The sequence below is a fragment of the Melanotaenia boesemani genome, chromosome 22 (genome assembly GCF_017639745.1).
Source record: "Melanotaenia boesemani isolate fMelBoe1 chromosome 22, fMelBoe1.pri, whole genome shotgun sequence".
Lineage (NCBI taxonomy): Eukaryota > Metazoa > Chordata > Actinopteri > Atheriniformes > Melanotaeniidae > Melanotaenia > Melanotaenia boesemani.
The window spans coordinates 11,465,648-11,740,543 of NC_055703.1; the positions used below are offsets into that span (position 1 = coordinate 11,465,648).

The 274,896-nt window shown below is 38.8% G+C and overlaps 21 protein-coding genes and 2 long non-coding RNA genes across 39 annotated transcripts; 10 read left to right on the forward strand and 13 right to left on the reverse strand.

Moving 5' to 3' along the window:
- Positions 1-19,601: 19,601 nt before the first annotated feature.
- dll4 (delta-like 4 (Drosophila)) lies at positions 19,602-28,776 on the forward strand. Its single transcript, XM_041976404.1, is given in 12 exon segments — positions 19,602-20,038; positions 20,196-20,456; positions 20,826-20,883; positions 21,554-21,820; positions 23,665-23,725; positions 24,726-24,834; positions 24,836-24,857; positions 25,065-25,234; positions 25,332-25,551; positions 25,991-26,720; positions 27,013-27,121; positions 27,591-28,776. Coding segments are annotated over 12 exon segments (2,067 nt in total). The 5' UTR covers positions 19,602-19,984; the 3' UTR covers positions 27,597-28,776.
- A 3,698-nt stretch (positions 28,777-32,474) lies between these two features.
- On the forward strand, positions 32,475-37,140 carry LOC121633881 (glutathione-specific gamma-glutamylcyclotransferase 1-like). 3 transcript variants are annotated; one of them, XR_006009135.1, is made up of 4 exons: positions 32,475-33,121; positions 33,211-33,246; positions 33,366-33,841; positions 36,839-37,140. XR_006009135.1 is itself a non-coding variant. In XM_041976179.1 (4 exons), the coding sequence occupies exons 1-3, from the start codon at positions 32,951-32,953 to the stop codon at positions 33,747-33,749; spliced, it is 591 nt and encodes a 196-aa protein (XP_041832113.1). In that variant the 5' UTR covers positions 32,475-32,950; the 3' UTR covers positions 33,750-33,785; positions 36,783-37,140. The 3 variants fall into 3 exon arrangements, 2 of the variants coding, with proteins under 2 accessions (XP_041832113.1, XP_041832112.1); XM_041976179.1 differs by having other exon boundaries at positions 33,366-33,785; positions 36,783-37,140; XM_041976178.1 differs by lacking the exon at positions 36,839-37,140 and having other exon boundaries at positions 33,366-34,143.
- Positions 35,947-37,140, forward strand: LOC121633879 (glutathione-specific gamma-glutamylcyclotransferase 1-like). The gene is made up of 3 exons (XM_041976177.1): positions 35,947-36,117; positions 36,224-36,259; positions 36,371-37,140. Exons 1-3 carry the CDS (start codon positions 35,947-35,949, stop codon positions 36,791-36,793), a joined length of 630 nt encoding a protein of 209 aa, XP_041832111.1. The 3' UTR covers positions 36,794-37,140.
- A 1,782-nt stretch (positions 37,141-38,922) lies between these two features.
- LOC121633905 (glutathione-specific gamma-glutamylcyclotransferase 1-like) lies at positions 38,923-39,748 on the forward strand. The gene is made up of 3 exons (XM_041976227.1): positions 38,923-39,093; positions 39,200-39,235; positions 39,347-39,748. The coding sequence occupies exons 1-3, from the start codon at positions 38,923-38,925 to the stop codon at positions 39,728-39,730; spliced, it is 591 nt and encodes a 196-aa protein (XP_041832161.1). The 3' UTR covers positions 39,731-39,748.
- Positions 39,749-41,985: 2,237 nt separating this feature from the next.
- On the forward strand, positions 41,986-42,895 carry LOC121633930 (glutathione-specific gamma-glutamylcyclotransferase 1-like). The gene is made up of 3 exons (XM_041976273.1): positions 41,986-42,156; positions 42,274-42,309; positions 42,421-42,895. Exons 1-3 carry the CDS (start codon positions 41,986-41,988, stop codon positions 42,781-42,783), a joined length of 570 nt encoding a protein of 189 aa, XP_041832207.1. The 3' UTR covers positions 42,784-42,895.
- A 2,977-nt stretch (positions 42,896-45,872) lies between these two features.
- On the reverse strand, positions 45,873-81,995 carry ino80 (INO80 complex ATPase subunit). Of its 2 annotated transcripts, none has more exons than XM_041976111.1 (37): positions 81,890-81,995; positions 78,963-79,027; positions 78,645-78,836; positions 78,212-78,369; positions 78,013-78,080; positions 77,746-77,892; positions 77,460-77,580; positions 77,164-77,369; positions 76,973-77,026; positions 76,610-76,813; positions 76,304-76,508; positions 75,980-76,047; positions 75,664-75,885; positions 75,312-75,392; positions 74,771-74,866; positions 73,947-74,006; positions 73,690-73,832; positions 71,707-71,791; positions 71,506-71,623; positions 71,245-71,330; positions 70,145-70,312; positions 69,800-69,933; positions 69,373-69,440; positions 69,107-69,200; positions 68,674-68,878; positions 66,430-66,570; positions 65,626-65,851; positions 57,849-57,976; positions 54,356-54,450; positions 53,610-53,682; positions 52,914-53,072; positions 52,612-52,714; positions 52,431-52,519; positions 52,104-52,259; positions 51,546-51,717; positions 47,910-48,125; positions 45,873-47,195 (listed from the first exon to the last, which is right to left on the reverse strand). In XM_041976111.1, exons 3-37 carry the CDS (start codon positions 78,794-78,796, stop codon positions 46,987-46,989), a joined length of 4,710 nt encoding a protein of 1,569 aa, XP_041832045.1. In that variant the 5' UTR covers positions 78,797-78,836; positions 78,963-79,027; positions 81,890-81,995; the 3' UTR covers positions 45,873-46,986. The 2 variants fall into 2 exon arrangements, with proteins under 2 accessions (XP_041832045.1, XP_041832044.1); XM_041976110.1 differs by having other exon boundaries at positions 78,013-78,083.
- A 721-nt stretch (positions 81,996-82,716) lies between these two features.
- Positions 82,717-87,691, reverse strand: vps18 (VPS18 core subunit of CORVET and HOPS complexes). The gene is made up of 8 exons (XM_041976349.1): positions 87,260-87,691; positions 86,998-87,139; positions 86,716-86,807; positions 85,863-86,467; positions 84,482-85,744; positions 84,127-84,336; positions 83,698-83,934; positions 82,717-83,535 (listed from the first exon to the last, which is right to left on the reverse strand). Exons 1-8 carry the CDS (start codon positions 87,360-87,362, stop codon positions 83,239-83,241), a joined length of 2,949 nt encoding a protein of 982 aa, XP_041832283.1. The 5' UTR covers positions 87,363-87,691; the 3' UTR covers positions 82,717-83,238.
- Positions 87,692-88,327: 636 nt separating this feature from the next.
- On the forward strand, positions 88,328-90,998 carry rhov (ras homolog family member V). Its single transcript, XM_041976717.1, has 3 exons — positions 88,328-88,705; positions 88,909-88,967; positions 89,270-90,998. Exons 1-3 carry the CDS (start codon positions 88,501-88,503, stop codon positions 89,714-89,716), a joined length of 711 nt encoding a protein of 236 aa, XP_041832651.1. The 5' UTR covers positions 88,328-88,500; the 3' UTR covers positions 89,717-90,998.
- Positions 90,999-108,340: 17,342 nt separating this feature from the next.
- Positions 108,341-110,543, reverse strand: pigh (phosphatidylinositol glycan anchor biosynthesis, class H). The gene is made up of 4 exons (XM_041975269.1): positions 109,904-110,543; positions 109,608-109,817; positions 109,421-109,504; positions 108,341-109,305 (listed from the first exon to the last, which is right to left on the reverse strand). Exons 1-4 carry the CDS (start codon positions 110,078-110,080, stop codon positions 109,231-109,233), a joined length of 546 nt encoding a protein of 181 aa, XP_041831203.1. The 5' UTR covers positions 110,081-110,543; the 3' UTR covers positions 108,341-109,230.
- zfyve1 (zinc finger, FYVE domain containing 1) lies at positions 109,770-118,404 on the forward strand. 7 transcript variants are annotated; one of them, XM_041975262.1, is made up of 13 exons: positions 109,770-109,848; positions 112,196-112,682; positions 112,760-113,003; positions 113,088-113,348; positions 113,469-113,683; positions 113,815-113,921; positions 114,737-114,845; positions 114,931-115,028; positions 115,261-115,378; positions 115,665-115,835; positions 116,048-116,228; positions 116,340-116,453; positions 116,536-118,404. In XM_041975262.1, the coding sequence occupies exons 2-13, from the start codon at positions 112,203-112,205 to the stop codon at positions 116,766-116,768; spliced, it is 2,331 nt and encodes a 776-aa protein (XP_041831196.1). In that variant the 5' UTR covers positions 109,770-109,848; positions 112,196-112,202; the 3' UTR covers positions 116,769-118,404. The 7 variants fall into 7 exon arrangements, with proteins under 7 accessions (XP_041831196.1, XP_041831197.1, XP_041831199.1 ...); XM_041975263.1 differs by lacking the exon at positions 109,770-109,848 and adding an exon at positions 111,233-111,329; XM_041975265.1 differs by lacking the exon at positions 109,770-109,848 and adding an exon at positions 111,307-111,329 and having other exon boundaries at positions 112,509-112,682.
- Positions 118,186-125,579, reverse strand: wdr21 (WD repeat domain 21). Of its 2 annotated transcripts, XM_041975267.1 has the most exons (14): positions 125,492-125,579; positions 124,789-124,971; positions 124,566-124,690; positions 124,205-124,362; positions 123,983-124,065; positions 123,566-123,668; positions 123,313-123,456; positions 122,534-122,583; positions 122,163-122,242; positions 121,777-121,869; positions 121,473-121,570; positions 121,153-121,329; positions 120,790-120,904; positions 118,186-119,881 (listed from the first exon to the last, which is right to left on the reverse strand). In XM_041975267.1, exons 2-14 carry the CDS (start codon positions 124,899-124,901, stop codon positions 119,616-119,618), a joined length of 1,605 nt encoding a protein of 534 aa, XP_041831201.1. In that variant the 5' UTR covers positions 124,902-124,971; positions 125,492-125,579; the 3' UTR covers positions 118,186-119,615. The 2 variants fall into 2 exon arrangements, with proteins under 2 accessions (XP_041831201.1, XP_041831202.1); XM_041975268.1 differs by lacking the exons at positions 124,566-124,690; positions 124,789-124,971; positions 125,492-125,579 and having other exon boundaries at positions 124,201-124,325.
- Positions 125,580-126,201: 622 nt separating this feature from the next.
- On the forward strand, positions 126,202-152,176 carry dpf3 (D4, zinc and double PHD fingers, family 3). Of its 5 annotated transcripts, none has more exons than XM_041976473.1 (12): positions 126,202-126,382; positions 134,937-135,097; positions 138,072-138,179; positions 142,461-142,594; positions 142,718-142,813; positions 143,003-143,075; positions 143,500-143,541; positions 144,736-144,873; positions 145,039-145,167; positions 149,633-149,745; positions 150,080-150,161; positions 150,320-152,176. In XM_041976473.1, the coding sequence occupies exons 1-12, from the start codon at positions 126,351-126,353 to the stop codon at positions 150,385-150,387; spliced, it is 1,176 nt and encodes a 391-aa protein (XP_041832407.1). In that variant the 5' UTR covers positions 126,202-126,350; the 3' UTR covers positions 150,388-152,176. The 5 variants fall into 5 exon arrangements, with proteins under 5 accessions (XP_041832407.1, XP_041832409.1, XP_041832410.1 ...); XM_041976474.1 differs by lacking the exon at positions 126,202-126,382 and adding an exon at positions 134,094-134,202; XM_041976475.1 differs by lacking the exon at positions 143,500-143,541.
- LOC121634068 lies at positions 136,578-144,874 on the reverse strand. Its single transcript, XR_006009170.1, has 5 exons — positions 144,795-144,874; positions 142,663-142,774; positions 142,453-142,540; positions 138,101-138,175; positions 136,578-136,619 (listed from the first exon to the last, which is right to left on the reverse strand). It is a non-coding gene; the product is annotated as an uncharacterized LOC121634068 (long non-coding RNA).
- A 1,127-nt stretch (positions 152,177-153,303) lies between the features above and the next one.
- On the reverse strand, positions 153,304-157,387 carry leg1.1 (liver-enriched gene 1, tandem duplicate 1; the record flags this gene model as incomplete). Its single annotated transcript, XM_041976751.1, has 8 exons — positions 153,304-153,659; positions 153,764-153,860; positions 153,951-154,092; positions 156,153-156,271; positions 156,423-156,527; positions 156,623-156,696; positions 156,773-156,859; positions 157,030-157,387. Coding segments are annotated over 8 exons (1,134 nt in total), but the record flags the coding sequence as incomplete, so codon positions are not given.
- Positions 157,388-160,819: 3,432 nt separating this feature from the next.
- stx7l (syntaxin 7-like) lies at positions 160,820-171,408 on the forward strand. 2 transcript variants are annotated; one of them, XM_041976478.1, is made up of 10 exons: positions 160,820-160,907; positions 163,877-163,969; positions 164,109-164,178; positions 165,408-165,498; positions 165,608-165,745; positions 168,245-168,285; positions 168,377-168,467; positions 168,603-168,675; positions 169,573-169,655; positions 170,119-171,408. In XM_041976478.1, exons 2-10 carry the CDS (start codon positions 163,885-163,887, stop codon positions 170,212-170,214), a joined length of 768 nt encoding a protein of 255 aa, XP_041832412.1. In that variant the 5' UTR covers positions 160,820-160,907; positions 163,877-163,884; the 3' UTR covers positions 170,215-171,408. The 2 variants fall into 2 exon arrangements, with proteins under 2 accessions (XP_041832412.1, XP_041832413.1); XM_041976479.1 differs by lacking the exon at positions 160,820-160,907 and having other exon boundaries at positions 169,573-169,660.
- A 30,146-nt stretch (positions 171,409-201,554) lies between these two features.
- LOC121634058 (CCN family member 2-like) lies at positions 201,555-204,143 on the forward strand. Its single transcript, XM_041976464.1, has 5 exons — positions 201,555-201,852; positions 202,062-202,278; positions 202,403-202,654; positions 202,766-202,977; positions 203,087-204,143. Exons 1-5 carry the CDS (start codon positions 201,790-201,792, stop codon positions 203,381-203,383), a joined length of 1,041 nt encoding a protein of 346 aa, XP_041832398.1. The 5' UTR covers positions 201,555-201,789; the 3' UTR covers positions 203,384-204,143.
- Positions 204,144-206,095: 1,952 nt separating this feature from the next.
- Positions 206,096-212,954, reverse strand: chga (chromogranin A). The gene is made up of 8 exons (XM_041975032.1): positions 212,695-212,954; positions 212,334-212,383; positions 211,565-211,658; positions 209,635-209,703; positions 209,437-209,523; positions 208,709-208,993; positions 207,580-208,004; positions 206,096-206,827 (listed from the first exon to the last, which is right to left on the reverse strand). The coding sequence occupies exons 1-8, from the start codon at positions 212,738-212,740 to the stop codon at positions 206,744-206,746; spliced, it is 1,140 nt and encodes a 379-aa protein (XP_041830966.1). The 5' UTR covers positions 212,741-212,954; the 3' UTR covers positions 206,096-206,743.
- A 4,922-nt stretch (positions 212,955-217,876) lies between these two features.
- On the reverse strand, positions 217,877-218,844 carry LOC121633317. Its single transcript, XR_006009041.1, has 2 exons — positions 218,682-218,844; positions 217,877-218,379 (listed from the first exon to the last, which is right to left on the reverse strand). It is a non-coding gene; the product is annotated as an uncharacterized LOC121633317 (long non-coding RNA).
- A 64-nt stretch (positions 218,845-218,908) lies between these two features.
- si:dkey-177p2.18 (phospholipase B1, membrane-associated) lies at positions 218,909-222,516 on the reverse strand. The gene is made up of 13 exons (XM_041976764.1): positions 222,441-222,516; positions 222,092-222,156; positions 221,578-221,668; positions 221,432-221,490; positions 221,139-221,206; positions 220,869-220,912; positions 220,657-220,777; positions 220,479-220,530; positions 220,295-220,375; positions 220,149-220,214; positions 219,979-220,070; positions 219,783-219,864; positions 218,909-219,109 (listed from the first exon to the last, which is right to left on the reverse strand). The coding sequence occupies exons 1-13, from the start codon at positions 222,496-222,498 to the stop codon at positions 218,909-218,911; spliced, it is 1,080 nt and encodes a 359-aa protein (XP_041832698.1). The 5' UTR covers positions 222,499-222,516.
- Positions 222,517-222,785: 269 nt separating this feature from the next.
- Positions 222,786-234,782, reverse strand: sel1l (SEL1L adaptor subunit of ERAD E3 ubiquitin ligase). The gene is made up of 21 exons (XM_041975998.1): positions 234,226-234,782; positions 234,035-234,072; positions 232,491-232,677; positions 229,937-230,104; positions 229,420-229,525; positions 228,946-229,108; positions 228,760-228,813; positions 228,602-228,661; positions 228,444-228,525; positions 228,135-228,289; positions 227,846-227,902; positions 227,688-227,756; positions 227,382-227,459; positions 227,158-227,220; positions 226,854-226,941; positions 226,538-226,686; positions 226,111-226,276; positions 225,911-225,985; positions 224,790-224,962; positions 224,554-224,682; positions 222,786-224,431 (listed from the first exon to the last, which is right to left on the reverse strand). Exons 1-21 carry the CDS (start codon positions 234,332-234,334, stop codon positions 224,177-224,179), a joined length of 2,424 nt encoding a protein of 807 aa, XP_041831932.1. The 5' UTR covers positions 234,335-234,782; the 3' UTR covers positions 222,786-224,176.
- Positions 234,783-236,477: 1,695 nt separating this feature from the next.
- arhgap18 (Rho GTPase activating protein 18) lies at positions 236,478-254,481 on the reverse strand. Its single transcript, XM_041976275.1, has 18 exons — positions 254,144-254,481; positions 246,678-246,912; positions 246,261-246,384; positions 245,614-245,699; positions 245,309-245,458; positions 243,307-243,370; positions 242,628-242,746; positions 242,234-242,305; positions 242,026-242,119; positions 241,686-241,777; positions 241,429-241,506; positions 241,172-241,331; positions 240,977-241,059; positions 240,673-240,879; positions 240,362-240,496; positions 238,340-238,461; positions 238,173-238,228; positions 236,478-238,047 (listed from the first exon to the last, which is right to left on the reverse strand). The coding sequence occupies exons 1-18, from the start codon at positions 254,272-254,274 to the stop codon at positions 237,956-237,958; spliced, it is 2,100 nt and encodes a 699-aa protein (XP_041832209.1). The 5' UTR covers positions 254,275-254,481; the 3' UTR covers positions 236,478-237,955.
- Positions 254,482-257,153: 2,672 nt separating this feature from the next.
- On the reverse strand, positions 257,154-262,971 carry fkbp6 (FKBP prolyl isomerase 6). 2 transcript variants are annotated; one of them, XM_041975082.1, is made up of 10 exons: positions 262,727-262,971; positions 262,070-262,227; positions 261,859-261,976; positions 261,683-261,772; positions 261,402-261,604; positions 261,000-261,119; positions 260,708-260,905; positions 260,353-260,462; positions 258,827-258,912; positions 257,154-257,398 (listed from the first exon to the last, which is right to left on the reverse strand). In XM_041975082.1, the coding sequence occupies exons 3-9, from the start codon at positions 261,947-261,949 to the stop codon at positions 258,840-258,842; spliced, it is 885 nt and encodes a 294-aa protein (XP_041831016.1). In that variant the 5' UTR covers positions 261,950-261,976; positions 262,070-262,227; positions 262,727-262,971; the 3' UTR covers positions 257,154-257,398; positions 258,827-258,839. The 2 variants fall into 2 exon arrangements, with proteins under 2 accessions (XP_041831016.1, XP_041831015.1); XM_041975081.1 differs by lacking the exon at positions 262,070-262,227.
- Positions 262,972-264,708: 1,737 nt separating this feature from the next.
- On the reverse strand, positions 264,709-269,540 carry tmem244 (transmembrane protein 244). Its single transcript, XM_041976377.1, has 6 exons — positions 269,409-269,540; positions 267,690-267,775; positions 267,481-267,557; positions 265,837-265,962; positions 265,544-265,588; positions 264,709-265,306 (listed from the first exon to the last, which is right to left on the reverse strand). Exons 1-6 carry the CDS (start codon positions 269,499-269,501, stop codon positions 265,209-265,211), a joined length of 525 nt encoding a protein of 174 aa, XP_041832311.1. The 5' UTR covers positions 269,502-269,540; the 3' UTR covers positions 264,709-265,208.
- Positions 269,541-274,896: the final 5,356 nt, after the last annotated feature.

The window sequence follows — 274,896 nt, forward strand, 5'->3', positions numbered from 1 at the left end:
ATAGGATTTTCTTTTGGGGGACATTTTGTTTGAGTTCAGTCTGTGTCAGTTGTCTTTAAGTTTTTTTAAAGACCTAGGCCTAGAGCACCTTTTTGCAGCTGGAGTGTTTACTCCTTGGTTCATGTCAGCTGGTATGAATTAACATTTTAAAATATGCTCAGTTAAATTCATAAGTCGCACCTGACTATAAGTCGCAGGACCACCAAACAATGAAAAAAGCGTGACAATGGGTACAATCTACGCATGTTGATGATACGCAGTTTTACATCACTGTGTCTCCTGATGACCCAGAACCACTTAACATCCTTTTAAACTGTATTTTACATATAGTCATGGAGGGCAGAGAATCAGGGGTGCTTTTAAAACTCTTTTAGTCCTTTAAAAATATCTTAATGGTCTTGGATATTCTAATTTATCTGATCTGCTTTTAAATTATGAGCCCTCGTGAACCTCAAAGATTCAGAAACTATTAATGTTTTAATTTATTGTAGGCACAAGAACTACCTTTTCAGCTTAGCTTTTAACAGAATTATAATTTTTCTTTTTTTATTTTATTTTATTTTATTTTAAGATTATTTCTATGAACTCCTTTGTGTTCATTAATTCTTGTCACTCCTGTCTGATCTAATTGTTTTTAGGTTTATTTAATCATGTTTTCCTCATTAAGATCTTCCACACTGGTAGCTTTGCCTCAGTCTGCAGGGTTGTTGCCATGGTGATCGCCCTTGTCTGGGTGGATGGGGGTTCTGCACTGCAACCTATGGCTGTTGTGTGGACTTCAGCCTGCCTTATTCTGGGTAGTTTCTGTAGTGGTGCCCTCTGTGGACATGGGTGTGCTGGATTCAAGTGTAAATGGATACCCAAGATGTTGTTTTCTCACAACAGCGTCAAGCCAGAAGTTCATTTCCATTTATATTTTTATATCTACATTTAGTTAAGAGACAGTAACTAGGGATTGGAGCTTATGTTTGTGCAGAATGGGGTAGGGGTGGGTAGGGGGATGTGTGTTTGCGCAATTATGTGATTGTGTGTGAATGAGACTGTAATGAGGTGTACGTTTTTAAATTGCTATTTTATACACTTTGGTGTGAAGGATTTTTTTTTTATTTTAATTTGCATAACTAGTTTTATTATGTAAAACACTTTGTCTTGCTTTATGCATGAAAATCACTTTATAAATAAAATGTGATTTGATTTGAGTAGTGTATGGAACAGACTAATTGTTTTAGTAGGTATTTTCTGACCCATGATGAAAGAGGCTGACAAATATTTACATCCATTGTTATACTGTACATGGGGATGTGGGGTGCACTTGTAAAAACATACTGCAAAGCATTTACACAGCTTAAACACGTTTAGCTTGTCCCGCAGCCAAGCTTCAATACAAAAAAAAAAAAAAAACTTCAGTTTGACTTTTATAAAGGTCAAAGGTTGAAAAGATGGCTTCACACTCCTGGTAAATTTAGCTTACCTTGGACCCCAAATCGTAAACAACCTTGTGATGTCAGTGATGATCCCGGGGCCAGGATAAGGCCAATAAACAGGAAGCGTCTCAGCAGCAAGCTGCATCCCATAATAATCATGGCAAAAACACAGACAAACAATCCCAAAACACCACAAGACAACGTGACAGATAACACAGACAAGCAACCCCAAAACCCAACATAAACTTACAACAACCCCAAAAGCAACACGGGAGGGAAACATAAACAGCCTTCATGCAGAGTTTCGCAGCTAGAACAGAGAACATCACATGCACCAATTTATAATATCAAAGGCCTTAAATCCAAACAATCTACAAAACATAAAAAATAGACATGTAGCAACAACTAGAGATGCATGCAGATAGATACAAACAGGCATAATCAAAGGACAGAGTGTGTGGCAGACGTTGAATCAACTACTAGCTATCACATCTTTTATGTTAGACTTAAAAGAGTGATGATTCAATGTATCATTCTTATACTGAGCTGGACCTTCATGTTTCCTTTTTCATTTGTAGCCAACAGCGGCAAGGATTTCCTTTGTGAAGCTCCCCCTTTTTAGCCGCCTGATCTGTGTGAAGACTGCATAAATCCACTTTAAACCTACTGTCTAGCCTTTCAACAGACTGAGCCAGTGTTGAAAGGCACTGCAAATACGGGGAGAAAGGAATATATGGTTGGCATAAACTGACTTTCTCAATGCTATTGATGGCAGCAACATGAGAGAAAACATCTCCACAGAATTTCCAGCAGTACCTATTCATCCTTATACATGAAACCAACTCACAGTTTCTGTACCTCTCTGCTTTCTGCAGCTATGTAATCAAAACCAATCATTTTATTGTGTGACTAATAGGTCGGCTGTCTAATGGCACTAAGCATTAATCTTAAAATCCGGCAGCCTTAATCTTACAGCATGATTACTACTACAACTAGTCCTTGGGTGATCTCTGTGTATGATACTGCTCAGTGGAGCAGACGTTTGTCCAGGGCGATTCGTTGCCCTTCCTTCATCTGTAGCCGACAGACTCACCAGGTCTGTGCAGCTGTTAATCCTGTTCCCTCCCATCTCTGACTACCGACCGCAGTCGCAGAGGGAAGGAGAACTTAAAAGGTAACCTCGGTGGCTGTACTTCACACCTATTTCTCTGCCGCCTGACACACACACACACACACACTCCCCCGTTTTCACACACAAGCACACAGCTGCCTGGACGCTTAAGATAAGGAACAAGAGCTGTGAGAAGGCGAGTTGGGGGCTCCAATGAGGTATGTGCGTAAACGTTTGTGTCAGTTTGCGTCTGAGTGTGTGGGGTTTTGTTTTCTTCATAGGAGAGGGGAGGGAGCTACTCTACAGGACGTCCTGAGAATGGCAAGCCTCTCAAACAGTGGACGGATCCACCACCACGTCAATGCAAAGGCAGAAATACAAGCACAACAGCTGATGAGAGACTGAAAGGAATAATGTTTCATCCATCAAAAGAGACATTAATTATGAATAACTTGATGACTAGGGAATTTTAACAGTAATCTCCTGGCATATATAAAAATGAAAATGTGTAACAGATGATGATCTGACTTTGGCCAGCCGTTAGAAAAATAGTAGCAGCAGCTCAGTGGTGTCAGAGCGCCTGAAGATGTTGATAGCAGCAGGAATCCAATGATGGACCTGCCTCTCCGTTTCCCTAACGACCGCGCCATAGGAAAAGAAGGAAGGTCTTCTCAGCACTAATTTTCCTCCCGGGTCTCTCTGTGTGTGTGTGTGTGTGTGTGTGTGTGTGTGTGTGTGTGTGTGTGTGTGTGTGTGTGTGTGTGTGTGTGTGTGTGTGTGTGTGTCTGTGTCTGTGTGTGAAGGAAGATCTCAGCAGCCTTCCTAATGGGATGTGTTGTATACATGGGGGGCCTGGGAAACAACAGTGTAACCAAAGGGAAGAGCAGAAGGAAAACAAGGACCCCTCCCTGTCCGAGTATGGGACAAACATGGTCAACACACACACACATTAACACACATCCCTTGTCGCTCTCCTTTTAGACTGATGTAGAAGAGAGCCAAGTTTCTTTTGGACACCTTGATTAGCTTCTCATATTTGATGTCAGAGCAGACGCTGCAGTGAATCCTGCATCTTCAGCTTTAAGTTTCAGATGAAGATGTGGACCACATCTATCTCGGTGCTGCCAGCCAATGGTTGGACTGGGATGAGAGCTGGCATACTGCCCTACTGGAGCAGGTGCAGCTAGAAAAGCAGATAAAGAGAATGTGCTGACAGATCTGCCAATCAGCTTAAAAACACTGATTGAGACAGTTGATGTGTGGTTAGATTTTTGCTAAGGGAACACTGCTGATTTACACCAAACTCGAGTGGGTGTGGGTGGACCTGTTTGTATGGGTTTATAGGTAGTGTGTGTGCACTAGTCGGCTGTAGTGCCAGGGTTCCTGAACGACATCGTGGAAAATCCTCCTCAGCAGTTTCCTGTGGGTCTCCATTATCAGGCCTTGTTGATAAACCAGCTTTTCCCCCCTACTTCCTGGCTCTCTTCCTCCCCTTCCACCCCACTTCCCCTCCCACACTCTTCTCAATCACATGAATCACCACTGCCATGGAGAGGGCGAGAGACTGAAGGCAAATATAAACTACACTCCTTAATCATAAAGTCCTTTTTTTGTTTACTTCTCACTCTGTAGTGAGCTCATTTCTTCCCTGTGATACCATGTAAAGCAACACAAGTTATTCACATTCATCATTGCATCATTAGGGACATTGTTTTATTATGTCTGACGTTCTGGTGCTCACCAACTATAACTTAAGACAAATGTTGAGTCACTTTAGCATGAGGTCATTCCTTCTCTTCCCTGTTAGATGCGAAACAAAGATATCAGTCAGGATGGAGCTTGTTCTGTTCATACGTCCTTGGCAAGCCCCAGTAGATATGTCCCAAAGCGAAAATAGCATGCACCAAGATTGTGCTCGAGTGCTGATGCTGTTAATTGTGATCACACAGTTCTGAAGATTTCACCAGTTCAAATTCCCCTCCCTTGAGACTTCTTTAACTAGACGAATTGCAAAGTTTTGGGTTAATTTAAAGGATTTCTTCACTGTAGCAATGACATCTGCTGTAAAAGGAGAGTCATGCTTAAATTTGACTAAATTAGATTCTCCTTGTCAAAAACAATAACTGATTTTAAGTCATGTTGATGCATAATAAATTTTTTATTTCTTAGACTGTGGAGAAATTATGTGGTAATGCAGCAATAAAAAGTATTAAATTAGGATTAAATAGTTTAGTTGGATACTTCTTCAGCTAACACAGGACAGTATAGGAGATCCTTCTTTCCAAGATTAATAACTCTGTGCAGTGATGGTCTATAACCATCAATGATTATCATTTGTTTACTCAAACTGCACCCATTTAATGTCAATTTCAAAGTTTAGGTGCTTCCATGCAGTCCAGTCAAATCTTAAAGCACAAAGCTTTTGGGTTTAAATTCTTTTCACCAGTGGCCTAATGACTTCTGGCAACCCATGCTGTTACTAAGACAACATAAACAAACACAGGCCTACATGATGATGATCAGAGCTGAAAGATGGCTGCTGGTCAATAAACACACAGAATGAGCTTTACAACAAAAATGAGTGAGTTTCAGTTTTTTCTTTTTTTTTTTTTGTATTGCTTTCAGTTCAGATTACTGGGAAATGGAAAATTTAAAAATTAAAAAGGATTTTTAGTGTGTTTTATAAATTGAAATGTGAAATGGGGGGAGGGGGGGGGATTGCAAGTAAGAGAATATGAAGGATGGAGAAATCAAACATGACTAATTGGGCTGTCTTCAAAAATAAGTTCATAGTAAATCTTTCTTCAAGCGTTCAATCACTCTGAGCACATGCAGCAGACGGATCTATGGCAAGGATCATCGTGCCTCCCAGGGAAGGTAGAACTGTTGTTCGCTACAGGACGTGACACAGAGCATGTGTGGGGGGCCTGATAGAGAGTCAGAGGCCGATGAGAAAAGGAAAGAAAATAAAGAGAGAGAGGAAAGGGAAGCACTTAGGTGTGCTTGATATCCTATCAGCACCCAATACCCATCTCAGGCATGGAAAAACACCATGAGGATCATGAGTGGGGTACATAATTCAGTTAGACAGAGGAGAATGAGCACATTTTGGACTGTGGATGGGAGCAGAGATCAAATGTGGATGGATGAAAGCTTGGAAACAATACCCAGTTCCCCGTGTGTCCGAGAGCCAAATTCACAGCGGCAATATGAGTTCCTTTTTGTTCTTGAAAATGCTCCTCAGATGTTTGACGCAAGACTGGGAGTAGAGGGGGCGGAGGGAGACAAAACAAACAGCAATTAAGGTAGTTTGTGAATCTGTTTGAAAGGCCTTGTGATCCATCCTTTAGGAAACATCTGCCATATTGATGTATGAGTCCAGGAAAAGACACATTCCTTCTATCCCTGTAAAACAAACCACAGCAGTGATGAGTTGCCTGTTCATCCATTTCTAACCCTGCAGAGCAACTCTTGCGTTCTAAGCAGACTTGCACCAAAGTCTTTTTTTTTTTTTTTTTTTTTTTTTTTTTTTTTGCTACACTCCAAAATGTATCTCTCATAAACATTTGTAGTCTAAACATAGATAACACCACCCCTATCACTTTGCTTTCAGCTGGAAATTCCAGACAACTACCCAGAGAAAGAGCATAGGAACATATAGTCTGAAAAAGAGAGCTCTAGCCTGCCTGGAGAAGAAACATTTTTCACAATCCCAAGAAAATGCTACAGCATTTATCTCTCCTCTAGATATAGCTGGAATGATAGAGTTCAAATATCTGAGCGGTCGGCCCAAACATCCCTGAAAGTCCCTGAAAGGAAGCAGACGAAAAGCATGATACAAGATCTACTGTGTTAGATACTTGGGAAACATAAAAACTAAGAAAAATAAAAATTAGATTTACAAATTCACCATGCCCTTTCCTGTACATGAATGCCAAGTGATAGCAAAAGCAGAACTGGGGAAACACGTCATACCATTTACCTCACTAGTTTTCAGGGAAATCCACTTCTATTGAAGTGCTGGAGAGTTTTGTGACACTATAAATCTGATCAATTGGCAATAAAACACTATACAGTAAGAGAAAAAAAAGGAGACTGCCCTCAATAAAGTCAGACTGACATGGTACTTTACACACCTTGTATATTTGTGTGTAATGTGTAGGTTTACACACCGCATTTAATGGTACGCTTTGGTCTTGAAGCTTAAAACTAAACTGCCAGGAAAATCCGATATGGCGGTACTTTAAGTGGATTGTCGTGCAATAAACAGTGGAGCAGGCTGCAGTGTCCCTGTGTTTTTATGTCAACAATAATGCAGAGGACACACACAAATTCTAAGTTCTTTTTCTTTTGACCTTTGCTTGCTGCTTTTAATATGATTAATTTTGATCTAAAAATATATATATTTTACAAAGAAAAAAGGTGAAAATGGCCACTAGGACTGAAATGTAGAACCAATAAGGAAGTGGCTTAAACTCTTGCTATAAGTAACACAGGTTATGGTGTGGACTGAATTAAGAAGCCTTAACTAAACTTTTTGCAACATAATGCAACAATTTCCAGCTGACTCAAACAAATCTGGCTCTGCCCCCCTACATTTAAACAACCACTAAACAAAATGCTTTCTGACTTTATGCCATGCCAAACAAGCTAAACTCATTCATATTTGGCATATACATATGAAGTTCACTGATCTAGCTTTCTACAGGAAAAATTTATCCTAATTTATCCTTTAAAACAATCATTAAAAACTTATATTTTCTATTAATTTTTTAGAAGTTATTTGAATAGAAACTAAACAAATTCCATTTACCAGTTTGGACATACAGGTATGAATAAGCATGGTTGGTTTTAGGCACTTCCCCATTATACAGCTGAACTTCAGCTTCATTCCCTGAAATTCATGCACAAGTTCTACTTTGTACTTTGTCCTCTGTCATGTGCAGTATGAATCATGGATCACTATGTTTGACATGTGCATGCAGAAAAATATGATTCTTGTTTACATGCGGTAAAGAGTTTGACTGGGGGAGCTTCAAAACTCCCAACCAGCTCACAGTTTTGGCATACGAATGTGTTTGCATGCAAGATTTTATTTCTTTCTAATGTTTACAAGAACAGGATTACACACCACTAACTGGATAAAGTATCAAATTTAAATATGTAAACATTTCCAAATGGAGGGAAATCATAAAATTACCAGACAAGATTTCTTGGAGCCTCATGATAGTATTTCCCTCCTCCTTCTAACTTTTCCTACTGAGGTTACAAACCAGTTTTAAAAAAAAAAAGACTTCATGGAGATGTCCACAGATAAGATGCCCGCCTCCAGTTCTAGGAAGTCAAATAACCAAGATTAATGTTAAATAAATACAGTATGTGTGAGTCCATAGCAACCAAAAACAGCCAAGTCGTCATGTCACTGAAAGGTAGATATGCAATAAAATAAAAAAGACAATCTATCAAGATGCTCTAAACATTTAATGTTAATCACATGTTACTTTTAGTGTCGATGGACAGCTTTAATTACATGCATTTATCTTTTCCTCTGGGGCGTTGTTTTGTTGAAAGTGGGTGAATTTAGAGGGAGAGATGCAGAGTAATTTGGCCTGCAGGAGGACAGTTAGATCAGAAGCCAGACTCAGACAACATCGGCCAAAGCACAGATCCATCTGTCTGTTCCTTGCTGAGAGGAGCGTGTAGGGCATAGAGTGCACACGCACACACCCATATACACACACGCTCACACCTCCCATCGCCAGCTGGATCGGAGAAAGCAGCACTTGGGGAACAGTTGACATGCTGATCTCTTTAATGGTTACATCCTCCACACCCAACACCCAAGACACACACGCTTTCATTAGTTTAAACCGAATGACAAAAAACAAAAATGCATATTGCACCATTCCTCTCCCTTGATTCACAACATACACATAACACACACACATATATATACACTATTACCACCCCCACCTCCATGCAATCAGAGGCTCAGAATAGGAAGGAGGGAGAGGAAGTGCCTCTGCATTCACAGGCTGAGAACAAGGAGAAGGAAAAACAGCCGGAACCTGGAATTTACGGAGGAAAAAACAGCAGCCATCCAAAAATACCCCTCAACCATCTCCACAGATAAACAGAAATATCATTACTCTCATCCTCCAGCTCAGGAGTTTTCCTCACATACTTCCTTTATCTCATCCTCTGCTTCTCAGCTTTGCTTGTGGCCATTCTGCCCTGTTGTAGCAGGGGTCTGTTGTTTGTCCAGCACCCTGCCTTCCGCTCTTATTGGAGATGCTGACAACAGTAATAGTAGATCAGGCTCTCATCTTGAAATGATGTGATTTGATTCAGGCTTATACAGCAACATAGTCACACAAGCATGATTTTGAGAAATGGTTGACATGATGCTCATTAAAAAGTAAATAAAAGAATCAAACATATGGACACAAGCTTTGTATTTATGTACAAATGAGTAAAATATCAACAGCCTTCTAAATGTAAGCCAATGGCAGGAGATATAATTAAAACAAGAAGTCAATCCAGTGGACAGCATTGTGACAGAGCCCATCCTGTGGTTGAGAGGTGGGGTTCACTGACCCTGAGGTCATTTCCTCTGACCTCCTCTTCCTAATTGATTCAATTTCCAAGCCATTGGTCTTCTATTAGGATGTTCTAATTGACCCATACCTCATTTTCAACATCCTCTCCTTTTGTCTCCACAAAAGGACACATTTCACCATGTCCACTTTGGTGAACTTACTTTGTGCCACTAAATTTTTTCATCCTATCACCATGTGATGCAAGTTAAATAGATACTTCCCTCCTTATAATTCTGCTCTGAAAATGCCCATAACCTTTAAATGACATAGTTAACCTTTCGGTGACAAATGACGTCAGCTGCTGAACAGTAGCAGCGTGCAGTAGATGTGGGATTGCAAAGGGAAAATAAAGGAAAAGGTGTCTGAGTCATCTCCAGTTTACTCTGCATAAATGACAACAAACAGAAAGTCCAAAACCTTTAAAAGCTGTCTTGCTTTGTATGAAAATCTGACAACTTCCATCTTTCCAGCTGAATTAACAAAGCAAAGGTATCTGGGATATGAAAGATATCAACTCTGTCCTGTGGGGGTCATTTTCATGTGTACACTACCTGACACCTGCTATTCAACATCCATCACATGCAACTAGTTGCAAAATATCAAATCAGTGCATAAACACCAAAATGTAAAATTTTGTTCCCTTGGTTCACATAAACTTAATATCATGGCGTTTAATATCACCAATCTACCACTAACAGATCTCACGCCTGCTTTCTTATGTAATCAAGTGTCTGTTAATTTAGATTGGATCATTTGTCCACCAGCAGACGGGCCACTGACGGACACCATGTGACCACCGTTTTGCTTACAGGTACTGACGGCCCACAGCTCCAGGCTGGCTGGCCCACAGACAACAATACTGTGGTGGGAACTTCTGATTATCTGTAATGTCTAAATTATTTTGTCTGACTACAAAAATAACTTAAGATGGAGCTCATCTTTGTTTCAATAAAAAAAAATGCATATTACGTATTCAGTCACTCAATTCATTTATTTATCTCTCCAAAATCTACTATGTGACATTAACTACAATGTGATTTGATTTTAATGAAAATACTAATGGAAACGCTGATCGATTCCTGTTTGTCCTTCATTAATTATTTTGTACAATAAGGTTTATGTGTCTTATTGACTAAATGTAACAAAACCTTTTATAGAATAGAAAATTGCTTCCATATAATAATACTGACCTAAAAGGTCAATTACAACATATAGTGAACAAACAAACAAACAAACAAATGAATGAGAACCAGCAGAATTGCGAAGTCATTGTGAAAAGTTATTATAATTAGTAGGGATGAGCTTTTGCACTCAGGTGAAGAACCCTCCTCTAAAAATTCATCTGTTTAATTACCACAATGGGGCTCCAGAGCAGTTTCAGTATGAATATTTTACAAAGGTAAAATTTCTTCATGCTGCAGTTCAGAAATGTATAATATTATCTAAAGCAAGAAATTTGATTTCAGGTGCACAAATTTAAAAAAACAATTGCATAAACTTCAAATTGCTGCTGTCGGGAAAAAACCTCCTATCTCCAAAAGTATCATTTTTCAAAAAATGAAAAAAACTGTATGGTTTTGTAATAACTGGACATAATGTCATCCAACTTTGTATTGTGTTTTAATCATATATCTTTAGTTAAATATTTGTAAAACAAGATACAGACATAAAGGGTGACCAATAATACTGATTTATGAAGGAAAACAAAAATCACGAATTTTGGACATAGGAGGTTTTGGCGCGACAGCAGCGAAATGTAACTTTATTTAGGGCACTATTTTATGGTGTCTCAGTCTATAGCCTTAGGTCAGGGGTGTCCAGCTCCAGTCCTCAACGGCCACAATCCTGTAGATTTTTGATGTGTCTGTGCTCCAAAACCACCGGACTCAAATTGATGAGTCATTGTGCAAAACTTAATAGGCTGTTGGATCTATTTCATTTGAGTCAGGTGTGCTGAAGCAGGAAACATTGGAAAATCTGCAGGACATTGGCCCTCGAGGACCAACTTTGGACACCCCTGCCTTAGGTCTGTGATGAACAAAAACATTTTTATAAATTCTTTTAAAAAATAATAATAATAGAGGTAATACACCATGTAAATGAACTTCTTTTAAAAAAAATAAAACTTGTTCACTCTGCAGTTTAACCACCATGTTGCAGGGAGCAAACAAAGAAAAAAAATCTTTTTCTTTTTTCTTTCTTTGCAGACAATCAGCCTGAAGTGTGGTAATAATTTCTCTAGCAATTACAGAACATGTTTTACAAAATATCTAAATCTTATGTTTGCTTTGAACTTACAAACACTTGTTAGTTGTGCAGAAATTGTGTTTGGAGGTTAGAGCAAAAAAAGAAGAAAACAAATCTGTGATGACAAATTGCTGATGCAGCAGTTCCTCTGATTCATGCCGTGGCTATCTGGCTTTCACTAAATTGTGTCTTCATCTGCAGAAGTTTGTGTTTATTAGTTCAAGTGTTTGACATTTTCTCAACGCAACGTCTTATTCAAACAAGCCTGCTCTGAGCATGCTGCTTTAATCACAAACTCCTCTTTTAGGATAAATACAACTGTCAGCCTGTCAGACATGTATTTTCTCAAAAGCGAGATTATATTTACTGAATATTACATTTCAGATGAGTAAATGCGCATGAACATATGTGTGTGTATGTGTGTGTTAGCCCCACTGAGAGCGTTATTACAAAGAGCCAATAGGAGCGAAGGACCACACTCTAGCACATCCTGTTTGACTTGACCTCAGAGGATATTCTCCTTTCCCAAGCAAACAAACCGCCGGCTTTTTGGATCGTACCAACGTTGGAGGGGAAGGGAGGGGATGGGAGCCAGGAGATGTCTCTGGTGGGGAATCAGTGGGTAGAACAGAGTTTTTGCAGCACAGCAAGGCAAAGAGTTACTGCTTTGCCAAAAGAGTAGCACAAGTTTAATGTCTGTGAAAACACAGTGTGATAGTAATCTGCAAAGACTCCAGCTAAAGTTTCTTAAGCAGTCAATTTTCCAGTAACCGAATTATGTCAAAATACTTATATATTTGAGTATAAAGGACAGGTGTATACTTGATATGTTGGAAAACAATGCTGGAAAAAGCTCAAGCTCCAGCTTTGAACACTATCTTCAGAAATAAATGTTTCTTAAATTGCTATTCAAACCAAAGAAGCTCCGTTAAGAGACAAACAAAACTAGATGGCACTCAGGTTTTTCTATGTGAATATCAAAAGTGAGTGAAAAATAGAAAAACACCCCCAGCCATAGACCCAGAATGTGGTTTAAATTGTCTCCTTGAAACAAGAATGGCAGCAAATCCTAAGTCCATACATAGTTTTAACATGAATCATGCCTTTGTAAATGTTGCAGGTTACACATACTGTGCAATAGTGTAGTGCAATAGTACCTCAAGGGATGCTGGTCTTTGCGCTGAGTGCTGAGAACAAGCCAGATGAGGTTGGTCTTCTTATCTTAGAGGACACAGCATCCACAGTTTCAAATGTTTCTTTTTTTCAAGAGCAAAAGTAAGTTTTGAGTCCATTGTAAAACAGGAGGCAGCATATCATGATCTTGATCACTGGATGTATGTTTTGTTTTGTTTTACTTGTACTTGAGTACACAGTGATTATCCAAAAGGGTTACTGACATGTAATGATTAATACAACATGACCATGTCTGTTTTTAAAATAACGGACCATTTAAAACCTCAAAGATTTCATGATGGTTTAAGTTACTGTCAAGGAATTTATATATATATATATTTATATATATATATATATATATAAATATATATACAGTGATATCATTCACTGTGCTTCATCTGACTCCATTGTACCGCAGATATCCTGCCCTTACATATTATGCAGAAAGACCCCCCCCCCCCCTCGATGTATCTGATTAATCCATTATTTGGTTAAGTCGCTACAGCCCACTCCCTTCAGTCTACCCCTGGTGTTTTCCTCAGCTGAAGGTGGGCCAGCTTGATGCCGCTGCTGGGAGACTATTGGGATTAATGCTGCAGACTGACACTAATCTCATTGTGGTTAAGGCTTTGGAGAGACTGTGTGTACACCCACTTCACTCTCACTCCCAAACACTCGCATTTGTGGCATCAATCCGCTGGGACATTCATGCCCGAGGAGGGATTCATGTAGTTGATTCTCTCACTCATTGCTCATCTCATGGGTGGTTTGATTGGATTTTAAAACAGCTGACAAATTAACCACTGAAATACTAGATTTAACTGGTCCTATTAAACATTTTTCCTCTGTTTGCAAACACAGATCTAAAGGAGTGAGATTAGTTACATGTGGTAACTTTGTTATTTTACTACAGGAAGGACTGGACCACATGCTTATCTATTCATTATGAGTGAAGTGAGTCTTTCCGCTAATATGTATGATTAACAAGTCAACTTCAGGAGCTGCTGTCACTATATTTAACCCTATAAAGCCTGTGTTTCCATGGTTACATCAGTAAAAGTATGGCAAACATAAACAATCTACATACTGAAAAATCATGTCAGTATGTGTCAGACAAAATAATTAATTCCACTTGCGTTTCATGATAAATTTACAACCACATGCCACCTGCGTCCTATTTAAAAACATTCATTAATTCACATAAACAGCTTTCATTTTTTTGCTTGTTATTCTCATTTTCAGGATTTTTCTCATGACATGCACTCAATTTTCTAATCACTTTAGTCGTGAATCAGGTAAAGCTAATCTTGACTCCGTCATGTCTCTCAGTTCATGATGTTCTTAGAAAAGGTGAACTCTGAGGACGGTGACGACACTGCATTACTTTGCAGCGCAGAATAGGCCAGTTGGTTCATGTTGCCACTGTACTCATCAAAAGGCCAGGTCAGTGCTGGTACAGCTCTGTTTGTAGTAAACATCAGAAAGTCAAGGGAAAGGAAAAGAAAGTTCCATAACAGAAGATGAGGTAGAATATTGTTGAGGTGGAAAGATGAGCTTTACGAACTGAAATGTTTCTGCTTGACAAGAATATTTTCCATAAAATGTGTTTTGCTCCAATATTTATAGGTTGCAACATCTGCATACAGTAGGCTACTTGTCACATTATAACGAGATATGTTTCACATTTTTACAATAAAACATCACCTTAAAACCTTTTATTTCGATGACAGCTCCACCTTTCCGTAGCTTTACGGGGCATCATGCTCCTGTGAAGTCCAAAAATCAATCAGAAACTAACAAACTTGAGAACAGTTTATCATTGTGGATTCTACTCAGTCATTTAAACGTCTGTTTTGTCTAAAGTGCATATTCAAATTAAATATGTACGTTTGTGTCCGTTAATATCTATGAATAAAGATTTTAAACATTTCATAAAGTTTCACTTGCATTTGGTTTACACTGAAGAGTCCAAAAAATCTTAATCTCTGCAGCAAGGCCAGGGTCAAAGGGATGTCCTGGGGGGTATGGGCCACCACTAGAATGAGTAAATAAGTAAAGACAATCAAGTTCCTACAAATATTCAGTACAAACTGACCTTCACTTGGGTAAGTCTCAGATGCTCAAGAGCAAGTGAATGCAGCATGTAATGTGCCATTCTACATCAACACTTCCATGTTTTATGTCATAATCCTGCATTTATACATAATTTTTTCAAATGTCTATGTTGCTGATAATGTCTGTCCAAACTGTTAACATTTTATAAAAACGATGCAAACACCATCAAACTCACAAATGAAACGACTGTGCAGTTCTAGCCTTTTTTAAGGTCTCACTTACATCTGCCACTGCTTCCCAGTTTGTGCCCCTGCCTGGCCCCCTATCAAACATTTTGTAGACCTACCTCTGTTCTGCAGGTCATTTCCTTCACCTGCAACTGGAGAGAATGAAAAATCCAGAGAGACTCAAATCTAATAACTGACTTTCTCAGATTTATTATTATTTAGGTCACCAGCCACTGCCTTAAAGGAGCTCTTTCAGGTGTGGCTCAGAGAGATGCAGAATCCAGCCAGGGTCTGAACCTGTGCCTCTGAAGAGCAGGTCATAAATCTACCTCCCTCCTCCAGTCTTACTGCAGATGTCACTGTCAATCTGCTGCAACATATTGGCCTCCTTTCATTTAAATCAAGATTTATAACACATTTACGATAAAGTCCAGCTGGACTTCAAACATAAGCTGCACCGAGGGCGGCAAATATGGCCAGGGCCTCCAGATCAATAAAACAGCTGGCCCATCAACCAGCTTAACAGGATCAGATGAATGTGACCAAATGAATACACATGGAAGATATAAGACCAACTCAGCTGCTCTTATAAACCGATAATGTGATGTCTGCTGGTACTGTTACTTTGTGTAACATGCGGAAAATCACAGCTGTCAAAGCTTTAAATAAATGGATGTGGTATCTTATTTCATTAGAGTCTGTTTAGCCTAAAACAGCAAAACCAAACTTTTTTCATTTACTGGCCACATTAAAGTTGAGTCAAATTTGTATTACAAATTCAGTTTTGCTTTACAAATGAGGAGTAGTACAAGAAACAATGGCTTCAGTGAATACAGAAATCTCCTTGACAGCTCCTGGATTTTAACCAGATAACAAGTCAAGGCTATTTTGCACTTGTAATCTGATTTATTTTGCAGGAAAATGAATTATATCGAAACCAAAATATATCAAAATATCTTCCCTTGTTGATTCCTCAGAATTTGCAGTGTCCAATCCATTTTTATAATCTACACAATTCATGTGATCATAAATTTCAAACCAAACCTTAAACATAATCTAAATTGCTGTTAGCTTCAAAACCACCTGCATCTTTAACTCTCAAGGTCCATTTCTGGGGAACAATTGTGAATATTAACTCTTCCAACTGGTTTCCACTAGTTTTATAGCTACTGTGGTTAAACCTCCACTCAGTGTTTCCTCATCATTATCCAGGGCTTGATGATTGACAGAGATGCCTGCTGCACAGTGTGCTCTATTGAGGCAAATTTGTGGCTTTCAAAATGAAGTTGATTTAATCTGACAAAGAGGCAGCACATCAGAAACGTTGTGTTATTAAATTTCTGATGCATTCACATATAGAGATGCTTTCACTCTTTTACAAATGCCTTTTAAAAAGCATGAGAATGACATGGCAGCAGTCTTGCCTCATTTTTAATACAGCATTCTTCACATTCCACTGACAACAATAGATATTCTCGTGTCCGCTCTCCGGCCAATCAACCTGTTTATACTTTCTTGTCAGATCATGGTTCATTCATGAGAACTGGTCAGAATGGTGAGAACAGGAACTGTGGCTTTCTCCAGTCCACAAACAACTGGAAAAAAGGCAGACGGAACAATCTGATGCAAAATGGTGAACCCGAGACTTCTCTCACTGAAGAGCAAAAGGACACGGAAGAGGGGGGGGGGGGGGGGACGGACATAGAGGGGACACAAGCTTATGTGCTTTGTTTAACTTCCATGACACCCACATGCAAGCTTGCAGCCACACATGTAAACATCAAAGCTTTAGCACAAAAAAAAAGTTTAGTCAGTCAGACCCTCGCTGAGTTGCTGGAAAGTAAAGCTTTGATGAAACGTCTTAATAAATGCAGGGTTCTCGCTTGCGGTTAGGAGAATGGGCCCAAATGGTTTGGGTCTATAAGCAGCACCAGAGCAGTCATTTTGCTGCAGGCTCAGGTTGCTGGCAGGCGTTGCATAAGAGTGTAAGAATACAATGCTTTTTCAGCAAGGCATGTTATAAATAAAACCCCAAAGTACATTGGAAAGCAGTGTAACTTTGCCTTAGCGCCTCTGTTGGAGATGTTTGAGAGTGTAGACGTCAAGCGACAAGTGATTAAATATAAACTGTGCTTTATTTACTCAAAATTACTTTCCTCTAAAGCCTTCATTTTTCTCCTGCCAAAATGCATTGTCCACTAACAAAGCCGAGGCCATTTGCAGCTATATCAATGTGTGTTTAGTGCAAGCACTGCAATAAAAGCAAGGGCCCATCGGACACTGACAGCACTATGATTTAGATTTGTTTATGTTATGTGAAAAAGAACATATGGTCCACATGTTGTCCTCCTCTCTGCATAGCAAGTAAAAGTATTGTGTTATCAGCAGTGTTCACCTGTTAAACCGACCATAAACTGCAATTGGCACACTTTTTATGGCTGTTTTATTTTAGCCAGACTGGAGAAATATGGCGATAAAAGAAGATAAGCAAGGTAATATTCATGATTGAAAACCATTACGACAGAACATTTAAGGCAATAATGTGCACAGAGCTGGAATTGCAGGTAGAAAAAAAAAACATTACACAAAGTGCAAACTAATAATGCTCCTGTAAAGCACAAAAACAGCAACAGATTATTTCTTTTGTGAAGCAAATTACAATCACAAAGAATCATCGAGCATTTTATGTCAACAAGTAGCAAAAATGAGCAGCTGTGGGCATGTTGACATGGAGGAGAGCTGTTCGGCGTGCGGCTCGCCAACAATGCCATTGTGTCTCTGTGGACCCATTGCAGACACAACAGGTGTGTCAATATGACAAGCTTTAAACCAATCCACTGTGTCTGCCTCCTGTGAGTGCTGAATAAATATAGATGCTCTCCATTTTCACTCTCAGTAGAGCATGGTTACTGTAGGGAAAATGACAGATGAAATGCAAACAGGTGGAGATCAAAAGGTTCAAGGGAAAAATCACCAGGAGATGGGCATGGTCACCTGAAAGGGAAATTAAGTTTCATGAAAGCTGTCACAGTGTGATATCATTCTTTAATTTATAGAAAAAGTCTGTGAAGACTGTGAAAAGTCGTGACTTTTTTTTTCTTTTGTCTTAATAGATTCAATCAGATGACTCAGAATTCAAAACATGAACTATTCAGTAAGTTTTTTTAAATAACGCAAAATTGCAAAGTTTATATTTTATCCTGGTTACCATTAAAGTCTGCATTTCCTCCTCATGTGGGTAAATGTTGTGGCTGCAAAGCCTCAAGTTTGTTATAGTGGTAACAACATAAGAGATAATGCTATTACATTATTGCTGTAGTGCCTTTCCACAGTGATGCCAAACAGCGTTTAGATGAACAGGTTGTCGAAAACTGGCTCGTTCTCTCCGTGAACAGACGATAGAAAACGGTGCGTCGGACTGCCAGTCTCCCACCAGATGGTAAATGAAAGACACACGGGCGATCGAGTAACAAATACAGCCAATTAGATTATCATAAAATACTAAATGTGTAGGAAACGATAAGGTGGATGAGTTCATTTGTGAAATATTCTAACAATAAATTGTCTAAAGAAGTGTTAGATTTGAATTTTGTTAGGTTGTTGTTTCCCCATTAATCTTTTTTCATAAGTAATATGAACTTAATACACACATGTAAGAAAATGTGAGATTTGATCGCTCTTATGGCCTTTTTCTATAATAAAAAGTTATTAAAAGCAAGATGATGTAACAGTTTCATAGTCAGGCATATAAGTGCCTCCATTAAACAGTTTTTTTTTTCCTTCTTCTTTTTTTTTAAATCCTTAGAAGCCCGGGCCTACTAGTCCATATTCTTTCTTTTTTTAAAGCCACGCGTGTGCGGCTGAGAGGCAATGAGACCTAATTTGCATACAGCTGAATTGTTAAGCCTATATCTCCCGTCCCGCACATTACACCCGCATGAGGGCGAGAGAGGGACACGCGCCGCAACAATAGGAGGCACGCTGCCATTAACCGTAAAATACATGGGTGGGCTTGACGGAGCACGCGCCACCAACCAGATGAAACACGCGCTAGATGACACGTTACAAATAAAACTTTAGATTTGATGCATTATAAGTCTGCTTGTTCGTGCGTAAAAGTGGAGGCGAACCTGTTTCTAGATTAAACATCTCATTTAGAGAGGATATTAAGATAGTATCTGCTGTGGTCAAATTTGCTTCTAAATTAAGCATTAAGATAGTAAAATTTTGTGCAGTTAACAACGTAAACGATTTTTTTTTTTCCTTCTTTAATCGTATTTTACTGTTATTGTTTGATATCCATCCCGAGGGAGACGCACATGTGACCCCACTGACAGGAAGGCTGTGAGAGGATGGGCTCCAACGCTGGAGTGAGGACTAATTAGGTGTGCAATTGAGTGGAACCACGGGCAAAAAAGGGCTGCGTGGAGCAAGGCAGTAATTGAATTTCTTCTCTCAATTCTCGAAGTTTCGGCTCTTGTCCCTCCTCATTGTGCGTAAACGTGGAAATGTGCATCCGGCGTATTGTGCACTAAATATTAGCCAACAGATGTTAGGGCTTGTTGTTAGGGCTCGCCCAGTATCCGTGGTGGTCAGTCATCTCAGTTCCTGTGAGTATTAAATCTGGATAATTGTTGTTGGGGTGGAAGAGAAGGGGGCTGAATATGTAAAGTGGGCGGTGGCAGTTTATGTAATGAGCAGCGCATTGCAAGTCTATATATGTGGGAGGAGACACGCCACGGTTCATTCACTAGTAATAAGAAGAGTGATGAACATCCGTGGCGCACTGACGCATCGAGTTCAGCACCAAAACAAGCTCTGAGCCTCATACACTCAGCGGAGTGACACATTGTGGAGTACAGTGCCATGCGAGGAGAGGACGTCTGTTAACAGAAAGACGCGCAGCTCTGGATATTGCTCTTTCCTCACCTTAGGATAACTTGGAGATTGGAAACGCTTCTTTTGGACGCTTTCGACGCACGGCACTAAGGAGCTATTGAGAACTCCCTTGGAGTGGATGATTTAATATGTGTTTTAGTTTTTTCTTTCCATTTGTTTCCATTGGTGTAAATCCATAAATCCATCGGAATAAGAAGGTTTTGTTGCTTTTTTGGCTGGTGACGCGGCTGCCCTGGAGAAACTAGAAGGATGGCAGCCTGGTTCACCTTTACCGTCGCGTTCAGCACCACGTTGATATCACAGGTATGAAAGGAGGATACACTGTACATCTCCATGGTGGTCCTGAGACCTCGGTGAAACAGACGGAGAGTCGCTTCTTTTCTTCTTCCTTTTTTTCTACAGAATGAGCAATGAGCAATGAGCTATAGGCTATCTTGAATAATATTTCCTTCTCTTTTAGGTATTTGGATCGGGAGTTTTTGAGCTGGATCTCCACGAATTTAAAAACTACAGAGGTTTGCTGGCAAACGGAAACGCGTGCAAGCCCAGCTGCAGGACTTATTTTAGAATTTGTTTGAAGAACTATCAGGCTGTGGTCTCGCCAGGTGACTGCATCTTTGGAAGTACAATGACACCAGTTGTGGGGACAAACTCTTTCAGCGCCAAGGACAGCGGCACTTTACCTAGACCGATTCAAATCCCCTTCAAGTATGGATGGCCGGTAAGGGCGTGGGGTACCACACTTTATTTTGCCTCGTTGCAACCACCGATATTATGTTGTTTTGCGGGGAACTGATATGTATTTTGGGAGTGCACCGGTTATTGGTCGGTTAATCTAATCCACATCATTAGGTAATGCTCTGCCGACACACAGATTGGGCAGCTGCAACGTCGTTCACTTCAAAATCCAGAGGGACATGCACTCACTGTAACTCATATTTATTCATGCATCTTTTGGTAGAAGCAGCAGCCCTTTAAATAAAATGAGAGGAAAACATGCAAGAGTTACTGCCTAAATCTTTTAGCTTTGTGTCAAAATATAGGTTGTAGTCCTGGTGGCATTTATTAACTGCATGTGTTTTCTTCTCAGGGGTCATTTTCATTAATAATTGAAGCCTGGCATTCACCTTATGGAAATCTACCTGTAGGTAAGTGCAACATATATAACCACAGGAGGGAGCTCTGTCTGATAGTCTGCATGTAACACTCCACACTCCCCCTTTTTTCTTCTTCTTCTCCTTTTTTGCACAGTTACACAAAACACAAACTTTCGTATTTGCCACAACTCAGTCACTGCACATTTTCCTCTTCACCTCCTGTTAATTGTTCATCATTTCAGATAATTTTCACGCCTATTCATTCCTTTGTTATGAACTTCAGAACACCTTTTTCATTCTTATACCCAATACAATTGAACTTCCTCTAGTTTATTTTTGGCGTGGGAAAGAGCTGTGGGCTTCGGTGAGAATACACAGTGCCTGCCAAAAACCCCTGACTGCATCTTCCTGTATTTTACACCTTACTCTGTTCTGCCCTTTGGAAGAGGGGACCAAGCCTGGGAATGTTTTTGCTGACGGAAAGAAAGAGGAAATTTCAACCTGAGTTTATCTTTCATCTAAGCTGTATGGGATTTGATAAGGGATGCAGCTTGGTCCTGGGCAGATTATTAAAGCGAGAATGGATAACTTTTGAACCTGTAGGCCGTTTATAATGCAGCTCTTGAGTAAAACTATAAATATCCAAGGACAGTAGCAGGTAAAGGCATCCTGTATTCATCCTGACTTCCTTTTCTTTTCTTTTCTTTTTTTCCTCTTTTAGATACCAACAACCCGGACTTTCTGATAAGCTTTTTTGCCATTCAAAGACAACTGGGTGTAGGAACTGACTGGTCGCAGAATACACAGACCGGAAAGCAGTCTCAGGAGCTGAGATATTCCTATCGGTTCATCTGTAACGAAAGTTACTATGGAGAAAGCTGTTCCAAAAAATGCACACCTAGGGATGACCGGTTTGGCCACTACACCTGCACCCGAAGTGGACAGTTATCCTGTCTCCCTGGCTGGAAGGGGAAATACTGCGAAGAACGTAAGTTATCTGCTAAAAACAAATCATGACAGAAACTTGTTTATTTACTACTTCTTGTTGCTTTCAGAGTTCAAAGTTGTGTCAGTTTCTGTCATTGTTATCCTTGTTTTGAGCTTATTTATGGTGATGTGCAATTAGCAGATACTGACTTTAAAACACTTGTCAGCTTTCTGATGCCTTGAAAATCTGTCTCTGGCAGTCATGATTATTTGTGCCTGAAAAGAAGAGTTACAGATATCGATAGTTTTTAAAGTGTAACCCAAATTATCTATAAAGCTACATGATGTTGAGTCTTTAAACTAGATGTGACCTAATGATTTTTGCCTTTCTGACAGGCAGTTTTTATCCTAGATACTTGTCTCATCCAATTAGAAGCCATTCAATCCAGACATGTAATTGGTTGTGGATTTGTGAAAATGCAGTTTAAAATGACAACATTATATTTGCACAAACCCACTTGGCTAAATCATAACCCAACACTCGTGATTTGGAAGCTCTGAATGAGCCAACAAGGAGGCCCAATGCCATTTGGCCCCACAATACCAAAGGGCCCCCTCTCACCAAAAACAAATTAATCAAAGAGTAGATTGGAAGGAGGCATGGCAAGAGTAATAGTTACCATGTGCTGGATATGCGACCACGGGTGACAGCGGATCTGTCATACATGTCACATGGTGGTGAAAGAGAAATTGGCATGTTCTATTTTGACTGTGGCGCCAAATTCTAACCAGATGGGCGCACGTGTTGCAATTACACACACATCAATCGTCTGTGACTACAGAAAATATACACCAGAAAGACAGATTGAGCATCTTTCAGACACCATAATTTCCCTCTGCTCTCAGGCTCCCATACATAAATCTGAACAAGGCTGGTCATTTGGGCTTAGTATACACTTAAAGAAGGCTGCATGAGGTTTTTCCCTCGTCTTCATCTTTTTAAGTACTTCGGGGGCTGTAAAAGTAAAACAAAATAGGGTTCATTAAAGCTGAAATACACACGCTAATGAGGACATGTTAGCTTACACAGGTGAGCATTTACCTGCTGTCCTGTCTGTGTTCAATTTAGTTTGGATAAAAACATATTTTATGTCTTCAGGGAGCACGCTGCGCGCGTGCCCGGTAACATAATCCGCGGGCTAGGAGGGGGTGGTGGGGGTGGCGGGAGATTGGAGGGGTGGAGGCTGGTTGCGCGGGCATCGATAGGAGGAGTCCGGGCGACTGCACGCGCCAAGGTTAATCGCGGCATTATTATCCGCCACGCGCCACCAATGTTTTAGCCCCTTCCATTGTTGAGCGCGCGGTAGTAGCAGCTGCAAATATGGTTCTGGCAGACCACAAACAACAATAGTGACAGCTGTCTGCTATTGAGAGCAAGCATCTGTTCTAGACTAAAGCGGCCGCTTACTGTCAGCCGCCTGATATGCTGCCCTGTGAATCAGTGTCATGCAAGACTGGTACACTTTAAACAGGACAAATAAACTCTCAGCCAGCCCACCCCATACCTCAGCCCACTCCAAAGTAAAAAGGGCAGCTGGCGAGGGGTGGGGCGGACAGGTTTAGATCAAACGACGGAAGTTGAGACAAACTCATTCATAGATGGCTATTTCAAGGAAATGATAGGCCAGCTCTCTAGCCTTGGCTCTTATTCTGGGGAGTGTGAGGAGATTATATGAAATGTTTACTGGCAAACTTATTTTTAACTGTTTGACATTTTTAACTGTCACGTATCTCAGATTATGATTAAAAACAGTTGTTTTGCAACTGTAGCCAAAAAAAAAAAAAAAAAAGAAAAGAAACACAGCAGACTTAATGTGTTTTTGGATTTCCTTCTTTTTGCTATAGCAATCTGTCTTGAGGGTTGCAGTGAGAGGAATGGAAACTGCTCCAAACCTGGGGAGTGTGTGTAAGTATCAATAATTATGTGTTGAAATACGTGTTGGCTGTTTTGCTGAGAGAAACAAGGGAAGGGTGTTGGTTACTTTATCAGAAATCCTGATTTTAATTTATTAGAGATGAATCATTTTGAAGTTTGAAAAAGTTGCACATATTGTGTCTATAATGTTCATTAACTAAATCAACAAGAATTTGGTCCATGCCCTCTCTGGTTTCCCTGCATCACTCACTGACTTCTTTGCTTCCCATATTCCCTTCCTGTCACTACCTCCTCTCATTCACTCACTTACCAGCAAGACTAACTCACACACACTCATCCAATCCCTGGGAGAAATTACTCCTGAAGTCTAGTTTGCCCTCGTTTTGGACTTAAATCCATCATTTACAGCACAAAAACTGACCCAAATTGGGAGATAAATCCTTGAGATACCAAACACAGTAAAGCTGCTTCAACGGCTCTTCCCAGTGGTGTAACCTTAGCAGAGCTTCATAAATCCTGCAATCTCATGGTTTGAGCAGGCTGCTGCCCACTGTGCTTAGAAACAGATATTCATGGGAAATATTAGAGAAACGGCTTGTAGCAGAAAATCTTTAAAGCAATCATTGTTTATTTCTGTTTGGTTGTCATCAATATTGATCTTAAGTCATTATACACTTTAAGTCATGTTTACATATTGATTGTTGCTAATGAATCATATTTAATTTTATGATGAGGTTGTGGAAAAAATAATTACATCAGCTCCTTATGAGTCTTTCACTTTGTAACTTATCAGATTTCTATAATGGCTTAAATTCTATTTTAATTATTGCATCCAACTACAGCAGCTAATAATGTTATGATGTATGACTGGCTGACTAATTTCTCTCACAAAATCCATACAAAGGTTGTAAAGCATAGTTCTTCCCGCAGAAATTTGTCAGTTTTATCCATCAAATTTAGTTGTGTTAGCACAAAAAAATTTAATATTAGGGAAAAGTAGCTAATGAAGATACATGTTGTCATTTTTTAGATGCAGAGACGGTTGGCAGGGCACCTTCTGTGACGAGTGCAGGAAGTATCCGGCCTGCAAGCACGGTTCCTGCGAGCTGCCGTGGCAGTGTAACTGCCAGGAGGGCTGGGGGGGGCCTATTATGTGACCAAGGTACACCACACAACTTGAACCACTGCTGCTGTTCCTTTTTAAAAGATGTTCTCATATTACTTGGACAGTGTTTTAATTTGATTTAACTTGAAAGCATTAGTAAATTAGGTTTCCTCTTAAGTGTATTCATAGCTTTACACGCACATTTAGGGCAGATAGTTTTTTCTCCTCCCACTGTAAACAAATACTCTTCTCTTCCCCCCCTAGATCTGAACTTCTGCACCCATCACCATCCCTGCTTGAACAGTGCCACCTGTATGAATACGGGCCAAGGGAGCTATACGTGCACATGCTTGCCTGGATTTACAGGGGTTAACTGTGAACTGGAGATGCAGGAGTGTGACAGCAACCCCTGCAGGAATGGAGGGATCTGCACAGTAAGTGGGAAATGAAGGAATACTTCTTGATCATGATTTTTTTTGTTTTGTTTTATTCTGCTGGCTCACTCTTTTGTTTCTTTTGGCATTCCCCAAGAATCTGGAGAGCGGCTACATGTGCACATGTCCGCAAGGTTTCGAGGGCTCACACTGTGAGCACAGCCTACTGACATGCAACGACTCCCCATGCTTCCATGGGGGCAAATGCTGGGAAAAAGACAATGGTCGCAGCTATATGTGCGAGTGTCCCCGCGGATACACTGGACTCAACTGCGAGAAGAGAGTGGACAAGTGCACGTCGCTTCCCTGCGCTAATGGTATGGCTTTCCTCTCCTCTATCCCCCCCTCCACCCCCCTTTCTGAACTTCCCCTCGCTCTGTGTCTGCACCCCTCTTTTAAATTCCTGCAACTGGAAGCAGTGTAGAACAACAGGAATTGGTGGGAACTTGGTGTCTATTGTCCTCCATATAAACATTCAGCAGCTCAGAGCAGCGGCTTGTAAATGTCACCACAGCTTGCTGTGGTTGTTGATGAAAGGGGACAAATATCCAAGCGCATTTCAGTTTGTCTTTTTGTAAACATGCCGAGCTCTAGGATTGTTCTGTGAGTGCAAAACAATACACAGAGCTGTGGTCATTCTGGATTTGATGGAAATGTGTGAACTTAATGAGCCTTGCAGGAGCATGGATCATGTTCTTTCTGACTTTGCAAGGCTTCTTACTTCCACCTACTTACTGTCCACCTTCTCTCTTGTAGGTGGTCTGTGTCTGCTCCAAGGCAGTGTGCGCATGTGTAGCTGCCGCGCAGGGTTCACCGGCCAGCGCTGCGAAATCAACATCAATGAATGTGCTGGTAACCCCTGCCTTAATGGAGGCACCTGCCAAGACCGAATCAACGACTACATGTGCACTTGTCCAGCAGGCTATGGTGGGCGCAACTGTGACAGAGTCTTGGACGAGTGTTCCCTTCGGCCATGCCTCAATGGGGGCTTTTGCACTGGAGGTGGCGAGCCAGGGAAGCCTCCGGCGGCCTGCACCTGCCCTTCAGGCTTCACCGGACCCAGATGCGAATCCTTCGCCACTTTCGAGTCTACGGGGCAGATTGAAGATGGCTTTCAGTGGGCAGCTGTTTCTCTGGCTGTGGGGCTGGTCGCTCTGCTCGTGCTGCTGTGCATGGTGGGCCTGGCTTTGAGGCACATCCACAGACAGGCAGGAAGGCTGGACGGGGAAACAGAGACTATGAACAACTTCTCAAATGTTCAAAGGGACAATCTGATCCCAGCATCCCAGCTGAAAAACACCAACCAGAAAGTCAGTCTGGAGGTGGACTGTGATTCAGAGAAATCAAACTTTATCCATAAAAATTATCATTTGGACTCTTACAACTCTAAATCAAAAGAGTTCAAGGATGAAAAGTCACAAGAAGAGAAACATCTTATTTATGACAAGTGTTTAGAAGATAAAATGCCTTTGAGTAGAATGTACAGGTAAGAAGAACTATATTTGCACTATGACACTCATCTTTGTTGTGAATTTTCCACATGGTCCATTTATTTGAGGCATATGAAAATGTTTATTTGGAGCCATGCTGAGTAGAAATAATCAGAGTTCCCTCTCACTGAAGGTTGTGATTTGTTAGTTTGCTAAACCAAACTGGTGGATTCACACTGAAATATGTTACATATGTACTCAACAGTTGCTCTCTTTGCTTCACATAATGCATAGCTCTGCCATGTGCTTCTTGTTTGCATTAACAAAATGTGTGATTTGTGTTTGCAGTGAAAAGCCAGAGTGTAGAATATCTACAATATGTTCCTCACGGGACTCCATGTACCAGTCGGTATTTGTTATAGCAGAAGAAAGAAGGGAATGCGTCATAGCAACTGAGGTGAGCCAAAAGAAAATCTTCATCAGCATTTCCTTAGATGCTTGATTTCACTTGTGTTATATTGTCCCAAGTGCACTATCCCTCACTAGTGCACCAACATTTACAGCAGGGGATGGTGCTCTTGGTAGAGAGATTTGCCTAAAATGGGAAAGACCAATTTTAATGCATTATTGGTTTTTGCACATTATCCCGACTATTCTTTATCTTGGCCACACGATGACCTAAAATCCTAGCATATAATGATTCTTCACACATGTTTGGCTCTGCTCAGTCTCAAAGGTGCTATGTTTTACTGCTGTGGCAAATCTTAGGACACATATTTCCAAGCAAAATGTAATGGTGATACTTGAGCGAATGAGCTTTTACAGTTGAGGCGGCGCTTGGAATATGTGTTGTTCTAACTAATTTACATTGTTCAAACAGCTGATTTTTTTTCTTTTCTCTTTTTTCCCTCCTTTGTTTCCCACAGGTATAAACTGTGAGGGGTCAGAAAGCAAGGGAAGGAGGACGGAGACACAATCGAGGCAGAATATTATATTCTGGATTGTTTACAAATGCTGAGAAGAGACTGGAGATTGTTTTAGATGTTCACTGCTGCTCTGGAACACTAAAGAACGGGAGAGGGCAGAGACTTCTGCTCTGAAAACAAACTCAACAAAAAATAAACAAAAACACACACAAAAAAAAAGACGCAGAACTGAGAAAATTTATGTTGACCGAGTGTTTATATGCAAAGCATGTACAGTGAAGGACCTCTCAGTTTTAAAGAGACTGACTACACGAGGTGAAATGCTTGTTTATAATCTCGGCCAACCTGGACAGTAAAAAGAGGCAAAGGTGGACCTTTGCCCCTCGTACCTGACCCCTGGCCTTGTTTGATAATCAAGATGACTCTGACAGCCAACCAATCTGTGAAAAAGGTGCCTAAGATTTGACCCCTCCAAATCGTCCCCTCCTCCCCAACACTCACTCCTGCCAGCTTCGCCTGCTATGCAAGACTCAGGGTCGAGATGAGTGAACTCACCCCGCTGTCACAATCCAGTCTCACCAACAATAAAAAATATGAATGTCTGAAACTAATCCTCAACTGTCACTCATGTGAAAATGACTGATTGGACTTGTCAGCATGAGGGTGGAGAACGTATGCAGCCCAAAATCACTAGAAGCCTTAAAAGAGGGGGGTTTTAAAAGCTAAATTTGTGCCCTTGTCTGTTCTTGGATCATTTGCACTACAAGACGACGAAGAAAGAGACGAAAAGCGTGGGGAAAGTACTTTTTAATCAACAGGGATTTGAAAAAAGAGAACCATAGGAGCCCAACAGTCAGTGCAGTGCCAGCAAGATCCAAGAGAAAGTGCGCATTTTTTTTTTTTTTATGCAACCCAACTAAAAACAAAGAGACTCAAAACAAGGAGAAAACACACCACTGCCTGCCTATAAGAAATTTCAAAAGTACAGAACCAATAATGTAATTTTTTTTAAATGATTATTTCCAGAGTTTAATTTAAATATGACACACTGCTCTTTATATGTTTTATAACATTATTTTGTATATAATGCATATTTATAAGGACCAAACTTCTGAAGAATAAAACTTCCTTGAAAACTGTTTTGTCAGTAAATGGAAAAAGAAATTAAAAAGTGTTTTTAAATAATGACATTGTCTACAAATAATGATAAAATGTCTTTTGTGATTTTTTCATGTGCATTCATGCATCATCATATGTAATGTTTTGGATAGTACACTGAGACATGAAGCTCCCTTGCTTGTAGCATCAGTACCTCGAGTAATTCCTGGAAATGCTGTTGGCTCCCTACCCAGCTCACCCGCCCCCTTGTTCTCTCTCTGGCCCTAAATTGGCTTGAAATTCAAATCCGTTTCCACGGAAACCACCCCCTCAAGCTGGAAATGGTGAAACAAAGCCAGGCACAGGGGCAAAGGGGAACCTCAGCCCCTCACCCCCCTTATAATGCTCGCACCCGTGCGCACACACACAGCCAGCCAAACAGATGCCGTGGGGGAGCGCGGAGTGAGTCTGCGGTGCCATAAAAACAGCAGCATATGCCAGGCCTCTCACCCCGTGTGCATGACCCACAGAGTGCACAGGCCTCCTCCCATAAAAAAAAAAAAAAAAAAAGAATTAAAAAAAATGCACTCAGGCTCTTGTAGGCTCCCCAACTGCCTGCTTTCCCCTTAGGGTTATGAGCAATATTTCAATGCCCGGCTCTGTACCACCCACTCCAGCAAACAAAAGTGGGGACGAGACCTGGCACTGAGGCTGTTAGCAGAAGGGAGAGGGAAAGCAGATGGGAGTCACTTACCAGTGAGGAATCCACATAAATATAAAAGATCGCTACCACTGAAAAGTTGACGTGTCAGAACAGTCTGATAAATCTTACTAACCTCTTGCCCTTCTCCACTGTTCCATACGGTTCCATACAATACACAGACCCATGGATCAGTACTTAAATAGATTCCACTCTTCTTTTTTTTCTTTTAACTCTATGCAGCGTGTCATCTGTATTATCAAAATCCCTTCTGCCTTTAATTAACAGAAATTCAGTAACAGTCAACACCCCCTAATCAGCAGCAATCAACACTGAGAATCTGGATGGCTTTTTCCCCTCACACACATCCTGTCAGCTGCTTGACCTGGGCATCCTCATCTAAGAGCTTGTGTGTGTATGTGTGTGTGTGTTTGTGTTTGTGCATTAAAAAAAAAAAAAAGTTTGGGAAAGGAAGTTTCCGGCCAGGCTCAGGAAAAACATACATGTTATCGCAATGATTAATCATCCAGTTAAATCCCCTCGTGTTTCGGTGTGTTACCTGACCCAGCCTGATAGCACTAAGAGTTTCTTCCCACCGTCATCATACTCACGCCTATAAGCAGACACACACCCTCATTCACACTTGATCGCACATGCTAGGGCTCTGCTCTTTGGCCTCTGGGTGTCCATAACATAGCCAGGCATTTTCATTGTGTTATAATCACAGCATCCTGTTTGTGACCCAGTGACATCAGTTCCTTTTTCCTCCCTGATTAAAAAATGCAGAACAGGCCGGCGCGGGCCAACAGTTTTTCTCACGCATCACCTTCTTCATTCTGCCCTTGCTTGTACACATGATTTGGAGTTTCAGGAAACAACCTCAAAACAAGTGAGGGTGCAGACAGGCACTGTAATTAGCACTATTCATGCTGAGGACATTCATGAATATCTGTCATAAACCAAGCAGATTTCAAATAGCAGCCTGTTTTGAATGTGGAAGTTCCTCTACTGAACCTGTTTTGTGTTTTCCTTCTCAGAAGCTGTTGCTTACTTGCAATCAGGAGAAAACTGCTTCTGTCTGGTCATTTTATTGAAATCCCTCATTTTGATATAAACAACCTGACAAAGGCTTTTTAAATATGCATGTAAAGGCTACAGAGACCCCGAGGGGGCATTGCTGCTGTATTTTTCCTTCTCTGAACAAAAGGGAAAACAGAGATGTGGAATTGTTTCTGCTATTCTCTCTGTTTGTTTGATTTTCATGAAACTTGGTGGAGAGCTGGGGTAAGGAAATCAACTTTCTGTTTTATTTCCTGAAATCTCATTTAAGCCAAAATTTTTGCTCTACTCCTATTTCAATTGCACACTATGTGTAATGACAATAAAGGCTTTGAGAATTTAAATTTATTTAGTTTGGCTTTGCTGTTTAGTGAACCTCAGAACGTGGAGACTTGCGGTAGCACTTAGAGTTGTCTCATTAATTAACACTAGGTGTCAGTAAGAAACCCACCCACAAGAACTAGGTGATCAGATGCACAAAAAAAATCCCAAGTATCAACAGGTTCAACTTACTGTAATCACCCTGCTGTATTTAATTGAACTGAAGCACAAATCAGACCATGACGGAGCCACTGATTCAGACAGTGGAAAATTAAAACACTTATTTACGGACATTGCCTTGCAAGTGTGATCCTGCTGGAACAGCTTTTAGATCCAACAGACATGTCTCTGTAACCTGAGGCTTCAAGCTATTACAGCTATTTACTGCTGTAGGAGGGCCACTTTGCTCTTTAACCAGTGCAGTGCCTTTACATATTTAGATTGATGTATGATTTTAGATTAGCTTGTACGTAAAGAAAATGACTATACACAGTCAAAACACAAAGACAACAGGAGGTCAGTAAAGATTCTGGCATGTTATGGTGAGATCAGCTTTGAGATCGTCTACTGAGGCAGAAGGACATGGCATACTGGGATGGATGCTTGTGTCTGACAGAGGGTCACTCAAATGCTTTGGTTTGTTTGTTGCTTTTGACGTGTGTAGAGCTAATACAGATCTCTGGCCTCTTATCAAGACAGATAATGCCAGCTATTTATAGATAATCTATTTATTGAGCACAGATGAGCCTCAGCTATCATAGCATATAAGAGCTATCAATAGTGGTGGGCATTTTGTGCATTTGTTCAGTTCATGTATCTTTATAATCATAGTTGTCCTAAAGTGTCTACCTAATCCTTTGTTTTTATTTCTGGTTTTTGCTGCATTAAAATGTGCATATTGTCTAAGTCATTGTTAAACTTGGCATAAACTACTAAATCCAAAACTGACCCAGCATTTGTGTGTCTAGGTGAAAATCATTTCAGGCTTAAACATTCAACAAATACACAAACTATAATACTAAATGTGAATTTGAAATTTTTTTTACATTTCTTACATTTCTCTCCAGGTTCAAGAAGTTTGCCATGAACTGAAGTTTGACTATGTTCTTACTGTTGGATGTTTGAGCTTGTTTGTACTTGTTTACGGTCCTCACATGCTTCCGTCTCATGTACACACCCTTATAGGGTGCTGGTTAACACCCTCACATGTCAATTTTGATTTCCAGTACTCCTAAATTATCATAAATATTTCTGACGGACTTTGATACAATTTTAACATTGAGACTTTTCTTCTGTGGCAAATGCAGTTAGTTAATAATATACCGCTCCGATCATTTTCCTTCGTAAATTAAGGATGATGCAATGTCTTAATGCGTTGCTGGGTTGTTTCAAAGGCCCTGAAATGCTGTGGTAAATTGCATCAGCCAGATTAAATGAAGAGAATGACAAGACAAAGAGCCAATCACAAATAGAGTCTGTTTGATGGACAGTTAAACGACCAATCATGTTAAAAAATGGGTGTTCGTAACAAATAAAAATTGGGCCAATTGTAGAAGGAGGATCATCTTACATCCCGCCTAATTTGGCGCACCGAAATATTATTGGGTAAAATGTGACGAGGGAACGTCTTTCTTCAATATTATTGGTCAGAATCGCTGAAAGGGACTCGCCCACCTGACCCGTACCGTATAAATTCTGGAACAACCCTTCGCCATGTTATCGAGGAAACGCGTCAGAGAAGCATCAACAGACCGGCGGGGACATAAAAACTACTGACGCGTTTACAACGGTTACTTATTTGAAACCTCGATCTTACAATTCATTAACCTTAAATTTACACTACCACCGGTCGGCACAGCAGCTGGCCTGAACGATTTTTGGCTTTTTTCCCCGTCGAGTCAAAGGCCGAAGCGGCTGCCATGGATTTTTAAGGCATAATGCGGCACCTTTAATGCAATGGCAATGCATAGTGCAAGGCAAAATCAACTGCGAAATTCCATCTTCGCAACTGCTAAGCAGTTGGGCTCAAATACCGTTCGCGGTATACCAGCGAGCCAACCGGTACCGCTACTCCTGGACCGGAGGAAGCTAACGCTAGCTAGCTAATCATCTCAGCCACTACCATCAACGGAAAAAAAAAGTGATCCATCTATTCATCTGAACGTCAACACTACCGATCAAAATGAAGCCTCAAGACATAATCGCCGGGAAGACCAGCCTGTGGATCTTCGGGTACGGGTCGCTGGTATGGAAACCTGACTTCAAATATAAGAAGAGTGAGGTCGGTTACATTCAAGGCTACAAGAGACGTTTCTGGCACGGAGACAACTTCCATCGTGGAAGTGACGAGTTGGTAAGTTATTTCTACAGTGTGAGTGAGAAATTTGAGTTCCTGCTTTAGATGTTTTCCATGAGGTGACCTAATTTCCTTCATCTTCTCAGCCCGGAAGAGTGGTGACGCTGATTGAAGACGATGACGTAAGTAGAAATGTCTGCTTCCTATTGGTTTAGTAATCTAAAACCTGCAGTGGAATTTTTCAGGCAAAAAAAATAAATTTCCAAACTAAATTTAGACTTTTTGTGTTGGCTTCTTACAGGCAACTACTTGGGGCGTAGCATTTGAGGTGTCAGGCTCACAAGTGGAAGAGTCCCTCAAGTACCTCAATGTCCGTGAGACGGTCTGCGGGGGCTACATCACCAAGATTGTGGATTTCTATCCTGAAGGGGAGGACAGGTCTCCTGTTCCAGCACTGGTGTACATCGCCACCGCCGACAACCCTCTCTACCTGGGACCAGCCACTCCAGAGGAGATCGGTGCCCAGATTGCCGTGTGCAGAGGCAAGACGGGTCTCAACCTGGAGTACCTGCTCCGGCTGGCAGAGTTCATGAGGAAGAGCTGCCCACATGTGGAAGACCATCACCTGTATTCCATTGAGAAAGCGGCTCTGGCTGTGGTGTGTTACCTATTGGTAGCTCGGTAGCTCGTACCCTTTGTTTCATTAGCTTTCAGCAGATACATAATCATTGAGGTGTTTATCTGTCATGCCAGTCTTCCTGTTTTTGTATTCTATTGGTTCAATCTTCCATCCAGTGTTTTGAATCAAAACCACTAACAATGAAAGGGAAGCGTAATAAACCTGTTGGGTGTGCCATACAACACTAAGAATTGTGCAATCATTGTCAACTGTAAACATTGTGCAGTTGTATTTAAAATGAAAAGTAATGGTTTGGATGTGCTCAGTTCTGATTCCGTCCAGTGAAGTCAAGTTAACTCAACTTGTTACACCCAACTGCAATTTAGATGGTGGCTGTGATGTTTGAAAGAACTACACTTCTGTCCAGTTAAGTCAAAATGCAAATAAAAACTGAAAAGAATACCGGTTTCTGTGTCTCCATTGTTGCTTTGATAAGTTAGCCTGACTAGTTGTGAGATTAAAGGTTAGCTGAGATTTCATTTCCATATTAATTTACGACTGTTTCTGGGGGAAAAACTTCAGTTTTTAATTCAGTCTAAAAATCTCATGAGAAAGGGGTTGAGAAACCCACATCAGTCCTTTCAAACCAAGTTAAAAAAATTAAAGAATCTACCAATTATCATTCACACCATTTGTCCTCACGTCATCTCATAAGTAGATTGATGCCGCAGATTTTACCCCTTTTCAACTGTATCCTTATATCTTTAGTTTGTCTTTTAAAAGTTCCTTTTTTGTTAAACATTTATGTTCTTTAGTCACGCAGGGTTGGATGTTTGGGTTATATTACCATCTTTTTTTCTCTTTTTTTTCCTTTTACAGGAATTATGGCATCCACATAAAATGTGATGTATGATGAGAGTTATTGAAATTTCCCTAATGTCCTCAAATGCATCATAGAAACACTGCCAGTCAGTATAGTAAAAATAAGCTTCTGGGAAGCGCCAAAGACAGGCAGTGGCAAGGATTTAAAAGCTCCACATATCAAAGATCCAGCATGGATTTTTGTTTGCTATAAGATGGGTCAAATTTAGCTGATAGGGTATCAAAGTCTTATTTAATTTAAACTGATTAAACTCAAAATTGTTCTTGGTGCCTTTAGGACACTTAATATCAAATTTGTGTGTGATGACAGCAATCAGCTGGTCAGCTGCTGCATCATCTGCATACAGATGAATGTTTAGGTATAGAAAAGTTGCTAAAATAACGGAAAATAAAATGTACAGAGAGAAATTGTCAACAGCTTCATAACAGAGTATGAATCTTCTCTTTGATCACAACATTTTAACATTTTTATAGTATCTTTGGTTGATGTACACACACCTCCTCCTCCTTTTCCAGTGATTTCTAGTGACACATGTCCCAAGTCCCCCTCGTCATCCTTCTTTTTGGTGGCTTGGTTTAATTTCCAGCTTATGAAGCTTCACCGGCTATAGAAGCCTGAGGGGAAACAAGAAACCCCTGGGTGGTAATTCTAAGGGACATCCAAAGTCCTTCCTAATCTAAAAGGTTTTTGATGCCTTTATGTTTAAGAGAACATGACATTCAATCTTTAAGAACTTTGTTATGCCACATATGTTTTCATATGAGGTGGTATGAGATCCAGATACTGCAGACAATTTTGACATCATAAATATAATATAAAATAAGTAAAATAACAATAAATAAAATAAGTAAGATAAGAATAAGAGTGTAAAAACAACATACATGCAAAAGGCATATATGTCAACCCTGCATGGCTATAGGCTTCTTAGAAACTGGCTTACTGTAAACACAGTCAAAATGAAACCTGCAGCACTTCCATACATTTCAGAGCATCCTAGGATAATTTTCAGGAAAGGCCATACTATAATACACGAGTCAATGGTCATCCCTGTGTAGAGGCTCATGTGACTATGGTTATAAAAGCAGACCCTGAAGTGGTGTGTTTATAACTCTACTTTAGGAAAAGTAGGATGCTGAGGTGCTCCTAGACGTTCAGTCATTTCTTTATCCACCAAGTTTTAAAAGGTTATAGGGATTTGCTAGGATTCATCCACCTAAATTGCAATTAGTTGATTCCTAAAATAGTTTGTACTAAACAGTCTTGTATAGACTAGTTTCAGTTTTAGGTGCAAGTGGTCTTGATTATAAACTTCTGATTTTAAGACCTCTAAGGGGAAGATAGATCTGTAAATTCATCTGAACATCAACGCTACTGATCAAAATGAAACCTCAAGACATTATCGCTTGCCGGACCAGCCTGTGGATCTTTGGGTACGGGTCGCTGGTGTGGAAGCCTGACTTCAAGTACATAAGGAGTAAGGTTGGTTACATTCAAGGCTACAAGAGACGTTTCTGGCAAGGAGACAACTTCCATCGGGGAAGTGACGAGTTGGTAAGTTATGATTTATTTTTATATGTAAATTATGTGTGCAACATGTTTTGTTTCAACTTCATTAGATGTTTTCAATGAGGTGACCAACTTGTCATTCTCTCCTCAGCCCGGAAGAGTGGTGACACTGATTGAAGACGATGACGTAAGTAGAAATGTCTGCGTCCTATTGTGATCTAAAACCTGCAGTGGAATTTTTCAGGCAAGAAATAAATTTCCCAACTAAATTTAGACTTTTTGTGTTGTCTTCTTACAGGCAACTACTTGGGGCATAGCATTTGAGGTGTCAGACTCACAAGTGGAAGAGTCCCTCAAGTACCTCAATGTCCGTGAGACGGTCTGTGGGGGCTACATCACCAGGATTGTGGATTTCTATCCTGAAGGAGAGGACAGGTCTCCTGTTCCAGCACTGGTGTACATTGCCACCGCCGACAACCCTCTCTACCTGGGACCAGCCACTCCAGAGGAGATCGGTGCCCAGATTGCCGTGTGCAGAGGGAGGACAGGCCATAACCTGGAGTACCTGCTCCGGCTGGCAGAGTTCATGAGGAAGAGCTGCCCACATGTGGAAGACCATCACCTGTATTCCATTGAGAAAGCGGCTCTGGCTGTGGTGTGTTACCTATTGGTAGCTTGTACCCTTTGTTTCATTAGCTTTCAGCAGATACATAATCATTGAGGTGTTTATCTGTCATGCCAGTCTTCCTGTTTTTGTATTCTATTGGTTCAATCTTCCATCCAGTGTTTTGAATCAAAACCACTAACAATGAAAGGGAAGCGTAATAAACCTGTTGGGTGTGCCACACAACACTAAGAATTGTGCAATCATTGTCAACTGTAAACATTGTGCAGTTGTATTTAAAATGAAAAGTAATGGTTTGGATGTGCTCAGTTCTGATTCCGTCCAGTGAAGTCAAGTTAACTCAACTTGTTACACCCAACTGCAATTTAGATGGTGGCTGTGATGTTTGAAAGAACTACACTTCTGTCCAGTTAAGTCAAAATGCAAATAAAAACTGAAAAGAATACCGGTTTCTGTGTCTCCATTGTTGCTTTGATAAGTTAGCCTGACTAGTTGTGAGATTAAAGGTTAGCTGAGATTTCATTTCCATATTAATTTACGACTGTTTCTGGGGAAAAAACTTCAGTTTTTAATTCAGTCTAAAAATCTCATGAGAAAGGGGTTGAGAAACCCACATCAGTCCTTTCAAACCAAGTTAAAAAAATTAAAGAATCTACCAATTATCATTCACACCATTTGTCCTCACGTCATCTCATAAGTAGATTGATGCCGCAGATTTTACCCCTTTTCAACTGTATCCTTATATCTTTAGTTTGTCTTTTAAAAGTTCCTTTTTTGTTAAACATAGATTTATGTTCTTTAGTCACGCAGGGTTGGATGTTTGGGTTATATTACCATCTTTTTTTCTCTTTTTTTTTTTTCCTTTTACAGGAATTATGGCATCCACATAAAATGTGATGTATGATGAGAGTTATTGAAATTTCCCTAATGTCCTCAAATGCATCATAGAAACACTGCCAGTCAGTATAGTAAAAATAAGCTTCTGGGAAGCGCCAAAGACAGGCAGTGGCAAGGATTTAAAAGCTCCACATATCAAAGATCCAGCATGGATTTTTGTTTGCTATAAGATGGGTCAAATTTAGCTGATAGGGTATCAAAGTCTTATTTAATTTAAACTGATTAAACTCAAAATTGTTCTTGGTGCCTTTAGGACACTTAGTATCAAATTTGTGTGTGATGACAGCAATCAGCTGGTCAGCTGCTGCATCATCTGCATACAGATGAATGTTTAGGTATAGAAAAGTTGCTAAAATAACGGAAAATAAAATGTACAGAGAGAAATTGTCAACAGCTTCATAACAGAGTATGAATCTTCTCTTTGATCACAACATTTTAACATTTTTATAGTATCTTTGGTTGATGTACACACACCTCCTCCTCCTTTTCCAGTGATTTCCAGTGACACATGTCCCAAGTCCCCCTCGTCATCCTTCTTTTTGGTGGCTTGGTTTAATTTCCAGCTTATGAAGCTTCACCGGCTATAGAAGCCTGAGGGGAAACAAGAAACCCCCGGGTGGTAATTCTAAGGGACATCCGAAGTCCTTCCTAATCTAAAAGGTTTTTGATGCCTTTATGTTTAAGAGAACATGACATTCAATCTTTAAGAACTTTGTTATGCCACATATGTTTTCATATGAGGTGGTATGAGATCCAGATACTGCAGACAATTTTGACATCATAAATATAATATAAAATAAGTAAGATAACAATAAATAAAATAAGTAAGATAAGAATAAGAGTGGAAAAACACTGCATGGCTATAGGCTTCTTAGAAACTGGCTTACTGTAAACACAGTCAAAATGAAACCTGCAGCACTTCCTTTCATTTCAGAGCATCCTAGGATAATTTTCAGGAAAGGCCATACTATAATACACGAGTCAATGGTCATCCCTGGTGTAGAGGCTCATGTGACTATGGTTATAAAAGCAGACCCTGAAGTGTTGTGTTTATAACTCTACTTTAGGAAAAGTAGGATGCTGAGGTGCTCCTAGACGTTCAGTCTTTTCTTTATCCTCCAAGTTTTAAAAGGTTATAGGGATTTGCTAGGATTCATCCACCTAAATTGCAATTAGTTGATTTCTAAAACAGTTTGTACTAAACAGTCTTGTATAGACTAGTTTCAGTTTTAGGTGCAAGTGGTCTTGATTATAAACTTCTGATCTTAAGATCTGTAAGGGGAAGATAGATCTGTAAATTCATCTGAACATCAACGCTACCGATCAAAATGAAACCTCAAGACACAATCGCTTGCCAGACCAGCCTGTGGATCTTTGGGTACAGGTCGCTGGTGTGGAAGCCTGACTTCAAGTACATAAGGAGTAAGGTTGGTTACATTCAAGGCTACAAGAGACGTTTCTGGCAAGGAGACAACTTCCATCGGGGAAGTGACGAGTTGGTAAGTTATGATTTATTTTTATATGTAAATTATGTGTGCAACATGTTTTGTTTCAACTTCATTAGATGTTTTCAATGAGGTGACCAACTTGTCATTCTCTCCTCAGCCCGGAAGAGTGGTGACACTGATTGAAGACGATGACGTAAGTAGAAATGTCTGCGTCCTATTGTGATCTAAAACCTGCAGTGGAATTTTTCAGGCAAGAAATAAATTTCCAAACTAAATTCAGACTTTTTGTGTTGTCTTCTTACAGGCAACTACTTGGGGCGTAGCATTTGAGGTGTCAGACTCACAAGTGGAAGAGTCCCTCAAGTACCTCAATGTCCGTGAGACGGTCTGTGGGGGCTACATCACCAGGATTGTGGATTTCTATCCTGAAGGAGAGGACAGGTCTCCTGTTCCAGCACTGGTGTACATTGCCACCGCCGACAACCCTCTCTACCTGGGACCAGCCACTCCAGAGGAGATCGGTGCCCAGATTGCCGTGTGCAGAGGGAGGACAGGCCATAACCTGGAGTACCTGCTCCGGCTGGCAGAGTTCATGAGGAAGAGCTGCCCACATGTGGAAGACCATCACCTGTATTCCATTGAGAAAGCGGCTCTGGCTGTGGTGTGTTACCCACTGATAGCTCAGTAGCTCGTACCCTTTGTTTCATTAGCTTTCAGCAGATACATAATCATTTAGGTCTTTATTTGTGATAAATGAATGTGATGCATGATGAGACAGTCTTTGAAATTTCATTAATGCTGTTGCATGCATCATAGAGACACTGCCAGTCAGTACAGCAAAAATAAGACTGTGGAAAGCATCAAAGACAGACAATAGCTGTTATGAGTGCCACCTGACGTCCATTCTGAGTGGCTGGATCAAATGTGCCCCAGTCTCCTCCCCGTTGATTGGTTCCACGCTCGGCCAATCAAACTGCAGCTTGGTGGAAAACCAGGAAATAAAGGGCTGCTGCAGTGTTCAGTCGGAAGGGAGAAGCAGACGGTACAGGCTGCTTCCCCTCACTTTAGATGAGAGGCTGATTAGCACAGGTGGCCTCTTCTCTCGGTTTGGCATATGTATGGTGGCATGGCTTTTCTGGGTGTTCGCTGTGCTATATGGTGGTCCTTTTGGTGCACGACTGTTTTGTATCCACAGCAGGGTTACCCCCTGGCTGTTTGTGTTCCTTTTAGGGGACTTAGTTCTAGTCTTGTTTAATTTAGACTCACCTTCATTATCCACCCAGTTTCGGTTCAAGCTTTGCTGCACCTTTAGTTTGTGTTCTGCCATTTTGTTATTCTTTATATTATATTATAAGTTTCGTTGTGTTGGGCTAGATCAGGCTTTTGTTTGTGACGTATGTCACGTAGTTTATGGGAACTGCTCTTTTGTTTTTAGTTTTCACCCCAAGTTATGGACACTCCTTCGTTTTACTCGGTGGTTTTTGTACTTGGTTCTGGGTTAAACCTTTTGTATTTCTTTTCAGCAGTTTCACTAAGCCCAACACTTTTTTACCATTGTTCTAGGTTTTATTCGGTGTTTGTGTTTATGTCAATAAAATGTGTTTTAACTTTTGCATCTGTCCGGACGTACTTTTGTGTTGCGCCAGTCTTGCCCCTGATGTGGGTCGTGATAGTAGCAGAGATTTAAAAGCTCCAATGACAGTAACATAGCAAAGACTATTTTTGTATGCCATAGTACAGGTCAGATTTTGCTGATAGCACATTTAAGTCTTTTTTAATTTAAACTGGTTAAACTCCCCAAAAATTATTCTAGGTGCCTTTAGGACAGTTGATATCAAATTTGTGTGTGATGTCAGCAATCAGCTGGTCAGCTGCTGCGACATCTGCACGCAGATGAATGTTCAGGTATAGAAAAGTTGCTGAAATAAAGGCAAATAAAATGTACAGAGACAAAATGTCAACAGCTTCATATCATAATGTGAATCTTCTCTTTAAACACAACATTTTTATAGTTTTATGAAGAAACACTGTGATGGCCCGCCACACATGGTAATATCCACACCTCACCACAAGTGTAGATCTACTTTAATTTTATTTGCAGCCCTGAGTCTAAATACCACACATTCCATTTCACATTACTAAATTACTTTAATGTTTCATACCTAACAATGTTAAACACATCTAGGCACTGTAAGATTAAATTATGTTTTGTAATAATTATTTCTTTCTTTGACTTACCTGGAGTGCAGCCTCTCCTTCATGCTGCAGCCTGCAGCAAAGGCCTGGCCAAGAGCTGAGGATTCTGACAGGCTGCTGCCAGCTCCATTGGACTTGACCACATGCTGTCATAAGGGTGTTTGGGGATTTATTTTGAGGTTTTTGGTTAGACTAAAATAAGTAAGATAAGAATAAGAGTGTGAAAACAACATACATGCAAAAGACAAACATGTCAGCTCTGCATGGGTGTAGGCTTCATTAAAACTGATTTACTGGAAACTGTCAAAATGAAACCTGAAGCAATTCCTTTCACTTGAGAGCATTGAAAGGTATGTTTCAGGGGCAGTCATAAAATAATATCCAATCCAAGTCAGTGGAGTCATAGGATTGCTGACTGGGTTTAAAAGCAGACCTTGAAGTGCTGTGTTTATAACTCTGCTTTGTGCTCACACAGGTGAGTACATAGAAAAGTAGGATGCTGAGGTGCTCATAGACATTCAGTCTTTTCTTTATCCACCAAGTGTTGAAAGGTTATAGGGATTTGCTAGGATTCATCCACCTAAATTACAATTAGTTGATTTCTAAAACAATTTGTACTAAATAGTCTTGTATAGACTAGTTTCAGTTTTAGGTGCAAGTGGTCTTGATTATAAACTTCTGATTTTAAGACCTCTAAGGGGAAGATAGATTTGCAAATTCTTCTGAACATCAACACTACCGATCAAAATGAAACCTCAAGACATAATTGCTTGGAGGACCAGCCTGTGGATCTTCGGGTACGGGTCGCTGGTGTGGAAGCCTGACTTCAAGTACATAAGGAGTAAGGTTGGTTACATTCAAGGCTACAAGAGACGTTTCTGGCAAGGAGACAACTTCCATCGGGGAAGTGACGAGTTGGTAAGTTATGATTTATTTTTATATGTAAATTATGTGTGCAACATTTTTTGTTTGCTGCTTGGTTCAACTTCATTAGATGTTTTCCATGAGGTGCTCGAGTTATCATTCTCTCCTCAGCCCGGAAGAGTGGTGACACTGATTGAAGACGATGATGTAAGTAGAAATGTCTGCTTCCTATTGTGATCTAAAACCTGCAGTGGAATTTTTCAGGCAAAAAATAAATTTTCAAACTAAATTTAGACTTTTTGTGTTGTCTTCTTACAGGCAACTACTTGGGGCGTAGCATTTGAGGTGTCAGGCTCAAAAGTGGAAGAGTCCCTCAAGTACCTCAATGTCCGTGAGACGGTCTGTGGGGGCTACATCACCAGGATTGTGGATTTCTATCCTGAAGGAGAGGACAGGTCTCCTGTTCCAGCACTGGTGTACATTGCCACCGCCGACAACCCTCTCTACCTGGGACCAGCCACTCCAGAGGAGATCGGTGCCCAGATTGCCGTGTGCAGAGGGAGGACAGGCCATAACCTGGAGTACCTGCTCCGGCTGGCAGAGTTCATGAGGAAGAGCTGCCCACATGTGGAAGACCATCACCTGTATTCCATTGAGAAAGCGGCTCTGGCTTTAGTTTGACCTTTTGACCATTTGTTTCACTATCTTTCAGTGGATATATTAATCATTAAGAGGCTTTTATCTTTATTTTAAATCTCTACTGATGATGCACTTTATGGACTGGCTTACAAGCTGAGCAAAACATTTATTTGTTTTAGAGTTTTTCATTGTTTTTAATTGTATTGTTTGAGTTATTTTATTATATTGCTGTCATTCATTTAAATAATTTTAGTTGTCCTTTAGTTTGTAAAGCACTACGGGCAGCATAAGGTTTTGGAAATCAGTGGAGATTTTAAGGGCTTGGAGGGGCCGGGGCCACCCCTTTAACTTTCATCGGCCACCCCTGTTGGCATCATCGTTTTGATTGGTAGCTCATCAAGTTTAGGAACATGGGAACCAAAAAAAAAACTCAAATAAAATTTAAAAAGATATCTTCTTGCTTTTATCACAGTCTACATTATTATTTGCACTTTCCTTTATTGTTAATTTTTAGTCTATATTGTTTTTAATTATATACAATGCTTTAATTCAAATAAGAGAATGTAAACATAGGGTGAGAGGAATGAGGTAAATCTCTTTTACTTTTTAAAAAGAGCCACATGTCTGACAGTGGATTCCAGCTGCTACAAGAACAGCTGCACTCATCTTAACTGGTTGATAATTGGTCTTTCTGTGTGTTTATTTATGTCATGTTTATAACCTTTCTTTTCTCCAAGAGATAAAGTACTTTCAGTACAGCAAATTCATGTACTGTATATATGCTGTGTAATATTTTTTTTAAATTGTAAAGTGTTTTGGTTTTGACGTTGGAAAGGGTTCAAAGCTGTTATTTAAGGGTTTCATAGACTGATTCTAACCAAAGTTAGCAATGATCCAGCTGGATACTGGTAGTGGCATTTTTATTTATTTTTTTCGTTATTATTTTGAACAAAAATAACAAATAAAAAGCTCAAATTAACAACTTTGATAGTAAATTTGACCTTGACTTTTCATCTTGATCTTTCATGCCAATCTTCCTTTTTTCTGTTTCATATGTTCACTATTTCATCCAGTGTTTGAATGAATGCTTTGGAAGTGACCAAAAAGAAGCATAATTGCCCTGTTAGATGTGCTTTAAACAAGAATTTTACAATTATTAATGTAAACTGTAAACATTGTTATTCCAGATGTTTGCGTAAACATCTGATTCTGCCTTAAAAGTTGCCTCAACTTGTTTTTAAAATGCAATTTAGATGGCAGCTGTGACTAAAAAGTACTACACTTCTGTACAGTTTAAAGTAAACGTGCCAATAAAATCCTAAAAAAAATCTCATCTTTCTGACGTCATTGTTGCAGTGATGGGGGCTGGCCAGACTAGACGAGACCAGGTGAGATTAAAGGCTAGTTTGAAGCATTTTACTAAGATTTTGTTTCGATACTAATGTTTTAATATTCAAGTCACTGTAAAAAAATCTCAGACCTCAGCATTATGACTGAAAAATCCCTTCCTGTTTGAAGCTGACATGCTGAGTACAACACTCATAAAGAATTTAGCTGTCCTCATGTTCAGAAGGACATAAAATACATGTGAACCCTGCTCGGTCTTTATTATCTTCTTAGAAATGGGCTTATTGTAAATAAATAAATAAATTTCAGTTCAGACTTAGTTCCTGAGTTGACCTGATTGCGCATCCCAAACTCTTTTTCAGGACAAAATCCAGAAGGACACACACACAAACATACATTGGACACTCCTAAACCCTGACCGGAGCATTTTGTACCTTGGAACTGATTCAAGTCAAAAGTCTGCCTTTGTGCATGGGCTTGTATAACGGCTGGTTTGGATTAAATCCAGACCTGGAAGTCCTGTGTTTACAAGTCCGCTTTGTGGTCAAACCGGTGTGAGCAAGAGGAAAAGTGTGTTGCTGAGCTGCTCATAGAGATTAAGTCTAAGATTAAATCTTCTCCACATTACCTGGAAAGATATTGACCTAAATTCAGTTTCACTTGACTACCAACAAAATGTCTATTTCCAAATAATTCATTTTTAAAAAATTATTTCTTAATGAGCCCTGCATAGTTTTGGTTTTATTTGCTGGTGGTTGTGAATATAAATCTCTAAAGATCTCAGTTTCCTTCCAGATGTATGGGTCCAGCGGCCCCTATGAAAAGTGACCACTGAGAGGTCTGCAAATTATTCTGACTGACAGGGTCATTGCTTCTGGAAAAGTTACAGATAAATTTTCCAAATGTAATTTTATCTGCAGAAATGAAGATAGTACCGAATGTGAAGTGTTGATATTAAAGGACTGCCAAACACAAAAGATTCTTATCAAGTTGACTGATTTGGAGATCCGTGCACAGTATTTTGCAACACATAGCCCAATGCTGTCATGGACTGAAAAATGAAAAAGACTTTATTTGTGCTTCGACTGTCTTCCTGTCAAATGCTTTAAATATATAAATATATGGGACCAATACAAGTATGTTAATGTTCCAAAACACTCCAAAACAATCTTATGGCTTTGATACTGGATGGGGTATGAATTTGTTTAGTGAGCAGAGATCTATGTATGTGTATATATACTTAGGTCCTCTTTCAAATACTATACATTCACCAGGTTTTGAAGATCTGATGAGATACTTCTACCTTGCAAATCAAACAAAAACAACATTACATGTTTCATGTCATTTTGCACACATGGAGTGAGATGTGTGGAACATATGTGAACCTCATATTTTGCACATGGGAAACATGAATTTGGAATGTTTTCATGGTAAAAACCAAGTGTGTGAAACCCAAACCCATTAGCTAAGGAGCCCATGTGATTTTATGTGGTCAAGTTTTACATGTTTAACAAGCCCCTTGACACTGTAAATGCTGCTCCACAAATTCAAAGCAAAAAAAGTTCCCAGTCATGGGTGATTGGTTTTGATTTCTGGTAACGCATAAATTACAAATAAAATGACAAAAAAACAACAACAACAAAAAAAAAAAAAAACTATTTTGATCACTGTTGTGCTTTAAGTAGATTTTATTTTAAAATAATTTTCAATTATAATAAATTTTATTAACATTTTATTGCATATTTTGCAGATGATTGTAAATAAACACAAAAATACTCCAAAAATTTCTCCAATTAAGCTTTTTTATTTTCAATCAATTCCTCCTGTTAGTAAAATGACAGACGTATTTTCTTCATATGTACACACGAACTATAAAAATAAACAGGCAAGTTAGGGAAAAAGCCAGAGGAAGCAAGGCTTTCGTCATTATGTACATCAGGATAGAATTTCATACTTTAATCACACTATAAACACAAAAACAAACAGATGTAGTGCTCAACTCAGGACACCGATGCAAACCTTTGTTTTTAATCTAAAACACCAACGACATCAAAGAGAACCACTGAAGTCTCATCACAAAAAACTAAAACAGCTTCAAAATTCACAATTTACAGTTTTACAGCCGAACATTGTCATAATAATAACAGACTGCCATTCTTAACACAACTCAAATAACTTATAATTAGAAGACAAGCAAATAATCTGAGTTAATCATTCATTTTAATCGTTCACTGATGTGTCGACCAGTACCTAGTGCTCCATTTGGCATATTATTTTTAGATCATTTTTCTGTTGGAAAAAAAATCCATCCGACTCCTCCTTTTTATTTTTACTGGAATATAATTTTATGGAAGAATATCTTTCAAAACTTGCCATGTTGGTTTGTGTATTTAAATCTTCAATTACAAAAATAGCTATAGTACAAAAGCTGTAAAGGTATTGTTTGGTGAAGTGTGGGTGAGGAAGGTGGGAGTTCACGTTTTGTAAGTTTTTAACTGATTATATCTACAGAACAATTAAATAACCTAGTGTACATCTATAAGACTCAATTACGCCAAAAACGGAAGACAAGGCTCAGTGCATCTGACAGAAATTCGCTAGCTTCACAAAAAAGTTTGAAAAAGCCCTTTAAAGGTGCACGCTGCTTCAAATCTGTGTCCATGCCACTGCTATGTCATAATGCAAACATATATAATCAAGACTGACTTTGACATATTAAAATAAAAGTGGAACAATAAATGGATAGGCTGGTAGAGACTGTAAATACTGTTCTCTGTTAGTTTGAGAAGAGGGCATCTGTGGGGGGTCACAGTGAAGAGCAGGTCAGTTTTATGTATGTGTATTCCACATTGAGACAGCTGTGTGTGAAAGCATAATCATGTAGTTTCCACAAGTACATCATCGAGCTCCGGGGCCGGCAGGGCCCTTGCCCTTCCTGACTGCACCATGGCTGCTGTGGTGATGGCTGTGGGTCAGCTGTTTGTGCGGGCTTGGGGTGGCGGTGCCTCCTTTGGCCTGAGGGGAGGAACTTCTGCTGGGGTTGAAGGCAGGGCTGGTACCTGACAGGGCCAGGGAGGGCTGCAGGGGGCTGGATGCAGAAAGGCCAGCTGAAAGGAGAGCAGGAAAAAGGGCAAGTTTACTTTTCCTGTTACAAATGGAAGCATGTACTAATTTATCTTCATTTTTATACAGTTAGTGTTAAAACATTATTTCTTCCCTAAAAGTCAATGTCCTGATTCCATGCTGTGAACACCTCATTTGGATACTTTATGAAATGCATTGTGGGAAAACTGAATGATTATTTGTTTTACAAAATAATTCATATAGACTTCTTCACAAACTCCTGTTCTGTGAGCTTCCTAGTGATGTTCCTATGCAAGAAGCAGCGCTGTGTTCTGATCTGGTTGTCATCATATTCGGTTTGCAGGAGCTCTCCTTCCCCACAAACAAGAAACCAGTACATTCTGCACCTGACTGAATGAACACTTTCACTTCTGCTGACAAACAAAACACACAGCTTCCAGAGCTGGTTGGTCCAGTAAGATGTGCCAGACTTGTAATTATAATCAATAATCTTGACTCCCACACCTGTGCAAATGAGGAGTGGCATTTTGAAGTACTGTCTTCCAGAATGCAATGACAATGACCACTTTTATTACACTGTTATATAAAAAATGAAGCACCTACACAACCAATGCTTTAGGACAGTCTACTGTCATCACCAACATCATCAGCACTCCCAAGGACATCTGACAATGAAATGTGGCAACATATACCACACATTGATTTAGACCGCACTGGTTTCTTCTTTATTTACTTGCCTTTTGAAACACTGTAGCCGTAAGCGGCATAAGCTGCAGCTGAAGCTGCTGCTGCTCCCGCCATCGCCCCGGCCATAGCTGCTGCGCTCCCCGCCGTTGACTTGCGCCCACGTCCCTTCCCTCCAGACTTAGATCCGCCTCCGGATCCTTTAGGTCGTCCGCGGCTCCGCCCAGACCTGCCTCTACCAGGGCTGATTGTGTCAGAGCCCGAAATACCTGGGGACAGCATAAAATGAAAGCAGAAGCAAAAATCTCAAATTTTTTTTTAACTCATTATTAGTGCTGGGCACGTTAACGGCGTTAATCGCGCGTTAACGCAACGCTTAATTAACGCAACGCTTAATTAACGCAACGCTTAATTAACGCAACGCTTAATTAACGCCGTTAATTTTTTTAATTGCGCGTTAATTTTTCTTTTTCTTTTTTTTTTTTTTTTTGCTGGCCGCTGGCTTTTATGGCAGGCCAGACCTATTTAACGGCGCGGCTTTTTATTACGGCGAAAAAAACGCCGTGTTTACTGACAAAACGACGTTTTTTTCGCTGTTCTTTGGGTGAAACGTGACAGATTAGTGGTGTAATTGTGGCAGGTCTGGCCAGCCATATCCCTGCTGCAGCGGTATGTCTGACGTGATCGGGAGAGAGCAGGTTTATTAAAATAAAGAGATGTTTTCTGTCTGGAACAGGAAGAAGAAAAAAAGAACCAATGTTTCTCTTTGTCAAAATACATGCAGATGGACAGAACATCGTAACTTTTGGACGGGAAACTTTTTCATTATTTTTTTTAATAAATGCGGTTTTAATTTATGCAAGACAGCAAAGGTAAGACATGCTTTCTAACTTTTACAAACATGCAGCATAAATCGGGTCTTCTTCTGTCTCTGGTTCAGTGAATCTTGGTCATATCGAGATGAAACTTCCAGCTGTGGAATCTGTGAGATGTGAGCTTTCAGTAGAGGAGTCGTTTGTTCGTGTTCATGCCGTGGGGTGGACACGAGGAGACATAATTTGTGTTTGCATATTTTTCGGACTTTGTGTAGCTGCTCTTTAAATAATTTGTTGTCTTAACTGTGTTTGTTGGTGATAGAAATGGTTTTACTGAGCTGGTAGCTGAGATTCTGGACTTTCTGTGGATACCACACGGATGTTTGTTACTTTTGAAGAACCACATTTTTATTTCCATTTTTAAGGTTTTAAAATAAAGAAAAACATAAAACCTTCATAAAAAAAAAAAGAGGATAGACAGACTTTCTGCTAAGGAATGTAGATATTTGTGGAAAATGATGTAAAAGAAAGGAAAAAAAAGTCCATGGTTTCCAACCTAATGACAAGAAAGATAGATTTAAAAAAAAAAATTTAGCCACGTATTTAGAGGCATAGTGGAAGGTCCAGAGACACACTTGCAGCTCCAGAGTTGCAGGTTGGAGACCCCTGATGTCGTGTTTGTAAACCAAAACTTACTGCATTTTCTTTTTATAGCTGTAGGCCTTTTTTTAAAGGAAAGAGACATTTTGCGCGTAACAATGCGATTAATCGCGATTAATTGCAGCATGTCATGCGATTAATCGCGATTAAAAATTTTAATCGTTGCCCAGCACTACTCATTATATTAGTTCATAAATAAAACTTGCCAATTCATACATTTGTCCTGTGTATACTCGTTCTCCCTTCAACAGGATGTAGTCAGATCAAACAGAAGTACAGTTATGAGAGATACTCTGACAATCTTGGCCAAGTCTGACTAACACATTGTGGTAACTTAACTGCAGCCAAAAAGTATTAAAATTAATCATTACTCATCATTAGCATGAATACTGGCTAAATCAAAAACAGGAATATTGCTGTAGTTTTCCATGCTGTTTGCAGAATATGAACCAGAACTTGCCACAGTGGTAATCTGCCTAATCCCCCTGAAGCTTTTCCTCTGCCCACATCTCTGCGGAGGTCTTTATTTTCTTTTAATATTTTGCTCTAAATACAGTGGTAGACAGCGTATCCTGCCACTAACACCAAGGCCTTTCCACATCATCCAAGTTCACCAATTGATTCTTCATGCTTGGCCGTGCATTTTGTCTCCCAAACCTTTCATTAAAACATCATCTGATTTCTGAAGGTACCAACGTTTTTTCCCCCCTCAGCTCACTGGTAGTTCTACTATAGATCCCTGTGTGTCTTTAATAAATTGAACTAAACTAACAAAACTAAACTGGGCCTGGTTTTCAGAGGGCATCAATAATCTTACTGGCAGGAGCCTCTTAGCACAGCAGCAAAAATCCAAAATAGGTTTCAATCAGACACTATGTATTTAAGAGGGATTATTTCATTGCAGCAAATCCAAAGTAGAGATAGAAGCAAAAACATCCCATACATTCTCAGTTTATCCAGATTCCAGAGAACAGAACATACTGATATGCTGCAGCCAAAGCAAAATTAAATCCTCATAAATCAAAAACCAAAAATCAGCTGAATAAAGCATATTTGCCTGGCTCTTCTAGAAACACAAGTCATGACAGCAAAAATAATCAATAGCCTGACCTGCATTAATGAACACAGTCAATATGTCTACTTGAACAGTTTAGTCTGATTTGGCCTTGTCCAAGTTGGGGGGAAAAAAGCACACAAGAGGAATTAATTTATTGGCTCAAGTATTTCTGCCTCCATTACAAAAGGTGAAGAATTGCTCCCTTATTCAGTCTGTTTGGCACTAGGCTTTTTCCAGTTGATGAATGGTGTAGGATGAAGACCTAAAACAACAGGCAGTTATTTTTTTTATCATCTTCTTCTTGTTTTGTGAACTGGCTGCTGCTACATCCGGGTAAAAGAACTGTGTGGGAACTGTGAACTGATGTATACATGCAGGAGTAATGTGACTCCTATTTTAATCTCACCTTAACGGACATGTTAACATGTATCTTAAAAGTCCAGTTTTAGTCAGACTAGTAAATACATTAGATTTTTTTATTGAAGTGTCATGTAAATGGACTGAAAAGTTCTGAACAGGATTATATAAACTGACAGAAAAGATAAATCGCCAAATAAGGCATTTTGATGCCAAGTGAAGCCATGAATGTGGGCTGGAAAAGACACATGCAGCATAGTTTACAAAAGAAAATCTATAAAGAAACACCTGCCACATAATTCTGTAAGCAGCACATTTGTCTTCCTCTCAAAAGCTCACTGAAAAGCAGCTAATTCTGTGTTCGCTTATGTAGCAGTGAGCTTGCTTTAGCAGTACATTCTGATCTCTCTATTTTTCAGTATACTCACAACGTAACGACACAGGCATGAGGAAACATGTAAAAAGTCCTACTGACAAGGTTAGCAACTCTTGCTGGCAGTTCCCTGTTGCCATGTTAACAAAGGGGATATTGGTGCATATAGTGTCTGTAAACAAATAATATAGTGTTCCCAAGGGACAAAAATGGCTTTTGCATATAGACAATATGCAGAAACTTTATACAAAAATATGCAAATTCTAAAATAACCAAAGCTTGTACGTACACATCAAAGTTCACATCCTTAACGCTCTAAATAAAATCACATTTTTTATGTGTATGTTCTGACGCATAATATCAACATTTGTCAGTGCAGTTCTGAAGGAATATACAAGCTACAGGCTAAACTTATTTATCTCCTTACCATTCATGTTGTCAGAAACCGATCCTGACACAGAGGCGGGAGAGTTGGTGGCCCGAGACTGAGGAGCAGAAGAAACTGGATCGTCCACAATGACTAGCATGTCACTACTGCTCTCATCTGCATCAGCATCCGGGGGTAACGACCCAGGCTGCAGCTCGCTGCTCAGGGAGATCTGCCCATGCATGGGGGCACACACAGAAATATACATAGGCTGGGGGTCAGCACATCAGGGGAACAGGAAATGGGTCAGTACAGTGAAGGCAACAAGAGGAAGCAAAGGGTGTGAGGGAAAGTTGGGATGCACGAGGTATAGTAATAAAAATATGACAAAGGATTGAAGCGAAGGAAATAGAAGAGAGTGTAAAAAAAAAAAAAAAGATTATAAGAAGTAAAAATCAAAGATGAAACAAAAGTTGATAAAAGAGAGAAATTAAAATAACACATGATGCAAATTAAAAGAGTTAGTAAAAGGTCATCCAGACAAGTAACAGATCTCACCGACTACTTGTTAACATCACAAACATTTTATCTCTTCAACTTTCCATTGGATTTCCTCACCTCACTAAAAGGACTGGGCATGGCCGAGTCCATTTCAATGCTGATGAAGGAGTCATCTCCATCTGCAGACAGGTTGGAGTTGTCAGCTGAAGGTGCATGAGAGATGACCAGGTTCACGTCCCTTTTCCGCTTGTTCTCTGACTCCTCGTTCTTCTTCTGCAAGTTAGATGTGGGAAAGCGGAGCAGGAGGACGTGTGGGGAGAAATGGATGAGAAGACATTTACATTAGTCGTTGTCATCAGTCCTTTTATATTTTCTGCTCCACGCTCTATCAGAACTGCTAACCCACAAGACAGCTGTTTTTCACCAAGCATGTTCGCGTAATACCTTCTCTGCATACTTTTCCCTCTTCCTCTTGCGCTCCTTCACCCTGCTGCTTTCCTCCTGTTGCCTCTTCTCCTCCTGTCTTTGACGCACTGCAGGAAAAAAACACAATGCTTTTAGTTTTCTTCCTTCCAGGTGGTCGTAATGTTTTTGAGCTCATCAAAACCGAATGGTCTGCGCTCACATTTCTTCTCCAGCTCGTCATCATCCAGAAGCAAGCTGACAACCTCTTTAGGTTTGAGTGTGTCTGGTTTAAAGTTGCCTCCAGAGATTACTACCCTTTGGATCTGGTTACACAAAAACATTAAAAGGATTAATTCTCTCTGTAATTAATTGATAGTTACATGAATTTCAAGGAGAAAGTAATTGAAGAGCTGAAAATTAAACAATTTGTCACATTGAATGTCTATTTAATATAAAAAGGGAGGTCAGTTTTATTATTTATATTAAAAAGAGAAAATGAAATGTAAAAAATGTGTTTCAGACCTCGCTCTTCTCCTTGGCGCGCTGCAGGATTCTTTCCTCAATCGTGCCCTGACAGATGAGGCGATAGACGGTGACCTGTTTGGTCTGACCTAGCCTGTGGGCTCTGTCCATGGCTTGTTGGTCCACTGTGGGGTTCCAGTCACTGTCGTAGAAAATAACCTGGAAGAGAAAAGAAAACAACTCTTATTTTTCTGTGATTAAGACTAAGATCTCACCGTTAACTTTTAAACTGTCTAGTTTTGGTGTATTACATTGTGCAAACTCATGTGATGAAAGCTGAAATATGAAGCAGACACTCCTTTCTCTGTAACTTCTGAGTCTAATTACAGTGACGCATTATCCCCAGTGAGCTGACAGATGTGCTGTGTTAACTCACTGCTATTAAAGCTAATCTCAGCTGAGCAGGACTACAGGGACAAAAAGGCAGATTATCCTGAGACATGGTCATAAACAAAGATATCACTTTTACATTGATGCTTACCCCCATTTATTAGACATACATTCACGCTAATGAATCACTATGTCAACATATCATTAATGAGGAAACACCGGTCATAACATATTAAGTAGATGGTTTTCTGACTTAGTTAAAAAATGTGATAGACAATGTGTGTTGAGCTATTTAGGAAATGTTAGTGCTATTTAAACTTTGATATTGTGTCAACGTAGTGTTTTTCCAGCGTGCATGTTACTTACAGTGTCAGCAGCAGTCAGATTAATACCAAGGCCTCCAGCTCTTGTGCTGAGCAGAAACACAAAGATGTCCGTTCTGTGGAAAGCAGAGAGAGAGAGGAGTAAGAGAGATGTATTTATTTCCAAGTGCAGCCACAGTACAAATATTTAGACATTGTATCGTGGCTTGAAATGAAGTAAAAATGTAAGCTGATATCCTCCAAAAACTGTAGGAGGAAAAAAAATACAAAAAAAGTCTAAACTATAAAGCAGCTTTAATAAACTCTCAAACTTTTGCCAGCATGCCACCACCCCATCATTTTTATCAACTATTTACAGTAATAGGAGAAGCAACTGTCTCAAAGGGAAACAAGCTGGATTTTTGTGAAATAAAAAGTCAGCCCATTAGCACGCGCAAGCTTGTGTTTGTTTATTTTCTCCACATAAATTCTCTGCAGTATTTTCCTTTGGTCACCCATCTTTGTACCCCCTCCTCCCCCCAACTGGAGAACCACTGCCCTGCAACAAAAACTGGAGCAGCGCTGGCGCCTGAGAGCTATGCACTAATGCAATCCAGAGCATGTGGACTCGCTAAGAAATGCACACATGCTGACACACACATATGCTTACAATATTTGGATGTTAAACTGTTCACTGATTGCTACAATATACAAAAGAGGCGGCTTTACATTGAGTTATTAGCAAAAATGGATGCTTGGTTTTACACACACATACACACACACACACACACTAACTGTAACTTTACCCACCGGCTCTGGAAGTCGGCCACCATGTCTCTGCGTTCAGAAATCTTGGAGGACCCATCGAGGCGAATGTAGGTGTGTTTACGATAAACCATGTACTCCTGGGGATATGGGACAAAAATATAAAGGGAATCATATATGATGTCGGTAGCTTCCTATTTATACCGGTGTTTGTCAGATTAGTGCAGTCCCAGTAAGGAGGACTGGCTCCAGGAATCTAAAGTGTTTGAGGAAGAATGTTTGCTAAAGCAAAGATGTCATGTCCAGTTTGAGAAAAATGGCTTAACATCTGCGAGTTGTCAAGAGAATTGCATTCGGTTTTACTTTTCAAACTGTTTCATGTATAAACTGGATTAAGTCCTGCATTCAAGTTATTTTAAAAAGTACAGTTCATGCGTCTGCACTACTGAACCTTTCTGGATCACCTCTACTGGTGATTTTGAAACCCACATACTTTTCTGATCCAAACTTGTTGAAATTCAAGTCACAAACTGTTGTTTCTGCACAGGGAATAGTCAACAACACACTGACGTTTTCAGATACATAGTTCTGTGCAAGTGTTTCCCAGGGGAAAAAGATAGACCCTGCAGGCCTGTGTTTGAGATCCAAGAGTAAAGAAACATTCGTCTTTCATTTTAAAATCTCTCTTTGATAGCAACTTTATGCAAAAAAAAATGAAAAAACAATCCCATTTTTTTCTGTGCATTGCTTGATTTGAAACCTCAATCCCTACCCGTAGAGACTAAAAAATTCAGATATTGACACTCTATCCTCCCACAAAGTCTGTTAAGCTGCTCTGTGTGTTTGCGTGGGGGTGTTAGGTTTGATGGGAGGGGCTCTAAAGTCTAAGGAGCAACAGTTCTGATGAGGTGGCAAGATGATCTCTTTTTAAGTATTGCCCTGAACTTGTGACCTTCTCAATGAAACATGTCAGTGCTCTCCGACCAATGAACCAATGACAATCACTGACACCCATCACAACACACCTCATGCAATCATGACTAGTGATATCAATGATTTGACAATGTGTTTTCTGTGACCCCTTTCAAACCCCTGTCATGACACAGAGGGCCTCAGTCCCGCCAGGGCCTGCCCTCCTCTTGTCTGTCTGGCTCAGTTCCCGAAAACCCCATCTGCTCCGAGTGGACACTCCATTAGGGACCATTAGCCCAGTGCTCTCCCAAACACTGCTAACCTTGTTGAATTGGCTACTGATATCTTGCCAGCGCAATTGCTGTTTTAAAGAAAGCTGCACTCAGTCATTCAAATCTGCATCTAAATCACTGAAAGTTTCAGGAAAGGATCACCTGAGAAGTCACAACCTCTGCTACCTTTATGTGCTGTATTTTATGAGCCTTGGCTAGACCATCGCGCCCACAAGCAGTTTAATTGTGGTCTTCCTCCAAGAGTACTGCTACACTGAAATCTAAACCCCAACAGCTGGCAATTTTCTCTAATAGTCTGTTGCAGTTTGCGCTAATCATTAGTGACAATTCTAATATATCTGTGATTTTTCACTTATTTTATGATGTATTCAATTTCAAATGTTATAAATCAAGGAATTCATTTGGGTCAACCTGAGTGGATGTAATGTTTGTTTTTTTTCATCGAACTATCAACAGCCCATTATGAATCATACTTACAGTAAGAAAAAAAAAGGTTTAGTGGTCACACATCCTATTCATTGAGTGATACATGAGAAAAGATAAACAATTAATTAAAAAAAATGCTCAAATTTCCCATTTCCTGTGGGATATGTGCATTTTTTTTATTTTAAGTCAACCTTTACATGCAGCCCTTAGTCACATTTAATATGTGTACGTAATGTTAAATGTATGCATATCTGACAGGTAAATTTAATTCCTTAAATCATTAAAAAAAAAAAACTGGCCTCTGCTTCTGCCAAATAGTCAGTGCAGGCACTACCCCCATCGCTGTGAGACTCGCAGTACAGTAAAGTGTTGTTGAAGCAGCCACAAATGTGCAGCTGAAGCAGGAGGACCATGCTCCGTTATCAGCTGTTCCCAGAGAAAACAAGCAGTGTTATTTATCTTCAGGCTGCCCCAATCTCAACGATTCATCACCCAACGGAGTGGTATCACCAGGAGAACCGGCAGCTGACAGGTGTTGAAAACAATAATGCTAATGACAAAGATTAGCATCAGCCTCTCTTCTGCTGTCTCTTAGTCAAAGTCAGGAAATCAAATCCATCTGCAGTTTTTTTTCTCCTTCAACCAATCAGAAAGTTAATATAGTGGAGGAAAACTGAAACCAGATTGAGTGAATGTATGATTTCATTTGTGGCTGTCTTTAACCCATTAGTAGAGGAGATGCTGTCACCCCCCCATCCCATCCTGCTCTCCTTTCCATTACATTATGAGGTCACTTTTAAACAATGAGTTCTGTGATACACAAGGCGCAGTCAAATTGCCTTATTAGACCAGGAAATCGTAGCTAACAGGGACAACTAAAGGTAGGACAACCAGTGAGAGGGAGATTACAACAGAATGGCCTACTACTGTTATCTCAGCCATCTTGAACATTCTTCCCACTGCTGTTTTCCTACGGCCTTACACACAAGACATTCCCACTGTTTTCCAGACACACAGGAAGACAGTCCTTAACCACCTGGGTTGAGTCCATCTGCCATCAAAAGATTTGGCTGTTGAGCCATTGCTGTGCTGTGTGAAAGGGGAAGCAATTTCCAATGACATCATGCCAGAGGCTTTTGGCTCCATAGTGATGTTTGCAACAAATATGGAGACAACAATGTGCTGCGTTAAGTTTGCTGGCGCACGACTACTGTAAAAACTGCCATTTCATCTTTATTTTAACTTCAGCCCAGAGAGATGCTGACCTCCAATCAGATTATAGCTAAACATGAGGCTTAAAAACAGAAAGAAAAAAATCCAGCTTAAATTTCAACAGCTCTTGTTTCTAAAATACCAACTAAGCAGCTCAAAGCACTTATCCCGAGCAGATAAAAGTACCAAGAGGTCGGCTGCCGTTGACCCGAGCCACTCTGTTTCAGGCTTTAACTGAAGAGTAGGAGAAAAAAAAACAAAAAAAAAAAAAACAAGTTTTGTAAATTTTTATTTGTTCCCAGCCACTTTTGTCAATCTTATACCTTCCTCTTTTAAACCTCAAAGCCTTTGCTTTTTTTCCTCTGCTTCCCTCCACCTCCTCTCATTTCTCACTACTGTCAGTCATCCCTTCCATCTGGCTGCCTCCGCTGCAGATGAGACCCCTCTAATTAGTCCTGACCTGTTAATTAACCATCTAATGGTTGCATTAACGAGGGACAGGCATGCTTATTAGAGGTACTGAAGCTCAATACTCCACCAATGGAAGCAGACCAGCTTGAAAACTTAATTTGGAATAAAACTGATGAATAAAATATAAACAGGCCAGATTCTATTTAACATTAATGCAAGGATAGGATAATGAATAGTCATAAGCTATTAATGTTTGAATGTGTGTGTAAGGGTTTGTATTTTACCTCAAGCAGGTCTATCATGCGTGTCATTTGGGAGTAGATGAGGACTCGGTGTCCCTGGGCCTTTAGCCGACTCAACAAGATGTCCAAGGTGTGGAGCTTGCCACTTTCTGTGATCAGGCTTTCCTTATCTGAAAGAAGAAAAGGCAAATAATTCAAACCCAAATCACCTGGATAAGAAGAGATTCCTTTTTATTCTCATTGTTTGCTTCAAGAGTAAAATAGAGCTGTCCACAACAGTGCAATGAATTCAAAAGTCATCAGCTTTTACTAAAGAAATAAAACCATTTGATCATTTTCTATTACTATACAGGCGAACAGGCGAGAGAGGATGAGACAAGAAGAGAAATTGTGAGAAATTTCACACAATTTCACACAATGGCACAAAAGATGAACAAATAGGCTTGGCAGTTGGTATCGGTCACGTTACAGCTGACACCGCATCAGGAGTTCTCTAGACTTCAAACGATTGACCAATGAGAGCACTTTAGGGGGCAACTGACTCTGGATCTGTTGCTAAAGTGGGTCTTTGATGATGAGGAATTAAGATCATCTGTCACAATGGTAGAATGAGGAATAAGACCACGCCTGCCATCGACTCGGTGACAGGCACACTATGGTGTTTGACCAAAAGGTCATGGCCCTTGGTGGGGAGAACATCAGGGCAGGGTCAGGTGACAGGGTCGGGCCAGGGTTACAAGAGAGTCCCCATGGGAGAGTGAGGCTTGGCCTTCTTGCCCTGGAGTTGGACACTTGTTCACGAGGCCTTTTGTGCTGTGAAAATCTGGGCTTATAAATATTTCTCAGTCTTATTTCCTTGCTTTGTCACAGGAACATAACCAACCACGTTATAATCATGCCTCATTAATTCAAAACACATGGCCTGAAAATGTAAACTGAAGCTGTGACGATGCATTCATATAACGTCCTGCCACATATTTGTAAAATACTCATATAAAATAAACATCTGCACTACAATGCCCTTGATGAGCCAACAAGACAAATGGATCTTTCTTGACTTTTAAGCCGCAAAAAAATCTATGCTAATCTGTACTCAGGCTGAACCCTGACCTGTGACCCCTGTTACTATTGTCCCCGAAACAAGGTCAGGTCCTGTAGAGGTGTTAAAGAGAAACTAATAGCAGAGATGACCAGACAAAATGCTCTGGGGAGAGAGTGAAGAGCTCACTGATGGGTCACTGTGGAGTAGTATTAGCCTGTAAAATGCTTTGAGTCCATAAAGCTCATTAAAAACTGTATTAGTTCCAACTAAACTTTCACTTTTTCTCTTCAGGTGGCTGACAGGACGGCCTTCTGTTTTACCACAAAAGATTAAAAATGGCAACAGAAAAATAATGAAAAAACTAGCAAAGAGAATAACAAAAACAAACTAAATCAAAAGCAAATCCAGCACAGTGCTAAATTGGCTGTAGCAAAAATTTGGTGTGTACCAAGAACCCGGTGCACTGCATGCCCTCAGATAAACAATTTCTTTCCAATAAGTTGGTTCTTGACGTCAAGAAAGTTGTTGACCAGAAAAATAAGAAGGATGAGATGGAAAGCAGAGTGTAATGCAGTAATCCAGCAGCTTAGACATGCAAGAAAAAAAAGAAAAAAAAAAAGAGGGGGTCCGTGGTGGCTCCAGTTGCACGAAGGCGGTATTAGCCCAGTGGTGGCTGCGGTAATGTCGTGGTTTAGATCAGACGGAGCCCCCTTACCGCAGGTGCCAGTCTAACCATGACTGCGGCGCAGTCAAGGGCATCCTGCTAACCCCGTGGACCGCACCAACAGGCACCCAGTTGCAAACCGCCGCTTGGCAAAAACACTAATGCTCATGTAAGGAAATACTGTTCAAGCCGCTGCCGTTCATCTGTTTCTGTTTAACAGATTATATCTAAGCCTCCAGACTCTAATGTCATGCTTGAAGATGGTTTAAAGCTCTTATCTGAACACTAGAGTCAAACAACCAAATGTTGCATGTGTTCAAACCTGTTCCTGAAGGGCATAAACTCTGAATGAGAAAATCCTTTATTATAAGCAGTTGGATGCTATTATTTCTGGTCATAGAGACGTGTCAGTCAGGATAATCCTTTTGTTTATGCCTGGATTAGGAGGGATGTAGTAATAGGGAAGCAGCTCTGCTCTTTAAGAAAACACCAATCTGACACTCGACTACACAAGTGACATGTTCTGATCCATTTTGTACTTGCATCATCTGACCAGTAACAAATTTAATAGCCAGTGACCTTTAAGTTGCAAGGAAATGGTCAGCACAAGGGACAACACCATATAATCAAAGGATAACCAAGTGAATCATGTTGTATTTTTTCTTTTTTTTAAAAAAAAAAGAAAACATCACTGCAACCACTGAGACTCCCCAGAAATGTGACTTAGTGAGAGGTGGCTGAGTTCAAAAGCATTTAGTGCTGCATGCAGTCTAAATATTGCTCCCATACCCATAAAGGAAAGCCAAGAAAGTAAATAACTGCCAATTGGGAGGGTTTTGGTGGTCTGTGTCATTCCAATATAACACTTATGGCTTGCATTATGAGCTACATGTGGTTGCAGAGAAATGCATGACCACAAGTCGTAAATGTGAGCAAACTAAATGTAGTAACCATGCATGTAAAACGAATTAGAGGGGGAATTAGAGGCATTAGAATTGAATGTCTATAGATTTGATGAATCTAATATACTGCCCTTTAAGATTCTGTAAAAACCGCAGTATTAAGCAGAAACAAAAGGTTCAGATCGCCATATCCAAAAAGAAAACAGGGGAACAATTAGAGTGCGACACCTGGCTCCGTTTTTTAATTAAATTGTAGATCTAAATGCTCCGAGGACACAAAACAACTTTTGAAAATCGTGGGCGGACACAGATGAGGACTGTGTTAAGACCACACCCCAAAACACAAACAAATCGCATGCAGTGTCACACCACTCTGCCGTTGCTATGGATACACATATCAAGCTTCACCACCTGCCCTGTCCCCCTTTCATAAACACCCCCACACCCACCCACCCATTCGCTTCAATCCAATCCAGCCTAACAGTGGTATTCACCAAGCCAGCCCTCCCCATCTCCTCCTATCCTCACCGCCTGCTGGCAGATTAAGCTACACTCCGCTGTCCCCCACCTCTTCCACTACACCCTCCAGCACCCTCTCCATCCTTCTCTACTCCACTACTGCCACTCCCACCCCCTGCCCCCTCTCTTCTTCCCCCCCTGCTGTCTGTCCCCTGATATTGTAATTCAATCCCTGTAGGGCCAGAGCCAGGGGCTTGACATGGTCCTGACCCAATTAAAGGCGTGCTGCCAGCTAATTAACCCTAGCCCAGCCCTGGTGCCTGGCGCCTGATACTCCCAAACCAAGTACAGTGCTAATTTCATTAATACACCACTACAGTCTTCTGTCCTGTCCCCTTCCCCTCTGCTGCCAAAGCCAAAAGCAGAGCTATCCTCAACGGCAAGGGAGGTGAGCCAGATGCGACCAAGCAACAAAAAAAAAAAAAAAAAAGAGAGAGAGAGAGAGAGAGAGAGAGAGAGAGAGAGGAGACAAACAACAGCATGACTGCAGAGCTAGAGCTGGTAAAGGAAGATGGATGGATGGTTATGTGAGAAAGAGAGACAGATGGGGGGCCAGAGAACAGGTCGAATCAACGATCGAACCAGGCATCAGCCTCTCACTGTATAATGATACATTACACTGTGAAATCAATAAGTCAATGGGCAACACTTGTTCAGCTTTGCTGATAATGGAAATATTAGCCTTGCGCTTCTTTGCTGCTTCTGCACATACTGACAAAATCAGGTCTAAACTTAATTTTCTAACAGCAACAGCATCAGGCTAGTTAAGAGCCAGATGCCAATGGGAGGCTGGAGAAGCTGATAGTGAGAAGAGAATTTAGTCTTTTTAAACTTGGGGAAGTTTTGTCGGGGAACCTCTCCACACCACACCCACTAAGAACTCTGTCATTAAGACAGATCTCTGATAATTACCCATGGCCTGAATTGACTCAAACACACCACAGATGAAAGCTTGCTGGATAAGAACAGAGTGAGACAGATATTACCGGCCAGGAGGAATAATACGGCTAATGTCTCCCTCTTCAGTCTACTTTGGATTTCAAAGATTATAAAGTTTTTGCAAATTAATTTTTTTTCCCATCTCATGGACACATAAATAGCCATAAATTAAAGTAGGAATTCTCGCCCCCTTTACACACTTGGCTGGCTGCTTTGTTTTGCTTTTCTTTGCTGGTGAAAAAGAAGAAGGAGAAAAAAAAAACAAATTCCACAGACGGTTGGCGGTGCCAGTTTAATGCAGATTGAGAGGGGGCAGAGTCAGACAGTGATGTGGTGAGGCTGGCCGTCTGTGTTGTTTTGTGCCTGTCTATCAGAGGGCTGGGGAAGTTTCCTGCCATTTTGCTGGAGAGCTGGGGTTTCTTTGAAGGGACAGGAAGGCACAACTGCATTTCCCACAGTCTAATGTGAGCTGCAGGGCCAGAACTGACATGCTTCTATTAACTTCTCATAGTCTTGATTGATACACAGATAGACACGCATACATGCATTGAAATACACTAGAAAAAAATAAGCGACCTGTCACAGAAATACCAAAGTCTTTACCATATCTTACACACTCCTCCCAAGTGAAATCATAGTTTACAATAAAGTTCGAAGCTGCTTTTATAGTGAGAAGCCCATCATTTTGTGGGGATGTTGCTTCTAAATACTGTAAATGAGTCAGAGGCCACACAGGCAGCAAGTATAGTTGTTTCTGTGCTACATTCTCCATTTCCACAGCATGAAAGCTGATTAAATCCTTTAAAACTGATATTTTTACTTGAAACTGAACTCCGTTTGAATGTAAAGTCATCCAGGTGTTGATATGTGCAGCATTTCCAGAGAATAACAGGTAGCTGAAGCAATGTCACTTTAACTCCAGTTAGATTTGGAAATGTTTGGACTTTGGTTTTAAATAAAATCTATTTATAATAAATGAGGGATTTAAAGTGCAAGTGTTGATATGAGGATTTTATATCTAAAAAGAAGAAAGGGGGAATAAAGGCAAATCCTATTTTCAGATAAAGTTGGAAGTATTAACATGACAATGACTAAAATAATGGCATTTTTATGAGTTTGTAGAGAATCTTGTGCAACCAAATAATGAGTTTCTTTCTTTGTGATGATTTTGAAAGTCTTAACTGCAGCTGTGTCCTTTTGTTTGTAGATTTTTTTGTGCATTTAGTTTTGATTTTAAGGAGGTGAAATGCAGTTCAATCAGGTTGAGATCAAATGTTTGACTTGGCCACTGCAGAATATTTAACTTCTTCTGGACTCTTTTCAAAGTAAGTTTTTGGTCACTGTCCATCTGTTCTGCGAAGCTTCATCTAATCTTGGCTTGATGTGAACAGAGTACATCTTTATACACTTTGCAGCTCATCTGGCTCCTTCAGTCCCATAATCAAACACTTGTGACCCGGATCCGCTGGAGGCCACGTATTCCCATGCCATCACCTACACGTGACCGACAGCTGCTGATGTATAATTTAATGTGATATGGGATTTTTTTTCCTTATTATTTTGGTGCAAGCTGATTTTAGTCTCATCAGTCAAAGAATGCTGCTCTGTAATGGATTTTTAAAGTTGTTTTTTGGAAATAAGACATCCTGCTTGCTGTCCCCTTTGCTGCTGAACCTTCACTTACAATGTTCAACTGTAATCTGTCTTTTGTATTCTTGGCGATGTCCACCACGCGGCACGGACTTAGTTCATATGCCTACCTCCTGAAGAGGCCTTTTAACTTTGCAGAGCTCATGGGTGTATTATTTTTCCTCTCAGAATAAACTAATCTGTTGATGTGGCCACCCCTAATGTTCCCATTTACTATCTGATTGATTTCTTTTGTTTGTGTAGGCTAAGGATGACTTGTTTCACTTGAATTGAGATGTCCTTTAACTGGATGTTAAAGGTTTACAACAAGCTTCTTCTTCTGCCTCATCCTGTAGCTAAGACAGAGTGGCTGCATGGGTTTATCGCTTGGTTGAAAATATCCCGTCTCATTACTACAGACAGGTCTTATTATCACATTATTATCAATTATATTAACATTCTTGGCATAATTTGGATAATTTTTCTTTTTTTGAATGAAACATCTTTCACTTGGGGAAATCCTGTCCACACAATAACCTCAAAAACAAACTAAATCTGTGGCCTAAAACATTACAGCTTCAATTGTTTTTTCCTCTTCCATTGCCTGATTCCTAATAAGTCCTCTGATTAGATTCCTTCCATCGATATCAGCGGGCAGCACTACTCACGCCATGGCGCTCAAACAAACAGTTATTCAGCTCTGCCATTTGTTCTTAAGGTGTGGAGCTGGGAGTACGGAGGAGCAGGAGGGTGGGAAACTTCAGCTGAGCTACTGTACATATCTGAGCCTTGATGTGGCAACAATGCGTTCAGCGCAGGACGGGTGCCGGAGTGTTGGGTCACTTCCTTCCTACCGAGGCTGAGAAAGAAGTGGGAGACTAGACGGACTGAGTGGCTGCAGCCAGATACTCATTTCACGGTCCTGTCTGTTAGCGAGAGAGACAGAGGTGAAGCCTGCCTGAAGTTTGTGTGTGAAGACGGGGCAACGCCACCGAGCGTGGGAGAGTGTGTGCAGCGAGCTGAGAGACACCTCAGGCCCTGTGTGAGCACTGCACGGTTCCCTGAATGGGCTTGATGGTACACAAACAACACACATATACACACTTACTCACACACAGACAGACCATCTATTAGTGTTACCTAACTAAGCACTTGAACAATGAGCAGTGGCTAAACTTCCTCGCTTTGTCTGCCTGCGTATAACTTCACAAGAGCTTTCAGACTGTTCTCACACAGACACACAAATACTTGTTTTGTTTCTCACTTTTACACACATACGCTCTCACAAGCACATGCATGCACAGATGGGTAAAAGCAAAAAAAAAAGACTTTATAATATGCAGTCTGATGGGATTTGCAGAAATATTATTAAGTAAGCCGAATGGTAATAAATGCACTACAGAGTCATGATTAATTGTGACTTTAAGAACTTAAAGCCATTAAAGCATCAACTCAGGATACATGCATCCATTTCTCACAAAACAAAAAGAAAGCAGTCATCAGAATCCAGTTTATCAGAGCAAGAGGGATCGAGCAGGTCAGTGAGAACGGACGTGTTGTCTGTAAAAAGGCAATGGCCTCTTTAACCTTAGACATCCATCAGCCATCTGCACCCTGGCAGCAAAACCACCGTGTGGTTTACTCCAGTTGACCCTTCGGTCAACAGACGAAGCTCTTCAGATAAAGAGCTGGAGAGCCAGAAATTGGCTGCAAAGTCCACAAAAGGGGGCAATCCTGCATCCACACCTTCATGGAACTAACCTGTGTGTTTATGTAAGTTAACCTCTCCTCAGCAGGCCTTTATTTCAGCAGTTAGTATTAGACTGTAAAGGGTTTGTTACTTGGCAGATGCAAAGATATAAAAGAAACAGACCATTGGTGGATACTCTAATGGGCCTCTATTTTCTCTACTCAACAAAACTGGACATGATACGGTCAGTTAAAATGTGAAAATAAATATGAAACCAACTGTGGGTTATTGCTACTGCACTGACTTTTTTCCAAGGCAATGCAGACCACTACTATGGATTCATCAAAGTTTTAAGGTATTTAGGAATGAATTTAATCTCAAATTGCAGCAAATGCCGCTCTAATGACAAATCAACACACAATAGCAGCCCTTACCAGGAATCCGTATAAAGGACCATCCATGGCGAGGGTAAAGGGCCATCAGACCCCCAGGGCTCTCTGGGTGGAAGGCATTAGCCCTCGCACGCCAATCTGAGGCAAGTTCGGGAGAGCCGTACAGAAAACACTGTTTGAAGATCATGCCCCCTCCGGTGCGCGTCACCCGCCACTCGTATTCAGCACTGCGGTCGTCACAATAACGCTCCATGGGAACTGCCGTCACCTAGGAAACAGAAGATAACTTGCATATTGACACAAGCAGAGGTTTTATTCCTTCTTCTAAAACTAAAATCTGAACCCATCAATTGATATTTCGAACATCTGCTTTGCATTACGACATAAAAAAATACAGCAGGTGATGATTTTATTAAAAACATTGATACTGTGAGATGGAGAGCAGGCTGCAGGCCGGTTTCCCTGAATCAGCAGGTTCTGCATCTGTGTGTGTTTGTGTGGGTTTGTGGAGGGCGGGGGAGTGAGAGGAAGCTTTACAACTGGTGAACAACCTGTGCAAAGAGGTCTTTTTTTCTTTTTTTAAGAGGCTATGTTTGTTTTTAAGTGCAGCTGGAAGGCACCGTGGTCACCCCCACACCCCAGCCACACACATTTCACAGATAAGAGCTTCTCATTGTTAAAACCAACAAAAGCAATGCTCACAGCGCTTCCCTCTTTTACTTCCACGACCACCCAAAAGCTTGCCTGTCCTTACAAACGGACAACACCGATTGAACACACAAACACACACGGTGGACTTGCTGGAGTGTCTTCTTCAGGGCCCTTGTCTTGATGTTGTGCGCTTACCTTGGGTGTGGCGGCGAGCAGGAACTTGGGTGGTGGCGTGGGCTGGCTGGGCCTGAGCGTGGAGGTGGCAGAATTTCTACTGTGGATCCTCACATCAGTGTGTCCTGAAATGTCGGACCTGAAGGCCGTGAACACCAAACCCTAACAAACACACACACAAATCAACCTTGTTGTCTCATTTTATGAAAGCCAAACTGTATAAATAGTGAATCCATTTGTCACTATGGCTACTGCTGAAATAATATTTCAAGAGAGGTTACTAAGTGCAGTGCTCTTGTTTTTATTTTTTTAATGACTGTTCTGCATGTATATAAACGTTTACTGGCTATATTCCTAAAACATTACTTAACATTTCAGCTAAATGCTTAAATTGTTATATAAAATGTATGATTACTGCAGCTTATATGATTTGAGTTGCAAATGTCACAGGACAAGTCTGGCTACTTCATAATTTAACCTACATGGTGTGAACCAAATACACAATTTGATAATAATGAACACTCTGACAGACTAACCAACACTAAGATTTAAAGGTGTGTGATGATGTATGTGTGGTGTATGTGTTAATATGGTTACATAGTGCCATCTTATGGCAGGTTGTAGGTAAACGTCAGCAAAGTTTCTTGCGATGACCAGCTCAGATAATAGTTTTTCAACACAGTGCATGGCCAAGATGAGCAAACAGAAGCACTTTATCTATGTTTTAAGGTCTAAACAAGAGATTCCTGCATATTTAGCATCTGATCCTAATGGACTTAATAGATAAATATGCAAGGGGAGAAAGCCAAAGGGATGCATTTCCTGGCAAAAAAGGCCGTTGTATCGGGATATTAACAGCTGTCTTTTTCCTCCCAATTTCTCAACAGGAGCACTGGAAAGCTGAGCGCAACACTGACCGCAATGTCAAGCTTGCAGCCAGAGTGAGAAGAGCCCAGCAGAGAGAAATGCCACCATGTGCTAGCTACAAGCAAATTTCAAAAGTAAAACGAGGAGTCGAAAGAAGTCGGTGAAAGCTGCAGGGAAGCTCAAGTTGGAGCCTGGGGTCAGCATGGCCATTCACCACCATATACCATATCAGCTCTCCAGGTGTCCACAAAGTTTCCATTTCTTGCTCATATTTGAGCTATTTTCTTATTTTTTTCTCTGCTTGCCCCTTGAGCCGCTCCGGGGGGGGGAAGCTAAGATGCAAGGCGTCTGCATAACTCGGTGTGATGAGGCCACCAGAGGAAGAAGAGGATGGAATTACCCCTACAGCATTTACCCCCCGGGTGTTTTCCACCCAGCAAGTTAGAATTGAAGTAAGGTGGTCATGTGACATAAATTTGGTTTGCAGGGTAGAATTTGATCAGCTGTTTTTTAATGCTTTATAGCCAAACAGAAAAAGTGAACGCTTCATGCAGCGCTGTGGACACGTAATATAAGTGTGCTATTGCATTTATACAGATGGCCTCTATATTTGAACTGGCACCTGCACATTGTTAACGTAGAGGAAAACAAGCTTTCCAATTTTGTCAAACAAAAAAGGAAGAAATATGTGCTGTCTCAGTTTAACACTGAGTCTCAGCTACAGTCCCACACATATAACTGTGGTGTTCTACAATTATCCCCAAGACAGCTGGTCTGGCAAAACATTTTTACTTACTAAGCTATCAGAATGTTCTGTTGGATCAAAAATAATGTGCAATGTTATTTTTCCAAATCCTCCATAGTCTGCCATAAACCACCAACACACCAGTTCACACTGACACTGACCTCTAAAACAAGATGAATAAATTCTGTCCCGTTTCCAGTAGTTGCATGTTTCAGTGCAACTACTGGAAACTTGTTCTACAAAATGCTACTATGTGGTTTGGCTTTTTAGGGTCCTTTATTTTGATTTAAAGGAGACAATGTGTTTAATGATTTTTTTTCTACATGTCTCACTATAGAGTAGAGATAGATGCTGGTTTTCATAGGCCCTTGAGATTTACACAGGAGGGAAGTCAGTGTTATTGGGTCACAGAGTTGCAAAGGGATTATGTTCCAAACTGTATCCCAGTGGACGCAGAGGAAGCCTGAGCTAGAGAGCATGGTGTGTGGCCAAACACCGACGGATGCTCTGGGGAAAATGTCAGTCTCATCAGCAGCACATGCCTGCCTACTGGTGTTTCACATCTCTGCCTTCATTAATGTATACTGCAGATGGCTACTCAAGACTTCATTGTGAACAGATTACATTCTTAAGTGTGTTTGAGTTTTTCTCACCTGCAGGGTGGGGCTGGTTTGTGTGTTGGGGAAGGTGACAGGCCGATTTACCCACAGAATCAGGTCCTTATGAGATAGACATTTAATCATGGGCTGTAACTTTGCTCTGACTCCAATCCCGGTCTCTTCCTCTTCTTCATGGTTGAACAGGCGTTGATGGTGGAGCCTGTATGCAGCTTTCAGGGACAGAAAAAGGGCTAACCATCTGTGCAAGGGAAAAATGGAAGCCAGGGAAGAAAAACCTTTATTAGTAACATCACCATAACTGCAAAATCTAACTTTTTCTAAAGTGTTATTGATAGCATTCCACCCTGAGCTGATGCACTTCTAGTGTCTTGCTAAGATGCACATTGGAAAGTCAGATTTTTTACTTTTGAAAAAGTATCAAAAAGCTGAAGATAAAAAAAAAAAAAAAAAAAAAAAAAACACTCACCTCGCTAAAGTGCCTTGCAACATCATCTTGGACATCTCAGCCGGTGACACGTCAATAAAGCGCAAGAAAGAGAAGCAGCTTCCTTTGTCATCACCTAAAGCAGTAAAAACATACAACAAAATAAGAGATTACACCAAGAAAATAGAACTAAATAAAAATGTGGGAAGAAAATAAATTATGGAGAGATAATCTAAGACAAAGAAAAACTGGTAAAACTGATGCAGGAATCATGTTTTCTCTGGAATCAGCACTTGATGTGTTCTCACCTTTCCTGTGAAACAGAGACTGCTGGATGTGATGTGGAGAGAAGGGAGACAACAGCACTTGCAATAATCTGAGAAAGACATGAAGTGGCAGATGAAGTTAAACCACAAAAGGTGGCAGGCAGAACTAGAGACTGAATGAGGGATGATAATCTGATCTCTGTCCAACCCACAAAATTCCTATGGATAGACCCATAATTGGAATAATAGCCTTCTGTGAGTCCCAAATCAGCAAATGTCCACAAGGACAAAGATTTGCTGGAGCAACAAAAGACATATTTAACTATGTTTAGACAGAAATTCTATATACAAACTTAATCCTATTCAAACAATGTTATGAGACCTTTTGATAGACCAGCTTTAAATGGATTCGGGGTATATTTGTGCAGATCAAATGTGTCTGTAAATGTTTCAATATGCAAGGACTTACTTGTTCTTGGCCTGGTTGTGTGCTTGGATGAGGCCTTGACGGTAGAGTAACTTTGACATTATGTACGGCTTAAGCGACATGTGGAAAGGAGAGCGCGTCTCCTGGCGCTCAAACAGGTCTGGGTGGTTGCAAACCTACACACAAAGAAACACGCAGGTGTAACTAACAAAATGCATGTACTCACGCTTGTTTGCCTGAGTACTGCAAACCTCTTCTAAGTTAGAGTTTGACAATACTGTTGAAGCTTTTATCTAGTTATTATATTTTTAAAATTGTAGCCAAAAAAAGCCAAAACTCTTTTCTTTGTAACAAAAGGAATACTGAAACATCTGCCATAGCTTATACCTTCCTGAACTGCATGACCAGATTCATGAGTGAGGAGGTGGTGCTGTGGGCCTGCTGAGCTGTGCCCATGGAGGACTGCAGCAGGTCCTCGATGGAGATCTTGTTCCTCAAAGCTTGGTAGAGCAACCTCTGTCGGGACGTCAGCTGGCAATAGGTCAGGATCTCAATCTGCAGAGAGAGAGAAGAGTGACTGTACTGAAGGATTTCCAACACACAAACCTGCCCTAAGAAGTAATTATCAAAAATGTGCCACAGTGGCGATGTCATCGTTTTTATTTTGTTTTAAATAGCTGAGTAAAATCTAGAAAAGACAGGCTTCAGTTTCAGTAATTTATCAATAATTATTTCTTCTTCCAGTGGTACCTGGTGTTTAAAAAAAAAAAAACTTCACAGCTTCCACACCCATTTCCCCTAGCATCCCTTAACCACACATCAACTAAGTATCACACTTTAATGAGAGTAGAAAAAATGAACAGAAACAACCTAAACCAAGCCTGAACTGTGTGAAAACTTCACATATTAGCATTAGCTTCAGCATGCTGGCAGAACAACAGAAAATCAACAAGTGTAGAAAAGCAAAGGAAGTGGGTTGGCAGGACTACTCATGGGTGCAGAGGGAAACAGAAAAAGACAAATGAGAGGAGAGCTGTGAACTCTGTCATTCCTCTGCCTCTGCCTCTGGGTATATAGACTCCCACAGTGTATGTGTGTACCGCCTGTGACAGCAGCAGACTCTGTGTCCAACATCTGTCAGAGGGATCTGCCAGCACAAGCATCACTCACAGACTTATTGCAATACTTTCTGTGTCAGTGAGATATACAAAGAGGCAGAGAGGGGGAAGAGGAAAGCAGGTTTAACTCGAGTGGAGAAAGAAAGTATGGCTACTTATTGGCATGCTTATGAGCCTTTATTATTATTTGAGAATTGTTACATTAAATACACCTCCAAACACTTAAGGTTATGCATAAATGTTAAGGTTAGATTTTGCAAGAAAAACTCAAATTCCTTCCTTAAGACACAATATTGTAAATTGTTATTACTTCATTTGTATTTAAACAACTCAGGCTAAGAGAAAAGAAAGAAAGTCTGCTCCCCCTACCTTGTCTGAGAGCTCGTTTTCCACATCCTTCTTGATTCTGCGCAGCATAAAAGGCTTTAAGATCATGTGCAATCTGGAAAGCTGGTCTGCAAAACAAATCAGTCATGTTTGACTACAAAATATATGCAACACCGTACAGGGATACAACAGCCATGATGGCATGAGTGGAAAAAAAATACAAAATTAGGTGTTGTCAGCTAGAAAATGGGGGGAGAAAAAAAATTGACAAGCGGCTGAGGGAAATATTTTTGTTGCACTCACTCTCATCGATGGCAGACTTGTTTTCGGCGTGGCTCTCGATGTCCTTGGAGAACCACTCGTTAAACTCTTCATGGGAATCAAACAACGTCGGCATGATGAAGTGCAGCAGCGCCCACAGCTGAGAAGCAGCAATAACATGCAACTGTTAACAGTACTGATTTCTACACATATATTTACAGCATATACTCACACACTGCTCACCTCAGCCATAGTGTTCTGGATAGGCGTCCCAGTTAACAATAGTCTGTTTCGACATTGAAACTGCAGAAGGATTTTCCACCGAACACTTGAAAAAAAAACAAAAAAAAAAAACACAAGGGCAAAAAATTGAGATTCTCTGATCCAACAGCAACAAGCATTTAGCATCTATGTCAGATGTCAAATGTAAAGTATTCACATCAGTGACGTGTGAAACTGACCCGTGGATATTTTCAAGATTAAATGTTTTTCAAACCATTTTCTGAGTGGATATGTAGATTTTGGCCCATTTCCAGTAGCAACTAAGAAATGACACTTTGTCCAGTAGTACATTTTTCCAGACTTTTAGTTGATTTTTAACATGAGTTTAAGAACTGTGTCGTTGTTCTTTAAGCTGACTTATTGCGAGCTGTGTTCACTTAACATTTCTGATAACACTTTTAGCCCCAAGCATACATCGTGTTAACCGTTTAGAAATAAAAATGTTGGCCCAAATCTGCAGGAGCTCCAGGAGGTCATCTGTGTAAGCACTGTATAGAAGCTTACAGTATTTTAAAAGTCACATTTTATCTCTATTCTGTGTTTTTTTTTTTGTTTTTTTGTTTTGTTTTTTTGCCAAAATGAAGTACTTGTGTTTAAATGAGAGTTGGAAAATTATGAATGTATGTGAATTAAACTTTATTGATAATAATAATAATAATAATAATAATACATTTTATTTTAAAAAAGCGCCTTATCAAAGCACCCAAGGACACTGTACAAACATAAGACACTAAAAGTAAGCAAAACATTAAAAGCACAAAACAGAATAAGTGATAGAGGAAGGAAACACTGTGGAAAGATGTATATGGACTTAGGGGGGATAAGACTGTCTGAACAGATGAGTTTTGAGTCTGGATTTGAAGAGAAGGAAGGAGTCCACTGTACGGAGATCAGGAGGGAGGGAATTCCAGAGATGAGGAGCCGAGCGACTAAACGCCCTGCTCCCCATTGTTGCCAGACGTGCCGGGGGAACGGAAAGCTGATGGGTATGGGAGGAACGCAGTGTGCGGGAAGGGGTGTGTGGATGAAGGAGATCAGAGATGTAAGATGGAGCCATGTTATGGAGTGCCTTAAAAGTGATGATCAGTATTTTGTAGATGATCCTTTGTTTGATGGGGAGCCAGTGGAGTTGTTGCAAGATGGGAGTGATATGATGAGCAATGGGGGTCCGAGTGATAACACGTGCGGCAGAGTTTTGGAGGAGCTGCAGCTTCTGGAGGGACTTATTGGGGAGGCCAAAAAGAAGTGAATTGCAGTAGTCAATGCGGGATGTGATCAGGCTGTGAACAAGAATGGCAGTAGTTTGGGAAGTGAGGGAAGGACGGAGACGAGAAATATTACGTAGGTGGAAATAGGCGGACCGGGTGATGTTATTAATGTGAGACTGGAAGGACAATGTGCTGTCGAGGACGACACCCAAGCTCTTAACCTGAGGGGAGGGGAGGACAGTTGAGTTATCAAGAGTAATGAAACATTTATTGGCTTTGGATAGGGTGTGAGGTGTGCCTACCAAGAGGACTTCCGTTTTAGAGCTGTTTAGTTTTAGAAAGTTGGATGAGAACCAAGACTGGATTTCTTCAAGACAGAGGGTGAGGGCGGTTGGCGGGAGCGAGGCAGATGGTTGAGTTGAGAGGTAGAGCTGGGTGTCGTCCGCGTAGCAGTGGAAATTGATATTATATTTACGAAGGATGTGGCCGAGTGGGAGTATGTAGATGATAAAAAGGAGGGGGCCCAGTACAGAACCTTGGGGCACTCCAGCAGAAACGGGGTAATAATAATGATAATGATAATTAAAATGTAATAAATAAACAAAAAATAACTTTTGCAAACTCTAAATATTGACATAATTATCAAGAATAATAACAAAAGAAAAGGGGCTGAGATTCAGTGCATTAAAACTCTGTGTTTGAGACACAACAACATAATAGCTCTTTTTTGTTTTACCTGGAGCTGCTTTTCAGAGCCTGGGCCTCATCTAGAACCATGTACTGCCACTTGACCCTCTGGAAGTACTTGACATCTTGGACCACTAACTGGTAGCTTGTGATCACCACATGAAATGGTGCATTTTGTGTGTAAAGGGTTTTCTATGAAAAACAAATCACCATGGAGAGGATTATAGTCAAATCTACATAAAAGAATGGCTTTTATTGATAAAAAAAAAACACAGTGATGCGTCTTCACAAACAAGGCATCTTTACCTGACTCCAGAACTTTCTGATCACTTTGCGATCATGAGGGTTCCCCCAGTATGGTAACACCTGATGGGTCAGTAACAAAACAACAAATTAAGAGCTTATCAACTCTAACATTATCACTGTAAACAGTATGAATATTCAACATTAAACCCACACAGTTACTGATCAGTGTGAGAAAAACGCAACCATGGTGAGTTAGGCCCAGCATCACGTACGAGTCGCTTCTTCACTCACTTGAGTATTAGCAATGTGAAAAGACTTGCACATCATAATATCACTCAACACAAGCTGGTTTTCCATTGTTTTCCCTCAGTCTTGCTTTGAGTGCTCAGGAAGCTTATCTTCAAATTGTGTAATAGGGTCTTTTCACACCTCATTAGCAAAATAAACTAGAACTGATTTATTTCCAAACTAGCTGAGAATGTGGACATAGCTGAATGTTGAGTACAACAAAGAGTAATGTTTATTACACTGGATATGGGAGTGTGTACTCAAGCATAGCTGGTATATTGATATTCTTGAGAAATGATTTGTAGCTTATACACAGTCTGTCAAAGGCAAGTTAAAACATGCAATATGATTTCTTTTTCAAACAGCAACTTAAAAAAGGCAGATAGAGCCTTTTGAAACTCAATGCTACAATAGTGCCCCCTAGTGGTCGATGTTAAAAATGTTGTCATCTTTCATTTGTTCTTAAAAGCTTAAGAAAAGGTCAGGAAGGACAAGAAAAAGTCAACAATAAAAAAATATTATAAATTTGGTTCCTTTAAATGCTTTTGCAGGTGTTTCCGTTGGTGTGCTCACTCAGCAGTGTTAGGGATCCTCACCTTGAATTTGGGCACAAAGCGGGTGAATTCCTGATGCCAGTTGTTGAGTGTGGACGCCGGGGAGATGATCAGGAACGGACCCCAGATGTTGTCTCTCTGTGCAGGAACAGAAAAAAAAGAACATATCATCAGCTGCTGCAGCAGGTGGTATTTGTACATGCATGTGTGAGCAGCACCCAATAACAGGAAGCCCTGAAGGAACGAGCCATGCATCTTTCTGTCAGCGACAGTGGACTGAAAAACTCACATTTCCACTCCCCCGCCCTTTCAGAGTTTGGAGACCAAGAGATCTAAAGAGCTGGGAAACAAGCTATTTGCATTTTATGAAATCTGTCATATTGCTCATGCAATGAAATGTTCCAGCACCTGCAAAAAGCATAAGCTAGAAACCAGGGACTCTATAGAGGATGCAGGTGTGCAAAGTATCAGCCTCGTAGATGTTTCCATGAGTCAAAAACAATAGCAGAGACGAGTGAAAATTCCACCATGCTTTGATGGAGAGTGGTGTAAAAAAGCCTTTTGACCCAGTGCTCTTTCTCACCTCTGCTAGGTGGGCCAACAGGGCGATACTCTGAACTGTCTTCCCCAGTCCCATTTCATCTGCCAAGATTCCATTAATTCCCTGCAGAAATCAGAAAAAACCAAAAGAGAAAAAAGTAAATGATTCCATGTGGATGAGTAATCATATGTTACGGATTGCCAAAAAAACACTTAGCAATGATTGTTGAATTAATAAAAAAAAAAAGTTGTTTTTCTTTTCCACCAAGGCTGAACACACACACCTAATGACCACTGTATTATGTTCAGTCCAACCACCAGAGATGTACATTGTAAACATAAAGACATAAAAATCCTTCCTTTAAGTTCCTAGTTTCAGAAACAGAGATGGTTACCTGCTCATAGAGGTTGGCTAGCCAGTTCATGCCTTTGAGTTGGTAACCTTTAAGCTTTCCGTTGAAAATTGTAGGCTGAGGAATGTCGTCTCCTGCTTGAATGGACGGGTTTGAAAGGCTGTAGCTTTCTCCAAACCCAGAGCCGATGCCTAAAGACAAGCCGCCGGCTGCGTGTAGAGAGGCGCTGCGGCTGTCTTTAGCTTCTTCATCAAACATCCTTGTCTACATCAACAGATTTGGAGATTATGCAAAGTAAAGCAGGGTTTGTGTATTTGGAATAAGTGAATCTTTTATGGGTGTGCATGCATCAGCTTACCCTCTCTTGATGAATCTGATAGGCTTCTTTGGCATTCCTCAAGGCCTGAGATTTATAGTATTCACTATCTGTAATCACATAATATCGTTTTGTAAATGAAATCACTAGAATCAGATTAAATCTGAAGATCCTTTGCCACATGTCAGAGTGTATTGCCAAAACAGAGGAAAAAGAGGAGACACTGATGTTCTTATAAAGGTATTACTGCGTACTTATTAGACAAATTACAGACACTGAGATAGTTTGGAAAACTTAGTTAATAATTTCACAAGGGGAGTCAATATATACCATCAGTCATAAACAACAACATAGCTGTCTTCATACCATAGTCTTCCTGTCCCATGTTGACCATTACTCCTCCTCCAATGTCTATTTGTCTCTGGGCTCCATTGTCTTCGAGCTTTCTCAAAATTTCCTCCTGAGCTGTATCTCCTCCTGGACCCCCCATGCTGGCTTTGCCACTCATAAAATGAGCATACAGCTCCGTCTGGGTGATGAGGAAGTTCAGTTTACGCTGCTGTCGCTTGGCCTGAGAGATAGAAGGGGGAAAAAAAAAACATAGATATAATGCATCACCACTTAGGTTTCTCAAAGTGAATAGTAACTTACCCTAACGTCCTTGTCACCTACCTCTCTCATCTCTTCATCTAGTTTCCGCTGCTCCAGAGCTTCCTTCTCCGCCCTCTTTCTGTGCTCTTTTTCCACTTTGTCATATTTTTTCCAGTAGAGCATCATCTCTTTGGTAAGGCGTCGGGCACGGGGCAGCGTTTCTTTGCAGTTCTTCTGAGCTTGGATAGCTGCACGCCGCACCTCTCGCATGCACTGATGAGCCAACTGGAGAAAATAAAAAGAGGTTACAACAAAACTTCACACAGAAACAGACCTGTTAAAAACCATCAATAGAAGAAAATGAGAGAAACTAAGGACAAAATGATTTTACAATGTCTGTAAGAACTCATTTTGACTTTACAGATGTGTGAACATTTTACTTACCTTTTTAGCGTTGGTCAATACGAGGTTCTTAGCAGATGTCTTCTGCTTGAAAGACTGTAACGAAAAGAGTAAATAAGTCTCCGTAGATGGCACCAAACCTAATCCCATTTTTCTATCCAAAAGCTGTCAATAAAAAAAAGTTATGCTGCAATACATGGATTTTTTTTCCCCATTTCTTTCTGTATCCTAACCTTTGGGATCTCCTTTTTGGCTATGGTAAGCCACACTTTTCGTCGCCGTGCATTCAACTGTTCGATAGTGAGATGCTTTTTCTTCACCATGGGCAGCGGAGCATCGTGGGAAAACTTAGCAAAGATCTTATTAATATAAGGACGATCCTCATCCAGGTATTCTCCTTCACCCCGTTTCTTTTTCTTTTTCACTTTTTTCAATTTGGCTAAAAAAAAAAAAAAGAGAAGCCATTAAAAAAATGATAAAAAAAAAAAAAAAAATCAATGAGATGATCATGAACTTTCCATGTTCTTACCCTTAAGTTTCTTCTCATCTTTAATTTTCTTTTTCTTTGGGCCCAAAAGGTGACGCTGTTGCTCATAGAAAGGGTCATGAGTAGATAAGAGACCAGTGCTATAGTACTGATACTGATAAAGCTGCAAGAAGAGATATACGCAGTGAACACAACAATGGAATCACAAAAACTTATGCCAATAGTTCTATTCTATTCTACAGTCATTTAGCAGACGCTTTTATCCAAAGCTTTTATCCGACAATAGTACTAATTGCAAATGCTTTTTGAACACTAGTGTGTTTTATACCTCTCGGTCAGAGCAGAACTTGCTCTGATGCTGCCTGGTGTAACGATGTAGCCTCAGCATGTCGTGCATCTCCTCCCGAGACAAAGTGAAGCTGCCATCATCGGAGTCTGTGTCCGAATCTGTGGTGTCGTCACTCAGTAGGATGTTCTGCAGAAGAAAGGGGAGGAATGTGAAGATGTGTTTAACAGGACATAAAACACAGCATTAAAAGGGTTAAGTAACCAGGCTGCAAGTGATGATCTTAATTTATTATAATCTTTGAAATACCTTCAGCCATTTCCTGTTCTTCTTCAGCTTGGAAAAATTATAGAGGCTTGTTTTATCTGCTTTTTGGTCTGCTGGGTTAAAAAGGAGAGGAAGACATAACATTACACATATAAGCATTAACTATTTCATTCATAAGTGGAAAAATAACACCAGTGTGTACATAACATTTAAAAAAAGACATTTTTAAAGCCCATCTTACCCTTTCCTTGCAGAAGTACTCCATTAAGGGGCTTACCATCTGGTAACCCATCCTCTTGCTCACATGGCTCACTCTTCACGGTCAGATTCCCATGTTGAGTGGAAGGGTCCAGGAAAAGCCCTGGTCCCAATGCACCATCACTGTCATCACTATCATCACTACAACGAGAAAAATAGATGTTAAGAGTGTGTAAATGTCCATTCTTTTCTTTGTATATGTGAGCAGCAGTAAAAATTAGGAAATCCGTAATGGAAAACTTAATGTTACTGACCTATGAAAAAGACAAATTTTGTGTAAGGATGATAAACAAGCTCAACATACCAGTTTGTGTTTTAAAATTCATTAAGCCCCCCGCCCCAAAATATATATATATATATATATAAATATATAATAATTAATTAACTCCTATGCTTATATACCCCTTGTCCTGTACCTTGTAATGTCTCTGTTAAAGATAGCAGCAGTTTGGTGCAGAAAACTGTCCAACTTCAGGGATCTTTCTAAGCGCTGTAGGTAGAGAGGTTTGGCCAGGCCAGAGACCCCCGATGCTCCAACCTCCAGTCTGCCACCCCGCCCTGACGCCATGCAGCCCACACTCCTCTGCCCAGCACGGCAGAAATGTTCACTGAAGAGAAAATGGTGTGAAAAAAATTGAAAAAGGATGGGCAGATGACTCAAAGTCACAATAACAGTCACATAGGATTAGGATTTGCCTAAACAGTCAATTCTGCAAATTACAGTATACACTTACCCCCTCAGTAAAAGATGGCATTGTTCTTGATTCCAAGATTAATTATCAGACAAAGGTAAAAGAGCCTAAAAGAGCAAACACAGTCACTTCATATGCTATACAGCATATTCAAAGGACCACAGTATGTTGGAGGACATTTTATTCAGAAATTCCATAAATATAAATATGTAAAATGTCATGCAATAAGATGTATTACACATATATTCCTTGTTATTACTGTAGAGACATAATGAAAGGCATTTATCACTCTTTGCTTCCCACATTATAAATACATGATGAACAATGTTACATATCATCATGCAAGTCATTTCAGATGATAAACAGATTAAAATGGAAAGCTCTACATCTGAATATTTAAGGATTTTACAAACTGTACAGATCTAATCTGAAATATTGGCACCCCTGAATTCCTAATAAAAGACAGTTCATCACTTTTGTATTTTTAGAAAGTCTTGGGATTATCTTACCAAGCATGAGTAAAAAGGCTTTAAAATGTTGAAACATGTCATTTGCAGCTGTCTAGTTGGGTTGCAGAACCACTATTAAGTACAGTTACGTGTACAGGTGAAACAAGCGATGGTTAGAAATCCACCTGGCCACTTTGTGACCATCTGGAGTGTTCTTGTGCCTGTTAGCAAATTGTTTCTGTCACTTCTTTCACTAGTATGCAAACAAGCTAGCAGTGATTATTTTGGCTTTTAGAGGCTTCTTAATGTATTAGGACGAACCAATAACTTTCCCTAAAATCCGGTTTACTGACATCAGATAATTTACTATACTCCAAAATGCCTTGTTAATCGGATGGTCTGATATTCTAATGCTATTTTGCCACATTTGATACAGTTAATTCCTCCAATACCGGATACAACAAAGAATCACTACAGCATTAAAGAATTACTACCATGTTTTACTGTAAGTTGTTTTCTTTATTTACAATATGTTTGTCATCCATAAACATATGTGATAAGAGTTTTTAATATGGTTTTCTTTACCAACAGAAGTCTCTGGCTTATCTATGAAAGTCGTTGCAAACATCAGTTTTGCATTTTTTATGCCTTAGTGTGTAGTGTATGATACACGATTAAACCACCACTTTAGAGTGCTCCAAAGCAGCGTGAAAGTCTAGCATAGGATATTATATGTTCTTTTTTTTCCTCAACTCTGCAGGGATCTTTAAGGTAACTTTTTCCAGGTTTCAGATCTGGAGACTGAGCTGGGCATTACAGGCTCTTGATGTAGTGATCATCCAGACCTTGATTCTCCTGGCTTTATGGTATGGAGTATTGTCCTGCTGTAATCCTCTGAGGTGCACAATCTTAGCATAAGGAAGTAAATGTTTTTTTCTAGGATAATCTTGCATGTGGTTTTATTAATGCATCCTTCACAAATATACATCTGTCTGATTCAAGCCTTGCTAAAGCCCCACCTGATAATCATTGAACATCTATATTTAACACTTAATGCAACCCATTGACTTTTAGGCCTATCCTGGCCTCCGTCTAACCATAAAGCGACTAGGTGTTGGGCAATGCTGAAACCTGGACTCAAAGAAGATGATTTTACTGTCCGGTTCCTGTGGTCTTTTTCAAATCTCAGCCTGAGGTCTTTGTTTCTCACATTTTAAGGTGAATTTGCATGACTCCAGTCCTACATGTTCTTGCTGTGCACTTCACCCCAGTCTCAGTTTGCCACTGTGTTTGATGGTCAATTGATGGTTCTTGAGTGATGAGTTTGAAATCATCGCTTTCAGTTAAAAGTTATTTTCGCCCTCTGCCAGACTGTAGCTTTGTTGTCCTCATAAAGCTAATGAATTAAATATGTTAGTTTAAGAATAAATAGCAGTGCTCTCTCTCTCTCTCATATACATATATATATATATATATATATATATATATATATATGTGTGTGTGTGTATGTGTGTGTGCGCGCGCGTGTGTGTATAAGTGTATTTTGTTTTTGACTGTGCTGCTTCCTGGTAAGTTTTTTTTATTTTAAATATATCATAATGCAGATTTCCTGATTGAATTAAAAATATCATATGTGGATGCTAGTAATTCTGATCAGGACTGTGCTACCTGTGGAGCCATTAGCCAGCTGTAACTTAAGATTCATTGTCCTTGACATTTTAAAAAATGTATAGTCACTTTCATTGTCAGTAAACAAATATAAATTCATTTGAGTTCATGATTGTTCCTTTCTGATTGTGGAAGAATGCCAAAAACTTTAATTCAATAAAATCAATAAATGTATTGTTTATTAAACTTAGAAAAACTTGCGTTTTTATTTTTCATAAAATAGGTCTTCTTGAACTATCTTGTAACTGTTATTATTAGCGACCTTGCTAATCGAAGCTAGTATTGGTGGGGAGTTGCTAGCTAGCCTGACTGTAGCATTTAAGCTAACGACCGTTAGCTGCTTCACAGGGTGGGTAAAGGGGTCACGGTGCTGGTACACTCATACACTGACAGCTGTCTGGTGTACGTTAACCACCCAGAATGTGAAGTTTAACTTTGGTGGGGTTTTGGATATGTAATCCGTTTCAGGGAACGAAATACTTAGCTATAACTTCCTTAATAACACTTCTATTTTTAATGTTAGCTAGTTAGCTTATCAAACAGGCGCTTTGACACCGATGTCCCATGCCATAAATATAAGGTATTCAAATCGGCTCTGTCTCTTTAAGGCCACCACCTCCCTGCCTAAACAATGTATTATATATCAGTTTAATAGCAAATCATTAGTTTGCTTGCCGTCGCGATGCAGCGACAGCAAGGCCCTTCGCCTGCGCCTCTCGTACCCGTGTAGCGGGTAAGAGCAGAGACTCGGTAGCCTGGTGAATGTGTGATCCCCATCTTTTAATTCTTTCTCCCTCCTGGCCATCTTCCCCATTGCTCTTTCGCCATAACAACCACTGTGGAGTCTCTCACCTCAGCCCCGTGTCCCCCTTTGAGGCTCTCCCAGCGCTGCTGCCGACTCTCGGTTCTCTGACTCCAAAATGGCGGTTTGAGGCGCCGAGCGAGTCTGTGAGCTTTGAGTCGGCAGCAACAGCAGAGAGGCGGCCACTTTCTGTTACTGAGAGAGCAGAGACACGACGCCATGGCGAGGTTACAGCAAGGAGCAGGCATTTTAATCAACCGTAGAGAGCGGAACGGTAGCCTGTCGGTGTCTCTGATGGTACGACTGTGACAAAAAAATCCAGGGCTATTCATTACTGCTAAACCAAGATTTTACTGCTAGCATATATGGAATTTACGGTCGCATTTTTACATAAAATACAAAGACATCGATTCATTTCCGATGTCGATTGATAGTGTCTGCACTCTGCGAAGATGACCGAGCTACGTCTTACGTCATCATAAGGGAACTCCTTTTTTGGTAAGGTCAGGCAGCTGCAATATTTTATTTATCTAAAATCTTTGCTATTTCTTGTGTATATAGACATTTTAATATAGAATCATTTCAAAAAGATCTCTTTAAAAATATAAACTAAATTAAAGTGGTTAGATACCAAGACAAAAATGGCTGTATTTAAATGTATCATGGTATATTCATAACTGCTGATGACTAATTACTAGATTAAAACATTGTTCTTAATAGAGCAGACTTGGATTTGATGGAAATCCAAACAGCTTCTACACCAGTAGCCTGTTTCCCCATCTAACTTCAGCCATTAGCTAAATACTCTTCTGTCATCTTAAGCCTGTCCATGCCATGCTTGTACCTATTCAAGGATCTACCTCCTGAGACATTATGATATGTTTAGACTTATTTTAATACAGCCCAGACATAAAATGAATTTTTAAATATTTATTACATTTTAAACAGACCAATTTTCCATCAAAACTGTCAAGTTCTGATGGGTCACAGTTCAATTTCATATGAAATAACACTAACACATATCCTTGTCTAAGCTTTGTTAATAATGTGCCAAAAAATACATAACCTAATGCATTTAACAGATAAAATAGGTGCAATGCATTTACATCCTTTATACATGTCTTCAGGCATTCGAACAGTCCAGGCAATATCTGATATTAATTCACTGTTGTACATCACTGCCCACATTGTAAATTTGTGTCCATTTTTTTCTATAAACACACAAGTGCAAAGATCTTTCCAACAGCAGAACAAGCTGTGATGAGCCGAAGTTGTCAGGAGCAGGCACTACCAACAGGCAATCAGGTGAATGTCTTTGAATGATGTACTGCTGCTCACACACAAATTGTAGGCTGCTGTTTGTCTCATTTTCAAATTGAAAATAAAAAGAAGTCCTTATTCACAGCCAGCTGGATTTCTCTTCCTCAAATTTCTGTGGATCGATGAAAGGCTTGTCAATAGATTTGATCATCAGTTCGCCGCAGTACGCGCACTCCGATGCAACGATGTCGTCAATGTCTGATATTATCTGCTCACGGCTTGTACCCGCATTGCCCTTTCCCAGGCTGGAAGTGTCTCCTTCTTCCTTTGGTGCTGGACGGTGGCGTGATTTTGAGGATTGGGTTGTTGCAGCCAGTTTCTTCTGCAGCTCTTCCAGGCGACTCTGCTTGTAGGCTGATAAGTGAGGTGACACCTCCTACAAGATAGGGGGGAAAAAAGACCAAATTAATGTTTCTATCTTTTATATTCTATCTTTAGGAATAAATTTCAAACAAATGATTCTGTATCAAAGAAAAGAAAAAAAATTGTGTGCAGTGACATATAATGACATAATGAAAGGACTGAAAGACCTTTTTACCTGGAACAGGCAGTCGTAGTGGAACATATGCCCACACAGGAACAGATAGAAGGGCCTGTTAAGCAATGGAAAGTCACAAGCAGCACACTTTTCTTGGGAATCCACAACACCATACTTGTTCCTCATTTCCTGGATGTCTTCTCTGATTCGTTTAGCGCTCTCTGTGGCCTCCTCCATTTCCTGCTTCAGCTCTTCAATGTGCTGATTATACTCCTCCAGGGAACTGCAGATGGCCTCCTAAGATACCACAATTAGAAAGTAAATCAGAGCATAAAGTACACTCATTTAAAGCAACATAATACATCTTGTTTGATTGCAGCAATACATTGTGCTTTCTGTCCATTTCAGACATTATAAATGGAGACAACTTCAAAATACGGTATAAATTAAGGAAAAACAAAAAACAAAACACTAGTTCTTGTTACATACCTTGAAGTGGTCAATGGTGACAAAGTCTGGAAAAAAAGGCAAGATGTCTTCTATCTTGAGCAGGTTGCAGCTGGACAGGCAGTTCATGGCTTTTTTCACATCTTTCTCCTCCTGCACCACATGCCTGGCAATCTTGAGCCAAAGCTTTTTCCTCATTTCCTCATCATCCTCAGGAAGGTCAGCACATGACTTGGCTAGGTCTACATCAACCTATGGATCACAAAAAAAATTAAAAAATAAAAAAAAAAACTAAACATTAGCAGAATCTGTCAAATTTTGCCAAGCAAAGTCCATGTTTTGTTAATAAAGCCACTTATTTAAATGAACCAGTCACCCCAAAACAGGCATTGCTTACTTGTAAAGCAAGATCCACGGCCTCCTCATAAAGCTCCATAATCCTGTAAACCAGTACGCAGGCCCGGAGGTAGCCATGCTCTGCACAGAGCCTGAGGGCATACTTTAGGTCATAATGGATCTCAGAGGTGTGTGTACCTGCCTGCTCCAGATACCACAACAGAGAGTCTGGCTTGTACTTTGCATAAAGCGACAGCAGATAATTATGGATGGCCTCCTCTGTCACGTTCAGCTCATACACACAGAACTCCATGTAGCGGATGGTTTCACTGATCTGCTGGGTGCTGCCCATCTGGCTGTAGTTCATCAGAGCTGGAATGAGCTTCTTTGGGTCCAACTTCTTCCCCATCTGAATCCATGCATCAACCACATTTTTGGGAATATGCTGCATGAGTACAGGGGAGAACTTATAAAAGAGTTTTTCATCACAGTGCTTGGCAAGTACATCCAGAGCTGCGCTGTAGTTATCATGCTGGCAGTAGTGGGATATCACTCTCTCATAATCCTGCATGACTACCGAGAAGTAAACCATGTCATCCACGTTGCCGTGGCTGGCCAGCAGGTCGTAGATGGTGCTGCGGTTGTTGAATAGGCACTCCTTGTGCTTGGAGCTGCTAATGAACTGGCGGAACTCATCACGGGTTTCCTGGAAGATGATGCTGTTGCCATCGCTCTCCAGTTGCCCGAGGCGGTTTAGGTAGAGTTCTGCTAGCCAGGTGACAAGCAGGGTGATCTGTGTTCTCTCACTCTGTTTAAGATTATTTAGCTTTTTCAGTAGGAATTCTTTCAAGGCCTCTTCTTGTTTTGCTTCAATGAACTTGAGTGCTATCTCTTCAAAGTAATTCTGTGTTAGTGCGTAGCACTTGGCACTCTCCAGGTATCGCTTATTCTGGAAGCAGTGCTCAGCCTCCTTTGCCAGCACCATGTCCATGCACTCAGGCCGGTCACGGCAGTACTCTTTGGCCAGATCGAATTTATTCATGCTCATGTACATCTGCCAGACGTCCCTGGCCTCTCGCTGAATGTGATATCGGAACACTGCCCGTTCAGTGTAGATCCACACTAACCCTCCCACAGGATCTTTGATCATCCTCTTGAGGGTGCCAAATTTATCAGGGAACACATCTTCATATACCACCTGTCCATTCAGAGTGCAGATGGCCTTAACTCGGTCATGAAGCAGGAGCAGGAAGTGGAACTGTGTCAGGACAATGGAGATGGGTTTGTTGATGCTTAGGTCAATGTCCGGGGTGTACTCCCATACCTGTTTGAGAAAAATAAAATATGGATTAAGTACATACAGCATAAACATAAAAACAACAGGAGTGAATGTGGAACAAGAAATACTTTGATAAGTCTTGCAAAAAGCAGTAGATATTTACCTGCACATCACTCAGCAGAGAATCGGGCCTGACGTAGTCCAGCTGACCATAAAGAACTCCATTACCCATCATCCAGGCAAAAGCCTTGGGGGATGTCCGAAGCTTTGAGGTGTAGAAGGTGATCTCACTGTAACCCATGTTGGCTGGGAACTCCTGGAAACTGGGCAGCAGATCCTGATTTTGATTGAAGATTGAGCTGAAGCCTTGTTGCTCCGATCCCTCGGCCACCTTACCCACAAACTGGAACAGGCGTTTGCGCGTGGTGGCTATGATGAAATATTTGTTCTCCAGGCCTCGCTCTATCTCCAGGCAGCAGACTGGTGCAGGTTTGCAATCTTCTTCTAGGGAGTGGACCTGTCTGAAGTATTGATCTGGATTGGTGTTGAACAGGCTGCCCTCATTTGCAGAGATCTCGGCCTCAAAGATGATGCCTTGGCTTGTGCCAACCAGTATGGGACCTGTGCTGGTCTCATTGCCCAGCAGCTTGTTCCAACCCACGCTCTCGATGAGGTGGCCTCGCCAGCGGGACAGACTGCGGACCTTCTGGGTGTTCCTGTTGAGGTAAAGACACTCACTGGTGCTCAGGCTGATCAACAGATGGGAGCCTGCAGTGGAAAAATATGGAGGAGGATATAGCTGTTGTTTTTAATATGTCATAACCATGACACTCCCACAGTAATCTTATAAAGAATGCAGAATCAGAACCAAATGTGCAATAATAATAATAATAATAATAATAAAGAAGGCTTTGAGAGCCGACATAAAAACACTGGTAATAAGCTATTTAATTATGGTGTGTGTGGACAATAGTTCCAAAAGAGAAAATCTAAGTAACTTTTGTGGTTCTGCTCACCTGTGGGATCCAAGAACAGCCTGTGCACTTTACTGTCATCTTTCCTTCCCAATTCAGTCTGATTGAGCTGATCTGGTTTGGCCAAGTCAATTCTATATTTGAAAAAATATTTATAAATTACAACTGGCACCTTAAGGCAGAAACAAAAGCAGCCATAGTAAACAACTGATATGTAATAATCCCAAAGAAGATCAGCTCTGAATTTAAACTAATCCAATCAAAACCATGCAAACACCAGAAACAATTAATGTTATGTATTATGCATATATTAGTTGCAATTGCCTCAACAAAGTGTCCTTTCCCAGACTCATGCATAGTTGATTGTTGCAGACTGCCAGATGGTTTATCTTCTCGGGTGGAGTAAAATCGATCCTTTGTTTGTTGAATATTGGCTTCTCTTCCTCAAGTCTCACGTTCACAAAGCCTTCAGTGATGAACGACATATTGTCAATAAAACCAGTATTTCAAGAGAACTGCGACTGTATTGATGTATTTTCTTTAAATGCGCTTCCTGCTATGTGGCTAATGTTAAAAGGCGACCTACCTGAATGTGTTATTCCAATGTTGGCAGTAGACAGGCGGTTATGCTGTTGTGAACTTTGCCTAATGTTTTGAGAGTCTTCATACTCATCAAGAATTGAAGCCATGATTACATGTGCATTAATGTATTTTAAGACTAAATGAATTCAGATAACGCACATAAAACGTTTAGCAAGGAACCGATCCTAAGATGACATGTCAAAACAGCTAGCAGCTAGCTAGCTGCCAATTGCAAACACCACCCGTAAAAGTTTCACTACCGTATTTCTTTTCTTCGCGTACGTCTAATCTGAGAGGACAAATAGACAACTGGTGTTTCTGAGCTGCAGTATTGACATAAGAATATGTGAAATTTAAATCATTCGCGATAGACTAGCATCCACCTTAGCTTCCGAGTGCAGAAGCCCGTCATAATCAGGTGATGCACAGGATCATGTGATCTCTGTGAGAACAGTACTGTCTTCATCAGTAGGGGGCGCGCTTTGTCCAGAATTACAGGCCGCACTGTTAAGGTGCACAGAATCCTGGAAAAGCTGTATTAAAATATTTTGACTGTACACACTTCACGAGGAAGGGGTGTTATATTTACAGTTTTGCGCAAATAAAAACTAGGGGGGTGTAAATATGAACGATTTTTAAAAAAAAAACTCGTAAAAATTCGCTTTTTAAACTTTTTTGTCTATTCTGGCATATTAAAAGCCCGAGGAAGGAATGGATTTATCATTTATAATGTTAATCATTATTTTCCATCTATGCTTTGAGGATATTTCTTCAGTTTATCCATTGAATTAATACTCTATATTTATACATTATATATTCAATGCAGTTGATTTCTTATTTGTGCTACTTATTTTTTTTATTAAATTTCTTGGGGTCTAATATATATATATATATAATTTTTTTATCTACCTAATAATGCTCTAAAGTAATAAAATATAAAGGAAGCCTATCCGTTTTTTATGTGTTTTTTTTTTTTTTTGTTTTGTTTTTTTTTTCATTTATTTTAATTTGTGGGCGCGCCTATGCAAATTAGCAACCTGTTGGAGCCATACTCTGAACCGAGAAGAAAGTTGCTTTCAAAACGCTCCTCCCTACGCGTGTGGCTGCTCTTCAGTCAGTCCGAGCTGCGTTTTCTAGGCATAAACAGACATTCAAGCTGGCGGACAGACAACACAGCTGATTCTTAGTATCCACTCTTTGGGCAGCGGGAGAGTTGGTAATCAGAGGTTTTATAGTCTGCTCGACATGCCACCCAACATGGATTACTTTTACCACGAGTCCCGAGTCCCTTCAGCTTGCGGGCTTACCCGGGAGGATGAGCTGGATCCTGGAGTCATCAGCTGTATGCTGGTCGGAGACGGCGCAGTCGGGAAGACAAGCATGATTGTCAGCTACATATCTAATGGATATCCAGCAGAGTACAAACAGACGGGTTTTGATGTGTTCTCCGGTGGGTTATTTGGCATGAAGTTCTTTTATTATTAAGACATTTTAATGAAGCATAACCCCATATGTCATGATAAGTTATTAAAAAGAGGAAAGGGTGCAGGAATGATGTATGATTTGGATGGTTTAAATGGATTTTCTATTAGTAATGTGACATAAAATGAAGGAAGCTGAAACTGGCTGATCCGTGTTTCTGGTTTCCAACAGGTCAGGTCCAAGTGGAAGGATCTGCAGTCAGAGTTCAACTTGTGGACACTGCTGGACAGGTATGACTACTTGTTGTTTTCTAAAACAAATAGATAGAAATCGGGTAATTTATATGTCACATATAATTAATTTTCTCAAATGCTTAGTGCTGTTTCTCATGATTCAAGGTGTAAACTTGGAAGTACAAATTCTAGCACATCCTTGCTTAATCCAAAATGTGACTCAGTAACAGGATTTCACCCTGAATGTTAATAAATGATCTTTTCCTTTCATTTTAGTGAGTCACTGCGAGTCACCCATTCATCCAACATGTCTGTATAAAGTATATTTGACACTAACCCATTATTTGTCTTCTATGCAGGAAGAGTTTGATGAATTCAGGGCTCTTTCCTACGACCACACAGATGTCTTTCTTCTGTGCTTCAGCATGGTCAACCCCACTTCATTTCACAACATCACCAAGAAATGGGTGCCAGAGATCCGGGCTCACAACCCGTCCTCACCCATCATTCTTGTCGGAACCCAGTCTGACCTTCTGCTGGACGTGAACGTCCTTATCAACTTGGACCAGTCTAAAGTTAAACCAATCCCAACCTCTCGGGCCAGGAGCATGGCGGACAAAATCAGGGCCACAGACTACATAGAATGCTCGTCACTCACACAGAAGAACTTGAAGGAGGCGTTCGATGCGGCTATCTTTGCCGCAATTAAGAACAAAGCCCGCAAGAGCAAGAAGAGGAGGTTTTCCGACAGGCGCACTAAAGCTTTCTCCAGATGCAGCTGGAAGAAGTTTTTCTGCTTCATCTGAACTCTGCTTGTTAACCCTGTGGGTTGTGGACCAAACTTCTAATTTATATAAACATGTTACTTTCACTTTCATCACATATCAGATTGGTTACATCCTTCATTGTTTGAAAAGGGGCCTAACTTTTTTCTTGAGTGCCAAAATGTCACTCACATCCAATGTCCAGTCCCAGTGAGACTGATGCATATTCAGATGTTTGTTAAAGGACAACTTCCTGTTTGAATATATATATATATATATATATATAAATTATAGTGTGATGCTTGAGAGAAAGATGCAATCACATAAGACTTTTAAGGGATGTGATCAACCTGCAGAGCATGGCCAGAGAGAAGAGCCATGCCAGTATGTAAAAGCTGTGAATTTGCATGCTCTGTGGCTACAACCTTTCATGTAAGCAAAGGGAGAACAGAAAGTGTGAGGACTTTATGTTTGAGCAGATGGGCGTTGTTTCTTCTTGCGTGGCTGCAGCAACCTATTTATATGCGGCACCTGTGAGTTCAGGTCGCAGTGAGAAATGCAGCATTCTTGTCAGAGCTTCCCTGGCTGGTTTGGTTGGGTATTTTCTTGTCCTCGAGCAAGTCAGCTGATAACCATATCAAGCCTGACATTTATTTTTGACACGACTGACACACAGCACCAGGATTTTGTGTTTATGACAAACCAAAAAAAAAGTGTCTTTGATGTCTGAATCTTTCAGTCAGGACAGGAACTGGGTTGGAAAAAATCCTCTGGTCTGCAGTAAAAAGTTGCAGGAGAGGTAACCTTTTGGCTTTTTGTCCCTGACTCTCATCAATCTGCATCTGTAAAAGCAAGCACTGCAGGAGTCTGCAGATCCTCCCACCGACATCATAAGCCTGACTTTCCTTCTTTTTTTTCCACCTCTCTTTGTTTATATCCTCAATGTACCCCCAATCTCCTCAGAAACCCAGTGAGTCCAGATGGAGGATGCTTACCAGCCTCTGTGTGGGTGTAACTGTAAGAAAAATACTTCTCCAAAGCCTTTAGAGAAATTAGTGTTTTGCACTGTTGCACATTAATATGTGGTGTATGTGAAAGTGTTTGTAAGTATGGGCTGTATTATGCTTCTTGTAGAAGCAAATTGGTTGTTTCTGTTTGTTGAAGCAAACAATAAAGATAAAATTCAAAATCACAATTTTACCCTGCAGATTACGCTTTGATATGCCAGATTATTGTTTCTAATCTCAACCAACATGTCCTTCTCTAACTTGTCTTTTTTACATGGGGGAGTGATGTGATTCAAATAAACTGAGAGCAACTTACACCTCTGTGTTATGTATAGCCTCAGAATGACTTTTCTGACTATGCGGTTCGCAACCACTTATCACGTCTGATAGTAGCAACTAATCTGCACTGAAGGAAAAGTTTTTAAAGAGACGTCTCTGAAGAACCCTTACCACCACACCAGGTAGGCTTCCTGAACTCATTTCTGTATTAACATATGCTAAGTAGTTTCAGGCCTCTTGCAGTGCATTAGGTTGACCATTTCTAATGTAATCCACATGACTGTTGATGGGGTTTGGCAGTGCCACACTGTGACTGTCTCATTGTGTCTTTTCCAAAGGGCTAGAGACAAGGGAAAGGGGACATTCACAGGAGACTGATTGAGTCAGATTCACTGATTAAGAATAAACATCAGCAGGCTGGTTTATCCCAACAATGGAGTCACTGGTCAGTGATCATGAAACCTAAAAGGATCAGTGGCTATTGTCTTCAGAGGTAATACTGAAACCAGCATAAAAAGGCCTATTATGCCATTTATATGCCTGAGCTAGAGAAAAATTAACATGGACAGAGCACTGTTTGTGTAGCAATGTGAAGTGTATCTGACAGGGAAATACAGAGTATAGAATGGCTATGAAACACTTAAAACCTGACAGCTCATGTCCAGAACAAGGTGAATGGGTCATAACTAAGCTAAAAACACACATCACCCCAATACATCAGCAATCTGTTTCCCATTATGCAGTGTGCCGGCCATCATGTGGCACTGTGTCAGAGCTCTGTTTGAACTTCAGTTCTCATTGGGTTAATGTGGCACATCCTTCGTCTGACCTCACATGGAAGGGTCACAGGAGAGAGCTGGTGTTTTGTCATCTGACACCCTGTCACAACTGGACCCGCAATGAACTTTAATTTTTTTGTTTTGAAAGAGGCAAGGCTAAAATTTCAATTGTGTTTTAGCTTAAAACATATAGTAAGTGCATATTACCTGTCCAGATCGTTGCTAGATTTAGCAAGATGCTTAAAAAAACTTTGATTTCTATTACTTGGTTTGAAAAGAAAAAAACTTGGCTGTGTAGAGAGGCAAGAAGGTGGCTGTATACAAAGAATTATATGTACAACTCCAACTCCAAAGAAGCCGGGATGCTGTGTAAACTGTAAATAAAAAGAGATGTTTAATCTCATAAACCCATATTTTATTCCCAAAACATAAACAACATATTAGATGTTAAAACAGAAACATTGTACCATTTTATGGGAAATATGAGCTCATTTATAAGTTGATGGTGGCAACAGATCTTAAAAAAGTTGAAACAGGAGCAACAACAGGCTATAAATAATTGATATAATCTTTTTTAATTTTTAAGGTATAAAGTTTTAAGATTTTCTTTGGGCTGGGGGCAAATTTCCATGTGCTTCTATTAAGCATGTTTTAAAAGAAACACTGATGGCTGCTGATCATGTGAAACAGAAGTTAAATAAAAACAAGCTGCTTCTAACTTTACAACTTTAAGGAAAGCTAGCAGCTAACTGATGAACATATAAGCTTATAGATTAAAGGGCAACACATTTTTAAATCAGGACTTATAGTAGGACTTACAGTAGACTAAAACTGAGCTGAAAATGAAGAAGAGAGCCAATGTTTGATTTATAATCATAAAACCCAAATAAAGCTAACAGCTTATGAGATGAAGCTAACAATGAAGATTAGCAATGCAAACAGGCCTCATCTCCAGGCTCTGATGACTGAAGCATGCCCATGATGTTAACAATCATCTCCAGCTTGAGACACCAAAAGAGGTGTGCAATAATGGTGAAATCAGCTTCTCTGTTTATGAAGAGAAGGTGCATGTTGTCTGTGATATAGTGTTTTCCCCCCCAGAGTGGTTGCACGAGAGTACTGCCATGTTTGTACCAGTCATAGGTGCATGAATGGCATCTGACTGGCACTTAAGTGTAATCTCCACAATCTTGGACCTCGCTCAGTCCTCTAAGATGACAAAGCTCTCCCTACAGAGCCTACCAGGAGGAGAATGAGATGAACGACCTTGTCTCCAAACCTCAACCCACTTAAACACTGAGGATCATCATCTTTTTAACCTACAACAACTCCTGGTTGAGGAACAGGATGTCATCGCGCAGCAAAATGTGACCAAGCTGGTGACCAGCATGTGGCACAGCAGCCAGACTGCTGTGGCTGTATATGGATCTTCTATACACACTTTGGTCCCTTGTAGTGAAAAAATGAATAGTGTAAAATAGCCAATATATGTTGCTTTTTCCTCCAACCCCAGCAACTCAACACAAGAGTGAATGAGGGGTGCTACCCACATGTTTAGCTGTGTGGCTCATTCCACAGAGACGCTATCCTTACAAGTTATACCTAATTGTAAAGGTGACTTAACAGGCTTTCTGGTGATCAGTAATACACATGACATCAATTGGTATTATTAAATTGGAGAAATGATCAACCAAACACAAATTTCTGTACTTTTTTTTGCTAAGTTTAGCTAAAGTTCTTACTTGTTTACAAACGCTCTACATGTAATCATCTGACTGCTTGTGTGATCTGCCCCAAATGACTTGGCCATGTTCCCAGATGTCAGCTATCAATCTACAATATGCATTGATGTCCTGATTATCTGGTTATAAAAATGAAGGAAACCAGACCAACATTGTAATTAACTTAAATTATATTTTAAATGCAGACAAACACACCTTAAGAAGCCCTGTTGTTTAGAAGCCTTTGGAAAGAGTTGACATGGTGCTAATTACTCTTAAATGATGTTGGCATTGCTTTACATTTTGTGTCTACAAGTGTGTGGGAGCAGGTCTTCAATGAAATCCAAGGTTGTCAACATTTTTAGATCAAGGTAGACTGTAAAACTTAATTAAACAAGAAATTTGAATGTCTTGTCTCAGTTGTGGATTGTTACTCACACATGATGCAAAGACAAACATTTCTATGTTGTACAGTCAAAATACAGTCATTGAGCAATTGCAAAGGCTCATGTTGGACAGGTTTCAGGTTCCCAGGAGTTTAGTGAACTCTTCCTCCTCCTCCTTCTACTCCTCCTTCTCCTCTTATGGTTAGTCACCCTTTTTTTCTTATCTTCTTGCAGTGAGCTGGTCCACCTTCCAGGATCCCCTGTTTGTGTCAGGAGTAGTCAACCAGCTCTTCCTCTGGCTCAAAGCCAGTATCACTCTGGGTTTCACTCTAGTCTCAGACTGGCAAGGAGGCCTGGGAATCAGCAGGTGCACCAACAGGTCTGCCTGGCTCAGGACAAAGCCTATTGGCTCATTACTCTTGCTGCTCCTTGGCCATCTAAACTGGCAGTTGAACAGTTATGCTTTGGGGAAGACTTGGCACCATTCACCGTGTCACTTTCTCACAGATATACAGACTGTCTGCTGTGATTTTATTGTTGTTTGTCTCCAATTTATCCTTTTACTAACAGATTGTGAGTTTCTGAAAATCAGTGACATATGATTGGGTGACATTCTTTGAAGAAAACAATGAAAGCAGAAACTACACATCAACTTGATATTATGGACAACATGGCTAAATATTGTATCATATTATGACTGCAGGTGTTATTATCTCCCTGTATAATTAGCATAAAGTAATTTCTATAACAATCTGTCAGTTACAAGTCTGAATATAAGAAAAAACTACCATTATTTCAGTCAAAACACTAACTGTCAGTTTCTATGTCAGGTTTAGCCTATGAGAATTAACCCAGCTAACAAGTAGCAGTGCCTGGAGGCAGCAACAATTATTTCTGTCCCACAGTCAACAGCATAAGTTCACTTCTACGCATCTGATGGGCTCCTTGTGCAGTTGAGTATTATACAGACAGGCCACTATAAACCTCAATGTTAAAAGCACTGAATAAGACTCAGTCTTTGTTAATTTGGTTTTCTTTTTCACTGATAGACTTAAAAGTAATTTCCAGAGGCTGAAACAAAGCACAAACTGTCCAACTCGTTCTTAGAAGCAGAGTTCTATTGCATGTGGTCCATTATAACATGCATTTTCATCTACCACCTTTGAGAGGGACATGATGACTTTTAGAGTGGCTGTTAATGACCTTACATGATCAAAGGACAGCACAAAAAGAGCACAGATGATGTGCACAGGGGTTGTGAGATGAAACAAATGGTGAGATGATTAACACTTCAAATAGACCTCGTCTGCACGCTCATTATGCCACAGACGACTGAAGGACACCCAGAATGTTATCAGTCCTCCACAGCTCAGGACACCTAAAGAGGTGGGCAATTATGGTGAAATCAGCTTCTTTGATTATGAGGAGAGGGTGCAATTTTTCTGTGAGATATATATGTATATATTTTATGTGGTTTATCTAAATTATTAGCTGTTATCGCAAACAAAATGTAACACTAAAATTTTCCAATCAGTTTTCAGAGGTTTTGCTTGTAAGAGTACAATCGTCCCCAACTTTTTCTCTGTTAGAGTTCCTTGGTAGTATTTCCAGAAAATCACAGAATAAAAGTTTGTATGGCTACTGGAGCAAATCCTGTGGGGTGTTTTTCAGCAAATTTAATTTAATTTGGTCAGGACAACACAAATTAATGAACATTTCATAAAATATAAATGTCGCCGGATTTTAGCCCAAGACTAATTCTCATTTGCTGACCCCCAAAAGATGTTAAAGGAAACAGAAAAAAAAGATTGTACGAAAAATAATAAATTAGCTTCATGGGAAAGTTCTGAACAAAACACTACAATTCCCACAACATGCTTTTTGCTTAATTTCCTGCATCCTGTGTGCTTTATTCAGACACCACTTCCAGGATATTTTTTATGACAGCAAATCCTCAGTGTAGTATTTCCATAAGTGGATACTATAGAAAAGGCAGATCGAACAGCCTATCCCAACAACTAATATTTTACTCGCTGAAGACCAGGAGGCTGTCATATTTTAATGCCCATGGAGAAGTTGGGGGAGGGGATTTAGGGGCTTGTTCGGGGGTCCACAGTGCTTAATTTCTGTTGCCAGTTCTACAACTTGATTCCCTGTCTGTCAGACCCAAGGCCACCTCTCTAACCACTAGGGTACCACTCCCCCCTTTATACAACAGAAGTACACAGGACAAAAAATTCAAGCTTGTCCAGAAATAAATAGCTTGGAGTGAAAAAGAACCCCATTAGAGCTGATGTAAGTCTGATAAGGAATAAACTTTGACATTGTCTTGAACCTCAGTGGTGTATAAACCTGTAAGATTCATCTAAAGCCTTTACTGGAGTTTACAAAGATGACCTACACTCTTGTGAACATGTTTATCTTTGCAACAGTGTGTCAGCATCAATCTGCTGTTAGATATCTAAAACTATAATTGACACACAAGGTTTCTATAACACTGCTTTAAAAAATGACAGTTGAGTACTAACCTTCATGGATGTAATTCCACCTCTAACTGTTAACTTTTCTAGAATTATAATAACGCAGAAAAAAGTGGAAAAGACATAAAAGAAAACAGTGAGTGCACCCTTTGGACCGACTAATTTGCAGAGCAGTAGGTCATGTAACATGTACACCAATCAGTTGGTGTAGTCTGTTTTACTACAACATGTAACACTTGTGTGGAGGTCCAGGTCCATCAAGAAGCTGCAGTGTAGCCTGAAACATGAACTGTGCTTTGTTGCTGTACCTCTAAACTTTAAAGGAAACATTTATACCTTCACAGGGTTACATGTCTGGTCCTCTAACTGTCCATGCAGACAGACATAGATATAAAATAGTGGGTGTTTATCTTTTAGAAGAGCTTGGATGTCCTGTCGGCGAGGCTGTGGGGAAACATATAATGAGACAATATTATCATGTGCCAAATATACATTGATTGGGGATTAAAGACATAAAAACAATAGCTTTTTCTTAATTTACATATAATGAGTTAATTTGTGTGGAAATTACTGATAAAATTAATTTGCACAAAAATGATGGATTTATTTTGTAATGTAATGATTAGAAAGTTTGGTGGTTTAAAAAAACCAAAAACAATGAATATAAAAATGAACACAGGCGTTACATTTTACAAAAAATAGCGCTATTTGTATGTATGTTAAAACTGAAAGTAAGACCCAACATTGTAACTCTTTGATGTTAAAGATAAAATTGTAAAACCAACAGACAAAGTCAATCTAAAGTCAATTTTACAGCAAACTTTGGGTTCATGCTTTTAACAAACAAATGATGAGCTGTTTATGAGGTGGTTTTGAGTCACAGTTTTCAAAAGTGACAGTTAACCTTTTTTTAGGAGGGAATACTAAGTGCTGTTTGCATATAGGAAGTGTGTGATCTGATTGGATGTGAGATTGTACATTGGGTGTGTCTACGTCTGGGAATCAAGGGGGAGAGGTGTTCTCACAGTGGCATTGGGGGATGATTAGGAGGGAGGCAGGGGGTGTTGTGACATTCACACATTGCACATGGCGGCAGCAAATTAAATTATGCAACACAACATAACACTCAAGGAATCCTCTCATGTATGTATGAAAGCACATGCATGTCAACATACAAATACACACATATGCAGCTCCAAATATGAATATCGAATGACCATGTAGTATGTGGTGAAAAAGAATGGTTGATTTGCCCAAGCAAGATATGATATGTAAGGCTGTACGTATATACAGCATACAAAGGAGATGTTATATGTTTCAGTCACGTTCGAAGCTGTGTCTGGACTTGTTCAGCAGAAAGTGACTCTGAGCTGTCCGATACTCACAGGAGAGTAAATCGGCTTACTCAGTCTGTATCACCAGATTTAAGGGTGTGGGCCTTCATGGTTAAGATAACTTTATCATAAAAAAGAAAATTTACCACAGAATTACCTTGAAAAACCCACTTTAAGCATTTTTCTTTAAGCATCCTCACAAAGCCTGACAGTTTAATCGGGATCCCATCCATTTCTGAATGAATGAATGAATGAATGAATGAATGAATGAATGAATGAATGAATGAATGAATGAATGAATGAATGCCTGTTACTGGATGCTATTGTTGGCATAAATGTACTGCAGCATAAACAGGCAGTGGGTGGAAATGTCAGTTGTCCTGTTTGCTTGAATGGTGATGAAATCTGCACTTTTTATTTCCTTTAAAACATTATCTCTCTGTATTGCCAAGATGCAATCCAACAACTCGTTTTCTACAGTTTTGGATGAGTTTTTTTTTTTTTTTTTAAATCTTTCTCCAGCAAGTTATCCATTTTTTAAAAAATAGAAAAGATAAAGAAAACAGCCAAGTTAGTTTCAGCTTGCCTGCACAAAGCTAACTCAAAGCTCCACACACACTCCACATTAGAGCATAAGAGTAGGAGTTCGGCCCTCATCCAGTGGTCTTATACATTTGTTATCCATGTGTGCCCTGGTAGTCATGTGTTTAGCATTTTTTTTCCAGCAGATGTTTTATACACTTACTGACCGGGCTGGATCTGTCCCAGTTGATTTAAAAAACATGTCTGTAGAGCAAAATACCCTGTTAGCATGACCACAACCAGCTAACCTTGTTTTCCCTGTTGGATCAGTTACAAGAGAGACCTTGTATGTACCACTTTAACTTCTCACTGTCTGACTGGTTGGGTTGATCAATACCCAAGCTTTTTTAGTTTCGCCTTCAAAGTTCTCTTCTGAAAGGAATCTTAAAAGAGAGATCTTATGGATTTCAGGCTCGAACCTGCCATTTTTCCTGTGCTAGTACAGAGAGTCATCCTGACCTTGGTTCAAGCTTGGGGCAATATAATAATTAGCTTAATCAGTTAGTAAACCTTCTTCACATTATTTCAACAATGTTCTTAGTCTACAATATGTTTGAAAAGTTCACAGTAAGAACTAGGTTTAGCTGAACTACAATGTCTTATATCTTGTGGGCCTTTTTAATTTCCCCAGAGTTGATGTGAATTAAAAAAAAAACATGAATAGCTGTGCTGCAAAGCATAATTTTGTTACTTATTTTATTCAGTTGATGTGTGATTATTATTTCACAAAATAACACTGTTATTCTGATATTTTAGTGTGCTTTGGCAAGGGAAAAAAAGACATAAAAAACCAACTAAAAAATTAACGTCTGTGGACAAGAACCAATAAAATACATGTAAAAGGCTACTTCACATTATCTCACGGGATTTGATTACACTTTGAAGTTCAAAGTCTTAAATCACATCAGTGAAGATAATACTGGCATATATGCATTTTCATCAATATTTCTGTCTTTTAGTGTATAACTTGAGTCACTTACAATTACAGATACTTTATCTTGTCATTCTTCATGTGAAGTGATGAGCAGTTGTTTGGTTGTTTCCTACATGATTCAATTTCCACTGAATGGAGCATTTTTGCTCCTCGTGGTGCAAATTTTAACTAAACCTGGATGAATTCCTTTGAACTGCACAGGAGACTTCTAGGCAATAGGAGTGAACCACCAGAGTAGGGCCATAGAGGAACCTATAAATGTTAAAAATAGATCATATAAAATCAGGAAAAATAAATAAATAAAATAAAATAAAAGGGTGGACAGGGACGTTTATATGAACTGCTGACTTTTTCTTATCCCAAAACCTTACAAATATATTGTACACAAACAAGGATAAAGCTCTACATAGGATATTGAGATCACAATAAGAAAACAGAAGAGTTTTGATGTCTTATCATCTAGTTTACTTCAAGAAAAACAAGAGGGAATTCAGTTGGATGAAAAAACTAAGCAAGTGCAACTTTCATGGAACCAGCCGATACTAATTTATCACACTTACTAATGGTGTAATAAGTATCCTTTACTTTGATTAAGAGTATGATTGTGTTATGAGGTAGAAGAAACAGATGATGAGATGTCCCAAGAATAAGATATGGGGGAATTTCCATAAAATGTGGCCTTCTGCTTCCACAAGGAGCTAAAATTCTTTCAAACATCCCTTTTTGTGTGCTGTAATAAAGTTTCAGCTTCATTTTGTTCTTCTTCAAAGCAGCAATAAAAAAGAACAGATGTATTCAACATTTAGAGTTGCACATACATCACATTTACCAGGGAGCATATTTCCATTGTACAACATACAATGTACATTTCATATAAATGGAAGACAATAGTATTATTCAAATACCTTAATTTAAATATTTAACCTTGTCTTTTTACTAGATTCTTGTAAGAATTTTAATTTGAAATTATTTGAAAACTGTGCATACTATTTTATTTATCACATACACAGCTGGGAATGTTTATGAAAATAGAATATATAAGTATGTTGACTTGCACTCTATCCCACAGTGTACATCAAGAATATTCCTTATTTTCCCTGATGGGGCAATATTGGCTAAGGGAACTTTCCTTTTAACATCCTGCAATGTTATTGATGCCAAAAGAGCTTTCTTTATGTATTTATATGGTGCTTTTCCTTTATATGATATTATATGGTACAACTCACCTTATTTTAGGGGGTTATCTATTTTAGGTAGTACCATGGAATCAATACTATCCTTTACTTTTCTGGTACTACCTCAGCTGTATTTCTAAATGTGCATAGCGTATGGATTGCAGATTGTGAGCATCTATCCATCCATCCATTTTCACCACTTATCTGGGGTAGGGTTATAGAGGCAACAAGTTCAGAAGGGAGATCCAGGCATCCCTCTTTCCAGCTCCTCTTGGAGGATTCCAAGGCATTCCCTGGCCAAAAGGCAACTGTGTTGTTCTGATATTTAATCCCTTCAGTGGCTCCTGGCTCTGCCCTTTGCTCGCCTCCCAGTCGGAAGTACCCAGAAAACTTCCAAGGAGAGGTGATTAGGAGCTTTTCTTATCAAACATCTCAGCTGACTTTTTGATATGAAGGGGCGGCATCTCTGCTCCAACTTCCCTCCTGATGTCTGAGCTCCCTAAACAGTTTCCAAGCAGAACCCAGCCACCTATTTTACACAACCTTGAGAGATTACTCCACCCTTTTCCAGTTGAGAGCTATGGCTAGCTTTCATCCCAACTGAAGACAAATAAAAACATTAGTATGTTTATAAAAAAAACATGAATAAATTCACAGTTTGAGTTTTGCTTCTCCCCTGTCAGAGCTGAAGTGTCGCAGAATCGATGTAATGTGATAAACACGAACATAACAAAGTTGTGTGTCAATCTGTGTCGCTGCAGTTTGACACAGGATGATGAACAGCGGACCTGCTGAAATGGAAAACAAAGCAGGGGAAAGCTGTACCGAGCTGTATTGTACCATACCCTACTTTCTGTACCATATGTCATGGAAAACATGAAATAAAGACTTGTTCTCTGTTACTGCTGCTACAGTTATTTTAGCACCTGAAACTAACACTTCAACAGCTGAACAGGCCAAACCATAGTTAGCTTAGCTTGTTAATGGTCTAATGTCAGCAGTAGCTTGTTTTCTTTAAGGTAGAATTATTCAGTTCTGAGATTCCTTTGAACTGAGTAATCCATGTCCACTTCAACCTGATGAATTCCTTTGCAGTGCACAGGGGACTTCCAGGCCATCAAAACACACTCAGCAAGTGGGGCCATTGAGCAACCTAAAAATTTATATTTAAAAAATGGATAGGATATAACAAACATGGGACAAAAATGGGGGGAGAAGATTTCTGTACATTGCTGACTTTGTTTTAAACTCTAAAACTTTAAAATGCAGGGTACCCAAATAAATAAGGGTCTATGATCATAGTAAGAAATGTCATTTTTCTTTTAGACTCTTTTGAGGTCAAACTTCTACTGTTCACTTCAAGGGCTTCACTTGAGATTTAAAAGTATGGATTTGACACGTGTTAATAATGTAACAGAAACTTGTGGTGGGACTTCCCAAGAATGGGATAATCACACAGGCTACAGAAATAAACATTTTGGTTGAATTTTATATAAATTGTGACCTTCAATGCTGATGCCTTATTAGTAAAGCTGCAAAGTCCTTGCTTGTCAAACTTTTCTTTTCATGTGCTGTGAGAATGTTTTAGATTTCTTCTTTGAGATTTCTGTTCTTAAAAATGGCATAAAAAAGACAAGACAGGTCAAACTCATATATTTTCTATTGAAAGAGAATATAGGAGGAGAATATTTCTGAAGACGTACCCTTCCAACCTTTAAAATTAAAATCTTAACTATTAATCCAGGGAAGCTCAGAAATCGTTGGTCTTCACTGTAACTGCAGTCTGCTTCTCTTCCTTTTATCTTTCTGTACTCTCTTGTACTTATGATGTCATTTTGGGCGCGGAGAGCATAACATGACAATGTGTTCATGATGAGGGTATTTGTAAAGCAGTGATATGACATCTTCGCAATCCTAATCTTTGCAGTGAGTGATTACAGAGCAGGCGTACATAATGCTTGACACATGTATGTGATCTTTGCATACCCTTCTTTTGTCAGAGGTGGAAAAGCCTGTCATTACAGCAGCTGTGTTTAATGTCAGGATGATTCATTCTTGGGATTCACACAAAAGTTAGAGATGAAAAATACAAAGCGGCTTTAGATAAAAGATTAAATTGCATTACTTAGCTTGCACAACTTGCTAGGGTTGTTTGTAGTCTGCATGTTTGAAGAGGAAAAAACTAACTAAAGCTAATAGTCAAGACACTTAATTAACTTGGACTTTTCTTCAGAGTTACAATAGTTTATTAGTGGCCTTTTTTAATTTCTAGACTTTTAATGTATTTAAACCACAGAAAATCTGATTGAATCACTGCTTACAGACAGTGTGGCACCACTGAAGTGAAAAAAATCTGTCATCATACAGCAGTGCTATATGGTTCACATAGTGGATTGACATAATGAAGAGACACACAAAATACAATGAGATTCAAATCACTCTTTTCCATCCTGACTAAAAACCTAAATATGGAAGACATTTTATAACGTGGTCATTTAAATCTGTCTTTAAACGCAGATTTAAAACCACATGCTGACATGGACTCATGACAATGGCTTGGCTCTTTCTTCTTTTATGTGGAGATAAACAGAAAGAAGCGGATGTGTATTTGCAGGCAGTTCTTTGCTCTCAGCTTCCCTGACAGACCTGTAGAGCAGGCTTCTCCCTCTTATCTGCTGCTGGCTGGTCTGACAAGTAGCTTGTCTCACTTACCTCCCATTTACCAGGTGACACTGCAAGGGTGTGGTTGCTGGAGAGCCTTTATGTTAAAAAAGTGTTTTGCATTTCTACTTACTGGCAGATCAGAAAACTCATAGGGAATGAGATTGGATTGTCAGCTTGTGTGGTTAAACAGATTATTGTGTTTACAGTATTACTGAGTTTTTTCTGAACAAAAGCTGGTGACCTGGTTGATGTGAATACAGCTTGGGTAAATATGTTTGGCAGTGTGGTTAAAAGCTGGAGTTTGTCAAAGGCTGGAGGGAGAGAAGCTCTGGGTTTCCCTGTCCAAGAAAGAAACTTGTTTCTGAATAAATAATAGCTACATTTATCTTGAATAAAAGCTAATCAAACATCCAGAACACCTTTAGCTGAGCTGATGGATTATACAAACCCATTTGTCATGAATTCTTGGCACTACCAAAAATGCTCTTGTCAAAATGAAAGTAGATCAGGCTTTGAGAAACTTCAAAGATAAATATTAGTCAGATATTAGGCTGTGTTTAATGTACAATGTATGCATCAGTTCAGCGACAACAGGAGGCTGTTTTTATGTGTGAAAGTGCAAGATAACAACTCAGACATCCAGTTTTGCTAAGTTTTTATGCTTATATGGCGACATATGAATAGACAACGTCAGAAATCACAAATGTGAAGTTGATCTAATACCCATGTGCTTATGGGGCATATTCTAAATTGGGATGGTATTTTGGGTTCTGCAAGAAAAGGAACACTCCATGTATTCACTGAAAACAATGTCTGCAAACAAATTTGTGGGACTACCATTGAATTGATGGGTGTGCTTGGAGGGAGCCCTTTGTTCATGTACATTGGTGTCCACATCACGACATATTCTACACATATACTTTATAAACACATCTTTTCCACGATAGCCACTTGCCTCAAATTAATCATGTAGACCCTGGTGAGCTCTTGTGAAGCTGCAGATTTAGCCAGAATGCTACAGATGCAGCATATCTTTATGTCGGGGCACTCAAGTTCTTGTCCTTGAGCACCACTGTCCTGTAAATGTTTTGCTACTCCAACACAATTGATTCCAATCAAACCCCTTCAACAGCTTGTTGTCAAGTTCTGCACAATAACCCATTATATGAGTCAGTTGTATTGAAGCAGGGATACATCTAAAACCTGCAGGACAGTGGCCCTAGAGGATTTGAGCTCGAGATCCCAGTTCTACATACTGTTTCTAAACAGCTACTGCAAATGCATGACTCCTCCTTTTAGTTTTCCTCTGTTGTCAGCCAAGAAGTTAACTTTCAGTCAATCTGCATTTGATGAACACACTGCATCGGCTCGGCAGGCTCAATGTTGTTAGCTTTTTGGAGGAATGTCCATCTTTCTGTTTGCCTTCGCTTGACATAGCCTCTGGAGCTCTGTGAAAGACGTGTATCATCTCAGAAGTATGACCATTCTACTGTCCTTGGCATGTTCAATGATATGTTTAATTGAATTGATCTGTCATGGGAAAAGGGGTTAAAAGTTTTACATAAGAGTTATTGAATAAATTCCTGTTGAAGCACAACAGAGAACAAAAGACTGTACACATTTGCAGGATGTAAACAATAAGCCATCATAATGGCCCAAAGTAAGAACATGTTTGCATCCATGGGGGGCCAAAGATGCCATATCAAGTGTTGTTCCACAATGAGCTGGATCGTATTATCAAAATTATTTTTATATGTGTACTTCTTCTAATATTTGACAATGATGATGTAAACATTTTCTCTAAGGTTTCTTTCTTTTGTGATTAGACATATTGACCTATACTCAGTTGTTTGCTATATTTAGACAGATTTATTTACACAGGGGAAGTAATCAGATACATTTAAGCCATTTAGGAGAGGGACAAAGGTTTATAGTTGGAGTCTCAAGTATCAGCTTAAGTTTCAAACTTGAGGATTAAACCAAACTTATCTGAGAGATCTCTTTAAAATTACCTTCTCTTAATAATAATCGCTGTAATAGAATTAAATCTTTCATGGAGAAAAGTACTATCAGAGAAACATGTAAATGTGCATCCCTGAGGAAAATACACTTCCTATAGTGTTCATGAGAGCAGCAGAGAGAGAGGGAAGTGACAATAAAACTCCCCTGACGTTATCTGTGAGGTGAGAAGGGATTTTTCTTGTTTTCTTCTTTCACATTCAAATTTCAACTGACATCATGTTACTCCTGCCTGTTTGAACTGGTAGAGTGGAGAAACGGACAATTTTCAAACAATAACATACAACGCTTCTTCCTTCAACACCTGTTAGCACAACACACTGAATAAAGGCAAACTTTTACAGCAGGACCATTTCTTGGAACAGGTACAAAACAACCAGTGAAGACTATGTACTGATGTTCACTAAGAAACAAACTTAAAACAATGTGTAAGAATATTTTAGAGGTGTTGGTAGACACCATAGGTTCGGTGTCTTAGCCAAGAATAGAGATGGGGGCTCAAACTACCAACCATTAAATTTGTAGGCAACCCCTCTTCTTTCTAAGCCACCCAATCTCTCACTCTCTCTTATTGGATCTCATTTACCTCTAATCAATCAATCAATGGGACTAATAACTATGTGATAATAGAAAAATCAACACATACAATAAATGAAAATGTTTTAATAATTATACACTGAGTTGCATGCTAAATAAAGTCTACATCTTATATTACTTATAGGGTTTGGTCTTAGTTTCAGTTTAACTGGGGTTTGATTATTTTGCTTTCCTTCTGCACCCTGCATTTGGGTCCTCTTCCCACTGTGCACATAACGTTATCAAATTTTGTATCATAAGATGAATTTGACTGGAGCACACTGCAGACACTGCAAGCTCCGCTGGATGCAAAAGACTTCAGAAAGGCCCAGATACAAGATGCTACCTGAGGCATTACTGTTCTGTCAAATTCAAAAGAAAGCCATTACATTTTAAATAAATTAAATCAATAAATATTCATGTCCATACATGACTGCTTCCAGGTGGATGGCTAGTTCTACAGCATTCAGAAGTTGACAAATTCAGTCTAAGTGTCTCTGCTGTCGCCCAATCTCAGCCTCTTGATGAGGTTCATGTAGCTTCCTGCATTTATCTCCAAGGAGCAGCTCACAACTCCTACGTAGCTTTTGGCAGGAGGCTGCTTGCCATTGCTTTTCCTCCCTCTTTCTGGAGGGCTATAGCACAAGAAGCTCTGGAAGAGTCCTCTGCAAAGATCTTTTGAACATCTCAATGACCAAAAGGAGAGGCTGTAAGGAAGAGTTGAAGGGTCCCAGCCTGGCTGAAGTGGTGGCAGATGGCCATCCTCTTCATCAATATTTTCAGAGAACGTACTACAGTACCCTGAGTGGTCACTGATCCTGTCAGAACTATGATTGGTCTTCTCATCCTCCTCAACAGCCTGATACAAAACAAAATAAACAGCCTCCTCACCGACAAATATGCAGGAGGTCTTCAATATGTAGTAGTAATGCAGTTGCACTAATGATCCTTCATCTGTGCTGGACGGGATTCCATCAGTGCTTCAAAAAACCGATATAGCCAACCATATACAGTGTACATAACACCAACAAGAAGCATCTCCTACATTACACAAATGCCAGTGTTGCTGTCAATGCTTCGTTTTGCATATTACTCCAGTATATTCTCGGCTGATTAACCACACAATGATAGATTACCTTCCAACCCCCAAAACAAAAACATCTGACAGCAGACAGACAAAATTACAATATAATTTCACAGAATTCAGACAGAAAAACATCAAAGATAATATTCAGCAATAACACAACTCAATTATATTGATGTTAGAGCGCACCTAACCAATAGGCACCTTCAGCTTTTTCTTCTCTGCATTTAACGAGAAAATGCAAGACCAATCTTGGCATGCTGTCTCCCACTGTACAAGAAGAACCACTTCAAGTGCACAAAGGACTTAATGTTGCACACTCTGATGTCATACACCAAAACCTCCGGTTTTCCCAGTCTACACATCGAAACTGCAGAGGTAGTGAATATTTTTACCCTAGGAGACGTCCTAAAGGCCCATTTTTAATTACCTAAATGTAGATGATCAGAATGCCAGCTGTACTTGCCAAGTCTGAATAGATATACTGTAGCTCTCTCTTTGTAAAATTTCTCATATGTTAAACCATGTTTTTATTTAAACATGACTCACAACTCACTATTTATGTCATTATGTTTAGTTGAGTGAGTAGAGCTGAATTTGTGCATATGGGTGTGTGCATGTGTGTGCCCTACAGGTGGCAGAAGTATATCTACACTTCTCAGTGGGGCTCCACTAAACAATGAAGTTCTCACACCCAAAATCAGCATTAGGTGGAGTTTCAGGCATTACATTAAAAACTTATACCAGTACCAACAGAACATCATCACAAGCTTAGGATGTATTGCATTTTAAAGTAAATCATATCAACAGAAGTACTGAAAATCACAAGTTAATGTACAATTGCAGCCCCCCTATAAACAGGGGTAATTAGTTCACACCTCTGGCTGAAGCCAGCCTCACTACGCTTTGGTCCTGCTAATTCTTTTTTCTACCCATGGGGGTAGTCACTGCTTTATGAGGCTTATTCAGGAGCCATGAGGAGTAAAACCTGGTCACTCCCAGGTTTCTTCTAAGCCTGGTTCCTGACTGTTTCACACCTCCCAGAGAGACTATTATCCTGTCAGAAGGCTACTCTTCACAGCTGGGTAGTGCTTCATCCCGAGAATATCACACTCCTCTGCTTGTTTTGTTGACCTCTTGAGTGTGGAGTTCACACACAGGTTCAAGTAATGGTTGCAGATGGTTGATGAAAATTACAACCTAGTATCCGAAAAACACAGACACCATGGTAAACAAAAGCAGAATGGCCTTATTTACAAATCATTTTTAACATGAAAAAACCTACAGCAGAGCCAGACTCTTTGAGGATCTGAGGTGAAATGGAAAAATTGTCCATTTGATTTAATGAATCAAAATTAGCCTAGAATATAAAATAAAGGCTAGCAAAATAAATAATCTGTGATAGTATGGGTGTGCATTTAAACACTTGGTGTGAGTAAATGTGCATGTTAAACGATATATGCAGCTTTTTGAGCAACATATGCTACCATCTGGGTCTGAGAAGACCTTGCTTAGAGAAGGACAATGCTAAACCACACTACACATATTATGGCAGTTTTTAGGTGCTAAATTTGCATGTCTACAGTCCAGACCCGCCACGTATGAAAAATATTTGACATGTTATGAAAAAATATGGGGAAAAAATGCAGCGCACAAGGACGCAGAATTTAATGGCATTAACAAATAAGTTTCATTGCACAGAAAAATTAATTGGATGACTCTTTTCAAGTCACTATTTATGTTCTTTAACACTGCAATATGAAATAAAGTAAACAATCTGACAATCCAGAGCGCTTTTTAATGCTATTCTTGTGCAGTAAAATTCCCTCAGAACCTGATCCTTTATTTACAACCGTCATTTGGTCTGAGGCAACCTTTGCTAACACTTGGAAAACAGGTCAGGCTTATAAACGGAAACACAAGTAACAGTAACAGCCATCTATGATAAATGTGACAGTGTCTCTACGCGATGAAGGAACGGTATTTGAGGAAGTGAAAATGTATTTTTAGGATGATGGTGTGGGTGCCAATCTAAAATATAATGCGCTACATGTACAAAAACATTGACCCTGTAATATCTGCTGATAAATCTTCAGAGAGAACAAAGAGAAACTCAGAAAGCCAACATAGTCAACAATGTGAACAAATACAGACCAGAATGACTTGTGTGTACATCCCAAGAACTTCTAAGAACTAAGTCATGAACAATGGTTTCCAGAGATTTTATTTAATGCAGTGCTGCCCCCTACTGGGAAACATGGGTCAAGCTACAAAAAACAAGCAGCAGTTTTAAAAATGTTATAGTAAATTATTTTTCAAAATAATACATAGTAGGAATTCTTACAAAAATCAGTCCAATTGGTCAGTTCCTAACTAAATACATAAATAAGAAAGAAACTGGGGCTTTAACATAATATAAAGTTAAAAGTTTGGGCACAAACGTAGTCTAAAGTAGTCTTAAGACAAGGATAAAGTACATATCGGCTCAGCATTCACAATGAATGCCCCAAAATATTGTTTATATAGGACTAGTATGTCACTGGCACTTTGAAAGAATCTCCTGGCAGCTTTTATAAACCTTTTCCAAACAGTTGAGTCGTGGTTTTGAACTCTGAAAAGCAAAGTCAGGTTTTCCATCAGAAACAAGTCCACTTTTAATTACATTATGTATAGTACCAACTTGAAAGGAGACAACAAATCAGGGTGCACCTTAAGTTTATGCTTACCTGAAACAAGGGCACAACACCCGACAGTGAATTACCATGTGAAGGGTCCTTCAACAGTACACATAGATAGTAGATGATCTGATGCTGAAATAAAAGCATTACATATTAATCCAATTTTTCTTGCAGGTGCATGATAGAAAAAACATATTTTCAAACAAGCAACAGAAATATAAATGTGGTTGTGCACCATGTAAATAGCTTCATTGATGACAATATCTTTAATCTTGCTCATCTCGATGAAAGTGGTTATTTCACGGCCTGAAGCGTAGCTGGAGGACACCTGTATGCCCAAAGAGCCAATGACGAGAAGGGACTCATGGTCTACTTTTACAATGTGGATGTGAAGCATCATACCCACGAGGGTGATGAATATGGCGCTGGTGAGAACAGCCGTGTTCTATAAGAGAAGAATAACATAAAAATTTAAGGTACTTTGACAATGCATTTGTAGGACCATTGTGTATAACTGAGGCGCACTCTTACCTGTGTAAAGAAGAACACTGCATAAGCTAGCAGCCACACAGAGCAGGTATAGACCATCACCTTACCGATTGACATTTTGGGTGAGCTAACAGTGAACTCCCTGCAAAAGCTGGAGTGAGTCTGGCAGTCCAGAGATATGGGTTTGCCACTTATGTTGGTGAAGGCCTCTTCTTCCATGGTGCATTAAACAAAGTGAATGAATAATGAAAGTATCAAATGAGTTTACAGACAGTTAGCATCGAGCTAAAGTCGGCTATATGCTAAGTTTAGAGGTCAGAGGAGTATAAAGAAAGAAATTGTAAAACTCGGTAACACTGAAAAGAAAATGCTCTGTTCAGAATCTTACTTGTTGCAAATTATAACAAAATAATAACACAAATTCAAAATTAGTGAATATCCCAAGACAAGTGCACAAGATGCCTACATCAAGCTCCACTTTGGTTCAATTAGTTTCAACACCGGTACGTCTCTGGTGAAGCTGGAGCTTCAACGAAAAAAGCAAACAAAAAAGGAAGCTAAAAACGCAGGAAACATTGCTCGTGAAATTAACAAATGACATTAAAATGTTCAATACGTATGGAAATACAACAGTTATGGGTCAGGTCACAGGTTGTGTGTCATCTAAGTGCTTGTCTCCGTCTGACTGTTTAGCTTTGGCGTGTGCTGAGATACAATACAAGTGCATCCTTTAGAATGTTTTTAGTCGCAATGCATTGTGGTCAGTGGTTTTCTCAACAGATTTGGGACCAGTTTGGATCAGTCGGAAGGACTCGGTTGTGAATGGCTGTTAGGGTCCGTTCCTTTACCGTCACCCAGGCGATGAACCGGGAGAAGTGATGACTAGCCTCGGAGGTGTAGCTAGGATTTAAATTGAGAGAAAAGCGTTTGCCGGTGGAAAGAGGCTTTACCAAAAACAAAAGAGGCATGGATCTTTATGGCCAAAATGTTCTTCAAACTAACAAAAAGTTAATAAAGCCATAATTTTAATGCATTTCTTTCAGGTTGTAGTCTGCAAAGTGCAACGGTGTCCATCGGAGGTCTCTTAACATAAAAGGAGGACAATTACGTGGACTCCAACATAACTTTGCTGCCCAGAGCAGCTGAAAAGAATCATAAAATCAGCAGAAGTTGTTTGAGCAGTCATATTAATGTAGAGTTATCTGAGGGGGTCATCCAGCTGATACCCTTGGTGATCGCCCGATTTAAATGGCCTGAACACTCCGCCCACCCAGCTTGCCGCCGGGTCGCCCGGGCGATAATAGTGCGAACCTATTGTTAGGCGATGAAATTTCCACCAATCATAGTTGAGTAGACCACCCTCCGATTGATCCAATGTTGGATCACTAGGTCGATATGCCAGTTCGGTAATTAAAGTTGGCAATTTTCTTTTGTTAGACTATCTTTATATTTCCAGTACGGGACAATGGTTAGTACATTGATTGTCATGACTGTCTCGTGTACTTTGATAACGACTGTTAATGTAAATGATACTTCCTTCATTTCCCAAAATGCATTGTGTTTCTATAACTTTTGACCTCTGGATGAAAACAAGCCGATCAGCTGATGTAAATTGCAACAACATCTACAGAGGGCTGCTGATACAACATAGCTTAGCTCAGCCAGCTAACTTCATACCCGACGTTAGCTATATGTGGCAGTCGGGAGGATGGTGCAAGACAGTAAACGTGTCCAGTTTTAGACCGTGTTGAGGCAGCGTTTTAGTTAACGAGACGCCTGTCGAACTGGTAGCAACTGCTAGGTCAGTGGACCGAAATGAAGGTTGTTTGTTTGTTTCCACAAAAATATTTCTCTTTGTGTTGTAGCGAATTTTAGCTAATGGTTCTGTATTATTGAGTTTCACGGTGTATTTTGGGGGCATTATGACGAGCATGCAGGGCTATAACTAGGAACTTAGCATCGTCTGGCGAGCTGAAACGTTTCTAGAAACAAGACAAAAGATATAGGGCTGCTAATGTTAGCTTGCCAGCTGTTATGCCAAAACAACAAAAGTAAACAATAGCCTGAGTAAGTGTCTTTGGAATTGCTTGGCTTAAGATTGTACATGTTTAAGTTGTAATAAAGTACTCAGTTATACTTTTGACAGCATTTCTAAAGAGTAAATATTATATATATTTTGTTGAACAAGAAGGTTTCCTGTCACCTGCTCATAGAGATTGACCTAAACATGCCATAACTGTACATTCTTCACTTTTGGAATACCAGGTATTAAGATTCAAAGTTATATATTTTTTTTTTTTTATCAAAACTAGGGTTAACAGTCTGACATTTCAGGTTTAACATGAGTGGTCAAAGTCCAGCAGTGGATAAAGGAATGAACACAGTCCTAGTCTGTCAAGAGAGTTACGCCTGTGGAGGCTCAGATGAGGCTGCATTTGAATGTGATGAATGCGGCAGCTTGCAGTGTACCCGCTGTGAACTGGAGCTCCATCGCCAGGAGCGTATGAGAAATCATGACCGGGTTCGGATCACACCGGGGCATGTTCCCTTCTGTGACTCCTGTAAAGGTGACAACAGCTGCGCTGTCAGACTCAGAGCGGTGGTTCGCTGCCAGGGTTGTAAGATCAACCTGTGTTTGGATTGCCAGAAACGCACTCATGGCGGAGTCAACAAGAGAAAGCACCCTCTGACACTTTATCCACCTGCCAAAGCTCCTCAGGACAGCAGTGTAACTGCTGAGGAGTCAGAGATGGAGATCCTCAAATCCAAGCTGGAGAAGGTGTGCAGCTTCCTCTTAGTTGATGAGAAGGAGGAGATGCAGGTAGGTGTCTGAAAAATCAATTCATCTTTTAAAAGTGCAATATAAATTTCAACTTATGACCTTGTGTGGATCCTCAGGTGAAGGATGAAGAGGACTTTGTCAACAGACTGGGCTGCAAACCAGATGAGCTCCTTAAGGTGGTCTCTATCTTTGGGAACACTGGAGAAGGCAAATCCCATACTCTAAACCATACCTTCTTTCTTGGAAGAGAAGTGTTCAAAACCTCACCCACCCAAGAATCCTGCACTGTAGGAGTTTGGGCAGCTTTGGACCCTCTTCATAGGGTTGTCATCATTGACACAGAGGGATTGCTTGGGGCTGGTATGAAATATGTAGTTTAGCTTAATATTGTGAGTAAAACAGGCACACAACAGGTATTGACCGCCCTCCTTTTTTACTCATCAGGAGCTAATCAGGGGCAACGAACACGTCTTCTCCTCAAGATCCTGGCTATCTCTGATGTGGTTATCTACCGAACACATGCTGATCGTCTCCATGACGATCTCTTCAAGTTCCTTGGTGATGCATCAGACGCCTACTTGAAACATTTCACAAGGGAGCTGAAGGCGACTACAACCCGCTGTGGTCTGGATGTTCCGTTGTCCACCTTGGGCCCTGCGGTTATCATCTTCCATGAAACTGTCCACACTAAGCTCCTAGGATCAGGTATCAACGCTGTTAATACTTTTGATTTTTTTTTACTTAATTATGTTCTGTAACTTGACTCCAGTTCATTGGAATGCAGCCCATTCTTCTATTCTTGGTCTTTCTTTATCTTGGTCTTAGACAAACCATCTGAATCAGCGGATCGTCTGCTCCAGGAGCGTTTCAGGAAACTGGGCCTGTTTCCAGAAGCTTTCAGTTCCATCCAGTACCGTGGGACTCGGACCTACAACCCTCCTACAGACTTCAGCGGTTTGCTGCGCAGCCTGGAGCACCAGCTGGACAACAACACCACCCGCTCGCCACGTTCTGCAAGCGTCATCTATAAAGCTCTGAAGGTAGTTGCTTAGTTGAAACAGTGAATCAGTATCATGCAGCAGTATTTCTTTAATGTGATATGTCTGTATTGGCTCTTGGTTTGCACTGTTGAGCTACAATTAATATCTACAACATCTCCTCCTTGATTTAGGCCCTGAGTGAGCGCTTCAGTGGAGAGATTCCAGATGAACATATGGCCAGTAATTCCTTCTTTCCAGATGAGTATTTTACCTGCTCCAGTATCTGCCTCAGTTGCGGGTATGTATGTCTTTGCTCACCATAACAAAGCAAAAGTTAATATTTACCAGAACTTTATAAAGAAAAAGATATAAGCTCCACAGATGTTGTAGCAGTTGTGTGGTTAATGGCTGCCATGCATTTTAATTTAATCTTAAACCAATAAAAAGCAGCTTGATTTTAAACATTGCACAATATAACACTTATTCACCTTCAGGAACTTCAGGAATTGGTTGCTTTTGCAGTATGTTATGCATTATTTTTCTTCTCTCATTTGAAGCACCCTCCAGTCAGCTTTAATCCATCCATGTGGCTGAGCCTTTGCAGAATCTCTCTACATGTTGAAATTAATCTGGCTGCTTCTGTCAAATAATTGAAGAGATCCAAAGCCACTGAAAGCAATTTAAGCCCTTACCACCACACTATCCTTTTACTCTTTTGTGGAAGATATTGTATGCTAATGGATCTTGAACTTTTTCATATTTTTTCCTCCAATTATTTTGGTAAAGATTGATCTGAATCCAAAGAATGCTGCCCAGAATTGCTTTGGTTTTGAAGATTTTGGTTTTGACAAAGTCTAATGTGGTCTTTCTATTTTTGAGGGTTATTTGCTCTTCATGTTAGATTTGAATGATGATTTGCCAAACTCTTGGAGAGTCTTCTTTAACTGTCTGAATGTTGTGAGGCGAAGTCTTCCTAAAGGAAAGGATCATGTGATAGCCTACAATCCAAATTTTCTTTTGTTATAGAGCTCATCACTGCATTTTATGCTATTTTTTTGGCTTTGTATCAGGCTCTGGTTTTTTGTCTCTGACTTGGTGGGCTCCCACTTTCAGGTCAGGCTGTAAAAGAAGCATGAACCATCTAAAAGAAGGGCTTGACCATGAAGCTAAACAACGTTGCCGCTACTCTGCACAGTATGACAACCGCATCTACACTTGCAAGGCAAGTATAAGAACAACAACACTCGTGCATGTGAAGAAACGTGGATGTTTGTCAAGGTTTTGAGCATCTTTGCTGAAATACTCAGGCTTGCTATGAAGGGGGAAAGGAAGTGATAGTGGTTCCCAAAACAACAGCCTCTTCTGACTCACCGTGGTTTGGCTTGGCCATCTATGCTTGGTCAGGGTGAGTCCACACAACATTTTGGAAAATGTTTAGAAATGGTGCTATTTCTAGTGCACATAATTTGATATAAATGAGGTGAAATACTGAGAAACATTACAATGTGTCAGTCTCCATTCACAGTTAGCTTGCTCATTACTGTATAATGAGAAGTTGTTTAAAAAAAGAAAGAAAAAAGCAACTTTGCAATAATTCTCTAGGCTAAAACTGGGATGTTTTTCTTCTCTTTGTTCAGATATGTAATTGAGTGTCCCAACTGTGCAGTGATCTACAGAAGCAGGCAGTATTGGTATGGAAACCAGGACCCTGTGGAAACAGTGGTCAGGACAGAGATCCAACACATCTGGCCTGGGGTAAGGGCAAAGTAGAACAACGTTAATGAGATTCAGCTTAAACATACAGAAAAATGAAATGAGTTGCAGGTTTCTATGTGAAAACTATTAGAAAACTCTTTCTCACAACACCTTAATAAAAACATACTCAGTCAAAAGATAAGCATCAACATGAAAAATGACAAACGTGTGACCTCTACTATGTCTTAGAAATGTACATAAGGAAGCTGTTGTATTTCTTTCAGCATTCAGCTGTAATTATGTTCTGTAACTTGACTCGACTGTTCTTCCTTTGGCTTTTTTTCAGTCTGATGGTTTTCTGAAAGACAACAACAATGCTGCTCAGAGGTTGTTGGATGGAGTCAAATACATTTCTCAGTCTGTGTCTGAACTCAGCGTCAAACCTGCCAAAGCTGTCACCTCCTGGCTTACCGACCAGATTGCTCCTGCCTATTGGAAACCCAACTCTCTTATTCTGGTACATAGTTGCTAGATGTTTATTTAAAAAATACAATCTCAGAAAACCTTATTTTGTTTGAAGGAAGGAAAATGATTACAGTGATATGTTAATCCAGGGATGGTAAAATATTTAAAAGGAGACAATATTGAAGCTTTTTCTCCACCACTTTAGTTTTCTTTACAATGTGAAAACTTGCTGAAAGCTCAGGTGTATGTCTCTATTTGTCATAGAAATGCCATAAATGTGGGGAAGAGTTCCAGCCCAACGACACCAAGCATCACTGTCGTGCTTGTGGAGAGGGTTTCTGCGACACCTGCTCCTCTAAAACCCGGCCAGTCCCAGAGAGGGGCTGGGGCCTCGCACCTGTCAGAGTCTGTGATGCATGTTTCCACGACAGGGGGATCCCAACTGGTATACACTTTAATCACTACATCTGAATGACACAAACTGACCATCTTGCATCGACTTTAAAGCTTTCTTGGATTTGATTCTTGTGTCCGATTGAACATTTCCCTGTTTTAGAGCTACTGGATGCTGCATTGGAGGAGGAAGGGGGCACCCTGATAGCCAGGAAAGTCGGGGAGGCTGTTCAGAACACTTTAGGTGCTGTAGTTGGTGCCATTGACATACCTCTCGGTGAGCATAATTCTGTCTGCATTATCAGGACAGCAAAGACTTTGATACCCAAGTTGCTCAGAGATATGTTTCCTGTTCTCAGGCTTAATGAAAGACGCAGCTCGCCCAGCCTACTGGGTCCCGGATCAGGACATCCACTCCTGTTGCGAGTGCCAAAGGGAGTTCACGCCACGTCTGTCCATCCATCACTGTCGCGCCTGTGGCCAGGGTGTGTGTGATGAATGTTCTCAGGAACGCCGCCCCGTGCCGTCCCGTGGCTGGGACCACCCGGTGCGGGTCTGTAACGGCTGCGGCCAAAAGCCTGGGGATCTCTAGCAGGACAGGAATTGGAGGTCAGAACAGGATGGTTGAAGATGCGAGCCGTCCTGAAAACAGGAATGAAGGAAACAGGAAGGGAGAAAACAGACTTCTCTTTGGGCTTTTCTAGCAGCTTTTAAATTGTGGCAAGTTGGACTCGTGTTCATTGCTTTTTAATTCTGGCCTCACATCACTTCGGTCCCTTGATTTTTATTTCACTTTGATATGCCTCTAATTTTCACTGTGAAGAATACCAGTCAGAATGAAACTTGAATTTTTAAGAGGACAGGAGAGACTAAACAACTCAGAGAAGATCAAGCGGAGTTCCAGCTGATCTCAGGTGATTTTCCATGCGCCCCCTTTCGATCCTTCCAAATTGCAGTTAGGCACATGAACCTTTTACCTTTTTTGACAATCCTTGCCAGTGTTACACTACTACTATCAGCACCTTTTATCTAATTTGGCGCCGCTCATTTAAACAATTTATAAAGAGAAGAACTGACTGATATTATACTGACTGTAGCCATTTACATGCCGTAAGGTGGTTTCTGCAGGATCTTTGGATCTGACGATCGGGAGTTTTGAAGATCAAAGATTTTCAGCACATTTAATTTTCATCCTTATTCAAACAACTCTGGAGTTTTTCTTTTATTCAACCCTGCTGCCACGCTTTTGATTCAAGATGGTGTAAGAATAATCAGAAGCCACTGGTGTACTGTAGCATCAAAATGCATTCCAAATAATCTTACTTAGTTACAACTACCTACTCAATCCCTTGATCCTTTGTGGTTATTTGTGCACTTGAAAGGGCCGACGAGTAAGCAGCCTTAATGACGCTGTCCACGTTAACTACTTACATTTGACATGAAATACACATTAAGTATTTGGGAAATAGTTTACTGTAACAGGGAGATGTTTAAATTGTGTTTTAAATGTGAAAACTACTATCTTAACAGGACTAGTCTGACTGCAGCACGATTGAATATAACAGGGACTGCTTTACTAAGAGTGGCTGGCTCACAGTAGCAATAAGGTACAGAACAGTTGTTTGAGGCTGGCCCCTCAAAACAGATGATTTGGGGAGTAATCTTTACTCTAACTCAGGCCATGTGGCTAGTTAGCTTGGAGCTTTTAACGAGCTACAAGTGTTTGCATGTATTGCAGCTGGATTATCAGATAAATGTGGATATAATGAAGCAAGGTTATTCACCAAATACCTAGGCTTCGTGAGATTTGACTGCGGTTTGGTTATAAAATCAACAATTAAGCTGAGATGACTCGAGTCAGAATTATCTTATCACTGCTTCTATCTCAGAGGGAGACGATCATATTACATGGATCCCATCAATAAATTGTGTTCATGTATTCTTATCAAGTATTAAACTACAGAACCTCTAATATGTGTGTGTCACTTCAGAGGAAATGGATGCAACTGTTGATTGTGTTTTCTAAAATATTTATTACAGGACCAAGATTTCAGAGTTGAAAATGTGATGATTAAAAATATACACATCAATCATCATTTTAAAAAATCTGGGTCACAAAAATCCCGAATTAAATAAAAAAAATTTTAAAAATCATATCTTAGGTAAATGCACATCTAGATAAATGTAGCACTTCTATTTCATTTAGGCACAAATCTGTCAAAACAAAACAAAAATACAAAAATAACGAGATGAATCATTTCAGCCAAACAACCTCTGTTTTGGATGAGGAAAACTTCTGAGTGAATAACCCACAAGTATCCCAAGTGATCACTGGTTGAATTCTAAACATGAAAATGTGTTTCTGCCCATTATAAGATATATTAAACCATCCACTATGAAAGCAAAAGTGCAGTCTATTAATTCTCTGCTGCAGAAATACACATAATGATGCAACATCTGGCTGTTTCCCTTAGTTTTTGCATAAATATAACATTCCATACAGTAATACACTGAATGCAATTATGCAAACTGGTTGTGATCATTGTACAAATTAATTAATTCAACAGCTGGTTAAAACAAATGAAATATTTCATCACGATTTTTTTCTTCTCCACTGTGTGCAACCATGAATTTATCTGTAAATCAAAAAACAGCCAGATTAACTCCAAATGAAAGAAGAGTCAAGGAACTTGATGGTGGTGAAAAGACCCGAAACTACTAATATGAAACAAGTAGTGGCATAAAATGGCTCTGTTGTAAAGTTTTTTTTTTGTTTTTTTTAAATGCATCTATAACCTTAATAAAATACTACTGATCACATAGGTTTAAGAATCTTAATACCTGAGATTAAAATTAATCTGGGACAGTTCAATCACATGAAGAAAACTTACTTTCAGGTATTGAAACATGTTTCCTTCTGCATCTACTTATGTGCAAATAAATCTGTACCACACCACACACACGAAGATGTGGATAACAAGATCTTTGGACTAATGTTTGAGCAAAATCCAGAATTGCATTCAGGCACCTAAACGTTTTTAGAAATTAATATTTCAGGCCTACTTGTAAATGTCTGTGTGAGCCTTCAAGTGCTACTTTGAGGCACTAATTAAGGCCTTTCAATGCAACAGTTTTCCATTCTGTACCCTGGAAACAGCTTTGTAAAAGGTGACTTTACTGCCTGTTTAACATGTTAATATCAGCTATGTAAAGAACTTTGGGTGTACTTTTTGTTGTCCAGCCTTGGACCACAACAGCAGAAACTCAAAAAAAACCTACAAATTATCCCCCATGTGTCTCTAGCCTCATCATTAATCTGGCTATTTGACCACTCCCCACAAGTAAGTAGAACTTCTCGTAACTGGACTGCATACTGACTGATGGGTTTAACAGCTTTCAACTAAACAGCACCCCGATACATTTGGCAGAAATAAAACAGTCATCTATTAGAGGAAGAATTTTCACTCTGTTCCTCAAGTCTGGCCGTAAGCTCTCCTCCGTCCTGGTAGTCGGTGTTGTATGGGAAGTAGTAGAGGTCATGTTTGACGGCCATGAGCAGGCCAGGGAGCCCCCTGCAGCCGCCCAAATTAGAGGAGAAGACCACGTTTGGGATCATGTCATTTGCAGCCGGATGGGGTGATGGGATTGTCCTAAGTAGATGACCATCGTTTAAGCTCCACAACCTTGTGTAACAATCTTGACCAACTGTGGGATGTAAGCAAATCATTGTTTTACATAGTTGAATCTTAGATTACCTCATGGAAATCCAAAAGGTGCATAATTAGACTCCATTTTCACATGATTCACATTTAAAATGGAGGTTTTTACAACACTAGGGAGGGTAATTAAAGTTAATCCATCAAAAACAAAAAGCAAGCTAATTACAGAGCTATTTTCAAAGAATTTCTTCTGAATAGTCAATAATGCATTACTAAAAAGCAGAGGCAGGCCTAGTAGGCAATAAAAAAAAAAAAAAAAAGTAAAATTCATCTGGATATTTTCAGCCCAGCCCCTGGTTAAATCTCCAGGACATCGGCGGAGGGGAAAATGTACCATCACGTCAGCAAATATTCCAGAGTATTTGCTGCTGCCGTGTGAGTGTTTACAAATGTGAGGTTTACCTTAGTGCTGACCCACATGCTGATTTTGACTTCCTTTCCCTATATGATGAATACATGCCAACACTGTAAACAGAAAATGCAACAATTTCCCCAATCTAATTTCTACATCACATGCTGCCTCCTGCACATTATAGACAGCTGACACTCCACAGCCTCTTTCTCCGTTTCCACCCAGAAAAGCACATTTCTAGCAGAAAGCCTGCCACTGTGTTTTCCATGTAAAACCAACAACCACAGAAACTCTGGACCAGTCTATTCCCATTTTCAATTAAAATTCTGTTAAAAAATACTTAATTGATCCTCAAGGCACACAGGCAGTTATACATTAAATCAAGAAAAGAAAAAAGTAATAAAAGATAAATTAAAAAGTGGGCTGTACATTCTCCAGTAAATCTTCATTTACTGTGTGAAAACAGCTTAAATGTGAATTCTGTGAAAATTTGAGCAAATTATAGTAACTTTCCATAGAACAAGCATCTTATCCTGTCCTACCTCCTAACAAAAGCCTTTCGCGTTCATTGACATGGATGGGAAGGTAGGCATGCTCGTTGTAATGTCCTTTATACTCCTGCACTGGCTTTGTCACTCGAACGTCCCACAACTTGATCTGCAGGTGAAGCATAAAAGTGTTTGGTTATCATTTATTGCTGTCATGTACAATGTTGCTTGTCACTCATTTTGACAGCTTTGTCATTTAAAATAATAATAACGAGCACTCCGATGCCATTGGGACATAATCCTCATCACAGAACTGAAACTGGATAACATATTAGTTTAAAATCAGGAGCTTTTACAGGAACCCAAAATGCCACCAACAGTTTAAGAAATGGACTACTTTGAAGTCAGTTATCTGACCTGGCCCTTCATGTCAGCAGCCACCAGGTAGTTCTCATCCTGCAGGACTCGCACTGAGGTGATGGCTGATTCCTGATGGAAGCGAGTGGCCTTCCAGCTGTGATCCCTGCGGCCGCGCTGCCGGAGGTCGATGCTGAAAATCTCCCCTGATCTGCATCCGTTAAACAGGACAGGAACCTGGGCACATTAGGGTATTTTATTTCTTTCTGCTTGCTGTTATTCTAAGTCACCTGGCAACAGAGCTTACAGTAATTCTACACTAAACATAAATCCAATGATCTCATACGTCCTTTAATAACTCGAAGTAACAAATGACTCACCCTGAGGGCAAACTGCTGAGCCAAGACGTCGCTGCCGACGCTGTACATCTGTGTTCGTCCCGTCTCTGCATCTTTCACAATGACCCGACGAGACAAGCCTGCAATCGCATGTACAAACACAGCGACCAGCTGTCATCGTGCTTATTAAGCGACCTATCATTAAGCCTACTGTAAATGGTGGCCTGTTTTCAACCAAGATGGCTACATTACCACACAGCTAAAGCTAAACACTGTCCACATCTACACAGGCCGTTGATAATGTATCTGATGAGGGTGCAAGAAAAATAATGACTGTGAGACTTACCAGTGCTGAAAGTCTTGTCAAACTGTGGATTGAGGCACCAAGCACAAGACCAAGCTGTGGATATTTTAAAGCTGCACAACATCCCAGGCTGATCTGGGGAAGATATAAGAGATGAGGGGTGATTACCATCCGTCTGCACATATATAAATAAGCAGTTTCGAAACCCTGTAGGGGGCCCATGAGCCTAAAAGAATCTAATGTGTTCCTGAAAATCTGACATCAAATGACATTTCCAACCAAAAAATCATTTGAAATAAATTCCCCAAAAATATAGGATTACATTGACAATGTTTATTGAAAACATACTGTATAAGTTACAATGAAAGGATGTGCCTGTAGCGATGGCTATAATAAACCAAAGTCAGTTTTGCAAGATGCTTAACAACCTGGATTAGAGTTGCTGAAGAGGGAAGCGGGTAGTAAGCTGACGCACCCGGGGGTGTCCGCTGCTCCCACCAGACATAGCCTGATAAGTCGGTTCAGTCAAGGAAAACTCAGGCTGTGTTACCCAAACACGGAGGCGACGCTTATGAAAACAAAACATTATGAATGCTTGTATGTGACTAATTACTTTCACAGCAAGGGATCTGCTGTATTTCAAGGACTAAGCCTGAAAGAGTTGAGGCATTATTCTTTTGTCAGTATGCCTTACTGTCTGAAACATCCAGTCTTTGCAAAATAACCACATGAATACATTGTAATTCAGAGTAAGCATTTGAGTTGTAAAGTGAGCTAACAAAGAGCTGTGCAAGGATACAAAACATGAGAATCTGGGTAGTTGACTGAGGCCCAGCAGATGGAGTTCACCTGAAACACATTAAGTCAGAGCAGTCATAAACAGTGAGCAGTGATGGGAATAACGGCGTTAAAATAAGCAGCATTACTAACACAAGTAATCTAATTACTCTTTCCATCGTTACAGTGCTGTTACCGGTAATGCAGCACACTGAACCTGACTATCTGACCGGAGGCTTAAAGAGAGAAGCAACCACACAGTCTTAAGTGATGATGATGATTGAGGAAGAGTGAAAAATCAGGGCTGACTTGGGCAAGTCAGCGTGCACAGCCGAATACAGGTGAACGCAAACGAACAACCAAGAGACGCATGCAGTGAGTAAAATAAGACTTTTAAACTGGAATCACAGAGATAAAAGACAAGAATGTTATGAGAAAAGTTCATTTTGTATTTTTTCACATCGGGTGTAAGCAATTATGTTTACGTGAGGCACTTTTCCTGAAATTAGGATGGAGGAATTTTAACATTTGAATAAAAAGTAATGGAATAATTACTTTCTCAGGCCATTCGTTATTTTTATCATGCTGTAATTCTGTTACCAACTTGGTTACTTTTTGGGAGAAGCAACTAGTAAGTATAAGGAAGTAACATGCCAAACATTGGTCAATAATATTACAACAAGTAACCAAACAGACTTGCATATGTTTTACTGTGAACTGCTCTCCAGAATAGGCTTTTACAATGATTCGAGATAAATCTGATTCAGATTAAGTGTCTCTGCTCTGGTGAAATACTCCCACCTTGCGGTTGGTGAAGTAGAGGTTATCGCACATTTCCACAGACAAAGAGCCCCGGCTGCTGCTGCTAAAGTTCATGATGCCGTACTTGCAGCCGCCGTGAGAGACGTCGTTGACGGTGAACACTCGCTCACACGCAGAATCCCCCTGAGAAAGACAAGGATATAAGAGGATTAAGACATGAGTCATGCACAACGGCCTATCTATGCAATAAAGTGATATATTAGCTCCAGGGTGTTTGTGTGTGTCTTCTCACCACTATGAGTCTAAAGTTGTCTGTGTTTGGACTGCTGTTGTCTGTGCTCTGGATCTCCAATTTGTGGCGTCTCATTCCACTGACCTTCACTTCATGTATGAGCCTGGATACCACGGAATACCATACAAACAAATTGCCAACACCTGCATAGTTATTTTTTTATTTATAAACCTATAAAATGATTGTAAAATCAAGAACTAAATTAGGAATATTTTGACAACTTGCATCCCTCTTTTCTTACAAATATCCTTGTCAAAATTGATGAGCATCATAATTAGTAGCCAACAAAGCTCCAAGGAATACTCATGCTAAACATACAGAGCTGCCTTTGTTTCACTAGGGTTGCTTCCTGTAATTCAGTGCAGCTGTGGCATACATTTCCTGCTATGTTTTGTGTACCCAGCAGCGATCCAATACCTGCAATAGGAGTTCTCCGGTAACAGCCCTGCATGTCTTTTTTGCAGAAGCATTGATGTGTTTAATCCGGATCGTGGCGCTTTCTATAAAACAACAGGATATGCCATCATTTCACCAGCATGAAACTCAGAACATGTATGTATGTTTAAGGCAAAGGGTCATTACTTGAATGCGATATGTATGTGTGGGCTAAATCTTAAAAGTACCACAAACAAAACTGACTTTTCTTGGTTTTTCATCCTCAGCCAACATCTTGTGTCTTTGTTTCTCCCTTTCTTTCTCTTGCAGCTGCTGTCTGGTCAGTGGATTACAGTTGTTGTGTCCAGGAAGCAGGCGGAAGTAGCGGTTTTTCTCAGGGTCAAAGTAAAAACCTGGAAGCTCTGGCAGGAGAAAATTCATTTAATTAAATTGCTTTTATTTGATCTGCAATGTCTGTGACTGGAATATCTCACTCAAACACTTGCATTAGGCTATAGTATTTCTGTTCTGGAGCCATCAGGTTATAAATTTTATGGTTCTTTTCATGTTCTGACACCTTTGAGTGCCAAGAGTCCCTGAGGGAAGGTTTGAATCAAGCACAAACCTGGTGCTGTATTGCTGGATGTTGAGGCAGATGAAGAAGGTTGGGGCAAAGAAGCAGAAGCAGGTTGGTTCTCATGTCTCCACTGGGGTGCTCTGTGTGATGGTCCAGCATCACTATGTCCATACCTGTCAAGAGAAAATACATTAAATATCAGCAAACTTAGTAATGGGGTATGTATGTGCCAAACACTGTATAATATCCATAGCCCATTTAAAATGACTACCGCTGTTCGTCGCGTGCTGATATCTGCCTGTTGCCTCTGTACCATCCATGGAGACGACCAGCACCTTGTCGCTTGTGCGGTCGTCGACCTTCTCGCCAGTTCCACTTCTTCATCCCTTTTCCCCGAATCTCAAAGTCGGGCTTGTCATACCACGTTGTCTTTCATTTACTCCTGCACGAGAGGCTACGAGATGCAGCGTGTTTACTTGTTAGCAAAGTTAGCAATGTTAGCACAGCAGCCATCAAAACATGTTTCCTGTTGATACTGCAAGTTCAGTATGAGCAATACAACAAAGCACGTTACTCGGGTAATAACTACAGATCAATTAAACAAGGACAGTATTTCTTAATACGCGGATACGAACGAATAATGAAGACTCCTGACCTGTGCCACAAAAATGAAACGTTAGCAGAACACTGGAAAGAGAAAAACGAGCTTTCGACGCACAAAATTGGAAAAACATCGCTGCCTATAGATTTACTTTGTTACTTGGACAAACTACCGCAACTAGTCATGTAGTTAACTTAACTGAGGAGGCACGTAAAAAAGAGCACATTTGGCTTTTCTTTAGTTGTACTTGATAATGAAGCAATAGAAAAAATATATTTGGGTTTACTGAGTAAGTTTCCCTCTAAGAAATCACGTATATGATAGCTTGAGTTAGAAAACTCTTCTCAAGTCATCGGCAAAAAAATAAACAAACCTATTGTGCTTTCTCCCATTAAATTTGGAGGCTAAAATGTCAGCATTCCTAGTTGACATCAAATGCAGCTTTGGCTTCTTCCATTTTGTCCGACCTTTTATTGCATTCATTGGTCAATTTCCAACAGCAAGCCTGTGACGTATAAGATATTTATTGGTTCTCATCTTTTCAGTCATTGCTGTATTATTGTGCTACTTGAAGCTTGGTATTTTCTATTTACAATGCCTTACATGGCTGACAGGTAGTATTTATTGTAAAGGGCAAAAAAACAAAGCGAAACCGGGGACAGCCGTGTTTTCATTGCACTTTGCAAGTGATGCGAGCAGTGGCCTAAAATAATGTAATTTCTTATTCCGATTTTGTATTTCCGAGGGACAACGAATGCAGCTTACGTATCATGTAAAAATGATTTCAAAATAGTTGAAGTTTAACATTATAACACAAAACAATGTATCCCGTTTATTATATGTACGTCACAAACTTGACGTTACAATAAAATCAAATAAATAACAAAATTATACATTTCAGACTGTTGTAAATTCAAAACATCAAATGGTGCAAAAGATAAAGGGGTTACAGCCCTATGATGTGATCACATTGTTTCAGTCTGGCTGTTTTGATAGAAATTAAATGAAATCAACTTTATTTCGTGGCATGATTCCAATGTGGGGTCCGTCTGTTGACATATTTCTCTAAAGCCACGCCTAATGTCTTGATTCTTGTGCTGTATTGGTAGGGAGCACAGCGGAGAGGACAGCATTGGCTGTTGTATTTTTCTTTTTCTTTTTTTTTTTTTTTCTTCATAAGGGTCCCAAACTACACAGAGATTTGGAATATTGCGTTACAGTCCTGCAGAAAGATGGCGACTGTCATTCATAATCCATTAAAATCGTGAGTAAATTTATTATTTTTATTTAATAACTACATCGTTTAAACGGATCAAGGGGTCGCAATTTATGTATGTTTTTTCTATTAATAAGTCTAATAAATGTAGCAAATTTGTCGTGCACGGGGGAAGTCTCCGTGGCTTGAGGTATCGTCGCCCACTTGCGGGGTCGCAAAATAAACTGATCTACAACATGTAGCCTACAGTAAACCACCAGCAGCTCGCGCGCAAAACATCTTCTTGATTTTACCCAAAAAGTTACTCATAGACGTTTTAATGGGAGTTTTAATCGGGGAGTCCTTGTCAGCGCAAATTGCGTAGAAATCTTCATGCAAGTCATGTTTCAAAGCTCATGCTGGTGCACACGGGCGCTTATACTTATTGAGCGACTTTTTTGTTGTTGTGTATCCTGTCAAATGCATGCACATGGTAAAGACCAATTTCTAATGAGGGTGTTCACATCCGATTCATGCATATAGAATAAACCTGCAACACTGAGCTTTTAAAAAAATAAAAAAAGCTGGAAATGGGATGGAGAAATGTTATCATATTCCAGAAACTAACTCTATCCAACTTTTATTTCAATATATATGAACTACAGGCGTTTTTGTTTTCTTGCTTCCTGACAGCTTATCATATGGGATGTGCAGAGAGTTTGACAGTTTGCCCCAAGTGTGTTGTACAAGAGGCTTTATCCAATGTTTTCATCATTACGTGCTTTCTCTGGAATGCAGACACTTTATTTTAATTCTTATCTGATGTTACAATGTAAAATTGTTTACTTATTATGTTTTATTACCCTTAGCATAATTTCATTTAAAGCTATTAATATGGTAACAATTGCTTTATGGAATTTCTTTTTTATAGGAATGGAGGACAATGTGCCTTAATGATGTTCCTATTTTGTGGAGCTTTTTGTTTATAGCAAGTACTTACTGTAAACCCAGCACTTGCATACAAAATGCTTTAAGCTTTTGTATTTCATCAAAACAGATTAAGACCTAGACAGTATATGCATTTGCTTTTGTGTGTCTGTAGTTGTGCATGTAGCGCAGCGGATTAAGAGGGCCACTGTATTTTTCTGGATCCATCTGTTAAGAGAGCTACATGTTAAAAAACAGGGACTGATGCTGGGGCTGAGGGAGGCATAGAGGGAGGGAGTCCCATCTGCCCTTCACATGCAGCACACCCCAATTTAATATCTGCAAAAAAAAAAGGAAAAACAGTTGATGTGTGTCTGCATATCAAAGGAATATGTCTGTTTATGGGAACAGAGCACGAGACAAAATCACAATGCAAACTGTATATGGGATGATTGTGTGGGAATGCATCAGCAACCTTTAGAAGTAATCTTATTTACTTTTGGCTGTTTGAAACAATAGACCCAAAGGCTCATCTGTCTGCAGTATGTAGCTGGTAAATCACACACACTCAAAGAGGACATGGTAACAATCCAGTCTGCTCTCCTCTGAAAGATGAATTATAACTATCAGCACCTGTCAGTAAATACGTCTGGCTTTGAAGACTCATGTTTAGCCGTGCATATTTTCTTATTTATTTAAACCCATTTTTACAAAAGAGCCTTTGTGATTGGAACCTGGGAAGCAGCACATGAATGAGCTGACATGAGAAGTATTTAAATAAGCAATGTAATTCATATGCAGAGATGTGCTTAATACACGTCCTGCTGCTGTCTTATGATTAGATTTGGATTTATAATGAACGGAAAGGCTCAGGTGGGAAACGTTTCCTTCTGTTTGCACAAAGATCGAGAGGATGAGGTCTTTGATATAAAAGAGATCAGGAGGTGGTGGTGGGGGTTGTTCTTGTATTTGGGATTGTGCATGTTTGTTGCATACATGTGCAGCCTTGCACCCCTCCCCCAGTTTGCAGGAGCAGGAGTGAGTGATGGAGATGGTGGGGGGTGTCTGTCTGGCTGCATTTAGGCCTAATGCATACATTTGTACTGCACCCTTCACACAGGGGCAAATCCTGGCCTTTGTCTAACCAAGCTCAGGGAAAGGGAATGTCCGGGAATGGTTTCCAGCCCAGAGGAAGTGAATGGCCGAAAACTTTTTTAATAGAAAGCTCTGTGCAGTAATTAATCTTTTTTTCTTTTTCTTTTTTTCCCTGTTCTGCACATGGATGTGGCACATTTTTTCTCCCCTCATACTTATGTGAGAGATTTATACTTGTGTGCAGGGTACATATGGTAGTCTTCATGTATGGTATTCTTTACACAAAATAGTGGATTTTACTTAGTGGACATATTTTTACACGTTTTATCCAGTGCTCTCTTACTGAAATGCAATGAGTTACCGCTCAGCTTCCAGTCCCTCACCTCACCCACCCCCTTCAGCCTCCCCTCTTCCCTCCGACCCCCCTTACCAGATCCACGGGCAAACTGAGCCAAACAACAAGATCATCTGAATCTGTTTCCCCTCTGCAGCACTCTTTCCTCTTCAGCTGCTTGCTTTACCTCTCTGCCCACCCACTACCCCCTTTCCACTTTCGTTCTGCACCTTTCCCTTATAGTCCCTTTGTGTGTCTGTTTTCACATGAACCAGAGTGTGTGTGAGTGTGTGAGTGTGCTCAGGCATACACACATCCGTCTGTTTGAGAGAAAATAAGTGTGACAGGGTTTGAAAGGGAACACGTGTGCCGCAGGACATGTCGGACCCCTTTCACCACCACACCCCCCTGGCTTCCTACCTTATCGGCCCCTCCTCCTCCCCGTCTTTTCAGCCTCCTCTCTGCTGCACCCGCTGTTCCGTCTACAAAGTGCTACAAAGACGACAATCAGTGTCCACAAGCGGTCGCCCTGCCCTTTGCTTCCTCTGCGGCCTCTTACTTATTCATAGCCACAACTGGATTTCATCTTAGCATTTTTGGACCAGTTTGTGGTTTTCCTTTGTTCTTCAACATTATCACAATTCTGTAAATGCTGTAATGAACATATCAACAGGCTTTAGAAAATTTAGATAGGACTAGATGTCTATTCTGTGGGATCAGTGGTCTAAATATAAACGACTGCGGCTCCAAAATTTTTGAAACTGTCTCTCGTTTGCTTATTTGTAAAATTTATTTTTACTGCCTTGAAAGGTTTCTTTATTAGGTAGCTAAGTATTTGTGCAGCACACCATTTTGCAAAAAGAAGAATGTGCAGCTGGCTGACTGAGCATACTGCTACAAAGCTGTCAGCAAAAATTTAGCGTCTCAAAACTAAACCTAACAGCATGCAACATGAGATTAATGATTATTACAAATTTCTGAATATACTGTTACAGTTTCATATGCATTTAATAGTCTTTAATGAATGAAATTCATCACTCGTGAGTTACTAAAGTGTTCAAAACTGTGAAATTGTAGTAAGTCATTAAGAAAAACCTGTAGCATAATATAAAAGTTAATGGTAAAAGTAAAAAATTCAAGTTTTTATACATCCACTGTTTGTTATAGTTTGTATTAGACTCTGAAATTTATATCAGTGGCTGATCCTGGCTTATATCTGTATGTCTGATAGCCTCAAGGAAATTTATGAGGTTGTCACCAACCTTAATCTGTTGATTCGTGTCTTGGTGCAGAAGTTTCTTATTATTTTCTTGCTTGTAGGCACAGAGGAATATGGTCTCACAGCATTAAATGAAACTGTCACAAATTGAGTGTTTTTCCGCTTATAACAGATTTAAAAAGTCGGCATTAGGGTTTTTTGTATTCCAAAAGACATTAAGGTATTTTGGAAGTAGTTTGTAAAAGACATTGTTGAAAAGTAAACAGTGACCCCATCATTTTTCCCCATTTTCAAAATAACTTTGCAAAAGTGCAATTTTATTTCACCTTAAAAATCACAATCAGCCAAAGAAACATGTTATGAGATAAACTGTATTTATATCTTGTGACATCCATATAAAGTGGAACTTACAGTACCACACAGCTTACTGAAAACAGTGTAAGAAATATTAATAATAAAAAACAACACATCCCTGGAAAGTTGTGTTTTTACCCCCCAGAAACATATAAGTGTTGGGAGGTTAATACAAATGTGGGAAATGACAGTGATTCAGTATACCACTGATTACTTCTTTTTCAGACTGATTCTTCTATTCAGCCCAAAGGAAAAGTAGAGTTCTTTGAGTAATACGTGCAATCAAACTGACAGTGACATGTAAGATTGATGGAGAGGAATGACAGCTAACATCCAAACACTGCAGCTGATTAATGGAGCCTCGGTTCCCTGCGGCTTAGGTACAAGTGTACATTTAAATATTCTTCACTACAGCTTCAATACAAATGAACCTCTTAACTGTAGGGCAGTGTCTTTATTAATTTATTTTTTTGGGGGGGTGTCTTGTGAGTGAGGTAGGTTTTAGTATCCAACACATTACAAAAACAAGGCAGAAATGGTCCAGTTATTCTCTTCTCTCTATGAACTTCTACCCAGAAACACTGACCCGTAAAAACATGGACCTTAGCTGATGAAATGGTGCTCTGTCCATCGTAGAGACTCTGCTTGGCAATGATGAGGTTTACCGTCACACACAGAGCTCCACTGTGCAAGTATCGCAGCAATTGAGCTGATCACGTTGGTACACACAGACACAAAAACACACAACTGCAGATTCCATCAGTATCCAGGAAGCTGTCCTCCACGAGGAATGTCCTCCCTGACATGTAAAACTCCACTTATATAAGGTCCATCACTATCATCAACTATACATTTAACTAATGGGCACAAACAGGAGCATGGTACAACCTCCAAAGCAGGTTTGAGGGGGCTGGGAGGATGCCTCAGGACACACAGCACACACACACACACACACACAGAGAGAGAGAGAGAGAGAGAGAGATATGTGATCTTAGAGACATGCACATACCCTGTCTCTTTATTCACATAATGAAAATACCACTCAGACGAATGCACAGCAGCTCACTTATGTAAGAGTTTGCAAAGCTGCCCAGGGAGGTTGTACAGATGCTTTGTTGTCGAAAATGGGACAGAAACGTACAGCCAGTGTGCCATGAAGAAAAGAGGGCTAGAGAGATGAGGAAAAACGCCTGCAAGGCCACACACACACTTCAGTTCAGGCAACTAATAGTGACAGCAGAGATAACATTCTACCTCTGGGAATGTGAGTTATGTGACAGGAAGTCTCTTCTGGAGTTCTGGCTTTGACTGGATCACTGTGACTGCTGGTCTCGTACTGTATAAACATGTGTTACCAAAAGCACCGGCTGCATTCCACATTTCTGTAGGTCTCTGATAAAAACTTTAGCTAACAACCACATGCATTTAGGTCCCACCACTTCACATACACTGAGCTAATGAAGGGGAGAGTCACTTGAGTTTTTAGTTTTTATTTTCTTGTTGGCTTTTACATGCTATAGCAGTAAATCATGTTTAGATATAAAACTAGTTGAAATGATATTGTTCACTGCTGCAGATTTCCTTATTTGTTCTATTGAAAATTAGACTTTTGTGGTGGAAAAAAAATTATTAATTTATATTTGCAGTTGGACATTTTAAGGCCTCTTATTCACCAAACAAGAAATAGATATTCATGGATGCTCCAGACATTCTGGATGACCGGTGGCCTGCTATATAAGGCTCTTAAGGCCTTTATAGACCAAAATGTCGTCAGTGCTTTTACAGAATCGGGTCTGTTAGTGATTTCATGTTTTTTTCCCCCACCTTTTTTTAATCTGTAGAAGTTTATGTACAGTTCAAGGATATGTCTGGTAAGAACTTTGTAGTGGAAGTAGTGCTGACATACGTTTGCTGTTTCCACCAGGAATTTGCAATGTTGGGATCACAACTATTTACACAAATTCAGCCTATCCTTGCAAGTTCTGCATGTCCTTATAACTTTGTCCAAACACCACACCTGTAATGATTTTTGACAAATCTCAGCGCTCCTCTGCGTTACCTGATATACAGATGCCATCACCTTTATGTCTGTGGGGCTGGTAGGGTAGGGTAGGAGATGTTTGCCAGGAGAAAACAAACATATTTTCCACCCCAAAACATTGTCAGAGAATGCCTGAAATGCCTAAACAGAGGAAAATCACCCTGATGAGTCCAAGTTCCATAGCTTATTTGCTGTAAATGCTGAAAGAATCAGAATATACATTTAGGTATGTGCCCTCCACCTCTCACTCCCCCTATTGTTCTTCTCTTCCTCTTCCTATTGTCACTTAAAGTGTCACTCAAAAAACAATAGTGTGATACTAAGCAAACATTGCTTTGTTTATGTTTTTGTTCACGCCATCATCAAATTTCCCCTGTTAAATACAGTATGTCTTCTTGCACAGGCATAGATAAAACATCCTAGCTGGGAGTTGGGCATTAATGGTACTTTCAAATGCTTCCAAAGTTATTCTATCCACTGGTTAAAATTTTAGAGGTTTGTGGGCTGCATTAGGTTGTGCAACTTGAAGTTGTCTTATTACACAAGACCCTGCACTATGCTAAAATTAGAAGTAGTCTGCAAGATGGTAAATCATGCAGAGATAGCAACAATGCAATGGGCATCAACTGTGATTGCCTTATTTTCAATCAGCTCAAGTAGCTGTTTCCACAGCCAAAGAAGAAAAAATGATCATGGTTGCCAGTCCCAGCCAGTAGTGATGGTGTCGTTTGTGAACGAGCCAGTTCTAGAAACTACAAATGTTTTATCTGCGTTGTTTGCAGTAAATGAATGCAAACCTATACTGTATAGAACCAAGTGTGGAGATGATCCAGAGGGACACACAGATGGAGAGTGGCATGCTCTCCTTTGCTTATGAAATCTTTGAAAACTTAAAGGAGCACAAAAACCTTCCTTAAGCCAGAAAATTGAAAAAGTCCATAAATACTTATTTCCATTTTGAGGCTGTTATTACATTTGATTGTGATGCACATCTGCAGTTATTCATAACACACATTATTGAATAGGAGTGTATTAGAAAAGCTAAAGATGAGGAAAACAATCTGAACAGAAATCAATCATCATGAATTCTATTAAAAAGAGACAAAATCTTAAATTAACCATGTCAAGCTTCAGTTTCTCTAAAAATGTGTCTATGCGTAGTCTGTCACACATTCTCACTGCATAATCTTTATAAATCCATTATAAATACCAGGTTGTGTGAAGGAAAAGGCATGCATATGTATTTTGCGTGTATGCATCAAAGATGCATGTGGCCCCTGGTTCAGTCTGAGAAATATGATATATTATTTATTACCTGGTCTATTTTCTCTTCTCATTCCTACTTTACCTGCTCAATCCAAATGTGGAAAACTTTCTCGCTAATCTCTGATCTTTGTCCAGATGTCTCTGTAGCCAGAGTTAAATGGAAATTCACATTTTACAAATGTAAAGAAGATCCTACGACGAGGATCTTTCTGTTCATATAAATATTTCCTCTCTTTCTTTTCTCTTCCTACTGATTCACTGATGTAATCACCCTTATCTGCAGTATCCATACCTTCAATACCTGGATCACTCCTGTCAATGCAAACCCTTTTTTTCTGATAGCCAAGCTTTTCTCCATATTCTCACACTGAACCTCTTTGTGAGATTCATCATGAAAAGAGTCATGGTCTTAGTCCTGCTTGGCATTCTTTACATATCTGAGCAGAGTGTCCACACACTGCCCATTTCAGCTCAGCCTGTCAGAGGAAGATGGGCGATGGTCAGGTAGATAATATGAGTGCACATAAACAAAACAGATTCTGCTTTTCTCTTTTGAATGTGCTGTAACTCCAGCAGGGCCGACTCTTTGATCCTACGTGAGACAAGTGAAGAAATTCTTCAATATAAGACGTGAACAGCAAAGTTTCATTTATGTATGACTCAGTCCTTTTTCTTTTATTCCTTGACTTTGGCTAAAGTGAGTTAATCTTGGTTTTATGTTTATCTGAATGTTTCTAGTCTGAGATTCGGAGCTTATTAATGAGTTAGATCCTGATTTATACTCTATTGTTGGTCGATAGTGTGTGTGTGTGCAAAGCCCATCTGTTTTGTGGACTTCGATCTGGCACACTTACTCATCTATCACTTTGACAAGGTGAAGCATTTCCTCTGTTGTTATGGTTTATCATCATTTCCTATAAATTCTTTCTCATTAACTCAGCTCTTATTGACTATTTAGCTCTGTTGCCTTCAAACTGCATTTGATGAATGTAGCAAAGCCAGAGCTTAAAAAACATGTGCTCACTTGTGTTTGATATCCCAGTGTTAATAAATCATAAGCCTACCAGCACATGATATTGCCATCCAAAATTGTTGCTTGCATTTAGATGATAGGACTTGTACAGGAGTTGTGACTCATCACATTAAAGGTAGAGATTTAAGCAGAAGTGAGACATTAATGTTGTGGAAACTTTATTACCGCAAAGAAATGCTTTTTGTATTTACTACAGATGTTGAGTGTGTGGGGAAATTGTTGTAGAAGCAAACGAAAGTTAACCTAATACATTATGCTTACATCTCTTTCCTCTTCTTGTCTGTCTCTGTGGATGTTTACAAGTCATGTTTACTGACTGTTTAAGAAGTCGATTCTCTGTTTATGTGCATCCAGGCTTGGTGACCAGTTCTATAAGGAGGCTATTGAGCACTGCCGTAGCTACAATGCCCGCCTCTGTGCTGAGCGCAGCGTCCGTATGCCCTTCTTGGACTCGCAAACTGGTGTGGCACAGAACAACTGTTACATCTGGATGGAAAAGTGCCACCGTCGACCAGGTGAAAAACACAGGGCAGAAATAACTGCCTACACATGCTTTTAATAACGACATACTTCTACATTCTGGGAAATTAGCTTTTTTTGCTCATTTCAGTCACTAACACCATCTCTTTCAGCATATAATATAAATGGCTTCATCAGTCTTTTAGCAGCAATGGCACAGAGTCATTCAGCCATAAGTCTTTTTTTATGTTACTGTTATTTACAGCTTCTTTCAAATGTACCCACAGCAGTGACAGAGACACAACGGTTCATGCACAATTTTAGCCATATACATGTAAGACTGGACAATATACTTTGTAATGCAAAACACAGAGGCAGATTTCTCACTTCAGCTTGTCAAATTGCTAACTTGAATCTTGGAATCAGCTGAAAATATTGCTTTTCTACAAGTTGAAGTTATTGATCTCTGACTGTACCTCTGAGTACGCACTTAAAGTAATATGCATCGATGTTATTAAGTCAATCAAAACATTCACTTTCACTTTACCTGGTAAAACTACCTATGCCGCCATCTCCCTCCATCTCTGCTTTATGAGAAGAGGAACACCCACAGAGTGACCCAAGGCATTGTAGTAAGATGTAAACATCCAGTTGTTGGGGTTCATTTGGCTGATGCACTGTAAAAATAATGTATCCCGCCAGTTAATAACAGGTGAAGTGATGGTGCAAGAAAGCTTGGCTATTGGTTTTTATTCCTCTGAACAGCAGAACACTTTACTGTGTGTTTTGTATCGCTCAATGAGAATGCATTAGTCTTGTGTTGAAAGCAATATGCAATTGTTACAAGGTCTGATCTTCTAAGATTGTTGCTACAATTTGTTAGGGAAAAGTACCTAAATGCGCTTTCAGACATCATGCTGACATTTTCAGTTGTTGCCAGATCAAGGAAAAAATAGCACATTTGGAAGCTGACATGTGTATTCAATAAGCTTACTGATGGATAAAATACTGAAATAAGGACAAAAACTTGACTAAAACAGAAAACAACATTCAAGAACAAAATAAAAAAGTAACATGATATATGTCTTTTTATTTTTCTAGTTTTAAAACTCATAGGTTTTTATTTTCAGAGGAAGTTTTGCAGATTTTTTATAAATAAACAAAGATGTCTTTACCTCAAGCTAATTCCAAAATGCTTTATGTCCTTTTCTGTTTTAACACCTCCTAATGTAGCTTACACCAAGTGTGCATCAGATACATGACATGATGAAATCCCCAATATGTAGCAAACACTAAAAGAAGATACAAGTTAAAAAAAAACAACATAAATATACATTTAGATACAGTCATTAATGTTTGATTTATGATATTAAAGCCTTTTACACAAATTAACCTGTGGAAATCTTCAGAACGGGCACTCTTTGGTTCTGTCTTCTTCTGCAATTGCCATTCACAGCAGGAGACTTTTCTGATGCAAAAAAGTGCACTCTAAAAAAAATGTGTTTTCTTTGCAACATAAAAATTGTGGGTGTGCTTCCTTGCTGATCATGATTGTGTTGATATTAGTACCACATGTATCTGAGTGTAAAAACAGGAACAAGTGGAAATCAACAAACAAGTCAGAAGAAAACAAAAAAAAACAGCAACTCTAACCAGGATGCACATTCACTCAGCTCATCCAGTAGTAACAAATGCTCTGGAATATTTGCAGCTATATTTCCATATCTTACCTGCTGATGTTATGGTTTTAACATCTTGGCAATAACTCTTGAGTGAATGTTGCAGAAACTTGCCTTCTCACATTGCATTGCTACAGAACATCTCTCGTACATTACAAGTCTCCAGTGCTTGAATGAAAACCATTTAAGAGTCCTGAGTTTGCTTTTGAATGTGGAAATGTGATGAAACTGAAGTCAGCAGATAACATGTTCCTAACACCTGGACACAGTAACTGAAAGTGGCCTCACCGGAACTTGTCTAATCAGGCTATAGATTTTATCAGGCCTGGTCTGACCAGATTTATATTCACCTGAGTTGTTTAATCTAGTGAGGACAGGGATTATTTGCACTGGGATGTAGTGACATAGGAAAGAAAAGGATCATTTTTAGGGCCAGTGGGCTTCTTGGCTCCATACTTCCAATTCCCCAGCTTGCTAGCTAAACTACCATTTACTGTAGAGACATGAGAAACTTTCAGCAAGAAAAAATAGATAAGCATATTTCTAAAAATATTGAACTAATGCATGCATATGATAAATATAATTGCAGATGCTTTTCTTCAATAAAAGAAATCAAACCATTTTATTTTCTGAGTCACCACTCACTGATTTATCCTGAAGCGAGCAGTCAGGATGCATTATGCACATGTGGTTCGTCTGTACAGCCGAAGGGAACAATCTGCTTCTTACTGAGAGCTGGACACAAATAGCCTATGCTCCATCTTGTATGCAAAACCCTTCAGGCCACACCCTATACTTTGTGGCAGATCTAACTCACATAATATGCATTTATTCCAGATTTTTTTCCTGTTCAGTGCAGGCATTGAAACCCCTTCCCTTCATCTCTGCCTTCTGCCATGCTAATGGTGGAAAACGGGTAAAGGCAGGGAGACCACAATATTCATTTAAATAATATGAAGCATGTTCTACTCGCTTTCTTCAGCTTTGTTTTTTTTTCTCTCTTCTTTGGAATCAAATTGACATGCAAACATGACATTAGAATAACACCAAATAATTAACGTTTTGAAAATATATGTGAACACTGATAATTAGAGGAGGGATTTTCTGAAGATATGGACCATTAACCTGAGCGCTAGTGAAATCAGGACATATTAAGTGTTGCACAAGCTGGGCCTCTTGTGTGTGTTTGTGTGTCTCTGTGTGTGTGCACATGGAAAGTGGACTCAATATGAGATTTGTTAAAATGGTGAACTTGCCAGCGGTTGTTAAAATTCTTCCCATGTGCTTAAATGTCTCACTGCATGTGTATCTGAATACATGTATATTTATGTGTGTGTGTATGTTTGTCCAGGCCAAGCAGCAGGACAGATGTATACCTACCCTGCTCGTTGCTGGAGAAAGAAGAGGCGACTCCACCCTCCCCTGGATCCCCAGCTCCGCCTGTGTGAGCTTCGACTAGGTAAGACAAACAACACACACATATAAGTATCAACACATTAACAGTGAAACCCAACTTTAACTGATGTGTCCTTTAACTATTGCAGACTACTTTCAGATGAATACAAATGTGTGTTTTAGTTTTGCTCTTGGTGGTGTTGTGTTGCTGCACAGATCCTGTTGCATTAATGCTATCTGACCATCTGGCTCTGGTTAGTCTCTCTCTCACCAGGTCTCCAGGTTCATTCTGTCTCTTGAATCAATGCCCCCTCTCACTGTTTTGAGGCTGTATACACACACACACACACACACACACACACAAACACCCCTACACATGACTTTTGCTCCCCACTACAGCACAGAGGTAAACCCTAACTGGGCCTCTATAATCATTTGTCCATGAGGCATTACAGTGTAAGTGAGTCTTATGAGGTGGCAGTATGTGCCTTATTATGTGAGTGTGCATCCACGCATGCATACAGTTTGTGTGTTATAGGGGATTTTAGCAATGGAATGCCCCAGGAACCTGATAAGGGGGAGAAATAAAGGCAAGTCTTTGTTTCTGCTTTTCTGTTCCATTGTTTCCCCCTTGCTGTCTTCCAGATGCAATATAATACTCCAGAACTTTCCGCAAAGAATGATTTCTCTTTAAGAAGAGGACAGGGAGTCCTTCTCAAAAAAAAAAAAAAAAAAATGAAAAGAGCTGCAACTAACCAAAGCACCCAACTGGAAAGAAAACGGTAACAGAGTGTAGCTATGAATCAACTCTGAATCAGGAAAAGATGGAGCAATATTACTGATAAAACATCATTGCGGACAGTATGTCAGATATTTCCAGATATTTTTCTCATCAACCTAATTTAATTAGTTAATATCCATTAATTTCTGCATTTCAGGCTTGGGGCAGAAAAGTTTTTACAGATTTGTAAAGCAGTGAAAGCTAAAGTAAAGTTCTGGCATTGACAATATAAAGGGATGATATTTCAGGTGTTATTTTGTCCCATTTATGTAGAAGTAGAACAGCTTGGGGTTGTCATTACATTTTTCTTTTCAGGATCTTAAACATTCTCTGATGGCGATAAATCAGGACTGCAGGCAGGCAAATTTAATACCATATCCTCAGCCATCCCTTTGTAATGTGTGCAGAATGTGGTTTTGCATTCTCTTGTTGAAAAATGGCTGGATGTCCATGGAAGACAATATTACAGAGTCAGTATATATGCTGTTCATAAGTCTCAGTGTACTTTTCTGCATTTATGCTGCCGCCATAGACGTGTGAATTAGCTTTGCTTAAGGCACCAATACAACCTCACAGCATCTCAGAGCCTGACTTTGGAACTTCTGGATGGTTCTGTTTTGTCTTTTTTTTATCTAAAATACTGATTGATTTGACCACATTACATGTTTTCCCTGTGTTATGGTCCATCCTCCAAGCCCAGAGAAGTCAACATATGGACATGGTTATTGTAAGTGCACATGGTAGTTCAAAGTGGCATGGGGCTGTATCATAGTGGTTGACACCGGTTTCTAAAGGTAATCTCTTGCCCATGGGGTTATTTGATGAAGAATTACTGTTCCTGATGCAGTGCCATCTAAAGGATCAAAGATCACAGGCATCTAGCTTCCTTTTGTGTTTGTCTTTAATGTACTAAAGGTCCTCTAGATTGAATGACTGATGTTATGCACTGTAGCGGAAGAAATATTAAAAAGCTTTCAAGTCTTTCTTCAATTAACTTTCTTTTTCTTTAACAGTTTAATTATTTTCTCACGTATTTGTTGACAGACTGGAAATCCTTTTCTCACCACAGCACCTCAAAGGCGCAACTTTTTTGGATGCTGATTTTGTACACAATTTTTAAGGCAATTAACTGTTGACATCATCTTGTTTATATATGATAAATTTGTATACTTTATTATTTATTATCTGCTAAACTGCACCCATCCCAACTTTTTCTCATTTGTGGTTGCTCTGTAATAACAAGACTTAATCAGGAGAAAACTGTATGTAACAGACAAGGCTGGGAACCATTATTGAAAGGCTGTTGTTGCATACACAGTCAACACAGTTTAGTTGAGAAATCACTGCATGCACCCAGAACGAGTTCTGGAAAGCACTAAAAATGAACAAAGTTTGTCATTGTATTCATAAATGCAAGTTAAAGCTCTAGCACAAGATACTGAATAAAATCTAGAAGCACCACCTGTTCTGAACAGGAGATTAGCCTGAGTTGTGATGCACTGGAAAATTGGACTGTGTAGAATCAAAATGTTTAACTCTTTTTCAAAAACATGACTGCAACATTCATTAGGCTGAAGAGGAAAGTAATCATCCAACGTTTTGTTATACACAGTTTAAAAGCCAGCATCTGTAATGGCATGAGTAAAAACCAACTTACCAACTTGACATGACAAAAACTGTTCACAAAACCTGTATATGCATGACAAATACAGGCTTAGGGAACATTTTTTAAACATTTTTTGTTCCTTTAATCTGCAGGACTCAATAGAAAAATATAAAAAAAAAGATTATAAATGTTTATTCAGTAGATGATAAAGGATTCGCCTTTTAAAATTCTAAAATCTTGACATCTTCCATCTTAATCGCTGTCTCTTGAATGCCTGTTTCGTTCAACAGTTCCAGTATTTCTGATTAATGTTCTCAGGCTAAGATAACCCCAATAACAGCTTGACCAGAGTTACATTTTCAAAGTTTTCAAAGCTGACTAAAGAGCCAAGAGGGTATATGGACCTTTATGGACCTTGCTTTGTGCACTGGTGCACAGTCATGTTGGAACAGGAAAGGGCCATTCCCAAACTGTTACCACTATGTTGGGAGCATGGAATTGTCCAACATCTTTTGGTATGCTAAAGTATTCAGAGTTTCTTTCACTTGAACTAAAAGCCCAGCTCCTGAAAAACCACCCAAACCATAATTCCCCCTCCACCAAACTTTACACGGCACAATGCAGTCAGACCGTTCTCCTGGCAACCGCCATACCCAGACTCTTCCATTAGATTGTCAGATGGTGAAGTGTGATTCGTCACTACAGAGAATGCATCTCCACTGATCTGGAGTCCAGTGGTGGCGTTCTCTACATTACTGCATCCGATGCTTTGCTATGCACCTCAGCATCCACAGACCCCACTCAGTAATTTTACAGGGCCTACCACTTCTTTTCTGAGTTGCTGTCATTCCCAATCACTTCCACTTTGTTATGATACCACTGACAGTTGACTGTGGAATATTTAGGAGTGAGGAAATTTCATGACTGGACTTGTTGCAAAGGGGGCATCCTATCACAGCACCACGCTGGAATTCACTGAGCTCCTGAGAGTGACCCATTCCTTCACAAATGTTTGTAGAAACAGTCTGCATGCCTTGGTGCTTGATTTTTATACACCTGTGGCCATGGAAGGTCAGAGAGAGAAGGTGAGGAGATAAAGGCTGGCAGGTGAGAGAAGATAAAATGCAGGTGAAAACCTAAAGGTGGGGTTACGTGTATACACAGAAAGTTGCCACAAGAGAACAGACATAAAAGGCAGTTCCTCTACAAAGTCACGGATACAAAACAACAAAGAAATGATAGGGGGAAGGGGGAGCTTGAGGTGCAGTGGCTTTGTGTTCAATAAATGTCTTGCAGCCTCAATAGCCAACCTCACTCCTTGCCTTTCTTACCACATACCTGCTTTCATTTTGTTTTTATCCTGGTTTTAGTTCTAAGGCAAGGGTAGAGAGTCTATGCTGCTGCAAGTACATCTCTACGGAAATGAACACGCGAAAGGGGCAGAGATAGTGCAGACTGGAAAGGAAAAAAAAAAGCATAGCCGTGTTCCACTGACTACTCACCTGTTCCTTCTTAATTTTTCTTATGTGAAATCTTGTAGCCTGTCTTTGAATTGTTACCTAACTCCATTTATTACTGCTATAGAGATTTCTGTAGAGTGTCCACACCGATGCTCTAACACTGGCTTTGTAAAATATTGATTAAATATTGATTAAATACTGATTATTATATAAAGGTTTTAAAGCTTTTTTCACACCCTCACGATACCTTATCTTCTGTTTTCCTCTTATTGTTATGATTTTGCTGCTGTATCCTAAAAGTAGCCCTTGCGGGGCCAATAAAGCATCCATCTAGCTCAGTGGTTCCCAGACTTTTTCTGCAGGGACACCTTTTAATCAACAACAATAATGTCAAGCCCAAACACATTTGGATCACATTTGATTCTAAACACATTTGGTTTGCAATATTCAGACGCGTATAAAGCCAATCTTTTCTTTCTTTCTGCTCTACCTTTATAGAAGCAGAGCTAGCCCCCAAGCGTGAGGGGCCACCAGGGGAGGCCACAGCCTTGGAGGCCCTCTTGAGGGGGGACAGCCTGCTGGAGAAAAAAAACAGTCTCAGTAAGGACGAGGAGACGTTGCTGGAAATCCAGGTTTTTCTTGTCATGTTGTGATTATAGCTTAAAAAATGAGCAATTCACCAGGATAGGTCTTTTAATACCTTTTTATATCTTGTGTAGCTCTAATTTAAACCCATGTGTGTTTGCACTCCTCAGAGAGTGCTGGAAGCAGAGGAAAATGGAGACAGTTTCCATGATGATGAAGACTTTGAACTTGATACACCGAAGAGGAAGAACAGGAACAGAGGCAAAGTAAGTCCCTGACACAAAAGCAAAGGCTACATGTGTTTGTCATGTAATAGAGAAAAAAGACACAAAATAAAGGTCATATTTGCCATCTTTTTTCAACATATTATGCTATGGCAGTTTAATTAGTGTTGGAATGTGTTTTTATTTTAGGGTCACATAAACGATTAAAATGTTTCTTGTGTTTCCTTCCAGACCAGAGGGTCGACTCGCAGAAGGTCAGAAAATGTTAATAATGACGACCAGGACAAACCCTACGTCTGTGACAGTAAGAAAAGAAAATGGCCCGTTTGTGCATCGTGTGGCTATAATCAATATTTTTGTTTTATGTATTAGTTTTACCTAAAGGCAAGATCATGTTTTCTTAAATTTAAGACCTCAGTTCAGCCTATTTGACAAGAAAAAATATATAGAAAAGTGTAGAAGAGATGTATTTTTCTCTCGTCTTTCATTGATAATCTCTGTGTGGACCTAAGAGCAATTTTCTGCAGCATGAAGAAAAGAGTTTGCTGTTAATTCAGACTTGACCAGCATGCTACTCTTATACTTGGACAGAATCCCTCGGGAATGGGTTGTCACGGGGATTGTGAATAGGGATACTGACTGAATCTCAAACAAATGAATCTCATCCTCATTTTATGTCTCGTTCTGTCTTTCCGTTATTGTTTGCTTTTGTGTCTTCTCTGTTCCAGATAGATACAAACAAAAGCATAACTCAAAAAAGGCTGAAGAAGGTATCTGAACATGTTGCCATCCTTTCTTTCTGGGCGCTTCCTGAGCTTTCAGTAATGCTCAGCTTTTTCTTCTAACTGGCATCTGGTGTGGAAATGGCTGATTGAACGCTATAAATGCTTTACGCTTGTCCTTTCTGGAGTTATTACAAGCACTGCATGACACTAACGCTACGCCATTTGCCTCGATAATTGCTCGTTGCAAATTATGCTTAAATACCAGCTCAGCTGCAGTTGCGCTGAGGGATGCATGCTTTTAGGCTGCATTTTTAGCTGTTGGCTTTTACAGATCTAGTTATTGTAGGAGTGCTTACACTGGATGCATTTACGTACTCCTTAATTTCTTCATGAAATAATGGGGGTGAAAAAAGTGTGGGGTTTTATCTTTTTTTAAAATCAAAATACAAATTGTGTAAATAAAAAAAATAAAAAAAAACAAACAATATATATATATATATATATATATATATATATATATATATATATATATATATATGTGTGTGTGTGTGTGTGTGTGTGTGTGTGTGTGTGTGTGTGTGTGTGTGTAAGTTAGTCTAGCTAAAGTTTAAAAATGAATTGTTTCAGGTGTGCACAGATGTCAAATGAAGGACAGCCAAAGCATGATTGTGTTCACTTTAAAGACTTCTACATGATGCCACTAAGAAAGTCTGGAATAAATCGTGCTGTGCATGAAAATCAAGGGCAGAGCCAAGGGGTGGCCTGGAGTGGCCACGACCCTTTTAATCCCAGTCATCCAACTTGTGCAATAATAAAGTCACTGACAGAGCTGCTTATTTATTTATAGAACTAGAACTTTTATTATGTATTTATTTTGTGAGTTCAGTGGGTAAAAAACTGTAAAATTTGAATTACAAACTAAAGCTTTATGTGCCATTCATATCAATTACGAAAAGTGTTAACATTATAAAGATAACTAAGGATCCTCAGTTTTAGACACTGTATCTGACCATTTTACTAAACCAGTGAGCCAGAGGTGTCTTTTAAAATAATCAATTAAAAGCTACATTTTCTGTTTGCTATCTGTTGCTGACCTTAAATCTTAATTATGTTTAACTCATTTAATGTATTATATATTTTAATATATAATACATATTTATATACATATTAAATGTATAGCAGATAAAGATATTTTCCTCACTGTACATTTCTAATGAACCTGTGATGTTTTATCAACAGTCTGTGGAAAGCGCTACAAGAACCGACCTGGCCTGAGTTACCATTATACCCACACTCACCTGGCAGAGGAGGAAGGTGAAGAGGAGAAGGAAACAGACATGGCCCCATCTTCTCCACAGAGCGTAGACAACCACAAAAGTAAGACACCATGGTAGTGTAATTTCACAGATGTCACCATGACATTTCCACTAGCATCTGCTCAGAAACTCCCCTAACACATACATTTACATTTTGTGAAAATGTAGGTGGTCTCAATCACTTAAATGTGTCCTTCTAGTCACATATTCCTGTTTATGCTGACAGCTCAGAAAAGCTCAGACGGCACCGTTATCCCCAACGACTACTGTGACTTCTGCCTGGGAGACCAAGACTCCAACAGGAAAACTGGACAGGCTGAGGAGCTGGTGTCCTGCTCTGACTGCGGACGTTCTGGTGAGTCTGTGACTTGGAAAATTGACATTGAAGTCTTAGATTTTTTTTTTTCATTTGTTCCCATCAGTATTGATTTGATTACAAATAACAGTCTTCTATACAGAAAACTGCTGTAATGTCATGACACTTACTTTAGTACCAAGTGGACAATTATCTGAATTCTGTATAATAGTTAAAAAAAATATCTTTACAACTCACTTTACAAAAAAGTAGGATTGTCAATATTATCATAAATGTTAATAAAAAATAGAATGTACAAGGACTTGCAAAGAGTATAAACCCTGTAAGTGAAAATACAACCTAACTTTGAAAAGCAAGAAATTTTATTTATAATTTTTTTTTATAGATGCTTACTTTTAAGTTTATGTAAATAGCTTTTAAAAGGTGAAAAATGCACCAGAAAAATTGTGCAACTCCAAAAATCAAAATAAAAGAAAACACTTATTAGAACATCTGACCCTAATTACTGTGAATTGCAATATAGTTTGGTTTTTAAAAAGCATCCTTGAAGATCTTTGACAATAACAGATAGGGGGATTTATCATTTTAGTAAATGACATTGTGGGCAGATAATCAGCAGTTTTAAGTTTAACATTAGTCAGTGTTAAATTACAAATAATAAAAGGGCGTCATCATCTGTTGTACAACGCATCAAAACATGAAGAAGATGAAGACAAATTGTTGCATAACTTAAAAAGGTCCATTGAAGATCAATGCTGGATGTGATCTTCAGGCTCAAACTCAGTACTGCCGCCTTAAAATTCTGATATTATCACATAGACAAAGAAAGACATCTTAAAACCACTGAGCAGTTTTCACTCTATCCACAAATCAAACAAAAAGTCTGCAAAGAAGAAAAAAAACAAGAGTTATAATTTATTTAATATGGTTTACGTTGAAGTGAATTACTGTGCTGTGGTCTGATTAATTTAAAGTGCTTTTATTTATTATCTTTGTAAATGATGGATACTGCATCCACCAGACTAAAAAGAACTACAGTATTCATGATGAAATGTAAGGCCATTACTATAAATGACACTGATAATAGTATCTTTGGTGGCTCTATTTTATGAGTAGGTTTTAGGGGAACACATGCCAGTACAAAAGTCTTTTTAAAAGAAAGTTTTGTTTATACAAGCAAGACAATGACAAACAGAAATATATTATAGCTGCATTGCTGCTTAGCAAAAGAAGGGCATAAGACGATTTAGTTATGAAAGAACAAAAAAATTCATCAAATAAACTCCAAATGATTAAGATGTTATCACAAAAAAAAGAACAGAAATATAATTCACTTTAACCAAATACTGCAGTTTGTCTCCGAGTTTCTAGCATTTGAAATTTTGCACTTGTAGTATTTTAAATGAAATATTTTAAATTAAATAAGTATTTTAAAGCCAGCTGTTTTATTAATAGACTTCCATTTCTTGCCAGAACGTAATTGTCTTAGTAAGGTTTGTGTACAGATTTAACAATAAAGTCTGATATTTACAGAATCTGGGAGTAGGCCACTTAAAGAAAGAGCCTTGCCCAGCTTGGCATCCTGCAATACTCCATCTACGTAGAAGCAGTTATTCTACAAATAATTAAGATTTGCACAAATTAGTTGTCTGAGCCATCCTTCTCTTTGTTTCTAAAACACATCTCATTATTGTTTCCCTTTACTTTCTTTTATCCATGGTCTTGTTCAGTTATATTCTTGCTTTCTTGCAGTGTTTATAATTTTTTCATTCATTTAAATGTAGTTTCCCTAATTTAAGAGTTTAAGATTCTGCATAAAATATTTTATAATTTTTGTATAATTCACAAAAAATGTGTCAGTAACTGAGTTAGACTTAATTACATATCAAAGATGTGAAGTAAATTAAGCTTTTAAGTCAGTCTGATGTTTCAGCGGGATACCACTAAGGCTTACTCACCATGAGAATCATAATCAGCCATTGGAAGTCCTCAGTTTTACATTAGAGTCTGCTGCTTGCTTCCATCCTGCATGTTTCTCCATGTCTGCCTCGTCTATCAGTAAGGATTTCTGCCTTTACACGACATGCCTTTACTCTTTTGTTGCTCAATTTTTAAGCATCATTATGCCACACTTTGCTGCATATTTCTTTTTTTTCTCCCTCTTGTTAAGCCACATCTGCTGGATATGACAGCAACAGTACAACTTAAACCATCCACAATGAGAGAGCAAAAATATTCATTCAAGTTTGTTAGAACAGCTGCAAGAAAGTATGGCCTTGTCTGTGTTGCTCTGACACTGATGTTTTCATGGTAGCTGGAAGAGGAGGAGTGAAGCAGGATGGGAGGAAGCTGAGTGCTCTCGAAGAATTGTTTGGCAACACGTCAGACAGCGAGGGGTCCACGTTTCATGGCTTTGAAGATGCAGAGCTGGAAGACGCTTTGTTTTCAGACTCTGAGGCAGTAACTGGCAGCTGAAAACGGGACATCAGGAGTATTCTGATTTCATGGCAATAAAACATATTCGAGAACTTTTTACCTCTGCAACATTGAAGGACTCAAAAGTTAAATCCCTGGACTGCTTTGGCTAAAGCCGAAAACACGTCTGACAAATCTACTGATTGTTTGAACTCTTGGAAGATATTCAGAATTTTTTAAGGATCTTCTGCAACTTCTTGAAAACTTTATCTATCATGGATAAATTTACTTTCCCCCCCCCCCCCCTTTTTTTTTTTTTTTTACTATGCTCTTGGATCCTGCAATGACAACTATTTTTGTTGGCAAAACAACCAGACAAACAAAAAACCCCTTACACTGTGCTTGCGCCAGATAATCAGTGATACATAAGACATCACTGCTAAATCCTTACTCTTTCTGGACTATAATGCTTAATACTTCTGTGGATGACAGAATTAGGAATCTACGCAGAAAGAAGCACTTGATAGGGGATGGGTTACACTTGGAGGTTTAAACCACTCAATTATTCTTTGTTCTACCTTCATCCATCAACACTAAGAAGGAATTGTCATTCTGCTACCTGTTGTCAGTGGTTTATTTTAAACGTTACAGTGTCCATTGAAGACTTCCTCCAATTAAAGAAATAGTTCTAAGTAAATCCAGAGTGAAATAAGCAGTATTGTGGCAGCCTTTTCATCTTGAAACTGCAACATACTAATAACAGACTCAGATACATGGATTTAGCTATCAAGGGAATGATGAGAAACAAGGTTCATATAACAATAACGATACATTATAAGTTGCTTAAAAATGTTAAGCCAAAGAGTACACTGTCCAAAATGAGATTGGAGATATTTGGACTTATAAGGAAGGCTTTCATTTGTGCTCAGGTAACTTTTTTTATTCACCCATTAGTACCAGACTGGGATTGTAATCAATGTTTATGTCTGCTCTTCAAGTCCAGATAAAGACAAGCTCACCACTGATTATGGCTCATTCTTGGCTCATTGATATCCCTTTGATTGAAACATAGAAGCCACAAAACACATCTGTAGTACAAGTAAACTTCTCCATTATGACTCTGGACAAATGATATAAAGAACACAAGATTGTTATTTTATAATATTTCTTCTGGAAAAACATCCTGGCATTCATGTACATGCTAATTTGACAAATGCCAGCTACTTTAACTTCCTTCAAGACTATACATCCTCCATGGCAGCAACACCCAGTAGGACTAAACCAATCAGGACCAAGAGTTAACCTGGCCTCTCCCAGTAAATATGATCAAGCATCGATCAGCAGTGCCCCTACAGATGCCCCAAAAGGTTCCCTGGTCATGCCCCAACAAGAAAGAGCCGTTTTTGGTGGTTTTAATTTCATTGCTGATCACTTTCAAATGTGTTTCTTCTTTTGCTGCAAATTTATGGGAAGATGATGAAACGTGTCTTGGCTGTGTTTTTTGTAGCGCACAACTGCTTGTGTTATAAGCATACATATCATGTGTTATTTAGTTGTCGACACTGGGGTCGGAGTTAAACTTGTCTGTATCACAGACAGCTAGTTCTTAAGAATGCCGGGATTCAGTAGCCTGGTGAAATATGTAAAATGCTTTGTGAAAGGATGGCACACACTACATTTCTTTTAACTTGAAACGTCTGAACTCAGAGATGGAAATTATGCCACACCCAAGGGGACTGCTTTCTATTTGCTAGTTAAAAAAACAGTAGATTTGGCTTTCTGAACAAGTTAGCCATCTTTGATTTTAAGGTTAAGGCTAGTGAACGTCTTTTAACTTTCCATGTCATAAATTTGTCTTTGTAGGTGTGTTCTGGTTCATATTTTCCACTATCAACTGAGAATTTCCGACTTTCAAATTAAAAATGAAATGCATCTTCATTCACTGCAAGTTACAGAAAATATTTTTAATGAGTTCAGCAAAGACATTTCTTAAGACTTAAATTTACTCTAAAACACGCCGCTCTTTCCTCCCTTCTCTCCTTTTATCCTTTATCCTCGCCTTGCTTCTTACCTCACCGCCTCTCTGCAGGTCACCCTACATGCCTACAGTTCACTGAAAACATGATGCAGGCAGTAAGGACATACCAATGGCAATGCATCGAGTGCAAGTCTTGCAGCCTCTGTGGCACCTCAGAGAATGATGTATGTATCACAGACTTGCACACCCTCTTTAGCTCCAGAAATGCAACTGATCACTTTGAAACAGCTTTGAATCACAAATTTGACTTGTTTTTCTTTCACCAACCTGCATTTAACCTGTCAAAGACAAAATATTACAATTAAATGAACTCTGAAAGCAAATATTGGAGCTTTTATATATATATATATATAAAAGCTCCAATATTTATTTCAGAGTTCATTTAATTGTAATATTGTGTCTCATATATATTATATATATGAGAATAAATTCTAGATATAAAGCGATATGCTCAGTCATATTCATGGGTTATGATATTGACTGTGTGCTTTAATGCAGGACCAGCTGCTCTTCTGTGATGACTGTGACCGAGGATATCACATGTACTGCCTGAAGCCACCAATGACCCAGCCTCCTGAAGGTGAGATCCCCTCACACAGGTTGTATTATACACATTGGGACTTTATACTGTATATGTCATATACTGTATATTAAAGATAGGCTGCAAGCGAAGGCTATATAAGGAAAAGAGTGAAAGGACACCAGTTTCAGGCTGTCTGTGTCTCTCTGTGTCTGCAGGAAGCTGGAGCTGTCACTTGTGTCTGGACCTGTTAAAAGACAAGGCCTCAGCCTACGGAGAAGCATAATAACTCCCCCTTGAATCACATGTGCACACAAGATATGTGTTTGTACATGTACAGTAACTGTTAGACATGCAAACACATCTGGGGAAAAACTTTTAAATGGAATAAAAAACACTCACATATGCACACACACTGACATGCACACACATTCCATTGCATTAGCAGGCTCAGGGCAGTTTCCTGTGTGAGGAACAGAGATCCTCTACCTCTCATAAAGCCAAGCAACACTCAACAGATGCAAATACCATCAGCATGCAATCTCCGCCACAAGTCGACTAACAGCAGATCTGCCGTTCAGTCATTTGTCTACCTCACCACTCAGCAGACGAAGAAGCCAAAGCAAGATTGATAACGGTCAATACTGTCTTATACATGAGTATGTAAAAACAGGCTTATTTTAAACCAGACATTTCTGGATATTTTCCATCCTGATTAAAATTTATTGGAGTGATATATATATTTGGAAGGCATTTGCTTAGGCTGTATCAGTTCTTTCTTCTGCTGCTTGAAAGCTCCAGCCGGGGGGGAACTCGAGTGAGTTTGAGTAATGTTTGTTTAAGTTTCACCTTCCAGCTCCATGTGTTTAGACTTCGCAGTGACATTCCTGTTTTATATCTGGACAGACTCAGTGTTCGTTATACCATCTTTCACAGGTTTTTGTCAAACTTTGTGAAATTTATATCCACTGCTGAGAGGAAATAGGCGATAAAGCAGCTTTGACTCTCAGTCCTTTTGGAGCATGGCGGGGTTTTTAATTTGCATCTGTTTTTGGTATGCTTGCAGTTACTAGGATACAGTGGTGCTCAGTGTAACACTTAAACAATTTCTCTTTTTTTTCATAGAATAATACATTTATTTATACATTACTGATAATGGTTCAATCTTACTGTCAAGAAGATCATTGTTACTGTAAATGTGTGGTCCCCAAACTGTTTCTGTTCATATTCCACCTTACAGGTAATTTAGATCAGCTAAATACAAATACATAAACATATTTAAAGACTTATAATGATAGTGTGGTGCTTGTATTGAAGTATGACTTAAATCCAGACAAGTAGCGAAGTCCTTAACAAGTTAATTTGGTTCCAGCAGCAGTTTTAAGGAATTTCAATGGCTGAAAGCTTTGCTTTTGGTTTAAAGCTAATGCTAAACTGTGTTGCTGACAAATAAACCACAGACAGAATAAATGGAGGTTAAAATTTACAGTAAATATTAACATAAATATGATATTAGATAGCTAATATTAGAAGACAAAGAAAATCACCACACTCTTTTCATGCCAAATACTAAAAGTTTTAATGCCGATTTCAAGTGTTTGGAACTGCATAGCTGCAGGGACCAGCTGTGCTTAGTTACGGTTGCCAAGCTGTGATTGGACATTCACTTTTCAGTGTCTGTGATAAGTCATTTATTGGTATTATTTACTCCAGTATCACGTCTGTGTTTAATAGCTTCAATGAATCTGCTGTAGGGAAAAAAAAAGGTTTCATATTTTTGTTGTTTCTCCCCAGGTTTTAACCCCAGATAATGCGCAACACCTCTGTGCACCTAAAGAGTGGCCCTCCCCACAGCTGGAGGGCCACTGCTGTAAATTAACCATTGCAAACACATTTATTATCAAACCACCAGGCTCTCTATAACCTGAAGCAGTATTTACTGCTGTATGCTGTTGGAAACTGCCACAGTTCTTGTGATATAAGTGCTGACAGAACCAACAAATTATATTCTACCCACTCTGCATCTATTTATCAGTGTTTTTAGGGATTCTATGTTTTTTGTTGTTTTTTTTTTTAATGTAAAATTAAGTTAAAAAAAAGTTTTTACCCCACCTATGTAATTTATGTTTTTATACTAAGGAAATTTTGGCACTAACTTAATGCTCTCTAAAACCAAACTTGGTCTTAATAAAAGGGGGGAAAAAACAGAAAAAATCTACAGTTTATCGTCATAAAAAGAAGAATAAGGAAAATAAATGAAGAATTTAAGCAACCTTTAAGCACACATAGCGTGCAAGCCTTGATGGGATGTTACATTGTTGTTGTGAATTTGTATTTAATATTGGTCTTCCACTGACAATCATAAGTTAGCATAGATCCATTATGTTATTAACTTGCAGAAGGGTTTCTTGTGCTTTTTTTAATAGCAGGTATTATGACCCTTTGTGTCTTCCTTTTAAAAAAAAGTCATATATGTCATTTTCATATGATGCCATGACCACATTGAGTAAAAATCATGTAGTATTTTGTTAAATGGTACATTTTGTGTTAAATAAAGCCTTCTCCATAATTCTTGTTTCTGTGTAATCTATAAACTAAATTTTATCAGCTTATTTGTTTCTTGCCTTTAGGATTACCTTCTAATATTTTTCCAATGAAAACCAGCTGCATTAGCTGAATATGTGTCCATGATGACAGGGTGTATTATATATCATCTAACAGCTTAGCCATTATCTTTTACTTCCCCACTGGCTAGATATGGATGTTTTTGTCTATGCAGCACCTTCACTGTGAATGCATGCTAAATGAACAGAAATACTTATTTTAATATAAAAAATAATGTCTCATTGTTGAAGTTACTGGCCAGCATTTACACAATATTACCACTAGGGGGCAATATTGGACTAGAAAATTTCTCTACTGTGTTCCTAAAGAAAAGAATAGTTCTAATTTTACATTTTGGCACGCTTATTGTCTTTACAGCCATGACAAACAGATACCATCCATTTCAGATATTTCTAAAAGTCTGTAGTAGAGAGCTGTGGCAACATCACATCTTATTTGGATGCTTAATTCTAGTCAAACTGCAGTGTGGGCATACTACTCAATTATGTTATATTTATATTTTCAACACTTTTTGTGTCTTAGATATTTCAAGAGTTTTGACAAATAAAAATCATTAATTATGACATGAAAAATCGGAGCTTGTTAACCTTTTACTGGGAAACATGTTCACAAAAGTGTGACAAGAACATACACATGATAGACTACTTTAATCTGAAGCTGCATCCAGGTAATGACGGCTTTCAATTCTTTTGTATAAAAGGGAATGTCATTTTCCAGGTAAGAAAGTGACCACCATCATACTGAAGAAGTTGTGTCTCCTTATTTTCTGTTTGTGTTTATCTCAGCAGCTTGTAGTCATTCCAGTGATGATGGACAGGAAAGTGCCTGTGGCGAAGCTGGGATTCAGCAGCAGCTGTTCTAACAACTCTCTGCCTTTCTCTCGTGTGGTCACTGAGCACATGGCGCTTTTCCACATACGCACCAACGTCCCACCTGGTACATGACATGACCGTGAACATCCTGAACATCTTTCCAAATAACAGTTTTAAAGACATCAATTGTAATGCTTTTCATTTTTGTGTTTTTGTAGATCTTACCAAGGATGGTGTTCATGCTCTTTATCCAGGAAAAGACAGACAGTGAGTGATTCTCCTCTTGACTCAGATCGGCAATGTTAGGTGCCACATCACCCGCCTTAATGTCAGAGCAGATGAAAACTTTATGTAGGTACAAGTGTAATCTAAAAAAAATATAAATTAAATAAATGGTTAAAAACGTACGAACCCGTAAAATTCGGCTTGGCAGAGGGGTTAGGAACAATGTAGATTTCTCCAAGTTGGCCTGGAAATGAGCTGCAGACACATATTCAGCTGAGTTCAACCAGCTTTCGGCAAATGACAGCTCCTCAGAGGAGTAGTGGCTCTGCCTACAAGAGAGAGCAGAGGTAAAATAAAAGGTGAAATGGAATTATTCATTCATTCATTTATTCATCCTGGAGGTATCAAATATAGTCTATATACTCATAGCAAAAAGTAGCTGAAGTTTATTTCATTTAGTATATGTGAGTATAAGAATAGTAAGTATACAACAGACCATGCACTTGTAGTGTACTAGAAATTATACTAACTTTATACTTCTTCAGACTAAACTGAAACATTTTAAGTATACAAGTAGGGGTGGCATGGCTCAGTGGAGAGAGTGGTCGTCCTGCAGCTCAAGGGTTGTCAGTTTGATCCCCAGCCAGAGAGCTCATGTTGAGGTGCCCCTAAGCAAGACACTAAACCCCTAATTGCTGCTGATGGGTCGTGGTTAAACGCCTTGCATGGCAGCTTCCGCCATCAGTGTGTGAATGTGTGTGTGAATGAATAATGGATACACAATGTAAAGCGCTTTGGATGCCTTGATAAAGCGCTATATAAAATCTAATCCATAATCCACTTATCTATATACTATTATACTATATACTATACTTACTATACTATACTAGAAACATAAAAATAATGCAATTAAGCACACATTTAATTCACCATAAATCTATCAGCTCCAGCACTACATGAACATGTGAGTTTATAACAGTTTTTTTTTTTTTTTATTCTGCTAAATTAAATGTAAGCATGAGTCAATTATTTGACCTTATTCTGTATTTGGATCAAGATATATTAAGTATTAGTACTTTGTGGCAGAAAAAAGTATACGGTATACTTAAGTAAAAGTATAAGCATTAGTTTTAAAGTATAAGTTGTAGTATTAAGTCTCAGTTTTAGTATAAAATAAGTATACTTGTAGTACATTTGAATGAATTATATTTTTCTGAGGGTACCCTCTGTTTTTACAGTAAACACAAAACTAAGGAAATAGCGCTCTGCTAACAGTTTCATAGAAGCAATGTTTCTGAAACATTCTTGGAAAACAGGGTCTATATTTGTTTATTATACTATGAGATAGTCATTTAGTCATTTCCCAACCTATAAGCTAGGCTAACTAGCTGTGGGTAGCTGCAGGTAGCAGCTAGTAACTAACTGGAGCTGCTCCAGGCAGACAGAGATACTCAGACGTCTAAAAAACTTCACCCATCAGACTTCATCAGACTCTGCAATACTAAGAAAAAATCCAGAAACAAGACCAATATCGTCATCTAAATTTTTTTAGTTCCCAGTTAGCATGTTAAATGCAAAAGAATACTATTCTAATGCATAGAAGTACTGTAAGAAGGACAGAAAAACTATGATTTGTTTGGTGGAGGGTATCTTGGATCTGGACACCATGCAAACATTGAGTCAAACATGAACTCCTCTGTACACTAAAGTATTCTAGAGTCAAATGCAAGGCAATCTGTCAAATAGCTAAAGCTTGGCTGAAGCTGAGTCAGCAGCAGGACAATGATCCCAAATACAGCAGCAAATCAACAACAGAATGTCTGAAAGAGAAAAGAATCAAGATATTGTGATGATGCAAAGTCCAGACGTCAGCTTGAGCAAAAAGGAAAAATGCTGAGGTGGGACCTTGAAGAAGTACTTCAAACAAATGTGCTGAAACAAATGTCTGCAAACTTCAATGAACTGAAGCACCCTTTTAAAGAAAAATGGGCCAATATTCCTCCACGATGTGAGGCAGATAATGTCACACAGAGCACAATTACTTCAAGTTGTTGCTACCAAAGGTTGTTCTACAAGCAACTGAATTCTGCTTCTGCATTTTGATTTTGTTTTTGTCAAATAAAACATAGCATAGTGTAATATAATGTTTTTGTTCAACTGTGTATGTATTTAAACTTAAGACTTGGCAGCAGATTTTTTTTTATATCCTGACATGTAAAACCTCATAATTCACATAGTATTTTCTCAGTTTATCTGGCCGTAGATCAGAGCTACTCAATTCAGTCCCATGAGGGTTGCATACAGGTGTGTTGGAGCATGGAAACATTGAAAACCTGCAGGGCTGCAGCCCTGGTGGGACCGAAATGAGTAGCCCTGCCATTGATAGTACCTGGCATTGCATGCTGCAGAGGCATAAGTTGAAGCCATTTGAGCTTCCCAATAGGTACCAAGGAGAGCGTCTTTCTTCTCGTTCTCCGGCACAATATCCAGAGTGGAAGCCTTGAGAGCCTTAAAGGACACACACGGGCCAATGGAAATAAATTGCAGAGTTCAAGTATTGCATTATTATCAAGATAAGAGAAGTAGACAAGACAGAGTAAAATAACTATGGGGTTTAATTTTTATTATGTGTAGACCAGTTCCAGTGTATTTCTGATACCAGGAAAAAGGCATCCCACTTTGACATGGCATCAGGGTAGCGAGTTGAACAGTCAGCATAGGTCGTACAATAGTCCTCTACACCTGCAGGCGCCTGCAGCTGGACCTGGTAATGTAATGGTCCCCATTATAGTCTTCATCATTATCATTAAAATTGTGACAATTCATTTTTGTGTGATGACAAGAGAGCAGCACACGTACCTGGACCCCCTCTCCCATGAAGCCGCTTTGTGCAGCAGACAGGAAGGGAAGTGCAGAGGTGAAATAGTTTACACCTTGTAGAAACAAAGAGGTGGTTAGTAATCTCTGCCTGTGTATCTAAATATTTATATGTTACTTTGTCGTACTTACAGCTCCACCAGCTCTGAGGTGAGATGCACATAGTGTCTCCTGTTTGCAGACCACAGGTTGTTGCACCGGTTGGGTCAGCAAGACGCCCTGTAGACCATATACTGATCATGGATGGATGTTGACTTGCTTTGGTTGCTCATGGTGTTAAGATTTTATGTTTAGTTTGTTTGGGGTTATAAAGTATGAGCATGATTGACTCAGTCTGCAACTGTTTTGTTTTTAGGAAGCAGTATTGTGGATTAAAATAATAACAATACCTGAAGTTAGCATCCATCCAAGCTGCAGTGGCAGCCCCCACAGTGGACTGTCTGTAGGGCCCGTCCCCATGGATCCCATGTAAGGATCTGTAGAAGCTATGAGGAGCCGGTAAAGACTCATGCGATTAAGAAAATGCCAGGGATCAGGAGTCAGAATTCCATTTTGCGATGGCAATGCAGACACTTCAGCAGCTGTTTGTGCCCAAAGGATAGGCATGCCATTGTCCAGAATCACAGCAGTGTGGCTTAGAGACACTGCACATGCCAGGATGAGGCCAAAGACCGCCGGACGCAACATGACTGAGGGTGATCGAGTCGAGTCTACAGCCTGGACTGAGAGCTGTTTGAAATGTGGGGTTTATGTACCCTTTTTGTTTGCACTAACATGTTTTGACCACCGCAGACCACCACACACACACATACATTAACGTTAAAACCCATGTGACGCACAGTCTTATTGACCTTCCTTGACAGAAAGATAAGAGAATCTGTGTACATAAAGCTCAATACTGTCCAAAAGCTCAGAGAATAGAGCAAAGTACAATTACTTATCAAAAAAAAAAAAAAAAAAATGTATTGTGTCTTTTGAGTATTATGAACTGCAACTGAAAAGGTGTGAAGATGTTAGTCCTCCATATTAAGTAGACAACAATAAAATAAAATGATATATAGCACATTTTAAACAACCTAGTTAAACAAAGTGCTGTGCAACATAATGTACTAAATAATCAGAGATGGATTGAAAGGACAATGAGTTCAAATGAGAAATAATGATAAAAAAATTTTAGGTTTAGGTTTATTCAGTCATCAGTTATCTGCCATAATACAAAGCAGAAATACAAACAATGAGGCTGATTTTATATCAACCAACTATGAATTCTACTGAGACTGAATCTGCTGAGGCAGAAGCTAAATGCTTATGTGCTTCGCCTACAATTAAATTAAATATCAGTTTTATTTTACCACTCAAACATCAAAAATAAAAGAGAGAAAATCATTCTTGCTTGTATCCCCCAAAAGATGCTTGCAAACTAATGTGTTGAAAGCCATTAGTGAATGGCACAACTTTAAATGCATTCCATAATTTTACCCCAATAACAGAAATAAATCTTTTTATACAATAAACAGCTTTTTGTACAGTAAACATACAAACACCCCTATTATCATACCTGCTTTCCCTTGCTGAAAAGAAGCTTTGAACAAAGTCTGGGAGGGATCTTTGATTGATTCAGAAAATTATTGCACAGTTTTGTAAAAAAACAAAATTTGAATTTTATAACATGAGAATTGAGAAACAGTAGAGTCATATGTGCAAAATGATCAGCTTTATGAATGATTAATTTCTGCAGTACAATGGTTGGATTAGATGTTGTTTTGAAAGTGGATCCCCACAGCGCCACACAGTAAGACTGCTAAGGTTACAAATTGAACAAAAAATTATATAAAGTGCTGTATAATTTAAAACTTCCTGAATTATATAAAGAATGCCTTTATATTTAGTAAGTTTACCTTTAATATAATCAACATGCCTTAAAAACAGGCAAACAGTTTTTAAGATATGGTCTATCTTTAAAAGGGGAGCCATGGGAGAAATGCAAGAATGGGGATGATGCTTTGTCTTTTTGTAATACCAGTTAGTGGTATGGCTGCTGGGTTTTGTACTAGCTGGAGACTGAATAAAAAAACTCAACAAAAACCAAGAAATGCATGTGTTTAAAAAATCTATTATTTTAGACTGGCTGATTTTTTTTTTTATAAGGGCATACAGTGGATTTTTTCCTGATAAGTTATTTGAAGGTTTTTAAAAATCCTGGTAGAAATAAGCCAGAGTTTGTACCACCAGTAAGTGGAATCCAATGCAGTGATTGTTTGGCGAAACTGTGTGAACTTTGATGTGCCAACATTGCATCTGACTGGGCTTGCGCAGGACAGCATATCTTCTGTGGCATGATGTAACAAAATGTTATTTGATTAGTTAGGACAGTAAGTACTGCCATGAAAATAGATATCCAGCGTCTGTGTCAAGGATAACATCTTCAGTGTGTAAAATAGAGTAGTACTTTTATATTGCAGACATGCATTCAAATGAAAGTTGATTTTTTAAAATTATGTATCTAACTGAGATGGTTATTACCTAAAGTCCCAGTGTATGTATGTAGTGCTTTTACTCTATAAGAATCCATCATAGTTTCATCACAGTTTCCATTTGTCATAGTTATGCATGTAAAAACATTTTCTGTAAAATGCAATATTTTTCTTTTTAATATTCAGACGCATTAATTAAGGGATTAGAAAGCAGAGAAAACAAATTAAACACAAAAATCAAAATACTCTTTTTTTTCTAGATTTTAGTCTGATTTGAGGATTTTACGTGTAAAGTCTGTGTCTGAAAAGTTGGGTTTTAACATTAATGAAAACAGCTGCAGTGGTTTGCACCTCATTAAATCCATAATTTATATAGAATAAAAATAAAATATCAATATCAAATCTTGAAACCCAAACATTTTATTTTTCTTAAAAAAGAGGAAATAATAAATAAAAAAAGAAAACAAATCTAACATTAATTTTATGTCCCTAACACACTTAATTTTATTTATTTATTTTTTACTTTTCCTATAACAATATTAAAAGGGAGTGAAACAGAACTCTTGCTCTATTTAGCTGTGTTGTGGTTTGGGATCATCTTGCTCAAATAAGCCAGAATTACCCTAAAACATATGTTGAGTCGTTACATACAAAAATGTTGAACTAGGTGTCAAAATCTGTCAAGCAGAAACATTTCTTTGTAGTATTTTCCTGTTATGTCTCCTAAATTGAACAACTGCTCTCAGCTGACCCTCAGCTTTCAGTAAATCCAATAGCAGTGTTTTCCTCTGCCTGGAGGTGGAAGGTGTACGACCAGCATCCACATACAAATAGCTGTCCAAGTAGCCATGGATGCAGGATGCAATGAGATCACAGCAGAGTCCTGCAGAGATTCTCTGCTTGAGGAAATACTTTTCTTGCTGCATCGCAGGGGATATTATCCGATGTGACGTCTATGAAAATATGTGACCAGACAGACAGGAACGTCTTGATGCACCGGAGCGATTTAGGATCTTCAGTAACATACAGTAGAGTAATATGTACTGTATGTACATATAATGTACTGTAATGTTAGTATACTGTTTACAGTTGTGCACCACTCTACCAAGGGTTACTGTAATACTTTACGTTTGTTGTAGCTATATAAGTGAATGAAGTGTATGCTTTTTTGCATAATGCTGTAAGATGGCAAACACTGTATGAAGTGAAAATGTGAAAACATGTATTCTGTGTCATGTATTCAGTTACACTACTAACAACAGAAACGTGTAACTTTACCACAGTTTTCAAATGGCTGTACATCTAGTGTGTAGTGCTGTTTGGGGCATTTTCAGCTAGTGTCTCAGAGATCTGACTTTTTGTATTCAAAAACACTTACAGATTAGATTCATAATGACAACATGACTAAGCCATTCGAGTACCTAGTTCGTACTCAATGGTAACAGGACTTTTTTATTTTGATGGCTCTGACAGAGGAATGAACTATCTATTTTTTAGCAAGTGCCACGCTTTTGCAGGTTTTCCACAAGGTTCTGCAGAGTGTGCTAATTGCTTTGAGAAATGCACTGTTGTGCAAATGTTAACTCTGATGTGAGAAATGCACCAAAGTAACAGAGAAACTGTAATGATCGTTTTTGTCATGATGTTTGCATTGGGGTTTATGTTGCCTCCTATGGCCGTTTGCTACATTTTGACTCTTACCGGTGATTTTGCTCTGTGAGCAGCAGACATCATGTGACGGGGGAGTGGCTGCAAAATCAGGAAACACACCACCGCCGCAAGTCTCACGAAAGGTAAAGTGAAAACTTTTCCACAACTGTGCCCGACATTTGGCAGCAATGACAGTACCCACAAATTAGGACGAGAAACGTGATTTAACGGTGCTGTTTCGTACTTTCTAACCATCTAAATAAGTTGTTTTTACGGAAAACGAGTGGTAAATATCTTCAGATGTGTACTGCGACTTTAGTTGCATCTCCCGTGACTTTCGTAATCTCTACATGTTCGAGTAAACAAAGAAAATTTCACATGAAAACGGCTTTAAACTAAAAGAAAAACTGTTTTATAAGTTATTTAAATACGACTAGTTTCCTGTTATTAAACGATTTCCGTGATTCCAGCGTTGTGCTTTCTGACAAAGACGCAACTATTAAAAACACAGGGACAAAACATTACGTTAACAAGGGTGAAACTCGTTTATATTATTAAAGAAATTCAAGAAAACTCAACTTCAGAATTTGAACATGTCTTTGCACATAATTATTTGCATACTGGCAGTAGTTTCAGTCTTCTTGAGTCACAGGAAGTCTGCATGACTGGCCTGCAGCAATCACTCCTGACCCAACCCTGCTACAACTCAGGCAAGACAGAGCTGAAGCACATTTGCTTTCAGCAGGTTTTAATACACTTTAACCTCATGCTGCAAATTATCACAAAGTTTTTTGGAGTTTATAATCATATTAAATATGAAAAGTGCTTGTCCAGCCTTTTCACATACATTATGTTGACTACCTAGGACGAACTATACTTTTAATCCCCATTTAAAGCCCATGTATACAGAGCAAATAACAGAACTTGACCTGGAGAACATCATTCACTAGCTTTGGGGTGAGCTTTGTTCCATATCAAGCTATACTGCCTGTTTTGGGGGAAATTAGTTCAGTTTGACCATAAGATTCAATTCAGTACAAGTCAATTCAAAGCCTTTATTGTCATTACACATAGTAGTGCAGTGAGATTGCTAGGCACCCCGATTACATTACACACACAAAGACAATGGCATAACACACATTGAGTATATTGGAAATTATATATCAAAATAAATTAAAACAGATAATAATAAAATAAGTAAATAAATAAAAACTACATGAAAGTGACTAGTGTTGAAATGACTGATGTGTTCTAATAAGGTGCAAAGGATCATGAGTTGGTTATTTTTCGTTCAGTAGGCAACAGTATCAAGAGGATTATACCAGTGATGCACCTCCCAAGGGAGAAGACATTTACACTCCTTGCTTTAACTCTTCTGTGATGCAAGAGGAAAATATGCAAAGCTAGTGAATACTTTTTTTAGTAATGAAGGTTAAAATGTTTTTTTTTTTAACTTGTCCTGTCCAGCATCATAGCAAGCAAAATGATAATCTGGTTGCTGTATCGTGCTGAACAAATTTGCTCTGCCAAGGGGAGGCCTATAGGTAAGGCTCCTCTTGATAGTCTGATTCATTTATTAATTTATTTACTTTGAATCATGGAATCTATGTAATCTTGCTGGACCTGACCGGAGGGGACAGAAAAAGATGGAAAATAGCGAAAAGAGCAAAAGGGAAAGAAGAAAGGAGACAAACAGATCACAGACAGAAGGAAACGACCCTTCAATCCACACCATCACCAGACAAACTGTTACACCTGTACATGAACACACCAGAAAATTTCCTACAACTTTTACAAAAGCAGAAACACACACACACAGAAAAAACAGGGCTGCCAGTCATTAAGAGTTTTTAAATAATAACCAAATCAAAAAGACATAACAGCGACCAGATACTAACTCACAGGAAAAATACAAAAAAAAAAAAAAAATTAATAATTATCTCTTAGTATTAAAACCCACTAGACAACTCAGTGACTGTGTCAGCATGCAGAGCATGAGAAACAAGGAGTGATCAGTGATGAAGAGTGGTGAGTGAGATCATGCAAATGTGACCACGCCTCCACAGAGGCCAGAGGCAGACCAGGGCCTGTGCCGGGCCCTCAGCAGCAGCCCCGGAGCACCAACCCAAGCCACCCCACCACAAAGACAACTCCAGCCCCACCCGAAGGGCGGCAGAGGAGAGCCCCAGCAAGAGCCCCCCACGGTCCCGGGGCACAGGCCCCAGTGGGCCAAGATCAGCAGCCGCTGGCCCCGCCAGGGACCGGCCACCCAGGGCAGCCCAAGCGAAGGGCCCAGGGCCCCAGGAGCCCAGAGACGGCCGCCCCACCCCCCAAAGGCAGAGGGCCCGCAACATGCCTAGGAGGACCAGGCCCCCCCAGACAGCCACCCGGCATAGGCCAGCACACACCCCGATGTTCCAGCCGCACACCCCGGGAACCAGGGTGCTATCGGCCCCCTCCCCCCCACTCCCCACCTACTTCAATCTGCACCGAAGGTTGACATGTTGGTCACACACACCTTTCTTAAAGACACATTTTTTAAGAAAGTGACTCGGTGGTGAAATACAATCCCCAATCACACCCATAAATTGCCTTTTTTCTTCTATTACATTGATCAGTCACAGCATTGAAAGCAGCACGGTTAATATTGTATAGGATCTCTGCATGCTAGAAAAAACAAAAACATCTCAGTCTCACTTTGACATGTTATTGGGACTTTTTAGCTCATCCTAGTGATGTTTTTTTGGATTCATATCAGTGAAATTTAAAGGATGTTGCTGAAGATATTCATTGGAGTATTGGATTATAAACAGTGCACCATCTGTGCAAGGAGCCCATCGCTGAATACGTAATGCAGCCTGTATCCCAAGTATTAGCTTGTAATAAAGCAGCCACAAATTGAGGCATAGCTGCTAAAATTTCAATAACACACTGGATTTTTTTGTAAACTTGCAGCATATGGACAATACACCCTCACAGATGGTTTAAGTCTGGATGCCAAAAGGCATTTTCACATGTCAGTCATGAGAGCAGTGAGCTAACCGCAGTAACTGGTAATTAGATGTCAGCGTGACTCATAAATAACCTGTTATGGTATTGTATGCCCTCCCAGCTCTCATCATGGCCTACCAGGCTGGGAATCCAGAGGAGCCCAGTGTTTTGGTCCAGAACATCAGTTCCAATATCCAGAGGATCACACTGCTCAGTAATGCACACATAAACACACATTAATTGTCATGAGCTTTAATTTTATGATGACACTCTTTTCACTTACTACAGCACCTGAATCATGACAGAAAGATGATTCGACAAAATAATTTGTTTTTCACCTTCTTCTCTCTAAGCCTCCGAGCTGCAAAGGGGAGTGAATTTGTTGGGAACGGAGCAGGACAGCAGCCAGCTAAGACAGACACTGTGAGTTATAAAGACTTGGTTGTAATTTCATGCCTGTTCTGGTTTGATAGTTTGAGTCATGTGATAAAGACAATAAACTCTTTTTCAGTTGTTAGGTTTTATGTATCAGGACATATAAAAGATAGCCTGTTTACCAGATATTAAAATGAGGTAAATACAACCTCTGATGGGCAATGATACATGAAATATTTGGCAGTTAGCTGGTTGTAGAGTGAGTTAACACAATTACAAGGAGGAAAGACATCAGTAACGATGAAGCAATTGCTGCTCATCAATGTGGGAAAGGTTAAGATGCCATTTCCAAGATATATTATTTGCAAATGGAGAACATTCAAGATGCTTGGCAGTCTTACCTGGAGAGGATGTCCCAGCAATTTTGCTCCAAGGTCAGACTGCTCAATGATTAGCAAAAATTCAAAACACCCCAAAAACTGCATCTCAGATTCTGGAGGGAAAAAACTGAACTTAAAAATTGAAACAGGCCTTTCTACAAGAACACGACAAGCACAGCTTAGGTTTGCAAAGTTGCACCTAAACAAACCACAAGACAGATGAGACCAAGGCCTGCTGGTTGTGCCTCGTATGAGGCGACAGAGACTTCTCTGCATTTGTTTCAGGATTCTCTCCCCTTTAGTTTGAGGTCTGCAGACTCCTTGGAGCATTTAAAACAGCAACTAAAAACACATCTTTTTACAACTGCTTTTACCTATTTTGTCATACTGTTTATTATTTGTAGGTTTGTCTTCTGTACAGCACTTTGTGATCTTTATCTTGAAAGGTGCTATATAAATAAAGTTTTAACTATGTACATATGTACTAAAATGGACAGCACCACGTGGAGTAAAAAACAAACACAACATGTCAGCATTCCTTCACCATCTGAGAAACTGAAAGCATAATGCAGAGAATGACTCTTTATGTTAATGCTGTTTTTACACACACTGCTTCTACATTTTGGCTTAATTTTTGTTTGGTTTGGCTTAGTTTTATATAAATAATAAAATCTCTTACGTTCTTGTTCGTATCAAGTTTTATTGACTTCATTTTAAAACCCACTAAGTACATGATTTTTTATTTTTATATGTCCTGGCATGTTTGAATTGAATTGAAATAGGGTATACTCTTTTTTTTTTCATATTGTGGCTGACTCTTCTCGGCTCTCTGCTCAATAATGTCACGCCAATAAGTGTTTATTCTAAGAGAATGAAGCATTTTTATATGGTCAACAGGCAACAGAAACAGCAGGAAGGCAACCATTTGGCGAAGGTCACTGACAAGCTGATGAAGGCGTTCAGTGCTCTTCCGTGTGGCCCTGATCAGGTACCAAGCTCTTTAATTCTTCCTCAGCTGCAGCGTTATCCCCATTAGATACCACACCAAAGTCTCCATCTGAATTCTCTGATCATATTTCTTTCTGCATTTGTTTTAGCGGCAAAGGAAGCTACAGAAAGAGCGTCTGCTGAATGACTTCTCCGCTGCACTGAACACCTTCCAGAGGACACAACGGCAGGCAGCTCAAAAAGAGAGGGAGTTTGTAGCCAGGGTACGAGCCAGCTCCAGAGTGTCGGTGAGTAACTGCACCTACAACCTCACGGTGAAATAGTTACCCGTAAAGCTACGAGATCAGCAGAGCAGCAGTTACGCAACAATGAGATGCCAGTAAGGAAGCTATTATGATGTAGGATTGTATTTCCTCAAGTCATCACATTGATTTAGACAGAAGAACAAGTTAACTTTTATCTAGTTGTTCATAGAATTACATTTGAATTAGATTCACTTAAAGTAGTGTACTGTTACAAATGGGGCTAGTAGCAGCATTTTAGCTGCCTAAAAAGATCTATATCAGTTCACATGCATGTTATATTTAGCGTGTTTTCCTCTCTTGACTTTACCACGAAACAGCCCTTTCAAATGGGGAACTGAAGCTGTTATATTCATCTGAGACTTTATCAAAGCCTGCAGACAAGAGCAGGGTTTTTAACTTGTGGAACCCATGTGTAAAACTACATCGAGTTTTATTTGTATGACTTTATGGCGCAAGTATGCTAGATACTTTTCAAAGCAGCAAAATGAAATGAAGGAATCAAAATGTTTCATGCACTTTGCTAATTCAGTGCAGTGGGAACAAATATGTAACATAAGCAAATGCAGGATTATGAACAGTTCAACAAAGCGAGGATTAAGGTTTGCTGATCTTCTCCTCTCAGTAACAGTTTCTAATGAACTAATCAGTTCAATTAAAAGTAACTTAGCACCTGTATGTTTAGTTACAGACATGCAAAAATAAAGCAGCATTTAATTCACCATTTCTCACAGCAAAATTAAATTTTATATTTTATAATTTACTGTCTAATGTTCTTCTGCTCCAGGACTGTGCAAAAGTCTTAAAGTCTTCATATCTTTATATTTTGCTTCAGATACTTTTTTTTTTTTTTTATCTTTTAACGCCCTGTTGAGCAATAGTTCTCCAAGCTTTCTGAAAGTCTGTCAAAATTGCTAAAGGTGCCAAAATATTGACTTTCAAGCTCATTAGATGTGTACACATTCTGTTTTTGCCTTTATAAACGGTCTTTCCATTGCATTTTACTTTCACAAATTACCTTCATATATTTCCTCACTTTGTTTACAAGTTCTCTCTTTGGACTGCCTGTTTTTTTCTGCCTCTGCATCGTCATCCTCAGCTTCTATCTCCAAACACACCCACCATCTCTTTTCTGCAAAACCAACCCAGTCTCTCCTACCTGACCTGAACCTCTCAGCCTGAGCTGTCCTTTGGATAAACTCATTAGCATTCATGCTATCTCAGTTAGCAGAGGCTATACTTCAAACAAATGATGATCAACATTCGACTTTCAGTGCAGCAGCAAATGTTTTTTTTAAAAAAAAACTGAATCTATTCAAAAGGACAGAGTGCAAGCAGAGCTGATAAAGAAGTGCAAACTCATTCAAAACTATCTTAATCACTCTTAGTGTTACGTCGATCATCACCCTGCCTGCTCTCGTTTTCTCTTCTTTACCCACTTCTGCACTTTCCCTCTTCATTATTTTGCTGTTCATCCTTTCTGCACTTGTACTTCATGTTGCTCCTTCATTCCTCTTCCCTTTCGAACATAACCTTCACCTATTTTTTCCCTCGTCAGCCTCCATCCTACTCTGACTCCAGATTACATAATCGTCTGTGCAAAACCAAAGTCATTGTGGTTGTTACAACGATTTATTATAAATTACTGTTATTAAAAATAATCATGAGTAAAAGGCTGATATTGTGTTAATAATGTACATTATAATATCAGAATTTGATCGTAGCAGATTGGAGTTGATGTACAATTTTTAATTTATTTTAAGTGACCAAAAAATTGATTGAATTAGACTGATAGCAATATTTTCGAAGTTTCTTTGTAACTGATATCACAATCATATCTTTATTGTGACTTTTTTGGCCATAGTATGAAAATCTGATATCATAATATCCCTTATTTAAAATGTTTACTCTATAAAACAAGATACAAGACTTTCTTTAACCTGCAATAACTTCTTTCACTTCCCCAAACTCCAAGTTTTTGAGTCATACATGCAGCTCTTTGAACTTTGTTCTGCCATTGTTTGGATAGAAAATCTACTGAAAAAGTACCTTTTTAAAATTTTTACTGTAAAATGTAGAAAAAAATACACGTGGGCCTTCTCACATATTTAACAGTGTATTCCAGTTCCATTGTTAGATCTGTATGTACGTGGATCTCTCACATTACTGTTTCAGATGCAGATTCCTGCTTTGGCAACTCTGTTTCCTCTCTGCTTATCTCACCACACAGAAAGTATCTGTACCTACTGTGTTCTTTCTAATAAGCAGGAATGTAACTTACTGCTTTAAATGGCTTCAAAAGGAACATTTCATATTGTACTTGTTCTCTATAACTGGGCTTACATTTTGACTTAGCCCCTTCGCTGACACAAAATTATGTTATTATAACATTTGCTGAATAATTACTGCATCTAAATGGGAGAAAATTACACTTTCTGTGGTAAATCTAACAAAATGACACATATATTTTCATGTCTTCTGCAGGGAGGCCAGCCTGAAGACAACTTTGGAAATGTACCTCAAAAGTAAGTCTGCTGTTTGTGATCATTATCTTCCCATCTAGTCTCATAATAGCTGCTGCTTTTAAGTGTATTTTTGCTGCATGTGTTCATGCAGTTATTCCCAGGTGCAGGCTCAAACTGAAGCCATCACAGAAGAAGACCTGAGGCAGATCCATGAGAGGGAGTCATCTATATTACAGCTGGAGGTATAAATCAGACTGAAATGCTCTGATCTTGAACTTTCACGTTACTTATCAGCATTTTGTATCGATATTTCAGTCAGAAACATCAGTGACACTTTCTACACCTTTATCTGAATCTTTTTATGTTCTTGGATTTAGTCTGACATCACAGACATTAATGACATCTTCAAAGACCTGGGCATGATGGTCCATGAGCAGGGGGACATGATAGGTGAGCATCAGTCGTCTACACACAAAGCATGTCATCTTTGTGTGTTTTAGTCTTCTTCTACAGCTTTGGTACCAGTAAGTCTCAACACACAAGTTCATTAGGGAGAAAAATGCACATTCCTGGCAACAAGAAGCGCTACCATGGTTGTTGTCCATGTTAGTGTAACTTAAAAGAAATATTATTAAATAAATAAAATTACACTGACCTTTTCACTTAGTATCTAATTAGATGCTAATGAGTGCTATATCAATACCATTGCCACCTCTATTTGACAAGTTTACACAGCACGGCCGCATACAGCCACCTCCCTTTCAGCATACGTAACACTGTTTTTATTGTTTGAAGAGCTTCTGACCACTTAGTTGCATTTTGTTAATATTTATGAAAGCAGGAGCAACAGTTTTTCACAACGTCTTTTACCAGTGTGAGTTAAATTTTGCCCCATGAATAAAACAAAAAAAACAAACAAAAAAAAAAAAGACCGGCGAGCTTGTGCTAGCCTGTTATATACTTAAAACTGAGCAAGTTTTAGTCTGCTGTTGTCATGGCAGTAAACAGCTTCACCCTACTGTTTAAAGGTTAGTTTTAGACCTTCCTGAAAGCTATCTTGATTTTAATGAGCAGCTATTAAAATTTTACAGAGGCGCCATTAATGTTTCCACCCATCAAGAGGTACATTACAGTATTTCATGTAATGTAATAAACCAGGATGACAGGAATAGTGGTAATAAGACGTAGTTGTAGTTGGTCTGTAAGTGCAGCTTAAGATCTGCCTCATCTACAGTGATCCTGACCAGGTTTTTAGCTCTGATTGGGTCTTTACTTGTTCAGGACTCTGATCGTTGAGCTGTAATCTAATTTTTAAAGTAATTTGTGTATTTCTTGTGTGCTTTGCAGACAGTATAGAAGCCAATGTGGAGAATGCAGACGGTAATGTCCAGAGTGCCACGCAGCAGCTGGCACGAGCTGCAGACTACCAGGTAAGGTGTGTTATAACTGGGAAGATGGACACAACTGAGAGGCCTTTTTTTTCTTTAAGCACTTTGACATTACTGCAATATATAAAGTGCTATACAAATAAAATGTATTATTATTATCAAAAGTGTAAATGTTAGAGAAGGTGGTTTAGCAGAATAGGATAGCAGTTTAATAAAGCCTGGTCCTTGGAGGGCATCTCTTTAAAAGCAGAATGTGTGGATGACTCTCCCTACACACAGACTTGATGTAAATAAGCCATTAGTCAGCTCGCTTTCATAAATTAGGGTGAAAATAAAAGAAAACTCTTCTACGTAGTGTGAACTTATTCATGCTGCAACTGTGACTTCAAAACATCACCTAGTTTAAGTAAAACATTTCCTCAATCCATTTGATGTCAGGGGGGGATCTTATATTTATCTTTTGCTACTCTTTTAAACACTTTGTCCTTTTTGTCTCCATCTTTAGAGGAGCTCCCGGAAGAAGATGTGTATTCTTATGATCATATTGGCTGTAGCTGCTGTTGTAGTAGGACTTATCATCTGGGGTGCAACCAAAAATTAAGTCCTTCCTCCTCTTCTCTTCTGTTCCTGTTTCAACATCAGCTTGCAAAAAGCATTAAAACACGATCCTTGTACTTTCCTTTGACTGCTCTTATGGAGATATCATTGAGGTTGTCTGTCTTTGATTTGATTTTTTTTAAGATGAAGTAGTCCTCACTGATGGAATTGAACATTCCTTTACTGTGAAGCAAAGCAAGCGCTGTTAGCTTAATTGATGCAATTGGATTTAACTGAATTATTATGTCTTTATTTTTAAGAGCCAATATTTATTGCTGCACCTGTTTGCCAAATTAAAGAGTAAACACAAGTGGGGCGATGCTGTGTCAGCTTGCACCATTAAGCAAAGTCCAGAGTCTCTCCATTGGTCCAGAAATATACAGCACAGATAATGTTTTCATCTGTGCTGTGAGGCAGCAAGTAAGTGGAGAAAGGTGCTTCTGCTGCTTCCTATTATCAGATTTGATATGGAAAACAACAAGTTTAGACAAGTGCATTATGTAAATTGAGTACAAACTAACAAAAGCCGACTCTGGTCCATGGTACAATGTCACCAGACCACAGTTGTCTTACTAGAGTGCAGCTCTCCAAAACAACCTTTTTAGCCTTTATCTTTTGTTTTTTAAGTAATCATTAATTACCATAATCACTAACTAGAATTTTAAATTTATATTTAAATCGATGTAAGAAAATGATCTGACACCCTTCTCTTCAGTCCTGTGATTAGCACTCCAAGTTACACTCCATGGTAGGTGGTGAATTTCTTCCAACTTAAAAGTTTTTATTAATATCTTGTCACACAAAAATTGTAAGTCCAAGATGCTCAGCAGTGAGTGGAGGTGAGGGTCAGCTGATTCTTGGAACTGTTGTGTGTTTTAAGGTGTTCTTTCATCACATTTTCATTCTGTTTTCTGGTTCAGAACTTATTACAGGTTCTCACTCGTGTTAAGACGTCTGATCAGTAGAATTAGGTGAGCATTTTGTGTGATGATTTGTGAGAGGGGATTTTTGTCATTTTTGTTGATGATTTAAGAACTGAAACCAAAGCCAACCAGTACAAATTAGTCATTTATGTACAAAGTATCATAAGTTAAGGTAAACACTAAAACTATTTGGCCTTAATGTAAAATTTTGATCTCATGTTTTCAATATTGAAATTATTTGTCTCAGTTTTGTTGAATAAATTACTGCACAGAAAGTGAGAAGAGTGCTTCTTTAATTAATAAAAAAAATAATATATTTTTTTATGGAACTAAAGATTTAGTGCCGTAAGTATATTGTCGCTCTGCCAATGTCTAAAATCGACTGTTTTTCATTTATTTATTTTGTTCAGGTAGCGCGGTGCAAGTCTTTATCCTTGCATACATCCATCTGTAAATCAAACCACGTCTGTTTTACCCCAGCCTGAACCAACAGTGGCTGACAGCCAAGTCAAAAAAGATGAGGCTCGAATCTCATTCTCTTGCCTAAAATTCTGCAGAAGGCCACTGGCCACTCCTCCTTTACCTCCTACTTGTGTTTGAACATAGTATGTTTGAACATTGAATGTTTTTATTGACATATTTGTCACATACGGTTTCTGAGACATTTTGCTTCAATTTATGGTATAAACTTTGCTCGAAATCCTGTTGAACACAATCTGATACTCATGTTCTGGCCCCTAATAGATACCCAGAAGCAGAAAACCACATAATATTTTTAATATATCACATGGCAATAAATGGTAGTGTTAATTTTTTTGTTACATTTTGTTAATGGGCCAAATAAAGAATTCATATTTAAAAAATTGGACATTTCTTACCATTTTTTTCATGGGTTGGGCCTTAACGGGTTAAAATATGAGTGAAAATTTACATGTGTTACATAATGCAACAGAGACATATTTTAATTTCAAAAAGCAAGTGTAGGCTTATAACTTAAAGTAATAATTTTACAATTTTTAGGTCATTTTATTTTATTGTCTGTATATCAATGTCTTCTGGTTCTGTATTGCACAATTACATTAGTTATTGTAAAGATTATATTTAGACAGGTGATGGGTTGCTAGGCAACAATCTGTGGCCATTCATTATTTTTTGACAGTAAAAGCTTCTTCCCACGTTGTCCAAGCAAAGTGTGGTGTCTCTTTTTAATTCTTCCTCTCCTTTCATCTGTTCTCTTAGAGGGTCACCACAACAAATCTTCTGCCTCCATCTAACCTTATCCTCTGCATCCTTTTCTCTTACCCCGAAAAGCTCCATATTCTCTTTCACTACATCCAGAAATCTCCTCATTGGTCTCCCTCTAGGCTGGTATCCCCGGCCTTTGCATCCCTCTACTAATAAATTCACTCAATCCTCTGTTTGATTCTGATTGTGGATTCAGGAACCTACAGTTTCATAGTTGCTTGCACTCTTTTTTTTGTAACTTTGATTAGGTTGAATTCTGCCAGCAGGTACATTGCCTTTCACCTGGAAACTGCAGAGATAGACGCCAGCCTACCCACAACCCTGCATTGGAATAAATGGATATATAAATTATAGTTTTGTTTGGTTAAAAAGCAATGAAAACAAGGCAGAAAGTCAGCCTTTCAAGTCTTTGAACTTATATATGTACAGTGTTCCCTTTTCAAGCTGTGTACATACAATTGATGCATAACTGAACAACCTGTGTACTCTTTGATCAGTTGGACTCTGCTGGATAAGAGGAACTCTGTGATCTAAACCCTGTGATGCCTGTCCACATGAAGTCACAAGCCTCCAGTTCAGTGACATATTGCTGAGACCGTGGCCCAAAGGTTCTGATTTGTTTCAGGCTAGACTCCTTGTAACCTATGACAAAAAAAAAAACTGAAATGCAAGCGTGCCATTTCTGAATATTACTGTTATAAACATGCTGTTTAAAAGAAAGTTAAAGGTTTCTTTGCCCACATCTGGAAAAAAGAAAAAAAAAAACATTTCTTATGACCATTATAACGTTAGTATTAAGACAATATTTTGCTTAGTATTGATAATATGATGTAACGAAAACAATGTGCCAACATCTGATTCCTGAGATGATGAAGGCACAAAGAGTAACATGTTTGGGATTTTTGAAATTTAACTGAAGCAGGTTTTCCTGACTTAGTGACTCCATTTCACTTCAACTCCAAAAGATTAGTCAAATATGCTAATTTCACAAATATTTTAATGCATATCATTCAAAAGCCTCAATCTGAAATGAGAGAAACTTTCAGTAGCAAAGCTACTCAGTTTACTGGACTCAGTTTATTCTTACCCGTTTATTATAGGTGACTGATCTTTCCCTGTATTCAGGTTTGCATTCAGCAAATATTATCATTTGGACAATCCAGACAAGGACTAATATTGATCCGTCTGGACTTTGTTGTACAGTATGGCTGCCAGAACTCTCATGCATGTATGTTTAAAAGACAGAAAACTTCATCTACTTGTGGAGCAAGAGCATGTTCCTCATTTTGTTAACATCATTAACTCAGCACTTTCCACTTACTTGCTTAGTAAATGTATCATTAATCAGTGGGGCCAAGCCAAACATTTTAAAAAAAGTAAAATGCAGTATAAGAAAGATAATTTATGAATGTACACGCAGAAGAGCATAAAGTTGAGATCTTTGTTGTGCAAGTCAGAGATGTTTAGTGGAATGATTTTTTAAGTTAAGAGTTCAAAATCAAGCTGTACATTTTGTCCTCTCTTTGTTTATTGTATAGACTGAAAGAAAAATGATTCATGAGAGGGTAAGGTCAGGGAGCAGACTGGAGTTAGCTCGTATGTGTCAGTACAGGCACTGTTGGAGTTGGACTGTGATGTGGAAGTAACAGACTGCTGTGACGCAGAAGGCGAAAAGTTTCCTTGGCAGAATGAGAGATGATGCGAATTTGGATCCAGTGCTGTAAATACTTCAGTCTGGCACAGGATGGGTTGAACTGGGCATCAGTAAGACAGGGAATATTTTGGGCTGGTTAAACACACAGAGAGGTTGCAGGTTGTTGCAAAGAGCTGAGCAGGATTTTCCTTCCCAACCAAAATGTCACAGCTGTGGAAGATGAGGAAGATTTGAATGGGGTGCAAACTAAGCTACCATAAGGGGAGCAGCAGTGTGTCATTGACTGACATTAGGAGTTACTGTAGTGCTAATCATATTTTCATCAATGTTTTTTTTACTGCTTCATTTAGTGAAAAGGCTAAACATCAAAGCACAGCAATAGAAGCTGAATGTTAAAAAGGTGAAGAAAAATCACGAATAATTACAAATCTAAAGAGATGGTATGTGGGAGTGTTAGTATATTAAATAGCATGTTCACAGATTTAGCTAAAAATGGCGCGCTGCACGGCAGCTGCTGCCTCAGTCTGCCTGATCCTGTCTACTCTTGGACGGGTTTGTACTGGAAAAAAATTTATTGCACCTGTTGCAATGACAATAAAGTTTCTTTCATTCATTCATAAAGTCTGAAGAAATCTGGTGTGATAATCTAAAAAAATATCTGAATAAATGGTGAGCTCACTGATGTCAGGTTTATAGGTGTGTCATTTAAAAAAATGACTGAGAAAATACAACTTCATCAATGATCTAAAGAAGTTCTTCAACTAACATCATTTTTAGAAGTGATACTATTAAAGTTTGCCTCTTTTTTCCAGATTATGTTAGTGAGGGAAAACTTAAATATTTGATTGTTTACAATAACACTATTTAATGTTGTATGTGCAGGCAGTTTTAAAAGTTTTTTCACCATGAAAATGTATTTCTGATTGCCCTCACATGGATTAAATATGACTGAATTTCTACCAAACCATCAACTTGCAGCTAATCACCTTAAACACTTTAAAGACCAGCAAGTTGTAATTTTAAAGTTATTTAGCCACGCTTAATAATGCCCCTTTTCAGTGCAGTATAGGAGGAGGACAAACAGAAAGGGTCACTTACAGATTGATGTATACAAATAGCTACCACCAGAGGGCAGTGTTACACTGCCTACCAGATCATGTTTTTCTGTCAGGCCATATCAGTGTATAAAAAACAGTTTGAAGACATCTACTTACAAATTCTACACAGTAGAGCTTCAGTGCCTGTTTTCACTTTGCAGCACATGCGCACAACATCTCTTTGATTAAATAATGCACATTTTATTCTTGCATATAGGAATAGCAAGTTTCTCCAAGATGCATCTCAGCTTTAGCTCAGTAATTCTGGATTTTTTAGTTTTTATTTATTTATTTATTTTTCCAGGTATGATATCACAATCCTCCTGGCTTCTTTCAAGAGACAGTAGCTATTACTAAATTAGAGGTGCCCTTGAATGAAACAGTGAATCCCTGTTTGCTTGGAGTGTAGATCAACCGATAATGATTATCTGGTGCTGCAGTAACGGGAGTACATTATTTTTTCAGCTGAAACTGTGGAAGGGGCCTCGTCCTCATCATAACTGAACCTTGTTTTCAACCATCCTCTCCTGTGTATATCTCCTAATTGTCTGTTATTCCTCCTTCTCGTTCCTGTCATTCTCTTTATTACAGCATGTATCTGCAGTGCATAATACACGGCTGCAGATGTCCTCACTATTTAATGCTATTTTAAGCATACAAACTAAAATTGTTACTAAACCTTCTGTTTTTAAGGATTACAAGACATTGTTGGTTTATTTAAAGATATTACTGGCATATTTCTTTTATGCCTAATGTGTTGTCAAACTGACTCAGTGATGCTGGCATTGACATCCTGTTTCTTATGGGTAAAGCACAACAACAGAAAAATGATGGTAATTTGTCTAAATTTGTCAAGTGAAGTCAAGTTTTTTTTTTATTGTCAATTCTTGGCTTTCAAGAAGCTAAACTAGCTCAGCTAACCGAGGCTTAGTAAATAAATAGATAAATAAAGCAAAGTGATAGAAGTCACATAGAGATGATTACAGTGACCTGCTTTAGTAGTGCCACTTTAAAGAATTTCACGGAGCCTCAAAGTTACCATGGCTATACCAACACAAGAAACCTATTTTAAGTGATTCAAGCTAAATCAAGTCTGAAAATCAGATCAGTGAAGACACTGTCAAAAGTTATATTAATAAAAATGTGTGCAAAATAAAGTCTGTCTTGTTGACACCAAAAGCTACCTGTTTTTGAGTGTCTCCATCCACATGCAGTCCTCAGGGGGTCCGGAGCTGCGGAGGACAGCATGCCTTCCTGCAGCCCAGGAATGTAAACTTTACTTTGGAGTCCAACAGGAGAAATGCAGTGTTTGCTGTGAAAATGTCATGTCTGTGGTGTAGGAATATTAAGAGAAAAAGTCATAAATAAAGATGAAGTACAGCTGGCGGTGATGGGATGACATCTGGCACTAGAACAGAAAAATGTGCTGGCAGGGAGGGTTTTCTGTATTCTTGTAAATATTGATGTTTTTCTGAGAAGGAAGTGCCTCTCAAATAAGTGACAGGATGTTCCATGCTGAGAAGAAACTCCTGCATTCACCTGCCACTTCAAAGTCCAAATTCTAAGCTCACACACTGAAAAAAATAAAAAAAATAATAAAAAAAAATCCCAAAATTCACTTGTGATGAATTGTTTATGCCTCCCTGGGCTGTAAAACAAATAAGTGACTGATCAAGTAGTTGCACATACACACATGTTGTTGTTTTTTTTTTAACTTTGACATCTTTTCATATTTGTCTGCAGTGGGTTACCAAATATGCAGGGAGCTGTTGCTTGGAGCTTGATTTAAATACTTGAATATTTCTAAAAACCATAAGTTATTTCAGTCGACACCATGTTGACATACCAATTGAAGGACCTATTAGGTTCATACCAAAGCACAACAAAGAGAAATTAAAGTTAGATTCTTGTGGTTTTTATTTGTAGAAAAATGAATTGGCAACTCAGTCAATGTTGAGGCTATTTTATTTGTACACCACAATTCAACAACAGGGGGATATAAGTGCTTTACAGAAACATTGAAACATCAGAAAATAAAAAGCACAATTTAAAATTAAAAACAAAGAGAAAGGAATAAAAAGAACATATGATTTAAAAAAACCATTAAAAACATGATCAAGTTTAAAAGGTCAAGCCTGAAAGAAACAGATTTAGACTTTTAAATAAAAATGCAACTGATAACAGGTGGTTCTTTAACCTGAGTGTTTGTTGTTTACTGTAGCATTCAGCGATAGAAGATGTACTTTACATATACTCTTGTAACAGTAACAGAGGTTATCTTTGTGTGCATACCTTTATACAGTACATTGTATAATGTTTTTTATATGCACCCATTTTTAGTGTAACTGAAGTATAGTTTGGATAGCAAGCATCGTTGCTGTTGGTCAAGTTGGTTATTGGAAGAGTTACATTTGGAAATGCTCCACTAATTGCATAAAACACTAACAATCCTGTAGGTAACAGTGCACATATAAGCTGATTGCATAATGTTATGTCAGATTTGGGTCTCAAATCTGTTGAAAAATGGGTTCAAATGTGAAAAGCACCAACACAGAATTGGCTCTGTGTCAGTACCACTATTAGTCCTGATAAAGTGATCGTGTGTATGAACTTAGTCTACAGAAAATGATCAAATAACACTTCATTTATATTTGCTTTTGCAGCATGTTCATTTGTTGTGGGTATTATTGGATTTATTAGATCATTAGCAAAGAAAGCTAACTGATCAAGGTAAGAAGTCAATTTCCACATGTTATTGTCCTGTGGGTTTAATAACCATTAATTATTTATGTTTATGTTGTTTACTTTGTGTTGCTGATGTTTGTGTTGTTTTGATTCATGTTTTTTTCTAGTTTTTCTGTTGTTTTATAGGTGCTCCCGATGATTGTCAGCTGTGTTATTTCTGCAGATGCTGGAGGTTGTTTTCTGTCTCTTTACAGCAGCTGGTTGTCTAGTTTTTCTGTTTTGATTGAACAGCTGATACTGGTACTTTCTATCTGGTGTGTCCTTGCCTTCTTTGTCTTCTCATTTTCTTTTTCTCTTCTGTCCACTCTGTCCTTTATTAGATCCTTTTAGTATATCTATTGTCATCACACAAGAAGCTAACTGCAGTTATTCTAAAACATATCAGAAAAGAACCTGGTTGGAGATAAAAATACATTATTTTTGCAGTGTGACTGCCAGTCTCATCAATGTCATTTTACTGATGGATGATTTTACCTTAGTAAAACAATGTGTTAAAAAAAAAAAAAAAAACTTAAAAAACTTTAGTCAATAATTTCAAGTTATTATATTACAAATTAAACAAGTTGTTGGAGAGTTAGAAAATGAGCAATATTCTGTTTTCAATTAAATTGTTTCCTTCATGGACATCATTTCCGCAGTTCACATTCAGTTGCTCTGAAGACCTCTTAAGGGATCCTCAAGCCTTGTCCTCGAGGGTCAGTTTCCTGCAGGTTTCCATGCTGTAATATCTTATTCAAACTGACTGAATCAATCAGCTAATTAGCCATTGATTTGAGTCAGGTGAGTAGCAGCAGGAAACCCTCTAACCTGCAGGACACTCAAAGACCAGGACTGAAGAATATTGGTGTATAGTCTTTTCACTCAGAGATGGCATTTTGGTAAAAAAAACAAAAAAAAAAACACTTTTTTTAATTCTATACTTAGTTTTGCATCTTTCTTTGTTCACTTTTGTGAGTAAAAATAAATAAGCTTAACTTTTTTAATAGCAGTTGCTTAATCTTAGTTTGGTTTAAACAACATCACTTATTTATTAGATCTATTTAAAGATTGTGGTTTTGCTCCATTGTACTTTTATATCTTATCAGAGTCTTACCTAATAAAATTCAGTTTGATTAATGTGTGCATATCACCATTTTATAATTTTTATTGTAAAATTAGGAGGGTTTGCACTGTTTATTAAAAAACGCTAATGATCATATTCATTACTTTTAAATGCTTTTCTTGTGCAACTAATTTGTTCCCAATTTTCTACAGTAACTTGTCAATATGTCACTCATAGTTTAGCATTGTGGTTTAAAGAAAGTTTTAAAGCTGAGTTATATCTAATTAAAGTGTTGACTTTGGTCAGGGATTCTTGCATCTAGCAGACATCTTGAAGTTATCCATTAAAAGTCAACCAGACAATGCATTGATTTATTCATTTGCAACAAAGGAACCAAGACAAATGCTTTCACCAACCTCCCCATTAAACTTTATTTTCCATCTTGTGTGAACTTAAATACCATCCTGGTTTGCTCAGCTCAAATCATCTACTATATCCGCAGGAGACTGTTTATACAGAGGAATGTAACCAGAAGAAAAAATGTTGTTAGACAAACTAACAAACGTCATAACCTTCAGCCACTTCGCTGTTGGTGGGAAAGACGGATGGTAGCAGGGACAGAGAAAGGCAGGGAGGTTAGGTGAGAAATGGATGTGTGTCTCCTAGGTGGCCATGTTGTTGAGCTTGGAGGATGTGGGCACTGGTCAGACCACACACACGCACACACATACACACAAACACAGATACACATAAATGCAGTAGTAACAGCAAGGTCATGCCAGACTGCAGTTCTTATTATTGTTCTGCAGTGGAAAGATTTAACTCCATATTGGACAGCCTGAGGAATTGGAGTCGGGATCAGTATGATGGTAGGTATTTGATTCTCGGTTTTTGTAATGGTGGGTAATAAATTGAGGGTGTATGTCTTGGTGGGACTGGAGGAATTTGGCTCTGGGTACTAAGTTCCTGTTGAACCACAGTTAGAGAATCTGGATGAAACAAGAAAAACATACCAGAACAGTATGCTAAACAGTCCTTCCTTCAAACTGTATAATTTTAGGTAATAAGCAAACCAAATCCACATCATTTCCTATTTGTTGTCCTTCCTTCCATACTTCTATGTGCACCCAAACTTTAGCATTTTGGGAAAACTAGATGAACCAGTTATATTCACTGAAACTTTGAATCAACTCATATTGTGTAATTATAGATAGCTTGCAGATGAACTACAAGCTGACTTCATACAAGCATGAATACACACCTACATTATTATTTACAGATCTGTTGCCTGAAGCCTGAGTGAATTATGTCTGTTAATATGCTGCCTTAAAAAGTGTTTGATGTCAGAAGTAGACAAAGCAATCAGCACAAGAGGTGTAAAGAATGTGTACATGAGTATTGTTTGTGTAAGCAGGTGGGGCTGTCGAGGTCAAATGTTAAGAGGGGTTGATGGGTGGGGCGTCAGTGGTGGTCGGGTGAAAGGCGATGGGCAAACATGGCAGCTATGTGAACAGCAACAAAAAAGAATGACTGTGTGAGGTGGAGAGGAAGGTGAGGAAAGTATAGAAGGCTCACGTGACAGAACGAGTGAAGGAGGGAGGCCCTTCGTTTAGTCACAGTGTGATATGTTCGTCATATTTCCACATCGTGAGGATTCTCAGACTGTTGGTTTCCACTTAGTGTCAGAGATTTTCCTCTAATTTTTGAGATGTGGGATAAAATTTATGCAACAAGCAGAGAAATGTTATATTTTATGAAGTGATAAGGAAACTTAATGAAAACTGAGAAATTATGAATTGAATGTATATAAGATGGAGTTTACCAAGCTGATAAGATCAGATATAGTTACAAATGAAGATTGAGTTGATATATGATTTAAAAAAAAGAGAACAGGAGCAGATGCCAATGTATGAGAACCCAAGGAGACTGTTTAATCTTTATTTTTGTTTTTCTTTAAGTTTTTCTCTGTGACTTTCAGAAACAGTCCTATTGAACCAAAAGAGGCACAACTTCTTCATCCAGTAAGACTACAGCTAAATCCACCCTCATGTTTCTGTTCGCACCAGTTCAATCCGACCCTAGGAGGCACAAATCTGTCACCACATCAAACATTTTCCTCTTAGATCTCAGTATAGGCTTTTGCTTTTTGCTTTAATTTATCTTGGGAATATTTGCCAAGAACACATGCTCTCTTTCATCAGTACCCCACTTCCCACACACAAACACACAGGTCAACACACATTTATAACTGGCAGCTGCCCAGTGTAACCACAGTCTTCTACTGTTGGTCCAGTGGGCAGCTCCACCAGAGCAATTTGAATGTTAAGAAAATTGCTCAAGGGCATCTCTATGGTATTGGCTGAGGGCAAGGGAAGCAGGTCACATTCATTCCCTTGAGCTACATTTTTCTTGGCGAATCTTAGTCTCAATCTTCTCATCAGCCTGCTTGTGTAAGCTTAAGGGCAGCTCATACTGGAACTAACCCCTTTGTGTAATGACAGACATTAAGAAGAAAACTGCTTCAGGGAAAGTAATGCTTCAAATCAACAGGCTTTTCTATACAGACTGAACCTTTTACCAAATTAGTAAATCAGTCAACAAAGCCACTCAGACCTATAATTTGTGACTTCAGTACAAAATTAGCCAACCGGGTCTAAAAGAAATATGTAAAATGATCACATCTTAACAACGCATCATGTGGTGGTAACATGTACAGTGAATTGTTGAAATGTTGGCAATCATAATGGAAAGTTCATTAGTGGCTTTACACAAATACTCTAATCAGGTTTGAGGTTTATAAAGACCAACAAAGGTCTGGTATTTTATCTCATTGACATTAGCTGTCTACCCTGGATCAAATTTAAGCCAATAATCACAATTGCTTCTTTTCGACCACGGTGTTCTCCTCAGAAATGGGGTCTGGTGCTGTCATTAGATACAAAGCAATGCCAGTTCAAAATGTTTTCATATGTGGTTTCAAGATGGTGGAAAGTGCTACTAATACCTATCAGAGCAGGGGCGTCCCTCAACACCTCCAATACCCTAAAAGTCTTGATTTGCATTCCTTTATCTACTTATATTCTGAACTTATGTTAATGATCTTTCTAGAGTTTTTACTGAATTGAAACTCTGTTTTTTTCTAATTTTTAGGTAGTTTTAGATAAAGATGTCTTCAAAATGACTAAATGTAAATCTATGTTGACATCTACAGCTGTCAAGGCAGGACTTTTGTCAGCCCAGTCTTATTGGAAATTGTGTAATATATGCATTTTGTCAGCTTGACCAAAAATAGTAGAGTTATAATCCATGATTAGAAACTGCGAGATGTAATCTTCTAAATGATAACTACAAAGGTATTTTTAACTGTTCAATCAGGTATTTTGACATGTAGACCAAATCATGTTTATTCATTTAACCCTTACCTTAATTTTAATGTATAATCTTAAATATCTGGTAGCAAGAGTCACAACTAGGATTTAAGCAGAATGTTATAAAAGGACAGCTGGAAGGTGGAGTAAGTTCTTTTACATTAAAGCTCTTCTGATTCACAGATTTCATTTATTTAGCAACTTCCACCATCCCCTCCTACCTCCATCCTCTAATTGTTTGTATGCAAGAAAACACTAACATCATTTGGAAAGTGTATGTTATGTAGGAACATGTATGGAGACGTAAGACATCAATGTACGGTTGAATCAAAAGCTTATTTAATTAGGGAACAGAGGAAGGAAAATGTAAAAATTGTCAAGTTTTTTTTAAAATCACATGTGAAAGCATTGTTTTCAGGTATACTTTTATATATATTTCTATTCTATTCTATTCTATTCCCTTTTTCATTCTGTGTTTGTTTTTGTTTTCAGTCTGGTTAGCTTTAGGCAACTGAGCTACCTGCTTAGGAAAAGGTTGTAGATGGCTAGCCCAACATGACCAAAACGTGACAATAGTTAGCAGCTGTGGGAATGAACTGCTTGCAAAACTTCCACCTTTTAACAGCTACACCTATACAACCACAGAAAACAAGACAAATAAGGAAAAGCTTGTTGCTTTTAGTGATGCTGTAAATAATTATAACACTATATGCTTCTTGAGATGAGAGGTGATGCTCATTTCATGTCATCAGCTACATGCTGGAATTGGCTAAAACAGATTAATTATACTACAATCAAGCCACTGTATGTGATTGTCTGGACCACGAGGGCCACAACCTGCAGGTTTTCAAAGTGTCCCTGCTCCAGTCATTGTGCAGAACTTCATAGGCTGTTGGATCAATTTAACTTGACTGGTGTAGCAGGGACACATTTGTTTTTCTCAGAATTACCTATATATAATCTTAAAATCAGATGCCAGGCGACATGGATGGACATCCTCATTGGTCTGACTGGCCTGGAGTGCTTCTGTCCATAAAAATCCCCCCTTCATGCAGCAACTTGTTGCTCTACTCGGACCAGTCTAAACTGCCCGTCGCTTCGGCATCAAACGATATTTTTAATCAAGTGGTCAAAAGCTATTGCACAAACATTCTAAAGTAGCTTAGGTCAACAGTGTCCCAGAGCCTGTTCTGTTAGCTGGAATGCTCCTGCATGCTGTGAACAGGCCCTTCTTTGTGTTTCAGGCCAGCAGCCTCACGCCACACCGCACTGCTCTGGAATCCTGTTTGTTTTCTTTCAAATTTCTCAACCTAGTTCACGTCGATGTAGAAGTGCAGTGTGCTGCCTATGTATGTGTTTGCTGTGTTTTAAGGTGTGCATCTGTGTTTGCATCGTTGCAGCAACAGTGTGGCTCATTGAGCATGTGCTCATTTTAAGCCAGTGCCAAAGTTCACAAGCTTTAAAGTGGAACATACTGAAGAGTGAAAATATTATAAACTTTGAGCCTGTGTAAATCCAGCCGGCCCCATCGTAGGTAACAGATAGATGCCTATTGAACTAAAATTCTTTCTTTTTTTTTTATTTGCATTAATTTAATTTAATTTGCCCTGGTATTTTTGTGTTTCTTATCAAAATCACAGATTTATTGAAGACAAGATTTAAAAAAAAATCCAAATGAACCTTGCGTTGTTGTTTTGCAGTAACCAGTAATCTGCAATTATCCACAATACAGTGTTCGTTGTTAACGCCCTCTATGCTGACTGGACAAGCCTCCCCTCTCCCTACATACTGTAGGTCCTCCTCCCCCTTTATCCTCATTTTCACTGTTGACTGACCAAACCAGACAAATTCATTATCCCAGAAATCTTGCACAAACATTGCAAGTGGGGCAGGCACTTCCTTACAATGAAACCATAGCAAACAAGTGGCTAGTTATTTTTTCATTGTTGTTTGTGTGATATGAACTGTAAATCTGGTATTTAGTAAGCCTGTAATTATCTTAGACCTGCTTGGAAATTTTTTATTTTTTTTCTGATTTCTGATTCTCACTGTAAGGACACTCTAAGGGAAACATACAAACATTGTTATGTCTTTATTATATAAGCTTTCAAATATATGAGAATACTTAAAGTTAACTTTTATATCTCAGGACAGATGTATTATTTAAGGATATCTTAATAAGATAGCCATACTTTACAGATGAATTTTACCTTGAATGATAAGACAGTCATCAAAACAGTTGATCAACTCAAGCTCAGTTAGATAAATACTATAGTAGTTATTTGTATAGGGTGTGTGGGAGACAGGATATGGGATGCAACCTGGATGGCTCACCATTCTGTCATAGGACTAACATGTTTTGGTCTGTGGATTTTATTTTGTAGTTCCTTCATCTTGTGTGTTATTTTTTTAGTTTTATTTCCTGTGCATTAGCTCGCCTGGTTTGATTTGCTCATTCACTTTACCTGTTCCCTATTAGTTCCTCAGTGTATTTTTCCCCATTGGCTTGAGTTGTTCTTTGTCAGATCATCTGTCGTTGTTACTTCTGTTGATCCTAAATGATTACTTCTCTTGTTCTGTATTACATTTACTTGGCTGATGGTTAGTGATGTGTGGGTTTACAATAATGAAAAGAACAAGGCTGTGATCATCTCCCCCTATTCTCTGCTAAGGTTGTAAATCAGAGGGGATTGTGTTGTTGACTCTTGTATCATAACTATAGAAACCTGTTTTAATACTCCAAGCCTTTACTTTAGTGCTCTGTATGACAGCTAATTGGAAATAAGAGCATTAAAACAACAGTGTGCTCATCCCTGAACTTTTAACTAATAACCTTATCATTTCCGTCTCTGCCCCACAAATGAAACCTGAATTAGCCACCTCCGTCCCATTTCAGATATATCAATAATTTATTCACATGTTAAAACATCTATTTGTGCATAATACATAATAACGCAGAATTTACATTTTTTTAAAATAGTTTGCAGAAACCATAACCATGAAAGGGATGATGATGATGATGATGAAAAACACTTTATTCAGACATCTTAAACATAGGAAATAGTAATAATGAATAAGCAAAAAATAAGTAAACAAAAAACACCACATAAATGTCTGAAAAGGAGTGAAGAGAAGCCTACGCTTATTTAACCCACCCCCACTACGTTAACTTAACAGAAGTATAGTTGCTAATGCTATAGATCAAATCTCATGTAATACTTTTCTATTTGTGCAATATATATCACAATACAAACTCAAAATCACATTCCACAGGATGCAAACAATATACATTATCATTTCATTTTTAACTAGTCAGTCTTCCATTTCAGCATAGGATTTTATCATTTTTTTCTTAAACATTTTTTTTAAACTGATTTAATGTTGGACAGTCTTAAGTTCTGGGTCCATCTTTCTCCAAACATTAAACCCAACAACAGAAATACAATGCTGCTTTACATTTGTTGTCACATGAGGTTTTCTGAACATTTCATCCCCTCTAAAATTAAATACAGAATCTCTTTTTTAAAACAATCCCTGAATTTTTAGCTGGTAATTTATTATTCTAAATGTTATACATAAATTGTGACGTTTTAAAGTCGACTCTATCCTTTAGTTTTAAAGCATTCAAGTTAATAAAAAGCTGGTTTGTATGTTCTCTATGGGCCGCTTTACGAACTATTCTGATCACTCTTTTTTGAACCATACAGATTGGTTTAAGTTTATTTCTATATGTATTTCCCCACACCACTAAGCCATAGGTCATGTAGAGGAGAACCAAGTCGCTTAACTTTTATGTTGCAGTGCTTGCTTGCATCAGTCCTAAGAGGTAAAAGCAAAAATACAGTATGTTGTATCAGGTCAAAATAGGTATAGCATAGATAATGAGAAGCTTGGCAAAAAAAAAAAAAAAAAAAAAAATCTTGGTACATATGGCACTACAGATCTTTTTTCAAAATAAGGACAACAATAGAAAGGACAAAGCGTTTACAGGTAAATTAGCTGCAGGGGATTTTGAAGTACCAAGTCATTTGATACTACAACTGAAAATGAGTGACTTTGCCTGACTGACTGATTGACCTGTACAGTTCGGATGACAATAAGCTTCACCTCTGAAATCCTCTTGATGTGATATGAGTTCATGTGAGGGAACTGAACAGTGGAATCCAAGATACACACAAGGCCAAACTCATGGCAGCAGACAGTGGGAGAGTAACTTCCCCTGTATGTTATTTCTTCTATACAGTTACCCATGGTTATATTTAGGTTTAGAATATTATCTATTTGTTTATTAATGTAGAAGTTTGCAGTTACGCTCTCAGTCTACACTTTTGTATGTTTGATTCATGACAAACAGTGAAATGAGAATAAAAAAAACTTTCAGAACATGGTGAAATGGTGAAAAGCATGTATTCTTTTTGTTGTCATTGAAACATTTCTTACTTTGATTCTTTTTCAAAGCCTTAAATGTTCAGTTTTACAGTAACCTGAGGAAATGCCTTGTCTGGGCTGTCCCACTAAATGCCACATATAGGCGTCCCCTTCTAATTCTGCAGGGTAAGCTGCTCTGAAAAGCACCTCTGAAAGACTCTGCAGGGCGGTGTGCCCTGAATGTCCTGCACCTGCACAAACACATCCAGCCAGTGTAGCAGCCCGCCGCCCTGTCAGGCACACTAAACCACATGTCCAACAGGCAGGAGAATAACATACCTGGGAACAGTTACCGTGAGAAGCAAAGGTAACACAAAATATAGTTTACCGCAAAAGGTCGCACTCAAAGCCGGGGTAAGAAAGGTACAACCTCTTGTTTATATGTGCTTAATGAAAATCAGTTGGTCAAGTTAACACAGAATACTCCATATATGTGCTATTCACCAGAGATGTTTGGCAAAATGAAAGAGAAATAAAAAGCTGGATGGGACAGAGTAAAGCAAAAATGTTAAAACTGACATCAAATTGGGTGAGAACAACAACTTGGAAACTTCATGGATAATTAAGTAAAGTGAGTGTATAAGGGATAAAAGGAAAAATGTGTTGGGACCAGTGAGAGTGAGAAACGAGCTCCTGAGACAGGCTATGGATTGACACGCTGTGGCAGAACACCTACCCGTCAGACGTGCCCCGTAAAGACTCTTCTCACCAGGACAAGGCTTCACATTCACACAGCATCACATGACACCTTTGTGGTTACGTAACTGTCGCACCCTTCAATCATTGTACTGTAAGTGAGACCTCACAAGGGGCCCTGGACATACATGCTTTTATGGCATGAGAGCTCAGGTTTCAGCTAGTGGGCCTCCACATTAAATCTTGGAGCACTCTTTAAATTGTCCCCAAGAAGTGATTTAGTATAACTGTATGTCTTGTTTCCTAGGGTTATAAATATTTACTGTGAATAACAAATGTCTCCAACTCCTGGGTTTGCTGATGTAGCAACTAATATGATGAAACTAAGAATAATAAAGTGATCTTAGAAGCTGCAGTTCAATTCAATGCACCCTGATTAATACTTTTTACACTAAAATACTGTTACTGGAACTCTTTTTTGCTGCCAGTGGTTTGACATATACCCGATTACTATGCACCAAACCAATGATTGAATACAGCTGACAAGGAGCAGGGGGCTCATAATTGATTATGAATGAAAAACATTTGGTTTCTCAGTCAAATAGATCCTGATGGATGTTTTTAAGTGGATTAAGGTCAATAAAGTCAGAGTAACAAAAAGTTCTCATGGTGCCCAGTTTCAATTTTGCTGATGGTTAGAAGAGTTGTCATCGCTTACTGGTCAAACAACTGATTTAATGAAAGGGTATTTTGGTTTTATTTGAACTGGAAATTATTTGCATAACAACCTATTTGGGACAGTAAACTGAAACAAAAAGAGGAAGGACAACAAAATGTTATTTTTTATAGAAAAGTTTGGGACAACAGCCTTTGCTTGCGATTGGACAAAAACCAAGCCCATTGCAACAGGTTGATGTTATTTCTTGTTTCTGGTCAGTAACACTTCAGTCAATCCATTTTCAGTTCAACACTTGAGGGGGGAAGCTGACTGCTATTTTATTTGTACCACCTTAGGCCAGGTCCAGATGAAAACCCATGCAACTTAAACAGGCCAAATCTGGACTAGATTATCCCACAGATAGTAAAAAAATTTTTAATTAAGTTTGTTTTTTGTTAAAAAAAAAAAAAAAAAAGCCTAAAATAGACATTGACCTGGTCTAAAGTGCTTTATCATGCTTTAAAAATAATGCAGTAATTGTTTTTATTTGAATTAGTTTTTTTAACTCCAGTTCATGATGTCCGCTAAGAATCCGAGCATATTTTCCTTAACACTTATTCATCTTTACACTAAATTTTGTATGGATGCCCCAATTGACTCGTGGCCAAAGTGGAAAACATGCTTCTTGCTGTCTGGATTGAGGTAACAGAAACATGTGAAACTCGCCTTGTCTGCTGCCAGTTTGGCAGGTTGATGAGTGATAGCTCCGTCCTGCGTCATCACTTCCTCCTCACTTTGCTGAGGAATTCGCCTTCCACTGTTCCAGGTGTGGAAAAGTCCATATTGTTGTGAAGAGGAAGAGGATGATGGGAGAATAATATTTTCCACTGTCAGTTTGCAATGAGATTGGCATGCTGCAAGGTAATGAGCATTCAGTCAGCATAGGACACAGTTTTATTTTCTTTTCCCCCCTAATGTATCAGGAAGCTGCCGAATTTCAAGCCTGTACCTTGAAAACACAATACTGTGAGAAAAGCTTAACTCCAATGTCTCTACACAGTCATTTGAGATGTACAGATAACAGGATATAAAATGGGAAGAACTACTTTTTTCAAAGCCGAGACAAGCTGTGGGCAACAACAGGCAATATGTGACCCTCCAGTTAGTACACAGACAACCAGAAAGGATCTGAATTCCACCAGACCGACAGACAAACAGACAGAAGCTGTGTTAGGGTGTAGGCTGAAGCCTGACCTTGCAGCTCGCAGACAGATGGAGAGAGGCCTTTCGTTCCAGAGGTATAGACAGACAGGGAGGGGTCTTGTTAGCCACTGTGCAGAAAACTGCATATCTGGAAACAATTAGCTTAGATGGGAACCCCGGCCAAACTGTTTCTTTTAGGCACAGCTCAATTCTTTCAAGAGCTTATTGGGAACAGTCTGCTCTCTTTTGTCCACCAAACCTATTGGTTGCATCAAAGTGATTTTGAATATGACATCATTTCTAACAGCTAGCAATGCTGCTTTAGAATCCTTATTTTATTAAAGGCAACCTTTGTGTTTACACTGAAGGTTTATTCAAAGGGAGAGACCTTGAGAAGCAATATTTTTACAGCCGTTTATGAAATAGAAGCAGTCCTTGAACTAATCTTTCACCTTTTGTCCACTCACATTAGTCATCTGAAAACTGGATTCCCTTCTGCAGTGTTCAGCAGTAACAAGTCTATCTGTTGCTGACTTTGAATGTTCCCTCTCTCCAGACACTGCTCAGAAGCTGTTTTTTTAATTTCCATTAATGCCAGCAGGTCTGATCAGGTTTCACTGGCAAAGCCAAAAGCACAGCAGTGATGAGAGTCCCTCATCACACACTTCCCTAATAAGATGGTTTGCGGATTGAACATTGTTCTTTCAGTCTGAGAAGTTTTTGTCTTTGTGTAGGTGCCAGGATAGGAAGCTATGTGCTGGTTCAATGTCTGCACCACACGCAACATACTTTGAAGTTCAAATTTTATGGGTTTGAGCCATTAATCATGCAGTTGCTACTTTTTTGTGTTACATAATAGCAGTAAAGTAAGTGTCTGTACAACAAGTACATGTTTACCTCAGCAACTCTATGTCATTTTAAAGAGGCCCTGTGCTGATTTCATACAGCCCAGGTTTCATGGAGAACACTCTGAGTCCATTAGTCAGTACTTTTCAGTGTTTATTATGTCTTCCACAGCTATGGAGAGGTTTTGTCAAGTCTTACAGGATAATCCCAATGATGATGTCAGGCTTATCTCAGCTACAACTTTATAACAGAAAGTCGGCAATACAAACCAGAGCTGTGGTGTAAGACAGACATGACTGCTGACCAAGCAGGGAGGGTCTAACAAAAATATCTAAGATAGGAAATGTAGGATCCAGCATTTTTTTAAGGTTAGCTCATACAGTACGTAAGACTCAACTGTGTCACTATGGAACATTTTGGAAATTTTTTTAATGAACTAATACACAAGTACCTCTTTATTGTAAGACCACATGCAGCTGTTACCTTTTGATTGTTTCCTTTAAGGAGTATGCTTTCCCAGTCAACCCAGTCCTATGAAAAAGCTATAGTTACCCATACCAAATAAACATGGCAGAAAAAGAAAGGAATTTGTGTTTAATGAATTATTACATTTTTGTAGCAATGCTTCTTAGCAATAACTCTTAGTCTTCTATTGACTCTTGTTTGGTGTGTCTGAAGAAACAACACATATTGGCAATTTAACAGTTTACTAATTTAACAAACAGGGATCTCAACAGCATGTGGAGGAACCACACACAGCCACAATAGCCTGGCACCTTCTCTTCAAGCTGGTCACCAGCTTGGTCACACACTGTTGTGCGATTGCACCTAATTTTTCTACCAGCATTTGTCATAAGTTAATCAATGTGGTTGTGTTGGTCACTCTGGCACAAACAGCATACCCAAGCTGATCCCACAAGACTTCAATAGGGTTGAGGACTACAGGCAAGCCATTTCATCCTCTCCACTCCCAAATTCTGGATGTAGTCTCTGATAAACCCTGCTTTGAGGGGGTGAGAGTTGTAAACTTGAAGGATTGGTAAAATCTGAACTTATCGCTGTAGCAGGGTCCATACTCACAGGTGCCAATCAGGCTCTTAATTTGAAGTACCGGGGGTACCAGAAACTCAAAATAAGAATTGATAGCACAACAAGCTATTTGGCATTGGTAGATAAGATTAGGCAAGTAGGCTATATCATGCGCGCCATCCACATACTCAACTCTGCTGCTCATCCTAAACAGACAACAGTTAAAAATGAATAGTCAAGAGCCATTGATACAACAAAGAAATAACTGACCAAAAACGTGTCTTACTTTTTGTGCTAAAGTTATTTTTGGTACTTTTACCCATAAACATTGACAAACATGCACAAACAAACAAACCAATGGCTCAGTGGGTGATTTAAGCATGCACAGGTAGTCTGCATGACAAATGATCTTTTGATTAGTTATTTATAATTAATTGAATTATTGAGAAAGCAAAGTTATCAAAGAAAAATGAGAAAAATAATAATTACTACAACAGTTGCTAAATGTGATGGAAGTGTTCAGGAATCAAACAATTTTATCTGAAGGGTTATTCATCTTTAAGGTAAATAAGCTATTAAACAGCTTTAAATGCTATAAATGGAGAGTATTGTGTTACTTACCGGCGTAATCAAGTATTCAACAAACTGTTGTGTTGATACACTCTTGCAGCTCTGACAGCAAAGTAGCAGCTCAAACGAATCTGTATGAGACCACAGTTCCCCCACTGTGAGCCAGTAAATTATGATCTAGTAAAACAGACACTAAAAACATTCTCTCAAAACTAGTTTGACAACTTAGGCACCTTCAGGTGCAGGAAAAGAAATTACTTGAACTTAAATGAAAGCTTTTAAAAGTTTAATGAGACAAAATATAGTTTAATGTTGTTTTTGATGTTGAGGAATGTTAAGGTAACATCTTGACCCGGATCACAACACATCACTGAGTCAAACACCTGTCTGGGAAGCAGAAACCCACATAGAAAAATGTCTGTTTTCTTTTCTCTGCTTTAAGAAACATTTACCTTGGCAGTGAATGAGACAAAGCAGCAGCGTGTGATTAAAGCCGATGTTTTTATTCAAGGCTTTTACAGGAAGCTAATTAGCTGAGGTATGCGGTCGTGTGCCAAGCTAATATGGGGAAAACTGCCATTCCTACATGCAAGCGGTGGCCTCAGAAAGCTGCATTATATGTATTTACATTCATGGCTTCCTCTGTGTGAGTATGAAGTTCAAACTATTCACAACTTGGACTAAAGCTCTGAGAAAAGTTAGGGTGCGGTCAGGTACACTGGAAAGCAGGATGGGTGAATTAGTGCTCAGGTTATTTATTTTAAATAGCTGCATGATAAAAGTGATTTTTTTTATATATAAAAAAGTAACAGCATGCTTGAAGAGCTACTAATCCTAGTCCTTCGGAAACACAGTGCAGTAATAAATTGATTTAGAAACAATCTTCACAAACATCATTTGTTGCATTTCCTTGTTACCTTTTTGTTTCTTAGTGGTAATTTATGTCTCTTCTTTAATGTCTCTTTTGCACCGTCCTCTTACTTACTGAACCCCTGCAAAAAGGCAAGGTAAACCTTATTAAGCATGCTTGCTTGGCTGAGTTGTTGTTCACAACAAAGTGAATTATATAACATCAAGCCCATTTACTGTGTGTACTTGAATTTCGAGGAGTTGGAGAGAGGAGCATTTCTGACTTGGGGATCTCTGGATTTGATTTCTGCTTTATTCAGATGATGTAGTTTTGTTCCCCTCTTCAAGCTGTCATCTCTAGCTCTAGCACTGGATAGGTTTACAGCTAAGTAGCTGGGATGAAAATCCTCTCCTCTGCATATAAGGCCATGGTTCTTAAACTAAAAATGGTGGAGTACTCTCTTTGGGTCAGAAACGAGTCCTTGCTTGGTAAATTAGAGTGGTAGATGGACAGAAGGATTGGTGCTGTGTCAGCAGAAACAGTGCTGCACTGGTCTGTTGTTGTGAAGAGGGAGCTTTGTTGAAAAGCATAGCTTTTAATTTACTGGTCCAGTAGATGGATGGATGGATGGATGGATGGATGGATGGATGGATGGATGGATGGATGGATGGATGGATGGATGGATGGATGGTACAATGAAAGTGTAACAAAAGCCAGGAACAAATCCTTTTTCAAACTGACTCCACCCAGAACAATATTCATATCAACTGATCTGCATTACTATCCTGCAGATTGATTGTTAATCAGTGTGTGTCTTCAAATGAATAAGCTTTAATGGTCTTAGTAAATATATTGTATTTTATGTAAATGTATTTTTTGAATCCCTCACCCATTGCCAATCAGGAAACAAATAACCTTATTTTTCAACTTACTGACTATTTCATTAAATAAAAAGATAGCCCTAAGTGCTCAGGACATTATTTAGCAGCAAACATATTTAGATTTGAGTGGTTGGCTTTTATTAGTGGTGACTGATTCAGGATGATGGGCAACTTCAGTGTGAACGGCTGCCAAATCTCTGATGGGTAACCATCATAATTCAGAGTGAGGTCCAGAGGAAGAAGTACACATTGTGAACCAAGCAGACCTGCACAACGTCCAAGATTAAACATCCCCTTTACTTCCAGCTGAGAGAGAGAGGCAGTTTTGGACCCACATGCAGCAATGTTTAGGTAAAGACCACCTGACTTCCATAACCATGTGTGTGGCAGTAAATCTACAGCTGAGATGAGTTTTTGTTGTTTGTTGAAAGAGTTACAGTCCCAAATTCTCATCAGTGTCTCTAGTCTAAACAATTTCCTGGACTCAGGATTTAAATAGGCAGTTTCCACTCTCTCTTTCTGCTTTTGACAATTCAGCCACCCGCCAGTCCCCCTCATTATATCTGCAGATGTTCCCAGGCCTTCTGTCTATAGCTAACTTCCACCTGTGAACTCCTTTTACAATCAGTCAGAAATGCTTTGCCTAAAGGAGATGAAAGTTATATCAGTTTTACTTCCCCCTTACCAAATGATTTATGAGGAAAATTTAGCCAAAAATTCAATCCACCTTTCAACAATGCCCCTCTGGCAACAAACTATATAATACCTCAGTCCATTAACCCAAGTAATCTTATACCCGACTATTTCATGCAGGCTATTCTTGAAAAAGATTGGGTCTGCATGTTTCCAGGCTGAACATTTTCCACGACTGTGGGCTTTAAATAGATGCACTTTCCATCTTGACAGTTCATCTGCCTACCAACCCCATTGTTAAATCTCAACAGATCACCTCAGGCTCCAAATCCATTATTAGTTTCCACTGCTTGTCTCTTCATAGACAGGCCTCAGAAAGTTTCCATCGGACTCCAACCCTTTCATCTGTCAGTAACTGGCCCGTCTCTCTTTCATTGTTAAATGTCCATAGATCACCATCCAAAACATTTAAAATTTTTCACTCCAAGTGTTTTTGCAGACTGGCTCCAAACTGTAAAAGAAAGCAGCAGTTCACTTTCCCAGCATGTCTTGATTAGCCTGTTTTGCTTTGCTGATCAAACACAAATATTACAGATGACACAGGAATGTTATTAACTTTTTGTACTGTCTTGGCAGAACTGTTCCTGAGTTCTGCATTCCTTATAAGTGGCTGTCTATTGAGCCAAGACACTAATAAAGACAACTAAAATGCCTGAAATATTAATAAAAAAAAAAAATAAAAAAAAAAAAAATAAAAAAAAGTTGTTTTCAAGTTTCCACTCTTACCATCTCTCAGCAGGCAGCCAAAGAGTTCAAAGAGGCAGAAATATGCAGGCAGGAAAATCATTTTGAGATTTTGGTTTCATGTTCAGTTTGGACAGTGGTATATAGAAAGTTTGTTTGAAGCCCAACGCCATGGAACATTCTTCAAAAAGCCTGCCAGCTACCACTAATGGAATTCAGTCTAATTCAGCTGAGTGGAGGTAACACAGCTAAAACTTCAAATGTGGAGTTTGGGAAAAACATTCTCTGGGTTGTCATGACTATGATATGCATATACAATAAAAATGTACAGCCATATAGAATTATGAGTGTACCACAACTAAATCAACAGCTGATTATGAACTTGGTGAAAGTAAGATTAATTGTAGAAATGTTCTGTTATGCTCCACAAGGTTTAATTAGATGTAACTTATAGACAGAGAGCAGTGTGCAAGAATTCAATAACGCTTAACTTAAATAAATGCAACCAATAGAGCTCAGATGATTTTTTCCAATGCCATTAATTTGGTATTATATAAAAAAAAATTAAAGGCAGTTAATTTCAGAGCAGTTATTTGTTCTTAAAATATTCACAAAGAAATGAAAGTCTGGTTCTGACCTAGTGCTGAATGGAGTCACTTTTAATTTTAAGTTTGTCATCCTATTTAGCTTTGTAAGTTCTGGGAAGGTATGACTGCAGATCTAATGAATACAGGCAGTGTGTGAGAACCACGGAAATGGTGACAAGATGCCCTGCAGGACAGAGGCTTGGACTGTGATGTCAACATTGAGTGTGACATCATCATCATCCATGGTGAGATGGAACACATGCACAAGGTGTTTGAGAAAGCTGTGAGTCATTTCTACTCTCAGAGAATAAATGAAAGTGTTTTACCAGGACCTGACGTGGGCATGTGAAAATGCTGCCCGCTTTAGACACTGTATCTGTCTTCTCCACAGATCCTAAAGTTGGAAGCCTCCCAGATGACATGCTTCTGTGGGTTTATGAAGTCACACATGAACTATGAAAGGAGCACTACTGTGATGCGGCTATAACCGGCAGGTAGTAACTTGTGTAAATCTGGACCGGGGAAGGAGGCGGGCCTTGACCTGCAAATGCCACGCAAGTCATATGACCTCAGATGTCACGATGACCCGAGAGCTTAAATAGGAACATCACTATATTGGTTTCTACTCTTGGTAAGGCTGGAAGGGCTGAGGATCAGTTTAATGTGGAAAAATGTTTTTAAAAAACATCCCATGAAACATAACATTATCATATCATTGTCACTGACGGGATGACAGCTACTGAGATTACTGCCAACGTGCAATGTAAATATTACCTTAAACAACAGGCCAACACTTTCTTCAAGTTTTTCATATTGGGGTTAAACACGATTCAGGATGAGATTATGTAAGCAGAAAACCTGTTTTAAAAAAGTGATCATATTGTTCTCTTTAGCTCTTGTAACATCCTCAATTTATTTTCTAACCATTCATTTTAAATACCCATTTTATTCTGATCAGGGACATCGGGTGACACAAACCTATGGTATAGGTTAAGAGGCATAGCCAAATATTGCTGCTTACACTTCCACTAACACTCAGATGCCCAGTTGAGCTAATATACATCTCTTTGAATTGTGGGAGGACATTTATCACCTGGATATCCACTCAGGCATTGGGAGAACATGCAGACTCCATACAAGAAGGCCCCAACCAAAGTTTGAACCAGGAACCTTAGATTTTTTTTTTTTTTACCTGTCCTGTCCAGCATCATAGCAAGCAAAATGATAATCTGGCTGCTGTATCGTGCTGAACAAATTTGCTCTGCCAAGGGGAGGCTTATGGATATAAGGCTCCTCTTGATAATCTGATTCATTTATTTATTTATTTACTTTGAATCATGAAATTTATGTAATCTTGCTGGACCTGACTGGAGGGGACAGAAAAAGAAGGAAAACAGCAAAAGGGAAAGAAGAGAGAGGAGATAAAAATATTAAACATCACCATTAAACAAACTGTTACACTTATACATAAACACACCAAAATATTTCCTACGGCTTTTACTGAAAAACAGAGCTGCTAGTCATTAAGAGTTCTTAAATAATAACCAAATCAAAAAGACATATCACAAAAGTAGCACAACAACAACCAGATACTAACTCACAGGAAAAAAAGAAAAGTGAACTCTTAGTGTATAAACCCACTGGACGACCCCAGCCCCACCCGGAGGGTGGCAGAGGAGAGCCCCAGCCAGAGCCCTCAGCGGTCTTGGGACACAGGCCCCAGTGGTCCAAGATTACAAGCAGCTGGCCCCGCTAGGGACCAGCCATCCAGGCCCCCCAGCCAAAAGCTAGGCACCATGCCTAGGAGAACCAGGCACCCCCAGACAACCACCAGGTATGGGCCAACAAACACCCCAATGTTTCAGCCGCACACCCCAGGAACCAGGGTGCCATCGACCCCACTCTATCTACTCCAATCTCCACCCCATATAACCCCTCACTCACACCCTCCCCTGCACTGTACCCATAAGCACTCACTATCACAGTCACGTCACACATAAATCACCAGCCATGCCCCGTGGGGGGACGTCCCAGGCAGACCAGAGGACAGCGAGTTCCAAGCACGGTCCACACCACCACCCCCAGCAACCCCCTCCACCCCACCCAGATGCGGCAGACCTGGCACCCCCCAGAGCCAGCAGCCCACCAGTGCAGCCAATCCAGGTCCTGGCCCCTGGGGCAACCACCTCTTCCCCAGCCTACCCCAGGAACCTTAGATGTAAAAGAATAAAACTTCTTTAGTGTTCATGTCTAACATCCTGTGTTATTATAACTGTAAGGTGCATTTTGCAGGATACTGAAGTCTTGTTATTATCTAATTAGGCATTGTGTCATTTTCATTAAATCTGTATTTGCAAATTCTGATTTGTTGTAATTCTTGCTATGGATTTAGTCTCACCACTCTTGAACACTGTTTTCTAAAAAGAAAATAATAAGCCTGCACTACTTACCCAGTACTGCACAACAAACTGGGGCATAAACACTAAAGATCCACCAGTTTAATGTAAAGCAGATGTGGTCATACATAGGAAGTAGGGCTTCACATAAACATGGTACTAGCAACTGGCTAACATGGTGACATAATTGTTTTTTTTTTATTTATTGTGACAGTAAGAGGCCTACAAACACTTTTAGCACAACGAACAAAACATTTTCAAACGTGTTAAAAGGTCATACAGTTAGTTCACACATGTGTTTAATAACAGCCATGCCAACACGTACAAAGCAGGGCAGACTCCCCTGATATTGTAACACCACCGCAGCTCCATTACTGATTTTAACCCGCAGCAACTCTCTTAGACAAATACCTCTGTCTATACTTAGCCTTGACATATCTGAGCCTACCACACACAGAGCCATATGTTTCCCTTGGCTGCAGCCATCCCATCCACACATCCAGGTCTGCAAAAACAGTGAGTGTGCAGCCAGTCAGCCTGTTGATACTCAGCACAGGAAAGCCTGACACTCAAAAGCAAAGCTTAGTCATTCAGTCTGACAGCAAAACAACCAGCATCATAACAACACCCAGGGAAAAGCAGGCTTGTAGTTTCAATGCTAAAGTGTCTGCCATTGACTAAATGGACCATAAATTAATCCATATGTCTTTATAATCAGTCAGGGAAAGGATAAAAAAAAAAACAGTTTTTTAGAAAACTCAATAATATAACCAAATACACCAACTTAACAGAAAACAATAGGATTCATTAAAAGCCTCCTTAGAATGTCCTGTAATGGAGGATTAATCAGCTTAAAACAGTCTGACAAAAAGTACGGTAGATTATTGTGCTTGTGAGATAACAATGTCAGCTATGTCTACGTGTTGTTTGCTGCATGTCAGAAGCACGTTCCTGCATCAAGCTGTTTCCGTTAGATATCCTAGAGCTTAAGTTTGGGTCCTGAAGCTGTAATGACAAACAGCACACACATTTTCTTGATATAGAAGAATAGCTACAGCTTTGCTGTGCTAATGGGGATCCAAATAAATAAGAAGAAGAAGAAGAAGAGAGATACAGGACTTCACACAAACACCACACTTTTACTCACTACTGTGGTCAAATGGTCAGGCAGGAGTTCCTACTGTACTGAGCCAGCAGAGAGAACATATCCTTATTAGGAAAAGAGCAGACGTCCATATATGGGGAAGCTTCCTCTGTAGTAACAGCCCAGTCTGCTGGCTTCACACTCACATTCCTCCAGCTTCAGGTTTCTCTGGGAGTTTTTCATTTCCGATTTGCTGGCTGAAGAAGGAGCAGGGCCGCCTTTCATAAGAGTCAAGCCTGGTGTGTGATCCCCATTTTTTTAAAGAAAAAAAAAATAAAAAATACAAACCTCCGTCTAGCCTCTTTCCTGCAAACCTCCACTTTAGGTTTGATGTAGTAAAATAAGCCTGGCCAGGGACAGGACACACCTGTCCTTTCAAGTCCATCACAGACTAAACCTCATTAGGCAGGTGAGAGGGCAAAGAACATGCAGTCTTATAGTTCTCATCAAATCTGCTCTGCATGCCTTCATGGACCAGGCAGCACTTTCACTGAAGTCGACTCAGGTTTTTTAATCATCATTTAGTCAGACTGAGTCTCAGCAGAGTCAAGATGTCCTGTTAAATGTGAGATACAATCTCCAGTCTTTGCTTTCAACAGAACCCTAAAAAAGTGTAGCTTTTTCCAGAAGTAAGGAAAGCAGCCCACCGTTCAAATCAGCTAGCAATCATTTTCTAAACTAAAAACAATTCTCTTTAGAACGTATCACACTTTTTATAATTGTTGTTGAGCTTTAACTAAAGAAGTCTACATAAAAGAGGTTTATTGAGCTGTAATATTAATATACTTTAACTTGTCAAAAAATACACTTAAGGAAATTACTTGGGCATTACAGTATATTTGGGTCATGTTTGCAAATGATAATTGATTCTCAAACATTTGACCTGGTAAAATAAAATTAAATTGAATATATTTTAAATTAAATCTATTGCTGCTTTTTGTATACCTAAGATACTTAGAGTTGTGTACTTATGAGTTAATAAAAAGTAGTAAAGCAGACCTGAACTTAAGCTATATGACAAAAGTGTGATATTAAGTGAAATAAAAAAACAAAAAACGTATAAGTATAAATGCAGTATAGAAACCTTGTGTTCTTGTAGTTTACAAAGCATGTGCATTAAGTGTTCTTTCATTAATCAAAAAGTTTCATAGAAGTACTGTATGCAATTACTGCAGTACTTATAGTACTTCACTTATTGTACTTAACAGTATGGTCAAAGGACAAAGTAAACTAGTGGTTTGCTCAAAGTTTACAACTTTTATACTTAAAGTACACTTTACAGTAGTATGTAATGCAGCCTGGCAAAACCCAGTGTCTTTCTTGTGTGAGTTCTAACCTGGATAAATGCAGAAGGTTGTGTCAGAAAGGCCATCCAGTAATCATTTCAATATCTTGGAAATGAGGCGACCCCTAAAGCGAAGAGCCAAAGGAAAAATAGAAGAAGAAATCTTATAATGGAGTATGTCTCTGTCCTTCTACCTGCTAGATACAGTATTTGTTGCTCTAAATCACTGACAAATGTTACATACACTGGAGTTAAAACAGCCACACCAACACCAGCTAGAACATTGAAATGCTACCACTGCATTGATGGATGAATGTTGATAATCTCATATCATAATACAACATATTGATACATTAGCCATAAAGAATGAGATCAAACCACTTTCAATGTAAAAACAATTCATTTGAAATTGTTTTACATGTAACTTTAAATGGCAATGTGGACAACTTTGTGGCATCTAGTGGTTAAGTTACAGATTGCAGCCTATTGAGTCTCTCCACCTCCTTCTCCTTCCAGGAAGGATCTAGCCACTTTTACTTAAAAAAGAACAAATACAGTTGCCAATAACAGCATATTTTTTGTATAACATTAATGAGAATTTGTGCTTATAATGCTTTCCTCATGTTGAAGAGATCATAATGTTCTCTCGATGTGTTTAAATGATGAAAAGTCAGTGCAGAAAAATGCAGCTGCACTTTCCCAGACATAACCACACAAGGACAGACTAAAAAGTTACAAGACAACAGTTTCCAAGTCTCTGTGCAGGAACGAGCACCTTGATAGATAACCAGTTCAAGTTAATGACTCCAATGATTTCCTTTCCCCAACTGCTCACTGCTAATTTACCAAAGTACATACTCTGTACTGCTTTGAAGCCAGGGCTGTGGAATGCTGTTGTGGGCTAAAAGTCTTAACCACCTGTTACACATCAATATGTTTATTTTTTTGATTGTATGCATCTTAATGAGATTCTACCTGTTGTTTTTCTTTTTTTTTAACTGTTCCTCTTTCATGTGAAGTTATTTGTAGCTTTGCTTTTGAACTGTGCTGCCTTTTCCTCTTCTTTCCTTCTTTTTTTAAATTTAATATTTATAGGTACTGGCTGTCTGTTTGTGAAGTCAGTCTTCAGGAATTCCCAGTGTGGGGTCCCAGGCCTCTAACCAGACTTAACCTCCCATTCCAGATGAAAGCTGCTGTGAGAGAGACAGTGTTGTTTGGCCGAGCAGTAGAGCCTTGCCTTCAGACGGCAGGAATGCGGGATGTCTGGAGTGGGGGTCAGGAAGTGAGGAAAGAATGCCAAGTATGTCCATGTTTGTCCAGGGCTGGCTCTCCATTCAGCCCCCAGTGACGTGCTGCGAGGAGTATAAAGGGAACTCGGCTCTGCAGTCAGAACTCAGATCAACTCTTCTACTGAAGCTAAACTCTAGCTTACACCAAGAAAGAAAAGGAAAAAAAAGACTGTGACCAGAGCGGCAGATTGAAACTCTAAGACAAACGAGACAAGAGATCAACTTGATCAGAAGAAGTTTTCAAGCTCAAACTCTGAGACTAATAGAAAACTTCCTCCACGAAGGTTTTTGGAAGAATCTGAATTTATTATTAAAAACTAGAAAAGATGTCTACTGGGATGAAGAAGACTATCTTGCTGCCTCTGCTGTGTGTCATGCTCTCATACATGGTAAGACAAAAATACTCTTGTGTTTGACTTTATCATCATTTATGTCATGTCCGTTTTTAAGTGTAATATTTAGTCTTTAACGTTGCATTTGCCAAAACATGAACTCTAATTTAGAATAACATTGTGTTATTAAATATGTGGACAGTATATCTGTCTACAGAGCACCATGTGTACATAATATTTACCCAGGTTTGTGTCTCTGTTTTCAGGCAGCAGCTCAGGAATGCAGTGGTCAATGTTCGTGCCCCTCCATGCATCCTCAGTGCCCCCCAGGAGTGAGCCTTGTGCTGGATGGCTGTGGCTGCTGCAGGGTGTGTGCCAAACAAATGGGGGAGCTCTGCACTGAAAAAGATGTCTGTGACCCACACAAAGGACTCTACTGTGATTTTGGTGCCCCCATCAACAGACGCATAGGCGTGTGCACAGGTGAGCTGCTGATAGCTGGAATTTTCTTACTGCTTGTTTCTGCATCAACACAGATGTCATCCATAAATAACCTGTAATGTATGAGCCAAATCATGACCTCTCTCCTGTAATTTGTGCCCCACAGCTCGAGAGGGAGCTACTTGTGTTTTTGGTGGCATAGTGTACAAGAATGGAGAAACGTTCCAGAGCAGCTGCAAGTACCAGTGTACTTGTCTGGATGGAGCAGTGGGCTGTGTTCCACTTTGCTCCATGGACATCCGGCTGCCCAGTCCAGACTGCCCTATGCCAAGACGTGTCAAAGTACCTGGAAAGTGCTGCGAGGAGTGGGAGTGTGATTCTCCCTACACAAACACCTTTGTGGGCTCTGCTTTGCCTGGTGAGCCAGTCTTTCTTAACAGCAAAGAAAGTTTCTCCCTTGATCTTTACACAACAGTGAGATGTAATCAGGATTGTTTCTCTAATTAAGTGTTTCCTCGTGTGTTTACAGCATTCAGGGAAGAAGAGATTTATGGCCCAGATCCTAATATGATGAGGGAGAACTGCCTGGTTCAAACTACTGAATGGAGCGCCTGCTCTAAAACCTGTGGCCTTGGGATTTCTACCAGAGTCACCAATGATAACCGTGACTGCCGTCTAGAAAAACAGACCCGGTTGTGCATGGTGCGTCCATGCGAGTCACAGCTGGAGCAAAGCATCAGGGTGAGTTCTAGTTGAAGAGTATTACTCATAAACTGCAGATATAATAACAGCACATAAAGAGCAAAGAATGTCTGCTAAAGTCGTTTCTTCTCTCATTGTCTTCCTGCAGAAAGGAAAAAAGTGCATCCGTACCCCAAGAGTGTCTAAGCCCATGAAGTTTGAGATCTCAGGCTGCACCACCACCAAGTCCTACAGGCCAAAGTTCTGTGGTGTCTGCCTGGATGGCCGCTGTTGCACCCCCCACAGGACCACCACCCTGCCCATGGAGTTCAAATGTCCAGACGGGCAAGTCATGAAGAAGCACATGATGTTCATCAAGTCCTGTGCCTGCCACTACAACTGTCCTGGGGAGAACGACATCTTCGAGTCTCTGTATTACAAGAAGATGATAGGAGACATGGCGTGAGCCACTGAAGGACAACCAGAGCTTATGACTTGAAAACAAACAGAACTCCATCTCAATTTGCAGCTCAGTCTATATATTTTTTACATTTTATTTCTTCCATGCTCTCTTTGTAAAAGTAGCCCAGACACTAGTCTTAGTGTCTGTATGTTTTTTTGTTTGTTTGTTTGTTTTGTTTTTATGGCTGATGCAGATTAGCCACATAGACTCAGACAGAGGGTTGCCTGGCAGCCCCAAGAGATTCCTGCACTATAACTTTTTTCTTCTTGACAAACCTACTGTCAGGTTTCCGCCCATTTCCCTTGAAAGCTTTTTTACAACCCCGTCCATTTTACTGTATGCATTTTTACACCACATCCAAACGGTGACCTCCTCTTTAAATGAGGTGTCTAATTAGTCCCCCCCACCCTAAGTCCAAGACCAGACCTGTAAACTCATAGCAGCTGTAAAAGGGAGCATACAGACCACAGAAAAGCAGTGCTTCACTGTCCAAACGGGTCTGAATATGTCCTTGTGTTTGTGTATGAATGTGTGTGCATGTGTGTGTGTGTGTCTAAGTGCAGGCCTGAATGTCAGACTTATGTGTATGCTGTTCACTCTGCTTACAGAGTGGAGGAAAGGTCAGCGTTTCCACCCAACATGAGGATGAGAAAGCAAGCAGCGTGCAGAGTGGAGGGTTAGATATGGAACACAGTGGGCTTTGCCATGGCACTGAGAAAAAAAAAGTTAAAAAACATGTGTTGACTATTACCAATTCAGGTCAGAAGAAAGAAACCATGCATCTATTTGTACAAAAGTAGAAGAACAGACTGGAAGAATTGAATTTCATTCCTTTTTTTATTGTTGATATGTAAATTGTGTATATAATTGTACAGTTTAAGTTAATTTAAAAAGGCCAAATTTGTTCTGTGCTTCAAAACGTATCAGTAATGTATTTTTTGTCAACTGTATTTTTTACTATTTTATTGAGAAGTGTGACAAAAATGTTACATGTTTGACTTTGTAGCTGAAAATAAAATCTTATATTTTTATACAAATGGGTTTTCTAGTCATTTCCTTTCCTCATCTTTGAAACACACAATAACTGACTAAAATTTTGTCTCACTTACTTACAATAAAACACTATTTATTTCAACTTTGTTTATCTCTCTGGGAGGCAAAGGCCACACATAGTAGATACTTGCAACTAATAACTAATAATGAACTCTTATTATTGTATGTGGAAATCAGTAGTGCAGCTGATGTGAAACAAATGGACAAAGCAAGTTCATCTTAAAGTTAATTCTAACAGACTGATAATAAAGCTATCAGCAAAAAAGAAGTAACTAATGACACAACAAAACCGCTTCCTGTGATGATCTTCAGTGTGGTGGTTTTTGCATGGGACTTATGCAACATCCTTCACTGCTGTGCACTACAAGCTGTAACAAAAGTTGACTTCTTTTACAACCAATACCTAGACAAATGCACAAAGCTGGTCTCTGATTATCAAACATGTTGTAGCATTACTACAGATGTAGAGTACGCATTATTTTAAAGCACCCATCTTCTCAAGACGTGATCAGAAAAATTAACCTTGCTTGCAAAGAACAAAAAGTTCCCATTCGACTGTGGACTGTGGTGCCCTACAAAGGTTTTTGAAGAGGACTTCAGATGTTCTAATATCGCCATCTGGTGCCCTTTCCATTGCATCAAAATGAATGTTTTACAACATATTCAAACACTGGGACATTCCCCTTTATATTCAAGTTATAATATATTATGTTGACAGTGTTTTTAACTAAAAATGTGGATCTACAGTGTCCTACAAGGCCATCTGATACGTGTTTGAAATAGCTTGTTGAAAAGCATAAATATGAATTTTTACAATTTGCCTTTTATGTAAATTTTAGAAAGCAGTTTGAAGGAAATGTTATTGATCTTTAACTTTAAAATAGCTCAATTTAAATATAATGTCCAGAATTTGGTATCAAGCAAAGCATTTTTTTTTACATTGCTTAGCTTACTGTGTGATTCAACTTGGCTGTGTCATAGAGAAAAATGGAGGCTGTATATGTATTTGTTGGTGTTTGGTTTTCCAGTACATGCAGATAGAGTGTTCAATTTTTAACCATTTTTCAGCTGTAGACACAGGTGGAAACTGGTTAAAAATTTATTAAAGCTGCCAAGTGAAGCTGAACTTTTGCACATCAGCTTCTCCTCTGCCCACATTGCACAAGAGGAGAAGAACTCCACACACTGATGATAGAACAAAACAAGAACCATAAACATCATACTTTGTTATTTAGATCTATGCAGGACCTTTCAGCTTAATACTTAATAAACACTATTGAATTTTAATGTTTATACTACAACTGTGTGTTGAATTGTGTTGGAAGTGAATAGATTGTATAAACAACTAATGTGTCATGCTGATGATTCATAAATGCAGCTTACATGCCCACAAACAAATAAGTGCAAACTGTATTTACACACACAAGTGGTGTTTTTTTTCAGTGAGATGCTAGTTTTACACTGAACTGTTTGAGTATATATTGTAAACTGTGGGCATACAATATGTTATTTTATAAATAACTTCATTTATGATGAAAAAAAATATAAATTTCACAAGCTAAAGGGTCCATTAAACTATTGCACATTTGTTGGTATGATGAGTTTATCACAAATCTCAATGTGTTTTTTAGGCATTAAAAGAATTTTACCAAAACAAGGCTGTCCAGATTCAATCAATTTATTTTCTTACACAACTTCAGTATAATTTTAGATAACAATCCAGTCATTTTTCTGCTAAAAATCTTCAGTTATTGCCTTGGCTTGATTAGAATAAATTGTGTCTATCACAACAGGTAAGCTTCTACAGTATGTCTTCTTTTTCTTTAACTTTGTAAATAAATGAGCCAAAAAGAGCTTTGTACATGTTTACATGCTATTACTGTACAACCCATCTTGATGGGTTGTGTATACCTGGATTAACCTCAACCTTTCACATGAATCATTGTTCAGTGTTAAAAGAATCAGAAAAGCAAAAACTATGCATGTGCAGAAGTAGAGATGATTGTCAAAGAACAAAAATGTTTCTGAAGGAATCTGCATGTGTTCTCAACGCATGTGAATGCACAGCCCTTGTGCATCTGTATGTTAGTATGCAAGTCTAGCTGCAATCTACAGTATGCTACTCTATGCAAGAGACAGAATGTCACAATAGAGGCTGCAGCATTGTTGCACCCTCAAGAAAAATAGAGAAAGATAAAATTTTGTCACACATTCACACAATCTATTTGTGGAAACCAGGCATCTGGTAAAGCGGAGGAGGACAAGAAGACAGAAAAAGGTTGCAATGGCAAACTCGTGCAGGTCTCTCTCTCAGCCTCGCCGCAGCTCGTGGAGTTTCTGGGCAACATTTTCCAGCTCTGACTCTATGGCTGCCAGACTTTCAATTTCAGGTTCCTGCAGGTAAAGTGAAAAAAAAAAACATGTGAGGAAAAAGTGCCATCAAAGCAAAGAATCTCATCTAATATGGGTGCTTCTTTCACATTTTTCTGTTGTTGTTAGCAAGGACACAGTATATTCAAAATAGTGTATTTTAACCTTACTTGAACAAAAGTTGTGCAACAGTTTGTGGCAATGAAAGCCATCACAGTGTAAATAAAATTCTCTGAACATGCTGCAAAGGCTGCGGCACTTTTTATCTCATGGGAGTCTAACTATACAAATAATTCTACTCTCTCCTTTCATACTAAATATATTTTAGCCTTGAGCTTGCAAATAAAACAATGAGCAAGAAGTTCCTTGTTATTTCGATGCATAAACTTATGGCTATGTATCAAAATAGTTAGGCATGTTTTAGAATAATATTTTTCTCTTTATTCCAGGCAATGAGAAGCCATTTCGATATGTTAATAAAAAGCTAGCTTAGCTCAGAAGCTAAAGAAAGATAAATTATCATTTTGTATTATACTTCAATGTTAGGTGCTAATTCAATCCTTGGAAAAGTTTTTTTTATACTATCTTTATGTGAAAACAGATACCTAAAGATCCATCTTTATACTTAAAACATGCTAAGTGAAACTAGGAAAGAAAGCAGTACAATAAGACCCCTGAAGCATGTAGGACTGTGAAGACGTGAAAGTTTTCTAAAGCAATCAGTCACTTGAAAAATATTGATGCACTTATTGTAAAAATAGAAGTGGAAGGCACACCTCTGACTTTCTGCTAGCGCTCCCTTCTTCCTCCATCCCCCTCCTCTCCTCTGGTGCCCGACGAGCAATCATCTGCAGCTCCTTCTCTTCTGGACTCTTCTGAATACCTCTTCTTTTTTTCTTCTCTTCCTCCATCTCTTCCACCATGACCTCCTTTGAATGATGAGGCACTTCGTGCTGGATGGGCAGCTGTTGAGCCTCTTTTCCATCTGCTTTCTTCTTCAAATGCAAAAACTTGGCCCTCTTGGTCCATTGTTTAACGCTCTCCCTGCTTCCACTTTTACCTTCCTCCTCCTTTTCTTCCTCTTTATCCATGTGTGAGAAAAGTGAAGATCTTTTGTTTTTTTCCTCCTCGTTTTCCTCTTCAGACTTCTTTTGTTTTGATTTGTTTCTGGAAGCATCTCTCTCTTCATTAAACTCATCACCTTTAAATACAAAAAATAAAAAAAGAGGAAAGATCAGGGGCAGCACAGACTTCACCATCAGCAAGATTCCACTTCTTGTAATGAACAATTCCTTGCCAGCTGGCAGTATTGTCCCAGGAGGGCTAGTTGTGCTTTATAGGAATTAATGGCATAACTGAAGCAATCAGATGACTTGGCTTAGGCTTCTTTTTGCAGAAGATAGATATGTGTATTTCGCTGTATTTAGAAAATTCTGAATAAATAAAGTTACATCTCGACTGCAGTCTTAAACTGAGCATTATTTCCAGCTGTAATTATGTGCACAAGGTGATTTGAATTTTAGGATTCAGAGTTATTTAATCATTTCTCTTAGTGCACTGCCACTATGTCAACTATAATGTCTACAGTCTCCCTCTGACAGGGATGAAATTCATTATGTAGATGGAAGTACTTCCATCAATCAGCAAATTGCGGGATGGCAGGCAGTTCAATTTACAAGGCAGTTTTTAAACACTCTCCCCATCTAAAGGTTCAGCCATCCCCCTTTAGTCAATGTTATACCTTTTAATTTACTAAGATCTTCTTTATTTGTTAAGCAAAAATAAATCTAACTTGAGTGGGTGTTTATCAAGCTCTAAATCTAAGCATCTTTGTTTCATAACATCTTTTTGTAATTTTAGTTTCTAGCGGATACAATTTAAGCATAGACAGAAACATCGACTCACCTTTCTTATCCATGGTCTTCTTTTCCTTTGAAACCTCCTCTAAACTTGCACGTTTCTCATTATGTTCCTCTTTGTCTGCATCTTCCTCCCTCTTTTCAGCCTCACCCTGGTCCTCTTCTTTCCCTCTCTTCACTTGCACTTCCACAGCTTCACTGTCTTCCTGGGACCCTCCATCTTCCCTACTCTCATCTTTCTCTTCTCTTCCATCTTCATTTTCTGTTCTCTTCCTCTGGGATAGGATGGATCTTTCACCAGGGCTTCCTAAAGCCTCCAACATTGATCGATCTGAAAGCAAAGAGGGATTAAATTAAATTTACTTCAAGATTTTCTACTAATCCCAAAAGTCAGTTCTCATAAGAATGCAGTCAAAGTCACTCTGTGTCATAAAACTGCCAAATTTGTGTGTGTTTTGATTGATGGAGAAGCTACATGTCAACCATGCTATTATGCAGACAGGGAGTCTTGCAGTGACTAAAAAAGCTAGGTATGTTATCATGTTGAAGAACCTCAGTCTGAAAAAAACACATCAGCAGACTTAAAAAAAAAAACACACATCAGCAGACTTTAAATGTCCCTCAGCACTTTTTCTCTGTTCCTTAGCTCTGCTGTGCTGAAAACGTAAAATAGGGGGAGGAAAAACAAAGTATTACAAAGCTGACTTTTGACAACTCGCTTATTAGTTACTCCCAAAAAGTTTCTCGTGAATCCAACACAGTGAGGAGACTCACCACCAGAATCATCTGTAGTCTGAATGGCTTGTGTCTTTGGAGCAGGTACATCAGCATTTCCCTGCAGCTTAGCTCTCTCCTGATCACCTTTAATTGGAAATAAATTACTCAAGCTTTGTGCCTAGTCCATTGTCTTTATCTGCATGTATATACATGCACATTCAGCACACAAACAGCTATGAGTATTCAGTGACTCACCTTGAACAGCAATATCCTGCAGCTCCTTCAGAAAGTTATGATGACGAAGAATGGCAACAAGCCTGTCATCTGCACAAATGTACAAAAAAATAAAATTAAAATGCAAGTTGCTAAGTAGCTCATAAAAATAAAGAAAAAGAACAGATGAAAAGCAATGAGGATCCAGCAGGGGGTTAAATATACAGGTGTATGTTGTTTCCGCTTCATGCTTTCAAAGGACTCAGCAATTTGTTTCAGTGGATTCATCAAAGTTAATAGCCCTGAATTTACTGCTTTCAGAGCAAGTGCACAATTAATCATTTGGCCCATAGAGAGTCCCCCAGTGAATTACAGCAGCAGTGAGCACTGGACTTTCTGCTGACCTACAAACAGCACTGCATACTGTAAGGCAGTAGCAGTAGCAAAAGGCTCCTGTACTGTTCTGTGCTCTTGTATAATACTGCTATCTTCTTTCTTTCTCTTCTCTCCCACTCTCCCTTATTTCTATCCATCTGGTGGTGTACAATTTCCCTCTCCCACATAGCGCCTGCTCAGAAGCAAATTCTGGAAGAATACTACTCTCATTGATTTCTCTTTGCAGCAAGGACAGCATCAAGGTAAAACAATGACCATGTAACTGAATTGTCTTCACTGAGTGCTGTGTTTTATACTCTGCATCAGGTTTTAATCCAGTCATCACTGCAGCAATCCATTAACCTTATGATAGGAGCAGACTATGAAGGTTCTCTTTTAGAGACACACAGTTTTAATTTCTATTTGAGTATGACCGCGATGACTTTTACTATCGTGTTGCCAACTTTACTATCTAGAGAAAAATGTTGGAAATATTTGTTTTGGACATTAGAATGCTGAAAAAAATCTAAAATCTGCTGATTTTAAATAATTTTTATTTGAACTAAATGCCAAGGCTCTTTGCATTCAGCAGTAAGGTTAACTACTTATTGTGCTGTGAAAAGAAATCCCACAATTCCCTTCAGAGGAGGCCCTTGGCAACAGTGGAAAGTCTTTATATCTGATTACAACTTCAAAATAATGGACTATGTAAGTGTTTGGAGGTGTGCAGACATGAGTGAAGCTAATCAAATTGGATGCCATTATCTCTGATTCAAAGAAATATTTAACTGTAAAAATTCATAACAACATCTTATGTTGCTTAAATGCTGGGTTGGGTTTATGCTAACTCATACAATGTTGAGATCTGATGTAGTATGAAGATTTGATTTGTGGTATTAAAAGAACACTGTTTTAGCTGAGTGATATAACTATTTTGCATATTAAAAGAGAAAAATTGTTTTCAAGAGTTTAGCACTGGTAAAATTGACCATGGTAATGAATGTAGTGCATCTCTGTAGTAAAATATCTCAGTTTTCAAGATATGTTAAATAGTTATCAAGGCTGCAGGCAAGACTTACTAGAGGAAAATTTCATATGTCATGCAAACAACCCCTTCAACAATCATAATTGTTAAAAGTTAAGTGTATAATCCTGAGTGACAACGCTCTTATTTAAATTAGTCTGAAACTCATTTATGGATGCCAAACATCCAGATTTCATCACAAAGTAATGACTATGATTTACATTTTGTGCTGCTTTTGGCAATTTTAGGGGCAGGTACAGCTTTTTAGTTTTAAATATTATTCTATTCTTCTATTATATGAAGCATTGTTACATATGGCAGCATAAAAAGAACCAGATTATTGTAAATAAAACATTTTTGCTAATACTTTTTGTAAGGGACTTTTATATATAATGCATAAACATATAAAAAAGGACATCAATGCTTTCATAAATCTTTTTATAGTCATTATCAATGTTTATGATCATGTATTCCTACTGAACTAGTCTCTCAATCATAATGTTACACCTCTAAGCCAATGTTATAACTGTTTCTTGTCCATAAACCTTGGAAGTCTGTTCACTTTGTACCTACCTGTCTTCAGTGTGATCAAACACTCCTGACTGACAGGCATGAGTTGCGGCCTCGATAACACATCCGCCAAAGCCTCCACAATGCATTTCATCACCTGAGAACACAGACGACAACTTAATTAAAATAAAAAAAAAACTATGACATCTCAATTTTTTTAAAACTTAACCTAAATGACAGAAAATAAAATTATTAAATCACTTGATTTGGTTAAAATAAGTCAGTGAAACACCTCAAGCAAACTGTGATGCTGTAACAATAGCAATGAATTAAGGATGGGCCAGGAATAAATATTGTATTTTTTCTGCTGCTCTTTGGATGCAGCTCATTGGATTTTCCCACTAATTCAAAGATATGAAACTCCTCAGATGAGAGATCAAAGTCAGTTGAGCTCCCTTTGTGCTTTCAGTGCCAACCAATCCCTAAAGCCTGATGTTTTTTCACTCATGTTTAAAAGTACTCTGACATCTATATGCTAGATCTTTGAATTACTCATCCATCCTTCTTTCACAGATTGTCCACATCTCCCATTTCTATTCTTGTCTACTTACTCTAAAAAATATGCTCTCTTTTTCTTTGTGAAATGGATCCTCTCATGCCAAATCCCAGAGGTCAAGGCTCTCAATTACTTTCAAATTGGTCTTTATTGATTTAAACAAAGTCAAACTGAGATAGCCCCAGTAGGCAGGATGCTTAGGGATGAAATACAAGCATGATGTATTTCTAGTCATACCACATTTCTAATTAATACCAGGAAAATTAAAAATCTTACCTCTGCGTCTACATTCTCCAGCTGACTGGAAGTCACTGGCAATGACAGAACTGCAAGAGAAGCAAGAAAAACAAAACTTGTCATTTTTATGACTGCTGTTTTATAATCCCGTCAGCTCTACTGTTGTCCCCGTTTTTAAACAAGCTGTGCTACTACAAAAAAAAAGTGTTAGTAACGGGACTGAATGTGACAGAGGTGACGGTGAGCTGCTTCCATCCTCCGCCGCATCTATAGATGTGCTCGTCGCTGTCCTTGGTGCTGAAACCCTTGCAGCCACTTCTTGTGATGAAGATTTTTTTTTATTAAAACGACGTCTATCTCTTCACACCCTTAACTTTAATGAGGTTTAGCGTTTTCTTACCGCAGCTGAACAAAACCGTCAGAAGGAACAATCCTCTCCCGATCATGTTGGAAACAAAACGAATTGAGCTCTTCAGGAATAAAACAAAACAGCGAAGCTTGTATCTGTGAAGGTTGGATTTCCCCCCTTTGAAGAGAGGTCGGTGGATTACGGGTGCATTCTGAACTGAACTTAGCCTTTTGGTATTTCTGGAGAGCTAAATTTTCTGCTGCATCGGTGACCCGGCAGCCTCCGTCCTCCCCGGTCTCCTTACCAAAACCTAAACGTAACAGCGCCCTTTTTATATCTTGGAGGGAAGGAAATGACGTCATCCTGGGATAAATAATGACAACTATCGTGCCTGATTATACCTTGGTGGTTAACAGGGCGTGAACAGATTTAGAGTTGTTCAGGTTAGGATGTGCGTTTGCATCAAGTGTTTTGTTTAATTTAATCCATGGGTTAGGGACACCTACTGAGAGAGACAAAGAGAAACACAAATTTATGACAATAATAAAGACATATATTTATAAAGTTTAAATAGAGGAAAAAATGGGGGAAGTGCTCAGTGCATCATGGGACATCATCCAGTGGCCTAATCCTATGGCAGCATAACTAAAGGGGTGGCTAAGGGTCACCAAAATTAATCCTAAATATGAGCTTTATCAAAAAGGACATTTTTATGCCTAATCTTAAAGGTGGGGAGGGTGTTTGATTCCTGAACCCAAACTGAGAGCTGGTTCCTTTCATCAATGTGCTCTAAAAGTTTAATAAAAGGTTAGTTTGGCCAGATTAACAGTTGACATCCTTGGTGCAGCACACTTTCAAGAGAAGAACAATTTTTCATCTGTGGGCCACACTAGTGAAAATATTATGCTTTGGATTACTTTTGCTCCCACAGATTGTAATTCCAGTTTATATCAAAGAGCCCCTGGAAAAAAAATATTATCTAATCTGTCCAAAAGTTGATACGGAACTCGAACATAAGCAGGAAAATAATCCTGAACAGAATGCCAAGTTCAGAGGAGTGGAACTGTCAAGTTTAGTATGGTGATATGAAATCCGAAAATTCCTGCAAGATAACTTAAAACATTTTAGAGCTGATAAAATTTTGCACATTCCAAATGAAGAGTTATGCAAAATACCTTCAAAAAGTAATTCCTGTTCATTTCCAGGCAAAGCTGTCTTCCAAGGAGAAAAACATACTTAAATATGGCAGAAAAATTATGTCCATATTTATAGGTAATTTGTTCAAAGAACAACAGAAAAGCACATTATCTGTGTGCCGCCTTTTTAAATGAGTGAATGCATCACATACAAAATGTATTCTCAATAAAGGGGCCAAACTGCAAATTAATACACAAATTGTATTTCTGTCAACAACATGACATGTTTTCATACAGGACAAAGATGTTTGTCATCAAACTGGATTTACTGATTACAGCTCTGGCCCTTTGTGTGTTGCTAAGCGACAATTCTTTGAAAATTACTTAGTGACGGTCATGCAGTGCCCATTGTGGTCATGTCAATAGGCTGTTGATTAACTAAGATGAAAAAAAAAAGTTAATAACAACACAGGATCAAGCCTTTGGCTGTGTACTATATGCACACAGCTGATAGCAAGAAACAATAGTTCACAAATATGTTATTGAGCAAGCATGACAGGATTTTAGATAACCTTATTGCAGGTGTGGACAGTCCATGCAGAGATGAAACTTCAAATTGAGAGTCCAAAATGACATTAATGAGGGGTGTGTCACAGGTGGCTACCATGTCTTAGCATAGGATTAAGACTTTATGCACTTTATGTCCCACAACTGTTACTTTTTAAAAGCGGAAGAGAGCAGATGAGCCCTCCTGACATTTATTAACTTTTCATACAGCCCAGCCAGCAGGTCTCACTATTCACTTCTTCCATTAAATATGTTTTAGCTCAGCAGGAATAATTAGCTTAAACTTTGAAGGAAACATACTTATTTTACATGATTGTATGGTGGATTGCAGCAGATCTGTTATAAAACTAGAACCCCGCTGGAAACATCTGCATGACCCACGGTTCCTCATTTATGTCACATTTATGAAGCACGTAAGGTGTTGGCAAATAATTTCATTCTTCTTCTTCAGATGTGTTTGCACCCTCGTCATAGCAGAGTGGGAAGGTAGTTTTATGAAAAGTGGCTAAATTAAACAAAATATATATATTTCTGAATTTAGTTTAACAGTTTTGTTACATAAGGGCTTCTCTGTTTATGAGGAGCAGATGGAGAAACTGTGGAACAATCTAAAATTGTTTGCCCTCTTGTGCCTTTACAAGCACTGACTCACAGGTGCACATGCACCCATGAGGCAATTCTCTCTTTTGTTAGCAACATATTCATTAAAATAAATAACAAAGAGGTTTCCAAGGTGGGGGCTGGACTGTTGGCTGCTTTGTGTTTCACCCTGCACTATCTATTGAGATCCCAAAGATCTCATTATGCTTTCAGAGACTATAAAGAGCATTCTGCGTCAGACAGATCCATATTGTCCCACAGTAAACTAGCAGTGGCTTTGTTTAAACATGAAGTGGGTTTCTTCTGAATGCAATAATAAGGTTATTATGAAATCTGACAGCCACAAGGACTGATTGAAATTCAACCAAGCGAAACATCCAAGAGTAAAAGAAGAAAATGAGGACATAGGAAATAAAAAGTGTATTGGATGATAACTAAAAACATCCTGCTTTACTGGAAAAACCAATAAACACACATTAAAAGGATTCACTTCTATTTAATGTCGGTCTCCAAAGTGTTCTGCAAATATGTTTACCTTAAGGCAAATACAAGATAAACATCCTCTTCTTTATATTTCAGCTCTAGAGTACATCATGTATGTTTTTCCTTTACATTGAAGAGGAACATCTGCCATGTTTTAGCTAAATGTGTAACCTAAGATGAGTTTAATACAGTCTCCACCTGTGTTTGCAACCATAGAAATTCAACAAAGTCAATACATTCTGCACAGTGTATTCTGTTTAACCAGAGAGCAAATGAATAGGACAGTCATCTGCAGTGTATCATTAAATACCACAGATATTTATGTTGAGTGCTGATATAATGCAAGAAGAAAACAATGACTCAACTATTTAGTCTTTCAGTATCATGTGGAACCACCTGGGTGCTCACTGTAGTGGCTTGCGTTCCATTTTATAGCGCTCAGTGTGTAATAATGCAGGTACCAGAGGACAGAGAAATTAAACTGGGCCAGCAGCCGCCTGCAGATCTGAGAAAAAGATGTGTGACTCCTGTTTAAAAAGTCAGAGCTGTCTGGGGAGTTCTATGGTAGATGAGATTAATTAAACATTTCCATTTTCAAATCATTTCAAGGAGCTGATTAGAGCTCTCAATTGCATTTTGCTGTAAATGAGAATATGCAAGATCTAAAACCTGTATTTCTATATTGGAAAGAATCTATGATCAATGATTCTGTCAGGGAATAGAAAGACTGATCAAACATCCATGAAAACACTTGCCATGTACAGACATGGTCCAAATAATTTATTACTTTATGTGTGAATGCACAAATGTCACTTTAATAATTCAAAATCATTGCTTTGTTAATTACAACATCTGCAATTTGTATTTAGTAAAACTTAATAAATAAAAGAACTTAAGCAGCACAAAGCAAGATTTTCCCTTGAAATATACTGTACATAGGTTAGCATCCTGGATCAGGAGAAGCATGAAATGTTGTCCCATCACCACAAGAGTAGTCTAACCTGGAAATGATCAGGGATCATTCACTAAGTCTCAAAAGAAAATTGTAATATTTTCTTCTTACAGTGAGTAGTCATCTTTTCACTAACAATGACTAAAACTCTCCACTAATTCCATCTGCAACAGTTGTTAAAAACTAAATATTTAGGTTGCAGCTCTACAAGGGTTCAGATCTTTGAACTGCCTCCACCCTGCTTGTTAGGAGCCACAAATACTCAAAGTTGTGAAGTGGCTCACTCTTGGTTTCTGCATCACCTGCCTCAGTGAATAGAGCGGTAGTGTTCTGGAAAATTGGATCAGCAAAGTGAAAGCTACATGAATCCAAAACGTGTTAAACCCAGATGTAGCAGCAGGAAGACGACTGCCAGTGATGGAGCATCAGACTGAAGAGGAGGGTGGCCTGACCTGGCTGCAACTGGACGGGTGAAGATGTATGGATGTTCCTGCAGAAAGGACACAGAAATATATATATATATATATATATATATATATATATATATATGACATGTATAGAAGAAATTCATTTTAAATCATAGCACATATAAGGTGCAGAATGCTGCAAACCATTTATCAAAGCTTGAAACACTGCAGTTTTTACTCTGAGGATCAGAAAACTTTTAGCTGCTACACAGGTTATTTCACTTCGTATATTATCATAATTATTTTTATTATTATTGTATAGTCACAATGGGGAGAGCTTCATAAATCTGATTAAAAAAAAAAACATCTTCAAATGGATCACTTTCAGAACAAGAATCCTTAACATGAAATTGTGAATAAATATTCAATTGTTTACTGTACATAATATCAAAAACTTCTGGGAATACGACGATCACATCTCTTAGAAACAGACATGTCTAAGAATGAGATGCTACAGTGGAAAGACTTCAGCATCTGGAAAAGTATAATTGATATTAAAAAGTATGTATACGTCAACATTTGTTCCCATCCAGATATTGTCTAATTCAGAGACGGTCTTGCATAGTTTTAGCCATACATTCCTAAACTGCTCAATGGATCCATTTCAACAACTTGATACTGTAGTAGAAGAATTTGGGTGCTGGACTGGTCTACTTGCAGTAGTACTTTTATCTAATAAAAATATTTTACACATCATAAAACACAAATGAGGAAAAAATTAGCTTCAGATAAACTGATATTATACTTAAAATTATAAAATGTTTAATTCTGATATTTTTCAGTGGTGACATTTTGGCTATATACGTTTAGCTAATTATTCCATTTCTGTTTACCTTTTCAACACCTTCCCAGCTTTGTTGGAATGGAGATTGTACTCATAAGTAAAACAGCTGAATATGAAATCTTTAACCAAAACCAGCCACATCAGACACTACTAAGAAACAAGAGGGAACTCCAGAATAATTTCTTTTACATGAGTCATGGGTTTTCTCCAACTGAGCCATTCTTTTAGGAGACTAGATCCTGAATCCTGAGTGCATCTTTTTACATGATTAAAACTTTATTTCTTTAATAAATTGATATCAGATTAAATTAATTGCCTTAGACCTGTTGGTTTCTCTGCAGCACCCTTGAAAATCTAGTAACATAAATACAAGAAGTAATAATATGATGCAAACAAAAGCTTAGATACATCACAATGTCCTCATCCTTGGCTTCAGCAGCTTTTTAACAAATTGATAATTGAAGGTTCATACCATTTCATATAATTAGAGCAGCCTATCATCTTGCCTTTGTGCAGAGGATCTTTAATAAGTTCAGAGTGGTAATGTATGATACTTATTGAATCCCTTACCATTCAGGGAGAAATTCAATTTGCAGCTTTAATTTTAAACTCAGTGTCAGAATATCCAGGTACTGCTCTTGAATGAAAACACAGCACTTCCATACTAAGACTTACTGCAGGTGGACAGATGAGACTGATGGGATCAGAGAAACTGCTCACAATCATTTTTCCTCCTTCAGGCTGAAACTGTGAGCAGGACATAGAAAAAGAGGTCAGGTTGGTGAATAACTTCATTTTTTTTCATGAAATCCTGTAATTTAAGAGGTTAATTATTGTTATTTAAAATACAGAATGTTGCAGTTTTGGAGCAACAACTGTAAATATCCATTCTTTTTATTATATACGTTTATAGTAAAGTTTCAGGCTGTAAATTTTATTTTATTCCTTTGTGAGAGTTGATGTTACATGACATTTCTTTTCACAGTAAACTCTGATTTGTGGATCTTTCATCTAAGGTGATTCAATACTAAGTGCAAGTGCTTGTTCACCATGTTGTTCCACAGGCCCTTGGCCAGCTCCTCATGTCCCTTTATGGTGAAGTGGAAGCAGTCGTGAGTGAAGAAGGCCATATCAATCTTCCCGTTCTGCTCAGACAAGTAAAACAGATTTTGTAGATTTTCTGATGGAGTGTGCTGCCGCTGACACGTGACTTGCATCTTAGGCCTGTCTTAGTAAAGCCAAAGGCTGCAGCTGTCACACTAGGAATCCTAATGATTCAGTCCTCACTGTGCAAAGTTTCACACTGACTCATCTCTTGAAAGCTGACACTTGTACCACATTGGTTGAATTTGGCATTGGCAAAGAGACAGATTACCGAGAGGCGGGGAGGGTCTGCATGTTTCAGAAAGGGCTGGAGAACAACAGCAAAGTCTTCCCTGAAGAAGCGATCACTGTACAGGAGCTCCTCCAGTCTTTTCTGTACATAAACATATACTTCAAATGAATCATAATATCATCTTCCTGAGAGCACACAGGTACAATACTTAGAGAAAGCTGTAATCATGAAACCTGTGATATTTTTTAATCATAAATCTATTGATATGCATTGTGTTTAATTAAATGATCATTTTTATAAGGTTGTAAGGTTGCAATCATAATTATTGGTACTCCACAGGTATAGGTGCAAAATTAAGAATTTAGAAAAAGTAAATTAAAGAAAAAATTAAGCTTATGTAATGTAAATAAAGAAATATACAACTCTTTTTGTTTTAGGACCTTGATGTAGTTTCTGCCAATTTTCCACTTCTATTAATTCAAGTTTTAACACAAAACAATTTTATCCTTGAATTGCTTTATTTGTTTATTAAGCTAAAAACATTTATTATATATTTATGATAAGATAAACTAATCAATCTGGTTGATGTGAATGCTGAAAAATCGAGCACATTCTTTTCTGAGGAGCTGATTTTAATTAATCTAATTAAAATAATTTGTTTGTAGGCCTGTAGGCCTGTTTATTTCTGATGTTTCTTCAAACCCTGATCTTAGTTTGAGGGGCCTCAAAAATTCTGACGAGGACTGTGGTGATGTATCTGTGTCTAAACAGATCGTAATAATGATGTATGTAAAGTGAAAGACACAACTAGCACCTGAAACTCCAGATTAACCTCCACTAGCTCCCGTAGTTCAGGAGATTTGGCCACTGGCTCTATCAGGCATGAACAGAAAGATCTAAAATAATGAGAATCCAATTATACACATTCAGTGTCATGTAAGAATACATTTTAAGAGGAAGGAGGACAATAAGGCTCAAATAGATGTTCATTTTGATCAAAATGGGCTCACCGCTGGAGGAGACAACCTGGGGTGGGCTTCTGCACCTCCCTAAGAGTGTGCATGGGTAGGATCTGAACCACGTTGATGATCATACGGGGAACCTGAAGTGCAGCATGGAGAATTGAAGCACCTTGCTGGGAGCAAATCCATATATGTCAAGTTTCTTGCTTTTTATTTACCTCATTCATGAGCATTTCCAGAGAGACAGCCATGTAGTGAATGAAATTATCCACTGAAAAAAGAGCCTATTAAAAACAGAGATTCAGCCCACGTAGAGAACAAGCATTTCTATCGAACTAAACTGAACACACACAAGAAGGCCGACCTTATCTTTGCAATAATCACAGATGTCATTCATGCCCATGAGAATGGTCAAAAGTTTCCAGTCCTCCTCGAAGTTCAGACCCTAGTGGAAGAGATGACAGCGGCTTCAGAGAGTCTATAAAAAGACAGCCTATTAACACTTTCATTGCTCTGTACCTCTACAGCACCCTGAAGCACTACTCTACCTCATAACCTCTCAGTGTGTCAATCAAGTGTCTTGTCTGGCCAGGGAGGTTGCTACAAAACCAAGAAAAACATCTTTCAAAATGTAGCGCAGTACTTGTTAGCAGCCCAAAGGCAAGCAAAACTTCCAGTGCATCAAGGATGTGAGTTATTTCTATAAATAAGATGATTATGTCTTACAAGGTGTTATGTCCAGTTACAGCCAGGTTAAAGCCTGTTTCACTGATATGAGCCTGCATCCCATGAACTGTCTTTCCAGGAGCAGCACCCAGCAGATTGGGGTTAAATAACTTGATAATATCTAAAACACTCAAAGAGGCATCAGTACAGAAAGGGCAGTTTTAACTTAATTTATATGGAAGCTAAAGCTTAAGAAATAGCCAACATCTTACTTGCCAAAGTTATGACATCTTGAAACGTTCCATAACCTCCGATACTTAGAGAAGAGAGAAAATAACATTATAATCAAAATGTTTGCATTTAATGATGCTCTAAAAACATATATTTTAACAGTTTGATGAGGAGAGAAAATTCCAGCTATGATGATAAATAAATAATTGGCTGAATAAATAAATCATATATATATATATATATATATACATATACATATATAAACCACATTAGATTATAAACTGTTGACAGCAGATTTTTTTGGCTCTCACCTCCATGACACATGGCGAAACTCAATCGGGATGCCAAGAACAGTAGTGGCATTAGCACCAATAGCTGTCTGGAAAGAAAGGTCACAACATCAGATCATTTTAATTGACCTCAATCTCTCATACACTTTGAGGAGGTCTCCTGTCATAAAAAGGCAGAAAATAGAACAGTGAGAATCTTTTGGGAGAATTCTGCCACGCCGACAATTAGAGATCACAACTGCAAATGCCTCAAATGATGCGTAAGTCCTATTTTTAGTGAAGGAGAAAGCAAATGCATGAACTCAAACACCTACTGTCAGAGAATCCCCCAAAGCGGCAATGACTTTGATATCTGCTGCTTTCACAAATTCAACTAAAAGAAATGGGTGAAAGGAAACAGATACAGAGTCAGTTGATAAAGATCTCAAAGAGCTGGTCAAGTAAATGGATTTGCACAGACCTGAAGAGGGGACAGAGGGAGAAGGGCTCATATCTGGGCACTGGAACAAAGGATGTTTGAAGCTTACAGGCCGAGTTTTTTCTGGAAACTCCTTAACAAGTCACGAGAGAAGCCAAGTTGTCATAAAAGAACCAGTTATATTCATGACTGTATAGGGAAAAAAATTCTCCTTGATTTGGATGTCTTCCCTCTAGGATTTGTTCATTTCAATAACACTTTTTCTGCCTATTGGTTAATGGAGGGACTGGTTTAAAGACAAGTCTTTAGTCTGGTCACCATGCTTGTCCTGCACATAGGCTGGAACCCTGCTTTATATGGTGTGGTCATTTGTCACCACAGGGTGACCCACATTTCAATCTTTAGATAATTGACTGTTATGTAATAATGTGTATGTTGTCCAGTTGTCTTTTTAAGCAATTTGTTTATCAAGACAAAATTTAAATATAAAATCAGATGACGAAACTATGGTTTGTCAGCTTTTTCATTTTAAGTCAGAAAGCCAGGTGCACAGTACCTTATTTAGAGCCTCCTTGCTGTAGTGTCGTATCCCTTCCTCATACTCCAACCACCAGTCGTTGCCTGTAAGAGGATTATTTTCTAATAAGACCCCTCAAAATGCCCAATAAGCAAACTTTTAATATCCATCTTTAGAGTTACATAAGTACTCAGTAGATTTTCAGTCAAGTTTCACTTTTGCCCCACAGCGTAGATTTACATCTTTAAAAATTCTGATCTGTCAATTTATGACATTATGATTTTTATTATTTTTTTTTTTTAAAGGCTGTTTTAGAGGCTGATGTAACAATAAATATAGACTCACTGCCCTACATGTGGTCTGCCCTCCTGCTTGTTCTAGCACTTACCTTTGACAGAGCAGGACATGAGCACACATGTTGCCACGGCGATCCAAAGCCACTCCATAGTAATGTGTATGGACCAGTCAATAGGTCACCCCTACAGACTGCACAATGTGATGCTGACTTTTTACAGCTCTGTCACTTTGTCTCACCCACCCCATTAAAAGCAGAGCGACAATGTGCAGGTCCAATGAGAGCCTTTCTGATTGTTTATCAACAACAGTTGCATAATATTAATACATGTATTATGTAAGACAATCATTCCTTGTAGTCTCCATTATAAATTTTACAAATCAAAATAAAAATTTATTCAGCAACATTCATCAGGGATAACATCAAAGATGAAAAAAGTTAAATATCCACAGTTTTTATTTCTTGGTCAACATGTAGGTGGTGATAAAAATGCAACGTTCTCAACTTTGACCAGTGTTTAATATAAAACAAATTATTAATCATTTATGTATCAATATGTGAATGCAGGAAACAGTTCTCAATTTATCCTTCATACACTTCATGCAGATGTGCGGCAACTACATCTCTATCTTTTAAAAAACGAGATACTGTAGAACTGAACAAAGTTTAGATTAAAAAGCTGTGGACAATGTATGTCTCAACCATGGCTTCATTTGCTTTCATTTGGCTCTTTATCTAAAGCCAGCTGAGCCAAAAAAAAATGTGGAGGGGGACCTCCAATTTAGACTTTTGACGAGGGAGTGGAGAAGCCCACAGAAGTTGAAGCTGTATTAAACCAAGATGGGTTTAATTGCTGGCTTAGGTAACAGAGTCAAACTATTGGGATACTTCCTCAAGAAGTAAAAAAAAAACGCATTTCACTTTATCTGCAGTGTATGCATGTTTTAGTTCATTTGCTCTTTGTATGTTTTTCTAAGAGCCTGTTTATTCAGTTTAACCATGAAAGTTCTTAATACCAGCTCACTTCAGTTCATGTTAGAAACCATGACAAATACTAACCTGCTTAGAGTTAAATTATTCTATTTATTTACTACTGTTTTGTCATTTAAACTGCCTAAAATGCTTCATGTTCCTCTGCTGACAACAGCACATGGCTTGTGTATATCACAGAACTGATGCTGAAAAAACTGCAGGTCAACGAAGGTACTAACCTGACATGTCAACATGACAAATACATGGATGAAAAATAGCAAAGCAAAAATTTATGCAAAAATTGTTCACTCGTATGAAAAAAGTGCCTAAACTGAAAGTCTGCAAACAATCAGAGAACCCATGCAGAATCATGAAAGTCTTCAACAACTAGATCAAACCTAGAGAACAAAATTACTAAAATTCACATTTTTGCATCTCATATTTTTTAATATAAATACTGCAGCAAATTAGGATTGAACCGATCAATTCAGTGTAATTAAACCCAAATGGGGAAAAAATGGTGGGGGGTGCGTGACAAGAAATGAATGCACAAATCAAAATCCATCCTTTTATATCAGATGAGCCTAAAATGTCTTTGATGTGGCAACCAAAGACTATTTCCATAGTGATGACACAGGTGTTTCTGGCAGTGTCCTGAGTCACAGACTAATCAGTCCAAGCCTGTGTCATCCTCCGAGCTCTGTTCTCTGTCTGTAAGCAACTGAAATATCTTGGTTTCATCATTTTTGAATAAGAGAGGAAGCTGGGAGACAAGGTTTTTACAAGTAGAGAGGAGCAGTAGGGTTGGCAGAGCTTCCTGTCTGTCTTTTACTGCCCTCACTCCCTCTGGGTTCCCTTCACTGCTGCTCCTCTTCCTCCCGAGCTGGCGTCTCTTCCTGAGCCTGCAGCTCAGCCTCAGCTTGTGGCTCTTCCTGAGCTGGTCTAGGAGGGGGTGCAGGGGCAGGTGGGCGAGGTGGCACTATAATTTGGTGTTGGCGCTGACGGTAAGCAATGACTGTTCCTAGAAGCAGGGCAATGACCGTCATGAGGTAGAGGTCCCACTCTGGGCCAAGAAGCTGGTCCAGGTCCACTTCTGTAATCATCTCCTTCAGCTGATAGAAGCCAAAGGCAAATATGATTAATATAATTATTCTCTTTAATGAAGCAGCGCTTAGAAATATAGAAACATATAGGTAAACTTTGATAGCTTTAGAATATCCAAGGAAGGACTTACATTAAGGTCCTGCAGGTACTGGAGAGCGTAAATCAGGCCTAGCTTGCACAATGCCAAGAAAACTGGCACCTGAGCATCAGGACTGGCTTCAGCGGCCATGTCGTAGAAACGCTTAGCTAAATGGATATCCTGGAGAAAATACAATATTAAAATACAGTTTATACAAACAACTTAACTTTATGCACACGTTCATACCTCACTGTGTGAAAGTACAAACAAGAGAAATCCAGACCCACCTGTTTGATACCAAGGCCTTTCTCATGCATGTAACCCAAGTTGAACATGGCCTGAGCCCCGTTCTGCTGCTCTGATGCCAGCCTGTAGTGAATAACAGCCGTCTCATAGTCCACATCTGTTCCATATCCGTAGAAGTGATAGTCTCCTAGTTTAATCCTCGCCACAGTGTAACCTTGGAAGGACAAATACATGTGTGAGCTTCTTGTAGTTAAAATGGGAAGTTGGATGCTGAACTGTTTTCCTACACAGTGCATTCGGCTTTGACAGTATTGTACAGTTTCTCTGATCTACACAGGAGAGAAAAACTGAACTGTAAGAGAATAAAATGCTTATTTTTACCACAGTACAACACAACTGCATGTTATAACACTGTTCAGTGCATCCTCAGCTGCATGCCAGAACAACAGGTTGGATAAATAACTAAAAAAGCTAGCTTAACCAGCTCTCATTGGCAGCCACCAAGACTTACTGGCAGACAACTTGCTGTGAATTGATCTGTTTTTGTAGTCTTGGTTAAAACACATTTGCTCATAATTGGTACAAAACCAAGCATATGCAGTAATGAACTGAGATGGCTTTGCTGGCTGAGCGCTTTATTAAAGTTGCTGTGTCCCTCAACTCCTGTAGAGTACCAGCAATAAATTTATCAAATCTTATGAAGGATAATGAGGCATTCTTGGCCAATGTTAACAGGAGCAGTGAGGAGCAGTTAAAGTGCTGCTATACATCTCCATGACATCACAGATATAACTGGAAACACAGCCAAAAGTCTGAAAATGAACTAAATCTACAGCCACAGTCTGTTCCAAGCACAAAGAAGCAGAGCAGCTGCAGATCAGCTCACAAGCAGAGGCTACAAAACGTCGGTGCCCAGCCTGACCAGAGAAGCAAGGTCATTTCCTTTACACAGTATTCTGAACCGTGTATTATAACTAGACTGGATCAGCAGACCAACTGTTTTTATGGATGAAGGAAAGAAACACACCCACACACACACACAAAAAAAAAAAATTAAACATATATTACAAGGCTCTGCGATTTTCACTATTACAGTATAAGTCAAGATGATAAAAATCTACTCTGGACACATTTAAAATATGGACAATGTACATGCACACACCTTGTGCTGCAGCTCTGGTCCAGTGGAGTAAAGCACGGGGGTAAGTTTCATTCTCATTGAAGATCTGTACACCCTCTGTTAGTCACACAGAAAAAGGAAACGTTTAAAATGTGACTAAAAAGTGATGCTGCAAATAAAACACATTCTTGAAGGCATGCAGTATTCTGGTCTAAACACGACACACGTCTTAATTTTCTTACTTTGGTCCAGAATGAAGGCTACATTGCTCTGAGCCACCTCATAGCCTTGCTCGGCCAGCAGCAGATACTGAACCAGAGCAGCGTCTGTCTCCCCCTCCTTAAAGCTGCTGTAGGCCGTCATCAACCGTTCTGACCAGCGACCGCGCTCACACACATTTTTAAAAAGCTGCAAACAGGAGATATCCACAAAGTGTGATAAACAAATTAAACTGTGAATGTGTGTTTTCCAACACTGCATTACAAGTGTCAAGAAAGACTACAGCAAGTATTCTAGAATAAATCACTGTTTTCTCAAGAGTGGACAAGGAATAATTAGAAGCATATGAATTTTTATAGATGAATAATTTCTGAACAGCAGCCGACAGGCACTCCTCATCTCTCCTCAGATTAATGTGATGCAGAGAGCAGCAGCTCCAGAGGGTCTCACCTCAACTGCAGTGTGGCAGGAGCGCATCACACCAGTACCAGTTGCGTGCATCTGAGCCAAGTTGTAAAAAGCCAGGATATGGCCAGCTTGAGAGGCCAGGTTGAAGAATTTAAGTGCCTGCTTGTAATCTCGCTTCACACCAATGCCATCTGGGGGGGGAAAAAAAGAGCAAGAACAGAAATGGGATTATGGGAAGAGAACTGGGCAAAATGCTGTCAAACAACAGACAAGAAAAAGTAAAAGCTATGAGACAGTGAAGGACGGTAAAAACAAGAACACTTTCAGAGAACTGCATCTCCTATCAGCTCTTACTCACTGTAATACATAGTCCCGAGCTGGAGCTGTCCATCCACCCAGCCTTGCTCTGCTGCCTTCTGGAAGTATTTCAGTGCCAGCTCATAGTTCTGAAGATTAAAAAAAAAAAAAAAAAACTTAAATAGTCAGTATATCTGACAGAGCTACACTTTATGTGAACGCAAAACTCTCATCTGCCAAACTTCTTTATTTCATTTTCATTTCAATTTCAAAAGCTGCTGTGGTTGCTAAAAAACAGAGGAAAAAAGAAAAACCGAATAATGATCATTCAGCAGCTTTGTAAAATATGTTAGGAAGTCCCTTACCACTGGGACACCTCTTCCATACAGGTAAGCCATGCCCAGGCCGCTCTGTCCCACTGGATTACCCTGGACAATAAAAGTAGATTAATATCACAAAACAATACATTTGGATTTGCAATTTTTGCATACACAACTAGGTCTTCATAAGGAAATACAATGAAAAGCATCAGAGCAAACATCAGTGAGTAAAACACCCTACTGGGACACGTTTTCTGCTTCACAGTTACCAAATCAGAGGCCTTCTTGAAGTACTGCAGAGCTGTCTCGTTGTTCTGAGGAAGAAACTCACTGCCTTCTGAATACATCTGAATGGAAATGAACACAAAATAATAATAAAAACATTTAGTACCACTCTGCTCTCCAAAGAAATGTAAAAAAAGAAATGTAAATATAAAGAGAACAAGCTAATCAAACTTAATTAAAATTAGCATGAACTTCATTTTTATGATAAACAGAAACCTGTTTATTATATTAATCAGTGGAAAAGGAAAATTAATGAATTAATATATAAAACTGACGCAGATCCTCCTTACCTTGCCAAGGAAAGCCATAGCATGCGTGTTCCCAGCATTTGCAGCCTGGTTGAAGTAGTCATACGCCCTCTGTTGGACAAGAGAAAGCAGAAAAACATCAAGCGAAGCAGAACAACCTCAGTAATTGCAGTGAAACATGCTGTTAGAGGAAACATTACCTGGTGATTCTGCTCCACTCCACGTCCTCCATGCAGGTGGAGCTGACCTAGACCCACCTATAGATAGAAACAAGTCTGAATGAAAACTACAGTAACTTTTCACACTGATAATTCACATAAACACAACAACTTATGGTGTTTAATGGAGAAAAATGTACTGTTGCTAAAAATCTGGAAAAAAACAATTAAAAATGTTGTATTTCTCAAATATTCAAACTACTTCCTGTTTCTAATGAGACAGAAGGCAAACCTGGTGAACTGAACAGAGGGCAATAAAAAGATTTTTCACCTGAGCTTGAACATCTCCTTTCTCAGCTAGAAACTGGTAATACTGGATGAGGTCCTCCTCCAACATCCCGCTGGTGGAGCCTGGGTTCTCCACCTCATCCAAAAGTCTGATCCTCTGCACCGCTGAGCCTCCCGTCAGGGACACATCACTGGCCACTGGCAATGGTGGAAAATCAGTATTAAGTTTAGAAAAAAAAACAAAAAAAAAACCCAAAAACAGACTTAACAGACAATTATTTTTAATTAAATTATCTGCCCTTCAAGAACATGACACTGTATCCAAATATAACCTAGTGAAGGAAACACCTACCGTGATTTGCCACAAGTCTATAATGTGTTAGTGCTGACTCGCAACTTTGGGGAACACCCACTCCTCCCCAGTATCTGTATCCCTGATACGAAAATATGAGGAAAATTATTACACTTATTATCCATTAGTGCTGCAATTTTATGAACAAGTCAACTCACCAGAATCATATGAGCTATCAAGTTTCCACCCAGAGCACCAAAGGTGTAGTAGACTAAAGCCTGAAAACAGAACATGGATATTCTTTCAATTTTTTTAGGAAACAGAAATGCATCATATTATGTTTAACTAAATACAAAACTGCAAAATAAAAATGTACCTTTGCTTGACTTGAATTAACGCCAAGTCCCGCTGCATACAGAAAGCCAAGAGCCTAAGGAATAGTTAGTAGACAGCTGATTCTCTAGACACGAATAAGCTGAATATTTTATAAGATCCATACATCATAAGTGCTTTAAACATTTTACTCAAGTGACAAACAGAATGTAAAGGGATTTTTTTTTACCATCTGAGCTTTAGGTGAGCCCTCCACTGCAAGTTTCTCAAACATTTCTCTGGCCTTGGTGACATTTTGGTTCACGTAGTCTCCAAACAGCATGGCGTATGCCACCTTCTCAATGGCTTTCTGGTGGCCTTTCTCTGCTACTTTTAGCATTTTTTCATATAAACTGACAGAGTAGATGAGATAAACAGAGACAGACAGCACGGGTGAAGCTGGATTTATGAGAACATAATGAGCTAAATGCATACACGACAAACAGCGCAATGTCATCTAGAACAAACAAGGATGTGAAAAGCAAAGTCACATGAACACTGGCTGGCAATAAAACAGATGGCATATGTAGTTAAAACAAAAATCACACTTAACTGACCAGACCAACAATAACATTTAATACTTTTTACAAAAAACATGTCTTCTTGGCAGGAGATTGACAGCATGTTGATTTTAACAAAAATAAACTAGAAGTATAGGACTCACTCTTTTTTCTGACTTTTCCTGGTGGTGGTATTCAGCATGCGCAGGACAGTCTGATACTGCTCCTCAACCTCCTCAGCCTGCAGCCTCTGCTGAGCCTGCTCCTCAGCTAAAACAAAGACAAGAAGACAAGAACAACATTCAGATGAAGTGAAGGTTTCTGAATCCTAGCAGATGTTACTGGTAATACTAATTATGGAAATGAAACCATAATGTGTTTATAGGCTGGTTTTCATAATCACTGCTGAGTTGAGGAAAACAGCTGTTGTTGAGCTTTAAAAATGTTAAGTCCTGTAAGAATGCATCTATTTGTGTGTTCAGTTTCTGTCATAACAAATCCCACGTTTTACCAAATAAAATATATCAGCTGTATTATGCTGATAAATTATATTTATATGATACTTAAATCCTATAAGACTAAATTACATCTACAATTCCATCCCATTTACATAGATTTGTCTCAATTTAGTCATAACTGTCTCGGACAAGTGCTTGGTTTGATGAACTACCAGGAACTTACTCTCACAGAAACCCCATTTCTTATCCTTGTCATAGTCGTAGGTTGTTGCACACCACAGTCGACCATCCCCCCGCCCATCCGTAGTACAATCCGAGTACTCCCTCTTCTGGAACAGGAAGGGGAAGATGCAGGGCTCCCCATGGGCTGTGCCTCCATTCACCACAGGAACTGAATTAAAAATAGAGCAATAAAAGTATGTTTGAGCAAAAGTCAAGTATAAACAACTAAATGCTGTAATATGTATGCATGTAAGGCAAGGCAAGGCAAGGCAGTTTATTTGTATAGCACATTTCATGTACAGGACAATTCAAAGTGCTTTACATAAAACAAAGACATTACAGATATTTAGAATAGTAAAAGGCATCAACACATAATCAACACAAAATCACAATAAAATAATAAATTACATTAAAATGATTAAAAGCAAGATAAGTTAAAAAAAAGTTACCGTGCAGATTTCATGCATAGGCGCATGAGAAAAGAAAAGTTTTTAACCTGGATTTAAAAATGTCTACATTTGGGGAAAGTTTAATCTCCACTGGCAGTTTGTTCCATTTGTTTGCAGCATAACAGCTAAATGCTGCTTCTCCATGTTTAGTCTGGACTCTGGCCTGGACTAGTTGACCAGAGTCTTTGGATCTAAGAGCTCTGCTAGGTTTATATTCTCTGAACATATCACATATGTATTCTGGGCCTAAACCATTCTGGGATTTGTAAATGATCAGAAGGGTTTTAAAATCTATTCTGTGACTGACTGGAAGCCAGTGTAAAGATTTTAAAACTGGTGTGATGTGTTCAGATCTCTTAGTCCTGGTTAAAACTCTAGCAGCAGCGTTCTGGATGAGCTGCAGATGTTTAATGCTCTTTTTAGGAAGTCCTGTTAAAAGACCATTACAGTAATCCAGTCTACTGGAGATGAATGCATGGATGAGTTTCTCTTGGTCTTTCTGGGAGACTAAACTTTTAATTCTGTTGATGTTTCTGAGCTGGTAAAAAGCTGTCTTAGTGACAGCTTTGATATGGCTGCTGAAAGTCAGATCTGAGTCTATCAACACTCCCAGGTTACGAACTTGGTTGGTAATTTTAAGAGCCCGAGTCTCCAGGTGTTTGCCAATGCTGACCCTCTTCTCTTTGCTACCAAACAGAATAATCTCAGTTTTGTCTTCATTTAATTGTAGGAAATTCTCCCTCATCCAGGTGTTTATTTGCTCCAGACACTGACACATTAAGTCTATTGGACTGCAGTCATCTGGTGACAGAGACACATAAAGTTGTGTATCATCTGCATAACTTTGATAACTAATGCTATAGTTTTGTAATATTTTACCCAAAGGGAGCATATACAAGTTGAACAGAAGAGGTCCAAGGACTGACCCCTGGGGGACTCCACAAGTCATGGCCACTCGCTCGGATTCATAGCTGCCAATCGTAACAAAATAACTCCGGCCTTCTAAATAGAACCTGAACCAGTTAAGGACCGCTCCAGAAAGTCCAACCCAGTTTTCCAGCCTGTGCAACAGGATTCTGTGATCTACAGTATCAAACGCAGCACTGAGATCCAACAGAACCAGGACTGATACTTGACCAGAATCGGTATTCAACCTAATGTCATTTAACACTTTGACCAGAGCTGTTTCAGTGCTGTGATGAGGTCGGAAGCCGGACTGAAATTTATCAAGATTTCCACTTGATAAATTGTAAGTAACATGTTATTTTTTTTTCCCCCCAAATAAAAAGATGAGTTAAAAACTCCTGAATTAGTTTTGCTAGTTTCAATTTATCTCCATCTTCATACCAGATGATTACAGCAAAACACCAAGCATTAACACCACAAACAATCCTCGAGTTAAATGATGTAACAAGAGATGCCACAGGTGTAAGAAGCAGTTAATTTCTCATGAGGTTTAACCGTTAACCCAAGCTGACATTGCCCTGAAACCACATATGCCTCAACTCTGAGTTTGCAAAAAAGAAAGCAGGGTAACATGTCAAGCCTTGACAGAGCTTAAAAAAAAAAACAGCAGAAGTCATTCACAAAGATCAGGTGAAGGCCTGAGGCAAGAGGATCACGGCAACAGTGCAGAGTACTGCTTCTGCACACTGGAGTCAGTTGTCAAATAGCTTACATGTTTTCATAGTTTCAGAAAATATGTTCTTATAATAAATCACTACATGTTTCAATGACTTAAGCTGAAATCTCAAAATGTATATCTTTAGGACTCATATAGAGCTAAACTTTGTTGACTGAGCTTCAAAACAAATTAAAAAGCTGCTCTTTTTAAAGGAGGAAAAGCCAATGTTAACTTTAATTTCTCCTGTTTTACAAGATAAAGAGCCTCTCATTAAAATTACTATAATCATTAATCCTAATAACATTTTAGATAAGTTTGAATCCCAACTGCTTGATATAAAGCTCTTTTAAATAATATATAAATCTGGTGGCTGGTGTTTCATTTTCTACCCATTTTGTTAATTACACTTCATGCAAATTTTTCATTTCAGTCAAATAATTTATTCCTGTCTTGGCAATATTTCATTTTAAAAAAGGACTTACCCTCTTTAAGTTTCTCCTCAGCAGGAGGAGGCTGTTCAGGGAGGTCCTCTTTCTCCTCTCCCTGAATAGGTGGCTGTTTTTCATCTTCTGACTGGGAGACTTTGTGACGAGGAGTCACTGAAGTACCTGCCACAATTTCTGGTGCAATACGAACATCTTCCTCCTCAGATTCAGGATCATGGTAGGACTGTAAATAAACAGCATATTAGTGGGAAGAAAGTTTTGACTGAAAAAGTCCACAGAGCCTATTGATAATCAATTGAATAAATGTTTGAGATGCAAAGGTTTGGGGTATTCTCACAAGTGCAAAACTGAGGAGCCAAAAACATCTTCATTAGCACCTGGAGAATCCCCTTTTCATTTTGATTAAATTCAATAGTGCCTTACTGTTAAGACATTTCTGCAGCAATGTCCCAAGACACATAGTTAACAAGAACACATTTAAGTAAACTTCAGCTGAGACAAGCTTAAATATATCCATCTCTACCACAGATCTTCTTAGCTTTAAAAAATGTAATAAGTGTATGCACAACAGACTGCTGAGGACAACCAGAGCAACTGACTTAAAAATGCATTATGCTTTGACTTTTTTTGCTATTTATTACACAAAACAACAACAGTTCTCAAATTTGGAGGACTAATCACTATTTTATATATTTATGTATAGATACTTGTTTTATTACATTTTTATTTACACTTATTTGTCTTTTTTTTTTACATATTTATAACCAGACATTAGGGAATGTATAGGTGTCTAATTGTCTAATGTCTAATTTACCTCCCAAAGGGATAAATAAAGTTATTGGAAGTCTATTTTTTATTCAATTACACCTGTATAATATTATTTGCATTGTGGTTTAGTTGTTAAAAAGTGACATGCATCCTTTTGCACATGCAAAGTGAAATACATGAGGAACACCGACAAGACTAAAGCAAGTGCCATGCTGATGTTTACCATAAACAGGTACTCTGCTGGCAGTAGTGATAGTGTTGCCACAACACAATTCTTTATAACTATGTATTTGTATTTATTTATTTTAAAATCAAGACCACAAAGTTGAAAGCAGCTCATGACTGGCCTTCCATGGAAAAAACACAAAACTACAGGGAAAGGTTAAATCCCCGACCTTGCTGATTTCTAAAAGATTATAAATAAACAATGGGGTAATAAGGCCTAATTCACTATATTGAAATATTTTCAAGTTTACAATGAGTCTTTTTTTAAACCTTTATAGCTATAATTTTCTTTGTAGTTGCAATCCATTGCTAATTCACCCCATTCTTCTACTTCTACTATACATTCTTCTTACTTTTAAACTGTTTTCTTTAAATCTTTATATGTTTTGTATACAAATGTAATTTAGCAATGTTTGCTTTCTTCTAGTGTATTTCAGCGTTTAATATAGCATAGAAATAAATAAATTTTTAAACTTGAAAAGATAAGTCAAATAAGTTATTGCATGACAAGAAAAAGTAAATAAATTAATTGAAAAAAAAAGCTCCGAAGATTCAAACTACTACTTGGTCACAATCTCATGACGCACCTTCAACTCTGGTCCGTCGTTCCGGTGCTGATCTCCATCTGAAACATAAATATTGCATAATTCAAGATAGAGGTAACTTGAAATGAAAAAAAAAAAACTACTAACCAAGCAGAAACAGATCATTGCAACAGCTCTAAATTTAGGCCCGACTATGAAGCTGTGATATAACTATTTTCAAAGTTTACACTTACCAGCTGTTAATACTTTGACGAAGACGATGACAAGAACTGCCGCAAAATATAACATTTTCACCGTCTTCAAATCTCTCTTACAGCCCATTGTTGTTGCCAAGCTAACCATCTGCTAGCTGCAGCTGCTACTAATTCTATCTCCAAACATTAAGTTACAGTCGACTCACACTATGAAGAGTAGCATAAATAAACTCAGATGCTGAAGCCTGACTAAAAGCAGCCTAAATCACATTGGATACCGACTTGGTTAATTTTAGCAACAGAAGCTGTCAAACAAGCTAGCAAATTCCAATGTAAGCTAAGCTAGCACAGTAGTACAGCTGAAATGACGTAAACCTAACAAGCTAGTTTTACAGAACCGACCAACAAAAAGGCACAATTTCTACCCGAGACACACCTCCTTGGTGTTGAAAACCATTTGCAAAGTAACTACGGAGACATTACACCATCCAACTACAAAGACGAGATGCCGAAAGTCTTAATTTGGATTTTATATCACACACACTTCTTAACGTCGCTACCCATGTTAAGCTCTTACTACTGATCGGCACTTCCTACTCTTGCAGCCCCACCAATCGTAAGGCGCTCCGTGTGACAGTGACCAATGACAGTAGGGTAAAGATCTTTCAGCCAATCAGGTGCATACACAATAATCTTTGCGCTTGATGAGCTTGGCCACGACACCAAAACATGTAAACGAAGATGACAGTGATCCCTAGGGTGGCAAATGCTGTTTTCGGTCGATATATATATATATATATATATATATATATATATATATATATATATATATATATATTGGACTGTCACAGAATACAAGGCTGAAGGATACCCAAGGAAACTAGGCTATAATGAATGTTTTATACAAGAAGCACGTCTACATTACATCATAGATAAAAATAAATAAATGAATAAAATCTTTAAATGAATTATTATAGTCTGAGGCCAGTTTATTTCAACAATGTATTCATAAAGACTGATGCTAAGAAAACAAAGTAATTAAAAATTTAAGTTTTATCCAACATTTTATCCATTTATAACATGCCCTGCATACTAAATAAGATGCTACCTCATTTGCATATTTCAACAGCGCAAAATAAATAAATAAATACTGACCAACCTAGCCAGAAATAAAAATGAAATTTGTCAGTAATAAAGCATCAAATTTCAGAAAATTTAAAAATGATTTCTAAATAGTTCTGTAAAAATGCCTTTTATTTCTTGTATTCTACACTTTGCAAGTATTTGCATAAAACATTGTGGTTTTATTCCTATCTTTACTTTTATTAGATTCCTTGGGGTTTGCTTACAGTTTTTATTCAAATAATTCAAACATTTAATTTCTAATTTTTCTTGAGTATTAAAACAGATCACTTCTGTGAAATCCTTTGACTCTAACACTTTAGCACACTGAAATAAGAATCTTAAAGCTGGCCTTATTGGAGCTTTCCATTTCTAGTCTGTAAATGCAGTATGCTCACTGGTACATGTTTATAGTACACAGGCAATACTGTATTTGAATGTTCAAACATAAAATTTCAGACCAAGTTGCTTGTATTCAAATAATCAACAAAAAAAAAAAAAAAAAAAGAAAAAAAAAAGTGTTGTTCTGGAAATGTTATCTAAGTCATTTGATTTAACGCCTCATGTTTCATACTTGATATGACCTGCTGTTTCTGAGACCTACTGCATCTCATTTTGGTAAAAACTGCTCAAAACCATGTTGTATTCAATATATTTGTTTGTGCTTAAAAAAAAAAAAGTAAAACATTTAATTTAAGAGCAAAATAGAGACTTAAGATTTAAAAAAGAAAAGAAAAAAGAATTTTCATTCTATTTCTTGCCAGGCCTAAAGGGGTTAAATAAACATATAGTTCTGTCTAAATATGCACTTTTATATTTTATATAAAAAATTAAGCCACATAATGTAAGCATGTTACTAAAGGACATAACATGTCTTTATGGTGGTATAACATATTTGGGGAGTCCTTATATTGTTTTTTCTACATTTAACGTTACAAATGTTGGTGTTTAAATTATGTTTGTTTTCTGTATCTTACAGATAAAACAATAAAACCTGTTTACATTCCTGCACAGCTACCAGAACAGAAGCAAGATTACAAGCATTTGTGAAAGTTTGTGAAAACACTTAAAAATGAGTAAAATAAAAAAAAAAAAAAAAAAAAAAATTTACAGTTTGCACATGCCACGTTGGCTCATTTGCTTACATAAAACACACATAAGAGCAAATATGGTAATTAACAACCGCATGTTTATTTACAGACAGTTTCAGTGGTCATTTAACAGGCAGCTACATAAAGACATCATTATCTGCAAAAATCACAGTAAAGAACATTAAAACAAGACAGGCCAGAAATAGATGGTGTCTGTTAAAAATAATTTGAATATTAAAAAATAATTCAACATTTTGTTGGTGTTAACACCTCAGAGCTGTTCAACAGAATGAAAATAAGTGAAGTGCAAATACCATCTCAGACAGGCTGTTGAGGCTGTGAGAAACCACAAAGAATCTGATTGGGCTGTTGTTGAAAGTACAGATAGGTGCCAAAAAAGGGTAAAATGGAAATTTTATGCTCCTGGTTGCCATTATACCATCAGCAGATGTCCAGTTTCTGAGTCAGAAAAAAACAAACTAATGACTTAGGATTTAAAACCTGTTATGTGCAAATGTATAATTTCTTAAAGCAATTTCTTTAGTTATTTATAAGTGTATTTCTTTAACATACTTTAGAGTCCAACGAATCTTTGGTACTTGATTTGTTCAAGGTAAACCTGTGCACATGCTACCACTGCATTTGTTTTATTAAAAAATGTATTGTTAGTTAACATCTGTATTATCACACTCAAACATCCATTGTTTAATTATTTAATTATTATCTTATGTATAGATTATGACCATACCCTAAAAACACTCACATCATCATCACTTGCCCTGAGCTAGTCAGCAACAGTGTGATCACAAAAACCCAGAAGAACTATTTTCATTGTTTCTTTAATAATTGCTCTTATTATTAATAATGTACATTTCTTCCGAAGCTTCCTGGAAAAGTGCTTGGATATAACAAGATTTAGTAATGGGGGCATAAATTTAATTTATAGGTCTTTTATAGGTTTTAAAATATATATAAATAGATTTATATTTAAATGATTTTTTTTATTTAATATTCATCATATTTTATTAGCCAACACATACTTCCATCTAATTGCAGATACATTAAAGTGGTTAGATGCAATAAATCACAGTACTAAAACAAAGAGTTTTCTACCAGTGCACAGATGTAAAAGAAAAAAAAAAGTCTTAAAAAAGTGGTTTTCTTTCACCTGAACAATTTTACTGTACTATTCTTTAGGTAAATGGTTGATGCTTAAAACTCTTAAATTAAGCAGCTGAGGGCAGATTGGGGCAAAGTACACAAAGTTTATATTAGGTTGCTTTTTTGCACAAAACCTCTAATTCTGCTTATAACCTCATCTTATTTTGGTGATGCAACACACTAAACAGAAATATCTTGTCTCATATTTCAGTACGTTTTTATAGCTTCTTATTTCTGATAGATTTCAGGATTTCATATGCGTGCCACACACGAAACAGTTCAAAATGCATCCAGATCCAGCAGAGACCACAGAGAACCAGCTAATGTGTTGTCTCAGCAGGACGCAGTGATGGAAATTTACAGCCATGTAAGTTCCAGCAGGTGGTGGTGGCTGATTAATGCTGAATGGCTCTGATCACCCACTCTGCTGTAGGGTTGAGCTGGACGAGGTCCTTCATGTATGTCTCCTCATCTAAACACCGCTCCTCTTCACGAAGAGGCAAACAGGGAGAAGAGCAGACACAGAGACATTTAACAGATGCTTACCATGAGCTGTGGTTACCAGGACGATGACCTGCTAGAGTACTATTTCATGATGATAAAGCGACTTACTAATGTTTCCACCAATCTCATAAAGACACAAATCCTCCTTCTTCAGTGTCACTGAACTGTAAAAGTGAAAAGAGAAATGGCAAAGGAGAGAAACAGTGAGATAGTGAAAGAGACATGACTAGCAGAGAAGCTTTCATAGAGTACAAATGTACACTTGTAGGCATTACCTGTCTTGGGTGAGGAAGCGTGTTAATACATCAGTAGCTTGCAGCTCCTCAGTAAGCTGAACTGCCATGGAAACTTTACTGAACTGTGGCGCTTGGACACGAATAAATCCATGAGAATTCTCCTGATCATAAACACAGACAGAAGAGAAAAAACACAGTCAACCACGCCATCATAAACACTTAAGGAAAAAGAGGACATCAATTTGAAAGCTGCTCATTGACAAAAACACAGATTCAAGCTGGACTTAGGACAACTAAAAGAACATAGACATGAATAAACTCCTTCTCTGTTTAATACACTCAAGTCATTGTTTAAACTCACAGCTCAGTCTGTGTTAAGTGTACCTGGAGTACTCATTCACCAATAATCTGTTAAGAAAAACAGATCTATTTTAAGATCTGCTGCCTCTGGGTTAACTGTATGCCATGTAAACTGTCATTTTTATTAAACTTCTATTAGCGATCAAACAACCGCATCAGACTCAGTGCAGACAAATAAGAACAGACAGACTGCTATTTTCGTGGCTCTGACAGTTGTCACGCATATAGGATGTTTGTTTATACACTTTTAAAAAAAAAAAGTCCTGCATTCAATCTAGACAACACTTTAAATGTTGATAATGAGAAATGATACTGCATCTGAAAATAACACGTTTCACATAATCAGGAAGAATGGCACTTTGGTTTACTGTGTCGTATCAGTTCTTCTTTTAACGCCTCTCTGTAAGCACGTCAGAACAGCCATTCACTGTAGTGTGGGGAGTTTCTCATGTAAGCTGTGTATAGGGTTGGGGCTTTTTTGCTTCAACTTTTATTTAACATGTTACAGGATTTGACTTCATGCTGTTATGTGCAGAATTTGGTATTGTCTTACTGTATGCACATTTCTGGATCTTTTGTCTCTTCCTCTTCTGTGACCTGAGCCCATGCAATGATTTTGGCCATTTCAATTGTGACTATTTTGGAGGCAGTTTCTCCAAAGGACACAAAGATCAGGATCAGTTATCACTGATATTCATGCTTACCCCTTTATCAAAAAGTTTTCAAAATATCTTTAAAGCCTGACCCAAGAAGTAATGGGCAAAAAAAATTCTATATTTAAAATCTGGAGTTTTTGTCTGGTCCTTTAACAAAATGTAAAAACACGCAAAAAAATTAAATTAGCATATAGTAATAAACAGTATGTACCATTAATTACCTACCATGTGATATGTCAGAATGATTGTTGTGCAAAAAGTATCCACCAGAAGACAAATATCAGACTGTTTGCAATAGGGTTTTGAGCAAAGGTTATACCTTAAAGCAGGGGTGTCTAGCTCTGGTCCTTGAGGGCTTCAATCCTGCAGGTTTTAGATGTCTCCCTGATCCAACACACCTGATTCAAAATAAATGGCTCTCTTTAACAGCCTGTCGTCACGTTCTGCCCAAGCATGTTGACCGATCAATCTAATTCAGGTGTGCTGCAGCAAGAAACATCCAAGACCTGCAGGACAGTGGCCCTGGAGGACAGACTTTGGACACTCCTGCCTAAAAGTGATGCAACTGGTCTCAAAAACAGTATTTAAAATGACACGCATTGGATTAAAAGTTTAATTACATGATGTACTTTAATTCGGATCAGTGAGATGGGGCAGGGTTGGGACAGGGAAAGTCACAAAGAAATGTCTTGCAATAGTTTCTTGAGGTTTGTCAAATGATTATGGGGGTAAGAAAAGAAAGAAAACCAATTCTGGACTGAGAAAATGTTAGTAATTTACAGCACCTGTACTGGTAGGAAACAGATTTTATTCAGTGTTTTTGTGATTGTCTGATTCATGGCTTATCATTTTGGGTGTATCATTCATAACCCACTGAAAACATCCCATGCTGAGCAGAGAATCTCTCTAAGACGATATTTCTTACTCTGAAGGTATTTGACTTTCTATCTTTGTGTTATATCAGTAAATAAACAAAAGGTAACTGTAGAGTTCATCTACATTTTGCACTGTGTCCCATCTAATATTGAAAATGGCTTCCTCCTACCTCAGAGATAGGTTTATCAGTCGGTTTGTCAGTGGTAATCTTCTTCAGCAGCTTCCGTACAGCTCTCTCTTTATTTTGTTTCCGCTGACTCTCCATGTTTTGTTGTCTGACCTGGGTCAAAATGAACTTTGGGATCTAGATGAGACAGTGAGGCAGACACCCTTAGTATACACTTCAACAGCGAACATGCTCCCTGAAAAGGATCATTATTTTTTGGTGAGTAACCAGCATATAAAAGCTGTCTTCCACTAGTTATACTCATGTTTATAACGTTGCCAGAACATCTCTAGCTAGTTGTGTTTTGATCTTACCGTCCACAGGAGTTTCTGATATCTTATCAGTAGCCGGACGATGCTGGCTGTACTGGTTGCCATGGAGAACTCCTGTTGCTCCGTAACCTTGAACCGAAAACCTTTGAACACGAAGATGTTGGGTGCCATGACAACAGAGACGTTGTTCAGAGTCATCTTATTTTTGTCCTGATGGTCAATCACACGCTGGAAAAACTCCACCAATGCCTGCAAACAGAAATTTTATTCAAAACAAACATGGTCGCCAGTTTTATAAGGTAGTGAAGTAACAATGTGATGCATTTCAAAGGGAGAGGACAGCTACCTTCAAAGTATCCCGATTGGCCTCAGGCAACAAAAGGACCAACAGGTTCAAAGCTTGTAGCTGCTGCTTCTTTGTGGGGAGCTCTGACATTACACACACAGCAAAAAAAAAAAATATATAAACGAAGGTTCAGCTCACTGTCTCATAATATGTCTGTAAATCCCCTAAGATTACTCAGACAGCTCCTTTACATACTGTTGACTGCAATAAATGCATTGAGGTACTCCACAGTCAGCAGTGGATGAGGCAGCTCCCTGATAAACAGCTTCAAAAGGCTGGCGGCATCATGCTGCTTCAGCTGTTCCCATGGAAATGTACCACCATAGAAAGAGGTCTCTAGCTCCTGACACAGTGACTAGATTTGGGGCAAATACACAAAGGCCAGCATGCTAAATGAGATGTTATCAACCAAACAATTTTAACAATTTGCAATGCATCTATGGGAAAAATACCTTGACTCTTGTGGCTGCTCCAGGGATCCGTAGCAACCCCTCGGTATCTAATCCTTCCTCCTCGATATGACTAACGAGCTAATGACAGGAGGCAGAGATTGAGGTTAAGTAACGGATAACAGCGAGTAAATGTAAGAAGAACCAGTCTCATTTGTGCACAAAGAGCTGCAGAATCATTTATTATTACATGATTTAACCAGTGCTTTTTTAAATTGTTGATGTCTCAGACAGACAGCATCACTGGTTGCTGTGCTCACCCTTTGCAGTATGAATGGCACTTTGGCCCCAGGATCCCGTCTCTGGTCTTGATCCAATAATGTGGGAAGAGGAACTCCAAACAGGCCACTTTCTACACACATATATATTCTGAGTAAAACAGAAATGTCTTCACATACTTCATGAAATAAAAATACAAAAGATGTTCCATCAGTAAACATGCAATTTGTCCCAGTTTAAGCTGCTTTTGATGAATTTCTGAAAGGATGTTTGTCAGCATACAGCTACGCCTGTATATGCAAAAGCTTTATTTGATACATTTATCCCAAAGTTTTGTTCATCCACCTATGATTCCTCTGTCAGTGTTATGTGCGAGAATACCTTTAGTCTTTACTTTGACAGCTTTATGCGCCTTGAGGTCGACACCGGCGGTGTCAAACAGAGCGGTCATCTCCACAAGCACCAATCTACGCACCTGAAAGATCATTTTTAACCAGAAAAGTTCACAAAAATCTGATTTTAAAAAGTAACTGGTTTTGAAAACAAATCTAACTTAGAATAGCAGCTGCATTGTTTTTTTTTTTTTTACCTTTTTCATATCCAAAGGTGACAAATCTCCTATTTTGGTCTGACCTGTTTTATCTCGAAGCAGCTTGAAGTTCTGCAGAAGAAAAATACAGCAACGAAGAGGCAGAGGTTTGTCAGTGACTGTAGGAGAAAATGCCTCATTATGTTCCACATGGAGAGGTTAAAAATAATCTGCTATACCAGCATGTACCACAAGATGTCACTGCAGACCATTACTGCTCCTGAACAACGTACACTAGCCTGCTTTTTGCTTGTAAGCAACATTGTACATTGCTCAATTTTGTTGGATTCAAATAGTACATTCCATATTTAAAATGAGAACTTTCTGGAAAGATAAAACAACTAAATACATTTCCATCAAACTATGATGTTAGGCTGTTAAGAGTGTGACTCACAGGGAGTTTGTCGTCAGGTGAATTGAGGCTGGTGGTGACCTTTAATCTTTGATGGTTGTCCCAGTAAGAGAGTGCCTGCTCTGAAAACGCCACTTCAACGTTCAGTTCTGTGTCCATTTCTGTGAAGACACACATAGAAATAGAAGATAAAACTGTACGTGCAGTTCATATGTGATTGTGCCGGTAATGTGCAAGGATAATGTAAAAATAAAAGACATTAAAACATGTTTTTATTGTTTTATAATCTCAACATGTATTGGGCACTGCAGCAGGAAAAGGAATTAACACAGAGTCTGAGTTTCTGCTTCTTTAAGCATAATGCTGGAAGCCTAAGTTCCATCTAAACACATAGAGAAAAAATCTAAATAAATCAATAGCTAAAATTCTAATGAGCTGAATTTATTTCCTCTTAATCTTGTTGTGATTTTATAGCTGCTACAACTAGCACTACCTGTAAGATGCTGCAGAAACCCTGCTGCTGTGTTGTATTACTTCTAGAATACTGCATCATATTAAATTAAATTAAGCGCCTGTTTTTAAGTATGAATTTTTTTCTGTCCTGTCATTTCCAGCTTGTTTGTGTCCGAGTTGCCAGGCAGACGTTAACGTTGAACTTGTGTGTCATTCTCCATGCTGACTCACACTGTACTGGTATTAATCTGTAGTAGGTTGGACATACCGCCTGTTGATGCATCTTTTTGTCTACTCTCAGTTCCCCCTTTGAGTTTGTGAGGCCCTTCATCCTACAACAAACAGCACAATGCAGACACATAACTGTACAGCTTAGTGATAATAAGTCACAAATTTACAGAGTATCCTGTTACACATTATCTTGTTTGTAAATTATTGGACAAAATGTGCATTTATGTGAAAGACACTTGGTTCAGGTAATTTGTACTTGTATTAATAAACTTACTTAATAAATTTACTTGAATAAAAAAAATTTGGCTTACATATTTTTTATGTATTAAACATCAATCGAGCCAAATGCAATAAAACATGTTGAAAGGATATGATATTGTAGTATTGGCATGAAATTTGATGGTTTTATTTTAAAAGAAATTGGTAAGCTGTTCCTTAATATTACCAGGCAGTTACTGAAGTTAATGACAAATTTTTGCCACTTCCTCTGTGGTATGGAAAAAACAGGAAATGTAAAAGTTACTGAGGATGAATATTCAGTTCAGGCAATGAAAGAAGGAGGATATCATGACGTCAGGTAAACAGCATTTGTCTTGTGAGTTACTTAACAAGGTTTTCTTCCAGAAGGACGGCTTTCTGTGATTCTGTGACAAGCTGTGATAAAAAAAATTACACTTTCTGGTAAAAAAAAAGTCATCTGGTGGATTAAAGAGCCTCCCACTAGTACTGAAGCTGTTTTAGCCGGGTAAATAACTGGTGCACTGAGCAGCTTTTTACACCTTAAACATCCATGTTGGATGACACATCCTGTAATTCAAAAACACATAAAAGCTAATAAAAGCTCAGTAACTGGTCTTCATGAAGCAACCTAAATAATTACAGAGACTGTAAAAACTATTACAACTGGGTTAAGACACATCCAGCATATCATGACAACCCAGTCAAATTGTATTTTAAGTGATTATGATGAGGAATCACTCAAACACTGACATCAAATGCAATCAGCAGCTAAAGTCATGGCAATGTTTAATAGTTAAAGTAAGATCTTTCATCATAATGAGAACAAAGCTGAAAGTTTTGACACTAAACAGCTGTGTAACATTAAGAAAACCTCTTATCTGTAAGGTTATTTAAAAATATATAGTTTAAATTTAAAAGGGAGCTCAAACATCAGACACTGGAGCAATGGAAATGGTCCAGACTGAACCTGCTCCAGTGTGATGGGACTATCAGGGTAAGAAGCGTAACTGTTGAAATCTTGCACTGATCATACATACATACATTAGCAATGTTATATGCCTGATCTATATATCTGAATATATTGTAATATCAGGTTTTCCCATAGATTATTCATTCCTCTTGGAACGGGAGTACTATACAACAGCTATGTCAAGATTAATTTAGCTCAGATTACAAGAGTTCAGAAAGAATGAGACATCATCTTGGACTGATCACTCAGTCTAAACCTACTGTACAAGATTCTATATTACTTCATCATTTTATTGCTGTTCATGTTGTTTATTCAGCTTCAGTCAACTAGGTAACATATTAAGTGGATTATTTTTTATGTAAGCTTTTGTTCTATATTTGTACTATGATGACTCCAAAGATAATATGACTTTGTAGCACCTAGAGCTGATTTAAAAGCTCCATGAATAAGATCTAAAACAATCTGATAGCACAGCCGTGAAATAGGCTCTACATTTATAAAGCCATTTTCAGTTTCAATGGTGATAATTCTACTTTGTGTTTATAACTAAGGTCACAGTAGGTGGTGGAGGTGTGTATTGGACATTTACCCCACTTGTATACTAGAATTACATAGACAGTATTCAGTTCAGGAGATTTGGTATTTTTCAGCTTTACCCCCCCAAATTTTATATATATATATATATATATATATATATATATATATATATATATATATATATATTTGTGGAGAACAAATAAAAAATAAAAATAAAATAAAAACACAACTTGAACTGGGTTGACATGCACTGACACAGCATGATGTGAAGCAGCAGAGGAAGGCTCCTCACCTTCTCAGGAGGTCCAAATATGTCCCGAACGTCAGGAAGGTGTTGCCGGTTGCGTCGCCGCAACGTTTGCTGGAATGATGTGACGCGACGCTCTACAGCCGCAGCCTGTGTTCTGGTGAGGGTGGACAGGAACACTGCGCTGTCCTCTTCCTGCATATTAGTCAGGACATCATACCAGACAAGACACAGTTATCTATTCCTTCAGCAAGGTGATATAGTTTTCTATTTAGTTATTGTTCTACAAGCAATTAGCAGTAATACATTTTATTGTGAACTCATTGGAACAAGAACAATATGATTGACACCTGCTCCTGCTCATCAGCAGCCAATGAGTCGTCAAACAGCCGTACTAGCCCCGCCTCCGTTAGCCATGCCTCCTCCTGTTCGCCTTCTGAAAAAGTCAAACAAAAGAGACATGACCGACCAGCAAAGATGATGGTTGTAGTTTTATATGTTTTACACAGATGATGGAGCACCAAAACCTGAAATGTACAAAGAAAGGGTATATATATATTTGTTTTAATGTAGCCAATTTAAACCTCTCTTTTTCCAATGCAGGACACTTTGACAACAGGGAAAAGAGGGACCACATACAGAAAAGGGCACACACATTAAACAGGAAGAGCATGTTTACTCCTCAAAACAATACTCCTCACAATAGGTTAAATATAACTGAAAAGATCCATACACAAGCATTATATCAAACATCTGTGAAGTCTTCTTTGAGTCATTGGTGTCACTGTTAATAAAAGAGATGTAAAATGGATCTCTCTCTCTTTATGAAAGAGGAATAAAGGACAACAAAACCCAAGTCTCACCTCATACACACATACACACAAACTAAACTAACCTGAATCAAGAAGAAAAATGACTGTGTATTCCAGCACAAGTAATAACAGAAGGGTAAAACTGATTCCCTCTAAGATATTTCCATGGATACAGTGAATCCCACCTTCATGAATTTTCTGGTGCTCCTCTTCTTGAGCTTCTCCTTCTCCTCTCCCTGCTCCTCCCGAGCTGGTGATATTTTCCACCTCCTTCCAGTAGTCATCCATCTCCAGCTCATCCAAGGAATCCTGCAAAAGGTTTGGATGGTCTATTCATTTGCAGTTCCACATTCTCATTCTTGTCTCTGTCCAGACCTGCAGTTTACGTTCCTGAGTAATCTGATTTGAAAAAAAAAAAAAAGAATCTGCAGGCTTTGATGCCATGAGATAACAAATAATCTTGGCCAGAGCCCAAACAAATCCAACTGAGAGACTTCAGAAGAGCAAAACAGCATCAGAGCAGAATATAAATGACTTCACTGACATCGTACAGCTTAACTATCTTCATGTGATGATTTTTCTTTCACCTCCTCACAGCCTACCTGAGAGCTGCTGCGCTGACATGACGGGCGTGGTTTGGACCTAGTATTGGGACTGGAATCTAGCTTGGGGCTGGAGGAAGGCTGGGACCTGGGGAAAGTGGCGGAGCTTGGATTTGAGAGCGAAGATTGATCACTGCCGTTTGTTTTTGCATTACTGGTGACCGAGGAAGGTCCATATTTATCTCCATGTTGTGTGTTCAGGTTTTGTTGAACAGTGTAATGACCTGTTCTGCGGCTGTAGAAGAGGAACACAAAATATTGTCTCATTTTATTTATTGCAATCTTGAAATCAGGGTAAATATGTCTGATAAGTTCAATCAAATTTCTCTAGAAACACAGAGACCATCAGGTGATACTGCTTTGCCGTTACATTTATAACTGCGCACTTTGTACTTTAACAGTGATGTTATGAGTGATGTTCTACATGTGCACCCATCATAAAAATATCTCTGCTCATAAATGTTGCATTGTTTGAGAACTGCTCATCCTGCAGCAATGCCTCCTTTGCTTTTTAATGGCAGGAGACATGAGAGATGACACAAATCTGTGAGTGCGAGTCAGACAGACACAAGCTGGCTGAAGGCTCTAACTGAAGACAAGCCAGCACCATGTCGAATTCCTGACCTGTCAACTAATGACAGCAACATCTGCCAGGGCTAAAAGTAGCAGCTCCTGTGCACTCTGAACTTCCCTTAGCTAGATAAACACATTTAACACAGTTCATTACTGTAAATTTGAGTTTCGTTGCAAAGAATAACTGAAGCAAAGTAAACTCCTGGTCATTGTGTAATAATCTAAGTATATGTTCTTCTGAAAACAACTATATGACAGTGAGCAGCTTAATGTTTGTGCAGCTATGATTTACTTCAAAAACTAAGAGGGCACTAAGGCTGCAGCAAATTTAGATCTCTCAAATTTACACAGCACACTGTACTATTAAACCAGTGATCGCCACTAATTACTGCCTGATATCATGTGATATTTTTTGACTTTTACTACTTTCTGAGAGTACGAGCTATATTTTCATTTGTCCAGAAGCATAAACACACACACACATGCGCACTCACAAAGACATGGTTAAGTGCTTATAAGTGTCATTGAGTCAAACTACTGCTGCACATACAGTAATTTATGTATTGTCAGAAGCTGCAGCAGCAAGCAATAGAGAGGCTCAGTAGGACACCGTTTCCATGGCAGCTCGATCTTATGATGGTAAAAGCTGATGAGTGCATTTTTGCCTACTAGAAGAATCCCGACGCTGTGCAATTATGTGTTTTTGACAACCACAGGACCTTTTGCTGAATCCACACTGCAAAAAAAAGTTGTTCAGATAAAAATTTGCTTCTACTTCCTGTTTGGTGGCTGGGTTATCAGCTTTGATTGGCTGTAACGGACAAATGGTCTAAAATATGTCTGATAACTCTGGCGAAGCCTGGACTAAATATCATTTGAATCAACTTTCTATCTAATGGAAATGTTTAACCTTCTGTTAATGTAAAAGCAGAACTTGATCTTAAATTGATCTCATAGGAGTTTTGCATTCTGTTTGATCCAAGAAATCATGTGTGCATCATTCTTTGATAATCAGTCAATAGTTCAAAAGTTATGCACATGTGCACCTCCAGCTTTGACCTTTTAGTGGGTGGTCCACAGCCTTCAAGGCACTTGAGAGGACCATACCAAGTTAATGTGACAATTTTCAAAACTGTTTAGCAAATGTTTGTGGCTCCAATCAACTCCAACTGCAATAAAAGTAAGAAGAGGAAGAACATTTAAACAGTGTAAGTGCCTGAGCAGCTTTACTGTTTGTATCTCAGTAGTTACAACGCCTGAAAGAGAAACAGCACACTTACTATGATGCCTATCTCATCAGCAACAGCAGTGAAGCTATCTGTGAGTCATACGATTACTTAACATAATAGTGTTTCATCTGTTTCTCAATATTTCTTTACAACTTCAAAGTACAGTTATAACTGAGAGAGCTGCTATAGTTAAGTGCAAAAGATGGAGATGCAGCTGCCTACAGTGACGAGTTGTTGTCACATTTTAATCAGCTGCAGCTTTAGGCAGTTTTCTCCATCTCTGAATCATCAGTGTAATCTCACATATCCAAACAAATCAGAAAGGAAAAACAACACAGAGGGTTTAAACTTGTCGGTAGTGCTCTGAAACTGTAAAAAAGATTCAAGTCAGTACAAGTTTTGACAACAGCTGTGTAGTCTTGCATTTGAACTCAGCGTGCACACTGATCTGATCTTGGCTTTATGTTTAAAGGAAAAGATTAGATAAAGATCAAACTGGCCATGTGGTGATGCTATAACCAAAAGTCAAACTAAGTGAATGGGTGAGGGGCGCCTTATTTGTAGGAAACTATTCTTCACTAGTAAATGGATAGCACTGAGTTAATGTGTCTCAAGCTGTCAAAATGAACAACTCTGAATAAAACTTTGAGACAAAAAAAAAACATGTAACTATTTCAGCATAAAATTTAACTGAGTAGCATTGAGTTGACGTACTGTATTCATTAATTTGGAATTATCAGCAGTAAGCTTTAACCTGGAGGTTCATGCTGAGTGAATCCACATACCAAAGCAGACTTCCTGCCACACACATACACTGACTGACAGCAATAAAAGCACAGATAAACACAAAAATATACACCTTATTCAGGCATTTTACCAACAATAGATTCGCTTCCGTTTTCAGTTCCTTTTCCTGCATCCTCATTCTCCTACACCGCACAGACTATTTCATCTAATATATCTTTTTTCTTCCTATTAGACACTTTTTTCCTCCTTTTCTCTTTCTTGTTATGCAGGCATCTCTTTTCTTCCTCCTTTTGAGATTAAATTTAAAGCTTTATATTCGTAAGCTCAGTTTCAATATTGTAAAGATACAGTTTTCCCCTGATTGGTGCTTTGAAAACTTCACCAAGTGAAATATTGCATGCATGTGGAATTCCAAATATGTTTCTGTTTTCTGATTTACTCCAGCAGATTCACTTCAAACCTAATAGATCCACATGAACTCACTCCATGTGGAGTTAATCATTTACTTTTACTAAGGACTTCAGAAAGAAGACTAAGTCATAAATCAAAGATTAGCAAAGAAATGCTCAAATAAACAGAACTCAAAAAAGATTTTTAGTATAGAGTCATTACATATATGAAGAAATATTTTCTATTTTTAGTAGAGGATTTGGATACCTGCATGAGCCTGAAAATATAAAGCCAAATTGATCTGGTGCCCTCTCAACCTTTTATCTCAACTTAATATTTTTCATATTTCTTTGAGAAATGCTTCCATTTGTTAAACATTCAGGTTGGAGTTGCATGACTTTTATGCATTTTAGATGCTGCATATTATGCTATTATTGAAGAAACGGTTCTTAAATAAGTTCAGCTAAAGATAGCCAGCAATTACTCACTCTTCCTTTTCTTGATGCACATTCTTCTTTAGTATTCATATTACATTTGGATTCCTCTTCTTCCGTAAAAAAAAATCATTGTCCTTGTAGTTACGGTTGCTTGTTGCATCATGAAGTATTAAATATTAATGATAAAGGTAATTTATTCACAAATAATGCGTTCAGACAGCATTTTAGCCACTGAACAGACTATGAAACCTAACTCATTGATACTGGATGTTAAAAAAAAGTGGCTGATCCTGGATCTTCTACAGCGAGGAATTTGCCCATGGGGTGCAGGCTTTACAATAGGGGTGTACAAACATATTTTTAATTTTGTCTCTAGCTTCAGTGTTTAATTTATTAGGAATTCTTATTTATTTGACCTCAGTGTTCTTGCTTATTGTGATTGTAATTTAATGTTTTCAGGAAACATTAAATTACATTTGCAGCTTTGTTTGCTGCAACCTCATGACATTCTTTTTTGAAAGAGGAAAATATATATAAAAAAAAGTGTTTTTTGATGTTTTGTAATTTTAGTAGATAAAAGTTTTTTTTGTTTTTTTTGCCTTTTAATTCCAGCTAGTTCAAACATGTTGGATATGCAGGAATATGTCATCCAACGATGACAAACTGACAGAAGGGATCATGAACAGGTTACTTCTATAGTAATTACAAGGGGCAGCTGAAGTAAGGTTTAGGCTTCAAAGACTTAGGGCAGGGGTGTCCAAGTCCGGTCCTCGAGACCTACTATCCTGCAACTTTTAGGTGCAGCCCTTCTCCAGCACACCTGAATCAAATGGCTGAATTGTCATGTGCATGTCATTCAGCTCTGAAGAGGCCTGGTAACAACCCATTTGTTTGATTCCGGTGTGTAGGAAAAGGGATGCATCTACACGTTGCAGAATGGCAGCTCTCGAGAACCGGACTTGGGCACCTCTGACTTAAGAGTCAGAAATCCAACTTAAGGGGGTGTTTAATTTGCTTTTCTGTCCGCAAAGTTTGAAATTCTGACTTAAGAGCTCACAAACCGATCTGAAAATTCAGAGGAATCACGACCACCAATCCCAACATTAAAATCCAATATGGCTGCCTGCATGTAAACCTGAGGGATAGCAGCAATAATAATTTGTTTTATCAGCGTTTCCGCCTGTCTTTCATTCATCAGTCACACAAATACGGTATTACTGCACAACCTATATCAGAATTTATGGCATATTTCTGTTAACAAATTACAGCATAATGCATTATAAGCATGCATATTTCAACAATGACCAAACCTACTGGTTTTCTGGCTTACAACTGAAACATGACTAGCTGGAAAATGAAGACATGCCTTGTATCAACTTGTGGACTTCTGAAGCAAAAGAAAAAAACAGCATGAGGCCCTGATGAAACATACACCTGAGTTATCTGATTAGAAGAGACACTCCTGCCTCATTAAACTGGAATCCAGTGGTGTAAGAAAACAGATTTACAACCATGTTAAAAATTAAGCTTTTCTGCTGCAATAAGTCTTCTTTTGTTGTTGACCATCTTGGGTAAGTTAGCATTCTGTAAGAATCAGTGAAAAGCAAGAGTGCAGGCGTTTCTGTGCTCATGTGTCTATGAGTGACGCTATCCTGAAACTACGATAAGCAACACTTTTCTCTGAGTTTAATAAATACTATGTGACCAAAGTAAAGGAGGGCTGTGCTTATGAGTCAAACCAACAAACGTTCACACAAACACACACACAGATTACCTTTAATGGAAAACAGAGCTGCATATGCAATTGTCCAACTCCTTATACCTTCAATCCCACATCTGTTATCAACTGCTTAGAGCTGCTGACAAAGATGGGAGGTGTGAGACCATGCCTATGTGTGTAAATGCATTTTAACACCACAAATCCTGACCTTAAAGTTCAGGATTATGTCTAAAATCATTGGAAACAATTTCACTGTAAATAGAATAACATAAAAAAGAACTTGTGTTTTATATCATTATTTTTATTACTTGATACTTCTTTCCCACTTTTTTTTTAGGTTAACATAAGTTTTGTTCTGCATCATTCTTTTGAATGCACAAATTGCTCACAGAATTTGGATTTTACTTATACAACAAACAAATAACACACTACAAACTCCATATCAAGAAAAGTTGGGTTTTCTTAAATGCAACAAAAACATAAATTTGAGACTTATTAATTCATTTGAGCCTTCATATAACAGACACAAGAACAAAGAAGTTAAAAAAAATTAATTACTGAAGCCAGCAAAACCAAAGAGTAAGACCCAAATAAGGACAGAAACGTTTATTAACCAAATACTAGTCTGGAAGATTTTATATTTATTATATCAAATGATGACAGACAAGGGTGTCACAATTGGGTATAAAAGGAACAACTCTTTATGAATATTTATTTTCTAGAAAAGTAATGTTTTATTTTACCCACCAAATAGTACATGAAGAATCATTGGCCAGTTGCAACACTAAAATTCTGCAATTGTGTTTAGGTGTTTTGTCTTTTTACTTTAATTAAATCTCAAATACAGAACTTTTTTTCCCCTGGGGATGTTCAGCCTTTTGCATTATGATTATTGGGGGGAAATTTGCTTCGTTCCTGAGGATGAGATAGGAACCAAAGATGTCAGTATGAAGACCAACAAGATGTAAACAAACAGAACAAAGAGACAGTTTAGATCATCTACAACCATCACAAAATTAAGAAGAAGGGGATGAGAATTGTTTGTGTGTGTGTGTGGCATTTCCATTCAGGTCAACAGATGCCAGCTGGTCCCTTTGCAGACAGAGGCTGCCTCTGTTCCCACTCTTACAGTCACTGCCCTCAACAATGACCCACTGAATGAATCTACAACATAAGCTCAGTGCCTGTCAGAATATTTAGCCTTTTACGGCCTGTCTTTCTATTTTATCTGCTAATTCTTCAGCTCATTAACAGTATTCTACTGACTCATGTTCCAAGTTAATAAGAATGAGCATGCTTTCTTTAGTCCATGTAAGAAATAAACTCTAACCAGCTAATTAACTAACAAGCAAAGAGCACTGGCTACTACAGGAAAACGGGGGTGGGTGTGGGGGATGCTGAACTTCCGAACCCCTTATAAAGACATCAGCAGGACACGTAACCCAAGGTCTGTCTGTGTCTCGTTTTTCTAACCACTAGGAAACAATGACCACAAAACTTGGCCTACACAAGTCAACGTAGACAGGATGCACACACACTGCTGTGGGAGAAGAGACAAAAGGAGGCTGTAATGTGATGCTTTTTTTTTTTTTAGCTAGCTGGACAAGCCATCTGGAACACACGCATCTACAGTGCATATACCAACACTCACACAGGGGCAGGTGTGTTCATCTGAAGGCCAGGTGAACTGGGTTTCTGACTGCAGTTTTCTGATGCACAGGCTTTACAGCAGGTTAGGCCTGAGAAACAACACAAAGCCGCCTTTACTACAAAAACAAGGCATTTCTTAACTAGAAACTAGTTGGTCAAGAACTCAAGCTTGAGCCCAAAGTCCAAAATCCCCACACCCTATCCAGTCTACAAGAAAGCGAAACTATGCATCAATGAGAGAATTAAATTACTTTATATGTTTGTCAACTGAACACTGAACGGGGGCAATGCAAATCTCCAGTGGTGTGCAGGAATTATGATTTAGTCTCCTCTGCCAAATCTGGGCTATTGTAACAAAGCCAAGGTAAACCTGCTGATCACAAGTTTCATTTCCAAGGCTAAGGGTGAAACTCGCCCCAAACCTACCCGTTAGTGCTGGGCTCTAGTTTTCCTGCAGGATAAATAAACTTAACACTGTGAGGAGTCTCTTTTTCTTGTCTTTATCTTTTCTTTTTTTTTCCTTCAACTTTTCAGCAATGTCAGCACATTCACACAACTCATAGGCAAAAAAATGAGGAAAAGCCAAAAGCAATGTGACCTTTGCCCACTTGCTCATGAACACTCACGCACTTACGCATCGCCTCTCTGAGTTACCATTTGCACACAATTCAAAGTGGATTTATCTGGGTGGTATTACCAGCACACACGGACATTTCCCACCTGGGAGCGGCGGGATCTTGGTTCGGGACAGGCGGACAGCTGGACGCGCAAAGTTCCGTTTGCGGCAACAGTTCCGTGTTGCTGTGGTAACCCGTTAAAACCACTCCCTGAGACTGGTGCTGTCGGTTCATGTTTCTCCTCCTTTTCTTCTTTCTTCTCTTACTCTCGCGGCTGACATCCGATCACTAATCGATAATCAGTCCACGTATATGCCTCCTTATGTGTATCTATAGATGACTTCCATCGCTGAACTGTTGTGTTACCGACTCATGCTGGCATCAAACTCTCCTCCTTGTTTCCCTCAGTCTTTCTGCATTTCTCTTCAGCTTGACTTTGAGCCTGAGAGCAGAACAGGGGCTGGGTTACACGCTGAAGCTCAGGGATTGGCCGAAACCGCAAGTCAAAGTTTTAGAGTTGACAGCGCCCTCTGCTGTTCTAATAGGGTACTGCCTATTTCCTGGCGTGAACAGTCATGAGTTTTCAGATGGGATTATTTTGTGTCTTAATACAAAGCACATCATATTAGTCTTTTTAGTTTTGGCTTTGCATTCCAGCACAATGCATTAATAATGTAGCAATGATTAAAACCGGGCATTATAAAGATTATTACAAATTACTAGTAACGGATTTCTACCACTGCACAGTTAAACCTTTTTGAAAATTGTTTTAAAAAGCAGACCGCCAGTTTTAAAGTGAGGCTATTTAGGTCCATAAGAGTTTAGGAATTGTACAAGCCCATTTCATTTGATACTTTTAAAAAAGATTTCCAAACAATCAATTCAATAGTGTTTTATTTGTTTTGTCATTTGAAAAAACTGTTGAGATACTGAGACAAATAAAACTAAACAAGCTGCCCTTTTGGAGTCTGGATCCAGTGAAGGCTTTCCTCCACTGTCCATTACCCCATGCATGCTCAGGAAGGAATTCATGCATTCCTCTTTTTTTCCCTATAAATTGGTTTTATATGAGTACTTTGAATTTGTCTAAAGTGGATAATAAAATCAGTTTGATTATAAGTGGATTACCTTAAATTGGACAGTAATTTTAATGTCAGATGACTGTCGTTAAGTGGTGATATATAAATAAAAGTTAACAGAATTAAAAGCAGTCTGTAGCAGAATAAAAAGGTCAAATGATTAGAGAAGCAAAAGCAGTGTGATTGAACAGTCATTCTTCCTAATGTCACTGGTTAACATTTTCACTGATGATTTCATAGGTGACAAAAGTTATTCAGACTCATCCGAACAGATATGTCAGTTGGGTCTTCTTTATAGTTCAGATGAACAATGACCCAAAACATACAGCAGGACTTGTTTAAAAATAAATAAATAAATAAATAAATAAATAATAATAATAATAATAATAATAACTGTAGTGAAATACAATGGCTTTAATTTGAGCATTTTACCTTGGACCAAACCAAAATGTCGATTAAAAAAATTGAATGAAGGAAATCATTACAAAAAAAAAAAAAAGAAAAAAAAAAACATTTTTTTGTGTACATGTGTACCTCCTTCCAGTAAAAGATCCAGAAAATATAGTTTATCACTTACATTTCAGCCCTTATGAACAGTGCTGTAGTTTTTACAGGGATGTCATTCCTCCACTCATCCTCAAAACGTTTGGATGCAAAAATGTACAGATTTAACTACAATAACGCCTTGTAATAAACTGATTATGGCAGTTTATTACATTTGATCACAATAATTACTGGATTAATTAAACACTCAGAATATGACATTTGACAATACAGGTTTACACTGAGAGCTTTTACAGCTGTGAATATTCTCAGGGGGGAAAATAACACTGGATAGTGTTGAGCATGAATGATCACAGCAGACTAACTGTAGGGAAATAAATTACATGGTTTAAGTATTGGCACTGGATGTGAAAATCCTGCAAGATCACTGCAATGTACCACATGGAGTAGACAGGGCATAGATATTTCTTTCAAAAGATCCAGTTCATCTCTCACTAACAGCCTCCTTACCTGAGATGAAGATATTCAGCAATTCTGGAGACCATTGTGTTTGTCTGCCTGTGTCAAGTTAAACCGTTTTTCACGGAGCATGACCCTCTGACCATGTGCTGGGAGATGATGGTAAAACACACACTGTGACAAGTGGATTAGCCAGCGAGGCCAATAAGATTTTTGTCCTGCTCCTCCCCACCTTTGATTCCCCGTCATGCTACCCACCACTGCTTGTCCCTCTGTTCACATCCACATACATCAGCCTTTTCTTTCCAGGTTCCGTTTTCCACATGGCTTCCTGCACTTGAACATCTTGACATCGCAACCAATACAGGAGAGTTCACAATGTACCGATGTCTTTTAACACATATGGCAAAATAAGCAGCCTCAGATTGTTGTGTACAGGAGATTGATGGCTATTGTTAAAGGCCAAGGATAAAGCCTGATGAAAAGAAGATTATCTACAATAGATCTTTTTTTTTCTTATATCTAAAATGTCCCACATCTTCTGGCTCGTCATTCTATTGTGACCTATAGTACATTTCATAGCTGAGCAGGTTCCTGTGGATAGGTATACCGCCCTTGGTTTTTGTTGGTACACAAAACAGCTTGTGACACTGCAGATAATCGTCAAATGGACCCCCTCCCACTGACACTAAAGCTTCATTCTCAGGTAATTAGGCCAAGTGAAACTAACACTTTGCACTTACTATACTCCAAGCTCCCCATGCCCATCTGCTGAGATTAGAATAAATGAGTGGAGTGGACTGTTCTGAGAAAAAACAAAGTCCATCAGCAGGACTATGATTAAATCACAGGTAATTTAGTCCTTCATTTACCAAGACTACCTTTATTAAAAGAGGTGTTATATTTTCTCTCACATAAGTTTAACTTGTCTGACTTTTTTATTGCGTGGAGACAAATGCAAACAGCAGCAAACTGTCACTAGAGAGCTCCTCCAAGAATACATCGCCATTAAGCTGAACTCAACTTCTATATCATGAACACTCTCTAATATCTTCAATAAAGACACAAGACTTCAAATGTGGAAACATTTATTATTCATCATAACCTCAAAAGTGATTATAACCCATGCAAATGTTTAACTCCAGGAAAGCCAGGATCCATGGACAGAACAAGAACCACTGAGCAACATTAATAACAGAAAATTTTTTTTTTTTTTTTAAAGAAATGAACAAATGATCTATAATTCCCCTTCACAACATGAGCAAAAACTTTCAACATTGTGAGCAATGGAACAAAAAAAAGTTGGATCTTGAAGCCTGCAAAACAAACATGCTGTTATTAAAGTCAGCCAACTTCAAATGAAACGAATTTTATGACAAAATAAGTAAAAAGGTGTGTAAACCCTTTGAAATCACAAAGATTGCTGCTTGACTCATGAAATAAACGTGGATCTAAAATTCTAGACAAACTAAAGTAATTTAAAAATGAACGGATGGACGGATGGACAACATGTAATCCCTTCAAGCCCATGTAAACATCTACACTGAGAACTTCTCCAAAAGTTATAAAGTTACTAGGAGTTGAACCAGACAGGGAAAGAGGTGAGGACTGGACATGCGGGCTGTAGCGTTTATCCTGCCTATGAATGAAGTCATACAATATCTGGTTCACGACTTAAAGACGCATTACCTAACTTTCCACCTTAAAACTCCACGTTCCAGACTAGTTTGATGGCACAGCGACATTTTATTACGAGCATTTCTGGAGTCACCGCTGACCAGAGAGAGTATAATTTCTTGCAACTTTACTGTTTTAGTTGTGAAAATCTAAAATAACCACAACTTTTCAAACTATTTTGTGTCATGATTATACTTTTAGGGGTAGCTTTATTCACTTTTGTAGAGTCATAGCAAATGTATCATCTCACTGTACTGACATGTTAGAAGATGATGCAGTAGTCATGACGATGCTACAGCACCCTCTGCTGGACATCAAGGTAAACTACTTCTACAGTCTGATGCATCTGGCTATACAGCCAATGAGAGCCACATGAAGACGGATGTTCAAAGTTTCATCACATTTAAGCTTTGAGGAAAAAGAGACAGCCCTACTAAGCATATTAATACATCAAGAGTTTTGTATAATGAGACTTGCATGAAGATCAGATCATATTTAATGACTCTCTATGTAGAAATCTCAGTGATTTTTCAAGTTCAAGTCTTCAAGGGCCACGATCCTGCAGGTTTAGGATGTATCCTGACTAAAATTACTGGGTTATTGTGCAGAACTTGACAAAATGCTGATGGATCCTTTTCATTTAAATCAGGTGTGTTGGAGCAACAAAGCACCAAAAACATGCAGGACAACGGCCCTCGAGGATGAGAGTTTGACATCCCTGTTCTAGATGTTTCCCTGTCCCAACACACCTGGCCAACAATCTTGTTATTGATCCATCAATTAATTAATCCAACAGTTTGAAGAAGGGACATTTCTACAACCTGCAGGACAGTGGCCTTCAAAGACCAGAATTGGACATCGTATGTTCCCAATTTTACCATCTAGTACACAAGTGACAAAAACCACATTTCATGGGCCTTTACAATTAAATTGATGATAGTGCAACTAATATTTTACACAATACTGATGATCTGTTCATAATAAGCTGCAAAAAGGAAACTGAGTGGAGCAATTTTAACAGATCTACCTTCCCAGGCAGTTAACAGGCGGGATTCTTACCATGATGCCATGATGACATCTTCATTCTCCGTTTAGCTCTGTGAACATCCTTGAGCAAAAGACTTTCTCTTTGTCTAAGCTGTCTTTATAGCATCTGGAACATGAAAAGCCTTTATGAGAACTGTTCAAATCTGCAAATATAGGGATTATTTTTGACCTCTTCTTAATGAAAGCCCCCTGTACAGGGGGCAGTATGAGATAAGAGCAGCACAGAAGATCTTGTGCACACTATGAAGAACCAATCATAACATGTGACATCCTAAAATGATTGAGAGAAACTCAGCTAAGACTCTATTAAGTACTGGCATCCAGAGGAAACAGTTCAAACCCCAAGCAATCCTCTGGGAATGTTACAAAAACACAAGAAGAAAACTGTCCACTTCAGGGAAGTCACAATTACTTCATTTCACAATTAATCCACAATTATTTAATTGTAAGGATCCTTAAATACAGTCAATTTCCATAAAAGATCATTCCTAAACCATAAAGGCAGATCAGCGCAACTGGTGCACAGAAAAAACAAAGTTATTTTATATGTCAAATGGATCATCCTGCGACCATCGTCTAAGGCTTAAAGACGATCAGAAACTTCATAAATAAGGAAAATAAAGTGATTTTTGGTGGATTCTGTTTACCGCTGTGAGAAGGCCCCTACATGCCTAAAATCAGCTTCTCTCAGCAAGAAAATGCCAAATTCAGATTTTTAATTTCGCACTTGTAATAACTAATTTCACAGATTAATCTTTCTGCAGTGATTTATTAATTTTGACAGCCCTAATTAAAACTTAAAGACCTATGAGGAGTGTTCATGTGATTTTTAACATTTATTATGTTGGGAAGATAATTAACGCAAAACAGTCGTGATAATTGTAAAATTTTGATTATTTCTTTGACAATAAACGTAACAAGGAAATTTGTAATGGTGTCATCACTAGTCTACTTTAGAGCTTCTGCTAATTTCTCCACTTGAAGTCAACCACACAAACAATGTGTCATATGAAAGAAGAGACTTTGAAATCATGCCTTACTTTTGCTGTTCTGTGGTGAAAATTTTTATTCCAGCTAAAAAATAAAAACTCTGCTAATGTGTTCTCCTATGACCTTTGTTTGAAAAGACTCATGAAGGTCCTGGTTGTTTTCTTGAAGATTAAGAGGGTTTTAGAATTAAGTATTCACTCTTCCTATTATATACTATCTTGAGGTTCACTTCTGTCTGGATCCTCTTGGTGTTTCTAAGGTGAATTTGGGGGCCATCCTTCGATTCTCCTGACGCTAACCATTGACAGAAGAGGCTATTATCAATATTAGGTGATAAGTTCCTGAGATATTTACCTGTTACTTCATAATACTTCATTTATTTGAGGTATATCATTTTGAAGAGGAGGCTGAAAAAATAGGCCTTGTCAAGAAGAGGTTAAACTAATCCAATTTCCAGGCTAGTTTGTATTTAGGATGTTTTTGCCTTTTAATTAGCCAAAGTCACATTAAGAGCAACTTAAAGAGACTTCATTTATAACACCTTAAATCATCTTACATTGCCACTTTCCTTAGGAGGTTGTTGATGTCGCTGTCAAATGGCTTCTTCGCTTGTGCAGTTATGAGGCAACTTTGAGCGCGCTCATACTCCTGCAGCTCCAGGTAGGCCTAGGAGAGATGATTTAGTTTTAAAAATGAAGTGAAGCTGGAAACTTTTTGAACAGCTCCTAATCATTTAGCTCAAGTTAAAGCTAAACTGTGTGAAACTAAAAAGTCAATGTCAAAGGATCAATTGCTGCCTTTGCCTACCGACCTTTCTTTAACATAATTTAAAACAGAACATTTATTCTCATGCACATCAGCATCTGTGGGCATTTTTATCTCACAGCTTACAAAGAAAATCCCTGACTGACCTTTCCACAGCGAAAAAGAGCCTTTGTGTTGGCAGAGTCTATCTCCAAGGCTTTGTTGCCATATTTCAGTGCTTTGCGAGGGCTGTCCAGACGGAGCTCAGTGAGAGAAAGGTTCAGATAGAGAGGAAGCAGAGCTGTCTTGATCTTTTCCTTCTCCGGTTCTAACTGGGTTTCCCTGTTCCCAAGCAGCATCAATGCCTGTTAGCAAAGCAGATCAGTCATCACACATTAGCCAGCACACATGGTACCTTCAAAGCAGATAAAATGAAATGCTTTAAAGAAAAAGATCTACCTGTTTATAGCGATCTTTGGCATTGTAATATCGGCTCTGGTTGAAGCAACGGTTGCCAAAGCTGCGTAGCGTGTTGACAACTTCCAGAAGTGTAGACAAAGTAACTGTGTTCTGCTCCTCCTGAGGAAAGAAAATGTGAGACAGCTAATAACAAACAATCCAAACTGAGTCTTTTGCTATGTAGTGCATTAGAAAGATAAAATGTAAAAAGAAAGCTCGGCCTTGATGTGTATCTAAATGTGCTGCAGCTTATTTGTAGAGCCAGGAAATATAATTATACAGCTTTCCGCAACTACATAAATCATTGTTCTGTTAAAAGAGCTGCATGTATCTGGCACTATCAAGTGGAAAAACTATGTCTCAAGCTCAGGATTTTTAATGTCCTCAGGCCTGTTTCCCTACCGGACACATTGCAATAAAGTCATCCACTTGTCCTGAGTCGAGGTAGTCGATGATCTGAACCTCATAAAGAACCGTGGCAGAGGCGGGGATGAAAGGAGGACAGCCCATTTCCCCGTATGCATACTGGGGCTGGAGGAGGAAACGAGAGAACTCTCCTCTCCTCATGGTCAACAGACCCAGCTCCAGTCCCGCCAGTGTCACATCTGATCAAAGGGTAATTTTAAAATTATAATCTCCCAGTTTAAAGGAAAAAGATGAAGCCTGCATGAAAAATACCTCACCTCTCCCCATCTTCATCATAGGGGGGTATCTGTTGTTAGTGGTGGTTTCAAAAGGATGATCACAATACTCCAGGAAACCAGAGTAATGGACTGGATGGAAGAAAAGAAAAAAAAAGCCCAAATTAAAAAAAATTTCAGTCATAAAAGAGTCAAGGAAAATATTTGTTCTAACATACTTAATACTGAAGCATTTTGAGGTATAGGTGGACCCTCTCCAGGCTGAACGACCTCCTTCAAGATCCCTCCATCCCCCAAGATGTCATCCATCTGTTGGCTTAGCTGTTCAAAAGGAGTCTACAATGGCAAGAAAATAACCCTAGGCACCTTTAAAGTTAACAGTGCAACAGATACCAGTTTTTGTTTAGTGATATCCTAAATCATTCTCACAGAAGACAGATATCAAAGCCCTTTTCTGTCGTTTTTCTTAAAGGTAAGCTGACCCTGACCTTTCAGGGATCAATGAGTTCTGGTCATGCATCTCTTTAAATGAGGAGAAACATCTGGAGAATTTGATGACCAATACTCATTTATCTTTAGAAGAAACCCTGATAAACACCAAGAGGAGGAATTAGGACAAGTAGTAAATGTCCAGATTTCTATTGTCAACTGTGAACGTGTGGGTGAAAAAAAAACAAAAAACAAAAAAAAAAAAACAACAAACAAACATATATATATATATATATATATATATATATATATATATATATATATATATATATATATATATAAAGAGGGGTTGTACAGGTACAACTTTGCATTTGAATGTGATTTGTTTGGGGGGTTTTATGACAAAACTGCGAGTGTTTACATTACCAATAGCACATCATTACATTTTGTACATAAAACTTGAGCAGCCTTTTAAAGATATACTTATTTATATGTGCTATTTAAAATAAGAATTTTAAGTCACGAAGACAAAATTTGCAGAAATATTATTGAGTTGAAGCGACTAGCCACATGATTTCTTGTTAGCTAAAATTTACCACTTGTTTGTTATTGAACAGTTTAACCGCATGCAGACGGCTAAGCTAGCTGGACACCTACCCGCGTGCTCGACATCAGCCGCTCATTCGGGTTTCTTATCCTTAAGATGCCCGAAATAAACCCGTTTCTCCACATTTAATCGCTTGTGTAACTTACTGCCACAGTCAGGAAATGTATCTGATCAGTGTTACACAGCTATATTTTAATTAAAAATAGTTTCCAACTCTGATTTGGCGTTTAGATTTGGTCCAACTGTGTCACATGCGATGTTCAACAAACGAACTTCTTCTGTGGGCAGGTTCACAAACTGTGTGCACGAGTTACTGACCAATCAACTCAAAGATGTGGTTTGATACGCGTGAAACACACGTGCACGTGTACATGCATGCTACATAGACCTATGTTTGTTAGATGAATTAGTTATTAAATTACCAAATCCTATTACTTCAAACTTCAATTATCCAACCCAGTAAACAATAAAGTCAGTAGCAGAATAAGCTGTTTGGTATTGGCAATGAGGATATGGTTAGTTTTTCCATGTAACTATCATGCTCACCCCACAAATACATTTTCTTTACAAATGTGGAACTATTCAAAAGGAAAACAAGGATTTCCAACGGTATATGATTTATTTCCAAGAAGCATTGTGACAACAAAGAAATTATTCACTAAACACAAATTTCCCCACTTTTTGTGCAAAGTTGACATACATGTACGTAAAATTCCCTCCAAATCAAGGAAGTTTTGTTTTGTTGATTATTTCTCTCCTTAAATAATGCAACTTGGTGTTATAATATGCCTATATACAGTGAGGTATAACTTGTAAGGATTATTTACTGTTGTAGATAACTAATGTGTGGGGTAGTGCCCCCCCAAAATGGGTCAGAATCACTTGCAATATTCTCCTGTTGCTATTCACTGTTGTTTTGAGATTGAAGTGTTGCCAGGTATGTTACAGTCACAGAGTTATGTCTGCCATCAGGTTAGCACCTAACTGATGAGAGACATATTGCAATGAGAGGCAGTGGTGAGCCCATAACTCCAGAATCTGGTACCTAATGCCACCAGGATGACAACACTCTCTTTCAAAAGGGCCAGGCAGAGTCATCCCAAAGTCCCTGCAAAATTTCGAAGTGGAGTAGATGGAGTAGTCTGCCATCAGTTCAGACCGCAACGCATCTCAGTGGTTGTGGAATCACCTATTGCTTTTGTTTGGTCTTATTAACATTGTTAGCTCCAGTGTTTTTCCTCATGGGGATCCCTCATGCTGGTGGCTATACCTGCTCAGTCTGCAGGGCCATTACCATGTGGATCACCCTTTGAGTGGCTTGGGTACATGCACTGCAGCCCTATGAGGATCAACCACACACACTTTTCTATATTTTTTGTGCTAATTGTATATAATTTTACCTATCAAGTAACATTTCTGTGATGAAGGGCTGATCTTATTATCTCCCTAACTTCAGGCTTACCCTGTCTTCTGGTGAAGATGTCTGACTTTAATCTAAAAGTCCACTGGTTAGTCTCCATGCATCCCCTCATCGCCAGGGACCTCACAAATTCAGTCAGCACACATCATTCATATAAATGGCCATACAGGCATATCACACATAGATAAATATTTATCCACAGATTTTTGGAGTAATTCCATGTAATTAAGTAATTAAGAGTAATTCAATATCCAATTTTTTATGTCATTATTGTAAAACATTCAGTAATACCTGATTAACTGCAAATTATTCCCAAAGATTTGTGATTGTTTGGTACAAATGATTCCACAATCCAGGTTTGGCCAAAATGTAAACAAATAAATAAATAAATGTGTCTTACACACACACACACACACACACACACACACACACACACACACACATATATATATATATATAAATCAGTATTTCAAGTGGTCTTCTGAATAAAATTGGCGCTTACTTGAATTATAGGTTAGGTGATAATGAAAACTCCAAACATAACCAAGAATGGTGTAGATATTAACTTTTTTAATAGCACTTCAGCATAAAAACAGCTAGACCCACTCATATTTGAAATATGAAAAGATGATAGCTGCAAACACCACACATAGCACAAATTTGATTATTTTTCTCCTTAAAAATCAGATCGATACACTAGCCTATATAAATACACATTTGTCATGCAACACATTCTACACGTTAGTGATCAGAGAAATTTTCCAGCTATATAAATCTTTACTTTTTCCTCACCATTAGTTTACAGAGTAGTGTAAATAAACAATATAAACATTATTTAAACTGTACAGAACAAGTAGAAAAGTGTTAAATAGACAAAGTTGTACCATTTGTTCAATATAAGATTTGTCTATTCACTAATAAACCAAGTTAACAAGTAAAGATATAATGTCTTGTGCTTTAAAGAAAAAACATGTATATATTTATATTGCATATTTTTATGGGCATTCTTTAGTTGTTCAGTATTTGGACAAACCTAGCCATAAGTAAATCACCTGGCATAGGTCTAACCTGGGATTAACCAATAAGCCAGTTAAAAGCTTTGCTTGTTTTCATTAGAAGTTCTGAAGTTCGGCAGGATAGACAAAGTTGTTCCTGAAAAGCTTGTAGGCCAGAAGCTGTCCTCCAAATATCATCATCACCAAACCTGAACCTGCAGAGAGAGAGAATCAAATAATCAGGATGAAGAGAGGAAGGTTTACAGGCCAGCAGCAGTAGCTGGGATCTCAGTCTTATGAGTGTGTGGAAAGGAAAAAGTAATTTCTTGCTCAGAGAGGTAGATGGAATGCAGGACTGAATTTTTGCATGTGGTATGCAAAAGGGTTGGAAACAAAAATGGATACATGAGGAGATACAGATGTGAAGATGAACAAGAAAGTATGAGCCTTACCCAGGGCAATCCACCAGTGCTCAGCTGAAGGGAGGTCTGACATCACTGTGAAAATACAGCAGGATATTGTGATTACTGTGTGAATCTACACAAGTTCACTTAAAAAAAATTAATATTTATATTTGTACACTTTTAGTTCAGTTTATTGGACATTCAATTAGATTGTGTGTGCATGATTGTCTATAAATCTCTGAAATGCATGACAGGCCACCATATCCAGTTACATAACAGGGCCTGTGATCCTATCAGCTGTTTTGCTCTACTGATCCACTTATGCATACACGTGCATTTACCTGCCACAGTCATTGCGATGTGCAGCAGTGTGACAGTTATGGCGTAATCCCAAACCCACTCCTCCACAATCCAGGCAAACACCAGCCCTCCCAACACATAAGTCACTTCTGTGGAAATGACACCAACTGAAGGTGGAAGAGAGAGAGAGAGAGAGAGAGAGAGAGAGAGAGAGAGAGAGAGAGAGAGAGAGAGAGAGAGAGCACATGAAAGCTGCCCTTTCTAGAAATTTTATTTTTCCATTTTTTTACTTTTTATATTTTTCATACCGTTAGCACACTAGAGGATGTTTAAGTGACTTTGTCATGGTACAGTTTTATATATTTTAGTTGAATACAAGCTAAATGTAATGGTCATATTCTGTCTGTGTAGCCCTACTGATAAAGGCCACATGTTCATTAAAGAACCACAACTATGACCATTAATATGCTCAGAATTTTATTTATGGAGGTCTATAACAGTATGGCTTTATGTGCTTTAATATTCAAAAATCTCATTTAATTTTTTAGTATTATATATTTCTCCAGCAGCTTTTGCCATCTTCTGTCTGAAACGCTCAGTCTTTGCTACAGTTCCTTTAAGGCTCCATTCCTAAAAGGTCCACTCTACCAGATTACTGACTGAGGAAAAATAATGTTGTTAATGAGCAATCTTTGTCACAGGCAGGGATGGGCAATACTAAAATTTTTCCTGTCAATACAATACCATTAGTTTATGGTAGTTTTTCACCGAAAGTGATACTTTTTCCCCTTAAAGAAAAATCACAATTATATCACGTGCTATAATATCTTTATTGCAGGGGCAGCATGAATTATAAATAAAACTCAAGGACATCAATACTTGAATTAAATGTTTTCAACCAATAAATTATATTAATGAGTAAATTAAACAAAATGATATAAATCTTTCTTAAATGATAAAATGATAAAACTAAATTAATATAAGATTAGTCACATTTATTAAAGGGTAAATAAACAAATATAATATGTAACAGTAATATGATAAATATAATAAAAGAGTTTGTGCAATAACCTGTATTAGATCAGTGAAATAAAACAAAACCTCATCACTATCAGTAGCAGCATCATCATGACATCTGATAGGGTACCATGATCATGTGACACAAAAGGAATGCACTGTGGCTTTGCCTGCAATTTTATTGCCTAAAACTCTCAGAAGTGAAAACAAATAACATATTTTGTATTCACAGAGTCAATACGCCTATCCCTAGTTGGAGGCATGCCAAACCATCAGACACTCATCCATCAAGCGTGTTATATGGTGAGGCAGACACCCGAAGGAGGCTGGACTACAAACAAATTCTCTTTGACAGTTCAAAAGCAGTGCTTACTGTGGGAGAAAATGACTCAAGTTGGAGTTGACAGGTCTGCTGACCTTTATAGTATTTGCACAAAATAAAGATAGTAAAGAAGATACATTGCATTTCACCGCCTTATTAACTTCCATAGTTTAACCTTTTGCCATAACAATATGAAAATAGACTAATGCATTAATGAATAATTGAATTTGTGCCTTTCAAAGAAACATAATTGTAGAACATGAGTATTCTTTCATACCTTCAAATTGCTCAAATCATTTGGTAATTTAGTAAACATGCTTGTTTAAATTTCACTACTGTGACTCACCCAGGTATTTGGGGTTCTGCCATGATGGTTGTGTTGTGTAGTCAAATGGGGTCAACAAGCTGTTGATCTCGTGAACCCTATTGACATAAAAACATATATATATATACCAAGAAGTTTGCCCACAAAGAATCTTTCAGCTTCTTTTTGAGTCTAAAAAATGAAAACGTTTTATTCCCCTCAGCAGGTGTCATTACTCTGTTTGAGGATACCTGAACAGTCCAATGCAAAGACTGACTGCAATGTAGTAGAGAGAGTAGAAGCACACCATACACATCAACAGATTCTGCAGAACAACCTGAGGACAAAAAAGACACTGATCTGAGACCTTGTGATTGACAGTGAATAATTTGTTTTTAAGTTCAGTGGGGGTGGGGGGATTCAGTAACAGGGTTCATTAATGAGTGGGTGAATTTCTAAGCTTTCTGCCTCTTGAGACATGGTCACAGATTTGCTTTGAGCAAATACCATAGCTATAGAACAAAACAAAACAGTTAATATCAAAGCAAACATAAATTTGATGCTTTATGTGGGTCTAGGGTTTTTATATAACATCTGCTTTCTGGTATGACTCAGAAAGCAAAACCTTTCTGTGAGCAATTGGGCAATGCACACTTGCTAAAGTCTTCTCTTAGAGATAATCATCTGTAGCTTTTACAGGAAAGAAGTTACATAGCTTCCCTGGAGGACAGATAAAATACTTTTTCTTGCTGCTGACATTTTAGCTTGTCAAACACAAGTGTAACTAATTACTTCACAAATGAGCTCCATTCCATGAAGGTGTGCCAGGGCCAAAGCTCACTTGATTACTAGCAAGGCTTTTTACAGGGGAGGGGGGAGGGGGGTTATTAATCTTATTAGTTACACTTGTGATTTCCTGTTGGTACAAGTCAAATAGCACACTTTCAATGGTCAGAAAAAAATGTACTTCCTTAGAATGATTACATTTATCATTCAGTATAAGGTTAGAAAAAGAAATACTACATAATCCTTTGTTTAATGATAGTTGGGAAACATTAGCATGTTTAAAGCTAAACGGTGTTAAATACTACATGTGTTATTTGTAGTTGGCATTACATTAGCATCCTAATGTTGGTGTTTTGCTCAAAGTATTAATGTAAATGCAGCTTTAAAAGATAGAAACAAGCTGTGGATTCTAAATGAAACTAGATCAAATCATTTAAGAACTACAAATATAAAATATATATAAAATATACATGAATAAGGTTTTATATTTTTAATAGCAAACTGCATGTTTAGGGAATGTCATACTATCCCAGCTATTGTTTATAAATACATATCCTGTGGCTGATGGATATAGTCCCACGTGACCTAAGGACAACTCCGAGGGAACCATGTGGAATCTTATGTCCTTCCTGTTCCACAGCCAGAAAGGCGTGGGTGAGTGTGAAACTAGGAAAGCAGTTGAGCTCATACTAATACCTTCAGAGACGGCTAAACACCTTTGGCTAACTCTGGTTTGTTTGTTATTTCCAGACTAGAATGGGCTGCGCTTTAGAAACTTGACCTAGAAACCAGCTTTAAGACTTTAAATTTAACCCTCCAACTGTGTCATACAAACAGAAGTTCCTTCAAACTGTCAATTATTTATAATTTTGACATTGTATCCAAAACTACTTAACTAAATGTTGGTTATGATAGTAATGATGATGGTTCAAACCACAGTTAATTAATGATTTGTTGTATTTTCCCAACCTCATGCAGCAATTAAAATAATTCTGAAGGAATAACCATTTGATAGAACAGTTTTTGACTAATGTCACAGATTATAAGAATAATATTAGTAATTGTCAGGTATTTACTGGCCTTATCATTCTGTGCTTGGTTATTTATTTACAGACCTCTCTCTTCCTTCCCTGTGGGCTATGTCTCTATTCTACAAATTCATTATAGCATTCTGATGTCCTTACCCAGGTATCACTAGGTGCAGTCTTGAGGGTGAAGGGTCCATGGCGTTTTATAAGTGTGAATCCACAGCAACGACAGCAATAGTCCAACAACATGAATGGTTGCTGGTCTGAATGAGAGAAAGTAGCCTACATGTGTATGTTTGAGTGTGTCAGAGGATGTTGGAGGGAATCTAGGAGGGTTGGATTAGAAGAAATGGGATTACTACTAAGAAGTTGGAGTAAATCCCACAAGGGATAAAGGCAAACACACTGTAGTTTAGACCTGCGCACATATACATAACCCAGAATTATGTTGGTCTTGGGACTAAATACTGCAGGATGTGCCATAGACACAAATTTTGGTTTGGACTTGTACTGCAGCCATATATTTTAAATACCTCACATTACTTCCCCATCTTGAAGCCATTATCTCTTCCTTTTCAAGCCTTTTCTTGGTTTTTCAAGAGATTTTTTTAATGATAAGAAATAATGGCCACCATAGGGTGAAAGCAGTTTTCCACAGTAACAGTCAAGCAATAGTTTAACTTGCCCTTTATATTAAACTAAGTGAATCTTCCAATTGCCATAATTAAATTAGTAGATAATCCTTTAAGCCTGAGTTTTGAAAAATCCATTCATCCATTTTCAATACCTGCTTATTGCTTATCACAGCAGCTACGAGGCAAGAGGCAGGGTACACCCTGGACAGATCGACAGTCAGGTTTGCAAAGTATTCGCCTTAAAAAAAAAAAAAAAAAAAATCCAATCATGTTAGGGAGTTTGTAATATAAACACTAGGTGGCAGCAAATCTTTGAACCTGTAGAACACTTTGTCCACCTATGAGGAACAAACACAAAAACAAGCACTGATGAGAGGTACATGGACAGGACTGAAAGCAACAGATAAGATTTTATCCATCCACAGGTATAGACAAAAAATTTTACATTTTTTTATCTGACACTATGGATGAAAATACAAAGGAGAGATGAAATCTGGAAGGGAGAAAGAGAGCTGCCACTGGTTACAGATAATCTCTTCAGAAGGATGGTAGACATGCAGAAACAACTACATTTTATGTCCCCCTCTTTTCCAGAAATAGCTTAAGGAATTCAGCTCTTCTACGTCACAACATGCGTATGTTGGTATCAATGGAAAAGCGCATGCACGTGCTTCTTTTGTGTAAGTGTGGGATTTGCTTGGCTGCCACAGTAACCTGCATCATTGTATCCATGGTGATGGAGAGTAGGGGAAGAGGGGGGTGGGGGTTCATGAGTAGAGAGGTGGGCATCATAACCAAGCATCCCTCTGTGTGTGCTCACTGTGTGTGTTCTGGCATATTTCCTAACTGAAGCTCGTAGGAAACCAATCATGCTGATATCTGTTTTTATTGCTCTGTGTGATGTTTTGATTAAAATAAAAGACAGAAAAAGAAAAAAAAATGCATGTACTGACTTTTACCTAGATGTCAAGCTGTTATGATTATCTTGCTTATAAGTTCTTGCTTATTGTAACAGCAGCAATGACAGCAAATAATCATAGACAAGCACCATCCAAGACTGCATACCTCTAACAAGGACAAATAAAAATGAGAGTACCAGATCCAGATATGGTCCTGGAGAGTTGGGGAAACTGCTGACTGGGCTCTGCTTACAGCTAACAAAATATTCCAGCCAGGAACTCAGTGATTAGCACATTTCATTTTGTTTACACCAATCAGCTACATCATTAAAATCAATGACAGCTGAAGTAAATAACATTAATTATATATGTACTGATATCTGTCAAGGGGTGTAATCTCTTATGCAGCTTGTGAAGATAGTTTTTTTAAGTTTATGTGACAGAAATGTACAAGCATGACATCTGAGATACATAGCAGGAAAAGTGGGTGAGAAGCTCTGCTTGGTTTCGTACAGCTGGAAGTTTTGTGGGATTTTCTCTGATTGGAGTGCTTAAAAGCTGTCAAGTTCACCATGATACATCATGTGACACATGGCCAAGGCTAAGCGACATCTCAGGTGAGGAAAAACTGTGTGATCTCAGAGAAAAGAACTCCAGCACAAACTATATAAAATGTTAATACTGTGTTGGATATAAAGTTGTAAGAACACACAATACAAAGCATTTCTCTGTGTATAGTGCAACATTGCTTCAGACCTGTCAGAGTGCATCTAGTGAACACTGTTTACTGCTGAAAGCACCTACATTCAGACAGATCAAATCGAATCGAATCAAACCAAACTTTATTTATAAAGCGCTTTTTATGCTGAAGGCAATACAAAGTGCTTTACATGATAAAAAAAGCAATTCATGCATGTAAAAATAAAATAAGCCTTTACACACATCAAAATAAATAACACAGCAATTAACAGTCACACGTACACCCCCATCCCATTCTGCACAAACATGACTCCTTACTTTCTGTCTCTAAACTGAAATGTAGGTATAAAATAATAAAAGTGATAAACATCTGGCTTGATGCTGCTGTGAGGAAAAAACATCATGGGGATCTGTCCACACCAGGAGCCAGTCCACCCATGTCCACAGAGTCCCCAGCAACTACCCAGATCAGGGCAGGCTGGGGCCTACACCACGGCCGTAAGGCTGCAGTGCAGAGCCCCAGCCACCTAGACAAAGGCGATCACAGTGGCAACAACCCCCAGACCGAGCATCCTCATGAGGAAAACACTGGAGCTCAAACAAACCCTAAGAAACAAAAGAACAACTATAAATAACTAAATAAATAAAGTTCAGTAAAGTGAAAATAAAACAATGTGAAATAAAACAATGTGAAATAAAATTATATGAAATAAATTAAGATCAAATAAAATTCACTTAAAAGCTAAGCTAAAAAGTTTCCTCTTTTTAAAAACATGAACAGTCTCTGCAGCCCTGGTGTTCTCTGGCAGGCTGCTCCACAGACAAGGGTCGTGATAATGGAAAGAGGCCTCGCCGTATGTTTTGGTCCTCATTCTTGGAACAACTAAGAGGCTGGTACCAGAGGACCTCAGGGTCTGCGAGGGTTCATAATGTCAAAGCAGGTCTGATAAATAAGAAAGCCCAAGACAATTAAGACATTTATAAACCAGTAAAAGAACCTTAAAATCGATCCTGAAATGCACGGGGAGCCAATGCAGCCATTTATAAACTGGTGTAATGTGTTCCCGCCCTCTGGTCCTCGTCAGAATGCGTGCCACCGAGTTCTGTAGTAGTTGTATATTTGTAATGGACTTTTTGGGAAGACCAGAGAGCAGGGCATTACAATAATCTAATCTACTAGACATAAAAGAGAGTCTCAAAAGATCTCAGTATGAGTATTAGATGAGATTTGTTGGAAAACTAATTAGATCCACCCCACTAAACCTGAGAATTTGAGAGATTTGCTGCCTCATACTACAGGACACCTTTAGAGGTCGAGTCTGTGCCTCAAAGGGAGGGAGAAGTTTTTGCTACATTGCACAATGCCAAGTCACAATATTAAGTAGGCAGTTTTGATATTGAGGCCAGTCGTGTATAAATAAGCATGAAAAACTACTATTCCACCACAATCTGTCCAAAGAACAAGGTGGTATTTGCCCTTAAGTGCAGGCTAAGTAGCTAGTTTAATCTGGCTACATTTTGGGTGAAAATGAACACTTTTAGTTACATTCAGCCTGTCACATGGGTGTCTTTCAGACCACATGTGGTGGCCTAAATTTGGGTAGGATACCAGTTTCAGTGTCAGCTATTGGCTATTTTTTCTTGTCAACTGGATTTGGGCTTTTATGATGTCAAACAATGTCATCCAGAAGGCATCGTAAGTATCTGGATAGGAAAATTACTAGCCTTTAAGAGTGAAAGTTGCTATTGGAAATTCAATAATAATTGACAAATAAAACCTTAAGCCACTGAACTAAATTTGAAAAATTAGAAAATATTTTGTCAATGAGGTGAATTCTTGCATCAACGAAACACAAAGTTTTAGGGTTTAAAGATATTTAGGATACATTGCAAGGCACTAAAGAATTATTAAGCTCACAGTGAAGCTCAAACAGAACCTCAAAAAGGCAAAAACCATGAATTATCTTTTGCAAGGAGCACAGGGTAAACAAAACATAATGTAAATCTGGTGGCCTGCATTTGTTAATTCAGTCATAACAAATGAGACAGCTGCATTTCTACTGTGTATATATGTCTGAAGCATGTTCCCTAGTTGATATGACACATGCAATGAAAAATGGCACTGACAGAAATAATACAACAGAGTGCTCCTGTAGAGGGAGTGTTTACAGCAATTTAAATAATCTGTGTTGCAGCTTGAGATGCAGAGAAATGAACATAGTGCATCTCTGTTTTTTAAGTTCCCTTTAAAAAAAATCACTTGAAAACACAATGCGGGGGAGAGACACTCCTGAGGTTCATTGACCTACATGTCAGCATGGCGTGTTGTTGGAGCAGAGAGGCTGTAATTATCAAGTGTACAGTATTGGATGAGACACATACACCATGTGATACTTTGTAATTTGTGGAAGGTAAACAAGCAGCAACAACATAAGTGATGAGGAAAGGGATGATAGCGATTGCATGAACAGGAGTAGAACGAATGTTGGAAATAAAGCACAAATAAGTAGGCAATAATGGAAAAAAAAAACATTAATTGCAGCCCTGAGACATTTGTCTGCACACTCCCTTCTCCTTCTGCCAATTTTCCAAACACTGGGTTTAAAATGACTCCTAAACTTCCTTGACTTTCACTGCTCTGCCTGTCAGTCTAATTTCAAGTGATACCAAAAGCTCAAGCACTCTGTCCAACTTATAATCCCTACTTTTTCTCCACCTCCACCTCCCAAATTTTTCTACTCTGCACTAATTGCACATTCACTTTAATTATTTAGCTCCAAACTCTCATGCACAGCTGTTTACAATGAGTAACACAAAATGTCAACACTTTTTGCAAAACTTGTAATACCATACGGGCTTGTAAACAAGAAATGTAACCGTTAACAATATAAGGCTTTGTTTTTGCTCTCCTCTTTCTCCCACACTCTCTCTCTGTCATGCTCTTATTCTGTTCCTCGCTGCCCCTCTGCAGCATGTTTTCATTTCGATCCTTCATGGAATGTAAATACAGAATTGGACTGACCACTGCAACGGGATGTGACTTCAGCAATTGCTGGGACTGTCAAAGTCTGCATGGCCAGATCAGAATCTTCTACAGGCTCCACAAGACCCCACAAAACAGAAAAAGAAGATAAATTCTATTGGAAGACTTGAATGTCTTTGTTTTATTTAATAGTTAGGAACCTGTGTGCGAAGTACAGGGCTGGTTTCATAATTAGCTATGGTTGGGGTTAAGTTCAGACATGTCACATTTAAGGTCAAGGATGGCATTTATAGACCATTTGAACATCTGAACAATTGTGTCCAAAAAGGAATTTATTGTGTGTCTTTGAGAATGTTCAGCTGCCCTTGGGCTGTTCTCACAAACCCAATCTAAGACATCTGAACAAATAATGGGCTCTCTCTGCCTTG

Excerpts from the sequence above, each read along its gene's own strand:
- ino80 (XM_041976110.1), bottom strand. The coding sequence starts at position 78,796 with ATGGCGTCAGGGCGGGGTGGCAGACTGGAGGTTGGAGCATCGGGGGTC. Across the intron at positions 69,934-70,144 it reads TGGTCATGCAGTTCAGGAAG|GTTTGCAACCACCCAGACCT; the intron begins GTATAAGCTATG and ends CTTTGTGTGTAG. Across the intron at positions 57,977-65,625 it reads GTCCTTTATACGGATTCCTG|ATAAGGAAAGCCTGATCACA; the intron begins GTAAGGGCTGCT and ends TTCTTCTTTCAG.
- chga (XM_041975032.1), bottom strand. The coding sequence starts at position 212,740 with ATGATCGGGAGAGGATTGTTCCTTCTGACGGTTTTGTTCAGCTGCG. Across the intron at positions 209,524-209,634 it reads GCAGGATATTGCTGTTCAAG|GTGATCAGGAGAGAGCTAAG; the intron begins GTGAGTCACTGA and ends TTCCAATTAAAG. Across the intron at positions 208,005-208,708 it reads GAAGACCATGGATAAGAAAG|GTGATGAGTTTAATGAAGAG; the intron begins GTGAGTCGATGT and ends TTGTATTTAAAG.
- vps18 (XM_041976349.1), bottom strand. The coding sequence starts at position 87,362 with ATGGCTTCAATTCTTGATGAGTATGAAGACTCTCAAAACATTAGGCAA. Across the intron at positions 86,808-86,997 it reads GGAAAGGACACTTTGTTGAG|AATTGACTTGGCCAAACCAG; the intron begins GCAATTGCAACT and ends TTTCAAATATAG. Across the intron at positions 86,468-86,715 it reads GCTGTTCTTGGATCCCACAG|GCTCCCATCTGTTGATCAGC; the intron begins GTGAGCAGAACC and ends TTTCCACTGCAG.
- LOC121633905 (XM_041976227.1), top strand. The coding sequence starts at position 38,923 with ATGAAACCTCAAGACACAATCGCTTGCCAGACCAGCCTGTGGATCTTT. Across the intron at positions 39,094-39,199 it reads ATCGGGGAAGTGACGAGTTG|CCCGGAAGAGTGGTGACACT; the intron begins GTAAGTTATGAT and ends TTCTCTCCTCAG. Across the intron at positions 39,236-39,346 it reads CACTGATTGAAGACGATGAC|GCAACTACTTGGGGCGTAGC; the intron begins GTAAGTAGAAAT and ends GTCTTCTTACAG.
- LOC121633879 (XM_041976177.1), top strand. The coding sequence starts at position 35,947 with ATGAAACCTCAAGACATTATCGCTTGCCGGACCAGCCTGTGGATCTTT. Across the intron at positions 36,118-36,223 it reads ATCGGGGAAGTGACGAGTTG|CCCGGAAGAGTGGTGACACT; the intron begins GTAAGTTATGAT and ends TTCTCTCCTCAG. Across the intron at positions 36,260-36,370 it reads CACTGATTGAAGACGATGAC|GCAACTACTTGGGGCATAGC; the intron begins GTAAGTAGAAAT and ends GTCTTCTTACAG.
- stx7l (XM_041976478.1), top strand. The coding sequence starts at position 163,885 with ATGGCCTACCAGGCTGGGAATCCAGAGGAGCCCAGTGTTTTGGTCCAG. Across the intron at positions 164,179-165,407 it reads AGCCAGCTAAGACAGACACT|GCAACAGAAACAGCAGGAAG; the intron begins GTGAGTTATAAA and ends TATGGTCAACAG. Across the intron at positions 165,499-165,607 it reads TTCCGTGTGGCCCTGATCAG|CGGCAAAGGAAGCTACAGAA; the intron begins GTACCAAGCTCT and ends CATTTGTTTTAG.
- pigh (XM_041975269.1), bottom strand. The coding sequence starts at position 110,080 with ATGGAAGAAGAGGCCTTCACCAACATAAGTGGCAAACCCATATCTCTG. Across the intron at positions 109,505-109,607 it reads TCAATGAAGCTATTTACATG|CATCAGATCATCTACTATCT; the intron begins GTGCACAACCAC and ends CTTTTATTTCAG. Across the intron at positions 109,306-109,420 it reads GTGTTGTGCCCTTGTTTCAG|AGTTCAAAACCACGACTCAA; the intron begins GTAAGCATAAAC and ends TTTGCTTTTCAG.
- LOC121633881 (XM_041976179.1), top strand. The coding sequence starts at position 32,951 with ATGAAGCCTCAAGACATAATCGCCGGGAAGACCAGCCTGTGGATCTTC. Across the intron at positions 33,122-33,210 it reads ATCGTGGAAGTGACGAGTTG|CCCGGAAGAGTGGTGACGCT; the intron begins GTAAGTTATTTC and ends TCATCTTCTCAG. Across the intron at positions 33,247-33,365 it reads CGCTGATTGAAGACGATGAC|GCAACTACTTGGGGCGTAGC; the intron begins GTAAGTAGAAAT and ends GGCTTCTTACAG.
- sel1l (XM_041975998.1), bottom strand. The coding sequence starts at position 234,334 with ATGGTTAGCTTGGCAACAACAATGGGCTGTAAGAGAGATTTGAAGACG. Across the intron at positions 227,903-228,134 it reads AAGGAGATGTTCAAGCTCAG|GTGGGTCTAGGTCAGCTCCA; the intron begins GTGAAAAATCTT and ends TTCTATCTATAG. Across the intron at positions 227,757-227,845 it reads GAGTGGAGCAGAATCACCAG|AGGGCGTATGACTACTTCAA; the intron begins GTAATGTTTCCT and ends CTTGTCCAACAG.
- fkbp6 (XM_041975081.1), bottom strand. The coding sequence starts at position 262,801 with ATGTGGAGAAACGGGTTTATTTCGGGCATCTTAAGGATAAGAAACCCG. Across the intron at positions 260,463-260,707 it reads CTCTTTTTCGCTGTGGAAAG|GCCTACCTGGAGCTGCAGGA; the intron begins GTCAGTCAGGGA and ends CATCTCTCCTAG. Across the intron at positions 258,913-260,352 it reads CTCCTAAGGAAAGTGGCAAT|ATGCTATAAAGACAGCTTAG; the intron begins GTAAGATGATTT and ends TTCATGTTCCAG.
- LOC121633930 (XM_041976273.1), top strand. The coding sequence starts at position 41,986 with ATGAAACCTCAAGACATAATTGCTTGGAGGACCAGCCTGTGGATCTTC. Across the intron at positions 42,157-42,273 it reads ATCGGGGAAGTGACGAGTTG|CCCGGAAGAGTGGTGACACT; the intron begins GTAAGTTATGAT and ends TTCTCTCCTCAG. Across the intron at positions 42,310-42,420 it reads CACTGATTGAAGACGATGAT|GCAACTACTTGGGGCGTAGC; the intron begins GTAAGTAGAAAT and ends GTCTTCTTACAG.
- tmem244 (XM_041976377.1), bottom strand. The coding sequence starts at position 269,501 with ATGTTGTTGGACTATTGCTGTCGTTGCTGTGGATTCACACTTATAAAA. Across the intron at positions 267,776-269,408 it reads CTGCACCTAGTGATACCTGG|GTTGTTCTGCAGAATCTGTT; the intron begins GTAAGGACATCA and ends TTTTGTCCTCAG. Across the intron at positions 267,558-267,689 it reads CTTTGCATTGGACTGTTCAG|GGTTCACGAGATCAACAGCT; the intron begins GTATCCTCAAAC and ends TTATGTCAATAG.
- zfyve1 (XM_041975262.1), top strand. The coding sequence starts at position 112,203 with ATGAGTGGTCAAAGTCCAGCAGTGGATAAAGGAATGAACACAGTCCTA. Across the intron at positions 113,349-113,468 it reads CACTAAGCTCCTAGGATCAG|ACAAACCATCTGAATCAGCG; the intron begins GTATCAACGCTG and ends TCTTGGTCTTAG. Across the intron at positions 115,379-115,664 it reads TCCAACACATCTGGCCTGGG|TCTGATGGTTTTCTGAAAGA; the intron begins GTAAGGGCAAAG and ends GCTTTTTTTCAG.
- rhov (XM_041976717.1), top strand. The coding sequence starts at position 88,501 with ATGCCACCCAACATGGATTACTTTTACCACGAGTCCCGAGTCCCTTCA. Across the intron at positions 88,706-88,908 it reads GGGTTTTGATGTGTTCTCCG|GTCAGGTCCAAGTGGAAGGA; the intron begins GTGGGTTATTTG and ends GGTTTCCAACAG. Across the intron at positions 88,968-89,269 it reads TTGTGGACACTGCTGGACAG|GAAGAGTTTGATGAATTCAG; the intron begins GTATGACTACTT and ends TCTTCTATGCAG.
- LOC121634058 (XM_041976464.1), top strand. The coding sequence starts at position 201,790 with ATGTCTACTGGGATGAAGAAGACTATCTTGCTGCCTCTGCTGTGTGTC. Across the intron at positions 201,853-202,061 it reads GTGTCATGCTCTCATACATG|GCAGCAGCTCAGGAATGCAG; the intron begins GTAAGACAAAAA and ends CTCTGTTTTCAG. Across the intron at positions 202,279-202,402 it reads ACGCATAGGCGTGTGCACAG|CTCGAGAGGGAGCTACTTGT; the intron begins GTGAGCTGCTGA and ends TGTGCCCCACAG.
- wdr21 (XM_041975267.1), bottom strand. The coding sequence starts at position 124,901 with ATGAAGAAGTGGAACTGGCGAGAAGGTCGACGACCGCACAAGCGACAA. Across the intron at positions 124,066-124,204 it reads AGGATGAAAAACCAAGAAAA|AAAGCGCCACGATCCGGATT; the intron begins GTCAGTTTTGTT and ends GTTGTTTTATAG. Across the intron at positions 119,882-120,789 it reads CGAAAGGCTTTTGTTAGGAG|TTGGTCAAGATTGTTACACA; the intron begins GTAGGACAGGAT and ends TACATCCCACAG.
- arhgap18 (XM_041976275.1), bottom strand. The coding sequence starts at position 254,274 with ATGAACCGACAGCACCAGTCTCAGGGAGTGGTTTTAACGGGTTACCAC. Across the intron at positions 245,459-245,613 it reads CTGCTGATGAGCAGGAGCAG|GAAGAGGACAGCGCAGTGTT; the intron begins GTGTCAATCATA and ends ACTAATATGCAG. Across the intron at positions 241,778-242,025 it reads TGTCAAAGTAAAGACTAAAG|AAAGTGGCCTGTTTGGAGTT; the intron begins GTATTCTCGCAC and ends ATATGTGTGTAG.
- si:dkey-177p2.18 (XM_041976764.1), bottom strand. The coding sequence starts at position 222,498 with ATGGAGTGGCTTTGGATCGCCGTGGCAACATGTGTGCTCATGTCCTGC. Across the intron at positions 220,531-220,656 it reads GTAACTGGACATAACACCTT|CAACCTCCCTGGCCAGACAA; the intron begins GTAAGACATAAT and ends TTGGTTTTGTAG. Across the intron at positions 219,110-219,782 it reads AGGTTAATCTGGAGTTTCAG|AAAAGACTGGAGGAGCTCCT; the intron begins GTGCTAGTTGTG and ends GTTTATGTACAG.
- dpf3 (XM_041976473.1), top strand. The coding sequence starts at position 126,351 with ATGGCGACTGTCATTCATAATCCATTAAAATC. Across the intron at positions 135,098-138,071 it reads AAAGTGCCACCGTCGACCAG|GCCAAGCAGCAGGACAGATG; the intron begins GTGAAAAACACA and ends ATGTTTGTCCAG. Across the intron at positions 150,162-150,319 it reads AATGACCCAGCCTCCTGAAG|GAAGCTGGAGCTGTCACTTG; the intron begins GTGAGATCCCCT and ends CTGTGTCTGCAG.